Source organism: Vicugna pacos, chromosome 3 (genome assembly GCF_048564905.1).
Source record: "Vicugna pacos chromosome 3, VicPac4, whole genome shotgun sequence".
NCBI classification, from domain to species: Eukaryota; Metazoa; Chordata; class Mammalia; order Artiodactyla; family Camelidae; genus Vicugna; species Vicugna pacos.
Window position 1 is genome coordinate 117452122 of NC_132989.1, and position 288358 is coordinate 117740479.

Here is a 288358-nt window from a genome sequence, read left to right on the forward strand (position 1 = left end):
AAAAGGGGTTACAAGTTAGCCCTTACAAGTGACTGATTTACTCAGAGGGGCTGGAAATTAAATATTGGCCTCTACTGAAGTTTCTGTGCGTTGGGGTTTTATTCCTGATATTACCTAACCTCATTCGTGGGTATTTTTTTAATTGTTGTTGTTTTCTTTTAATCTGTTAGAAATTCATGGAAGCTATGGGTTCAACACTCTTATTCAAGTAGTTTAATGCAGTAGAAATTGAAATAATCTCAGAGTCATAGATTTTAGATAATTTCTAGAGTAAGAGGCTAAAAGAGATGTCATTTCTCTTTGGTTCTTAACTCTTAACACACATGCTGGCGTTTGACAAGCTCTTTGTAGTTTCTGTAGTGAAAGCAAATTGGCTGGAGATGATGTAGACTTTTGAAGCCAACATTGTCTGACAACCTGTGAATAGCCTTATGCTCAGAATGGAAAGTCATTAACTTATTGGGTCTTAGGGGTGGCCAAAACCCAACCCCCCAAATATCCAATTTAAAAATTCAGATGGAAAATTACATATTATTTTAATATAATTGAGTAGAATGTCATTATTTTTGACTGTTTACAGTTTAACATCTTTTGATTGTTTTTAAATAATATGAATCTTCAGTAACTCAAAACATTCCTTACAGTCATACGGGGCATCCTTCCTGAGGAGCTGAGGATGGGGTAGATACAACCTGCATTTAATTCTGAGGCAAACATTGACCTTTTCAAGTCCATGCATCATCTCCATCAGGCACTGCACCGTTAGAAGAAAGGTGTGTTAGTTTTTTTTTAACTGCTTAACAAATTATGAGAAATTCAGCAGCTTTGATGGATTTGATGATTAATAAGAAAGGTAGTGGGAAAGAGCTATGCTTTCTGACAATTAACTGTCAGCCAGTATTTAGAAAATGAGCCAGTATCTAGAGGGGAATATAGAATAAAAAATAGATTAGGGAGGAAAGAATTAACCTACAATTTTTCAGGCTGAGTTGGAAGTACCAAGAGGATGTTCAGGAAGATTTTCCAGCGGTCGTCCTAGCGAGAGAGAATTGGGCTGTATAATGTTGGTGCCATTATTTGAAAGTTGCAGATGCAACCATGAGTAAAGATAAACCAACTTGCCTGGAGAATGTGTAGGAAAAAGGCAGAAGATAGTCGAGGGTGAAATTTCAGAGAATACTAGTATTTTTCCTGGGACTTCGATGTTCATGAATGTTTGTTTTATCTTCCTCCTTGAAATTTCGTTCAGCTCCTGTTAGCATGATGTTGCTTCTTCCTTCTCCGATGTCTCCCAGGACATACCACAGTCGATGTAGAGCCTGGCATACAGTAGCTGCTCAATGACTGTTTGCTGATGGATTAATGATAGACTTGTAAATCAGAGTTCTCCAGATGTTTACTTACGCTTAACAACTGTGCCAAATTCTTAGGCCAGATGAGATAATGTATTCGAAAGCATTGTAAACTCAAACATGCTCTGATAATACAAGTTACTACAAATAGCAAAAGCAAATTTAACCAGTCCAGACAAAGCGGTAAAAGGAGGGGTACTCTGAGGTTCCCTAGGGTTTTGCTGGTTGAGGCAGCAGTTTCAAAACCATGTAACCCAGGAATGGCATGGCAACTTGACGGTGTGGTGGGGCTGTCACAGATGCAGGTCTGGAAGTCACCAAGAATCATTGCTTCACAGAGAGCAGAATCTTAGGGTTGATTTTTATTTTCTTTTCTCAAAAAGACCTCAGGAGTGTTTTGAAGCTTGAAGTTTGAGCAGGAATTTTCAAACAAATTTAGACTCTTCACGGGATCCTAGGATGATTCTGTCTGTAAGGAACCCTTCAGCATTGGCAATAACCTACATCCACGTCTAAGAGAAGATTCACCCTTCAGTGCCCTTCCATGTCTCCCAGGCACATGGCTTTGCCCCTGTGAACTCTCAGCTTCCCTCAGGCAGTCATGATCTGGGTATCCAGCTCCACGGAAAGAAATGCACGTGTCAGTGTCTGATGACTGCTTCTTGATTGAGCTCCAACAGTTCCTCAGGGACGTCTTCAGTGAGCCTGCCATCCACGGAGGCCATCCGCTGCATCTCCGGGGCTCTCATCTTATACTTTTGAAACAGGATCATGTTGACTTCTTCAGCTCTTTGCTGATTCTCACAAAGCAGATGATTCATCAACTAAATAATATGCAAGTTGACAAATATTTGTTCCTTTGGTTTCATTTCTAATCTCATCACTGATACTGCTCAAGCCCTTGTAAGTATTTTAAAATAAAATACACACTTTCAGCTGGAGAGCATTCCTCAGTCTGAGGCTGAGAGAAGAGGGAGGAATTGCAGGCAAAGAGCTAACCATGTTGGACAAGTTATAATTCACAGTCAATGTCTGCAGGCTCAGTAGGGAATATTTTGGATGGTCTATACATTTGTGAAATAATTTAGTGCAATGGTTACTCTTATGTATTTATGATAAGACTTTCATCCTTGGCTCTACATTCATGCATATGTTATGTTAAATATTTTAATTTAAATGGGAAACCTCAAGCATCCAATTCTCACCCAGTGGAGAATAAGAGCTGCCTGTGAAAAAATACGGCTTTCCCTTTCTAACATCTGTCTGTTCTAGCCACAAGAAAAGGGAAACACTTTTCCTTTTATTTCATGGTTGGACCTGTCACCAACTATTGATTCTCCCATTCTAATTTCTTCCACCCTTCTCTCTCTTTCTCACTTACTGCTGATGTCACTTGAGGTCAGGCACCACCTTGTGTCTGATCATCATATGAAATGACAGATCACACCCACAGGGAAGAACGTTTAATCACACTGCAGCATAATGACAAGCGATGTTATGAGACCTAGTTTGTTCTCTTTTCTCTCTCCCTCCCTTCTTTCCTCCCTCCTTTCCTTCCTTCCTCCTGCAGCCATAAACTGAACACACGTCATTGTGTTCCAGCCGCTGAGTTCGCAGAGATAGAGAGTGAAATCCTTATCCATGAAGGAGGTAACTATAAAATGCTGCCACAAATGTCACGGCAGAAGAAAGGGCAGGGGAACGCCATCTACTCGGAACGGGCACTGGGACTTCTGGAAGAGGGTTTACCACCTAAGCTGAGAGCTCAAAGATAAACAGCTGGTGGACAATGAAGGAGGGTACCTTACTCCAGGTCCTGGGAGAGGCAGAAGCACAGAAAATTTCAGGAGAATACAGAGTACTTCTCAGTTCGACATAGGGATTGGATTCGAGAGAATGAGCTAAAATAGAGAGGTCAGGGAGGGGCAAGAGTGAGCCCTTGATGGAACCTCCAGGACATCTAAGTGAAGACCCCTTCCTGAGCACAGTGACAAATGCCTGGGAGGCGACACGAGGAGAGAGGTGAGCGGGTCAGTCCTTTCTGGTTCTTCTTCCCTGTAAAATGCAAGTTTTAAGGAGCAGAGACGCTCTTCTGCTGCTAGAATCAAGGAGAATGCCTGGTGTACGGTAGGCACATGACAAATACATGCTGACTACGTGAGTGGGTGTGCGTTTTTTAAAGCCCAAGCAGAGAGAAGTCCTACAGCGAGGACCTTTTGTGGATTCTGGGAGACAATGCAGGTACTCAGCGTGCAGAGCCGTCCTAAGATACTTACACAATCACGCAGGAGCTAACCTCGTGATTAACTCAGACGCCCCTCAGGTAGTCGGCTACGTAGCATAAGCGTGGCCCTCTCTGGGCAGTGACAGCGGCTCCCTGTGACCGCTCAGAAGAGCTGTGTGAACGAACGCCCACCGCTGAGGAACCACTAGTGAGGCAGAAGGGCCTCCAGCCCCACAGAGGGCAAGGCGAGGTAGGGAAAGGGGACAGGGGTCACGCAGAGCGGCCCAGCGCGGCAGGCTCTGCAGCTCCCTCAAGCTGTGCTGCGCACGGTGGAGAAAGAAGTGCCAAGCTCTGTGGCTGCCTCACATGTCATCACGGCGGTCCACGGTAACGGTCCCCTGAGACAGCTTTCTGGTTCTCATCTCCACGCCCACATTTCTGGTCCATCCAACCTGCACTCTATCAGACTAATGCTCCCCAAGCACCCGTTTCATCGTGACGTTGCCTGGGTCAAACAGTTACAACCTAGACAGCATTCATCTGACACATGTTTGTGATTTGGCAGCCGGGCTGCTGGGCCACAGCAAAACAACCCTAAACAAGCCATTGCACTGCCCTTGAAATGCGCAGAGCCTGGGGGATGTGGGCGGCCGGGGAGCACCTGGGGCAGGGGCGCAGGCGCCTGCCCTGGGCTGGACTGGGCTGCCTGCCACACCGATGTGAACCTGGACAGGGGCTCCACCCGTGATGCCTCCGGTCTCTCGTCTGCCAAGTGGAAGTCATGACTGCCTCTCAGACGGCAGTTGTGAGACTGTGTGTGAGAAGAAATTCAAGCAACGAGCTGCCGCAAGGGTTCAGTAGGTATCAAGCATGGCCTGTCACCCAGATGATACAGGGTCATATTTAGGGCACCCTTCGGCTTGGCCCGTGGTTTTCTTGTAAACCTTTGTTCTGACCCTTCCAGCAAACCACATTCCCGCACCGGGTCGCTATTCCCACCCACTGACATACTTCCTTTCAAGTTTCAACCGAGGGAAGGGAGCCATGCCTCTCAGAGTTAGAGAGAAGGCCTCCAGACAGCCAGGGAATTGGCCTGGTTCTCTGTCCCACGACAGTGGGCCGCCCTCTCCAGCGTGCTGGTTTTAAGTGCTCCTGTGAGAGGCACTGACTGCTGAGGGTCCGCTGGGTTTAACTCCACCTCAGTTACCTGAAGGTGTGGCTCAGAGGGCAACATAAATAGATAAAACTGGATTCGTGTTTATTATCGTGGCTGAATGTTTCTACCCGTTTATTTTAAGCCCACATCACTTTACGGAGTGTGGCTTATCACACCGGAGCTTTAGATGAGACAGTTGAGACCCATGGAGGTGCAACGACTAGTCTCCGGCTGCCCAGTTAGCAACTGTGAGAGTCCCATCCTCATCCTTATTCCAAAGCCCGAATTCTCTCCTTTGTGCTGTTCTGACTCTCAGAAGCGCATACGATCATTTTTCTAACTGACTCCTCGTGTTGATGTGGAGGTTGGTTCTCTCAAAACGGGCAAACAGCTTTTCAGAATTTGAGTGGTGAGACAAACTTTCTCCCGAGTGGGTGGCTGTCAGTCCAGGGGGATGGACTCGTCCGGCAGAGCCCTGACGAGAAGGGTAGCAGGTACTGCTCACAACAGCTTTTCAAGCTGAGCCAGTCTGCTAGTTATTAACTGTCTGGAAGCAATTTCCAGTTTTAAAGTAGCCAGGACATGCGGCTAATACAGCCGGAGTCAGCATTGCGGCCTCTGCTCATAAATGCCTTATTTAGAAAGAGGCCGGGCTGTTGTGACTTGGCAGTCTTCTGTTCTTTGGAGATAAGGTGAAAGTTCCTAGTAACGAAACATGAAAACAAACATATTACAATTATTTAACATATGTTACAAGTATATAATTGGAGAATGCACATTTGCCTCCTTTTCTCCTGTCTTTTATTATTATTTCTTTGAACTAACACACTCCCCCAGCTGCCAAACACATGTTTTTTGGGTGACGGAGTCACTGGGAGGAGCAGACCCGGCACGATTCTCTGCCGTTCCCACGCCCGCCACGTGAGCGCCCCGCGGATGGGATTACGCCCTGATGCTGCGCGTGGGCAGCCCACGTCCTGCCAGGCTCTGGGAACTGATCCACTTCAAGAAATCCTGGCTTGTTATTTGCCACAGCACAAAAATTAAAGCTGCTTTTCCAGGCTCACTAATACTGCAGCCAACTAGTGACAGATCCTTTGCTTCCCAAAAGATCAGAATCCTGCCATTTGGGGGATGACTCTGCTCATGGAAGGCAGGGTTGGGTGGTGGATGCAAGTATGCACTCTAGAGAGGGTCCGTTAAAGGTGAACCCTGCTTCTGTCACTAACTTGGTCTAAGCTCCTCCACAGAATAAATCTGGTATAGCGTTTGAATGAATTAACTGAGTTAGGCAGAGAAGCCCTGAGATCAGTGCATCACAGAAGTGCTTGCTCTGATGGTGATGATGAAGATGAAGATGATGAAGATGAAGCAGAAGGGGAAGGGGAGGGGGAGGGGGAAGTGGAAGACAAGGGGAAGAGGATGGTGATGACTGGATTGTGTAGAAAACCCTCAGCAAAAATAATGATTGGAGGGACATTAATGCCAGATCTAGCAGAACTAACACAAAGAGATTGTAAAGCCACTTTAATTATATATTTATCATTTTTAATATTTCTCTGTTTATTAGTTACTTTAATAAACAAATAGATAGCATATGTCTAAAGAGTTGGGGAAACGCCTAGCAAGAAATATAAAACATCATCCTTTCACTTATTACTTCATTTGGACTAAAAATGTTTTATACATTAAACTGACCTAGGTTAAAAATTATATGCTATGATTCAGTCATGCACAGATAAAATCTTTTTTTTTAATGATCAGAAACCCAAATTTTCCATGAGTATCTTTCTGCTCAAGGACTAAATAGTCAGAAAACATTAATTTTTGCCCTAAAAGACCCTTCCTGTCTACTTCAGCCTCTTTGGCATAAGCATCCAGTCTTTGAGAGAGGTGCCTTTTTCACTTAAACCAAACAAACAAACAAACAGACAGACAACATTTTATTTTAGAAGAGTTTTAAGATTACGGAGCAACTGTTAAGGTAGTTCAGGGAGCTCCCATGAACCTGAAAACCAGTTCCCCCTCTTATTAACATCTTATCTCATTAATTTGTTCCAAATAATGAACCAGTATTGATACATCATTCTCCCTAGTGAAAGTGTGTACCCCAAATTCAAATTGCCTTGGTTTTTACCCAGTGTCTTTTTTCTTTTTTTATATTCCAGGACCCCATCCCAGACGCCACACTGTGTTTAGTACACATGACTCCTTGCTCTCCTCTTGGCGGTGACAGTTCCTCAGGCTTTCCTTGTTCTGGATGGTCCTGAGAGCTTGGAGCTCTGGTCACAATGTAAGTAAGTGGGGACTCCTCTGATGCGTGTGACTGGACGAAGATCACGGTGTTTGAGGAGGAAGGTTCCGGAGGCAAAGTACCACTCCCTCCCTTCGCAGTGCGGGCTCGGACCGTCAGCCTGACCTATCCCTGTTGGTGTTGACCTTGATTTCCTGGCTGAGGGAGGGTTTGTCAAGCTTCTCTCTGCCCAGTCACTCTTTTACCTCCTTCCATACGGTGCTCACTGGGAGGAAGTCACCCTGTAAAACACGCAGAGTGGACGTATTAACTTGACAGTGGAGTTAGCTCTTAGTCTGCCCTGGCTGCTGCAACAGTAACACCTGGACTGGGTGGTCTCTAAACAGCACACCTCCTCCTCAGAGTTCCGAGACGGACAGCCCCCGCGTCTGGGGAGGGTCTGCTTCCTGGTGCAGGGGTGGCATCTCCCCCCTGTGCAGAGGGAGCAAGGGGCCTCCCTGGGGTGTCTTTATCAGGGAGATAATCCCATTCACAGGGGCTCCCCCCTCATGACCTGGTCACCTCCCTAAGGCCCCACCTCTTAACATCAATACATTGAACATTAGGGTTCAATATATGAATTTTAGAGAGACAAACTTTCAGTTCAAAGCAAGTATCTACGTGCATTATTTGCAGATTTTCTGTGTTGGATATTTGCCCATTCCTCCCCCATTTTCTTTTGTATTCAGTCTTTTATTTGTATCACTATGAGCTCATGGATATTTATTTCATACTTTGGATTATAATCCAAGACCACCATATTCATTTTGTTGTTTTGACTGTTCCAGCCTTGGCCGTAAGCGACCCTTTCATTTGGCTCCTTCATCCCGTAGCCATACCCCCATCAATTGTGCTTTTTGTTTGCTCGCTTATTTTTTTGTTTGTTTTTGAGAGAATCTTCACTTTCTGCCACTACAAGACGTCCCAAGCTCATTTTTCACATCTCCAATCACAGTCATAAAATCAGCCAGTTCTCCAAGGAGCCCTGGTTCCTTTATCAGAGAGTGGACTCAGAAGCCACCGTCTGAAACCAGAGGTACCTGCAGCTGCTGCGTTGCTGCTGCGTCTTAGCTCTCGTCTGACACAGCAAGGAAATGTACATGTGCATTTTAACTACTGAATATGCAAATGTCTATCAATAGTTCTTAGATGTAGCCATCTGTTTCTAATGATGCTAAATGTGAATTTATATGGATATTTTAGATTCTAATCCATTACCTCATAAGTCATTCTAGTCTCCTCCCTTTGCTTATCTGTAACTTCCCACTGCAATAATTCCAGTACAGAACAGAAAACAAACTTACGGTTACCAAGGGGGGAAGGCGGTGGGGAGGGATAAATTGGCAGTTTGAGATTTGCAGATACTAACTACTAGATACAAAACAGATAAAAAATAAGTTTCTTCTGTACAGCACAGGGCAATATATTCAATATCTTGTAGTAACCTATAATGAAAAAGAATATGAAAATATATGTATATGGATGCCGGAACTATTATGCCATACACCAGAAACTGACACAATATTGTAAGCTGACTATATCTCAGTCTAAAAAGAAATCCCAGCACACACGTAGGTCAGTAGTACATTTGTTAACCTGCACCCCCATGTGACATAACTTTATCAATTACTGTGCAGTGCTATGTCTCATTTCTTTTGCCTTTATTTTTACAGATACCACTAATACCTAAAGTTACTTAGGACAAAAACATCTTCCCTCATTCCCTTGATGAGATTGCTTCCTGTATTTGTAGTTGAGCCAGATGTTTTGTCATGCCTCTGTCCAGGGGTCCCCAACATCCACTGTAAGGATGCACTACAGTTTGTTTATCCATTGGTCCACTGAAGGACATCTTGGCTGCTTCCGGTTTTGGGTGATAACGAATAAAGATACCACAAGTGTTTACATGTAAGTGTTTGTGGGCGTAAGTATTCAAATCAGTTGGGTAAATACCAAGGAATATGATTGCTGGTTTGTGTGCTGAGACTGTATTTAGTTTTTAAGAAATTGCCATTCTGTCTTCCAAAGTGGCTGTGCCGTTTTGCATTCCCACGAGGAGTGAGTGAGAATTCCTCTTAGGGTAAACCCTCACCAGCAGCTGGAATGGACAAGTTTTTAAATTTATTTTTAATTAATTTATTTTTAAAATTTAGGCCATTCTAGTAGGAACTAGTAGTATCTAGTTGCCATTTCAATTTGGAATTCCCTAATGACAAACGATGTTTAACATCTTTTTATTTGCTTATGTGCCATATGCATGTCTTTTTTGGTGAGGTGATCATTTGCCCCATTTTTAAATTACATTATTTGTTTACTTATTGTTGAGCCTTAAGCATACACTGTACATTGTGGATATGTCTTTTATTGGATATGAGTTTTGCATATATTTTCTTCCAGTCCGTGGCTTTGATTTTAACTATCTTAACAACATCTTTTACAGAACACCAGTTTTTTTTTTTAATTTTAACAAACTCCAACTTGCCAATTTTTTTTTCTCTCATGGAGTATACTTTTGGTTATTATACTTAAAAGCTCATTATTAAACCCAAAGTAACTTTGATCTCCCCTGCCATGTTTTCTTCTAGAACTGCTGCAGTTTTGCATTATACATTTAGACTGAAGATACATTTTTAGTTAATTTAGGGGTAAGGTGTAAGATCTGTGCCTAGGTTCATTTTGAAAAGTTTAGATGTTCAAATCTTCAGGTACTGTCGTTGAAAAGAGGATTATATTGCCTTCAATTCTTTTACGTAAATCAGTTAACTATGTGTGTGAACATATTCATAGGCTCTCTATTCAGTTACTTTAGTCTAAATATCTATTCTTTTACTGTTATCACACTATCTTGTTGACTGGAGCTCTACAGTAAGATTTAAAATAAGCTAGTCTGGATCATACGGCAAGTCTACTTTTAGTTTTTTAAGGAACCTCCATAGTGTCCCCCACAGTGGCTGCACCAGTTTACATTCCCACCAGCAGTGTAGGAGGGCTCTTTTTCCCCACACCCTCTCCAGCATTTGTCATTTGTAGACTTTTAAATGATGGCCATTCTGGCGGGGGTGAGATGACATCTTATTATAGTTTTGATTTGCATTTCTCTAACAATTAGTGATAATGGCCATCTCTTCATGTGCTTGTTGGCCATCTGCCTGTCTTCTTTGGAGAGATGTCTGTTTGGGTCTTCTGCCCATGTTTTGATTGGGTTGCTTGTTTTTTGATATTAAGGTGTATGAGCTGTTTGTGTATTTTGGAAATTAGTCCCTTGTCTGTCACATCATTTTCAAATATTTTCTCCCATCCTGTAGGTTGCTTTGTTTTCATTTTGTTGATGGCATCTCTAGCTGTGCAGAAGCTTTTAGTTTAATTAGATCCCATTTGTTTAGTTTGCTTTTATTTCCATTACTCCAGGAGCTGGTTCAAAAAATTTACTGCTGTGATTTATGTACAAGAGTGTTCTGTCTATGTTTTCCTCTAAGAGTTTTATACTATCTGGTCTTACATTTAAGTCTTTAATCCATTTCGAATTTATTTATGTATATGGTGTTAGAGAATGTTCTAATTTTAGTCTTTTACAGGTAGCTGTCCAGTTTTCCCAGTACCACTTATTGAAGAGATTGTCTTTTCTCCATTGTATATTCTTGCCTCCTTTGTCTTAGATTAATTGACCATAAGTGTGTGGATTTATTTATGGACTTTCTGTCCTTTTCCATTGATCTATGTGTCTGTTTCTGTGCCAGTACCACACTGTTTTGATTAGTGTGGCTTTGTAGACTTACCATACAATCTCACAATGACCCAGAGAAAAATACAATTCAAAAAGACACATTCACCCCAATGTTCATAGCAGCACTATTTACAATAACCGAGACATGGAAACAGCCTAAATGTCCATCAACAGATGACCGGATAAAGAAGATGTGGAATACACACACACACACACACACACACACACACACACACAGAGTGGAATACTATTCAGCCATAAAAAAGAATAAAATAATGCCATTTGCAGCAACATGGATGGGCCTAGAGGTTGTCATTCTAAGTAAAGTAAGCCAGAAAGAGAAAGAAAAATGCTCTATGATATCCCTTATACATGGAATTAAAAAAAAAGACATTTACTATTTATAACTTAGATGATTGATTTCTTAAATATGTGTAAGCACATGTGACTGTCTTTTATGATTGGATTACTGCATTCTGTTGATTCTTATTTTGTAGTTGGCTTTATCCCTTTGATGAGTACTTATATTTAAAAAGCTAAAGCTCTAAACTGTTCTTAGAAACAATGAACAGTACATATACATAAATTTTAAAATGGTTTTATCTCTCAATGAGTTGCTCTTCCTAGAATAAACTTTGTTTACCCCCCCAAAATTAATTAATTAATTTTTTAAAAAGTAAATTCTTCCCATATTACCTACAGATTCAATTAAATCCCAAAAAAAGAGAGAAGACTTTGTTTGGTATAAATTCACAATCTAATTCTAAAATATATATGCACCTGGAAATGGCTTAGAATAGCTGAAGTAATTACAAAAACAAGCACACAAACAAACGGATTTGGAGGATCTGCTCTATCTGATTTCAAGACTTACTATGAAGTCATAGTTCCCAAGACTGCCTTCCTGGTATCAGGATAGAAATACAAGAATTGGAACATAACAAAGTCCAAAAAGACTCTTGTGGTGATGGACATTACATAAGGGACAGACTGATCTTCAACAAAATATCAAATAATTCAAATTAAAAGAGATATTTTTAACAAAAGTTACTGAAATAATTGGATATCCAAATACAAAAACAAAACAAAACAAAAGTCATCCTAAGCACTGGGGACTGCGAGGCTGTGATGGGGGCTGGAGCCTGGGGTCACTCCGCGGTAGACAGCGCAGGAAGACGCCTCCCTCTGAGTGGCCTCCAGTTTGACGCTAGGTTTGATGCTGTGTGACCTCTTTTCACGTTCCAGGCACAGAGGCTTCACGGTGGGCTCAGAGCTGCTGAAAGGCGATTGTGACCATCCTCAGGGTTTCCCCCTCTAGGACGGGACCCATCGCATGACTCCAGCCTCCTCCCTCAGGCACCTTTCACCATCAAGGGCAGACGAATGAGCTGGATTGGAACTAACACATTCTGAACAATCCTAGCCTGGGCCCTGGGCTGCATCTCCCATTTCAGACAACGAGCCGCCTGCGTGGAGTCAGAACAGGAACGAAACGCAAATTGATTAAATGTAGGCGGTTTTAAAAATTGATTCTTAAAAGTCAAAAGAGCATGTCTTTCTATCTTTCAGGTCTGAGTAGATGCTTTAGTCAATGTTTGCATTTTCCAGGAAGGCACTGTTTGTTAAAGAACTGAGTTGGTCCTGACAAGGCTGTGGGCTCTCCTACCGGGACGGCAGGGGGTTCCTGCACTGTTTGCAGGCCCAGGGGGAACCCACAAATATCTTCCTCTGATCTTCTGTATTCTTAAGTTTGAGCTATTGGATTGGGTTTGGTTGTGTGTGGGCAGGAAAGGCCACTTGTCCTCTAGAATTACCTTCCTCACCACGTCAGTGGTCTGAGTAAAGCTGGCCAGCAAAGTCCCCCAGGGGGTTCTTTTCAGAGCCAGGATTACATGTCCCACTGCAGTTCTACTGGACCAGGAAGCCCTGAGCATCAGTCAGTTGGGAAGCACTAGCGGCCTTGGCAGCAACATCTACCTTATCTTCCTGCCCTTCAGAACCGTGAGCAATGGAGAAGCGTGCAAAACACTGATCGATGCGGAGGAAGAATAAAGCAGCAAGCTGTTCAGACTCATTGGAGAAGGGAGTCTGGGCCTGAGGTCCGAGTCTTCCACTCAGAACCCACCTTCCCCAGGGCTCCAAGCTGGCTTCTCACGGAGGGATGCTGGGTGTAGCTGGAAGTCCCACTGCCCAGCTGGCCTCCTGGACGAGGGAGCAGAGAGGAGAAGGGCTTCTCTGAGGATCAGCACATCCAGGAGAGGGCCCTGCAGGCAAAACGAGTCCAAGTCCAGCTCCATTGCAGTGACCTTCACCCTAGACTCAAGAGTCAACTCACTGTCCCCTCACTGGGAAAGAGGCTGCATGAGAGCCGGCCAGAGGGGGCTAGACGTGTTCTCCTGGAACTGGGACATGTCCGCTAGAGGAAGTGGGGACAGGTGACAACTGCCTCTCTGCTGATGCTAACACCACATTTTCCCAGTGTGTCCTGGCCATTCCTCATGCTCCAGCGGAGACCTCGTGACACACAAGTTCAACTCGGCCCCTGGTGGTAACCCTCAGCTGCCCTACCTTGTGGTCCTTCCCTCACATCTGCTGTGAAAACAACTTTGTTTCTGACCATCTGGCTTCTCCACACACGGACACTAGGGTAGTGAGTGTTGCTGGAGAAACTGCACACAGCTGTGCTCTTTGGCCGGCGTGTGTTTCTGTATCTAGTTTGTTACACCCTCAACGCCAGTCATGCCTTTCTCAACGTGTTTCCATCGTCAGCTCCCTCTCCCCTTCCCCTAGCAATCACTCCCGATGTCTCCCCCTGCTGACCCTCAGATGTGGCCTTCCATCTGACCACACGGAGAGCACAGAGCATCCAGGACGGAAGCCCCTGGAGCCCCTGTTCCCTTCCTGGGGCGGATGCTCTCTGTGCTCCTCCCACTGCCTTCCCCCGGCTCTCGCTCAGAGGCTGCCCTCCAGAATCCTTCCTGGCCCATCATCTGCTCCTCTTTCTCCTTTAATGAGTCCTTCTCCACTGCTCTCCTCCCCACAGAAACACACTCACATCCGCACTATAAATAACTAACCTACAAAAAAAACCCCAAAAACCCTCTCTTGGTCTTAGTCCTGTTTCAGACACTATCTGAAACCCCTCTTGTGTTTTGTGGTTGTGTGTCTAGAAAAACAGGCCTACGTTTGTTGTCCTGCCTCCTCGCCCTTGGTTTAACGCACCCCTAGCGGAGGAAGTCTGTCTTGTAGCCCACACTCCTGAGCTCCTCTCAACGAGGCCCCAGCGAGTAACCAGGAAGCCACCCACGGGGTCCATCTTTGCTGGTGGCCGCATGAACTGGACACTATGGCCCTCGCCATAGCGAAGCACCTTCCAGACGTCACTTCTGGTTTGTTTGCGTGTGTTCTTCTCTCTAGGTTCTTGATGCTTCTCTGTTGTTTCCTTCTCAGTCCTCCTTGGAGAGTCCCCTTATTCAGCCCAGCTCCCATATCTTGGTGGCAGTTCAGTCCCTGCCCTCAACTCTATCCTCAGGTCTCAGACTCTTCCTGGAAAAGTTGACCTGTGTTTCTTGGACTGCCGCTTCTACTCTGATCTCCTTTAACTCATTTTTATTAATTTTTCAACCTGCATTCAGATGTTCTTCCAGTCTCTGCACTTGCCGTTAGCTACTAGGCATCTCTGCCTGGCTGTCTTCAGGCCGAGCACTGTTTGGAAACCACCCCCCCCCCCTTGTGGACAGGTCGCTGCTCTTCGCCAGGTCACCCGCTTCAGAGGGAGGTTGCATACCGGGGTCTCCAGACCCTAAGCGAGACTGGAGGCACCACTTTATGGAACTGACCCTTTACAGAATCTACCCTGCATGAGGTCGTGGCTGAAGGCCCCTGGAGCTGCTCGGTAAGCCACGGTTGCCACCACTGAAGCGTCCTTACTGTAGAGCACCAGCCACGTCTAAGGATCTGTGCAGGTCTGAGAGGTTCCTGTTGAATCTAAACCCTGCTTGGATGTACGTGGAGACCTGACCTCGTGCAGCAGAGAGGCCCTCGCTGCATTTCAGGTTTAGCTCCTGAAATGAACGGCAGCGGCCCGCTCCACGACACTGACGGTGGGAAATAGAACAAACACGGCCCGCAGGCGCTCGTCCACCGCCGGCTGGTGACCGCGTGCGCTGAGCCGGACTCTGACGAGGACGCGCCCGGGAGGTGCCAATCTGTGGTGCCCTGGATCCTGCTGTTTGTTCACTGCGATTATGTTTTTGTTTTCTCCTTAAAAAAAGTATTTTTGATATAGCTTTTTCTTTGATGCAGTTTTGAAGAATCGCTCAAACATCCAGTTCATGGACTTGTCCAAGATGCTCTGAATAGCCCCCTCAGACGGACTGAACTTTAGACAGACTTCTTTCTGACTCTTGGCCCCCACCTCCCTTTTCTTTGAGCATTTTCTTTACAAAACTTGTCATTTTAAATTCGTTTATGTACCTTTCATACATGCGGACTCTTTTAAAAAGACTGTTGCAACTTTCACAGCGTAACAGCATCTTTCTCAAGAACCTGGAAGTCATGCCTTTGAAATATGATCATCAAGGAAGACAGCGCCCCTGTTCCCCAGGTCTCTGCCGGAGGATGGGAGCCTTGCTTTGATGGGTGACAATTAGCAAGTGCAAATGGTCTAATCACAGACAGAAACATTTGCAGGTGCAGGAATAACTCAATGTGCTGGACACACCCCAGTGGTCGCCCTCTCTCCTAACACCTTCCAGCGCCTCCCACTAGCTCGCTCCAGGAGACTAAACCCCGACCTCTCTTTGTTTTGTCAGAGTCGAGGTCAGACTGAGTTCCGGTCTCTCTCCCCTGTTGCAAAGGCCTTGAATGAAGTCTTCTTCACCTGTTAAACCTGGTCCAGTGCGGTTTTTGTCTTGGCAGCCTGCCCTGACGGGGTTTCTTTCTTCTCCCTTTTCAGCCGTGTCCGGTGTATGTCTTCAGATGTATTCGGAGGTACTACCGCCGAGTTGCAGGGCAAGTCTGGCTAACAGAAGATGACGGTGCTCCCGCATAATCAGCCATGAGGTCTGCAGGCTGCACGGAGATGCCGACAGCGCGTAGCAGCCTCCAAACCTGCTTCCGTCCAGAGGCCTTCTTCTCTCGCTGACGTAGGAGGACTCACGGTGCACTCACTCTTGTGTCCAACGCCCATGTTTTAAGTCACTATAGTTCATGCAGCCTTCCTTGCCTCGCACTCCCATGGAAGTATCCTTTGTCTGGAGAAGATACCTCTCTGTACCCTGGACAAGGATAGAAATAATTCTCTGATTTGTTTCCTTTGGGAACCCACATTCCCTGAGGTCACTTCTGGTGCTCAAGGCCATGAATCGCAAACCCCTGGAGAAGATGGGGACTCCACTGGCCTGTGCACGTCCCTGGGTCTCCCTCTCCACCTGCCAGTGTCCGTCTTTAATATGCTTCCCAGAGAGCCAGTTCAGAGCCTTCCTTGGGTTTCTCCTTCCAACTGGCTCCCCAAGGATCCCGCCTGTGTAATGCATTTTTCACACAGCTAGATTAGATCTGTGTTTCAGGATGTGCTGCAGAGCGAATTCTGCCCTTAAATGCCCTGTGTTTTCAGCAAATACAACCTTCACCCTTGGACGCCGGAGCTACAGCTGCACCAGCTCTTTTGACTTCATCGATCCCATCACCGGCTTATGTTAAATCACCGGCAAACCCACCACGACACGGCATGACAGGGTGGCCGGTAGGAATTTTATAAAGTGCTCTGAAACTTTTCAAGTATTTTTCTGCATCTGGATTTTCACTTTGACTCATCTGGCTGCACTTTATCCGATTAGGTAATGCCGAGGAAGAAACCATCCCCACCTCGGAAAGCATACCTCCAGGGCTTTGTTTGGGGTGAAAGAAGCATTTGTTAAATCAAATACATTTGTGATTTTTGACCAGAAACTGCATTAAAGTTTGGTAATTAGAGGAATCTGCATGAAAAAAGTTGTGCATCATGCAATCCAATCTCCCTTGTGAATCCAAACAACTGGAGGCACATCAAGCAACTTGATTAATCAGATAAAATGGATCCATCAGGGCTATCACTGTATCAGTGATTTACTCCTAAAGTAGCGGGCGATTAGACATGGCTCTTGGAATCATTTTGAAATCTGAAAGCAAATGCCTGCATCTGAGTGGGCAGGACGTTCCTCTAGGAACAGCCCACTCCCCTGACAGTCATGAACATTTTCATGTCACCGCATGAGTCAGTGCCATCTGTGCTCACTGTTTTTTTTTTTTTTTCCAGAAGATTAAAGTCAGTTCGATTTTAAGAGAAAAATACATTTCTGAGATACTTTTAATTCTGGTCACTGTTTTATTTTGTTTTTCATCTGAGAGATGTCTTTTAGGATTTGACTGACCACACTTTTATGGCCCTGTTTTTTTTTTTTTTTTTTTACATTCTCTTCTTTAGGCTTAGATCAAGGGAGGCATTTTAACAGGAAGAAGATTTTGAATCAAAACGACATCTGAATTTAGTGGTAGTTGGATATATTCTGTGAATGTCTTTCCAAAGTAGAACAGCATGGTTCTTTGCTTTTGCAGTCCTGGATCTGAGCACATGGCTATTTGCAAGTGCAGACAACGTGCAAGGGTCAAAGTGTGTCACTGAAAGGTGGGAGTGGGAGCTATTGAATCCCCCGTTAGGAGTGTTGACGTGGGGCTGACGTCATGGGCTCCATCACTCAGAACTGCTGTGCAGCACACAGCACCCTTCATACCTGTGGCGCAAACGGAATAACCCTGTTTCCTGCCCTCAACGCCGTCTGCATCTGTTGGGATAAAGTCAAGTTCAACACATAAGAGGAACCACAACTAAAGAGTGGAATGGAAGGCTTTCTTGTCCTTACGCTTGTGTCTGTCCTCAGCGCCTGCATACTGGGACGGCTGTTGGTCTGTGCAGGTTCTGAGGTCACAACATATAGGCGGGGTGTGTACCATAACCTGGGACCAGAAAAGGCACTCACAAAAGTGTGTTTTCATTGATCATGTTGCAATCAGATGGCCAAGCATGGGCATTAGGAATGCATTTGTTTTATAATTCCATTAGTGGTAATGAGCTAGACGAACAGCACAGTCTGAAAACAAAGTCCTTATTTTAATTTTAGAAAGCGTTACAAAGCCCCTTAAGTAAGTAATAAAATTAATGGTGTGTGTTCACTATCAAGCAGAGAGCAAGGACAGGGAAGAGTTTCCCAGACACCCCTAGGGACACTGCACGGAGGTATAAGCCTTTTCCCCTTGTTTTCTGAATTTTGAAATGTAAAAATGCATTTTGATTAATACTATCAGGATATAAAAAATTTACCTAGCAGTCCTTTTACTTGGGACCGGAACTGCGGTTGTCAGTCACCCCCATGTGCCAATTAGCATGATTTATTGGCTCTGTGTCTTCCGAATCATCCAGTTTCCAAGTCGACAAGTGTTTCTGCCTAATTGAGCCCGATGGATCATTGCCACAGATGATTAGGATGATTTTTCTCCATTACTCAGGCATGAAATTCAATGTACACTTTCTTTGTTAAATCAAAATGCATATCTTTGCTTATTCCCAGTATATTTACTTTTATTGCTAAACCAAAGGACCCTTGGCTTTTTTCATCCACTCCTATTTATCAGTTGAGGCAGCATTTTAAACCCTTCCCTCTCAGGGAATTTTTACATGTGGGTGAGTGCCCCACGCTTCTGTTGATACTGACACGCAATGGCAAGAAGAGGCCGCCTGCAGCCTCTGATCACAGCCAGCGTCCCAGCCCACGGCCCAGAGGAGGTCTGGGAAATGCCGAGCACCTTCCGTCCTGCAGGTGCACAAGGGGCATCACTAGTGGGTTCCAGAAATTCGGAACTTGAAAAGAAGTGGAGGGAGATCTTAACTCAGTGTTTCCCAAACCGTTTTACTAAAAGATACACGTGAAATTATTTTCCTTTTAAAAAGCCATATTTGTTCACATTGAGGAAAACTGTGTTACTCTGACAACATTTTAGAAAATGATGCAATTTTGCACTGAATTTAATGAAAAGAGCAGTGGAGTCTAAATGGTCTAACTCCTCTGTTGGCCAGAATTGTGATTAAAAATGACAAAGTGAAGGGGAAGCTTGTCGACTTAATAACGAGCTTCAAAGGAGACTTTAATGGCTCTTAAGCACAGATCCAAAGTGCAGATCTACAGTCTGATTAAAGCAGGGGTCTGTAGAAATTTGAGAAATACATACAACCATTGATTTCAGCCATTGCGTTATTTAGAAGTCCTTCGTGTTTCCTTAATGATATTTGGTTTGGGGAAGGCCACCGAGCTCTCTGGGAGAAGAGCTCTATTTCTGAAAACTGTTGCAGATTATGCCCCAGAAGTAGTAAAACAGACCCGGGATTTCTGGGATCAACTAGAATTCTGGGTCATTTCACCGTATCAGCCAAAGGTCTTTTAGATGTTCATGAATTCTTCTTGATTTATACATTTAAAAAAGTCACTAAACACTAGAAAATGTAGATCAACTTTTTAGAGTAAAATTCAAACTTGACAACTTCTCCTGCTCAGAGCGCCCATTTCTGTCTCCGCGTTTGTAAAGCACAGCGTCACCTGGAGGCTGGCGGGGACCTCACCTCTGTCAAGAACGTCGCCACTGGCGTATCCCTTTCAGGTCTGTGTCTGGAGGTGTGGGGGTGACACTTCGTAATACCTGAATGGATAGGAGCAACGTCCCTGTGGCCACACGTCGTGTGTGTTTCCGTCTTGTAGACGCAGGAGAAACGGGCAACGGGGGCAGCCCTGTCAGCGGCCGTGGTAACCTGCTCGCCGCCGGCGCAGAGCGGCGCAGACGCGGCAGCCCGCCCGGCAGACGCGCCCTTTCCGCCCGGGCTGCCGCCGGGAGCCCGCGGTCGCGGGGCGGCGCGGTCCTGGCTTCTCGCTGTGTCCTCGTGCGGCCTTTCTCGGTGCGCAGCGTGGAGAGACAGAGGACAAGACTCCTGCTGGGCCTGGCCCTCATGACCGCATCCGACCCCAGGCACGTCCCAGAGGTCCCGTCTCCAGCATGCACTTCAGCAAAAGCCATCAGGGAGCCGTGAGAAACGAGATTTATTGCTCGCGGTCCTGGAGGGTGCAGGGCACACCCAGGGCCGTACAGCGAGGTCACAGGGAGGGAGAGGCAGAGACAGACAGGCAGAGAGATATATTGCCAGCCTTGGGCTCTGCCTCTGTTGGGGTCAAGGGTGGGGTGCTTAGGGTTTTGTGACTTCACTCTTTATGAGTGAATTAAAAAAAATAAGAGCAGGAATTAGGGTGTGGGGGGAGGAGAAGAGGGGTTGCTCAGATGGCCAGTTGTGTAGGCTGAACAGGGCTTTCTGAAAGGGGGTGCCTCATGGGCGGAGAGGCTTGACCCTTATCTGGCCGTTCTGCTAGCAGCGACATAATGTGGCTGGAAATACGTTTATTCGAGATGGGGGGCTTTGAAGAGGGTGCGCCAGCACTTAAAAGTTTAATGTCAGGCCCCACACTGAAAGGGGCGCAGGCATCTGGTCTGCCGCAGCCAGTTCTGCAGCGGACGCGCCCTTTCTGTCTGAAGGACAGCAGCACATGGCCCAGCCCCTCACTTCTCCACGCTCGGTCCCCGGGCCGCGCCACGCTTGTGCATGAGCCAGGGGTCCAGACCCCGTGAGGATCTAGTCACGGCAACCACCCCGCGCCCTCCTGCTCATCCTCACAACGTGGCTGCCAGCGCTGAGCAAATTCCAAGCGTGCATCACAGAGAAGGAGGTCACTGTCATCCTGATTTTGGCAGGAAGGGCCCGGAGCTGCACTAAAAATCTTGTGATGGTTATTTTTTATTGCTAGAAATTGCCATGATTTGCTAGATTAATCAAATATTAAATTCAAGAATTTATCGAAATATGCTATGAAAGCGGTGACATCAACAAAGTATTTTAAAGGCTTCAAACCAAAACTTTCAATGGGAGGAAACAGACCTTGTTGCTCCGAGGAGAAGGGTCCCCGTCGTGTCAGGCCTGGGCCCCTGCTACCAGTGGTCTCGTCACAGACCCTGCTTCAGACTTTGACCACAAGCGCGACAGGGTGTGTCTCCCTGAGATTTGGGCAGAGGCTGATCCTGGTGCCAGCTCTCAGGGGACAGTCACGCCTGCACCCCCTGAAGATGGCTTCTCTGTACTTACAGTGCCAGAAAAAACTACCAGCAACTGAAGTCTTCACTCCTCGTTACAGAGTCATGTCCTCCCCAAATTCATATAATGAAGTCTTCACCCGTGGTGTGACTGTGTTCAGAGGCAGGGCCTTGCAAGAGGTGGTCACAGCTGACTGAGGCCATGAGGAGACTGATCCAATCTGACTGTGTCCGCGAGAGGAAGAAGCCCCAGGGATGTGTGTGCACAGAGAAAAGGCCGTGGAGGACACAGCGGGGAAGCATGTTGGCAAGCCGAGGACGGAAGCCTCAGGAGAACCCAGGCCTGCCAGCGCCTGATCTTGGACTTCCAGCCTCCAGAACCGTGAGAAGTGAATGTCTGTGCTCAAGCCGCTCCGCCTGCGGTGCTTTGTCGTGCGGCCTGAGCAGATCACGGCACCCCTTCTCCCCTGAGCATCCTGGACGACACCTGGGTGGTGGTGTCTCGACCTCTTTTTCTAGAGTTTGGAGCTGCGTCTCAGAGACGACGCCCCAGAATGTTTAACCATCAGTGTGAAGAGGGACCTAGTCTCTGCCTTGTTCAGCCACACACTATGCTGGGCTGCTGGTCAGTACACTTGCACTGGTGTATAAGACCCCCAGGGGCATCTCTCAACCATCGCCCGGGCCCGTCCCACACAAAGGAAAACACAGCACAGCGTCTGCCTCCAGGAAGCTTGCAGCCGAATCTAGCAACAGGCAAGGAAGACCTGATTGGAGATGAATTAGCATCTATGCTTGTCTCTCCAGGCGCCTGTTTCTAGAAGGAGGACAGCACAAAGCTTGGTCTCTTAGGACGGGCCACTGGAAGAGCATCCCCTCGCCCGGCCCCGCGGGTCGAGCTCTGCTCTAAGGTCAGACGCTCCCCAGCCCTGTGGCCCTCGCTGCAGATCTGCTGAGACGTGTCCGGAGTTAGCCCGCCTGCGTTCCCGTGCCGGGGAAGGAATGGCGATGGTGGTGGTCCCAGCAAGGGCTGCAAACTCATCAGAAAAGCGCAGCCTCTGGGAATGTCACCGCTTGGCTGCTGCGCCCAGGTCTCCCACCTGCTTCTCCTGGGCGGCCTGGCTCCCACCGTCCGCGTTGCAGCTGGTGCTGGAGTGACCGGTTCCTCCGTTCACCTGCCATGTGGTGGGCGCCGGCCTCGCCAACGCTGTTGCTCTGCCCCTGATGCATAGGTTTTCCTAAATTAGCTAAGTCAGGATGCTTATCCGATGACAAACGTGTTCAGCTTCTTCCGTAAAACACATCCCATGCCATCCCGAGGTGACAGGGCTCCCTCTGCACTCTTTGGACCTCAGCAGGAACCCCGTGCTGAGTTACAGGAAGGCGGACCTTCTGTTCCTGCCACGAGGCTCGTGCCCTGCAGACTCTCACAACCCCTGCTCTGTGGGCTCCTCCCTCCCCTCATTGTTCAAACACAAAACCTGGTTTCACTTAATGCCTTTTTTAATAAAATAAAACTTTTTGAAATGTGTAATCCAAGCATCTGGATTTTTAATCAAGTCTCAGTCTCTCTAACTCTAAAAAGAGGAAAATAAAAACCCTGCATTACACAGTGTGGCGATCAAATAAGAAAGTATGAGAAAGAGATTTGTGAGTCACAGAATCCATCAAATGTTTCTCAGGCCTTACTGCTTTGTGCAGCTCAGTGATTCTTCTTTGTCCAGAATGCCTGTTTTAGGAAGAGCCACGGGACCCGATCTGTCCACATCACCACTGACACTTGGTCCAGGAGTAGGCCCGCCGTGGACCCACCTAGGTCAGCCGTAACGCCCCGCCCTTCCTCTCCTCCCTTGTCCCCAGCCCATTCCATTCATGCGGGCTGATTCCTGGACAGGAGGTGCCAAGGAGGAGCTCCCGGGGAGGTAAGGACCTGGGGGAGAGGGGGGCTGCCCGCTCACTCTAGCACGAGTTGCCCAAAGGCTGGGGAACTCTGAGCAGTCGTGTTTGCCACACATAAATCTAGCAGCAGAAAGAACCACGCCAACTCTCTAATTTCAAGCCCCAGCCTGCCCTCGAAGCCCGGTCGCATCTTTGCCCTTCCCAGCACCCCTGGGGTTCTGGAGCCAGGGCCCCGTTGACATACGCCGTTTGGGTTGGACGTGCACCACCTGTGAACCAAACCCTGTCAATACGAGAGTGATATGTGCTCAGTCTCACAGCCCACGCCGCCTGACGGAGCCCAGCCGCCAGCTGCACCGACTGAACCCTTCACACGAACCAAGATATTTTTCGAAATTGAAGCACTGTCCGTTACAACATGTCCATTTCTGGCGTGCAGCACAATGTCCCAGCCATCCATATGCATACGTATATTCATTTTCATGTCCTTTTTCATTAGAGGAACCCGGAATTTTAGCGGAGTTGCAGACTTCTGTGACAGCATCACAGCTTCTCTTCTGTTCACGCAACATGAGGATGGCATTAAAATCACTTCTGGACTGAAGCGCCTGTGTGACTGAGTGCATTGCAGTTCAGAGCCAGCGGAGGTGAGGATTCCAAGTGTTTAAGATCTCGGTAACACAGTCACTACCTAATCGTCGCACCCAGCGGGGACTGTCTAGGCCTGAGGAGTCCGTGTCAGGCGCCCTGATTGCGCTCATTATGGAAACCTATTCCCCCTCTGGGAATTTCCCCTTCCACCCTCTGCTCTGGGCCACTTGCCTGGGGTTCCCTAGAGCATCCACTAAGAAGGAGTTAGAGAGGGCGCAGAAACCACATAGTTGTTGTGATAATAAGAAATTAATAGGTGATGTATTCTAAGAGGAATCAAGTAACAGAGGGCTTTGAGTGATGAAGAAAAAGGCAGCTTAGCAATTTATCACAAGTCTGTATTGAATTTATGACAAGTGACTAAAATGAATTTTTGACTTACTCCTTGCAAATTAAATTGTTTTGCAGAGCAGCACCTCTTCAAGCCAAATACATTGCTCTTTGTGACAGAGTGTTTATGTTTTCAATGGCAGAACCTGGTGTCATGGTGGTTGGGTCTAAGATGCTGGCCACTTTGGCACATTCCTGACCATCTCATGAAATTCGAGCTTGTGATGCTCAAACACGTTTGTCATTTCTTCATTAAGTAGATGAAAAATACTCGAGTATGTGTTTTGGAATCAAGCAGTGTTATTCCTCTCTGGGAACTCTTTGAGATGAGTCTGCAGTTTGGGACCTGGGAGTATGATACTAAAAGTACTGTTCTGGCTCTTGGCCTTTCAGAAGTCAGAGTATAAACAGTAAAATAGAGAGGTTCAGATTGTTCCTCAAGAAAAAAAATGACTTTTCAATCAGATTATGCAGAGCCAAAAGAAATAAATCATGTTGACGGTGAGAAATAAAGGATTCCTGGTATGAAGTATTGGTCAAGAGGTTGGGGGACTCAAGCTGTTACTGAGGGAGGGGCTCACTGAGATTTCTGCCACCGGGAGATGGGGAACCATCTAGGGTCTCATGGAAAAGGGTCTTACCTTGTGGGTGACTAGTGGCAATGGGGAGTGGGCAGCACTGTAATAAAGCTGTAGCATCTGACCCAACATGTGTTGGCACACTTGAGATTAGAAAGAGGGTTACCTGATCTCCTCTTCTACAAAAATCCATCCTTGAAGAGGAGAGACACACTGTATTTTATATATCGTGTGAGATGGAGAGCTGTGTTCTGGCAGGAAGAGTCCCCTCCTGCCTCCCCTCTCCCCGAGCCCCCTCCCTCCACAGCCTTGGTCCTGGTCCAGGTCAGGAGACTGAGACCAGCACACACACCTGGTCTCCACTTGCCACAGAAAATTCTAGTGGTAGCAGCTGCTGGGGTGTGGCCCTGGGACCCTCGCATTGCAGAGGAGGGTGGAACTCCATCTCTACTGCTTGGAATGAAGAAATGGGAGGCAGAATCAGGGATTCTGGGGAGGACTTAGGAATAAAAGATGTCAAAGAGAGAAGTGAAGGAGAAAGGGGAGCAAGGACTCCAGGCAGGGGCAGCACTCCGCAAAGACCTGGGAGCGTTCCCAGGACGACCTGGAAGAGATCTGAGTGCTGAGACCTCGCCAGCCTGGGGAGAAGCCCACAAGACTGTCTGCTCTGCACCCTGCAGGACTCCGGGGGGCCTGCCTGCAGAGGGGCGTGTGATGTGGTATCCGGGGCAGGTGAGGAATTTGCATCTCCTCCTGCGTGGGAGGGGCCCGTGCTCCCTTTGTCCAGCTGGAGGGACCTCAGCCCCCATGCCCCACCCGGCTCCCCAGGGGGCCACAGGAATGCAGCCTCAGAGGCTGGTGGTGGGAAGCTACTGGGGCAGCCAGAGCCTTATCCACCAGGCCTTTACCATCAACCAGAACCTCAGAAGAATATGATAACACAGGATAATCGAGGGGGAGAAGCAGATTCCAATAACAACGAAAAGCCAAACCCGCCAGAAGAACACACAGGCCCTGGCCGATCTCATGGTCCGCAGACGCCGTCGTGCTTACGTACTTGTTATGTGCTATGCGTTTCGCTAAACCTTTCAATGTGTTTGCTCATTTAATCCTCACAGAGCTTCATGAAGTAGGTGGAGGATCTTAACCGAAGTCACACAGGATGTGAAAAAGCGAACATCTTCCCCTTGTCAACAAAAACAGAATCACATTTACTTTATAGATTGTAAATCCTAGAAATAATTTCTGAAGGAGTAGAAACAGCTTATATTTCTATTAAATAATTTGTGTAAGACTAGTCAATTAACAACATGGCACTATTTTGGAAGAGACAAATATACCAAAGAGACAGGGACCCTTGGAGGCCACGGATAGCCCCGCCTCTGTCTGTGAAGAAGGTGCAGCCCAGCTAAATGCGAAGAGAACAGACTATTGAATAATCAGTGCTGGAAAACAGTCTCGAAGAAATAAGCTAATTTAGATGCCTGCCTCACACCATGCAGAGAAACGAATTCTACATGGTTTAAAGATCTAAATACAAGAAAACAAAATTATAAATGAGAAAATGTTGCCCGTGGTTTGTGGTCTTGGAGCACAGATGGCTTTTCTTGGGAAGAAATAAAATAAAGAAGCCATCAAGAAGACAATGGAAATAAAGGCTGGCAGTTTTGATCAGTATCCTACGGAAAATGGTTTTCCCCGATGTCCGTAAAATAAAAAGTGACCTTGCAAACCAGGCAGGGAGACATCAACGCCCAGAGGAAAGACAGGCGGGAGGCTGAAACCGCACGGCACAGAGAAACGGAAGGGACAGAGCCAGCTCACAGGCAAGGCGAGGCTCCTTCCTTGATACCCAGGGAGACCCAGGGCACGCGAAGAGCCGCCACTGCCCACGTGGTAAAATTCGGCAAGCTTGAACGTTGACAAGATCCAGAGAGAGAAGGATGAGTGAAACTGCCGTGCTTTCGCCCTGAGTAGAAACGATCAGTCTCTGGAGGATTATTCATTGCTACCAAACTTTACACGAACCCAGGCTTTTGCTCATGGTTCCGCATCAAGGACTGTTTCTCAGAGTCTCACACATACAATCGATCATTCACAGAATGAGCTGCAGCAGGATCTGTGGTCATGAATAACGGGAGGGAACCCAATGTCCACTAGCGGGAGAAGGCGGGGCATGCTGGCTTTGCCCCCCCTCTGAAGCACCGACGTGAGGGGGAACGCAGGGAACCTGATCTCTGGGGTGCGGGCTCTGACGCTGTGGCTGTTTGTAAGCCTGTCTCCGGGTCCTCTCGTGTGCATGAACCTGTGGGAGCTGGCGTGAAAAATACGAGTCCCTGGGCAGCATGGCTGGCACTGCTTTCCCACGCACATTGCCATCGGGGAAAAGGAGGCAGAGACACAAAACTCAGCCACTGCTGCTCTTGCTTCCTTCGTGTTGATCCATCTTTTATCCCGACAGCTGGGTCGTGCATGCCGTCGAGGTGGAAATAAATAACGTCTTCCTTCTTCTTTTGCATCTTCCCCCCGGGAGCGCCTGGACGACTGTTAGGCACTTTGTAACCTCAGAACCAACCCAAACTGGCCTCATCCCGCTTCTAACAAGATGCTGAGATGTTTTCCAGAGGGGACAGAGCAAACCTGCAAGTCTTCCAGCTGAAGCACGCACAGAGGAGAAAATTTTTACCTCCAACACCTGGAACTGAAGGTTCCCCCCACCTCGTGGAACCAAAGGACCAGGACGTGACCAGAAGGGAGGGCCCCCTTGTCCAGGAAGATCTGCTGCTGAGTCCACCATTCCATACCTTACCACAAACGGCCAAGTCTGAAGCCCTCCAGTTGAAAGCTGCCCCACGAGCGCTTCCTCATGGCAGCCTGCCCTTCCCACGTCAGGCAAGGTGGACCGGACCCCAGGCCGGGGAGACGGCGTTGAGCCCTCCCTCCTGTCCTCTGGTCAGCTGACCTCGCAATAACGTTCCTTCTTTCCTCGGAAGCTGGTGCCGTAGTGTTGGCTTCTACGTACGCCCGGCAGCAAGCCCGTGCTGGGTGACAACAGGACGGCACTCAGAGACGTTTTTTTTTAACTGATTCCTTTATTCATGGCGACTCTTATTTTGGGGTGCACTTTCTGTTGTCTTGGTAAGTGACCCCCCTTAGGTCTCACTTCTGAATGGACACAGGCATCTTCTCCTCCCAGGGGTCAGCTCCGTCCCGTGATCGTCCTCAGGGCTGGGAAGCCCAGCCCTCATGCTCAGAAACAGACTCCCCCAGTGCCTGCCTGCTGCCCGGGCCGGGCGGGGGACCTGCGGATGTGAGACGGGCCCCCGTCAGGGTCTCCCACCGCTGCCTCCACGCAGCCTCTGCCTTTCATTTGCTGAATTCTGAAGCTTTGACATCTCGGGGCCTTGATGGTCCTGGAGGAGCTTCTCCTCCCAGCGCTGGAGTCAGCCAGCTAACCCCCCCAGAGTCACCTCCAGGAGAAGACAGTAAACAAGGGGTCCCTGAACATGCCTTTCATGCGCAAGCCACGCAGCCCAGAGCCCACGCCCCAGCCAGTCCCTCCGGCCAGCTCCCGCACCCCAGGCCACAGTCGTCTCCCTGTCTGGGCATCTCCTGGTCCCTGATTAAAGCGGCTCCTGGATGCCATTAGAACACCCGGGCTTAGACGTTTCCAGGCCGCCATCCCGGGAACCATCCACCTCCTGCTGCTGCTTCTGAGGCTCTTTCTAGCATTTATTTGTGGAGTTTCCAATCTGTGTCTCCCTCGTGTCCTCTCCTGCTTTTGCAAGTCACGTGGGAGCCTCTGGAGTCTGCCCTTGAGGTCACGGCTGGAGCATTTAGCCATGTCCTAGACCCTGCACCTCCCCAGGGCAACCGCGAGAACACCTGTGTGAGGGGGCCCGGGCGCCGTTAACCCTGCTGGGGGTGGGCCAGAGCCAGAAGGCCCGGCCGGTGGTCGCAGCTGTCGCCACTTCCATATGCAGATGCTCCCAGGTGTCCCTTGATCCTTGGTGCTGCTGGAACAGGTGGCACCTGCGGGAGAAGCTATGTGACAGGTAAGTCTCCTTCCACAGGGTCAGCCTGAGTGCCAGCTTTCAGTTTGATGGGCACATGGTGTTTTGGGGACTATGGACGAGGTTGACCTGCAGTGTGCTGAGAGGCCCTCTAGGTGGCAGCAGAGCACCAAGTGGCCAGATGGACCAGAGCCACCCTTCCAGCCAGGAGTGCCCATCATGGTCATGGCAGGAAGGTCAACGGAGCCTCCTCGGGTCTTCAGGTGGGGCAGCCACTCAGACAGAGTCTCCAGAGGGGTGGAACTCAGAGTTCCCAGGAAAAGAGAAAGCCCCTCTTGAGAAGGATGCCTAGTCAAGGAAAGGGCCCTGGAGATGCACATTGGATCGTACACGAGGAACTGGAAGAGGTCACCCCGGAATACCAGAAGCCAGCGACAGAGAGGGGACACAGGCATTCTGTGACAAGGGGTCAGGGCATTCTGAGTAGGAGCCTGGGCTCAACCGGAGATGAGCGAGGCTGAGGTCAGAGGCCAAGCAACCGGCAGGACTGGGGGTGGGGGAGGCTGAGAGGCCTGGAGAGGTCAGGGTGTTGCCACATTGCTCCGTCCATTGCGAGGTGCCCAGACCTGCCAGGGGACGAGTCCCAGACAGGCGCTGGGGAGCCACTGCTCACACAACCCGTGTTAGAAGAGGAATGTTTTTAAGAACCTTGGGTTTGACTCAAACCATGATCTTACTTTAGAAACACAACTCCATCTTTAAAGGGGTCTCACAGTTTGATTTATTTGTTCCTGAAAAGAAACGTCCTTAGTTCTGTTAAAAATGTCAGTCCAGCATGTAAGATGCATGCCTGTCACCATTGCTTGTGCGGGACCGCAGGGCACAGACCGGCTTCTAGGGAGAAGTTGGGGGACGCATCGTGCCTTGTGTGCCAACTAAGTGAGGTGCTGGAGCCGCTGTTTCCTTAGTGCTGTCACTTGGGGACTGAGACTTGTCACCACCTGCCTGGCATTGTGGTCATCTGTGCAGGGCCTGTCCTACCCCGGTTCAGCTGCCACGGCCCAGATCTCACAGCCCTTACCCACAGAATGAAGTCTGTATGTGCTTCGTGTATTGAGTTCAAACCGTGTATAGAAATCAGTTACTTTTCAAATTCCCACTGTGACAATTAATCTGGATTCTTACCGCTGACTGTTGCTCACTGTCCCCAGCTCCGTGTTCAGCTGCGAGACAGAGGAAACTGTTGGAAGAAGAGGGAGTGAGGAGAGGGCTGAGGGAGGTGGGAGAGGATGGGGGCATCCATGGAAGGAGGGCCACGTGGTGAATTAGGGAGATCAGCAGACACAGAAAACATGGTTTTGCAGAAGCTCTTCTGCTCGGGGGCCTGGACATGCAGGGGCCAGGACACACATCTCCATGCTGCAGTTTCTGCACTTGCAAAGGGTCTATTTTGTGAAAGCTTCTGGAAAATTCTGCTCAAGTGGGACCATGTTGCTCTCTCATGATTTACGCATAACAGTGTTATTTCTTTCTCAAAGCGTATCCTTCCCCCCTGAACTGAAGGGCCACCGTCCACGAAGACAGTAGAGAAATTCTGCTGCTCAGTTCTAGGAACCCATGCACAATCACACAGTGTGCGTTCCCAGTTCTGTCCGTGGATGGACTCCGGATGACCAGTTTTGGAGGAGCCGAAACAAGAGTCAAGACTTAAATCTAGCAGCTCCCTAGCTTTTACACCTTTATTTTTGTTTTTTGGTCCCACTGTCAGCTTTTCATTGATTGAAAGACTGTTTTCTGTTATAGACTTGTTAATTCTATTGTGACAGAAAGTTTAGGCTGAGGTTTTCCATAAATATTGCACAAATATATTAGAAAATGCAGTAGAAACAATGATGTAGAACTTAGAAAAATCAAGTCGCAGTGTAGCTCTTGTAGGTACATGTTCAAGGAATCTACTAGATACATTGACCACATCATACAAAAATGTCTATAATGCACATAATCGGAGTGTAATTTAGATGCTCCGATTCCCGAACACCATGGGCTGCAGTCACAGTTCCAGTGTGACTTGTCTAGATGTTTCACCTCGTCAACACGTCTGGGGTGACATAAAAGACGTTAATAACCCTCATTCTCAGGAAACTTGTAAACAGGAATTAACGCCTGTGGCTAGGAGACTTCATGAGAATAAAACGTTTAGGTATCAAAGGATGTGATGCTCCCGCGTCTTTGCACCAGAGGAAGGCTTCACTCCGCCGGCAGTAGAAGTCCTGCCTTCCGCTCAGAGCAGGAGACTAGTTCTCTGCCTCCTAAGGCCGCTCGCTGTGCAAACACCGTGAGAAGCTAGCGTGGAGCAAACGCAGTCAGTGCCTCTGCTCACAAGACGTGGGAAGCGTGAGGCTCGCGGAGGGAGAGCCGCCTCCCCCTCCTGCTGTGTCCGTGACGCCTGGGGGAGGCGCGGGCACGCGAGGGCCATGTGTGGAGTGTTGCTGTAACGTGTGTATACATGGACTAGGGGCCAGAGACGGCAGAGGCTCACGGGGCAGTCTGACGGGTAAGCAGGCAGTGGTGCCCCCACCCCTCTGCCAGCACCGCCCCGGATCCTCACACTTCTGGCGCCGCTGGCAGTGCATTTCCGAGGTCTGACGGTGAGTGGGGCAGCTCTTTGGACATCTGGCTGGTTCTGTGCACGGGTCATTTACAAGTTTGGTGTGCGATTCCTGGAGACTGCCCTGCACGAATGCCCGAGGTATTTTTAGCCACAGCTGGTGGCATCAGCTCGGCCTCCAGCTGCCACCCGCAAGCAATGCCAGCTGCAGAGCACTTTGCCACTCAGGTCCTGAGTCATTTGCTTTCCTTATCTGCCCTTGATAGTAGGACGCTAGATTAGACCCTCAGGAAAAAGGAAGAGCTGGAGTGTGTGCTTTGGAAGGAGAGTGTTTCAAGCATGTCCCATCGTTGCCGTGTCCTTTCTTCCCCGCTTCAAGCAGTGAGGGCTGAGGCAGACGCCCCTCCCGCTGGTGACTTTCACGACAGCGGGGGTGCCCTGAACGAAGGTCTCAGGCCTGCCAGCCTTGTCCTGCTGCTGCCTTTGCCACGTGTCATCACACGGAGAAAGCCCTGGTCTTCGGGGGCCCAGGGTGGCCTCATGGGGCTGGGCCATCTAGGCAGCGTGTGCCGTGTTTTAAGTGACAAAGCGCACTTCCCCGTGCTGTTACGCTTTGGGACAGTACCAATGACCAGGAAAGCCTCTCCAGGAGGTGACGTACACATCCTTAAGTCTTTGAACTTGAAAACTATTCTTAAAGAGGGATTTTGAGAAACTTTCCTCTGTTTTATTCTGAAACCCCCTCTGGAACTTTCTGACTCGGGAAGTTAGGTACTCAGATATAAAACATTTGGCCTTTGGCCCTACAGTCACACACATAACTACACTGACCCGCCTCCAGCACCGACACGAGTGGGCACCTGCAGTCTGAGCAAAGCGAGCGCAGGAGACCGAGCTGGGTGGCTCTGCGGGGTGTCGGGACCTGTGGGTCACAGCGCACGCGGATCACGGGCTGGTGTAGAAGCAGCACACTTAATGCTTACAGAAAAGAGAAAACAACAGTGAAGTCGTCTGCCACCTCTAAGCAGCTTTAAACGCACGCACGCTTTAGCACTCGGGCCGAAATGGCTCAGAGTCGCGGCGTAGACAGTTCAGGAAGGCTGGGTGGCCCCCGAGCGGCCGCGCGGGGAGGTGACACGGCCCGCAGGGAGCAATCCTGCAGCCAGGCCGGGTCCCTTGTTCGTTCTCTCTCTCGCTCCGCCCTTCCCGCCCTCTTCCTAGATGGCGGCCTGGGGCACAGCGGGGACGCTGGCAGGCGGAGCATCGCCGGAGGGTGAGACTCGCGGGAAGAGCCCCGAGCGCTCATGGGCGGCGCGGGCCCGCGCGGCCGGCAGAACCGAGGGGGACGCGGCGCCCGCCCTGCGCGCGCAGCGGGCGCGGGGGCCGGTCCTCGGAGGAGACGCCAGTGTGTTCTGCAGCTGCGATGTGCTCCTGAAATATGACAGGTTATTCATGTAAAAGCTGCACCGACGGCACTGTGGGTCTTGGCTTCAGGACGTGAACTTTCTCTGGCTCTGGAAGTAAAGGAAGAGAAGAAAGACGTATTTCGCTCTGCGGAAGAACCCGCACGATACCAGCACTTCTTACGCGTGTTGTCTTCTTACGCATCATCTTACGCGCTAAGCAGTTCTCCTGACGGGTCTCCAGCAATAAAAACCAACAGCATCACGATGGTACTGAAGGTCAGAGCTTAGAGCGCCGACCCGGGACCCACGCCTGGTGAGCTGTCACGTCCAGGTTCAAACGCACACCTGCCGGGTGTCGAAGTTGGGGATTTCCACTCTTTTGTGCAACTCTACCTGAAGGTCTTCCAACTAAAACTCGACCTTACTTCTAAATAATGTGCATGTTAGCCTGACGGTGCTGACACAGGTCCGTTAAGGTAATTCTAACACCTCGCTGGCTTCTGTACAATTGAGTTTATTTCTCACTCACTCACTCTGTGTACAGTTTGCTGGGTTGGAAGGCAGCGTCCCTCCTGCAGGGGATCAGGGACTTGTGTTCCTGCCATCTTGAGGGTCAGGTGCCTTTAGAGGTCAAGGGCTCCCAAGGTCACCACAGAAAGGGACTGTGTGCCAAGGCCCTGGGAGACAGTCTTACACATCCGCCCTGTCAGTAGAGAGAACGTCTAACACCCACTGTCTGGACTCAGCCACGGTGACTTGGCCACACGAACCAAGGGCCGGGGCGCTCAGTCTAGATGCGTGAGGGATACCAGGCTTGGCACATATGCTTTTACACACAGGTCACAAAAATAAAGGCTTTTTTCTTTTTACCATACTACTGTAAAAAATCAAATAAACCAAACTGAGACTATTACATATATTCATAAAAATTCAAAGACCTGTTTGACTTCCATAACCAAAGAAAAACGTCTACAAGCCAGTTAATTGTTTCAAGCTTAGATTCTGTTTTGACTGCCAGTCGGTCACCTGCCTGAAATGTGAGCTAGAGAATTCAGGCAGCTATTGGGGAAAATAAGGAGTCCACATGGTGGTTATTTGGACAGAATGTTAAAGCCACATCTTTTTATATTACATTTTTACTGAGAACAGAAGTGTGAGGAATGATTTTCCAGTGTTCCTAAGAGTGTTTGCACGGAGAGCTCGTGCTGAGGCTGGCACCCTGGTGGCATGTCCATCTCCGGCAAGAACGCAGAAGTGTTCTTGCCCAGCACTGGCTTGGCCTGGCGTGGACGGCTCTGCACTGCTAGGGAGGCTCGGGGCAGGAAAAGGGGCTCGGGCTCTGGACTAGCTTGGATGTCGCATGATTCAAAGGAAGCCTCTGAATACTTAGCGCTTGGTTTGAAGTGAAAGATGTTGGGAAAACACCCCAGAGGTGAGGGAGGGGAGAGGTCCATCCGGCTGCCAGAGCAGATGGAACGCTGCTGCCCTTTCTGTGATGACCTTGCAAGCCCTTGACTTCTGAAGATGCCTGACCCTCAAGACGGCAGGAACACAAGTCCCTATTCTCTGCAGGAAGGACGCTGCCCTCCAGCCCAGCGTCCCGCGCACAAAGTGAGTGGGCGAGGAATTCCCCACCAGCGCGGGTCTGAGCCAGCATGGAGGGACAGCGCCACCACGTACACCATTCTGCTCGTCTGCTGTTGCTTGGTGCCCCTGACCCCTTCCTGCAGTGAGAAAGCACCTGCATACACACATGCACAGGCACCCCAATTCCTTCTCAAGTGTGGCTTTCTGAGTTGCGCAGCGCCCTGAGGACACAACGCTGAAACCAAGCGTCAGGTGTCATCGGTTTCTGTCCGTTGACTCTGGAGGACAGAAGCACATGCTGTTGAGCGGAAGGCCGAGCGCACAGCGAATGTACCATGACTCAACTTCCCCGTGAACCGTCCCGTTGCATTGAGCTAAACTTCGTGTTTATCTGAAAAAAGTAGTCTGTGCCTCTGCTGCGCCAGGCAGAACTCCAAGCGTTTCCCCTGATGTGTCTCGTTCTCAGAACAAACCCACTGGACCGATGTCATGGCTCCGGATGGGAAGATGGGGACAGTCTAGATGTGCACCGATTTAAGCCAAGGACCACAGTGCTTTTTCGCAAAGAGGAGAGCATGCAACCCGAGGGGCTCCTTAAAACTTCTTCGCAAAACACACATAATTTCAATCTCTTCTTCTAAATTGAAGTACTAGTTACTTTCTAAGAAAGCAGGACAACAGAATTCATATAAATCCTTCGGGGAAACCTTAAATTAATATGATGGTAGGAGCTAACATTTTTACAACAATTTACATTTTAGAAACAACTATGTGAATGCTATTTCAGTTGAGATTCTAAAAAGCCCTTTTCATTTACTTACAGGTTAGTACTCTGTACTAAATGTTGTAATCTGGGTGGCCGGAGCAATTCCAGCTAGATATAACAGTATCAACTTAATGGTTGTTCATCCTCTGTGCATCAACATGAAAATAACAGTTAAGCTGTTGTTACTAAGGGGCACTGTACTTGGATGGCAAGTGTACAGGCTGTGGTTCCACCTGTAACCACCAGCCACATCAGGAGGGAGGTCCCGCCACACACACGGCACGCCAGGAGCCTCTCTCACTCACCGGCTCTGCGGCACCTGGTCTGGGCTCTTCCTGGGCTCCCTGCACAGTGAGTCTTAGTGTGGCCTGCACGCTTTCTCCTCTGGCTTCTTTCATTCCCATTTTAGGTGTGAAATCCATCTGGGTTGTTATGGGACTCACTAGTGTGTTTATTTTCGTTACGCTAAGCATTTTATTCTATGAATATACAACAATTGATCTAGTTTATTTTGGTTGACACTTGCATTATTATAGTTGGAAATGATCAGGAATAACGCTGCTGTGCAGGGAGGGAACAGCTCAGGGACAGAGCACGTGCTTAGCAGGCATGGGTCTGGGTTCCATCCCCAGCACCTCCACTAAAAGAATAAACCTAATTACCTACCCCCATGACAAAACAAACACGCAGAAATGTAATAAAGTAACAAAATAATAATATTAATAAAGAAGAATACTGCTGCTGTGACATTTCTGCACACACTTTGGTTGTGCCGCATGTGCACTCCTGGTGAGCACCCTGGGGGGCCTTGCTGCATCAGGCAGGGTGTGTGTCCGACACTGGCCGAGGACCGCTACAGCGACGACCGGTTCACACCCTGTCTGCTGCGTCTGTGTTTGTGTATATACATGAGGAGAGTTCCCGTTGCTCCTCACCCACGGCATCAGTGGCACTGCCATTCGTGTGCCCACGTGTGCGTACATGTAACACGCACATGTGTGTGCAGGTTTAACGTGCACTGTGTCATAGTGCACACAGTAAGCCTTCTGGTATTCTATGGGCTGTTACAGCATATCCGTGTGCACCCATGTGTATCAGTTTATGTGTGCGTGTGTGTGTGTGTGTGTGTGCGCATATTTGTGTCTATTTTAGGTGTGATTATATACTGGTTATGTTTTAAAAAAAGAATCCATCTTTCAGGAATGCACTCTGAAATGCCTGCTTCACATCAATACAGGAATGGGTGGGTGACAGGAGGCGGGCCGCGCTGCCACAGGGGCTGGCGTGGTGTGATGAGTGCTGAAGTTCATTGCGCTAGTTGCCTGCTGTTGTGTATGTTTGGAAGTCTCCACGATGACACAGACACATATGCAAACTAATATGTCACATATACACACCACTATGTAATGTATGTATACTGCACACATGTGTGTATATGTAGCATACATTCTGTAATAGTTCATATACATTATACAGTGGTGTGTATACACACCGTGTACACAGCACAGATGTGTGTGTGTATAACATCACTACATAGTGGTGTGCATGCATATATAGTGGTGTGTGTGTATATATACCATGTGCACAGCACAGACACGCATGCGTGTGTCTATACACACAAGTCATCACACACATGTGTAGACAAGCGCACAGGCCTGCTTTCTGCCCTGCAGCCATCCCCGCCCGGGGAGCGGTCTCCTCCGCGCTCCGCGCGTGCCTGTGAACGCCCTTCCTGGTCACGGTCGCAGCTCTCCTGGAACAGTTCGGGCTTGGAGGTGGGCATCGCTTGTTCCCAACACGCAGGCTGAGTGAGAGCAGAGCACGTGTCCATGGTCGGAGCTGAAATCAAGCGCCTCACTCCGGGAACCACTGGGGCCCGGTCGGAGAGGTGGCACCCCGCGTGCCTGGTGGCCTTTCACTGCCGGGCTGGCCCTTGACGGCAGTCAGCGCGTCCCGGATGTGCCCGCCAGAGTGCGCCGCCCCCTCAGCAGCTGGCCCATCCCTGCTGGGAAAGAACGGCCTTCAGCGCGGAGCCGGTCTCCCCGCGGCGGCGCGCGGCGTGCGTCCTGCGGGGCCCCGGCCGCGTGTGAACGTCACTCGGGGATTTTATCCTTTATCCTCAGATCCGCACAGGAAACACGGGTCTGGAGTCCCACAGTTCCTGGGCCCCAAAGAGACACAGAGAATCCGTGAGGAAAAGGCTGGGAGCTGCCGGGCACCTGGGACTGAGGAAGGGCCGTTGCATTTGTCTCTTTCTGAAGTCTTGGCTTGGATCAAAGACTCATACTATTCAAGCCACTGTGCCACCTGCTTTTAAGCACCCCTGCCCCGCCAGCAGACGGATGCCCCGGGCAGTTTGCCAGCAGAGCAGGAGGAGCCCCGCGGCTGTGCGCAGCGCGGGCCACCGGGCTGCTGCCTCAGGGGCAACGGGCCTCGCTTGCAAAGTAAATTAGCTCCAGGTGAAGTTTTAAATATCGCACACAGACTCATTTCCTAGAAGATTCCACTCTTCAAGATCTTCTATTTTCCCACACCTGGGACGTGCCCGCCGCCTTCCCAGCTCCACGTGGGACATCGGTGTGCACTGGGGGTGTAGCACGTTGCAGCGCGGCGCCGTCTCTGTCGGACTTGACTCCAAGTCCGCGCTCCACCACCGGTTTGCCTAAGAGAGACGACTCCCCTCTGTCTCAGTTTCCTCGTGTGTGAAGTAGGAACAGTAATGGCACCAACAGGCGTGAGTTGATTTAATGATTAAAAAAATAACGTATCTGAAGCTCTGGAGAATACCTAGCGAGTCATAATGGCCGTCATCGACCTGTTTTTCTTTATTTTGTTGCTCTAGAGCAGTGGTTCTCATCTGGGGACAGTTTTGTCCCCTAGGGGACATCTGGCTATGTCTGGAGACATTTTTGACTTCCACAATTGGTGACGATGCTTCTGGCAGCTCCTGGGGGCGGGGCAGGAGTGCTGCCTGTGCCCTGGGACCCACCCCACCTCTCCCCACAATAGTCAGCTACTCAGCTCAAAGGATTAGTAGTACTGAGGTTGCAAAACCAGCCCCAGAGAGAGGAAGGAGAGGCGAGAAAAACACAAGGTGGGAAACCTGCAGCCTTGGGGGGTGTGGCTTCCAGAACATTCTTTCATACCTCCCATAAGAAGAAATGCATCATCTCTTCTTGGCCTCTGAGAGTCTGGCATTCTGAGTTTTCTACTTGTCCATTAATGAAGCTGGAAAGACTGAGCTGGTAGGGAAGCCTCTGCCTTTCCTCCGGGTCCAGTAGGGAACACGGCACGGAGGGACAGGGACGGGTACCAGAGACTCTCGGGAGACCTCTCCGCCGCATCGAGACACGCCTCCCCCGGGGCCCCTCTGAGTACCTAGCACCGCCTGGTCTTCCCCATGTGTGCCTCTGAGCAGCACAGGGTCGGTCTGGAGCCTCCACGTCTCAGGCAGTCCCCTAACGTTGTACACGAGCTCGCATACCAGCATGAGGGAAGCATGGAGCTTTCCATGAAAACAAACAGCCCGAGAAGCTCACAGATAGATCGTGTGTCATATCTGTGATTGCAGCTGATTTCAGCACTCAAGGTTAATGGTTGGAAATATTTGCAATGACAGCATTGGCCATTGGTCTTCTGGGCTACTGCCATGGGCAAAGCCATTGCTGAAGTCTTTCTATATCCCCAGTGGCCTAGCTCCAAGTGTAACTGGAGGTCTTATGCAGCAAAATTCGTAAAACTCTGCTACAAAGAGTTACTCCTGGTCGCACCACAGCAAACAGCCGGCGGCTTCAGAAATGGGAGCTCAAACAGCATCACTGCCCACAGCACCGAGCGGTTCCCGCATGAAGCAGTCCCGGGGGGCAGATGAGAAGCCCAGTCTCCTGCCCTGCTTGCTTAAGGGAGATGTTACGGCGTGTTGAATCCCTGCCGATCTGTAAAACTGACACCTCAACACCAGCTGCGTGACGTCACCGAGGGAGGGGAGCGAGGCAGGGCACCGGCAGCCTTGCCCAGGGTAAGGGTCCCTGCGAGGATGTTTCCAGCTCGCAGCTAAGCTCTGCTTGTTCCTTTGTGTTCCAAGTTTCTGTTGTCACCTGGGCATCAGCCACCAGCACACAGCGGCAGGTGCCACATCCCTGGAGTCTTCCTCTCTGGGGCTGTCCTGTGGGTCCACTCTACTCTTAGCACCCTGCCCAGGCTGGAACTCACCACTGGGGCTCCCTTAAAAGGGGTGGTAAGCAGCGGTGGCACTGCCGAGAGCTGCACCCTATCCATAAGGCTGCTGGCGGGGCAGGGGTGCTTAAAAGCAGGTGGCACAGTGGCTTGAATAGTATGAGTCTTTGATCCAAGCCAAGACTTCAGAAAGATACAAATGCAACGGCCGTTCCTCACAGCTTTGGAAATTAGTGCCCAGAAATATTTAAGAACCTGCCATCTCGTCTTTCCTATTGTACTGAATCTCAAGAAGGATGCTAATGCTAAGCATATTTAACTACAGATCGTAAAGCCGTATGGTTTTGTTTGTCTCTGTGTACTCACGGGCATATCCATAGCATTTGACTATAAATGATGCCAGACTGGCTTCCAAAGATTTCTCACTTTGTGGGGGGCAGTGTGTCTCCCTGCAGTCTGAATTAGCACAAGCTTCCTGCCTGAGGACATCATCACGTGTCTTTAACACTGAGCTTACTTCACTCCCTATATCTTTCCTCGATTGTGGGGGACAACAGACCAAGGCCAGGAAGTGCCCTGGTGGCGGCCACCATGCATGTTCCTCCGTTGCTAGTTGGCTTAAAAATACAGATGAAATCTAACAGACACAAGTTGATCTCAGTTGATTTCTTTGCTTGAGTTGTCACGGTTTGCAACGCTGTACGACGGCAACCCCACCTCAATAAACAGAATGCAGTTTCCAGCATCCCCTCAAAGGCAGCCTGGTTGTTACCCGAGTCCCTGAGTTCCGACGACAGTCTCACCATTGCCTAAGCACGGTGAACCGGTAAAGGTTAATTAGTGACAGCATGCATCCCAGGGAACACGGTTACAAGTCAGGGTGTCTTAGCCACATTCTACTCATCACGGCAGATGGAATTGCTGTGGCCCCAAAAGACACGGATCTTTTGATAATTTCCATTAGAACTTCAGACAAAATGCTCAGCACACATGTGGCCACTGCCAGGCAATCACGGTCAAGATATCCTATTCCTTGAATCCAAGCGCTCTCACTTGACCCGGAGCCCAGCTGCCACATCCCATTAGCCCACACACGGCTCCCTAAGCCCCAGAGCGCCCTTCTCCCGCTTTTTCTAGAAGGGCCTGGAAACTTTTATCTGCGGTGCCCAGAGTGATGAGGCTGACATCACATCCCTGCTCAGGCGCGAGTTAAGGAGTGGATGGTTTCAATTATCGGTTCCGTGGGGCTGATGCAGGCTTGTGACTTCTCTTTGGAGCTGCCATTTTCTCCGTTTCCACCTGGACATCTCAGCCCCCGGGGACGCAGAACGCTGAGGGCAGCACTCAGCTCTCCACCCTCCCGCACCTTCTGCCTCTCGCTCTGCGAACACCCAACCTGATACTGCGAGACATGGCCCTCGCCCTCGCTGCACTGCACTTCCACGCAGCAATCTTGAAGGCTTCTGCACTGACTGCATGGCCTGGAGATTGAGGCCATGAGCCTGGGCCTCCCTCTGCCATTCAGGGTCGGCTCCCACCAGCCTACGATGGACCCTATCTGCTGAGCGATGTTCATTCTCCCACCCAGGCAGCTTTTCTCTCCTCCGTCCCTATTTCAGAGATGCCCTGGGGCTCAGAGCCCTTTTCTCTGGCCTTGTGAACCCACCCCAGGCTCCCGTCTCCTCTGCCAAGCCCGCTGGGGCCTCCCCTCCTGCAGGCAGAACCCCATCTTCTCAGTTCCCACAACACTTTGCTCTTTCAAGGTGCTTTTTCATTTCCAGCTTTGCTTACTGTGGCTCGCGAATGACTTTCTCTCTCCTGCTGTCACCAGCACAGCCCAGCAGCAGTTCCTGGGGAGGACGACGGGACTCTGTGTGGCGAAGTCTGACCTTTTCCTTTTCCGTTGTGCTTAGTCCAGCTTCACCGGCTCAAGGACGGCATGGGCAGGGGCTTTGCATTTGGCACTTTGGACCCTAGTTCCTGGTGTGAAATGGCGGTGCTGACACCTCTGCTTGGAGGACCGTGTGCAGAGAGGTGCACACCACACTCAAGCCAGGATGGCGGCGGCGGGCCGTGTGCAGAGAGGCTGTGCCCAGCCCTGGGGTCTGGAGCAGGAGCAACGGGGCTGTGCCCACCCAGGAGAGCCCCGCCCCTCCCCGCGGCGGTCCCCATAAAGCGCCCCGCCCACCGCCTGGGGCAGAGCCCGTGCTCCGGGGCCTGAGCTCACGTCTCTTCCTTCTCTGGTGGAAGAAGAAAGCTCTCCTCCGCTTCTGAACCCAACTTGGCCTCCTACTGGCTCGAGGGACACGGGGCGGGTAGGTGCAGAGCGTGTGGGGAAACATCCATCACCCCAACATCTTTCACCAAGCAAGTCCCTCTTTCTCACTGCCTTTAAATTCCGTGTCTTATGCTCTCAGGTGGGTGTCGAGCGAAGGGTCACACCTGCCCCTGTCCACACCCTCTGTGGCCAGAGCTGCTCCGGTGTTGGATCAAACCCTCCAACCCCGCCTTTAGCAGGAGTGAACATAAATCTTTAAGTTAAAGGGTCCAGAGATAAGAAAGGAAGCTATGAGCAGAAACATCCAGATGGAACCAGCGGGACCAAGATGGCGGCAAACCTGCCCTCCACAGACCCTGAGCCTCAGCAGACACCGATTTCACCACAGTAGTGCACTGCATGGCACAGCCGCTGGTGGCCGGGCTGACGCCAAGGACCAAAAAGCGACACAAAGGGGATGACAACGATTCCCTCAAGCCCTGCGCCTCCCCGCAGACCAGTGCACACGCCTCCCCTCAGGAGCCTCGCTCCTCCCCTCTTTGTCTTCACTCTTTAAAATTAAACCCCTCTCTCCAGGTGGGCGAGAAGTTGATCTGGGAACTTAGTTCCCACTTCTCCGTCCTGTGGCCACTGAGTAAAGCTTGTGCGGTGTTGATCTCAGCTTCGGCTTCGTTGTTCCCCTGCTCAGACCTGAACCCGAAGGGAAAAGATCCCTCCCCGGCTGAGGCAGAGACCCCGGCCAGCGGGGACTGAGCGGGGCCCATGCAACTTAATTCGGTAATGCCTGGGCAGTCTTTACGGAGGTCTGGCCTCGCCAGCCCCTCTGCAGCTCAGACGGTCGTTGGCAGAATTCAGTTCCTCGCAGCTGCACGTCTGAGGCCCCCGCTGTCCTGCTGAAGTTGACCGGGAGCTTCTTGGAGCATCCAGAAGCCCCCACAGTCTGCCGGACACGGTCCTCCTAGGTCTTCAGGACCTGGTCTCCCCCTTCTCGGCCGGTGAGAGACCCTCACTTCCATCTGCTAAGAGGGCTTCTCGTGTAATGAAGTAGAATCATGGAGTGGCAGCCGGTCACCTTGGCCACATGCTATTGCTGGAGTCAAGTCATGGATTCCATACGGCCTCAAGCAGGGGAGTTAACAAGGGTGCAAATCACTGGGGTCCTCAGAATCCTGCCCACTGCATCGTCTAGGTGACTGATCTCCATACAGAACAGTCACCGTCTTCACGGGCACGCCCTGCCCCCTCCACACTCCTTCCTCACTTGACTTTAACCCCAGACAATGACACCAAGTCGCATTTTACCTGTTTATTCCTGATGTATTTATTAGACGGTAAGCCTCAACGTGAGCAGGAGTTTGCCTGTGAGATCCTGTATCGCCCTGCGTTGTTTTGCCCCCCAGCTGATGGATGCTGGGCATTAAAGAATACTGGAGGGTAACTGGACAGACAGTAAGAATGATTCCCATCTGCTGCCCCTCGCAGGGCGGCCGCCTACCAGATGCGACGTCCTTCAGTCATGGCCTTTCTCCTCCTTTCAGCAATGTTTAATCCCTTCCTGAACCCTTTTCTTCCCCAGACTTCCTTGGTAACGTATTCTCTCGGAGTTTGAAAGTCCTACGTGCCTAGCAGGAGCTTCTCAGTCACCTCCGCCAGCTCGCCGCATTGTCAGGAGCCTCCAGAGCTCATCAGGAGGACCGTCTCCTCTGCACCTGCACCCGTGCCCAGGGGTCCGCTCCAAGCACAGCTAACGAAGCCACAGTGGAAGGCGGCAGAGATGAGGGCATTTTAGTGGCTCAGCTTCGGGTGGACTGTGGGTGGAGCCGAGTGTGCAGGGCTGGGGAAGACCAGCAGGTGTGGGACCCTTCACTTGTCCGTGTTCCCCTTTCCTCTCCACATGGGCAGGATGCTCAGGCCCACAGGTGAGGGATGGCTCCCTCTGAACCCAGCCATAGGGACCCTTTCAATCCCTGTACCCCGCCTGTCACTCTGCAGCCTCAAAGGCTGCAAAAGGCTCTCTTTGCCCTTTATAGTGATGTTCAGCCCCTGCTGTGGCCCCCATGTCTAATGAGAGATGTGGCCCCACCTTCCAGAACAGTGCACAGATCTCTGCTTCTGTGTCGAGGGACTTTTTCCTGCCCGCCCCAGGCTGGAAGGCTCTGCCAGCTGCCCCTGCCTTCAGGGCTGGTCCCAGAGCATCATTTACATCTCAGCTCCCTGGGGCCCTCCTGCCTGCTCCACAGGAGAGCACTACCTATAGCCGCTCCCCCCAAGCCCGCCCTTTAAGAACCCTCTGCACAACTGCGCTGCCACTCTGCACTTGGAGTATTGCTGTGTTCCTGTGTCTGTTTCTGTGGATTCCCTCTCCCCACAGGAATGGGAGCTCTGTGCCAGCAGGGGCCTCCCCCATCAGTCCTGTTCAGAGAGTGTCCCAGTGTGGGGTCTGCAGCAGACGCTGGTGAAAAAGTCTGAAAAAAATGAATAAATGCCAGTGTTCTGGGTCTGTTGGTATAGGAGGGAGTCCCTGCTTTGCTGGGAGCTGATGGACACATAGTCATGCACTTAGAGTCACGTGTCCTGAGAGTCAACACTACAGAGTGCATGCTCAGCGTGCAGGAGGTCCTGGGTTCATTCCCCAGTACCTCCATTAAAAAAAGTAAATAAATAAATAAACCTAATTACTCTTCTCCCCCCAAAAAATAAACAAACAGAAATCATCCTCTTGTTCACTTAAAAGCACTGAGAGCCACTCTTGCTTCAATGATTCTTACTGTTTTATAGAAAAAAAATGCAAAGGAAGTCAGCCATTACTGTCAGAGCTAAGCTAAGCTTTCTGATGACTGATGCGCTCGCTTACCTAACAACTTGGAGGTTTCTTGGAGACCCTGGCATCGCTGTATCGGAACAAACCATGGATGATAGGGTCAATGCGTGTTGGTACCCTGTTTCCAACTTTCTTCATACCCTCCTGGACACCTCAGAGGGAGGCTGAGCCCTGCAGGGCATGCTCCCCAGACCCCGCTGGACAGCAGTTCAGACCCTGATCGAGCTGGTTCAGAGTGTCTATACGTGCTGCTCTGACTCTAGTGCTGCTTCTGCAGCCCGTCAGTCCTGCTTCTGAGGAACCTGGGTCACTGTTTCACTGTGACATGCATAACGACGGCAGTGGTGTGTTCTGTGCCCTGAGCAACCTCGGGAAGGGGGCTCTTGCTCTCTCAGCCTCTCTGATCTCTCAGACTGCAGTTTTTTAAAGTTAAAGGGAACATGCTTGACCCTAACTGGCAGGTTTATGTCCCCACTGGCTGACAATTTCATACCTGTCATTGCTCTTAAAAAGTTGGAGGGACCCAAGTGCCCTCTCCTTCAGAGACTGTGTGTGTTGGCTGATGGATCCAGAATCCAGTGGTCGTGTCTCAAGCTCACCGTCCTGTCATAGATTTCAAATTATGTGTTCATTTTTAAGTCCTGTTCCTGAGACTTTCCTGTTTAAAGATACGACTAGTAAGTTCCTCCTTAGCTCAGCTGGACTGGCTTGCTCTGCAATTCCTTGTCAGTTGCAGTGGGTGCCATTTCCAAAACTTGAGAATTTAAAGGGACACCGTGGCTTCCAGGATACCTTCACGGATAGTCTTGGCTTTTACACGTGCAAATGCAATGCCCTCTTCTTTGCACTTCTCCACCGGAAGGGGACACTTTCTCTTTTGAAGTTGAGCTGCTGGCGGGAAAACCTAACCTCTACGGATTTCCCACCCCTGTCTGTCACAGCCACCTCCGACCCCAGGAAACCACCAATCCGCTTTCTGTCCCTGTAGGTTAGCTTGGCTTCCCTGCGACTTTACATAAATGGAAAACATGTCGTGCGCTCTTTTTGGATAGCTTCTCTCACTCGGCGTAATGACTTTGAGATCCAGCAAGGCTGTTGCTTGGATCAGTGCTTCATTCCTTCTCACTGCTGGGGAGCATCATGTGTACGGGGGTGCAGCTGCCTGTTCGCCCGTCAATGGGTGATGGACAGTTGGGTTGTTTCCACTTTTTGGCTGTTACAAATGGAGAGCCATGGGCATCTGTGTCCAGGGGTTTGAATAAAAGTGTGTATATGTATGTTTTTTACTCTTAGGGCAATGCCTACAAGCGGAATGGCTCAACCATAAGGTAGGTGTAGCCTTAACTTTTCAAGAAAGAGACACATTCTTTTTCAAAGTCATTGTTTATTTCAATCAGCAACCGCATCTTGTCTCTGATCTTGATAGGAAAGCCTCGTCCTTTCACCTCAAGGCCGATGTTACCTCGACTGTAGCTGTCTCACAGACGCCGCTTTTCCAGTTCCTTCTGCTCCTGGTTTGCTGAAAGCTTTGTGAAGAGTGGATGCTGAGTTCCATGAAATGCCTTCCCGCTTTAACTCGGATGTCCATGTGCATCTTCACTTTGTGTTTGTTAACATGACAAGTGACATGGATGGATTTTTGAATGCTCATTCCACTTTGCATTTCTGGTCGTGGTCTGGTCTGGTTATTTGCACTTCAATTCACTTGGCCATGACGCATTTTATATATTGTTGAATTCGATTTGCTAACATTTTTGTTTTAGGGTTTTCCCTCTTTCATGTTCCTGAAGTCTATAGATTTCTTTTCGTGTAATATCTTTGACTTTTTCAAACGGGGGCCTCATAAAATGAGCTGGTAAGTACTGCCTCCTTTTCAGTTTTCTAGTTGAGTTCATGTAGAATTATAGTTATTTCTTCCTTCCATGTTGGCAGCATCCACCAGTGAAGCCATCTTTTCCTGATAGTTCTCTGAGGGGAGTTTTTGACTATAAATTCAGTTACTTGCATAGACATGAATCTGATTTAGGTTATCTCCTTCTTGGCTGCATTTTAATAGTTTCTGTCTTTCAGGGGTTTACCCATTTCATGTAAGCTGTCAACTTTTCTGACGTAAAATTGCTCATAACATTCCCTTAGTATCTTTAAAAATGCTTACGTGCGGTAAAATACACGTAACATAGAATTTACCATCTTAACCATCTTTAGGTGGACGCTCAGTAGTGTTGAATCTGCTCACACTGTTGTGCAGCCGGGCTCCAGGACTCTCTTCGTCTCGCAAAGCTGAGACTGGCCCCATCAGGGAGCCCTTCATCTCTGCTGTGCCCCCGCCCCGGCACCCCCGTTCCACGTTCTGCCTCTAGATACTTCACGTGGGTGGACTCGCACCGTGTTTGCCCTTTGTGATTGGTTTATTTCGCTTATTATGATGTTCTTAAGCTCCATCCAAGTGTGTAGCATGTATCAGAGTTTCCTTCTTTTTAGAAGAGTGAGTAACATCCAGCTGTGTGTATACACCGCCTTTTGTGCTCTGTTCCTCCACTGATGGACCCTCGGGTTCCGCCTTTGGGTTGGTGTGAGTAACGCTGCTGTGGCCGTGGAGGCACAGGCCCCTCTGAGAGCCTGCTGCTCTTTCCTTGGATGTATGCCTAGGGTTGGAATTAGTGGATCACTTTACATTCCCACCAACAGTGTTCAAGGGTTTCAGTTTGCTACACATTCTCACCAAAGCATGTTATTTCAATTTCTGTTCTTTTTGGTAGTAGCCAGTGCCCATGAGGCGATAGCTTATTGAGGTTTTATTTACATTTCCCTGGTGACTGCTGAGCACTTTATATGCTTATTGGCCGTTTCTATACTGTCTTTGGAAAAATGCCTGATGAAGTCCTGTGCGTATTATCCTGTGGAATCTGTAGACTCTGTAAGGATGCCATCTCCTGCAGTCCTGATTTCGATAATTTGTGTTTTCTCTCTCCTTTTCCTGACCAGTCGGGTAGAGGCTTACCGACTCCATGAACCTTCCAAAAAGGCAGCTTTAATTACATTATCCAAACTTCATTTTCTTGATTGTTTTTCTGTCTTCTGTTTCGTTGATTTTTGTCCTGACGTTCATACGTATTTATTCTACTTACCTTGTGTTCCACTTCCTCTTTCCCTCCAGTTGGACATTGAGGTCATTGATTTCAGCTAATTCTTCTTTCCTAACACAGACATTTAATGCTGTAAACTTCCCACCAATACTGTGACATCCTACAAGTCAATAGGTTGTGTTTGCACTCTGTTCAAAATAGTTTCTCATGTTTTAAAAATTTGCCCTTCGATAGTTTATTTACAAGTATATTATTTAGCTGTTAAGCATTTGGGGATTTTTTTCTAGAGACATTAGTGTGATCACATGCGCCCCAAGGACCCTCTGAAGATCTCTCTCAATGCTGTCCCCTCCCTGCTGCTCTCTGCCGGGAATCGAATCTGCCCGCGCCCACCTGGACTCCCAGCCTCTCAGCCCAGAGAGGCCGCAGGTCTCCAGTGGGGCCTGCCCCCTTCGCCTGGGCCTGGACACGCTCTCAGTAAGGGGAGACAGTAAGGGGAACACATCACCATCTCACGAGTAGGAATCCCAGGGCTCTGACGCCAGCTTGCTTCAGATGCCCCCCTCACCGCTCGCCAAGCCCCCTTCTCCCTGACACCATACCTGGATGCCGAAGTAAACGCTGGTGTCCCCACTTTTTTGCGGGGAAGCCTGGGGGGAGGAACATGGATGGTTTTGCAGGCCTAAGGACAACTCCCAGCAAAGAGGAGATATTTGCTGGATCGGGGACTCTCCCAGCCGCTGTGAGCCTTCCCCTGGCTGGACCTGACATCTGGGCCCAGGGCCCAGGAAGGCAGGCATAGCTGTGTGGGTGGTTCCACGGAGACAGCCACGCGGCATGAAGCCTGCGGGGCCTGAGCCCCCATGATGGGCCCCCGGAGACCGTTGATCTGTTGGCATGGAGCAGCGTGGAGGCTGGGGCCACCCACTGGTGGGGCCGGCGGCTCTTGCCCGGGAGGGCGTGCCCCAGTGAGGACGGAACAGACCAGCCCAGCGCTCCTCTCCACGGCAAATCCCAAAACGCAATCTCCTATTGAGAGGAAATGCCAAATAATAATTCTGACACTCCCCACGGAGCAGCGTCCCAGGGTCTTAAGCAGCTGTAACTGGCAACGCGGCACTGTGACCTCATGCTAAGTTGGGGACTTCATGGTGTTAAGCAACGCCCCGATATTGCAAGTGACAAGCAGACAGCGCCTGGCCCCCACCGAACAGTAACTGCTGCAGTAGGAAGACGTAAACCTTTCATCCGCTGGCCTGGGTTCCTGCTGCAACCAAGCCGGTTGCGTTCCCCGTCTGCACATGTTTCAAATCGAGCAAGGGACAGAAATGAGATACCTAGCCCCGGCTCCCTCTGGCTTTGGCAGAGGGACAGTGACAGCAGTCCCGTTCCAGCTCCCCTCGGCCGGCGGACGTCCTGGAGAAGAAGGGGGCAGCAGCAGGGCCGCATCTCCTCGGCTGCGCGGGGGGAGGAGAGTGCGAGCTTACACCACCGCCAGGTCCACACCGGCTCCCTCCTCTGGTCCATGGCTGCCGCTCCCCACAAACCCCCCTCCCCTCTCCCCTGCACGAAGCACGTGAGGCTCTCCTGACTCCATCTCCCGTCCATAGTGGCGTCTCCTTGACCGCTTCAGCCCAAGAGGATGAGAGCACGCGCTCGCAGGCTCGTTTGCTCAGCTCCCCCGAGAGACGTCCTTCCCTTCCACACCCTGAAGTGGGGGTGAGCTGTCTCCTCAGCGTCGATCCAGCTTTGCGATGCAGCTGCCAGGGCACATCCAGGGTCACGGGGCCGCGTTGCTTCTCCCCGGGGGAGTTATTTCAGAGTCAGCCCTGTCTGATCTGAACGTTTTTAATTCATTTGCTGCAATCTCGTTGGCCTGCAGCTTTGATATGTTTGTGGACGCAGGTGTCGGGAAGAGGGAACCTGAGGATCGTGTCCTTCCCCTGGAGCCTGGAAAATGCTCGCTTCGGGAATAACTCGCGGCAGAGCCCGGGAAGCAGACAAGCGGGGCAGCACCCTTCCTCCTGCCGGGGCTCCAAGCAGAGCAAAGCGCAAATTCTAGCTGGATCTGACGGAGGAGCCACGTCAGCCCCCAGGACCCATGCGGGGCGTGAACCCCAGGCGGCTCTACCTGGATGGAGGCGCGACTCCCCAGCCAGGGGAGCCCTCACGCCTGCTGGCAAGTGTGTTCAGTGTAGCGTCTCCGCCCACTCTGAATGAGCCTCTCCCAAAAATGTTTTTGTGATTTTTAGTGTTTATTGAGTGCGTGTGACCTGCGCTTCCCCCTCCTAGTTTTGGCAATTTGCTCTTATATGAGGGAACGTGTTTTTTTTTTTCTTGTTTTTCCCCTTAAGTGCTGCAGACATGCACTGCCTTGGAAATTTTCCGAGTCTAGCTGGGCACCGCGCAGTTACAGCCCACAGCCCAGCTCTGTGTCAGGGGAAAATTCTAGATCTTAAAATGAATTCATTGTGGTTCCAGGACTCAAGAAATTCTCAGGTTGTGATCAACAAGTTTGACGTTATTGTTGGAAACTGTCAAATGTCTGGAACGTTAAAGAAGCCCCTTCCTTGACCCACGGGGGCGCAGGTACTGCTGCGCTCTTGGAAATGTGAGCGCGTCATTAGACCACTTGGTTTTCTGCTCCCCTTTAACTGGCCCTCCCTGCTGACGTCCCCAGGTGGTGGTCCCCCCACCCCCCGAGTGGCCCTGGCCTTCCTGCTGGGGACCAGATGCCCCTCAAGTATCACGAGCGGTCCACCTTCCATGTCTTTGTCTCCGCCCCCAGACCAGAGGTCAGCAATGACCCGTGAATGAGTGGGGTGGCTGTGTTCCAATAAAACTTTATTTACGAACTCTGAAATTTGAATTTTGTCTCATTTTCATGTGTCATCAAATAGTATTCTTCTTTTACTGTTTTTTAAAACATTTTAAAATGTCAAACCCATTCTTAGCTTGTGGGCCAGGCAAAAACAAGCCTTTCTGTCGACTCTACAAAGGACTAACGTGAGAAGAAACTAGGAGCGTGTGTTGCGCACGGCTTCTTAAACATGCCTTTCCTGGGGCTGCGTTCTCGGGTTCCGGTGACAGTTCTGTTCAGTGCAGGGCTACTGAGCAGCAGACCCTAGGACATCCTCAAGCGGTGACTGTCATCTCAATTAATGTCGCTCAGCTATGCTCCTGTGAGCGTATTCAGCCAGAAGGATGATTTAAATGTTTCTATGGAGAAGTAACTAAGTGAAATGTGCACACAGCTTTTGAAAAACTCGTTAAACTGCAAATAGGCTTAGCAATAAACCTTCTTTGAAAAATTATTGCTGTTTTGAATGATGAATTTTCTTTAAATTAGATCAGGTTATGTTCAGACACATTGCTGAAGCTGCACCTTAAAATTTAAAACCCTGTGATGTATGTGAGAGTGTCTTTCATCCGGGATCTGTCGTCTCATTTCCCCACCTTTCATATGCCGTACATCTCGCGCCTTCCATTTGCTGTTTCTAGTCTTGTCCCTGGCAGTTCCTTGGTTGGCAATTTTCCACCGCTGTTACTGGGGAGTGCATGTGCATAAGATAATTCACTATTCTGGAAACATCCCAGGACAAGGAAGGAGAGGAAAGACTTCTTCCTTTAGTTTCGTATCAAATTTTACTTTAAGTCCCTATGGCGTTTGTAGCCACAGAATTCCCATCCCTGAAATGTTGAATTCTTCAGAAAGGTTCCGGAAATATAAAGCTTTTCAGAAAAGTTACTTGACCTGGAGAGTTAAAAATGTACACTTTATGCATTCTCTTGGTTTCACATGGTTGGAAATTTCTGTGGAATCACTTTTTGGGTTTACTGCTTTTATTTCAAGAGGAAGACAATTCTCATTTTATGGAAATGGTTGGGATAGGATACATTTAAATCAAACTTTTTTTTCTGCTTTCCTGCAGCACTCTGAGAAGCCTATAGAACCAGGATAAGCTTCAGAAAAGAATATTTAAGATACGTTATAATATTTGCAATATTCAGGGTGATGCTGTAGAGAAATCTGATGTTCCTTGCTCACGGCAGCTCAGTCCTCGTTTCCCTGAGAACTGGCTTATGTTGTGTCTGTGTAGCAACAACAAGTCTTTCTAGACACAGCTGTCGTGGAGCCAGGGGTCCCCAGTGAGTCCTCTTTCTCAGGCTACAGGCAGGACTCTGTTCCCTTAGTCAGTAAAAACACACTGAGGACCAGCCAGTGGCTGGGGCCTTGCGCTGTGCCGACCTTTCTCCTTTTCTGCTCTGTTCCTCCATCTCTGAAAACACCCAGCTCCCTCACAAACATGTGCCTTCGGTCACAGGGGGGCCTGGGTGGGAGGCTGCGGCTGGACCAGTTCTCATCCACCACCCCCCGCGGGAAATGACTCAAACCACACAACTCGGTGGCCCTGAGCCACCCAACTCATCCGTGCGGACAAAGGCGGCAGGTCAACATTGCTAACAAAGTGTGACTGCCAGAATGTCTTACGTCTCTCAAACATGTTTATTTCCTCCCATTACTCTTGCATTGCTTCCTGCATCATTGTAAGCATCATTAAGAAATGGGCAAAATCCGTTTATCATTTTCAATTGCACAATACTGAAGTTATCAGTCAGCATTATGGAATCATTCCCTGAGCACTCCCTTGCAAATAGCTGTAGCTTATTACTGGCTCCAAATAATTACTTACTAAATATGATAATTTCTGAAGCATAACTTACATAGGTCAGCAGAATTGTTCATATTAATGCAATTTTGCTTAATAAAAAAGATCTATTGATCTGAATCTAACTTCAGATGTTCAATTTTCTTTATTACCTATCTCTCCCACATGTCTTCATTCAGAGAGTTTATAATATTTTTTTCTTCCAATTACTTACACCACATCCACTTCTGTGAGCATCATCCCCCATCGTCATTTCTCAGGGTCATGTCGATTTAAAATGACAGGGAGAGAGGGGGCTTCCCCGTTACTGAAGCCAATCCGAACCTCGCTGGCACCTCAGCTGATACAGAGATGGTGAGAATGACGATTCAGGCAGAGAAACAGGAGGGTCCCTGGGTTCAAACCTGAGAGGTGGGAAGTGAGACCGAGGGACAGGTGGGCTCTCTTCACTGTGTGATGAGAAAGGAGGGTGTGGAAACCTTGTTCTGAACCCCAAGATGGGCCACTGAGAGATGGAACCCGACTTCAGTCTATGATCAGCCTGTGATGTGATTTCAGATTTTCATCAGTTGGTGCCCCACTGGTTCTCATGTAGAGAGCGCACTGTGTGTGTGTGTGCACACGCGCGTGCGTTACCACACACATGCTCTTGTATGTTTGCAAATTAGTGCCTGCATTTCTGGATGGGTGCCTGTGTATGCATGTGTGTGTTTAGGGGAGGAATAGTGAAAGCTTTGATACAAAAAAAATCTAGTTTGGAAGTAACTATGGCAACAAAGAGGAAAAATTATGAAGACAGGTTATGACAAGGATAGATTGTCATGCCATGGGAGAGACACATGAAGAAGAGAGGAGGAATTAAAATAATCAGAACTTGGCTGCTGATTAGGTGAAATGGCCCCACAACTGACCTCCAGGCCCAACACAGTTTCTGTTACATGATAAGAAATCAATACACAGATACTAAACATTGAAACAGTAAATTAATTTTAATTCAGTCTAAAGCTTTTAATTTAAGCTTCCAATTTTCTGACATCTGGGGAAGGGTCATAAATTTTAACCTGCAGGTTTTTCAAGGGGTCTGTTCATCTTGTATAGTGCAGTCCATCAAACCGGCAAAGCACAGCTTGTAAAATCTATATGAATTTAAATATCCTGGACATTCAAGGCATGGTCATTTAAGAAAATCTACGTTTTTCTTCTTTTTAGTGTGATCACACCTGTGTCCAGATTGAGCTCTGGACCCTACTCACTCGGTAGAAACCACCAAGCACTGATTTGTCCCTTGGTTGTCACCTGCTTGGGGGACCTATTTGAGTCTAGGGTCTGTCATTGCATAAAGAAAACTGAGAACCGCTAACTCTCGGTGACCACCCCATTGGAAGAGGAGTCTGATTTCAGCCAATGGGATGTTTTCCTATAATACCCAGTAAAAAATCCACCAGTATCTGCCTCACAAATGTTGACAACAGGGTCTTCAGGTCTTCCTCGTCGATATTTCCCAATCTCTTCCGTCACTGATCCGAAGAATTGACACCAGAGCTAGTGTGTTCACTGTAATAATATTAAGAAGGGTTCTCCCAACCAGGCTCTTCCTTATTGCGTCTACTGTTTGTGAAGTATTGAAAGCCACCGTTGCCATTTTCTGTGGTGAAAGACAGAAACTCAGCCAAGAGCTACTGGAAGTGTCTACCTTCCCCGCCTCCAGGGAAGAGAGTGCAGCTCACAAATACATTCTAACGCGATACTGCCCTGTGTTTCCATCAGGTCTTAACGTGGATCTGAAGCCCCGGGCTCGTGAACCTCCCACCGCCTTCCTTCTGTGCAGTACCCTGTCATGACTTAACAGTCGCCAAACAGAGGTCCCTATCTTCCCACGCCCAGCAGGCCTCAGTCCTCACGGGGACCACACTGGATCTCAGAACAATCATCTTGCTCCATGCAGGCCCAGCCACTGCATCTTTCAGCAGGAAACTGCAGTTCCTAAACTCACGCAGGTTTGCTCTGGAGGGTCGGGGAGCACAAAGCCCAGACGTGACTTAGCCGTGGGCATGTGCACGTGGAGGCGGGGCAACGTGCACGTCGGAATGTCAGGCGAGGGGCACTCTGAGGTCTGGAGGAGGGCTGAGGTCACCACGCCGATGTGAATGAGGAACCCCTGGAAGGGAGGGGCGGCTCTCCTTTGCTGCAGTGGATTGGACTCGCACGGGGCCACGTGGCACGATTCAGGTCTGCGTGGTAGAATTGTTAGGGGCTATTTTTACCAAGACAGGAATTTGTGGCGCCTGGGAGAGCGGATACCATGTAGGGCACAGGAATGACCTGGAAAGAGATAAGATCGGAGCAGAGCTGAGTATATAAAAGAATAATAACCACGGCCTGGGGGTATGATCCCAGAAGTACAGTCTAAGTCTGTGAAGCAGCAGGGAACGCTGACCCAGGTGAATCCGTCCTCTCAGCCATTGTCCAAGTTTTGGATAAACAGAGCCTCTGTGGCTGGGGACTCGGTGAGGCAGTGTGTCCCCTCTCCATGGCCTTGCTGCTGGGTCACGACTCAAGAAAAGACAGACTTAGTATCGAGTCTGCACATCACACGTCAGTTTTTGGCATGCATGCACAAAGTCACTTGTTCACCCTGTTCTAATAGCTGAGTGAGGGTTCCAACCGCCGTCTTCAGGAACTCCAACCAATGCCTTGCATGGAAACTTTGCAAGGAGGTGGCGGCAAGACCAGCCAGGCTTGGAGGGCAGAGTCCTGGTGAGGTGGACGGACGCAGGACCAGCCTGGCTTCAGACAGTGAGTGACCTGAGGTGATGAGCTTGCCAAACTTGCACATGGAAGATGCTCTCAGGGTGCAGAAGTGAACAGGTATGAGGGCACCGGTGCGTCCTGCCAGGTCAGGGACAAAGCACTGAGCAGAAGCCCAGGAGAAGGGCTGACCGTGTGAGAGGCTCAGAGACCCCGCCAGGGCACAGGAGAACGGGCAGGCGCTTTGCTCTCCTGAGCAGTGCGGAGCCTGAAGCCAGATCAAGGAGTGGAGGCACCAAAGAAGCCAGAATACGCACACGGAGGGAAGGAGTGAGGACGTGCTGTTAACCCGGGCATCCCGGGCTCGGGTGCGTGCAGCCGAGGGTCCGGGTGGACCAGCGCACCAGCAGGGAGCCGGAGGGCTCTGTCTTTCTCGCTCGGCCTGCGCGGAATCTGAAGCTTATTTTAAGATCACAACACATGACACAGATAAGAATTTTTGTTTTAAATGAGAAAACAAATCACAGCAAAGTATCATTTATATGGAAGCACTCACACAAATGAATGAATAAAGGAACTGCTACCGGTCAATTTTATTTTCCTATAATTTTGGATGGATATCTTTTTACGTGATAGTGATTTTCTAGAAAAAGCTGGAAAGATAAGTTAGTCTTTGCCTCAACTTGCCTGTGTGAAATCGATTGGTGTTGCTGAACACAGAAACACACAAACCACGCAGCCTCCCCTGCAGGACCGCCGGCCGCCTGCGCTGCTGAAGTGGACGCGTGCTCCACGAACTCCACGATGCTGATAAATTCCATCTCAGGAGGTATCTATCAAAAAGGGAAAAAAATGCAATTCTAAATATCACTGCTGCTTTACTGAGGACATTCTGATGGGGGGAAAATTCATCTTGATGAGGAAATCTGCCTACGATTTTACAAACCTGGGAACTGGAAGACATTCCCATAGACTCCCTCCTGACGCTAACGCTGTACGTTTGGAAACTCGCCTCAAGCATCACTGCAGGCTTTGATGCCAACAGTCGTGGGATGTGTTCCTATCACAGGCCCTCTGGCCTGGGTCTTTGCATGTGCCTGATGAGTTAATGGTAGAAACAGCTACCGGTAATTTAATTATACAGGGAAGTGACGGCAAACTCATTAATCAGGTTAAATTACAGGCTAAATATATCCTGAAAGCAGCTCCACAAATTAGCCCCCACAATGCCCGTGGCCGTTCAATGCCTGCAGCCACGAGAGGAAGGTGGTCTGCTCCTTCTCGGCCAGCTGTTGCCCTGAAGCGTGGGGCACCTGGGCACTCCAGTTATAATCGTGAGAACGTTATGTTGAGAAATATGGATGTGTTTATGATATGTTGCTCTTAAAAGCAGAGACATGTAAACTTATCTACAAAAGAGAGACAGACTCACAAACATAGTGAAAACCTTTACGGTTACTAGGAAAGGGGGTGGGAAGGGATAAATTGGGAGTTGGAGATTTGCAATATTAACTACTATACATAACACATAAACAACAAGTTTCTACTGTACAGCACAGGGAGCTATACTCAGCATCTTGCAGTAGCCTGTAATGAAAAAGAATCTGAGAAGGAATATATGTCTGTCCACGTATGGCTGAAACACGATGCTGTGCACCAGAAATGGACGCGACATTGGAAACTGACTGTACTTCAACTGAAAAAAAAAAGCAGACACACGGAAAGAATCTGAAGTCAAAAAGAACGTGATTTTTGACCAACAGGGAGCCTGGGGCGGGTAGTCACGCTTACACATCGTGGAGACAGAGTCAAGGGGCAGCTGTCAGCTCGAGCTGAGTGGCCCTGCATGGAGCCTGAAACACGTGCGCGCACAGCACCGCGCACTTTGTTGTCGGGTTTCTGTTTACAGTTTGCAGGAGAAGGGGGAGCCTCGCCCTGCTCCAGGCTAGCCTCGTGGGTCCAGGTCTTGTGACGAGGAGTTGCCCCACACATGGGATCCGAACTGCGTTCTGATGCTGTTCAGAGCACAGACCCTCTCGGATTCTATCCCGCTAATGCCTAGAGACAATATTCTATATATTTCACCTTTCGTGTTGTGGTGGCTGAAAAATTCCAGCCGCGAAGCTGTGCTTAGGAGCTGAAACTGCTCCCAGCTGAAACCAGGTGCCTGCACACCACCTATACTGTCTCCTCGGAGACTGAACGCTCAAGCTCCCACCACCGTCAGCAAACAACCAAGTTCGCGGCAGGAAGCGCCGACCCAGCTCACCAACAAAACGGAGCCCAGCACGTGGCAGGCCGGGCTCGACTGAAATTGTGGTCGGTGATTGTGTTTCCCAAATAAACGAATAACCTCCTTCCCGGGGCTAGATGCTGCAAAGCCGGCTGTGCAACCACAGACCCAGGACCGCTGTGCTCATCTGGGGTGGACTAATCCTTTTCTGACGAGGAAACTACAAGGAATTACTTATAACAGATTTGTAAGACTCCTGAGGATGGACCGTCTACTTCCAAATGCATGAAGTCACATATCTTCCAACCGACAAGCCACCCCCTGGACGGTGCAATATTCCAGTGAAACCCGTCTTCACAGGGGACCCACACAGAGAGAGACAACCTCTGGAAAGATGACGGCAGCCATACGAGTGCCTCAGAGCAGGCGGCCCTGCGTCAGTGGACACAGGGCTTGTCAGTATTTCCCTGGAGTGCATTTAGCAGAGATTATTTGAGAGAGACATATATTTCTGTAGGAGCTGTTAGTCTGACAGTGGTAAACGTTGCCTCTGAAAACAGGATCATAATCATAACATGATGAACACAATCATATTTTAGAAGGGGGTGGAAATCTGAGAGTACTCACATGAGAGCAGTAAAAATAATCAAAAGGTCAGAAAACGGGTCTGATGAGTAAAGGCTGATGGCTGAGCAAGGAGGGGAAACACCCTGAGTGGGCGTCTTTGAGGGCTGGGCCTAGGGAGGGCACAGGAGGGAGCAGAGAGGCAAGAATGGAAGATTATGCCGAAAAGGAAGCAGTGCATATTAAAACCAGAAAACACCTCGGAAACCATATTTGGAGGCCCACCTGATCTGACAGTTAGAATCCATGAGGCCAAGGCCCAGAAATCTGCTTTTTAAAAAAAAAATCTCCAATTTTTTTAACTTGTTGATCACCAAAATGGAAGCCTGTGAATCAGTCCACCTCCTATTACAAACAGAACAGTGAGGTAGCTAGAAGGGAAAGAAAAAAACAAAAAGGCATTTTGATTTCATGCTGAATTAGAAATTAGGAAAGTCTGCTATGTGAATTCTGCAGCCAAGTCTCCAAATATCTCAAAGTATTGCTTGCCTGTCTTTCGCGTGATGTGGACCGGGGCACCATTTTGGGTCTCTGGTGTGGACACAAATCCGAGAAGCTTTGCAACCCCATCTCGTCGTGGTCCAGGGAGGTTAGCCAGGCCTAGTGTTTTACTGCAATCAGGAAGGCTGTGTACTTTTATTTCCCTCTGGACTTGGATATGTGCTTTTATTGTTCTCTTTAGATGCTTCTCAACTCAGCAAGAAAAGCCTCCCTTCCTCGGCACAGATTTAATTTGGCAGCATCCTTCACTGTTTTCCTTATCAAAGACGGCACTTGGGAAGAACCTATTTTGCCTAATGGAGTGCTTGGCACCGAGACCCCACAGGCAATCGCCCGAATGGTCAGCCTGTTTGTTGCACCTTCAGGGACACGTGCTGAATTCTGAGACCACGTTTTGAATAGTTAACACACTCGTCTTCCTCGTCTTGCTCCTCACTGGTCTCAATTGCTAACATTTTAAAGATGCTCGAAGTTCAGCTCTGAGGGTTTAAAAGATGGAAAGCCATGGGAGACCCTTGGAAGCCATCCCATTCACTCAAGCTGATAATAACTGGATGATAAACACACAGATTACTCTGCACTCCCAGGGAAATAAGACAGCACAGAGGAAGCAGAATCAATTGGCTCCGCTTTGCAGTTTGATGGTTCTATTAAAGAGGAACATGACTATGTCCTTGTATTTGTTAGCAAATCACTTTTTACCTACTTGATGTTCTTGCCTTTTGACCTAGGTAGCATTGAGTCCCAGATCTGCAGTGGACCTGTCTCTGCCGTGTACTGCTGACAAGTCACTTAGCTTTCTGGTTCTTGGTTTTCTCACCTTGAGATGAGAACAGCAATACCTACCATGTAGTGTAGCTGCGGGGATGAAACAAACACCTGTGGAACTCAATACACGTTAATGTCAAAGCTTTTCAAAGCATTGGGTGTTTAAACTCATTAGAGGACTGAGCATATATAGCGATGGTAGAACCAACTTTCTCTCAAGTAGCAGGAAAGCCAAGGCACCATTACATACTGGTGCTCTGGGCTTGTTTTCTTGTTTGTTTTTTTTTTTAATCTCCCTCTTCCAGATCCCTCATCTGATATTTAAATTCTGGAAAATAATCAATAGGTAATGGTAACTGCAGAGGGAAGAAGATGGTTTGAAACCGTTAGAGAGCAAATTGCTTTGCTATCATAACAAAACCATCCAAGAGCCACCAGGAAGCAATGGGAGACACACCTTCCGTGAATTCCACAGTCTTCCACTGCTGCTGGAACCATTTAGACATCGAGATGAGAAACCACCCAGGGGAGACGGAGATTGCCTGAAATTCACCTGATTTGGGGGGGATCCTGTCCCACTACGTTCCTTCTTCTTCTGACCCTTTCTGCTGGTCCCTCTGGGACCCACCTTCCAACTGTACTTCCACGGGATTTTTCTCCATCAAGGGAACGCCAGTTTACCAGTTTTCTGAATCATCCTTTCTGGTCCCCAAATAAGTGGCCTGCTTGTTGTTTTTTTTTTTTTTTTCCTCCAAGTAGTTGATGCCCCTGGCAAGTGTTAGAGAAAGTCAAAATGGAAACAAAACAAAATGCACTGGGACAGTTAGGAGACCCCTCCCAATCTTCCTAAACTGAGTTGTTGGCCACGTGTCCTTCGGAATACAAGTAGGGCCAGGACTCAGTTGCCTACCTCTTACCTCAGCACAGTTGGAAAAGGGAGCTTCTCTTGTTGGAGAATCAAACCCTAGCCTATGTCCTGTGTGCACTGCTTACTTCCTGCAGCTCAGTCCTGGTCCCCTCAGCCCCTTCCTGAGGACTCCTGCCTTTAGTCTGCCACCTCTCCTCGTCCCTCTTGACAAGACAAAGGTGAACAGCAGCTCATTTATACCTCAGATAACATTCTCAGAGGCATTGCTCTCCCAAGTTCATACTTCATGTATCAAAGTCACTGCTTAATATCCAGAAAGTATCTTATAAGTCAAATAATTAAATGCACCCCTGAATGTAAAAATAGTGGAACATAAAAATTTGAGTTGATAAAAAATATATTTTGCAGAGAATATGAGTAATATTTAAGTAATTTCAGCTTATTCTTAATAGTAAAGATACAGGTCTTTTGTGTGGATTTTCTTTTAACTTGCAATCATAACCTAATCTTTTTTACAAATGCACACAGTATCTACCTGCCCAACTCAAATGCCAAATGGTAATTTCATGAGTTTTTTTGGTCTTCGTTTTTTCAGTATTAATCTTTCAAGTGTGTATTTTAATTTAATGTGTATATATACAAATAATAGAAAAAACAGGATGAAACAAAAATGTAGCGTAAGTTTTGATGCCACTTTATTAGTCTTTGCTAGAATTTTTCGAACTTTAAGGAAAACTGAGACCCTGCCATTCAAGCGGAATATCAAGTATGTGACGAAAAGGTAGAGTCGTGATGTTTAGAGACCTTTGGGTAGGAGTCGGGGTAGGCAGACTGCTGGCTCAGAGGGATCCCCGAACTTCCCAGGTTCCCAGGAGCACAGATTGAAAACCATGTGGGCTGTAAGGTGGTTAAGCTCAGCCACCCCTGTGAGCGACACCAGTGAGCGTTCACCAGGCAACACCCAGTGTCACGCTGCTGCCCGGTGGGCCACCATTTTCACCAACAGGAAATGACCCCTCCCAACTTACGGTCAGGAGTTAGCACCCCTCGATACTACAGCGTGACAGACACGGTGTCCTGCCCTGGGTATTTCTCCAAATTTCATGTGTGGTGCCCATGTCGACTGAAATAACATGCACAACCTAGAAGTTAAGAGTTACATTTCATTCGGCGGACATTTCTGAGGACTTCAGCCCTGGATGACAGCCTCTCAGATTGCTCTGGGGGGAGGGGCCAGGATATACAGGCATTTTTACAACAAAGACCAGGTAGTTAGAACATTAAAAGGTTACTGTTAATTAATGAGAACCAGATGGCTCAAGCTGGGGAATTCAGTGCTTTTCCACGTGAGGGAAGGCGCGAGGATCTGGGCTCACTGAAGGGCTCACGGTTCATTCTCATACTCATACTCACTCCTTTGATGAGCACCCAGCTGTCTAGGGCCAGTGTCCTGTGCTTTCCCATCCTGAGTCCCCTTAGGGGGCACCGCTGGGGGAGCTGCAGAGGCTGGGCTGCCTGCGTGTCTCCATCCTGAGTCCCCTCTGCTCATCGTCAGGGATGGTGGTAGTGGCTGAAGACTTAATCGCCACAGAATCCCTTGTTTGCTGATATGGCTGGCAATATTTTTCATTCACACCCAAATTGCCAAAACCCAAGGACAGTTTTCATTGCACACTCTAACGGACATCTTTGCAGAGCGTAACATCTATTGCTCTTTCTTATCACCCAGACTCCTGGGCTTCTGGGGGACACCTCTTTCCTGGATCTTCCTGGATCTCCTTGGAAATTACCGCATGTTTTGTTTCATTAAAGAGCGGGTCCCCTCTGGCTCCTCTCTTTAAACAGTGGTGATCTTGCGGGCTCCATCCTCAGGTCACCGCAGTCCTGCTGTCTCCCAAGTAAGGTCTCTGCCAGGGGAGCCCACGCCATCTCCAGATGTTGTCTGCTGTACCACCAGACACACACACGTGGGTCTCCCACGCGGTGCGCTCCCTCCCGGAAACATCAGACGCACGCTTGGAAGTACCTGCTGGTGCTGCTCGTGCAGGTTCTGAGGGGTCGCGTCCTACCCCGGGTTTCCCTGCGTCAGAGCCCTTAACAGCACCGCTCCTCAGCCCTCTCGGCCTCCTCTCTCACTCCTGGTTGGCGAGTTTGGGCAGAGATGTCAGACGATGTGGGGCTTCAGCTCTTCTGGGCCCCGCCTTGGGGCAGTCGTGTCTGCATCTTGCAGGTTCTCAGCTGCTCCGGGCCGTGCAAAGCAGGACTTAGGGGTGAGCCCACTGGACCATCCTCTTAGCGCCATCTTCCTGTAGAGCTCTTTAGTAAAGAACCTCACACTTGTGTCTCCAGGGAACTGGCCCTCTTCTTATCTCCCAAAGACCAAGCACGTCCACCTTCTCCCAGAGCTGTTCCTTCTCTCCATCACTCGCCTGTGTCAGAAACCCGGGGTCATTCTCAACAGCCTTCCGCTCCTAAGCCCTCCACCTCTAATTGGGCCTGAACCTTGGCTGCTCTTTCTCCAAACCTTCTCTTTCTGTTTCCATTACCAGTGCCCTGTCTCAGAGGTGAGTCCACTTGGCACACCGCAGTGATCTCCATGCCATGGTTTGAATCCCCAACCCCTCCCATCCCTGACCCTCCAAAGGCAGCTGAAGGCAGCTCCCAGGTGCCGGTGGGACCACACCAGCACCCATCAGATGCTCCTGTGGCTTCCCATTTGTCTTAGCTGCAGATCACAGAAGACAACTCAAAAGAGCTTAAGCCAACCAAGGAACCTACTGGCTCATTGGACTGGAATGTCCAGGGGTTGAGCTGGACTCCTGCTTGGCTGGATGTGCACACATTGTAATCTCTCTCCTTCCACAGAGAAAGCTCACAGCCTCAGTGGCTGAAGATGGCCTTTTCACAGGCTCCATCTGGTTCTCCATCTTCCCCCCACCAACTGTCATCCCATCTTTCCACTGTAGTCAATATTTATCAAACATAAATGTTCTTCTGTTACTCCATATACCTCTGTCCAGGCTGCCCCCTTGTCAAAAATGTGACTTTCATTTTTTCCCTCTGGCCAAGATTACCTGTCCTCAAAAACCCAACTCCTTTTATCCATCATCCCTCTTCTGTGGGGAACTGGACACACTACTCTGTCATCACTCACCTTCTTAAACCCAGCTCCCGGCACATCAAGAGCTGTGCGGAAACTCCTCGTGGAGGAAACCCAGCCTCCAGGAGGAATCCCTAAGCCATCTGATCAGGGACCTGTCTTCTTGGTCTTCTGGAAATAAACAGAAATGCTTAGCATTGTTCGCATGTCTTCAGTGGGAGTTCACTGCACACAACTGAGCTGCTGCAGGTCAGATTGTTCAAGTTACAGAGAGAGCAAGAAAGGTCACGACCAAGGCCATGGAAACTGTTCCTAGTGAAAGGGAAGCAGGCATTTTACAAAGTCTGTCCATGAGACGGGGAATCGCCCTCTATAGAAATCAGTAACTACTTACAGTCTGTGCTGAGAGTGTTTTGAGGGATCGACAATGCACACATGGAAAACGCTCATAGGCCAAAAAAAAAAAAAAAACAAAACCATAAACTGAGGAAACAAAAGAACACAACCCAGACATCATGGAGAAACACAGTGTGGGCACAGAGAGGATTTGGATCTGGGAGGCTGGACCCCGGAGGGCCCTCAGCATCCACACAGGTCTAGGGGGCGGCACACGTCAGAGCTCGATGCCCAAGCTCACGATGCAGAGGACAAGGGGGGCCCGTCTGGGCTGGGGCTGCACGTGATGAAGCACGCTCAGTCCTCACTGCCCGCGTGGGCTTGGTTATCGGCAAGCACTTTGGCCTTTTCATAGGTAACTGAGTTAAAAAATGAATAAAAACTGCTCTGAAATTGCTATTTAGGCAAACTGGATGGATTCTGCAGAAAGTCAATGGTTTTATCTTCAGAACATTGACACTGGTTTCGACAAATGCCTGGTTCTACCAGCATCTTTCCTTTTGAAGGCTCTGCACCTAATTCTTTCCTCTCCTCTGACTTTTTCATACCCATTTCCTTCAGGGTACAAGTCTTGGGTGGTCCTCTGGAACATACTGTTCCTAATCCCGGCCAGCTTTCTTTTCTTGTTGGGCTAGGAGAGGAAAAAAACTTACTTTTTAAGTTACCCTCTCTTTGTCGTGTGCAAGATCCACTCATATTAATTAATTAGTAGACCTAATATTAACACCTCTTCAATGTCTTCCCTTATCTGGGATTAAAAGTAACCTATTATCTCCCTTCTGTTGTATGCTTTTGTAAAAGGATAAACAATCAGAAAATTGTCCTTGTAGTGCCTAGCTCCCATGTTGCATTTGAGTGATTTTGTTTTTTAGCCTGAAATTCAGGGAACGGGTATACTGGCTTCCTGCACTTTTTCCCTGTGCTCAGCATCTCTCTTCTCTGCATGGACATGTCCCCAAGGACACCCAAAGCTACACCCATAGAGTCCTGAGGGCTACGTTTGGGCACTGCAGCTGGCGTGCCCTAGGGAGGCCCCCACGTGCCCCGCTGAGAAGGGCGCAGGCACACGGCGAACGTCAGGGCAGAGTGTCCCTGGTGACGCCGCAGGGAGGAGCAGGCCAGGGAGCTGGAGCTTCCAGGCACGAGGGAGTGGAGGACCGCAGCTGTGATGCATCTGAGCGGCCCCTGACACATGGGCTGATTAAATTAAAATTGTTGGCACAGAAACATGGCCAAGTGTCACGCGTCCGGTATGAATCAAGGCCTCCTAGCCTGGCTTGCTCATGAATCAAGTCCTGCCTTCTTGGAGGTGATGGTTATATGATCTCCCTGAACTCTGGCTCTCTTGTGAGATTAACAGGATGCTTTCGCCTGCGCCCTGAGACTCGTCCCGACCCTGCTCTCTGTGCCTCGTGGCCTGTTCTCCTTCGCTTGCTCTTCCATTTATCTCCAAAAAAAATTCGCCAGATTGTGATCACCTCGCCCCCTTCAGAGTCAAACTCTCATTTTGTAATAAAGTTTTAAAAAACCCACAGTTCATATGGTTTTTCAAAGTTACCTCTCCAGCTCTGGCAAAAAGGAGTGGATGCCGCCGAAGCCCCGGGACGTCGTTGAGAAGCCGCTGAGTGCCCGGAGGCAAACACTTCAGTGACAAGTCCCCACCCTGCGCCAAGTCTTCAACCCAGATGAGGCCAGGACGCCCTACGGCTGGCAGCAGGTGGACCGCTGTCCTCCGTCAGCCCCTGGGGGCCTCGTTAAGCACGGCCCGCCCCCTGACCGTGGCCTCTCTGCGCCGCACCCACTGGCCGGCAGTGCTAGGGCTGAGACTCAAGATCTGAGGGGTGCGGGGGGCGCCCCGTGCTGCCTCCTACTTGTCGCACCCCTGCCTACGTGGTCCACGCGACCCACATGTCCTTCCAGCCTGCCCTCCCGCTCCGTGTCTGCCAAGCGCCCACCTCTTTTTAGCCTCAGTGTCCACTTCGGTTTGCTTCTTCTCCAAGCTCTGCTCCAGGAAAAACTGCTCGTTTCTCGGCCTCCTTCAGCCTCGCACACTTGTCCCTTAGCCCTTGCTTTCCACGCAGCGCTGTAATGTTTCTCCCTGGGGCTGCCTCCCCACGACGGCGAGGTTTTGCAAGACCTGGAGAGGAAGGGTTCTCATCACCCCTCATCCCGCCGATGAGGGAGGATTCCTGCCCCCGGGTTACAGGAAAGGCCAAATACCCGACGCCCGGCAGGTGGAATCAGTGTTGACTTTTAGTCACGTGGACTCACAGCCCCGGGGCGGAGGGCACTGCATGGCACAGGACACCCGGAGCCACACGGGGTTGTGCTCAGAGCAGAGGAGTAATTGCAGCAGTGGGGGCCAGCTCTGCAGTCACGAGGGCGAGGTGGCCTCTGGCTCCCGAGGGAAGATGTGATGGGCTCCTCCAGTTTCACGGGCTGGCAGGACCTGGTGCCCGCTCCTCGGGGAGAGGTAGGCACTGCGCGTGGTCCCTCGGGAAGGGGCTGCTGCCGAGGCTCTCTGCCCAGGGAGCAGAGCGAGGAGGGGCGTGTGCTGAGGACGTCCGGTCACCCCAAGTCGCACCGGCTGTCCAGCAGAACCCATACGGGGCCTACGTTTTAGGTCTTAGGCCACAGTTGTCACCTAAATGCACTGGAGCATCTGGCTAGGAGCCCTGTGAAGACCTAAACGCTTGTATCATTTGTTTTGCCCTCCCTTGTGCTCCTCCACATTGTAGCCTGGAAGGCTGCGAAGATCTCATATTTGGCACGTCGGGGAACCTGAGATTAGTGAGAACTCCCTCCGGTGTGTGGCAGGCCAAGGGTTTTCCAGAGGGGGTGGACATCTGGATGTCAACAGCTGGCTTTGTTCTTTTCCCATATTCATTTTCTGGACATGACAGCATTTTTAAAGTAGCCACAGAATTAAATTTCAGTTACTTCTAATCATTTGTTAAAGGTGTCAGAGCATTTCCCAGCAGAGCTGAGGGCTGGAGAGTCGTCCTGGATGGGGAGTGCTCTGGGCACCTCTGCCTAGCGCTCAGAAGGGTCAGCATCTCGTGTCCACTTGGACGCTAGTCCTGGGTCTGCCGCCTTTCAGCTTTGAGACCTCAGACAAGTGACATCAGTTTTCCTGCCTGCAGAATGGGCACGATGACACTAGTACCTGCCTCACTGGGTGGTGCTGAGAATAAACTGTGAAAACACAAGCAAAGCAGTGAATGCAGGACTGCCAAGTCAGTGCGTCCGCAGGGGCTGCCATTCTGACGCGAGCAGAAAATTCACACTCCCTGGCACCTCAGAGCATGACCTTATCTGGAAATTGGGTCTTTGCAGATGTAACTAAGGTGAGCGTTGAGGAGAGATCGTCCTGGATGAGGGTGTGATTAACCCAGTGACAGTGTCCTTCCAAGAAACAGGCAGATTTGGACACTGGGAGACACAGGGAGGCAGAGAATGAGATGTGAAAGCAGAAATCAAAATCGGAGGGAGGCAGCCACAAGCCAGGGAATGCAGAGGACTGCCAGCAACCAGCAGCAGCCGGAGGGCCAAGGAGGACCCCTCCCCTGGAGCCGTGGGGAGACAGTGGTGCTGCCAATGCCTTGATTTTGGGCTTCTGGCCTCCAGGACTGTGAGGGATGCGACCCTGTTGGTTTAAGCCATGCCAATTGTGGCAACCTGTTAGGGCAGCCTTAGGAAGCTGATAAAATGTGATGCGATGCGAGGTGCTTGGGGATAAAACAGACTAAACTCTCCTGGGACCGTGTTCTTGAGAACCAGCCTGTTGGGATAACCACTCGTCCAACAAAGGTTTATTAAGGGTCTGCCACGTGCCAGGCACTACTATGGAAATGAGTGAAACGGCGGGAACCCAGCACCCGGAGCTGGTGGGGCGGACCCCAGGCTTCAGCCGGCCTGCTCTGCTCCCTGATGCGGGACACAGGCTCACCCGGAGCGGCCGGCTCCCCGGGCATGGGTGCTGGTCTAGGTGCCTGCCGCACGAGGCGGGTGTGTGCGCAGAGCTGCGCGGGCACAGCAGGGCTGGGGCAGGAGCCCAGGCCGGACGCCCACTCCTGGGCCGATGGGACTTCAGCTGCCCCCGTCACGTGGGCCGTAGGCACCTGCAGGCCTCAGGACGAGAGGAGGAATCTGTGTAAGTGCACAGGACGGTACCAAGGCCGTTGTGGCTCCAGCTGAGGCTGCTGTCTGCTCTGGTGGTCACCTCCCTCTTGACCAGACGTCTCCACCCGGATCGCGGAGTGGCTTTGTTAAACAGCCTCGGCCTCTCCCAGCCACAAACCAGCCCCAGACTTTTAAGGGCTTGTCTTGTTCACATTCCAGATGAAAGCATGTCATGTTCTTTTATATTTTCCAAAATCACAGGGTGTCATTTCTGCTAAACTGCAAGACATCTTCACCCTTCAGATACAATAAAACAAATAATTTCAATGAAGACTTTACTCTGAAAACATACCAGGAGATGTGACTTTGTAGCCCTCTCACAGACACAGATTAACCTCATCTTTCATTTTTTTTCCCAAGAATCACAATGTTTACTGATAGATACAAGTCTATAAAATCAGGGCATGAATGTGACTTCACAACTTAAGCAGACTTGATTCCAATGCTAGGATGAGAGGGACCAATGAAAACTGTCGCCATCTGTTTATACCCACAAAAACCACTTCAAGGACATTAAGGATCTCTCAGAACTGACCCATGTTGTGCAAGTAAACCATGTTTCTTTTTTCAGAGATGAATTATTTTATCTTGTTTTAGTTTTTATTGATTTATAATTGATATACAATATTATATTGTTAGAGTTTTCAAGTATAGTTTTTCACAATTTTTAAAGTTTATAGTTATTATAAAATACTGGCTACATTCCCCGTGTTGTACAATAAATCCTCGTAGCTTATTTTATAGTTTGTACCTTTTAATCCCCCGCCCCAAGGCTGCCCCTCGGCTGCCCCTCCCTCTTTCCTTCTCCCCCCGGGCAGCCGCTAGTTCTTTGTGTCTGTGAGTCTGCTGCTTCTGTGTTATATTCATTAGATTGCTGTGGTTTTTTTTTTGATTCCACACATAAGTGATCACACAGTAATTTTCTTTCTGACTTATTTCACTTGGCAAAATACCCTCTGAGTCCATTTATGTTGCTGCAAATGGCAATGTTTCATTCTTTTTATGCCTGAGTAATATTCCACTGCATAGACACACCATGTCTTCTTTATCCAGTCATCTGTCGATAGGCACTTAGGTTGTTCCCGTATCTTGGTTCTTGTAAACAGTGCTGCTGTGAACAATGGCGTGGATGTATCTTTTGAATTAGTGTTTTTTTGTTTGTTTGTTTGTTTTTGTTATATGTGCAGGAGTGGAATTCCTGGTTCATACAGTAGTTCTATTTTTAGTTTTTTGAGAAATCCCATACTGTTTTCCACAGCGGATGCACCAATTAACATTCCCACCAGCAGTGGACAAGGGCCCCCTTTCTCCACATTTTCATCAACATGCGTTGTTTGTGTTCTTTTTGATGATGGCTATTCTGACAGGTGTGGGGTGATATCTCACTGTGGTTTTATCTTTCTCTAATGATGAGTGATGTCGAGCTGTTGGCCACCTGTATTTCTTCTTTGGAAAAATGTCTGTTCAGTTCTTCTGCCCATTTTTTAAATGAGGTTGTTTGTTTTTTGATGTTCAGTTATATGAGCTGTTTATGTATGTTGGATAATGACCCTTTACCTGTCATCTCATTTGCAAATATTTTTTCTCATTCAGTTGGCCTTTTTGTTTGATGGTGGTTTCCTCTGCTGTGTAAAATCTTTCGAGTTTAATTAGGACCTAGTTATTTGCTTTTCACTTTTGTCCCCTTGCCTTAGAGAGATCCGAAAAATATTGCCCAGATTTATGTCAAGGAGTATACTGCCTATATTTTATGGTTTCTGGTATTACATTTAGGTCTTTAATCCACTTTGAATTTACTTTGTATGTGGTGTGGGAAAATGTTCTAACTTCCTTCTTTTACAGGTGGCTGTCCAGGTTTCCCAGCACCACTTACTGAAGAGATTGTCTTTTCTCCATCGTATATTCTTGCCTCCTTTGTCATAGACTAATTGACCCACGAGTGTGTGGGTTTACTTATGGACCTTCTATCCTGTTTCATTGATCTGTGTGTCTGTTTCTGTGTCAGCACCACAGTTTTGTGATTATTGTAGCTTCGTAGTATAGTCTGAAGTCAAGGAGCATGATGCCTCCAGCTCTGCTCTTCCTTCTCAAGGTTGTTTTGGTTATTTGGTATCTTTTGTGTTTTCATAGAAATTAAAAAAAGTGTTCCAGTTCAGTGAAAAACATCATAGATATTTTGATAGGGATTGCATTGAATCTGTAGCTTGCCTTGGGTCGTATGATCATTTTAACTGTATTAATTCTTCTAATCCAAGAACATGGCATATCTTTCAATGTTCGTGTCATCTTCAGTGCCTTTCACCAGTGTCTTACAGTTTTCTGAGCACAGGTTTTTCACCTCCTTGGGTAGGTTTATTTTTTGATGTTTGGTAAATGGGATTGTTTCCTTAATTTCTCTTTCTGATACTTTGTAGTTGTAAGTGTATGGAAATGAAACAAACTTCTGTGTATTAATTTTGTGTCCTACAACTTCGCTGAACTCCTCGATGAGTTCTAGCAGTTTTCTGGTGACTCCTTTAGAATTTTCTATGTATAGTGTTATGTCATCTGCAAATAGTGGCAGTTTGACTTCTTCCTTCCCAGTTCGGATTCTTTTTCTTGTTTGATTGCTGTGGTGAGGGCTTCTAATACTATGTTTAATAAAAGTGGTAAGAGTGGGAATCCTTATTTTATTCCTGATCTTAGAGGAAATGCTTCCAGCCTTTCATCCGTGAGTTTGCTGTTAGCTGTGGGTCTGTCATGTGTGGCTTTTACTATGTTGAGATGTACTCCCTCCATACCTACTTTCTAGAGAGTTTTCATCATAAATGGGTGTTGAATTTTGCCAAAAGCGTTTCCTGCATCTATTAAGATGATCATATGGCTTTTATTTATTCTTCAGTTTGTTCATGGAGTGTGTCACATTGACTTGCAGATACTGAAAAATCCTTGCACTTCTGGGATAAATTCCACTTGAACACGGTGTATGACCCTTGCAAACCACACTTCTTTTAAAAAGACTTGTCACTTGCCCAAGCTTAAAGATATTGAAGTGTAGCACACAGAGCCCATCACTAGAGTAGGCATAGATTAATAACACTATTACGGCAAAAATCACTAATTGTAGCTGGGAGTTCCTCTGTAACAGCCAAATGGACAGTCCAATACTGCAAAGCGGAGCACTGAGGAGCAAAGTGCACGTCCACAGTAGTCACTGCTGCTATTCTGCTTTCTAACTTAAAACAGCCTGTGACAACAGCAACCAAGAGCGTCCTGGCGATAGGCCACCTCTGCTTGAGGGCTTGGATGCAAGTATCACATGCTGCGTACATACTATCTAAACATTAAAGACAGTGCTAAAATATACGATGATGGATTATGACTGAACCGTTCCACTACAAGAAAGTATATGGGAATCCATGATCTCTCCCATGAAAGAGGCCTGGACCTGAGACGTGGGATGGCCTGTCCTTGGGGGTTCCAACCGTGGCTCGCCAGTCCAGGTTACAGCGATGATCCTCCGCTGCCCTCTGCTGGCCAAGCCTGGAACAACAGGGATGAGACTTGCCAGACGGTTTCTGTGGGCGTGGTTTGGATGCTCTGTCCCTCTGTAACCATGAGGGTGGATCTTAACATTTCCAAATTTGGGTGACCAACTGTCCTAGCTTGATGGGCCTTGGATGGGAGACTTTCTGGAACAGGGGGCTTCCAATTTTTAAAATCCCACAAGTCCTAGACAGACCAGTAGGCCTGACACTGAGGCCAAAAGGCAGGGTTCCCCCCACATGGTGACCACGCCCCAGTTTGGTTCCATCTGCTATTCAGTGACTCGCTTGGCTTACGGGTGACTGTGACTGACTAGCACACGGGAGTCTAATAAGACAGAGAGGCATTTGGGAATGAGCATCAGTGGTCTGCTGAGGGGTCACCACTGTGCGTGGGGCTGACCGGACGGTGGGCTTGGTCTCCCTGCGGTCTGCCAGCGTCTAAGGTGTGCTTGCTCTTGGCTGGAGCTTCTACGAGTTTTTCAGTTAATTCAGTGGCACTGCCGAGGCGGTGCCATCACTGGGTCCTGCCCACACCGTCCCAGCCCCACTGGGAGCATGCAGCCCCTGCCGAAGTGCATCTGCTCTTCGTCCAGAAGGCCCCCTGGGCCTCCTTCGCGGGCAGTGTCCAGCCCGCCCTCTGGGCCTGGCTGTCTCTCCCTCCAGAGGGCTTGCTTCCTCACCAGCGCACTTCCTCTGCCCAAGTCCCCTCTCACCATTGGGCCGGGGTGACGGGCTGCCAATGCACCTGTGTCCATCCGGGCTGCGCTTCTCAGGAGAGCAGGGCCATTGCACCGTGTCACCTAACCGTGACCACTTTCCAGCCCTGTCACGCCCCCCAGGGAGAGCAGGGCTCTTGCAGCCACTTCAGGGGCATGGACTCTCCCCTGGTGGCATAGGAACGCAGTCAGTCCTTCTTGGATCTGAGGGGAGGGACAGCTGGACATGGCAGGGGCCAACCTCCAGGCCCTCAACTCCAGAGCCAGCGCTTCACCTGATTCTGGAGGAAGCTCTGCAAAGAGGCCATCACCCCTCAGCCTGACCTGCCAAGACAGCGGGCGGATGACTCAGAGAGACATACACATACGAGGAGCCTAAGGAACGTGCCCAGCGCCCACGGGGCAGTCATTGCCCGCTGCTGCGCCGGCCTGAACGGACCCCCTTCCTTCGGATGAAGGCACTGGATCCCACACCCGCCCGGGACTGAGTCAGCGTCCACCCTGCACCTGCTGGCTGTTTGGCTGGGGTGCTGCCTGCACCCACAGTCGTCACGCTGAGATCACCAGCAGACGTGCTGCTGGGGACAGACACAGGGCCAGTCTGTCACCTGGCCTGCAGTCCTTGTAAAGAAACAGTTCACTAATGAGAATACTGACAACGAGATGGGAATTCACAGGAGTTCAGGTTCTCCATCAGTCAGGGCCGCCGCCTGATTTGCATCCCTCTTGCTACCTGTTGCTTTTGATTTGGAATCAAGTGAGGGGCTGGTTGGCAAGACTAAAATGTGAATCTCTGTTGGAGCTCAAGTTTTAGGAGGGAGGAAGCTGGCACCCTCCCCACCCCCCAGGAGACACAGGAGTTGGTGGAAACAGAGGGAAATCGCGAGATGCCGTGGAAGGCCCAGGGGACCTCGGTACTTACAGTGGGGAGAGCTCACCTTTCCATCCACTGGCCCAGCCGAGTGTGCAGAGTCTTCAAATCAGGGAGGAAATGGAGGCCTCCGGGCTTCCTGGCCCTGCACCCTTGTGAGGACGAGCTGGGAGAGAGCACGGGCAGGGGGAGGGTTGGCTGGATGTTCTCTGCAGAGAGAAAGGTAAAGGCGGGCAGCCCAGGGCTTTGTGGGTCGTGGGCCCTGACCCCCCAGGGAGGACAGGAACCTCTCTAGCCAAGCATTCTCACCTCGGTGCTATAACAACCCTGAGAAGGTTTGCTGGGCAGATTAATAGCATTAGTAGTTGCTGCAGGGCTGCAGAGAGGGGATTTTCTGGTCATTTCTTTCAAAGCAAAGCAATCATTTCAAAGCTCCTTCTCCAAAGAAACTTAAAAAAATTATTGTTAAAAAAAGAGAAAAGAGCAAGCAAATATTTACAATTGTGAAGTTAAAGATTAAAAAGAAAAATGTGCCCTTGCCAGCCAACCAGCTGCTGACCTTGGGAAAACAGGCCAAGACCGTGGGCAGTTGCCATGGAGACGGGCCTCAAGAGCTAGCCTCGCAGGCTCCTAACAGCGGGATGCTCCTGTCTCCAACCCCGCGCCCCACGGCCCCGCAGGATTCCTGAAAGCAAGCAAGCAAGCCAGCAAGAGCACAGAGTTCTGAGTCAGTTAATGCAAACAGCGAACACAGCAAACTCTGATTAAGGGCCGAGGGCAGGGGGCACTATTTACAATATCGCTGACTCCCAGCAACAGCAGTCTCTGCCTCGTCTTCTCGTCTGAGCCCTGGACCAAAGTACAGACAAGGCAGCAAGGGTTCTTTTCATGGCAGAATAAATAATTACCAAACCAAACCAAACCAAACAAAGTTGCAAATGACGAGTTTGACACCAGTGCACAAATGAGTAGGTAGTTGCACACATAAGCAGACACCCCTAAGTGTATAACACACCTGTCACCTGATAGCGGGCCCAGAGAGTCTCTGAAAAGGCCTAGGGCAGGTAACTGTGGTTTATTTTGTTTCAGGTGGGTGAAGTTTTAAAAACTTTAAGCAAAAATCAAAAGGAAAAAATTTAAAAATAAATACAGAAATAAAATAAATAGTGGATTCAAAGAAAAAATCAAATTGTAACTTTTGAAAATAAAAAAAGTAAGTATTTATATTATTATTATTCTTGTTATTGTTATTTATAAATGGCTGTTGGGCTGCACCTCAGCCTTGTAATTGTGCAGCCGTGCGGCAGGAGGATGAGCCTGGAGACAGCAGGCGACGTCAACGGTTTATCGAACAAAAGATCCTGGGCGACGCCCCACCGTGCACAGGAAACAGCAGGCAGGACCGGTGGCAGCCCTGCTAAGGAGGCTGCCAGTCAGAGGCTGGCGCAGCAGTTACCAGGGAAACCAGAGGCTGGGGCCTGGGAAGGCACGCAGGCTGGTGCTGGTTAAGCCCCATGATCCAGGGGGTCGGATCAGGGGAGGAGGTGGAGGCGAAGCAGAGACTGGCCAGCAGGGGGCGACAGAGAGCAGGATGACAGCCATCCTAGCCGCCTGACCACACAGCGTCTTTCACATCCTCCCCTCCCCAGTTTCCTTACGCATCTCACGCCAGCCTGAAGGTTGGAGGTTGCAATTACGAAACAGCAGCAGGTCCTGCGCTGTGGGGCTTGGGAGATGCCCCCGGCGTGGGCAGCTCTGTGGGTTTTGGTGCCCACTTAGTGTGATGCCCTCCCACAAGCCTCCCTGCCGTGACCTCCCGGAGCGGCACGTCCCTGCGTGGGAAGACCCTTAGCAGACGTGGGCATGATTCCTTCCCGCCCCAGGAGTGCCGCGGGAACTGGAGGGTGACTGGGTCCAGCCCCGGAATGTCAGCTATATTAACTTCAGTAAATCTGCACTCCATGCCAGCTGCATTCATGACTGTCATTGTCCCCATCACAGGCCCATGAGGTCCTGCCCATGAGCAGGCTGAGTCACAGAGGCTGTGGTGACAGGCCTCAGGTCACCTGAGGCTGGTGTCAGGTCTGGTGGCTACTTTCATCCTGGCCTTGGCCACCGCATGCTCCCTCCCACCAAACCCCGGCTGTCCGGACTGTCACCACAGAGCCTCTGTTATCTGGACAGGCTGCGTAACCTCCCTAGCGTCCTGTCCCCCGCCTCTGAGGTGAGGTTAGTACTTCTTCTGCAGAGACACTTCTGGGCAGAACCAGTTAACTGCGGGTGGTGGGCAAATTCCCCGCACTGCCTTGCTCTGCCCCCCGGGGTATGGACTTGAAGGGATCCGTTTCTCCTCCCTGAACCCCTCGCAGCTCAGCGTCTCTCTCCCTGGCACCTTCAGGAGCTGAGCTCTCGCTGCATCTGGAAGGTTCTTGACTCCACACTTCCCTGTCTGCCCGGGGGGCCAGCCTTGCACAACCCTGGGAAGCAGGAGGAGGGGACGCCTTAGCCCCAGAACTGGGGTGGGGTGGAGACGGGTGGCTGGTGGTGCGAGAACTCCAGGCAGCCCGACAGTCGTAGCTCACAGGGAATCTCAGGCTGGCGCGACGTGCCCGCCCTTCTGAAACCGCGGTCCCCAAGCCCACAGAACACACAGTTCTACCCGCGCCCCTCCCACGCTGCCACACTGCAGGAACGCTTTCACGGGGGAAGTCTTTGTTGTCGCACTTGGCAGGCCCTAGGGTTCCACGCTGAGGGTGCAGATTCAAACACCAGGTTCCATTGCCGTCAGGGAATCTGCCGTCTCCGGGGAGACAGTCCAGTAGCAGGCCATTCTGACAGAATGAGGCATGTCAGTGGCTGGCTCAGGCACTGGGACTGGGACCAGGGCTCGGAGCTCATAAACGTCCCTCCCCGGCTTGGCACTGTCATCCCAGCTCATCCATCTTCCCTGGAGCTCGAGGAGGAAGGAGCTGTGAGATCTGGGATTTTGGCCAAATATCTTCCTGTTTCAATATGACAAGAGAGTAGAAGTTGGAGGGAAACATAAAGAATCAGTGTAATTTGGTAAAAGTTTTCTCTCCTTCCTTGAGAACTATTCTGGTAGAAACTCTGAGGAACTCTGTTGTAACATGAAGTGGCATCACTGGTGGAGAGACCCTCACCCCCCGAATCTGTGGTGTATCCCGAGTTTGAAGCAAACACACGCGGGGGGTGCACCAGGCTAAACAGAGGAGACCGTTCCTCACTGTCCAAGCAGACAGGCGCACTGACAGACTGCCAAAATGACAGAGGGCCAGCCTTCCCTGGAGAACTGGGGTCTACGTCCCTCCGCTTGAACCTGGGTGGGGCTCTGTGCCCTTCCACCAAGACAGTGTGGCAGAACTTCTGAAATGAAATTTTGAAAAGGATCCAGCTCCTCTGAAGAACGTCTCCGGGCACCTAGAGCAGGCAGGTCCCGAGGAGAGGCCAGGGAGGCTGCGCCCCGCCGGCCACGAGGGGGAAGGGACCTGCAGAGGACTCCAGCCGTACCGGTCTTCCTAGCCGAGGCCCCATATGCCCTCGGTGGGGGACCAGGGATAAGCCAGCCCCCTGGGTCACGTCCAAATTCCTGGCCCACGGAATCCATGAGCATCATACCATGGTTTTTGCTTAATGCCGCCAAATGTGGGGACGTCTCTTACGCAGTCATAGAAACCAGAAGCGTGCGCAAGCCGCGTGAAACCGTGACACGGCCGGAGCCCGGGAGCTCCGGGCGTGGCCGGCACGTTGCGCCTTCCAGCCCGAGCCTGGGCTGCAGGCGCCCCAAGTCGGTAACGCTTCTGGCCTCTTGCCGACGTGTAAAAACTCTGAAGGTGAAAAGGGGATGTATGACTTAAAAAACCTCATTAATGATGTTATCTTTACAATCTCCCCTAAGCAGAGCCACACTGGCGGGACAGGAGGAGGAGTGGGTGACACAGCTGGGGACACGCCTTCGGGGGCGCGCGCGGGGCGCCCAGCGCGGGTGCCGGGAGGGAGGGCACGCATGCGCGGGGGGAGAGCACGCATGCGCGGGGGGAGAGCACGCATGCGCGGGGGGAGAGCACGCATGCGCGGGGGGCAGAGCACGCATGCGCGGGGGGCAGAGCACGCATGCGCGGGGGGCAGAGCACGCATGCGCGGGGGGCCCGCCTCCGCTCTGTCTCCGGGGCAGGCAGCGCCGACCCTCGGGGACCGCAGTGGGCCCCGCGCAGGTCCGTGCGGCTGGATGTCCTGGTGGGAATACCTGTGCGCGTCATCCCACCCTCGGGGGCACGAGACATGAGCAAAGACCAAGCCTGCATATTTAGGTATTATAACTAAGTGCGTACTTACGTAGCGTTTACTTCTGCCTTCGCATAGCCACTGCTCTGTCACGACAGCCTGTTAGCAGGAGCCTCTTTAATCCACCGACGGCCCCTGCCTGTATGATCCAGACACGTCTCCCTTTCCACACCAGGGACTCAGGCTTAGCCAACACTTTGCCAAACTGACTCCTCCAGGACGTGCAGGACCTGAAACATGGCTTTGTTTTCCAGGAGAAGGAAGCCCATCGTGGTAAGGCTTGTGTTTGCTAACTGTTCTCCTGTGACAAGGCAGGCACGGTTTTAGCTCCATCACGCGTCTGTGTGGCTTGGATGCAGAGCCGAGAAAAGTCAGATCCAACTCCAGGGCAGACTTCCCTCAAGGTGGGTGCAGGTTTGGGCCTGAAATTCTGCTAGGTGAGTGCCACCGGCTGGATTCTGAATGAGACCCCCTTTACCCCTCCACGCTGTTTGTGAATGGTCCAGGGACAGGACAGGGCCATCGCCGGCCGTCATGCACAAGGCGGGGCACAAGGCGGGACACAAGTGCTGCCCCTCACTGTCAGTCCGAATGGACCTACGCCGCCTCAGGTGCGTCCATCCACATTTAGATCCAATTTCAGTGCCCGACTCCAGGTTACATCACTGGACTCAAAATGCAGTAACTTCCACTGGCCCTTCTTCCTCTCAGGACGTGCACTGTGGGGCTGCAGACGCTTTAAAACTCCAGGGAGCCCTGAGCCAAATTTCAAACTCATATTATATATGAGTCAAAGGAGATTTTCATAGTTATATTTATAGGAAAGCATCAAAGACAATGATTTCCATATTATTTTTTATGAATCTCAGAATATAAGTCTTTTATCTACTTGTTTTGTATTTACATATTTTAGTTTTTTTAAATTAAAACTACGTTTGTTAAAGAAAATATGGAAAATACAGAAACATGAAACGAGTGCATATCCAACTGCCTTTTTCATCAAAGATGAACACATGAATATTTTTGTGTAGATCCTTCTTTTTCCCACATTTGCAAATATTTAATTAAATTTCTGAACTCTTTTTTCTTAATTCCTCCATTCCTAAGGTTTTTCTTTTTCTCTGAAGATACTCACAAATTCTGGTATTGACATGGTGGCAAATACTGGAGACTTCCCAGCAGGCTGCTACACATTTTGAACGGAATGTCTTTTAGGAAACTTCACACATTGTTTTTCATTCTTCAAATCTTTCCTTAACATCTACTTTATGGCTTCTTCCCTTTCTTTTCTAAAAACGATAACCACTATGCTGGGTGCTCTTAAGGACAAAGTCCTTGTTTTAAAGAGGTAACTCTCTCGTGGGAACACTGGAGATGTCAGTACAGAGGAGCAAGTATCTATAGAAGAGATATTCCGGAGCAGGTAGCAGACACTGAAAGCATGTTTATATGTTAAACTCTAAGAAATATATTCAATAAATGCTCTCACTGAAGGGACGGAGACAGGACTTGGTATCCTGGGCGCAGTCACGTCTTGAGGAGGAATGTTGACGGCTCTGAACCCAGTCATTCTGTTTCCCCTCTTCCTGCAGGACAGACCTTCACGTATTTGAAGACGGCTGTTCCACCCAGATGTTTGTCTCTAGATCTGAGCATCGTACGTATAGTACATACATGAGATTTGGAGGCTGTGGCCCTAGCTTTTTTTCCCAGGAGCCCTTACACAGATGTGATGAGAGGCTTGAGGACCCAGCCCCACAGTGGGTGAGGAAGAGGCCGAGCTGAGGCCCCGTCAGAGCCCATCCGTCCTCTGAGATGAGCTGGGGAGACACTGCCCCAGAGTCTCCACGTGGAGTCTGCCAGGGATGTCAAGGGGCCGGGCAGCTCGGATTCTCTTGGGTTATCTTCTTGGGAGACAAGCAAGGCAGGTGCGCGTCAGAGAGCCCTGGAGACGTGAGGCCAGTCAGGCGGGCGGGTGCAGGCGCCATTCGGAGAGACCTGACCGTGGGCAGCACTGCCCCGCCCCACGTCCAAGGACAGGTGAAGGTGTGGGGAGGAGAATGGGGGGACAAGGGGCTCACTGCCACTTCTGCCATCTGCGATGGGTGAGAGTGAGACCCCGATTTGGGGGTAAGTGGTGGACAAGAAGCCAGAGGTGGAAACCACTAGAAAGCCTGATTCTGCGTGACCTGGTCACCAGCGTGAGCGTGGCTGTGCGTGTGTCCAGGCACGGCCCGCCTGGGCTGCACCAGCACCTGGGCGAGGGCTCCGCGGTCTGGCGCGACCGAGCCTTCTCCCGGTGGGTGGGAGGTAAGGCGGGGCTTAGCGGGGCTTAGCAGGTCGTGCCCAGGGCGCATCCAGTTAGCGCTGAGGAGTGACGACACCTCGGTGCGCCTGTCTTCAGGGAACTACAGCGCGCGTGCAGGAGGGGGGCCCATCCTCTGTCCTCAGGCAGGCTCGCCCGTGCCTAGCAGGATGGGACAGCACAAAACGCCCTGTGGTAGGGTGCAGGGCCATTCACGCAGCAGAGAGACGGGGGACCAACAGGGTCAGGGGCAGAGACACCAAGTGTCTGATTGCTGGGTTCTCATGCCCCGTGCAGCATACGTGGTAGGTCAACAAATCTAGACGTGTTGCGATGCCAACATCAGGTAATTTGACAGCAGTAACAAGTGTCACGCTGTGGAGCGAGGGAAGGTAGTGAAAGCTGAGAGTCTGGGGAGCTGCCTCCTCCCAGCCCTGCGTCCTTGGCCTGCCTGCTCCAGGCCCGCTCTGCTCCCCAGGGGCGGGGGGACCTGGAGGGCCAGTGTCTGACCTGGTCAGTCTTCTCAGGCTTGCTCCCCCTGAGTTCCCTGGGCCCCCCCTCCCCTGCCCAGTCTCTGGCCGGGGTTCCCGGAAGAGCCTTCCTGGACCACGGGCAGTGGCTTCCTGGGGCCATTTACCCAGAACCCAAGAAACAACCAAATGTGGACGTGACTCTGTCTGTTCCCCACCAAAGGGGATGATAAAACTTCTCAGTAAAGAGTAGTGAATCAGGAAGTGGAGAGTCACTCGCTCAGAGACGATTTTGGAAAAGGAGAAAATCATTGCAAGTGAAAAGTGTCTAGAGATCTTGTGTCCACACTGTTAAACTGGCCTCATGAGACACTCCCTTGCCGTCCCCAAAGATCTGGGTAAGATCCTGACGGAGTCCCCACCTGCCACTCCCATTTTCCCCTGAAGCTGTCTGACAATGTATTTAAGGTCCTTGGTGTCCTTCTCAGCTCGGCAGTGCCCCCTGGTGGCGCGCAGATCAGAAGCGATATTTAACGTCCCTTAAATGTTTAAATGCAGGTGACAAGATTTTCTCAGAAATCCTACATTCCCTCCCTTGTGACTTAGGTGGACTTTTAATATATTTCGATGATAACCTTTGCCAGTAGATTTGTACCACGTTAACAGCAGTGAGCTCAAAAGAGGCGCAGTTAAAATCCAAGTTCATCCTGTCCTCTCTTAGTTCTGAGTCTGCTATCTCATAGAATAATAAAAATGGCACATCTATTGAGGGCCTAAATGTCTTAGAGACTACACTGAAATTCCTTTTCCCATTGTGATTGTACCTTTCTTTGTATCTGAAGCATGCACTCTAAGTAAATAGGGAAACAGAGCATTCCTCCATCTGGGCAAGTTTATAAACTTCCGAGCATTGTTTTCAGCAAGAAATGAAGTCCTGAGTGGAAGGCACACGGGGGTCAGACACCAGGCTCCAGAACCAGGACAGTGCATGTGTTCTATTTTAAGTCACTCAGTTTGTGGCAAATTATTATAGCAGCCACAGAAAATTAATCCAGTCACATCTATACGAATGTATTCACATGAAAAAAAGACGGTACCTCAGACTGTTACACAGTCCTCACTCCTGCATCTTTCCTTGCTGCAGAAAGCACCAGAGGAAGCGATGCCGTGTGGAGCCCTGTGCTGGGAGGGACGTGCCCTCTCCGCTGCTGGAAAGAGAAGTGACTGCGACTGCCAAGTGGCGACTGATTTTGTCAAGAAATGTATTTAAACTCTGGTCTTTCTTCCTGTCATTGGGCTGTGTATAAGTAACTGTGGCTCTGTGTGTGCGAGAGAGTGTGCTGCCTGTGTGTGCCTGTGTAAAGCACACGTGTGTCTGTGTGCGTGTGAATGTGCGTATTGTGTGTGCATGGATGCATGTGGGAGAGAGTATTCCTGGCATGCGTGCGTGTGTGTATACATGCATGCGCGTGCACTTGTGTGCATGCGTACGCGTGCGTGTGCATGCAGACGTATGCACGTTCACATACGCTGGAGCTAGGAGGCAGCGCACGTGGCAGAAGAGGCAGGGTTTGAATTCACGCTCTGTCCCTCCCGCCTGCCTGCCCTGCTCTCGAGTGCCAGGTTCCCATGTGAGTGGGGATGATGCTGTCACTGCAGAGGCTTGTGGCAGTTTCTCCCCAGGCAGCCTCTGCGGAGCTGGGGGTCCACCCCGGGCACCAGCAGGTGTGGTCACTGCACTGCCCCTCACCGAACCTTGCTGTGCCACGACTGCCGCATTTCTCACTGTGCTCTCGCTTCCTTGGACTTCATTTCAGAACACCTCAGACTGGTGGTGGAGAAAAACAGAAACGTATTTTCTCTCACAGCTCTGGAGGCTAGAAATTGGAGGTCAACATGTGGTTTGGAGCTGATTCCTTCTGAAGCTGTGGGGAAGAATGCGCTCCAGGCCCCTCGCCTGGCTCTCGTGGGGTTGCTGGCCGCCTCTGGTGCTCTGTGGTTTGTAGAAGTGCGCCTGCACCCCGCCGCCTTCTCGCGATATTCTCCCTGGGTACACGCTTGTGTGTGTGTGTGTTTGTGTGTGTGCGTGCGTTTGTGTGTGTGCATGCATTCAGCTGTCCCCCTCTTAGAGGGATGTCATTCATGTTAGATGAGGGGTCGAACCTAATCCAGCAAGGCCTCGCCTTAACTTATTATGTCTGCAGTGGCCCTGTCTCCTAATAATGTCACATTCTGAGGTCCTGGGGGTTAAGACTTCAACCTGCGAGTTTGGGGGAGGGGACAATTCAAACCCATCACATTATAGAATAGTTACTATATTCAACTAAGTACAAGACACTGAAAAAAATCTGTTTATATCAAAGACTGAAAATGCGAACTTGGACTTGCTGAATTTACCATGTGAAGATAATCTCTGGTCAATCAATTATCTCTATCAATCATCTATCTTTCATCTGTTATCTATCAGTCGATCAAATCTGTCAATCTGTCAATGTACCTACTTACCTATCATCAATCTGAGAATATATGCTATCATTCACTATAAAAAATCTACTTATAATTATATAATTGCATTTATAAGGGGCGTGGTATTTGGTTTGGCCCGATTAACTTTAAAACAGAAGTAAGTTCCATCTGTGTGTGAATAGTGAGGTGTATTACTATGCTTTTAATTTGTATAACCAGCAGAGGGCACTCCAGGCTAAACTTTGAAATGTGTTTCTGTTGACTGTTAAATGTCTTCAGTTGAGAACAAGTGCAAATTGATCGACTCCATCTGTGTATATAAGGTGCATCTACAGCTTCTTCCAACAGGAAAATAAAGGAAGTTTGCCTCCGTTAACACATATACAAATGAAAGGCTCAATGTGATTCTCTTTCTGGAAATAATTTTATATTTAACAACTCTTTCTAAACAGAAGTTGCCTGGATTTTTAGGGAGAAATACAGGGTAGCATTTCTCAGGTAGATTCTAGCTGAATTTTTGTAACAGGTTTACTTCCATTCAAAAAATGGACATTTTAGGGGATTGAGATTAATTCCAAACTACTGATTTAGTTCATTTGTGATTTCATTTCCAGTTCTCATATAAGTAAACGTCAGAAGAGGTCAGCTATTCATTTCTCCACGTGGTCTCCATGACACGGACCTTCCGTGTTCCCAATTAAGTAAATAAGAATAAAGGGTTAGGTAGGAAACAGCTCCTTTGTGTATATTTTGTTTGTATAGGACAGCGGCAGTTTCCTAAAGGACACAAGAGGAGCATATATTGTCTTAGAGGCTGCCAGTTTAGAAGTTTGTATTGTAGTCACAGTGTTCCCGGCAAGGAGATCTCCGTGGACATTACTATCTAAAAGCGTCACTCGGGACCAGATAAGGGGATTTTATTTGCTAGTTACTCCCTCATTTAGATCAACTACTGAATATGAATTGGGCAGTTGACAGCCTTCTAGAAAACAGATAAACTTATTTAATACTGTCTTGAATAGATTCATGAATTTAAATTACTTGCCTCCTAGAAGGAGCTAAAATGGTCCAGGAGAAAACACCTTTCTAAAGTTGGTCAATCATTCGTAAATTGAATTTTATTTAAACAGTCTAATACCTTAATATTAATATCTCAAATTCATTTCTTTCTTCAAACTATTGAATAAAAATCAAACTGTATTTCCTAATAGTATTTGATGAGGTGGGAGGGACGGGAGCTCTTTTTTAGGGAGCAAAGCTATGTTGGGTATAAAGTATTTTATTACCACACTCAGACATTCCTTTATCATAGTTCAGATAGGAACCTAGGCTTGGGACCAGATTTATCAAAAAGATGTTCAGTTTGATCTTTTTAATAAAAAACTGATATTGCAGAAAGAAGAGGTGAACCAGAAAGCGGTTAAATGGTGACAGAATATCACAGTGGAAAACAGTCATCTGTTTTGGACATCTAGAGTTTAACTGGAACCTCACTTGTATGATTTGTTAAGACCATGTGTCACCCCCATCTCTTCTTCCTGTCACTTCCATGAATTGTCAGCTAGATTTCACCTTTTAGCCTTTCTAATGATTATCTTATAAAACATTGTGTAGAAGCATCGGTAACTTGCTTTTCCATATCTGGATACAGAGGTTGAGTCTCCTTTGATTATGCTGTTAATAACTTTCCCTCTACTCATGGTTTTCAGCTTTTCCTTTTTCATTTGTTTTTCCAAATCTTTGCAGGTCTGCCCAGTGTGTCTCTGTGCACATGGGCAGCATTATTCAGCTGTGATTCTTCTTTTGTTGGTTCCGCTGTGACGTGTTCTGGAAGTGGTGCTGGACATGAGGTGACATGGGCAGTGGCTTCCTGTGGCCTGACACCAGGTTTGCAGGTCATGGTGGGTCAGCCGGACTCCTGTGGTCCCTGGAGACTTGGGTCCTGGGCCGTGCACTCAGGGTGTGCAGTGTGGAGCCACCGCAGCCTGGACTCACCTTTCTTCTGAGGGGCCAGCACTCTGGTTGGATGAGGCTGTGGTGGATCTGCTGGTTTCTGGAGCTGTATCTACGGACTGGAGGGTTGGCTGTCCCTGCAGGAAGGCAGGCATTTTCTTCTTTCCCCTCCACTAGCCAGAATGTCTGCCCTTTGGGATTTTTCTACATTATCTGTTTTTTAAGTCTGAGGTAGAGGGAAAAAATAGGCTTTTTCATTGAAAGAAAATCCTAGATCATGATTTAAACTAATTGTATCAAATAATCCACCTTCCAAATCTACCCATCAGGCCTCCAGTTGGTGGATATCATTAAAGGAGGAACAAATATATTTGGACTATGTCACTTAGAAAGTCATCACTAGTAAATAATAAACATGGTTTTAATTTATAATTTTATCAAACTCTTAGACCATATAGAATCTTGCATGTGTTGCTTTATTAGAGAGATTTAGTTTAAAAACATATTCCAACTAGCAAATACTTTTATATTATTGTAATTATTCTTCTATATTGATTTAAATTGCAAAAAAGAGAAAAATACCCAAATTCAATTTACCAGCCCAAAGTACCAATAATCAACTTTCACAGCGTCGGTATGAGCACGACTATTACCTGCTTTCTCCGAATGGAATTGTTTCTTGAACAGTCATGGACATAGTTTCCCTTGGTAGAGGAGACACAGGGGATTTTCATGTGAAGATGGGTGGGCGAGAGAAGATGTCTTGTCTTCTTCTTCTGTCTCATGACAATCCTGCCACCAGTTGGAGCTGAGACTTAGGGAAAGAGCATTTATCTTTACCCCCAAATTCCACAGGAAATGAAACACGTTCTGTGTAAAGTGTTTCCCTCTTCCCGGCTCATAGGTGACACCTGCAGCGTCATTTCACCTGCTCGGAGAGAAGGCCAGCTGCAGGTACATTTTTTTTCATGGGGAAGAGATCGAAGCATTTAACTATTTATGAAATCGTGCAAATTCCTCTCTCCACTCACCCACTTTAAGGGAGCTCCCCCTGCTGATCTGCCCGCCCCACAAGCCTGGTTTTGAAGTTGATGAGTCACGTGGTCACACAGCCTGTCAAGTCAGTTTATGAAGTTACCCAGTGTAATGAGATGTGACCCCCGGAAGCACATCAGTGATTGGAAAGGTTTATTGTGGCAACGCTGGTAAAGGGGAGATTCCCTTCTTAGACATCTCTAATTAGTACTGAAAGGGTCAGGCTTCACGGCCACATGGAAAGACTAGGGCTGACATAATGACAAAATGGGAAAAAATAAAATAAAAACCACGATCAGATGAAAATTGTACACAGAATGATGGCAAGAATGTATGTGTAGTTATACGCATGCACACACATGCACCTCTCTCCAGTAGTTAGGGTGTGGACTGTTACCCTGAGAAGCAGCTTGAGCTGTACCCCAGGCAAGCTGGATGGTCCCACCTGCGCAGGGATTTACACCGCCCTCCCTGACACACTGCCCCCTGCAACGTGTGTCACCTCATCTTGAGATACCCCAAACCCTTCCAGGAGATGAATTCTGAGCAGGTAAAGCACAAGGGAAGTGGAAACCCTGTGTGAGACATTGCCACAAATGTGGGGGGGTCCCTAGAACATCATGATGGTCATGAGACCCTTGATCTTTCCTGGCTTGGGTGTCTCTGAATCCAGCTGGAATATTTAAGGAGGCGGGAAGCTGATTCCCTGTGTCGGGCCTCCAAGCTGCCTTTACTCTTTATAAAAGTCAAAGCCTTTTTAGCCACTGACAGAAGCTCTCAGGATAACCTGGCTGTTTCTAGAAAATCCATGCTTCATAAATGATGACAAAATGAAAGAGGCTGTAAGAAGTTCGGGAAAGCCTGAGGCTGTCCCTCAGGATGACTCGGGGAAACCATATTCAAGGCCACTTGTAGCCCCTTCCCACTCAAAATTACCCCCCTCCCCAAGGGGGCTTTAGCTTTTCTCTGTGCCTGGAATATGCCCCAGTGGAGGGAGGCTTTGGTTATGAGAAATGCTCCCTCAGGGAGCAACAGCGAGGCAGAGGCAGGTGCGAATGGAGAGCTGGGGTTTGGGCTTCCTCTCCTGTTTGCTGTGTGATCTGGATCGAGCTATTCATCTGGGTCTCATTTTCTTCTTTTGCAACATGAAGATTATGAAAAATAAACAAAATGAAATACTTAAGCATGAATCCAACAAAACACGTTCAGTGTCTGATGCTGACAATTACAAAACACTGATGAGTGAAGTCAAAATCTAAATAACCAGAGAAACATACAGTATTCATGAATTGGAAAACTCAACTTATTATAAGACATTAATTTTTTTTTCCAAATTTATCTATAGTTTTAATGCAATAAATCAAAATCCCGCAAAGTTTTTTGTAGACAAGCTTTTTCTAAAGTTTGTTTGAAAGGTAAAGGATTTAGAACAGCTAAGATAATTTTGGAAAAAGAAAAGTGAGAGGGATCATTTCACCCAATCTTAAGTAATCAAGACTCTATGGTGTTGCTGGAGGGATTGACACAGCACAGTGGAACAGAGCAGAAAACCTAGAAATAACCCACACAAACGTGCCCAGGTGTTTTTCGCAGAGATGCAAAAGCAACTGAATAGAGGAAGGACAGTCTTGGACAGATGGCTCTAGAATAGCTGGACGTCTGTGTGTAAGCAAAATATAAGTTAATAAAGTAAAATAATAAAGTAAAAGGGAGCTTTCACCTAAACCTCACAGCTTATACAAAATTAATTCAAAACAGATCACAGATTTAGATGTAAAATGTAAAACTATAAAACTTTTAGAAGAAAATCGGGGAAAATCTTTGAGACCCAAGGCTGGGAGAACTCTTAGACGTGAAACCCAAAGCATGATCCATAAAAAAATAATTGATAAATCGGATTTTATTCAAATTAAAAAGCTTTGCTCTGCATAAGAGAATGAAATGAGAGGCTCCAGGTTTGGAGAAAATGCTTGCAAATGGCACATGTGACAAAGGACTTACATTTAGAATATATTAAGCACTTGCAAACTCAGCAATAGCAAAAACAATTAGAAAATTTGCAACAGATATGAACAGACATTTCACTAATGGGGAGATATGGATGGCAAGTATGTGTATGGAAAGACGGTCATCCTAAGGAAATGCAGATTAAAACACAATGGTGCAGCACCACTCACCAACCGGAAGAGCTAAAATCCCAAATACTGGTAAGGAAGCAGAGATGCCAGGTCACTCACACATTGCTCGTGGGATTGGAAGATGGTACAGCCACCCTGGGAAACAGTTTGGCAATTGTTTTATAAAGAGTAAGTCTATTCTTACCATGGGATCCAGCAAGTGCATTTTTGGGTGTTGGTTCTGGAGAAACAAAACGTGGGTTCACACAGAAATCTGTACATGAGTGTTCATAGTAGCTTTGTTTGTAATAGCCAAACCTGGGAACAAACCAGTTGTTTTCCAGTGGGTAAAATTTGAACCAAGTGCGCTGTGTCCATACTGTTGCATACTCCTCAGAAATAGGAAGGCGCAGGTATCGATACACATAACAACCCAGGTGAACACCCAGGGGACTATGCTGAGTGACAAAGTAGGTCTCAAAAGAATTGTATACTGCAGGAGTCTTCTTATGTAACCTCGTTAAAATGACAGAAATACAGAGTTTGACAACACATGGACTTTTTTCCAGGAATAGGGATGGAACTTTAAAGGGGTAGCACAAAGGGTTCCTGAGAAGCGATGGAATACTTCTGTACACTGGTAGTGGGGACTGATACACACGGGGTCAGATTACCTAAAACTACACACGTGCATACACACACGCACACACATGTGTACATGCAAGCACACACGTGGGTACACACTGTGCACGCACGTACACACGTGTGCACACATGCACAAGTGAGTGCACATAAAAACTGGTCTGTAGTCTAGATAACTACATTATATTAATGCCAATTTCCTGATTATGATATTATACTATATTTATATGATGGCACAATTGGGGAAAATTTGGTTAAAGATTCAAGGAAAGCTGTATACTATTTTTGAAATCTCCTGTGAGTCCATAATTTATTTTTAAATAAAAGATTAAAAGACAAATACAGCAAAGAGCCTTAAGAAGGAATTATAGAGTTTTTACTGTCAGATATTAGAATTAAAAATGTCTACTTCAGCTTCTTCTTCATGAATCCATCGAATTCATAACAAGGAAAACAAGAAGCGAAGTGAGAACTCAGTCTTCTACCAAACAAGGAGTTATCTGGAATCCTGTAACGCAGGTACACCTGGGCTACTAAGTGCAGAGGAACGGGTCCAGCACAAGAGGGCCCTGGGAGGGTGCCCTGCTGCGGCAGCCTCATCACACCTCCCACAGGGACATCTCTGAAGTCGGAGGTCTGTTCTGAGAGGCAGATCCAGTGTCTGCTGGTTTGCAGTGACTGGGACTGTGGGAGCCTCCCTGTCCCCTGCAATGGTGAAGAGGCAGAGCAGGTGACTACACTGACTTGTACTTTTGGAAACCATGAAGCAGGGATGAGCAGATCCTGAGAGTGGGCAACAGCCCTCCAGTGGCTGATCTTTGTCACATGAAAAGGAGATACAGAATCATTGACCCCAGGTAACTCTTAGAACCTCTCGGGGAGTAGAAGAGCCTTCTCTCCAGCATCTGCAAGGAGCCATTCCTATCTGAACATTCAGCTTGCCAACATTAAGAGTTCACTTTATTCTAAGATCAAAGAATAAAGGAAAAGTGAAACAGCTTTTCCAAACACTGAGCAAAGGAGGGAATGCATGGACAAAGGTAACAAAAGTGTGGAAGAAGAAAAAATTTTGCCAAAATATGTAAAAATATTATTGCTTATGATTTCCACAGGAAACAAAGGATCTTTATAAATATCTTGCTTCTATCAGATAAACACTCAAAGCAAAGACACTAGGACTCAGGAAAGAAATGATGAAGGAAAAAGCAACTCAATAATTGGTCTTTCAAAGTCCAGGGAAAAAAAGCAAGCAGTAAGTGAACCAACTTTAGAAAGAAAGCACAACCTGGAGGCCTGCCAGAGGAGAACAGACGCTGGTGGAATTAAGTTAGGACATGGAAAAGCATCTTAAGAAAAGCAAATGAAAAAGATGAGAGTAATTTTTTGGGGGGGAAGAGTGAGTAATTAAGTTTATTTATTTGTATACTTATTTTAATGGAGGTACTGGGGATTGAACTCAGGACCTCATGCATGCTAGGCATGTGCTCTACCACTGAGCTATACCCTCCCCTGAGAGTAGGTATTTTTAAAAGGCTAGAGAGGAAATGCTGTACAGGAAAGTCAAAGTAAATATGACAAATGTACAACTGATGCTCTTGATAAACAAAACCAGCAGGAAAAAAAAAGAAAAGAGACTCCCAAGATACATTTCAAGAACAGCTTCCTAAAATGAGATGTGTGCTCGTGGATCGCAAGGCTGATACGGTCTTGATTAATCAGTATGGAGAGGGTACCCAGGGAAAGGCGCAGACTGGAAAAACAAAGGCCAAATAAATATTTGGACAATAAGAAAACGAACCAAATCACCAATTCCACCAATAGGGGGCGTTAAGTCTGATTTCCTGCTTCTTGACAGTAGGTTTTGGTTGAAGAACACAGCGTGTGATACCAAGTAATTCCTCAGGAAGAAGTATGTGATTTAAAAGTCATACATGCAGCCAAGTGGATATTCAAATACGTAGAAAAAGAGCAATATTTTTTAGCATATAAGAACTCAAGGGATATAGTTTTCATGAGCCCTTTTAAATAAAAGACAACTAATTTCCACCTGCAAGTAAAAGAATGGAAAAATTGGATCAAATAGGTAAATCAATTAAACATAAGACTTAAGGGAGAACATAATGGAAATTATGGTTACAGGACAAAAAAGATTATTATTAAATATGACAATAGAGAAATATGAATATACTTAAAGGTGGTCAGGAGCTATAGTATGGGAAAGAGTTCTCATAATCATAATTAAAAGTTTCTAGGAATCTAATATTTGAATGGAATCAATTATGGATTAATTATAAATAAAATTAATATCAATCTTTCCAAAGGGTGCTTCTAAACAGCACAGAAATGTAGTCATGATTCAGTAAAATATGTATTTTCATATTTGAAAGTAAATATTTCCTGGAACTATTGCACATACAGTATTCCTTCTTCTAGGCACTAAGTTTATGAGAGAAGTTAATAGTAGTTTATGTGATTATCATCTAAGGACGGTTTAGAATCTTTAAAAAAGATTTGGATCAGATACTTCCTATTTCACATTTCACTGTCCTCATCTACTATTAATCCCCCCAAAAGTTTGCTACATTTTTTAATCTTTATGCTTTTATCTTTATGGCTCTTTCCAATCACTTGGGTGTACATACCTTGTTTTCTGGATTGGAATTTGGGCTCCACAAAGTGTGTTGATATGCATGAATCATAGAATCTGCCACTGATCTGTAGGAGACACAAATGTGGCCTTTATGTTATCTATTTGCCCACACAGGGCAAATGAAATTCTCAGACAATTTGAGTGAGGCCACCAGGGTCACTCAGCTAAAGAATGGAGAGAATGTGCTAGAGCTCAAGCCCTTGACTCCAAAAAACCAGTGTTTTGATGTTGCATAATATCCTATTTTTCTATTGAATTATTTCAGTGCTGTTGAAAGTCATATATGGTTGGCTTTGTAATCATTATCATCACCATCATCATCATCACTGCCATCATCATCACCGCCATCATCACCATCATCATTATCACCACCATGATCATCATCATCACCATCATCATTAGTCAACAATTCTTGGAACTATGTCTTCTAGTGTCTTTTCTCCCCTAAAAAAAATGCTCCTACTTCAGTATCTTCAGTGACTCTTGCCATAAATGTATCATTTTCCCCAAATTTCTCTATGAAAATATTCCCTCAATAAAATAAGAAAAGGAATGCAAAGGAAGAAAATAAACTGAGATATGTGTGAACTTTCATATAGATGCATATACCCTGTTTTCATAGTCTCGCCCACAAGAAGGATGTGTCAGCAAATTTAGGTCAACCTAGAAATGGAGACACTTTGAGAGACAAAATGTCACCTGATTATCTGCTAGAATGGCACAAAATTAGGCGGAAAAAGAATCTTTGATACTGGACACTTAAATATTATCTATTACATCTTAGTGTTTCAGATGATTTCTCATATTTAAAAATCATTTTCTACAACATTGTCTAATGATTATAAATCAAAAAAAGCTAAAAAATAAAAATAAAAAATAAAAATCTTACTTAACACACACCAAAAAAATCATTTTCTGCTTTTTGTTTCATTTTTGCACATGTATGTCCTACTGACTGTCATAAAAATCCTCCTTTCCTCACTTTATATTATCTTACTTTTCTTTGTCTTCATAGCTGACGTTATAATATGTATCTAGCTTATTATCATTACCTGTCTTTCTAGTAAAAAGAAGCATTGTAATGACAAGGAACTTATTTTACTCACATTACACCCACAACATCTCACATATTAGGTACCATTTACAATCTCAAACTTTTGTTTATTGGTTTCTGTATTTAAATGCTCATCATTAAAAGAATAACAACAACAACAAAGCATCACCTTTACCTCAGTAACTGCTTTCCACATTCAAGCTTACCTCTCGGGTCGAACCAAAGCAAAAAGAGACAGACACCCAACACAAACACCAAATGCTGAGCAGCTGACAGTCTCCAGGGACGTCTGAGGGAAGGTGCTTGTCACCTAGGTCGCTTCCTGGAGTTCACTCACTGAAGTCACTTCCAAGTAACATATTTATGGCAACGAAGACGCTTCAGATACAAACTAACACAGCTAATGTGGAATTGTAGCTGAAATAATTCATCTGAAAGCATTTTTATTCAGTAGTAAGACACGTTATCCACTGCTTCACAAGCCCGCTGGTAGCAAATAAAACCTGAATTTCTTTGTCATTAACATGACCTTTTTTGGCACTCCGTTCTTTCTTGGCTAGCGAGAAAATTACCCAGGGAGATGGACGGCTTTCAGGTTGGAATCTTCACAGAAATGTTGAACATGAAAATGTACAAAACATACTATTTGAGGAGAACAAGCAAACTACTCTTTCTATGATTAATATTTCACCACAGGTGTTTTGTAACAAAACAAGAATTTTTAAATATTAATTGAATAAACTATAGAACGACTCACTGTAGGTGACCTTAGACAACAGTATTGTTACAGGGTCTTTCTGGTGGCAGCAACCATCACAAAAAGATGGAAAACCTTACAAGAGACCTTGATGAGACTTGCTGGTGAGTGACTAGAAGACTGGTTTGTCTTTTTCCTCTTTAATGTGGTTTAAATATTTTAACTTTTACACTCAAAGCAAAGACATATTCACGTGATTACAGATACATGATGTGATCAGTTCTATAATTAACCTTCTTAAAAATTCCTTATTTTCAGGGATATCCAAAATGTACCTCAAGATGACCAAATATCATGTAATGATGTATGGGGAATTACAAGCAGATATAGCTTATAATAATATAAAAACAGCTACATGGAATTTTTGGTGTGCAGGCTACGGGATAACTCCACAGTCCCTTTCATGAATCCACAAGATTTAAAATGCTTATTTTTATCTTGAGGTTTTATGTTTTAATCTGTCTCAAGCCACAGATGAGGTCTCACAAATATCCTGGGAATAAAAATCAAATAAATTTGACACATTTTGGGGAGAAAGACATTTTTCCAGTGATATGTTTGGAATGATGAGCTGGCTTCTGGGAGGAGTGCTAGGGTTATGAGCGAGGGTACCACTTTTTGGAAGGACTGCACGCAACTGTGTTCAGTAACAGGTTTTGATCCTTTTACAATTAGGAACAAATCACAGTAAAGGAGACATCAAAGACAAGGCTTGGGTCGCAGTGGTGGTTTCACGGAGAGGGTGATAAACTCACAGGCACGTAAGGGTCCCACATTTATCAGGTGTGATGCCATTTAAATTAAAGTTATGGCTAATTCATTAGATGTCCTCCGAGTCCCCCGCTAGACTGTCACAGTCAACCCACGCTAGATTTCTGCCACAAAGTCATTAAAAAGATGCATGGGTCCCTGAGTCCTCAGCTAACTTTCCACGTCGGAGCCCAGTGACTTACAACTTCCATTCTTGCGGGCAGCAGGGGTGTTTGTCAGCTATTATGACTGGACTTCCAGAGGTACTCAATTTACAGTATCTAGAGTGGAGTGAAAATGAATGAACATCTGTACGTTTACTCAGATACTATGTCAGGCGATACGAAATTAGCTGTCATAACAAGTCCATAAAGCCTTAACACACTATTTGTCTTGCTCAGTTTATAAAGCACATAAACTATGGGAAGCTGATCTAAGCTGGCTCGTTGGAGGACAGGCTGATCTCACGGTAATGAGAGTCTCGCATGGGTTTGACCCCGCTGAGGAATTCTTCTTCACCAGTAGGTTCTCTCATTTCATTCGCATGTGGAACTGTAGGCAACACGCCCATCACTTTGCCTTTCTCTTCGTTCCTTTATCTTCTATTAAAACTTTATTTTAAAGAAAGATTTATAAATATCTTTCTTTCTGCTTACAACACCAAGCCTGCCAATAATAATTTGCAGTTCACATCCAGGGATGTTCTAGCGGGAAAATGTGAGGATAAGTGACACTTGGTCTCCAAAGCAGTTTATAAAGAGAGAGATTCTGGCAGGTGAAGAATTTAAAAGGCCACCTCTTTGATGGGACTCTTGTAATTTACAAAACACTTGAAAAATGAGCCAATCTTCTTCAAGTGAGGGAGTAGGCTGATGTCCATGCTTTATCTAATATTAGGGGACTTCAGTGTGGATTCCTGTTGACACCAGGATTTTCAGGCCAGAGCGCATGGGAGACACTTCACACAAGGTTTTACATTCTAAGACTGTAGAATTTGTAGGGAAAGATTTAGACCCGTGGCTTCAAACAGCATCTCTATTTTACAAATGTGGCAAGTGTCCCACCTGAACTTTGAGCCTATTCTCATGTTCCTGAAAATACTTTATAAATTGCATGGAGAAAAGCCTTTGTCCATGTGCATAGGTCACATTTTCTGAAATATTACTTATGCAAGAGAAAACAGGAGATTGCGCATGAGAGGGGGTGGGGTACAGGGACCAGGTTTTTAGCTCTTTTAGTTTTAATTTACTCATTTTATGTAGATTCTAATAGTGGAAAAGTACTCTTTGGGTAGTAAATCTACAAATTAAAGTTCAACAACTAGTAAAGAACAAATAAATGGTTGGGGAGCAGGTAACTTTTTTTATGCGGTTTCCTAATTGACTTTGGTATTATTTTAGCGGGACTGAATTTTAAAATAAACTCATTGTGTAAATATAGAAGTGATTTAAAGCAAAGGAAGGTCGAAGACAAGTTAAAAACAGCCTTAAATCTACTACATGATGGCTCATCAATTGAACATTTTGAAAGATCTTTTTCCTATGCAAATCTTTATATATCTTGAGATCATATTATGTGTAATTTCCTTTCATTATTTTTCCCTTAAAATTGTAGCAGTGATTTTTTTCATTTTATTAGATTCCTTTAATTGCATGTGTCCAGCATAATAGTCAGCTGTCACTTAGAGTAACTGTCAACTGTAAAGAGTGTGAACTCTGCCCGAGTGTGGATGATGCTTCCGTAAACATCATCGTGCTCAACTCGGCTTAGCTTCTCACTATTTCTGAGAGCAAGACGCAGAAGAAAGAAGGCTTATGGCTTCAAAAGACCTGAACCGTTCTGAGTGCGTTTGATACACAGTAATGAACTGCTTTCTGCACGTGTGTTGTTGCCTTCTGCAGATGGTGCTCTTGCTTTAAAACTTTCCTGTCTGGTAGGAATTCAGATGTTTCATCACTGACTTGGTTTCACTTGATTTGAGTTCAGAATTTAACAGAGTCAGGACCTGCCAATACTTAGAGAATCTGGTTTTAAAGTGGAACATTTAAGCAAAATATCAAAAACAGACACAGATCTTGTCTCTACTACCCGCACAGGCTGAACTGCAGAGTTCCTGGGAACCCCTTCATCACAGCCCATCTGATGGTCTCGGAACAACCGCTGCCAACTGCCTTCTTCCTGGTCCACAGAAAAGATCTTTCTCTGTGCCAGTTCCTGGAGAACTCAAATCCCTTTCTGTTTTGCTGAAGAACAGCTTTTAGTTTCATTGATTTTTTTCTCCATTGTTTTTCTTTTATCAATTTTGTTGATTCTTATATTCATCTTTATTTTTCTATTACTTGAATTTGTTTTCAATTTAATTTGCCCTATTTTCTACTTTCTAAGGTAGATGTGTACATTATTGATTTGAAATATTTCTTATTTTTAATATAATTTTAACACTATAAAGTTTCCTTTCAGCATGCCACATACTTTGATATGTGACCCTTTTTTTTTCTTTTTTGCATTGCTATTCAATTTAAAGTATTTATTAATTTCACTTCTGGTTGGTTCTTTGACCCAGGGGATGTAAAAAAGTGTGATTTATTTAATTTTCATTATTTTGCAATTTAATTCAAATTTAATTCCATTATGATTAGACTATCTTGTTTGATTCCATTGACTTAAATTTTGAGATACACAGCAGTCTGGAGACCATGCAGAACCACATGAATAGCCAGTGTTCGTTCAAAACTGATTGTATTCTACTGAAGGTTGGATTTTTATTCCTTCAAATTGCAGATATGTGTAAAATTTTAATTTTTAAAAAATAATGTTTCAGGCTATAAAAATACGTCAGAAGCTCAAAATTTCAGGTCTTGGTTTCAGAGTGTAGGGCATAGGACATCTAACTGTTATTTATGTTTCATATGGAAATGAGTCTTTCTCACTCTCCCAACCTCAAAAAAGGAAAAAAAATGTGTTCCCCAAACTTCAGATTTTTTTCTAATGGCCTAGTGGATACGTTAGAATTCTCAAAAATGTGATTTGCCCCATGTTTTAAAACATAATAAATATTTTACGTGTCTTAGCTGGGGGAGCTAGAGCAAGACACCATAGACTGGGAGCTTAAATAAGACATTCGTTTTCCCCAGTTCTGGAGGCTGGGAAGTCCAGGATCAAGAAGCTGATGGATTTGGTGTCTGGTGAGGGCTCTCTTCTGGCTTGCAGATGGCCACCATGTCGCTGTGCCTTCCAAAATCTCTTCTTTGAGCTTGGCCAGAGAGAGAGCTCTGTCCTCCCCTTGTGAGGACAGTAACCCCTTCCTCACCTGCATGACCTCATCCGAACCGCGTTGCCTCCCAAAGGCCCAGCCTCCTTACACCATCACATTGGGGGTTGGGGCTTCAACACACAAATTTTGAGGGGCCAAAAACATTCAATCCGTAATAATATGTAAGTGCCCCTCATCCTTGGAAACTTGTAAGAGTGGATTCAAAATGAAATAAACTATAAAAACTATTTCTTATACAAAATGACTTAGTATCTGTTCTGTCTACATGTTACAGATTCATACACAGAAAACAATAAAGATTAGGAGCACAGACAGAGTCAAACAAAAATGAATCTCCCAGAAGTACGACTAAAACCATGTGAGAGAAGAGTTGCAGTTAGCAAGATACTGTTAATATGGTAAAGCTTTTCATTATTAATGCTAAAGTCAAATTTAAACCAACAGTATTAAGTGTGCCAAAGTGAACATTATTAGCTAATTATATATTCTATTCCAATTTCAGAGGATTGGAAATCTTTGTTCTGTATAATATGCAATTGAAATCATAAAGTAAAATGTGTATACATGAAGGAGCTGATCAAAATTCCATGGTTTTGAGAGACATCAGCACAGCTCTATCAGCTCTAGATGGAAAATACATACAAAAGTTTAACAGTCTATGTAATTAGTGAGAAAGAAAAAACAATAAAGTCAAGGACAGCGTAGAGGAAGAAATAAAGATAAAGGCCTACTCTGGACAAACTGTGGGTTCAGATTTAACTCTGATGGAACCTTCAATAAGATGCTTCAAAATACTATGCCTCAGTTTTCTCATCTATAAAATGGATTGTGTTAGAATTGATTAAGATAATGGGAGAAAATACAAATATTCAGTCAGTGCTGTGTTGTGTTTTCTGCATAGACAAACTTAAAATAAATGGAATTCCGACCTCATACCCTTCGCCAATATAAAGTCCAAATATATAAAATACACTTACTTTTTAAAAATGTGAAACCATAATAATGCTGGAAGAAAACATAGGTAGATTTTTAAAATATCACCTCAAAATAAGAAATACTCCTCTAAATATGACAAAAACCTCAGAAGCCCTAGCAGATAAGAAGTGATAGATTTCACTGTATTAAATAAAATATGCATAGTTTAAAAACATCATAAAGTCAAAACCCAGATGACAGATGGAGGAAATATTCATAACTAATATCAATGGGCCAAGATAAAAGAAAATTCCATAAATCAGTAGTACAAAGACCAACACAAAGAAAAATGTGTCAAAGAACATAAAGAGTTTTAGAAAATGAAACATGAATGCTTTTAAATATGTGAAACAATAGTCAAATTATTCATTAAAATGAATGGAAAATGAAATGAAAACAAATAACTTTTCTCACGTGGTCACACTGGCAATGACTTAAAATTCGAAAACTTCTCTTGGTGAATGTGGGGTAGCAGCTGTCCGTTCATGTTTATTTGAAGCATCAGTTGCCATCATTTATGGAAGGTGATTTGTCCATGCGTTTCCTAATTTAATTCACCGGCCCTTTTACCCAGAAGTTCCCTTTCTAGGAATCTGCCTTAAAGACACGTTCGGACTTGAGACTGACGACGGTGGATCCATCTGTAGGGGAAGTGCTGGGGGTTCCGTGATGGGTTGGCAGGAGTTTGCATCTTAACTGCCTCCTCTTTAGAGCCATTTGATTTTTGAAAATATTCATATATTACTTATTCAAAAGAAATCACTAATAAGAAAAAGGAAAGGCACAAATGTCCCGCCCTGCTCTTTCAGCACCTGTTATGACTCCTACGCAGAGCACACTTCAGGCTTGCAGAAGGAAGGGCAGAAGAAGGAACCAGAGAATGAGGGGGTGCAGGTTTGGAAGAGGCAGGGCCACCAGTGGGGCTCAAGGTGAGTGATAAGAGACGCTTTGCCATGTGGATTGTTTACTGAGGAGAAGGCACCCCTTAGGGAGCTCTAACCGGTGGGAGGGAAGCGGGGAGCCCTGGGTTAGAACTCAGAGAGACTAATTAGCTAAATAATTGGCTGAATGGCCCTTGTGCACTTTCCTGGGCAAGCTCTATGAGGGATGGGGAAACAGAGACTAGAGAAGCGAAGTGATTTCTTGGATGTGCTGGGTGGTTGGAGGCTTCCATGCTCCCAGGTCCATCCCACTGCCTGTCTGTTCCCTCTGTCTGTCTCTTTCCATTTGGCAAGTCTGTGTCCTGATTCTGAGCATCAGTAAAATGAAGCAGGGGAGCTTTACTGCCCGCAGTCACATCACTCACTGCGTGACTCCTTCTCACCTTGACTGTGCTATGCTGTGGTCAGACCCTGAGGACTGGCTCTTCTGATGGAAGCTGAAGTACTAACTCTAAAGATAACAGCAACCAGGGTGAGGGGACAACTTCCTGTAGATGTGTTCCCAGTGTGCTGACCTCGCTGCGTGGGGCAAAGCAGGAAAACTGGTGGTCCTGTGTTTCCCTAGAGCAGTCCTCGAGCGCTGTCCAGCACTCCTCCCCACAGCCACGTGCAGGGCAGGCTTGATCCCCGCGAGCAAAGGTAAGCACCGCCACTCAAAACCACGCCATCTGCAGCAACACGCATGGGCCTGGAGACTGTCATGCTAAGTGAAGTTGGTCAGAAAGAGAGAGAAAAATACCATTTGATGTCTTGTATATGTGGAATCTAAAAAAATAGTACAAGTGGATTTGTTTACAAAACAGGAACAACAAACTCACAGATGTAGAAAACAAACTTATGGTTACCAGGGAAAAGACAGGGATAGAGGGATAAATCGGGAGTTTGGGATTTGCAGATATGAGCTACCAAATATAAAATGGATAAACAACAAGGTCCTACTGTTCAGCACAGGGAACAATATTCAATACCTTGTAACAGCCTAGAATGAAAAAAATATGAAAAGGAATATATATATATATATATATATGTATATATATATAAATGACTCACTATGCTGTGCACCAGAAACTGACGCAACATTGTAAACCACCTAGACTTCAATTAAAAAAACAAAAAAGCAAACAACAGCAACAAAAACTGGCCATGTGGGGAGAAGTGGAGAAAGGCAGAGACGTTTAGTTTTTGGCAGAAAATCTGCAAGTTTTCTAAGCATCTGGCAGTATGACTGAAAACATTTCTCGCATCTTGCTGGCTTATCAAAGCCTTCCATTTGGCATCCAAAGCCTGTGCAAGTCAGGACAGAGCTGCTTCTCGCTTTTGCACCAGGAGAGATTAATTTTTCTCCTACTGCTGCTCTCAGGGTCCTGCGGGAGCCCCATCGTCTGTTATCACACCTGAGGTCCCTCTGCAAGCACGAGTTCCCGGGGTTCAAGTCAAGGGGAAAGGGCCATAGCAGTCAGGGTGATTGTGGTGGCAAGTCTAAAGATCACCTCCGCTGGTGAGCACACAAAGGCAAAAGCAGTTATCACGCAGAGAGGGACCTGGGCTCAGCACCACGAAGGCACAAATAAGCTGGGTCACGGCCAGCATTCCTGCTCCCTTCCTTTCCAGGGTCTGGTGGCTTCCGCGGGGCTTACTCCCAGGAAGGATCCCATTGCTCCAGGCTCACCTCCCATCACTTAGCCAGCCCCCATCGAAAAGCGCACCTCTTTCCCAAACAAAATCCCCGGGTTGCAGAGCCATTGACCGAGTGCTGTCACGTGGCCCTTCTGACAAGTCACTGTGACCAGGACATGGAGGGACGTCCTTGGCCAATACCCAGGCTCGTTCCCTCCTCTTGAGGTGCTTGCTGGGTTTACCTTCCCCAAACCGCTGATTGAGAATGTGGCTCCCAAGAGAACATCAGGCAAAAACAAACAAATAAACAAACAAACACAACATCCTAAATCCCTTGGAGGAGAAGGCTGGCACCCCCCCCGCCCCCATCCTGTCCAGCCCTCAGCCCTCCTGAGATCCAGGCCTCTTCCTCATGGGCAGGGCCCCTCTGTTCAGGCTCCGGCCCCACGCGGTACTTTTGCTGCTTTGCGTTTCCTTGTTAAGAGAAAGATGATAAATGGGACTGGTTCCTGGGACGACGCAGGGCATGGGGTGGTTCCACGAAGCTGCAGTGCACAGTCTGAAAACTGTTGCCCCTACAAAGTGGAACTACCTTTTCTTAATCCCATTCTGAAAAGTGTGCCTTCACTGGCACAACCAGGCTGCAAGGCTAAAACACCACTGGGGGCGTTCAGAAATACCCTTTTAATGACTTAACTATTGAATGCGTGCATTCACTTTTTTGGTAGTTTTTCATTTGCTTCAACAAATAATTCACGTGAAATCTCTCAAATTGTGAGAAATCGTTGAAGGTGGGTGCATCCATTTGAGACGTACAGGTGGATGGTACCGTTTAAAGTCACCCAAGTCCCAAATGTTAACGTACATAGATCACTGAACTACCTATATGTAAACATAGAAGACAAACAGTGGTTAAGGGATGGGGAGTGGGAAGGGATAGATTAGGAGTTTGAGATTGGCAGACACACACTACTGTATATAAAACAGATAAACAACAAGGACCCACCCTATAGCACAGGAAACTATATTCAATTTCTTGTAATGAAAAAGAATCTGAAAAAAAAATATGTATGTGCATAGCTGAATCGCTTTGCTGTACACCTGAAGCTAACATTGCTAATCAACTACACTTCAATAAAAAATAAGAATTAAATAAAAAAAGATGGAATAACAACAGAGGAAAACATGCCAAATGACTGTTTTGTTTGATTAAACCATGATTATTAATAGGCCGTCACATTCATTTACAGCGGCAGGAACTGCATTTCCCGACACCAAAGTGGTCAGTGATGTTATGTGAGACAGTCTCCAGCCTGGAAAGGAGGGGGAAAAAAACCAACCGGGTAAGTCGGGGCATTAAGGTTCGGGGGTGGGGAATCTGCACAAACCACTTGAACACCCTCATTATCATGGCCATTGCTACCCCAGGCCACTGGAGGCTTGATAATTTAGCCGGCATTATGCAGTTTGAAGTGTTTCATGTTCTGCATGGAGGCAGGCTGCAATTCAAATATCAGTGGCCGTGAAAAATATGCACATACGTTTAGGAGGAAAATCTCCAAGGGGACAACAGAGGAGATGGGCATATGTCGCCACTGTGTGATGGAGAGTTTCCGTGAATTAATCATCTGGACACAGTTTATCACCATTTTTTCATTTTGCCAGAAACACTCCCCCCTCATTGGTGAGAGCAGCTGATTAGCGCGCACGTCCTGGAAAGATAATAAGGCGACGGCCTCTGATGCTCTGGATGCAACAGGGTCTGCAGGCTGTGTTCTGACACAGACGACTTTCCCGTCGACAGGCTGTCGGGCAGCCAGGGTAATTGCTTATTTCATCCAGTTAGGGGAATTGTGCCCCTTCCTACCAGCTACTTTATTACATCAATTACTGCAAACCATCGTCTTGTATAATTTATGGGCAAGAATCCAGTTTCACTGAGATCATCTCTAAAATGTAAGACACCCTTTGTTCGCATGCTTCCAAATATTACAATTTTTATCACATGTTCCAGGAACTGGGGATGCTTCGCTTTCCATGTGAATTTAAACACCTGGCTGGACACGTAGCCTGTGTGATGTGCTTGTTTAATTCGAGGGTTGAAGTGGGGGTTGTCTCACTTCCCCGATAAGGTATTTCTGAGCGAAATACCTAATCTTTAAAGTGCAGTTAACATAAATGGCAATTTTTAGAAATGAATTCCTAATGCCTTAAAAGCCGAGGGTGAACTCGCCTGTCAGAATTCTGGCCGCAGCGATGCCATTTGGCTGTTGTTTTGCTTTAGAAGTACTGAGATGTGCTGCTATGGTGCGCGGTGTAAGTGTAAACCAGAGCAATTGCTTTTGACACTTAAAAAGGATTTTATTGACAGTTGGAAACACGTCGGGGATTTGAAAAGAGTGCTTTTCCATCTGTAATACTTGGTGTGATCAAAGATCGCTCAGCAGCCCCAGATTAGTGGAAATGAGGCTGCAGTGCGTGTTCGCCTCTCCACACGGGATGAGGGCTTGGTTTTGATTCACGCTAATCCCCATCACAATCTGAGTGGAATTTACGGTAATGTGGATCTACTTCTCAGGGCTCCTGCCAACGTATTTCTAAAGTCCTAAAGTAGATGATAATATAGCAATATTTAAAATGTCCCTTTATAGTCAAATCTTACTTTCCCACTCTCCATTCATACATCGGTTTAATGTTTCCAACACATCACGTTTAACTCTCTGCAGTTCCTATGTGCATTTACAAACGTGCGCGTTACAGACGGAGGCATTTTAGGCCCTAGGGACCAGTCTGCTTCAGCTCTCCCCGAGCAACGGCTAGCAAGGTGATGTGAGAAATTATGAGGGTGCCGACACAACTGGAAAGTGATAGATACTGGTCTCAGAAGACCTGGCATCATTTATGCTTGCTTCCTTCCTTCCTTCTGACTGTCAATTATATTTACATGTAAATGTGAATTTACTTATAAAACACCAAGCACGTGCTCTGAGACCCTGGGCTATCTCACCCTCACTTTCTGCTTCTGTTAAAGGAGAATAACCATAGCTCACTCACAGCGTTTAAGGGAGAGTCACAGAGCACACGAGGAGCAGAAGTGCTAAATGCACGCGCTTGTGTTCAGAGGCAGCGTGGAAACCACAGGACAAAGGGACCAGGGACACTGGGAGCCGTGGTCACCCGGGGTCAAGGGAGCAGAGGGGTTGTCCCTTACACCGGACAGAAACGACACATGAGCCACCGAAGTGGACCAAACGCTGGCCCGAGGACAGTCTCGCGCTGGACAGGGGACTCACAGGAGAGGAGCATTTTGGGGAAGGTGGGGAGGAACCATGCAGCTTTAAAGGGGGCCAGGCCCCAACCCCGTCAGCTCACTTCTGTGTGGCATTCCTTGTCCAGATCAGCATCAAATTCCCCCAACCTGATCCCCACATGCCTCTGTGGTCTGACACCTACCTCTGCCCCCCAGTCTACACTGAAACCTTAGTGCCAACTGTAGGTACAAGCTGTGGTCGCAGTAGCAGCCTGTGTCCTCCCTCAAAGACGTCTCCATCAAGCATGGTCATCACCCCGAACCTACAGGTCGAATTGGTTTGTTCAAGAACTGCGTGCGAGCTACATACATGTATTTATACATTCACTTTTCATATAGTTATTTATTTTGTTTTATATGGATTGTATTTTGATATCTCTTTCTGTATATTTATTTGCTTATTTTGTTACATATATTTACTGTGTTACGGATAGCTAGATATCCCAGTCTCTCTCTCTACATATGTATGTTTTTGTCTATATATTTGTTTGTTTGCTTATTTATCTGTGTATTTAGTTTTGCTATAAAGAAGACTTCCTTAAAATGTTTCTGAAAGCCCATGGGGGAAAAGGAGTAGGAAAAAAAGTGAATGAAAAATAAACAAATGAAAATCCTACATCTCCTGGTCTCTGTCTTTAATGTAAATAAACGCATCATCAAACTCAATGTTTCTGTGTAACAAGCTTGTCTTCAAGCGTCTGTCTTTTCAAAGACCAGGTTTTGCTAAAGCTTCTAAACTGTTTTCTAACGTAAAACACAAACAAATCCAGCTAAAGAAAAGTATTAGCTTTAAAGAAGAATGTTTCGAAAAGGCTGAAAACTCCACACACACCCCCTTCTTCTAGAATCCCCATTGAGGAAAGTGGTCCCTGTTCTAACACCTCATCTCTTCCGACCTAGAGCCTCACCAGCAGAGGCAGGGGCCCTGGCTGGAGAGACATCTCAGAGGACCAGGCAGCACCCAGGGAAAGAGTCTCCAGATGGAGCCCTGATCATACTCGGCTTCTAGCTGCATGTCTTTCGAATGGACTTTCCCAGTGGAGCTGAGGGTCACAGGGCCAGTACGAGGCCCTGCTTTCTCTCCTGGTCATCTTTCTTGAACTCACAACCAAAGTGCTCCTCAACATCCCTTCTTTCATGTTTGGAATTATAATCACAACACATCACGGCAAGGAGTATTTTCTCCAGGTCTAAAGACACACACACACGCACACACACACTTATTTGTACCCACATGTGCACACACAGATACCTCAAGCTTCACACCAGTGGATTTCTGTCACAAGGCACTGTCATAAAGATATTTTTCTGAAGGATGGGAAAGGGACCCACCCCTGCCCAGGGAAAGCCCTTTCTTCAGGGAAATGGATTTCAGAAGTTCCTGTTCCAGCAACGGAGTGAAGTGATTTTCCTTGAGGGGATAAAGGAAGTACAATAGATATTATCTTCCAACTATGATAGAATTGTGTAAATAAGCTTCTGTTGCTTTTTAATTATTTAACAATTTTAGTTAGCTACCTTTGGTCTACTTTTAATCTTGTTACGATCCTGTCAGAGAAAATGAGATTACTGTAGAAATAAGAGAAGGAAAAGGGAAGGAAGGAGGCAAGGGGGGAAAGAAGAAACGGTGGGAGGGAGGGAGAGGAGGACATTCTTCCTGGAGGGAGGGGTGTCAGTCTGTGCACAATGGGCTTAAACAAGTAGGGATCTGATTTGCAGTGGACTTGGTTCGAGTGTTGGTGTTATTGCCATGGTGAGCGGGTGACCCCAGAAGACCTTCCTACAATCAGCTAGCCAGGATCTCACACAGAGCAGCAGACAGCAGCACTGCCTGGGGTCAAACATGAGAGGGGGACTCGGAAGACTGACTTCAGTCTCCAGCCCTGATATGATTACTGTTCTGTGCTAACTTCCCTGATGCTACCTTGTAAAACAAAGAAACAAGGAAATGGAGATGAAATGGTACACGCTGCCAATGTCCGCCTTCCCATTTATTTCTCAGGATGAATTGTACGACTGTGGGGCACCTCATCCCAATCCCCGAGCAGCTGTTTGTAAGGTGGGATTTCCATCATCACCCAGAACACACAGCCCCCTCCCCTCTCTTGTGGACTTTCCTTTAGGACCTGAACTGCTGCAGCCTTCAGCAAACACAATGCCTGTGTGTTTGTAGTTATAGCAAATCACGGTAAATGTGCAAGGACCCTCAAGAGTCGCTGTGCCCAACAACTGCACTAAGATGACACTCTTTAGCAAAATGGTTTTCAGATAAACCACATAGAAGATGGCCATTGTTTAAATTGAAGTGTAGTCAGTTTACAATGTTGCATCAGTTTCTGGTGCACAGCATAATGCTGAGGGTACACATATTCCTTTTCCATACAGTTTTTCATTAGAGCTTACGACAAGATATTGAATATAGGTCCCTGTGCTCTAGAGAAGAAACTTGTTGTGTATTTATTTTATATGTAGTTATTAATATTTGCAAATATCAAACTCCCAATTTATCCCTTCCCACCCATTTTCCCCTCAGTAACCTTAAGTTTGTTTGCTATGTCTGTGAGTCTGTTTTTCTTGTTTTTTTTTGTTTTTGTAGATAAGTTCATTGATGTCTTTTTTTTTTTTAGATTCCCCATATAAGTGATTTCATATGGTATTTTTCTTTCTCTCTTTGGCTCACTTCACTTAGAATGACAATTTCCAGGTCCATCCATGTTATTGCAAATGGCATTATTTTATTCTTTTTAATGGCTGAGTAGTATTCCATTGTATAAATATACCACAGCTCTTCTTTATCCAGTCATCTGTCGATGGACATGAAGGTAGTCTCCATGTTTTGGCTATTGTATACAGTGCTGCAATGAACACCGGGATACATGTAGAAGATGGCCACTTTTAAATGCTGTGACTTGCTTCAGAACTCACAAAATAAAGAACATTTCTATTCCCACAACCTTGACAAGATACAAACCTGGAGGCAATGTCTTCCCTTCAAAAGGTCAAGCATATAAAGAGGCAACAACTGCAAACTTTAGGAAGTCATGCAGGGGATGTATGTTCCATGTGTGTAATGATGGTTTCAGATGGTAGTTTAATTTTTGCACATGTAACTGTCAAAGCTATTTGGCAAATGAAATGTAACAAAGAAGAGAAGATGGGTGGACATGAGAATACTGAGCACCCAGTTAGCAAGCTCACCTGTGTCACTGAGACACAAGCTTTAACTCTGTGCTGACCATCACTTGGCACTAGCTGAGCAACTTTTATTTTAATAACATTAAATATGCTTGGAGTTTGTAATTACCACAGAAAGATAATCAGGCAACTTGTGGGAGTGCAAAAAAAAGTAAAATATTATCTTTTTTCAGAGGTAAATGATGTCACTATGAAAGATTTGGTAACTACTGTTAATGCCTTTATTGTCTGTTGCACAAGGTATTAATAAAGATGACCCATCCATGTGAGTTTGCTGAATAACCACTTATTTAAAAATTATAGCATGCTTTGGTACAAGTAAGGATGCATTCATTCAGTACATTTATCCTCAAAAAAGGAGACTGAATTTGTTCCCAGGGAATATTTATCTGACAGAAGAAATGTTAACTGTTTGAAGAGGAATACTATATTCAAATTAGAACCATTAGAAATGAAATAAAAGACATAACAAGCCTGTGTCATTGCTGAGAAACATTAAAATGCCCAGAAAGATGACGCCGTGCTGGGGACATTTCAGAAGCACTAACTCTAGCATCCATTCTCTCTCATGCCCTCAGTCTAACACTGGGACCCCTTGTTCAACAAATCAGCTCTCCAAGAGACTACCAGCCACAGAGGGGTCTTTGGAAAACATAACATAGCCCATGATTCACTAGATCTTTGAGGACATTAAGGAGAAGAAAACACAGTTCTCAGATGCTGCTCTCAGAACCACAGGACACACTTAGCCTGTTTGGAAGCCTGTCTCTTTCTGGAGATGAGGAGCTGTGAGGGACACACAGAGTGGATGTGATGGTCAGCTCACGTAGGATCAGATCCTTTAGCTGACCCTAGGGCCCTAGCGACAGGCCTCAGCAGTGTTGCACGTTGCCTGCCGCTGTCTGACAAACCAAATGTGACATAAAGAAGAGAAGGAGAAAGAGGAGAACTCATCAGAGCATAAGCGTGGAGACCCAGCTGCAATTAGGGACATGTGAGCCTACACCGTTCTGGGCATATTCCAAGATCATGGCTTGGGACCCTTGCAGGGGGTACTACTTATCGGTGAAGACAGACCAGGCTAACAGAGATAAAACTGTACGAAAAGCTGGGTAGACACTTGGTGGACTCTAACTCCTTGCCAGTGAGCCTTGCCCCTGGATGCTCTAAAAGCACACGGACAGTTCTGGACTAGAGAAAAATGTCCAGCAGGTTAGAGGACCCAGGGATTTTCTTCACAGAAGAAATAATTTTTTAAAGAAATGTCATGGCTTTTGAGGTTGACTTAGAAGAGAAAGCCCAGTTAAATGGCAAGGGGAAATGAGGAATTTTTTTAAAAATTTTATTTTATTGAGCTATAGTCAGTTTACAATCACAGTATCAAAAATATTACGGCATTTCTAAGGGCCAATACCATATGTAACTGTGGCTTTCGGGCATGAAGATAAATTCCAAGTACATTTTGCTGTAGTTCTCCTTCACAAAGTGAACAACTGGGGTTTTCATAATAGTTTTAGCACACTGATTCTGGATTACACAAAGCTGTTCTCAAGTGAGCTTTTCAAATTTAATTTCTCTTTCCAAAAAAAAAAAAAAAACACAACTTGAAATTGCCATCCTGGAACTGCAGTGAGAGAAAGCTAATGGACTTTCTCACCATTGAAACATCCATTTAATTGGTGACAATTATGAAAAAATATTAAAGTATCTGGAAATTGTTATAAAGGTATACAGCAAATGGAGAAACACTTATTTAAGAAAATCTACATCTCAATAAAAACAGTGAGTCTGTGGCAGTTGAGCCATGACCCTCTCCTGTCTTCCTTTCCATCTTGGTGTAATGGAAGCTATACTCCAGGTGTTTATGGCCAAGAAAACGGGGCTAACTTTCCCAGTCTGGAATCCAGTCTAGAGCTGTGGTTTCTTTTGAAAGAGGGGAACCATTCTCATATCTCATTCTGTGCTGCTTCATGACGTAGAAGCTGTGTATTAAGAAGGTACAGGGTTGGAGGAGGGTATAGCTCAGTGGTAGAGACAGTGCTTACCGTGCATGAGGTCCTGGGTTCAATCTCCAGTCCCTCCATTAAATAAATAAATGAGTAAATAAATGAACCTAACCACTTCCCTTTCCTCCCCCGACAAGAAATGGGTACAGCCTATTGGACTGGAGGTTCTTTCCTCTAACCAGCCTCAACCTTGATACAGAATGTCAGGAATTCTGGCCTCTGACCCCTTAACCCAGGTTCAGTGCTAGGATAAGCAAACCAAGAGGCCAAGGCTACTGTTCCTGCCCAGCCCTCATCCTGTTTAGCAGGAAGTCCACTCTGGAGAGGGTGGACCACTGTCTCTGTCCACAGCCCCAGTGCAATGATGTAGAGATTCTGTGGAGAAGGTAAGAAGGCCGTAAGAAAAGAAAGCTTTATAAGCTCTCTGTAAATGGAATGACTTCATTTGCACTTGGAACAGACTCTGCGGAAGTTCATGCCTAAAGGTTTTATTGAAAACAATAGAGATTTTGGCAGTGAACTGTTGAGGCATCAGTAGCAACAGGAAAAAAAAGTCAACCAATAGAAGTTTAACAGAGAGAGCAAGGGATGAGGTGGCCAAGAAAAACCCCGAGGAGCTGAGAAAGCATCAAGAATGGGCAACACCCTGCCTTTTAATGGACCTCAGATTTGGGCCGTGGAGCAACTTACGTCACAGGGCATTATTTAAAACAGCTAGCAGACACGTAGCAATCAGTAGAGGCTAACAGCTTAGTGCGAAGCCAACAGAGGCAGGTGAGGCAGAAGCTTAGTTAAGAGATCGGGGAAAGAGCCACTCAGCAGGGCTCAGTTGAAAGCATAGTTATCCTCGGTGGGAAGAAAGACTTGGCATTCATCCAAAGTTGCAAACTCAGGAGCACCACCAGAAAGAGCAGGCTGTGAAAGAAAGGTACTACTGAATTAGTCCAGCCATCCCCCAGACAAATAAACCAGAAGAAAACAAACAACAGCAACAAAAACAAGCCCTAGGAAGGAATCCTTATCCAGAGTTGTGACAATAGATCATATAATATATCTAGTTTTTAATAACAACAAAATATTACAATCCACACAAAGAAACACTAAAATGTGATCTATACATATCAGAAAAAAAAAAAGAGAGAGAGAGAGACAAAGGAGACTGCCTTTGAGAGGGCTCAGATGTTGGACTTAGGAGACAGACTTCAATAAAGCTTTGGTGTATATGTTCAAAGAATTAAAGGAAAACAATATTTAAATAATTTAAATAAGTTATGTTGATACGTCTCAATAAATGGTCATGAAAAGCAAAATCACAGTGAAATACTCACTCTGATGAATATGATGAAAAAGACAATAACATGTGTCGGTGAGATGAAGAAATAATAACTCCTGGAATTAAATTGTGAGAATACAGAAGAGTGGAGTCACTTATTAAAACAATTTGGTAGTTCCTTAAAATCTTACTCATAGAGTTAACGTATGATCCAGGAATTTGACTTCCAGGATTTACTCCGGAGAGATAACAACATATGTACACAGGAAACTTGTACTTAAACAGAGTTAGCAGTATTAAATTATCTGACAATGGAAACAACCCAAGTGTCTATCACCCGGTGAGTGGATAAACAGAAGTGGTATATGCATACAGTGCAATTTCATTTGACAGCAAAAATATTGACATACGGATACAGCTACACTATGGGTGAAGCTTGACAGTATAATGTTCAGTAAAGGAGACCTATTCTGGTGATGGTCACTGATTTTGTGAATACACTAAAAACCATTGAATTATGTACTTTAAATGGGTGACTTGTACAGTATGTGAATTTTATCTCAATACAGCTATTTAAAAATACCTGGGATTTTGTAAGATGTTGAGAGATTTGCTCTATGAATTAGGCCAGTGCACAGCTTTGGTGTCCAAAACCCAGCCTGTGACCTGGTATTGAGCACTTAATGGATGTGGGCTCATAAATTTACGCTATATGGTGTCAGTCTCTTCTATCTTTTCTGAGAAATTTTTTCCTCTTATATCTTCCAGTTGTTCTGGTCAACCCTCAGTCGAACCTTCCTGACATGAAGTGTGCCAGAATTGATCTGGTCCACTTACATTTCTCTAGTCACAGTGTTCAAATGTGGTCTGTTATCAAACTTGCCAAAAGTGAGATTCGCCATTTCCTAAAGGATCCTTTGGGCTCTGAATCATCTCAGCATGAATACAATGTTCCTTGACCACTTGGTGGTCTGTCCAGTTTATGTATGGATTAAAAATCCAATATGATCTGCTGTCCAAGAGAAGTTTTTTTCATTGACTGGAGGTTTTAGTCACTGACTCCGTGGTTTTATAACAGAGTTGTTTGTCAATTGTTTTATACCTACCTCTTCTGCAGGCCACAGCAGAGCTTTGTTCTTCAAACTGGCCAGAAGAAGTACCCCAATTAACATTCACGCCTCACCTCTTGTAGTTTCTAATTAAACCCCTTGAGTCTACAACCTGTGAATCATTGTATGTGTCCTGATTCAAAGATACGTTTCAAGGAGAGCTATCAGGGGCAGAAGGTGGTAGATCTCCAACACCCTGCAGCCAACAACTCCAGAACCAATACCATTGGTGGAACAGGTACATCGTTGGGGACAAAATGTGTGCTGAGTCTTTGCTGAGCACTGTGATGTAAATAAGAGCCTTCACATCTATTATTCTTGATCAACTTGCAACTATTGAATAGTGAAGACTTAGCCCAATTGTTAAGTTTCTGAGATCAGTCCAGTAATTTTTCTGGAATTATGTTGTTATATGTGGTTATTTTTCCACCTTTTAACTTAAATCCTGAACTTATTCAGACAATTTTTTTTTCTGATTTTCTCAGAAATTCTACCACTCATTTTTTCATCAAACTGATTCCGCTTTCAGTGGCTGCTGACCACCTGGACTTCATCTCTCTCAATAATATTGTTTCATATAATTTGTATAATAAATTGCACTACTATCATACAAGTAATTTGTAAAAATACATAATTAGCTATTTATTTTATTTTACCAATACTTCCTTTGACATTAGCACATACCTAAAATCTTTCATCAGACCAGTTTCTGCCACACTAAGTCTTCAGAACTTCTTGGAATTCACTGTGGTGACACATTCTTAAGCAGATTTCCCTGCTGCAGACACAGTAGTAATAACCACTGATGAAATCCTGAAGAATGTTGATGTATTGAAATGTGTTTTGAGAACCACATTTTTTATTTCAAATTTTATTGAAGACATTTTCAAACTCTGTGTTAACCATAAGATTGGTGACAGCTTGATGGATGTTGTGCCCTTATAAAAGTTTCTTTATGGGGTTATTAGACATCCCCTCCTTTCGGCCTTTCTCGCGCTTTGTGGTTCTCAGTCTTATGCAAAGGCTGATTTGATGGTGCAAGCAACTTCACGATCAGTCCTGGACTAAACAAAGGTTGAATATGAATCAAAACCTATTAAAATAAAATGTGCTCCTTGTTACACTGAGAAAGAGCTCAGGGACTCTAGATCTGCCTGCCCCTGTGAATTTACATCTGGCAGGTTTTAGGGGAGCCATACTACTTTGGGAGAGGGCCATAAACATCTTCCATGTTTAATACTGAGTTGCTAGTTTCTGCTCACCTTTTCACCTTCAAGATTCAAAAGAGAAGTGGAGCACTGTCCCAGCTGCCACATGTCCCCATAGAAGCAGAAATCTTCTTTAGGGAGCTCTGTAAGTCTCTTAAGTCTAGAAGCTTAGCAAAGATGTAGAGAAACAAAACAAAACAAAACAGTAAAGAGGTGTGTTATGACCACCTGAGCTCTGGTTGTGTGCAGTGTGGTGCAGTGATGAATCTGGTCCTTCTCCAGCGAGGATGTGTGGGCACTTTCCTGAGCGGCCCCCTACTCGGTGGGGGTGTGCTGCATCCAGTCCCTTTTGAACACAGTCAGGGAGATTGTCTGCTCATCAGGCTGCATGTGACACCCTAACAGTTTTTTCACACTGTGTTGCTGAGAGAATGAAGGCATTGGAGTAGCAGGCTAGCCACCTAGTGACAGCTCTCCTTCACCAACAACAAACACACCTGGGATCTTCCCTGAATTAATGAATGTTCAGACCTATGTTTGCCTAAGTGACCCTAGGGAAGGTATTGGCATTAGACACCTTTGAGGTCAGAGGTCTCTATCAGGGCCTTGGTCCAGAGCAAAGAAAGGTCTGTATCTAGGGGATGCAAGTTCAATTCCCAGCCAAACAAAAAGCTTCCCAAGTGGATAGTCAAGCTGCTTATGTTGGATACAGTCTTCCAAGCATTCATTTATTCACTCGTCCTTTCATTCAACAAATATTTATGTTGAGTCTATTATTTTGGGAGTGGGAGACCCAATGCTGGACAGCACACACTAGCCTTGATTTCAAAGAGCCTGAGTCCACTTGGAAGTTATTCCACAATCACACAACTTATTTTCAACAACTGTTACAGCAAGTACTACAGAAGAATGTACACTGTGTTGTGAAATTGTTGGCAATGTCCCTAAGAAAGACTGGAGGCTCAGGATAACCTATTTGAGGAAATGTCACTTAGAAGGAGATTTGAAAGCCATGCTAAGCCTGCCTTGCTTCTCGATTGTAACCAAGTCTTGACCTGATACTTTATTATTTGTTCTTCTCTTTCACCTGACATTTATGCTCTGACCCTGCCTGAGATGCCATATGTGGGTACTATCTCCCTGTCCTGACATCAGCCAAGGCTGCTCTGAAGTCTGTGAGATGGCAACACAATTTTCTAGAAATAACTAAATCATGTTTTTTGTAATAGTAAATGAAAATTATTTATCAATGAAATGAAGCAAAAATTACAAAGAATTGGAATTACTAGCATAAAGTTGAAACACTGGCAGGCCATGTAATGAAAATTTAAAATTTTCCAGGAGTTCTAGGGATGGAAGGAGAAAAAAATTAAAAATGGAGGAAAAATAACAATATAAAATGCCTGAGTTGAAAAAAGAAACTTTCGTTCTACGACTAAGAAGTCATTCTAATTACAACAAAATACTAATAAAGAAATACATTTATACATTTCCTAAAGGGTTTCCTACACTCCAATGGAAAAAATAAAACACCAAAGTTTGCCTTATTATTATTTTTAAATAGATATTTTATTTAAAAGATAAACAGGATCCAAATGTTATCAGACATTTTGTGTGCTATAGTGGAATCCAGACATGTTTGGACTGTATGCACTTTTTGTTAGAAAATAAGTGTTTTTCAGTAATACTATATCAAATGATGCCATCATTCAGAAGCAAGAACATTTTTGATATTTTAAGATATGTGAAGATTCAGAAAGTAGTGTGTTCATGTTTTCTAGTTGAACAAATTCTTTCAAAAAGTAGTCTAACCAAAAGCATTTAATCAGAGAAAAGAGTAAGATGGAGCAAGATTGAATGAGAAGGAAATAGTAATAAGAAAGCAGTTACATGGTATAAAATATAACTCGACTAATAATAAGAATGCAACTTGGGATTGTAATTTTAGTAATATGTAAAGACTGTTAACATTAAAGGACACATTCCAGGAATTCTAAACTGTAGACCATCAGAAAACCAAAGGCGATATGTCTGTGACACTGAAAGAAGAGGAAAGCACAAACACGACAGGTTTTAGCTAAGAAAAAAGAGTAAGCAGACAAGAAAAACACCTCAGCATGAAAGCGTAGTTGCTATTTTTATACTTTATGAAAAAGAAATATCAGTAGAATAGTTATTCTTAGAGGCGTGGGTAATTCAGAGAAGAAGATCATAATTGAATTTCCCAGTTAATGTATGGGGGAGGGAAAAGAAGGATGGAAGAGAATCCAAAAACTGCTGGGAAAAAAATGGGAAAGAAAAATGGGAAAAGATTAGAAAAGAAAGAAAAAAACCAAATAGATGTCAGAAATTAAACTAAATAAGCACAATAAAATGCAAATGTTATATTCTCATAAAATTATGTAGATTGCCATTTTGGACCTTAAAAATCCAGCTAAATTAGCACAAATAAGCATACCCTACCTCCAAAGAGAGGAAGAGGAAGAAGAAGGAAGAAGAGGTGGGTGGGGTGGAGGAGGAAGTGAAGGAGGATGAGGGAGAGGAGGAAGAAGGAAAAAAAAATTTGGAACAAGCTGGGTAAAAAAATGTCAAACAGAAGAAAGTAATAGTGTCAGCATGAATAACAATCAAATTACCTTAGATGAAATAATTTTAAAGTCCAAATCTCTGAATGAGAAAAATGTGGTTAAACAACTATAGGTAAAAATTAACAAACTTTTTTTAGTACAAAATACATAACTAAATTAGTAACTCATTGGTGGATGGAGAATACACAGGACTCGGTAAAAGACAGATTAGCATACTTGTAGATAATTCAATAGAAAATATTCAAATTAAATTGCAGATACAAAAATTAACTAAAAGTAGGAAACATAAAAGAAATGCGGGCTATGAATAAGCCTAGCCAATGTGTATTTAGGTTCTCAGAGAGAAGGACGAGAATGCAAAGCAAGCACCATTTGAAAACAAGGACACCTAAAACATTTAACAATTTCTAAATCATCTGAAAGATATCAACCCACAGAGGCAAGAAGTTCAGTGAACCTAAGCTGAATGAATAGAAAGTAAATCTAAGGATATAAAAGTTAAAAATAAAGTTCAGAGATGAACAGATAAGTAGGCTATATATATATATATACACACACACACAATTTTTTTACATTTATTTTACATACATTTATATATATGTATAAGAAACATATATCCTTCAACTAGAGAATTAGAATGACAGCTTATTTCTGAACAGAAACAAAAGAATCCAGAAGACAAGGGAATAACATCTTTAAAACAGTGAAGGAAAAGAAGCAGAAATCTACCAACCTATTATTCTATACCCAGCAGATTTCCTTCAGAATTGAAGAGCAAGGTAAATGTCTCAGATACACACCTCCTCCAGCATTCTTGCACTATCGGAAGTTCTAAAGGAAGACCCTCAGGCTGAGTGAAAATGGTCCAGATGGAAGCGTGGAGGGGGCCTGGGTATCACCAGAAGGAAAGCTAGTCGTCGGACTGACTGACTCGGCTGTGACACGGAAACACTTACAACAGGAATGGGATGCTGAGGGTGGAAAAGTCAGCATTGCCTCCTCTTGTTTACATGCAGCTTCTACCTGCAGAGCAACTTTAGCTCTCCTTAAAACCAATGATATTTTTAACATGAAGTGTTCTTTAAGAATTTCCAGCTAATAAATAAGCAAAATAACATAATTAAAACGTTATCTTATAATACTATTTACAGTATTGATTGCAGACAATGATTATGGATGGTTGATAACATTTTTGAGTGAATGAAGAATGGATAACTTGCTGCTATGGACTGAATGGTGTCCCTGCTCCTGCCGCCCCACCAACAAACTTGAAGGCTGAAGTCTTCATCTCCAGTGTGCCTGTATTTGGAGATAGATTCTCTGAGGAAGTAGTTAAGGTCAAATGAGGAGATAAGTAAGGGGTCCTGATAGGATTACTGTCCTTATAAGAAGAGACACCAGAAGCTCTCTGTCTCTGTTTCTGTCTTTTCTACCCACTGAGAAAGGACATGTGAGGACACAGGGAGAAGGGAGTTACCTGTAAGCTGGGAAGAGAGTTCTCACCAGAAACCAAATCATCCGGAGCCCGGATCTTGGACTTCTAGGCGTTGAAACTGTGAGAAAAAACACATTTCTATTGTTTAGGTCCTGTTGCCCTTAGAGTTGAATCTAAACTCCTCACCACGGCTCCTGCCTGCCCCTTTCATGTTCTGTTGTATAACTCTTGCTCACCAGGCTCTGGTCATACCAGTGACTCTTTTGTTCTTATCACCGGCCTTTGTGTTTGCTATTCCTCCAGCTGGAAAGCCCCACTATAGGTCCTGACAAGGCTGCTTCCTTTTCAGACCACACAAGACACAGCTCAAGTGTCACCATCACAGAGATCTTGCTTAACAGTCAGAACATAATTAGCTGCCCCGGGACTTACTCTCACATATCTCTTTTCCTTCCTTCCTTCCTTCCTTCCTCCCTCCCTCCCTCCCTTCCTTCCCTTCTTCTTTATGGAGTACAAACATAATCCATTTAGCTTTATCAGAACTAAGAGTGGTAGGAATGGGAGACGAAAGCGAAATTTTGATACATGTTTCCAATTGATCTCCCAAACGACTACATACTAAGTGTTGTGTGAGCAAGGCCACCTTATGCATCTTCACCAGAATGGAAAATCAGGTTTTGACCTTCTTTTATTCATTTTGTTGGAAAAAACAAGTCTTCTTATTAAATTGTCATTTACTTATTTACTATTTTTTAACTTTTTTTTTATTGAGTTATAGTCATTTACAATGTGTCAAATTCCAGTGTCCACATGAACATATATGTATTCATTGTCACTTTGGTTTTCCAAGGAAGAAATACAAATGATTGATAAGCACACGAAAAATGCTCAATATCACTAGTTATCAGAGAAATGCAAATCAAAACTGTGATGAGGTGTCACCTCACACCAGTCAGAATGGCCAACATTCAAAAGTCCACAAATGACAAATGCTGGAGAGGCTGTGGAGAAAAGGGAACCCTCTGACACTGCTGGTGGGAATGCAGGTTGGTGCAGACACTGTGGAAAACAGGATGGAGATTCCTCAAAAGACTAGGAATAGGCTTACCATATGACCCAGGAATCCCACTCCTGGACATATATCCAGAAGGAACCCTACTTCAAAAAGACACCTGCACCCCAATGTTCATAGCAGCACTATTCACAGTAGCCAAGACATGGAATCAGCCTAAATGTCTATCAACAGATGACTACATAAAGAAGAGGTGGTATATTAATACGAGGGAATACTATTCAGCCATAAAAATGGCAACATAATGCCATTTGCAGCAACATGAAGTCCCTGGAGAATGCCATTCTAAGTGAAGTAAGCCAGAAAGAGAAAGAAAAATATCATGTGAGATCGCTCATATGTGAAATCTTAGGAAAAAAACCATAAATACAAAACAGAAACAGACTCATAGACATAGAATACAAACTTGTTGTTGCCAAGGGGGTGGGGGGTGGGAAGGGACAGACTGGGATTTCAAAATTTATAGATACTGATAGGCATATATAGAATAGATAAACAAGATTATACTGTACAGCACAGGGAAATATATACAAGATCTTGTGGTAGCTCACAGAGAAAAAAAAGTGACAATACTTACTATTATTTTAAAAAACATTAAATTAAATACAAAGTTCATATTTAAAGCTAAAATGTCTAAATGCTGCTTCGTATTTTTTGTGAATAAAGAAAATGTATGATGACCACATTCACGGAGCCTCCATGACTCCGAAGGCGATAGGAAGACATCTCAGAAGCACTGTTCCCCACCCACCTTGAGTCAGGGCTCTGTGTCTGGTCCACACTTAGCTCCACGTCTCAGAAGCGACACGCTGTTTCTGCGTCTGTGACTGTTGTTGGTGTACGTGTGGGAATAACCTCCCAGTGGATGTCCCGCTGCCTGATTGTCTCCCAAGGACGGGAGAAAACGGAGTGCAAGGTGGCTGCAGCGGGTCCGGATCCAGCCTCTGAGCGGGTGCTTGCCAGCAGACCGCAGCAAGGAGAAAAGGGGTTAGTAACGCCGCTGTCCAGCAGCACTGACCGTTCAGGCACAGGACTAGCCGTGTGTGCACACACACTTCTGAGGCCTCTGAGGACGATCGCTCTTGCATAGAAATCAAGTTGACAGGTACGTTTTCTGACTTTGACCTCAGGTAGGTGACTTAACCTCTTGGTGATGGGAGTATTTTTGCAAAAGCAAAGTACCTTTCTCTCTTACGATACTGGCCTCATCACCCCTTCCCACTGCGAGATTCCCATTGACAGGATTCCATCTTGCTGTCTTACTCATATTTGTAAACTCCTCGGCATCCAGCTTGCGACTAGATAGAGAGATCGACGGACAGATGATTGATAGATAACTGATAGAGTGGCAGCTTAAAAACACAGTGAGCGCTTAGAACTAACAGAAAAGAGGAGAGAAAAAAAGGGAAAAAAAGGAAGGGAGAACAGACAGGAGGTTGAAAGAGAAGGAGAGAGGCAGGGAGAAGAGACAAAAGGGACGACCGGTGAATAATCACAAAGAGGGTTTTCTGGAATAGTCTTAGGGCCGACCATGCCCAAAGCCCAAGGACAGCTCTTTGTTGCATGGGCGACTTTATCACATTTAACCACAAGAGTGCCTAGAGACAGCAAAGCACTTCAAAATGTACGAAGAAATTCCAATTTAGCGAACTCAGCTACCATTAAATGCAAATAGAAGATGGGTGATTCATAAGCACTGGATGTTTCTCTTCCAGCTAACATGATAGACTGTAAGGACATTTTTGTGAAATACTAGTGTTAATGATGAGGGGCATAGCAACCTGTGAATACTTTTCTTTTATTATTATTAGGGTTAGGTGTTTATTTTTGGCAGTTCTTACATCAGTTTGGCACAGTTCCTGTCATTCTTGACTGGAGCAAAAGACAGTACAGCCTGAAGTATGATTTGCTCCCAGACCCACAGAAATCCATGCTGTGGGAGGATTTTCTTAGATCCGACAGGCATGGCATTTGATGATGGGAAAGTGCTTAGTAAATCTAGGGACAGTGTGTTGTCCCTGGGTTTGGCAGTCAAGGAAGCTTCCTGCAGAATCATGAGTTTCAGGGTTCGAGAGGCCAACACCACCTTGAGATGGGTTAGTAATACACAAACTGATAAGCTGAGTAGAAGCAATTCCCATGTGAAATATAATGGGGTCTCTTTTCTCTCCCACTGGTGCGTATTTAAAAATCTTTCAAAATATTCTTGGGAGAAAAATAGGTGTTACATTCTTTACCGTTTGCTCTAAGAAAGGATCTTCCACTCGCTCGTCTCCAGAAGGTCGTCTCTGCGACGTGCACACCGGGCCTTCATTAGGCCTGCTCCTGCATCCGTATTTAGCTTTCTTTCACTCGGTGCCCTTTATGAGCTGAGCTCCTAGGGCTCGTGGCACGTTTTAAACAGCAACACTGGGAGGATGTAAATGCAGAATAATGTAGCAGGACTCAAATTTGCATGGTCAAATGTCAAAAAAATTAGGCCTTCCCCAGAACCATGTCAAGAGAAATAACATAAGTGGGCAAACTCAACAGCAGGCATGCCATTATCATTTAGTGCAAGCTGTCATCACTGCCAGCGAGCGGGAGCAGTGGTCATTAGTTGGAGCTCTGCCGGGGGACGCTGCGATTCTTCCTTTTCCTTTTTTTTTTTTTTTAAAGATTTTTATTTTTTCCCCATCATCTGACAGTATTTCACAGAACACCGCAATGCGATGCTGCCTCCCTGACAGGAGAGTCAAGAGATGGGGGATGGCGCCTTTGGGAGGGGGAGTGGAAGGGCTGAGGAGCAATATCCATAATCGTCCACTGTCAGCCAGAGGGTGCAGGAATTGCATTACCTATCGGATAAATACTCATTAAGAGTAATCACTTTATTTCAGCACTGTAATGACATTAACAAGCTTGGAATACAGGGAATTACATGAGTCAGAACAAATAATTGAATATTCTACTGCGGAGGGAACACAGCCCGCGTCGGCCTTCATGTCATGCCGTTTCTGAAGCTAGCACAAGCATGCCGTTAGATAATAAGCTTAAACAGCATTAAATTGGCACTGCTCGTACCACCCCTGAGAAAAAAGAAGCATTAATTGTTCAACTCTCCCCTGCTTGTAATTTCATGCAATGCGAATACCAGCAAGTCTGCCCTATTTTGAGCTAAATGGACTCATACACAGGATTGAAACAAACCAATAAAAATGGGAGGTAAAGAGAATCTGAGAGAAAGAAAAATGTGAACAGACGCTGATTACAAACCATGCCAAGTGGGGAAGGTTCCTCTTTGAGAGAATGGGAGATGGATGAGAATTCAGCTACCTTTTAAAATGTAAGTTTACCAAAATAATGGGAACAGTATCCTCTCTCTTTATTTTTTTTCCCTCTATTTCCAGCAGGCAATTTTCCTTCTAAGTTATAAAATCTCCTCTACATGTGCACTGAGGAGGGATTCACTCAATTCAGTACAATTAGTGCAGCTGGGTAGATGGCGTGGGTGATGGCGTGGAGAGATGCAGATGCAGATATCACTGTGGACACAGAGGTAAACGCAGATACAGACGTGATGAATGTCCGTGAATCGTTAATCACGGGAAATGCTTGGTATGTAAGACATTCAAACCGGATGATTCTGTGCTGTGACAAACAAGAAAGATGGTCGGAAGCAGGAAAGTGAGGTGAGACACTGTCCTAACTCATTTGACTTATTAGCACGCTAAGACCTCCAGAGAAGAGAAAGCTGCCTTTTTGACACCCTATCCCAGTGCCACACGAGTGTCATTTGGTGTTCTGGACTCGTAAGCGTGAGTTAACTTAATGTGATGCATCAAATTACACAAGCTGTTAGGGAATGCCACGGAGAACCTGGATTTATGCTGCCTGCACACAGAGCAAAGACTGTGTCCCCTTCCAGAGTGTGCTGCTCAGATCAGAGCAGGCTGAGACGAGCCGGAGAGCCTCGGTGCTCTGGGGAGAGCAATTTGGGAAGTCTGCGTTTACAGTCTGTTCCAACCACAATTCCAAATCTGTGTACTTATTCAGACGAGCCAATCAGCCCCGGATATTTGATAGGCAAGCTCAATAATCATTTATAATCTTGACAGGTTAAGGGTCTCCAAGGAAAACCTTAATATACACAGTAGGTTTAAAAATACGAGAAAACAAATAAAGGAATCTCTCTCTTCCTGAGCGAATGTCTTTGCTTTCTCTAGTCCTACAATCTTCCAGTCAGGGGTTTTCTTTATCATTCCCATCCTCACAGGACACACAAAACCATTTTAAATCTATTTTTCCAAGTAGACCACATCCAGCCTTCATCTCAGTACTTGTCTATAACTCATGCGGCTGTCTGAAAGTTATTCTTCAATAAAGGCAAGGGGAAAGGGAAACTAGGTCCTACCTGAGGACAATTTAGAATGTGTCAATAAATTTGAGGTTGAGAACTAAACTAGAATTTTGAGTATTTATCATACCTGTCCTATAAAATAAGCTGAAATTGTTAGAAGAAAGATTATCCCCTAGCCCAGTCTCCTTGAGGAAATGGCATCTAGCATACTGCATTGTGTCGTAAATACCCAATTCATCTTAAAAACAATATGGGAAAAGGACAGTTTGCAAACAAAAAGCTGGTATTAAAATTAGCATTAACAGAAATTCTCTCTCACTCTCCTTCTTTTTTAAATCTCTCTCTTTCCTTTTCTCTCTTTCTCATGCTGTTTCTCTCTTATAAAATTACTCTCCCTTCAGTCTAGTCATAATGAAAGGCAGTTTACTAGATCTTAGCTTTTATAAAATATGTACTAGTTATTCAAAGAACTATCTGTATTATTTGCTAAAAAATAATGTGTTTACTGATTATCCTCTGTCTGCCTCTTTACGTGCTGGGCGCAGCAGGGGATATCTTCAACTGTGCACATTTCTAACGGATCCACAAACATGCATGAGACAATTATAAAAGAATACAAAGAAAATTAAGGGTTATACTTGCATAACAGAGGTAATTAATTCACAGAAAAATTAATTCACAGAAAAGATCTATTTATGAAGTCAGTCAATAAATATTGATTGATCATTTAATATATGCTGGTCACTACGCTCTAAGACATAAGATATGCCCAATTTCCTTAAGGAACTTTGTTTCCTTAGAGTAAACATGCATGAACAATAAGATGAACAACATAGTATCACAACAATTTTTTTTTTTGCAAAGAAATTTCTTTTGAAGAAATATTCTTGTCAAGATGAGATTAAGAGAGATACTGCTTTTGGCAGCCAAGTCCTATGGGAGACGTGGCAAACAAAAGACATGAACGTGACTCCAGCCAGGAAGGTGGAAAAAGTCAAGTGTCCTGCAAGGACCCTTCCCATGACCTTCTCATTTAACATTCAGACTCCAGATCTTTAGCAGAGTTGTTAAACGTACTGCATGCTAGGGAAGAGGAAGCTGGAGGAACCCTGTTATCATTTTCCCCCTTTGAAATAGACAGAACAACAGCATCCTGTGTAGGTGCAGAAACTCGGGAGAGAAAGGATGACTTGTGTGCTGGGGACTTTCAGGAAGAGGGAGAGGGTTTTGCCTGATCTTGCAAAGGAGTTGTAGCTCTGTCAAGCTTGGTTTTATCCTTGTTGAAAACATTTCAGCTGACCTGAGCCTTAGAAAGAGGTCAACTGGGACAGATTGCTTCATGCAGGTAGATAGATTGTGCAAACCATGGAGGTGTAAGAGAATGTGTCTTCCCGCTCAGGACCGCTACAAAATAATGGGAGTAACATGGATGAGGCTCACCTTTCATGTCGTGAAGATGGGATTATAAATTTTCCTGAAGGTGATGAAGAACTATGAAGAATTTACACAAGAAAAGACCGTTTCAATGCCTACAGCAAACAAAAATGAGCATACATCACATGCAACATTCGTATAATGCAGTATATAAAAGACCCAGCCACCCACCTCCAGATCCATCCATGTTGCTGTAAATGGCACTGTTTTATTCTTTTCTATGGCTGAGTATTATTCCATTGCATAAATATACCAAATTGTTATTCTAAGTGAAGTAAGCCAGAAAGAGAAAGAACAATGCCATATGATATCACTCATATGTGGAATCTTAAAAAAAAAAGAAAGAAAGAAAGTTCATTAACTTATTTACAAAACAGAAACAGACTCACAGATATAGTAAACTAACTTATGGTTACTGGAGGGAAAGAGGGTAGGAAGGGATAATTTGGGGGTTTGAGATTTGCAAATACTAACTACTGTATATAAAATAGATAAAAACAAATTTATTCTGCATAGCACAGTAAACTATATTCAATACCTTGTAGTAACCTATAATGAAAAAGAATTTGAAAAGGAATATATGTATGTATATGTATGACTGAAACATTATGTTGTACACCAGAAATAGACACACTATAACTGACTGCACTTCAATTAAAAAAAAAAAAAGACCCAGTGGACACACGGGCAATGGCTGGGAATAGGAATTTACAAGAAAAGAAAACTGAAAAGTCCAAGGAATCCACCTTTACAGTGTCATATGGAAGACTTTCACTGCTCTAAAAACCCTGTTTCACCTCTTCTTCCCTCCCCGTAACCCAGAACGGTTACAAGCACTGATCTTTGTACTGTCTCTACAGTTTTGCTTTTTCTTACTGTTGAGTAATATATTGTTTGAAGGATATCTTGGTTGCTTCCCGCTTTTGGAGATTATGAATAAATTTACTACAAAAATTCTTTTGCAGGATATATATGTAGATACACATTCATTTACAACAACATTAGATAAATACCTAGGAGCACAATTGCTCAATCATGTGGTAAGATGACGTTTAGCCTAGTAAGAATCAGAAGATGATCTTGCCATTTTGCCTTTCTGTTAGTAGTAAATTAGAGTTCTTATCACTCTGCATCCTCCCTCGTAGTTGGTATTGAAGGTTTTGGTGGGGGGGGGGAGCACTTGCTTTGTTTTTGCTTTAACCATTTTAGTAGGTGGGTAGTGGCATCTCATCATTGTTTTAATTTTCACTTTCTTAAAAACATATGATGTTGAATGTCTTTTCATATGCTTATTTATCATATGTGTGTCTTCTTTAGTGAGGTGTCTGTTCAGATATTTCACACACTTTTAATTGGATTGTTTGTCTTCTTATTGTTGAGTTTGAGTTCTTTGTATATTTTGGATAGAATCTTTAATTAGATAACAATTTTGCAAATATTTTCTCCCAGCCACTGTCTTGTTTTTTCAGTCTCTCAACAGTAACTTTCACAGAGCATAACTTTTTAATTTTCATAAAGTCCAAGTTTTTCATTTATCTTTTCACAGATCATGGTCTTGATGTTTTATCTAAACACTCGTCACTAAACACATGTCACTTAGATTTTTTTTCCTATGCTTCCATCCAGACGTTTTACAGTTTTTAATTTCACATTTAGGTCTATGAGGCATTGTGAGTTAGATTTTGTAGAAGGTATAAATTTTGTGCCTAAACTTTTTTATTTTTGTACATGGATGCCCAAATTTTCTAGCACCATTTGTGGAAAAACCATATTTTTGATTGAATTATCTGTGTTTCTTTTCAAAGATAGACATTGGTGTGAATCCATTTCTGGGCTCTCTGTTTCTAGGACCCGTTGATCTGTAACGTCTTAGCTTTCTCCAGTGCCAGACTGCCATGACTACTGAAGAATTTTGGTAAGTCTAGAAGTTGGGTGGTGTCAATTCTTTAACTTGCTTCTTCTCCTTCATTATTGTGTTGGCTATTCTGAGTCTTCTGACTGTTTATGTGAACCTTAGAATTAGTTTAGCATGAAGCACCAGGATTTAGCTTGGGATTATGTTGAAACTATATTTCAAACTGAGAAGAATGGACTACAAAGCAGTATTGAGTCCTCCTATCCATGAAGACAGACTATTTCTCCATTTATTTAGATCTCCTTTGAATTTCTTTGATTTTTTCGTCAGATTTTGTAGTATTCTGGATATAGACTCTGTACATATTTCATCAGATTTGCATGTGAATATTACATTTTGTGGTGATAATGTAAATGGTGTTGCGATTTTGACTTCAACTTCCAGTTGTTCATTATTGTATGTAGAAAAGCAGTTAAATATCGTTTACTCACCTTGTGTGCTCTAGTCCTTGTGATAATCATTTATTAGTTTCAAGAGTTTTGTTTTTATTGTTGTTGCTGTTTTTCTGGGATTTACATTTTTTATTATTTTTTATTGATTTAGAATCATTTTACAATGCTGTGGATTTTTCACCTAGACACATATACAACAAAAACAGTTGTGTTTCTTTACTCCCAATCTGCTATGCTTTACTGTCTTTTCTCTTATTGCATTACATCGGACTTCCAGTACAATGCTGAGTAGGCGTGGTGAGAGAAAACGTTCTTGCTTCGTCCCGGGTCTTAAGAGGAAATCTTGTTCTCATCGTTAGGTATGATGTTAGCTCTAGAACTTTGGTCTGTTTTTAAATGTTCTTTACCCAGTTGAGAAAATTCCCTTGTTTCCTAAAGAGTTTTTAATTGTGGATGGATGTTGGATTTTGGCAAGTGATTTTTTGCCCCCGTCAATTGATATGATCATGTAATTTTTTCCTTCTTAGCCCACTGATGAATTACGCTAACTGGCTTTCAGATGTTGAACCCGACTTTCATACCTGAAATAAATCCCTGTTTTCCATAGTATACTCTTAGCTTTATAAATTGTTGAGTTTAATTCACTAGTGCTTCATGGAAGATGTTTGTATCTATATTTATTAGTGATATTAGTCTGCAGTTTTCCTTCTTGTAATTCCTTATTATGGTGTTGGTTTTAGGTTAATAGTGACCTAATATAATGAGCTATAAAATACCCCCTTTGTTTCTATTTTGAAAGGAATTTTGGAGAATTAGTATGATTTCTGCTGTAAATTTTAGCAGAATTCACAAGTGAAACATTCAGAACCTGGTGCTTTCTTTTTTAAAAAAAATTACTAATAATTGACAACTTTTAAAAACAGTTAATGGTCTACTCATATTATCTATTTCTCCTGTGTATGTTTTGATAGTTTATGACCTTCCAAGCTGTTGGTCCATATAAAAATCAAATTTGTGGGCACAGAACTTTTTCTAATATTCATTTATCATTTCATTCATCAGATGAAGCAGTGATGATCTCTTTTTTAATTTTTATAACAAATTAAATTTTTATTTATATAATAATAAATAGTAATAAACTTATATTATAAATAATGAATACATTTTATTGTAATAAAATAATACATTTTTATTATAAATTTAATTTATAATAAGTTTTATAATGAATTTCATCTTTTTTTCTTGGTTAGCCTGGCTGGAGTTTCATCAATTTTGCTTATACTTTCAAAGAACCAGTGTGGTTTTGTTTATTTGTTCTATTCTTTTCTTGGTTACAATTTCATCTATTTCTTCTTTAATTTTTTTTTTAATTTTTATTTTTCTCCTTTAATTTTTATTATTTTTTTCTGGATTTATGTTTAATTGCTTTTCTTTCTTTGGCTTAGTAAGGTAGAAGATTACCTTATTAATTTTATACATTTTCCCAACTATATGTATATAATGTTATCAATTTTCATCTAAATTCTGCTTTTACTACATGACAAAAATTTTGACAAACTAGATGTTTTCATTTTCATCTAGTTCAAATATTAAGTGTATCAAACATTGCCAATATTTTTAAAGTCTCAAGACTTTTTCTTTAATCCTTGTGTTATTTAGATATGCTATATTTATTTTACAGAATTTTTAGTGGTTGCTCTAGAATTTGCAACAGACATTTACCATTGATCTAAGTCTACTTTCAGAGAACATTTTACTGTTTCATAGGCAGTACAGCTAATGCATAACTGACTATTAAAATTTCCTCGCTCCCAATGTTAAAAGTAAATAACATTGTTGTCATTCATTGCACTCATCTGTATGCTATAATCACCCATACATTTCTGCTATTATTACTTTAAATAGTTATCTACTATGTTGATTACGAGTAAAATATAAAATATTTTATTTTGCCTAATTTTTTCCTTTTCTGATGCACTTCCTTTCTTAATGTAGACCTAAATTACTGGCATAAATAATTTTCTTGGTCTCTAAAGAATTTGTTAAAACAGTTCTTTTAAGACAGTTCCTATCCATGCAAAATCCCTTAGGTTTGTTCTTGCCTGTGAAAAAGTGTTTCTTTCTGCTTCAGTTTTGGATAGTAATTATACTGCACGCAGAATGACAGATGGCTGCATTTTTTCATTTAATGCTCAAACATGTCACTTTACTCTCTTCTTGCTTACATAATTTCTGATGAGAAGTCCCATGTAACTCTTGTCCTTATTCCACTGTAGGTAAAGTGTTTCTTTCCTGTTTTCTTTTAAGATTTTCCCTTTTCCTTTGTTTTTCTTCAGTGTGCCTAGTAGACTTTTTTTTTTCTTTCTTTCTTGTATTTACACTGCTTGGTGCTCTTTGAGTTTCCTGGATCTGTGACTTTGTGTCTATCAATCATTAATGTTGTTACCTTTCGGCCATTATTACTTCAAACGTTCCTTCTGTTTCTTCTCTCTTTTCTTTCTGTCTGGTAGTGTCATTCAGCGTGTGTTACTCTATTTGCAATTGGCCCAAACTTCTTGAATATTATGTTCCACTTTTTTCATCCTCTTTTCTCTTTGCATTTCAATTTGGTAAATTTCTATTGACTTGCCTGCAAGTTTACTGGCCTTTGTTGTTCCTCCCGTCCCTCCTGGGTCGCCCCTCACTCTTTCTTTGTGCCCATTCCCAGACTTCTGTGTGCTTTACTTCTAAGAACTTGTACCCGGGATTCTCTTGGAAGGAATGACCTGGGTTTCTATGCAAATTTACCTTCAGGTGAAGGACCCAGGAGGTCTGGCAGTTCATGTGGACTTCACCCTGGTGTGGGAGTGTAAAAGCATAGGTGTCTTGGCTCAAGAATAGACAGATTCAGAGGCGTAAGTTATACTTAGAGCTCCCTGAAGTTTTAAGCTAAAACTGAAAGGACACTATTTTTTGGCTTCTTCCTCTTTCCTCTCTGACTTCCATAGTTTCTTTCTGTGTTTTCAGGGAGCAATTCCTTAATTAATCACTTGTATATGAACCCTTATTTCAGGGTCTGTTTCTGGGGAACACAACCCAAGCCACTGGTCTAGTAATATCTTACTATTCTATTAAATATTTGATCCTTTTAAGAAACTTTTTTTCTCCTTTACTATGTTGTAGCTTTGGAATTGTCTTTAGCAAGGTGCGGCAAAATTGCTTGGTTCACTGTTAGCAAAACAGCAGTCTGCGTGTAGCTATTCTCAACTTGATGCCACCATCTGGCTATCAGTGCTTGAGTCTGGGGAGCATTGCTCAGTTTGCACTGAATGATCTTGTCCTGGTTTCACTACTGAAGGTCCTGTGCCTGGAGAAACCCCTCAATTCTGGGCAAACAGGAGCGGAAGGCTGTCTTAGTCAATTTGAAAAAAAATTCCTCTTGGTAGAGCAGTTGGGAGCAATCCTGTTCTGTGCAGCCTCAGCCTTTTTCTTTCCTTTACGCATTTTAACTCCAACTGAGTTTTTTATTTTGCTTCACTCTTGGTTGTTAGAATGTGGCCACTGCCTCTTTACTCGGCTGTCTCTCCCAATGTCTCTTCTAAATTACCCCAATTCCTACTAATGAAACCTAAAACATCTCTCCTATAACAAAATGGACTTCACTTCTGACCAGTTCTATTAAACAAACTCTTCTAGACGTGGAACAGAAGCAGGGCCAATCTGGAGCTCTCTGCTGTGGAAGTCTGGGGCCCCGTCATTGGAGCATTAGTTATCGTTGTGGTTCTGTTTTAAATACTTTTCAGTCTTATTTCTCTCCCTTTTTAATTTTATGTTTGTGGGAGAGAGTAACTGGTCAGCACCTGTCACTTGTTTACTCTAGATGGATCTACTCGGGGGCCGTGGAGCTACGTGACACAGACATGAGTGGACACTGGGGCTTAATTGCATTGTCTACGGGTGATTCTTAGGTAAAGGGGATCAGTGTGAGTCAGGAGGCTATCCCTGCAAAATCTCTTAGGTCAGTGGTTCTCAAAGCACAGTCCCCAGACCACAGTGCCGTCAGCACCAGCCAGGAGTGTGTGACGAATGCACACTGTCGAGCCCTACCTCAGAACCACCAGTTCAGAAGCTCAGGGCCGGGCCAGGTCAGCCATCCCGGTGGTCTTGACGCATGATCAATTGAAAGCGCATCTTCCAGGGGACGCGTTTGACTTTATAGCTCTGCATTTATCACACTGTAATTTATTTTCCATAAACTAAGAAGAGAAGATGGTTGAACAGGTTTTCTCAATAATGAAGAATGAAGAGGCGTACCTTCCCCCCTTGGGATGACAGTGACCATCCCTGGGGCACAAGCCTGAGGCTAATGCTGACGGGCTGAGTTATTGTGTCTGCTTGGTGTTCAGTGTTTCTTCCATGATGACTGCCTCGCAACGGGCATTAGCATGTGACACAAATGCAGTCTCACATTGTATTCACTCCTATATATACGTCTGTTTCTCTTAATCAGAGTTCTTGCCTGTAATATTCCAGTCGTTTTTTTCTAGGTCCCCAACCAACTGGCCAGGCCATTGACAATTGTCTAGAAATGTGCGCACAATCTCACAATGGTCCACGTCTCTTCCCACACAAAGTCGATGACCAAGTGCATCACCATGACTGGTTATGCCCATGGAGAAGATTCTCTTTCTCTGCTGGCTGTTATGGACGCGCCAAAATGTCAAGACTGATGCTGCCGTTCATTTCCAGTTGTGTCCATGTCCTGAGCTGGACTGCCTGAGACCACGCACGGAGCTGCCGGAAGGCGCGGGCGACGGGCGCTGCTGCGGTCGTGGTGGGCGACGGCTGGTGCTGGGCTACGTCGCCGGCAGCTCACTCACGCTCTCAGGTTGCTTGACCTGACCCGGATGTTCAATTCCCATTTTACAGCGGAATGTTCCCACAGCCAGGTGGTTTTGTGACTTGGCAGGGGTGACAGAACGTGGCTTATAAGGTACAGGCTGGACGCATGCTCGCTCTCCACCCCGTGGCCACTGCCCCACCTACCAGAACCCAGTAACGTGCTGGGAGCCCTTTCTCAGAGGAATACCGCGCTCTGCTGCAGACGCAGTGCCTTTGCTCTGGAGTCCAGGGCGATACGTTGTGGTTCTCGCAGTGCAGCTTCCCATAGACCTCACCTTCATCTTTCCCCACTGCTGACGCTTCTAGCCCATAGCATCTGCTATAGCACAGGGTCCCAGTGGAAGGACTGCATGCTCTGAAGCCTGACCTTCTAAATAGACCATTTCTGATCTGGGCAATGCTCAAAGCTGTCAACCTTCTACGTCACCCAACATAAGGGGATCACCAAGAATAGATCTTCTTTGCAGTTGGGAATGAAAGACACATATTTTCTTTTCCTTTGGAACTTTCTATCCTGGCATGCCTCTGTCTCCTGGACCCTAAAATTGTACTGAAGTGGCAGTTCCCTAGATCTCCACTGAGTCTATTTCTCACCCTCTGGAGTGCATGTACATTACCAAGGTCTCCAACATAACAGGCATGCTTTGTTCACTGCCCACTGTATGATGTCACCCATGCAGTGGACCTATGTGAGGTCCTTCAGGTATGCCACTGTCCTGAGACTTGCAAAGCTGAGAACCACATCTGCAGTGGTGGCCATTCCCCTCCTGCCATTCCTTTGTCACATCTGCTGTCTGCTCAGAGGCCCTCCATGGGGGCACCTGATGGGATGACAGAGCTTGGAGTTGGGAGGAAATGTCAGTCCCAGCCCTGGAAGCCCATCCACGCTAAGCCCTGTGGGTCTTCTTTGCTGGTTCTGGTGGAAGTGCAGAGATCCTGCTGTAACCCGGTCTCAGGGCTCCAGGAGCCTCTGTCCCACGTAAACAGACCTGTCTCTTTGGATTGTGCTCTGTCTTGGTTCACTGACTGACTTTTCTGACCCCCCAGCGCACCCCTGAATCCTTCCCCCATAGTCTCTGAATGTATTTTAGCCCCCATCATTTTTTTCCACTTTCAATAATGTTTCCTTATACTCAGAAAAATGAAAGAAACACACAACTGTGTCTCTCAGTCTCTCTGAGTCTCATTTTTATCTTTGGAATAGAAATAATAACTGTATTGTTAAAATAATTAAATGAGTTTGGACACATTGTAATCTGTAAGCTCTAGACTGGTGGCTATCACTATCAGCAGAAGAGGACAATAAAGCTCTTCTGTTATGAAACATAAGGAATGCTGGTTTTGCTGTCACCCAACCTGACTGTTTGTTTTCCCTGTACTATTCCAGTCTTACTGTGTATGTGGAGGAGGAACGAGGGACCCAACAAGTATTTGGGTCTGTTTGTAAAACAGTGTCCCCACAGGACAGACTGTAAAGCCCTCAGGCAAAGAGGGACCTGGTGGGCGATGGACCACATTGGGTCTTCGAGGTCCCTGCTGATGAGAAGGTGCTGAGAGCAGAGCCAGCTCCTCAGACCAGGAAGCCACCAGGTACCTGGACAGCAAGGAGTGACCTCTGCCTTTAGTGTCACTGCCTTCCTCAGACCACCCGTCAAAGCACATGGCATTGACATCACTCAGGGCTGACCCCTCCTTCCCTCTCAGGAACCCGGGGTCAGAGCCTCACCCTGTGACCACTTCCCACCCTTCCTGGCTCTCATCCACATGGACATCTTTCCCTCCCTGCCCTGGCTCTAGTGGGCCAGATGCTCTATTCAGTTGCTCCTGCTCTCCCAAAGCTCATCTTTTCCGATCCTCAAGAGCCAGTCTGAAAGAAAAGAAACATAAAGCACTATTACCTTGTAAAATCTCTTTGCATCTCTGCCCTGGCATTCTAATTCTTCTCCAGGCCATAAGAATGCTTCTGAATGAATTGAGAAAGGGTCAGGAATTACGGAAAAGACAGTAGCTGGAAGATTACTATTATCAAAGCTGAAGGTGTCACAAAATGACACCTGATGATGATGCCCATGAGTGTAACCTGTGTGCCAAAATCAGGCTTATCCTGGTGACTCAGTCGTGGGTCCTTGTTTGCTGAAGCGCTCCGTCCCTGAGTCTCCGGTGCCCAGCACATACACTGTGATCCAGGATGAGCTACATAGGGGTTTCTGTTTTCTATTTTCCATTGGCATTTCCTCCTTTCTACCTTATCTTATGCCTTAATGAAGACAGCAGCTTAGGAACCTAGGGCTGTACAAGCAAATGGCTCTACGAGAGAGCAGAGATGGGGAGAGGCTCTTGTCAGGACCGCCAGCTCTGAATAGATCCCTCCTCTGCTAGTAGATTTAAAGGGGCCAAGAAAGCCATTTAACATGGTCATCAGCAGTCTTTGGAGAGCCACATTTTCTTTGATCAAGGCTTGGCGCTGACTGGTCACCTGAAGATTGACTTTGTTAATACAAGTTTGGCTATTTGTCACATATTATCCTCGTGACCCCTCCAGCAATGCCCCCTCTATTTTATAGCTACTTTAAGTAATAATAAAGAAAAACCACCACCTGCTACTCCTTCCATATTTGCAAGATGTGTGAATGCTGCTCCCCCGACAGAGAAGTCGCATCAGGTTCTGGGTGAAGGCTGGCATTTCCATGTAAATGGCAAGTTTTATATCAATGTCAGATTAGCTGCAAGGTTGTTTAAACACTGAAACCTTCTGACCAGTTGACAAGACAGGATCCCCAGGAAGAAGGCGACGTTTCCAAGGCATCATATCTCCGAGGTTTTGATGTATTAGTTGATCTTTCCCCCTATGGCTTGCGATGCAGACATTCTTGTCAGTATTTTAAAAATAATAAAAGGTCCATTTTTTTCCTGGCTCTATACTTTTCACTTCAAAATTGTCCTGTTACCAAATTACCCATTCCAATATTCACAGTGAAGTGTTGGGCTAACAGAAGCAGAAGCCACGGCATAGAACGGGGACAACACGTTGTGCCCTTGAAGACCACAGTGCAGCCAGAACAGCCTCTGAGCAAACAGAGCACCTCTGCATTGTCACTACCTGCTCACCAGGAAAGGGACCCAGGACATTTATTCTTGCGAAGATGCTGGGCTCTGGAAAGGGGCAATGATGAGGGGGAAAGAGTAACACTCTTATGCTTTTAGAAAGGGTCATGGTGTCTTGATTATTTCATTTCTGAAAGAGACAGAAACATGCTTGATCCTTAGTTAGTGTGAATATCAGATGCTCTATACAGGGCACGGTGCTCCCACAGTGGTGCTGCTTGCAGGGCGCGGTGCTCCTCAGGGCTTGCAAAGAAGAAGGACACACTCCAGACACTGAAGGCAGAGATTTCACAGTTCCTGGACTCACTCACTGGGCAGTTCCTTGTATCTTTGTTCCTACTTGTCTCTACCCAATATGTTAGATATAAGATGTCTACTAAAGTGGGTGAAAGTATACAAAGATCCCGTGCACTTGGAAGACTAGGCAGAGCTCGGGTCAGTGGGGAGTGACCAGCTCTCATGATTGATTGCCACCACCTGGTGGATACGTTTCTCTGGTTGATTCCTTTTCACGTACTGTCATCTTCCCCAGCCTGCTGGAAACCCTGACTCCATTCATCCCAACAACAACAATAATGACAACATTGATAATAGGGCTGTTTCCAAGTTGTCCACATTCCCTTTGCCCTTCATCTCATAGCCCAGGAGACTTTTGAGCAACCACATTTCTAAAACATGCCCATAATTATATTTTTCTTGCTCAAAAATATGCACCAGCAGCTTATTGCCTACCAGATACTGCTAACACTCTTATCCTGATGAACAAGGCTCTCCATGGTTTTTCTTCCACCTAAGTTTCCGTAGATGACAACCAGCGCTCTGCTTCATTTATGTCATACTGTGTATGTGTCCCCAAACTCTCATCCTACCCCCCAGCTCCTTCTGTCTAAATCCTACACAGGCTGCAAAACCCTAGTCAAACACCCCCTTATTCATGAAGCACTCCTGCTCTTGTCAGAGAGGGGCTATACTTTTCTTTGCAAATGTTAGACTTCGCTTGTAAACTGACTGAGCACAGACATGGTGCTGTTCTTCGCCTTCGTTCTCCTATGATTCACCACAGAGTGCTCTGTGCTCAGGAGAATGAGTCAATGGGAATGATCAGTATTTTTAAGAGACTGAAGGTTAAGAGAGGAAAACATCTCCACGGTCTGTCCAAAGGCTGCACTTTTCTCAAATCTCACTTAATTTAACAGAAGAATCAGATGGCATCATTATACTCGTGGATTTCTGTTTTGGCTTAAGAGGGTTAAGTGCACATGAGTGTCTGGATTGAGTGCATCTAAACAGCTCCAATCTGGAAAGTGGCTGAAAGGCTGCGAGGTTGACTGTGCATTCCAGGTGGGTGAGAATTATGTTTTGCAACCTAAAAGGTTAAGTTTTAAATAAGATATACAATCCATAAGAACCTAGATACACAGCAAAAACATACCAGGTACAATTTTAATTGAAATTTGTATGAAATACCAGAATTGCATCAGTGATCAGTAGAGAAAAAAACTGAGCTCCTCCATATTTAAGCTTGAGTGATTATTCAGGCAAATATTCTCAGCCTGCATTTGAAAGCCATTCTGAATAAATTGTATCCTGATAAGTATTTGCCTTGAATACCAAGTTTCCTCCCTTAAATCAACACAAAGTGAGGACTGCAAACTCAACAAGAGGAGAAAACTGATTAACATGGACCTCCATCCCTAAGCTGTCTTGTTATTTATATTTTTTTTCTACCTCCATGTCAGCGTAGTGTGAAAAGGAAAAGTCTGCCTAACTGAGCGGTGAATATGTAAAAAAAGAGTCAAATGCAGCTTATAAAACACTCATGGATTGCACAGTCTAATATAGCCGAAGGGGCAGAATTTAATCTGAGGAAATTTAAAACAGACTTCGGAGTTAGTTTTGCAGTCTCCAAAAAGTTGCAAGAGTTTTACTTGCCAATGTAACACATATTTCAGAATATGTGGTAAGACAAAGAAATGCATGGTCATGATTTTATGCTTCATGTGCTCATTAGTGGGCCGTCCTTCCGTCAGGGTCAATAGAAGAAGGCGGGGTTATCCAGCAGAAGGCCCATGGTGCCTTGAGTTAAGTGCATTTGCACATGCAGAGAGGTTACTTCGTGTAAGACACTGCATTTCTTAATCATAAGCTGGTGCCATTTTGGGGACACCAGAGACAAGAGGAAACCAATGTGAGACCATTGGGTTAGGTTCTCAAGTGATTCGTGACCATGGACTGATTCCTTAATTTCCTTCTTCCCGTTGGAATGCCAGACCACCTTTCAAAACAGGTGAGCATCGACAGCAGTGTTTCACATTTACTATGGATTTTCGAATCAGAAGTGATATTTGGTTCTCTCACTCAAATAAGAAAGAGGAGACTCTCCCAGTGCTGATTTGTTTAATCGAAGAGAGAATCATAACATAAATAAACACAACACTGACTAACTATGATTGTGGTAATTTGATTCAACCTTGGAAAGTCTGCAGTGCATCCTGGGTTCCATGGGCCCCGTCATCTGTGTCATAGATGGCCAAGTGCGAAGTTGAATCAAAAGTTTCAATTATTAAGCTTAAGGAGGTGCTTGTGCAAAACCCTCGCTAATCAATTGTAATTCACTTTTACTTACTCACTGACTGCAGTCTAATACTCTAATCTAAAGCTCTCTAGTTTTGAGCATCGGTTACTCTAATGGTCTCACCCATATGCTAGGAGCTGTGTTGACCCAAAGGCATGTTATACGTTAGGCAGCTGACATGCCAAGCCTCTTCCCACAGAGAACAATGAAGTGGAAAAATATGTAATGATAAAGTCACCGCAAAGAGAGATGTGTTGTTTTCCTAGTGAGGAAACAGCTGGAAAGAGCCATTGAAGTAAAGTCTTAAAACTCCAAAGCTATTTTTAAAATGTGCTATTTTTAAATGATGTTGCCTCCAAAGTGCCCCTGGGGATGCTCTTGGACCACCTGTTGAAGGTTCCCATGGGTGAGGCAGCAGAAGCCGCCATATGCATTGTCAGTATCACGCGCCCTTTAATACACAGCTCTGTGTTCTTGTAGACTTTGCTCTTTACCATCGTGGCTTGTGTTCAGTTCTGAAATGTCACTGTTTTCCACTTTGTTGGCCCATGTGGCAGACCCTAGCTGGATGTTCGCTAACCTCCTGGATCCGCAGGGATGCTTTCTTTCCCAGATACCCTTTCAGTCAGTTTGGGGCCATGGGTGGTTTGTGCCACTTTGGGAGCCTCAGCTCACTCTCTGTCCTCTGCTCACAGATTAGAAGAGCCACAGTCTGAGAAGACAGAGCCCCACAATGAGAGGAATCATGAATGTGGGCCATTACTTAGAAGAGATTACCCAGGGAACCCACTCGTTCTACCCAGATTCTGAATGAGAAGCAAGCTTTTGTTTCATTAAGCTCATTCATTACGTTTTTGCTTTCATCGGGCTCACACAGAAGTCGGCATGTCTTACAACAGGGCACTAAATCCTGTGGCTACTGGGTTGTGGGGGGTGAGGCAGCGCCTGGAGGCTGAGACTGGGCAATTCCAAGGGTGACGTGATACTTGGAGTGCTGTCAGGTGTGTGCTGGGCTGCCTGTGTTTGCTGGCTTGTTTGCTCACAGTTCAGGATGTGTAATCCCTCTATTACTAACCCAGAACTCCGAAGAATGGCTTTGCCCACATTTCACTCACTTGGTTAGAAAATCTACATTAGAGATGATTAAAAAACAGCAATGGGAACATGATTTCTCTTCCAGCTTCAGCTCCTTGGCTGACCTGTTACAGGCGGTGAGCACCAAGTAAAGGCGTCCCCTGCCCTCTTGCATCATGTGGTTCATACTGGACGATACAATACAAATATAGCCTGAGGGTTTAAAATTTGTCCAAGTTAGAGAAGGAGATTGATTTACGGGAAAATAATCTATGGGCCCTCTGATACGTAGACCATCTTCCATCAGAGTTCGGGGGTAAAGGCTACTGATGGTATAATGACATTGAAATAGATGGAAATGTTGGCTTTTTTGTGCAACATTTAAGTTAATTATTTGGCGTGACTCACTTGTTTTAGATCTCCTTGCCCTACGTTACATTAGGTCCTATTCCCACATGCTTTTCAAATCGTGTTGATAAGTCTCCATGGGTAGATGCAGAGACACTTTGCTCTGATTAAATAATTTCTGCTAGAGAATACTTAGCTAATGATGCTGGCTGCATTTTCATTCTTAGGTTAACTGGCATTGCAAAATCTCTTTTTACAAAAACAGTGATTTGAATACTTTTGGTGCTGATGATATTTTTAGTGTAAAGTCTATATTCAAATAAATTGTTGTGTGGAAGTCTGAAAAATAAACCAGATAGAAACCAAGCTGCCTGATGAAGCTGTGTGGTGGGCCTGGGGAGACGGCAGTGTGGATACTTCTGACCAAGGGTCACCCGCCACCTAGTAAACAGCTCAAGAGGTCCTGGGTGCAGGGCTCCAGCACAGGGCTGGCAGGTGTGGCCCTTCAATCAGAACTTCATTTGGACGCTCCTTGATTTCAAATTAATGCGGCTGTTTCCATCAGTGCTAGACCTCCACACAGAAGGTGTCACTTCCAGTTTCACACCGATCATTGTAATCACCAGCGATGTTCTGACCTGTTGGGATCCCATCGTCACGCCAAACAAGGTTCCACCTGCAGAAATGCACTGGCCATTGCTATAGTGTCAGAATCTCTCTCTTAAACTCATGTATAATTCTCCAAATGCGTCTTGCTACCAAAAGTTAAAGGTGTCATTCAATCAGTCTACGTGATAAAACTGAGCCAAAAGCACACACCTGTATCCGTCACAGGGGGATACCTGGCCTCCACACGTTTCTTCACCAAACAGTGCAGGCCGCACAAGCTAGATGGTGCTGTGCGTGGTCCACACTTGCACACACACAGGGCCCAGTGACACTCATAATCGTATCAGCAAAGCCACGCAGCGTCCTTCGGCCGTCCGGACTTCAGAGCATCGGCATTCACACAGCGGCTCCCGTCAGTCTCTCGGTCCGCTTTCCCTCAATGCTGTGTATCTGTATTCCATATGCAAATTCTCCAGTGAGTGATTTTCCTGTTTTGTAAGCTAGACTGCACCTGTAACATGTGGGATTGAGTTAAAAATGACAAGCAGACAAGCACAGGCACATTATCTTGACAAACTCAGCCTCCGAAAATTACCCTGGGCCTGAATTATTAAAATAACAAGGAATATTTCACTCAGCTATGCAGAAATGATCCTAATTGTCCACTTTAGCTAAATCCTTTCAGTCTCTGAGATCGGTCAATTTACATTGGTGGCTTGCAAATTCCTCAACTCCCATTAGAGAAAAGCAGAGCAGCTTCCCAAAGCACCCTCATTTATTTTAATAACCTGCCAAGCAGACATGAAAATGTTAAAGTTGGAAGGCTATAACATGACAGGATCCCAACTTGTCAGAGCCACATTGTAATCTAGTTAAAATACTTTCTTTCTCCCTTTCATGTCTTCTCAGGTAAGTGGGGAACTAATTGTCAAATTACTAATTTTGTTGGCATTAATATCAATACTAAGACAAGAGGAGCATGAACTGTTGAGTGAGAGGTTTTTCTTCTACACCCTCTGCTGCTGATGGGGAAATTACCCTGGAATCAAGGAAAGAATTAAATTTGAATGATCCACTTGCTATTTGCTACTAACCCATTCCTGCAAGCCATGTTTGCTGATACCTTCAGCTGAACAGGATGCTTCCACAGCATCTGGTATGTCTGTGGGTCCTCATGTGCAGGGCACTGCACTCATGACGCAGTGGCACGCGTTCACTCTGTGCTGCACCGCGCGCAAGTACACAAGGCAGGGTGAGCATGCCGAAGCTCAAGGACTTGCTGTTTAAAGTCCTTAAATGTAAAGGACTTTAGTCTGGTCATAGACTTCCTTATCAAAATTCAGACTGTGCATGTTGTCGGGAAAAAATTTTAACGTCAGCACCACTCACTCTCAAAACTGTCCTGTACTGATGATAAATTATACGATTATCCCTATAAATAACACACTTTAAGATGTGGGTCAGTCATATGGCATCGCCTGAAACGGGCTTTTGAAGTACTTGGTGAAGAGTGTTCACATATGGGAAGACGGTGCGGGGGGCGGGGGTCTGTGCTGAAAGCAAGGCTGTGTGGCAGGAAGGTGAAATGGAACCAGAAGGAGGGAGGGACTAGAAGGTCAGGCTACACCAACATTGCTTTTCAAGCAAAGTAAAGGAAGATGCTTTCCAAAGCTTGGGGTTCTGGGTGCTGGCCACACCTCGGGTTTTTCTCTTGGAAAATGTTGGGTCTTCAGCTGTAGAAGCCCACTGTATTTCGTACTCAGGTTTTACGATGCTCAGAAAAAGGAAAGAGAAGAAACAACAATATAAATAAAATGAGTTTTTGTTTTAAGAAGGACAAAACTCACAGAACATTGCTCTGTTTGAATTTTCTGGTGAAAGCAAATTGTGAACTTTCATTGTTTTGTGACCATTGATGTTCCAATATAGTAATTTCTTCAGTTAATAAAGCAAAGCCTTTGTTTTCCACTGTTGGCATCAACTTTTGGAAGTCAAGGTGTGGGATGCCACAGAGTCTGGATATGGATAAGGTAAAGAAATGAATTTGCTAATTCATCATATTTGCGTATTTTCCCTATAGTATATTTTTCTATTTTTTCCTCAGCAATTTTAAGCTAAAATCCACTCAGAACCATTATAGTTCACAATGTCTTTCCTACTTTTCCCTGGGAAGGATCTGATTTATTTGTTATGGTGCTTTAATTTAAAGACTCAAATAAAATTAATTTTTCCCTTATCAAGTATGAGTTTTTTCTACACACATTTTTTAAAATTGAACTTTTTCTTGGGAGTTCAGAAAATTTTGAGTTTGTGTTTAGCCTTAATTTGCACATTCACTGGTGCAATTAGCAGCTCAGGTAATTCCAGGTAAGCCTAGACACCTAGGTCAGATATAAAACAATTTTGACACAAGTGAACTTATTTACAAAATGGAAACAAACTTACAGACATAGGAGAAAAGCTTATGGTCACCAGAGGGAAAGGGAAGGGCGGGATAAAACTGGAGTTTGGAATTAGCAGATATACACTACTGTATATAAAATAGATAAACAACAAGGTCCTACGGTATAGCACAGGGAATTATATTCAGTAGCCTGTGATATCCTATAATGAAAACAATATAAAAATTATATATATATATGTATAAATGAATCACTATACTGTACAACAGAAACTAAAACAAAATTGTAAGTGGAATAATTATTTTGATTTCTTAAATATGTGTAAGCACATCTGACTGTCCTTTATGATTGGATTACTGCATTCTGTTGATTCTTATTTTGTAGCTGGCTTTATTCTTTTGATAACTATGTATGTTTAAAAAGCTAAAGATCTAATCTGTTCTTAGAAACAATAATTAGTACATATATGTAAACTAAAAAAATGTGCAGTATGCTGTATATATGTATTTACGTGCAATATACTGTGGATGTGCAGTTGAACTGCAATAATATAAAAACTGAAGAAGAAAAAAAACAACTATTGCTTCTTTGCTCCACTGTGAAAATGTCCAGTAGTCCCACTGCAGACAACAAAACTGTGATTTCTTTTCCTGAAATGGAAACATCATTAGGCACAGAATTTTGCTTAATAAAGAGCTTTATCTGTCAATGTGCCCAGCGGAAACCCGTGACACTGGGACTCTGTGCGTCATGAATGCCAGGGGACGGAGATCCAGAAGGACAGCTGTACCTCCAGGCAGGTGGTGTAAAGCGATGAGGTTCTGGTGATGAAATCAAAGAAAATCAGTGCTTTGGTTCTGAAAGCGTAGCACAAACACTGCTTTCTATAGCACCTAAAATTCAAACCCCAAGGAGGGGCAGCCAAGGTGACCACACAGAGCACCTACTGGGTTACAGCAGGTGGGGCTGTGGCACCCTGCCTTCTCGTTAGGGTCAGCGAAGTTCAATATTTCCTATCTTGGTGTGTTTCTCAAGCCCATCTGTGTGGTTTGAGACAATGTGTTGATCATGGACTTTAAACTAGCTCAAGTATGTTGTCCACCTCCCATGATTAGCACCATTTTGTGGAGGAGGCATACCATTCAGTGCTCCATTCACTGGCTGAAGGAGTTTTCTTCCTGGCTTTCTAGGAAATTGTATAATTGTTGAGGTCCCAACTTCAGACCTCATCCTTATCCTCTTCTTGCTTTTTTCGTGGGTACCACTTGGGTCCACAGCCTGAGCTTCCCCCACCAGCCCCTCCTCCTTTGACTGGTGTTCAGAGCTCTGTTTCCCACTGGGCATCCCTGCCTTGGTCGTCCATCAGCATGTCCCACCTTTCTAAACCCAACCTGCTTCTCTACATGAGTCCTTATTAATTAATGGCATTTCCACCCCGAGCTAAACCTGAAGGCTTTAAATATTTGAGTCAGTGTGGTCTTGGAACAATCTCACAACCCCTCTCCTTTCTTTTCCCACTATTACTTATGAGTCTCACTTGAATTCTCATTTTTTAACCTGGAAAACATTATAATCTTGTCAATACCTTATTTAAATTCCTCTGTTAGCTGCAGCAGTAACCTTTCAAAGAGGGTCTGAAAGTTGGATCCTTTCATTCACTGCCTTGGGCCTTTCTGTGGGAGAGGAGACTCCAGCTCTTCCACAGCCACACGGAAAGTATCTGAATCAAATCTGCTACGTGGTTTCAAGCAGAGTCTTGCATAGTTTACTTAAACAAAGGCTCAATTGATGGAGCAAAGAATAGCCTTTTCAACAAGTGATTCTGGAAAACCTGTACATCCACCTGCAAAAACATGAATCTAGACAGACTCTACACGCTTCACAAAAATTAGCTCAAAATTGGTCACAGATTGAGATATAAAGTATAAAATTATAACACTCCTAGAAGATAACATAGATCATGTTGGATATGGTGATGGCTTTCTAGATACAACTCAGTCAAGATTCACAAAGGAAATAATTGATAAGCTGGACTTTCTTAAAATTAATTAACATCATAAACTTTTGCTTTGTGAAAGACGATGTCAAGAGACTGAAAAGACAAGCCACAGAGTAGGGGGAAATACTTACAAGGACACATCTGATAAAGGACTAGTACATAAAACGCACAAAGAAATCTGAAAACATGACAGCAAGAATACAAACAATGTGAATAGAAAAATGGGTCAAAGACCTTAACAGATACCTCATCAAAGAAGATACACAGGTAGAAATAAGCATACAGAACTATTCTCCATATTGTATGTCATCACTGAAATGCAAATGTTAAAAATTAAACAGCAAGATACTACTATATACCATTAGAATGGCCAAAATCTAGAACGCTGACAACACCAAATGCTGGCAGGGATGTGGAGCAATAGGAACTTTCATTCATGGCTGGAGAGAATGCAAAATGTACACACACTTTGGAAGACAGTCTAGCAGTTTCTTATAAAACTAAACCTATCCTTACCATGCAGCCCAGAAGTCATACTCTTTGGTATACACTCAAAGGAGTTGAAGACTTATGCCCACACAAAAACCGTCACATGGATATTAATGGTAGCTTTATCAATAATTTTCAAAACTTAGAAGCAACCATGATGTCTTCAGTAGACGAATGAGTAAATAAACTATGGTACATTCAAACAATGGAGTATTATTCAGTGCTAAAGAAGAAATGAGTTATCAAGTCATGAAAAGTCATGGAGGAAACTTACATGCATGTTACTAAGTGAAAGAAGCCAATCTGTAAAGGATACACTCTCTATAGTTCCGACTATATGACATTCTTTTAAAAAGCAAAATTATGGAGGTAGTAAAAAGATCAGTGATTTCCAGGGCTAGGGTGTTGTGGGGGACGTATGTGGGCAAAGCCAAGGATTTTTAGGCAGAGAAAATACCCACTATGATGCTACAGTGATAGATACATCTCATTATACATTTGTCCAAACTCAAGTAAAGTGCAGCACCAAGAATGAACAGTAACGTAAACTAAGGACTTTGGGTGACAGTCGTGTGTCCATGTAGGCTCTTCAGCTGTAACAACTGTACCACCTGGTGGAGGATGCTGACAAGGCGGGAGGCCGTGCCTGTACCGGGGGAGGGAGAAACGTGGGAAATAGATGTAACTTCCTCTGAACTTTGCTGCACACCTAAAACTGCTCTTAAATGTAAAAATCTAGTCTTAAAAAAGGCCCTATTGCTTGATAAAAAATAAGATTGTTTGCAAACTCAAGATACCAGTAAATAAAATCCAATCTGACTGTCATTGAATCCTCGAGCTCCCCAGACTCATATTTCTTCGGGGCTCCAAACAGAATCTAGGGCGTGATGACATGACTTTCAGGGAGTCATCTTTCAGAGCCTGTGGTCCTGCACCTGCTGCTCCCTCTTCAGGGAAGACCCTCACTTTCTTCTCCATACAGAGTACCTTTTGAGACCCTGACCAGATCTCTTCTTTGTGAAAGTTTTTCTGACCCTGCCCTCCTCTCTACTGCATGGCAATTAGACTAACCGATTATATCTCCAGTACAGTATGATTTGTGTCCACCTGTCTATGTACACACATGAAATTAATGTCATCCAGGCAGGAAGCGTGTTCCCAGCATGCCTGCATCTCAGCAGGAGTAAAATGGGAGCATCATCATATTGTTAAAAAATTACAAGGAAAATAGTGATATGAACAGAAACACAAATTCAAAAAGGGTAGTTCCTCTTCCCTCAGGTTTATCAAACCACTTCCAAGGCTGCATTATCACCAGAGGTCCTAAACCTCCCTTAGTGGAATTATTTATTTAGGTATCAGAGTGCACTTTGTTTGCAGTGGAATTTCCCTAAGAACGGCTCCTCCCTCCTCATAACCCAGACACACGGGGACTGCACTGCCCTGGCCCTCTCTTTCCACTTACACCATCCAAAGGGGGACCACGCCTCGTGCCCCCAACCAGAAGCCAATCTCAGGCTGGGGAGGGACACTGCTTACTCCGGCATTGTCCTCCCTCAGAAGCTGAGATGTTTACTTGTTAATTTGTTTGCTTATTAACATTAGATTTTGTAGGGAAAAAAAATTCTCTTCAAAGTTAATGTGTGAGCAGGGAAGTTAGTTCTCAGTCAAGAAAATGAATCAATATTTAATGGCATTTATAGAAGGAGTATTTGTGTATGATAATGTTGGAGAGTCTGTAACTTGGAAATTTAAACACCACAGCTGTGAGTTTTTGAATAGCATTTAATCTTCAAAGCTGAGATGGAAGGTGGAGATGGAATGTGAAGCTGAGAAAACTGCAGAGAATTTTTACTAAAGAGAGAGGGGCCAGCAGGAAAAGAAGAGCTGTTTATATCAGGACTTGTTGAAGGCAAGCCCATGCTCCAGGTGTGGGAGGTGGAGCAGGAAGGCATGGTAGGATAGTAATGATTTGGTGGCTTCAGGGCCGCAGTGCCCACAGCGACAGGGTTCACTACAGAACAAGGCATTGGGTGTTCCTGTCCATGCCATCACAATTCATGCTTTGAAATCATTCATTCTATTGGAGATGGGATTGAAAAGTACCTACTCCATGCAGCTTGTCACCCTCCATGTCCTAAGTCTACACAGTGAACGGTGCCAAAAAACATCCTGTTGGAGACAAGTCTAAAGAGAGTGCCTCCCTTTGCACCAACATTTCCTGCTGAAACTCACAGCCAAGAAAACACTGCACAGGATCATTCCCAGGGATGAGCAAATTCACTGTTTCTGGTGCTTCTCTCATTAACTTGGCAGAGGACTGCATCTTCTAACAGAATGCAAATTATTTGAGACTTTTCTCTTTTAAATAGTGGACACACAATGTACACGGGTTGTCAAAAAAAGAGGAAGAGTCGGCTTGAGCTGCCACAGCTGAATGTCATACACTGGGCAGCCTACAGGACAGAAACACATTTCTTCTGGTTCTGGAAGCTTGAAGTTCAAGATCAGGGTGCCATCATGGTCAGAGTCTGGTGTGAGCTTTCTTTCTGGCTTGTAGACGGCCACCTTCTCACTGTGTCCTCACATGGCCTAAAGACATGATAAATCTCCTCGAAGAAAACATAGGCAAAACATTCTCTGACATAGATCTTAGCAATATCATAATGTTTTAATTGAGTATAGTTCCCTGTGCCATACAGTAGGTCCTTGTTGTGTATCTATTTTATATATAGTGGTATGTATCTGCTATTCCCAAACTCCCAATTTATCCCTCCCCTCCTTTCCCCTTTGGTAACCAGAGTTTGTTTTCTATGTCTGCGAGTCTATTTCTGGTTTGTAAGTAAGTTCATTCATATCATTCTTTTTAGATTCCACAAATAAGTGATATCATTATGGTATTTGTCCTTATCTGACTTAACTTCACTAACTTTAATAACATTGTAATTAAGGTTGAAAAATAAGATGCTTATATTTCAGATGGAGAACAAGGCAAGAATGCTCTTTCTCATCACTTCTACTCAAAAGTTTTCTGGACGTCCTAATTACTATAGTAATATAGAAAAAGAAGTATGTATATATATATGTGTGTGTGTGTGTATATATATATGCATGTATGTGTATACACACACACACACACACACACACACACAGAGAAATAAGTCTCTGTTTACAGATGGCATGGTCATCTATGCAGGGAACCCAAACAACCACCACCACCACCAACACAACAACAGCCTCCTGATACCAATAATAAAGCAGAACAAGGTCACGGGCTATGACGTAACTGTTTAAAATGTGACTGCTTTTCTATATGCCAGATACTAACAATCTGAATTTGAACATTGAAAAGAAACATCACTTACAGTGTCAATAAAAATAAGCACAAATCCAACAAAATAGGTACAGGGCCCATGTGTGGAAAACTACAAAATACTCATGTAAAATTCAAAGGAAATCTAAATAAATTGAGAGGAGTCCACATTCATGGATTTCAAAACTCGTTAGGATGGCAATTCTTCTCAAACTGATTTACAGATTGAATGTGATCAGAATCAAAATTCTAGCTAGGTATTTCATAGATATTGACAAACTGATTCTAAAATTCATAGTGAAAGTTAAAATATCTTGAAGAGCTGACATAACACTGAAGGAGACTGTATTTGGAAAATTTATAATATCCAATTTCAAGACAAAATGAAAGCTACAGTAAGAAGACAACGATGTATTGGTGAAAGAATAAGCTTAGATCAATAAAACAGAATAGAGAGCCCCGAAATAGACTCAAACCCAGGCAATGGATCTTAGAAAGGAGCAAAGGCAATGTGATAGGGGAAGGAAATCTGCTCCACAAATGTTCTGGAACAGTTAGATGTCTGATTGCAAAAATTTAAAAAAATGCACAGACAAAGACATTATATTTTAAAAATTAACCTGTAATGGATCATAGACCTACATGTAAAACGCAAAACTATAAAATTTTAGAACAAAAAAAGTCTTTGGAGAAAAATCTGTGTGATTTTGATGTGGTAATGAGATTTTAGATACAGCACAAAAGACATGATCCATGAAATAAAATGTTAATAAATTGTAATTCATTAAAATTATAACTCCTTTTTGCAAAATATACTGATAAATAATTAAATAAGCCACAGATGAATAAAATGTTTATAAACACATTTCTGATAAATAATTTGTATCCAAAATATTCAAAGAACTCTAGAAAGTGAAAAAAAAACAAAAAATGGGGAAAATAAATGAACAGATTGTCACCAAAGAAGTCATAGAAGTGGAAAATACACATATAAAAAGATGCTCAGCATCATTTGTTATAAAAAATCAGCAAATCAAAAGAGCAGAGGCATCACCAAATACCTATTAAAATGGCTAAAAAATAGCAAAGATCAAACCACACCAAAATAAAAGCCCCACAGAAACCTGACTATGTCGATTGTTGGCAAAAATGCAGAACAATAAGCACTCACATTCATGCTGGTGCGAGTGCAAATGGCCCAGACACTTTGGAAGATGCTTTGTCAGTTTCTTACAAAGCCAGACATAGTCTTCCCACATGATTCAAGAATTACACTCCTAGGTATTTATTCAACTGATTTGGAATCTACGTTAACACAGTAACTTCCATGTAAATATTTATAGCATCTTTATTCATAATCACAAAAACTAGGAGCAACCAAGATGGCTTTCCATATGTGCATGGATAAACAAACTTGGTGCATCCTTATAATGAAATATTATTCAGCAATAAAAATAAATGAGTTATCAAGCCATGATAATACCTGGAGGCCTATGTGAGCTAAGTGAAAGAAACCAGTCTGGATGCTATACTGTGATTCCAATTATATGATGTTCTGGGAAAGAGGGACATTTAGGGAGAGCAAAAAGATCTATTGTCCTGGGGAGAAGGATGGAGAGAAGGTCAAACAGATAAATTATAGGGTGCATTACAGGGCATTGATGTTGTAATAGCCCATACATGATAACATGCATTTGTTAAAACTCACAGATCTTTATAGCACAAAGAATGAGCCCTTATGTATGCACATTTGTGAAAAATCATTTAGGAGGTTGGGGGATCCCAGAATAGGATACAAAATGTGACAAAACAATCTGTCTATATGACAAATGTATGAAAAAACTTTGCTGATTGACATCGGGGAAAAAGGTGCTGACCCAGGTAACTGGGAAGTGAGTGGGGTCTGGAAGACTAAAGACAAAATAAACTGTACATAAGCACTGAAGTCTAGCTGATAAAATTGTTTTCCACGGTTGAGAGTTAACAATGTGTGGGTGTGTGCTTGTGTATAACTGAAGATGCATGGTGAGTGAATGCCTGAATTTTCACTGTTGGAGTGGAGGTTTACTCATGAGCAAGGGAGAGAACTAGAATAGATTAGCGATGCAAACATCAGTATAAACTCATATGTAGCTTAAGAATATACAGCCGGTCATATACACACATGTTGTAGACATTTGTGAACACACAAGTTACTATATACACATGCATCTTCTTGCTCCATTGGCTGAAAGAGTGTAGAAACAGTGCCTCCTCTTGTAAGCACACTACTGACTACGTTTAGGACCCTTCCAGGTAACAGAGAAAACCTCCCCATCACATGATTCTTCACTTAGTCACATCTACACACTTCCTTTTGTTGTAAAAGAATGTGTAACTTTTATAAGTTCTAGGGATTAGGCTGTGGATATCTTTGAAGGGATGTTAATTAATTCTCCCACAATGACCTTGTGGAACAAGGAGCATCTTGCAGTGAGAGAAAGCAAAGAAGAACTCAAAAAAAGAATGACAAAGGTATGTCATAGGGACACAGAAACAGGAGCCAAATGACAAAGCTGCCAATGGCCAAATCTTGAACAATTAAGAAAATAAAGTCTTGGATTATAATACAAAATACAAAATAAATATCCATGGGTCCCTACTGGTATAGATAAATAATTAAATAAATAAGCAAATAAATGAGAGAGAACTCCAACAATTTATGCATTTACTCTCCCCCTACTCTTAAGTGTGGGCTGTTGTAATAACTACAGTAGAGAGACCTGACAAACACTAACTCCACTGAATGATCATTATTAATGTCAACAGTTGCAAGTCATACTAATAGTGAATACCTTTAGTAAGATGTGGTAAAAAATACACATCTCTATTGTTTTCTTCCACAAAACACATGACCCTACTCTCATTATGGAAGAAACATTTGTATTTCTCAAATAGATATATTCTATTTGAGGATATTATACAAAATACTTGACCTGTATTCCCCAAGACTGTCAAGAACTTAAAAAAAAAGAAAAACAAGGACAATCTGATAAGCTATCACCATTAAGAGGAATCTATGAAGACAGGACATGATGACTAAATGTAATGTGGGATCCTGACTGGGATCTCAGAATAGAAAAGAGTAGGTGAAACCAAAGAAATCTGAATGCAGTATGGACTCTAGTTAATTATGAAACATCATTATGTGTTCATCGACTCAAGAAATCACCCTATACTAATATAATAAGAGAGGAAACTTGTTTGGGGATATGGGATGTCACTATACTATCTTCACAATGTTATTTTTTTAAAGTTATTATAATTGTATTCAATGGAAGATATACAAAGGACTTAAATCAAGCTTCTAATGATCTAAACTACATTGTGTGAGAGAAAAATACCCTGAGTAGAGTGAAAAACAGATATAACATTGCAGAATAAAAGACAAATAAACTTTAAAGGAGAGCAATTGAAACTACCACAACTTAAGCACAGAGAGAAAAGAGAATCAAGAGAAATGAGAAGAGAACCAGTGTTCTGTGGGACAACACCAGCTAGCTGGGCAGAAGTATAGCTCACACTCTCAGAAGGGGGGAGAGAAATGGAAGACAGAACAAAAAACTGAAACAATAATGGCTGATTTTTTTTCAAATTTGATGCAAACTATAAACTACCAGATACAAGAATCTCAGTGAACATCAAGTGCAAGAAACATGAGGAAAATACACCAAGGTACCATGATCAAATTTCTCCAAACTAGTGATGAAGAGGAAATATCATAAGCAGCCACGGGAGGAAAACTAAAGCTTATGCAGAGACACATGGAAGCGTGAGGACAGACTTCCCCTCAGAATCAGTGCCTGCAAGAAGAGAGTGGTGCAACAACTTGAAGTGTTGAATGAAAAATAAAAAAGTTAAAGACAAATTATATAAAAAGGGGAAATGAAGACATGGCCAGACACACAAAGGATGAAAGAGCTCATCGCTGGTAAATGCGAACTATCGGAAATGTTAAAAGGAGTCCTTCAGGCAGGAGAAAAGTGATATCTGGTGAAATGCAAATTCACACAAAGGAATGGAGACCCCTGGAAATCATAACCACATCTATAAGTACATAAGAGTTTTTCTCTTTATCCAACTTAATTGTTTATATAAAAATAACAACAATATTGAATGGGATTTATAACACATACAAAATTAAGCGTGTGACAAAATTAACATAAAAGCCAGTCAGAAAAAACCTGCAGCATAGTACTGTAAGTGTTTTTATATTCTATATGAAGTCATATACTACTATTTGAAGATAGATAGTGGTAAATTTAAGATACACACTCTGAACCCTGTGGTAACCACTAAAACAAAAGTATAGTAAGAGTTATTGCTCTTAAGTGTACACAAAGATAAATGATACTGCAAACCATACTAAATAATCCAAAAATGGCAGAAAAATAGAAAAAAATGACAAAGAAAATGTAGGGGGAAGTATAAAGAAAACAGTAGACTGAAACTTAACCATATTAGTAATCACATTAAATATAAATGGTCTAAACCTCCTATTAAAAGGCAGAGATTGTTATATTTGATAAAAAAGCATGACAAATATTTTCAGCCTGCAAGACAAGGGCTTTAAATATAAAGGTACACATACATTAAAAGTAAGAAGTTGAAAAACAAAATATAGGTCAATAATAATTTTAAAAAGCTGATTTGACTATACTAACCTGAAACAATGTAGTTTTCAAAGCAAATATATATATGCAACCAGGGAAAAACAAGGACATTTCCTAATGGCAAAGGAGTCTATTCATCAAAAAGAGATTACAAAATATAAATGTTTATTCACCTAATAACAGAGCATCCTAAAACATGAAATGTGAGGGTAGGGTCCAAGCACAACCTGATGTCTCCCCTGTGTTCCCAAGAAAAGCATTATTCCAGGTACAGGATGTGCTGGCCAGCTCACAAATCACATTGCATGCAAAGAGCTCAGAGTGCAGTCAGTATATCCCTGCTCCCTCTGCACTGGGTGCATGCAAACGTTTCTCAAAACTGCTTAGCTATGCATGTATCCATGGCCCTCAGGCATGCCCTCAGCTTTTTGTGTCTTAGATCACACTGGGCAAGTGGTGGGGTTCCTTCTACTGTAGCATGAATTGGGGTGTGCACAAACACATCACCAGCATCAGCTACAGACTGCATCCCTTTGCTGTGGGGGCAGACACATTGCAAGGGGCTGGATCTTGAATACTTCCCCCCTCTTCTTGCTGTAAGTCAGCATGCAGCACTTGATTTTCAGTGCCCTTGAATCAGGCATAGTTCCTTCTCTGGGTTGTCATTTTCTGCCTTTTGTCCTTGATCACATTCACATTCTTGTCTATCCTGCATGCAGTATAGCATGGCCACCTAGTGAAATATCTTAAGTCTTCCAAATCCATGAGCAACACACATCTTTCATCTACTTAGGTCTCCTTTAATTTCTCTCATCAAGTTTTACAGAGTTCAGTATACAGAGCTTGCAGGTCTTCTATAATTTTATCCCTAAGTAGTTCATATACTTATAATGTTATAAATCCTGCTTTTAAATGTTTAAATTTCAGATGGTTTGTGGTTAGAATGTAGAATTGCTTTTCACACATTTCATTCTTATATGCAATTGCCTTGATAAATCCAATTATTATTTCTCTTATTTTTTGTAGATCCCATCAGATTTCTATGTTGACAATCATGATGTCTGAGAATAAAGATGATTTTTTTTTGCTTCCAATCTGGACAGCTTTTATTTATTTATTCTTTTGTTCTTATTGCACTAGCTGAAAGTTTCAGCACAAATTTGAACAGAAGTAGCGAGAGCAGGCAACCTCTTCTTGTTTCTGATCTGAGAAAGGAAGCACACATTTTTCCAGCATTAAGTGTGCTGTTCACTGTATGTTTTCTGTAGATGTCATTTCAAGTTCAGGATGTCACCTTCTCTCTCTAGTGTGCCAGGAGTATTTATCAGTAATGAATATTAAATATGGTCAAATAATTTTTCTGTTTTTATGGAGGTGACATATGGTTTCTGTCTATTTGTTTTACCAATCGTTGAAGAAGGGTATTGACTCTGAATATAATTATGTATTTGTCTATTTTTCCACATTCAAATGTTGAAGTCCTAATTCCCAGGCCCTCAGAATGTGGCTGCATGGAGACAGGCCTTTAAATAGGTAATTAAGGTAAAGCCAAGTCATATGGTTAGCCTAATCTTATGACCACTGTCATTGTAAGAAGCAGAGACTGGGGCACAGACAACACAGACTGAGCGGGTCCATGTGAGGACACGGGGAGATGCCATCTGCAAGCCAAGGAGAGAGGCCTCAGGAGAAGTTAAACCTGCAGACACCTCGATCGTGGACTTTCCAGCCTCCAGAACCGTGAGAAAAACCCTTCTGCTGTTTAAGCCACTCAGGCTGTGGTATTTTCTATGATCACCAGCAAACCAACACAGATATTAATAGGCAAAAATCAGAACAAAAACCAAACAAAAACTCCCCAATCTGTACCTCATATCATATACAAAATTAGTTCAAAACAAATCACAGATTTAAATATAAAATGTAAAACTATAAAGTGTACAGCAGAAAACACAGGGGAACAATTTTTTTAATCTTGGGTTAACAAAGATTTATTTTTTTTCCTTAAGCTGTGATACCAAATACACTATAGCTCAAAACCTCCACATTGGATGACATTCTTATTCTATATTGAAACGTTGAATTAAGAGGTCACAGTCCGGATAGAAAATCAACTTTGTTTTAAAAATGATGATGAGTTGAAAGAGAAATTCCAAATGTATAAGCATGTTGCTTGCATCCTAGTGTCAAGCCATCGAGTGACATTTCAGCTAGATAGGAGACACTGTTAGTTGAAAGTAATTTTGCATTTTACAATGTTTCACATAATTGACTTTTAAAAAGCTTTCTTCAAAAGGAGCAAATTATGGGGGCACTGAGAGTGGCAAAATATGCTACAAAATTCTAAGTTCTATTAAAGAGATTCTAGGAGAATCCAAGATCTTTCTGAAGATTCATTATCTCTGGGGAATTTTAACTTCAAATCTCAATGCTAAATGTATAAACAAACAAATTTTATACTTTTATGATAGAAAATGTATAGACATTAAAGACATGATATTCCTAAATGGGGAATCATTTCAATAAATTATCTAACATGAAATAGCATTATGCTGCGCTATACATATATCGTGTATATATATTTAGCAAAATACAGTGTATGTGTGTATGTACGATGGTACACTGCATATACACACGCAGCAATAAGTGAGCAATAACATGGTGTTAAAGAATGTGGCTTTTAAATATTTATACTCTAAATAAACAGGGATGATTTTCATTCATTCCAACATGTAGGAAAAGAATCTTGCTACCACGACTTACAGTTCATTTACAATCTGTTGATAGGTTGTTCTGAATGAAAATAAACATCTCTCCAAACAGCTTGGCTGTTTGCTACAGAAAATTGTAAAGGCAAGCATCATAGGGCTTAGTAGATTTATAAAACTGGATGTGGCAAAGTAAATGGGTTTTAATCCCTCTATGACTTGAGTCATAAGTGCTGCTTTAATTCAGGGGCCTTTTGCCTTTGGGTCCCTGTCTTCTGTGAACATCCCCTGTCAGCAGTAATGCCATGTAGATGAGCAAGGCTGAGCCTCTCCCTCGCATCTCTGCTAATCCTCTCCCATTCTTCTAATCATACTACACAGAAGCCAATATCTATTTTCATCAGGCAGATAGGATCTCTTAAGGAATTAAAGAGGTTTCCACTTAGTTCTAAGGTGGGCAAGGACATGGCTGTGATCTGGGGCTTTAGGGGTTTCTCATTATGCACTGCAGCTTGCTGGATCGAAGGGCTGAGTTCTGGCTACTGGATTTTTAATCCTCTTGTGGTTAGGGTTAGAACTTCCAGTTATTAAGATCTTTGATTACTCAGCACTTGGCTTTTGATGGAGTGAACTTCTAAAGACAGCACAGGACTGTGATTTAAGTTAGCAGTTTTAAGGTAACTACTGGAAAAAATAGATAGGAAAAACCCTGTGATTAAGCTACACTGTCCCTTTTTAATTGACTTTCTGACGTTATCTGATGCTTGACTCTTCATGTGCCAAAAGAAAAAGAAAATAAACTGAGTGAGTGAATTTAACGTTTTCCCCTAAGGGGACAAAATTCAATGAAATTTGCAAGATTCTTGGCAATAGTGAGACTGAGAGAGACTTGGCTTTGACCAAAGTAGTGATTGACACAAAGAGGATGTCATATGAAAAAGATAAGGCGGGTTTCCACCAGTGTGTACAGATGCCCTCTGTTGATTATTTAAGTCTTAGGGGAAAAAAAAATAGAAACAAGGCTACCACAGTAAACTCGTCTAGACAGAGTGTGCAATTTTTTAGTAAAAATATGCTATGAATAGAAATATTTTTGTACTGGTTAACGTAATTCAGGCAAAATAACCTGGAATGTCTCTCTATGTAACATGAAGAAGTAATGAGCCCTGGTCTCTCTGGCCAGGTCCTGGAAGGAAGTTACACGTATAGTCTGATTTCATTCAGACTTTGATATGATAGGAAACCCAGAGGACGCAGAATCCATGAAAATAGCAGCTCTTCACTCCTGAGCACGGATTGCTGCGGATGTGTGCCAGGAGTGCTAACTGGTCTCAGGGAGAGCCCTCAGTGTTTTTTGTCACATCCTGTGCACCCCCACCGCCCACATAGACACACACATCCCCTTCCTCTCTTGGCTCTTTCCTGGTTGGGAATTACAGACAGGGTGCACCCAAACTGGGGTGCAGGAGCATTAACCCACAGCTCCTCTGCTGCGAGTTACCTGCACCGAGAAGCTGCGTGCCCAGCTATGTGAAAACTGCTCTCTAGTGGACCAGGGAGGTGGAAACAAGATGACTCTCAATTTTTGATGTCAGTCTACAGTAACTATCAATATAAAAGAAGACAAGGAGGCAAGTGAAACCCTAGTTATGGTCAAGAATGAGTCGAGCTGAGGAGGAAGGTGGGTGGGAATGAAATGTGAAAATCTAAGACTAGCACTGTCTAAGTGGTACATTTTGTTTCCACTGGATGTCAGTTCTCGGCATCTGACATTGATGGAGTCTTTGCACCGTAAAGCACATTTTGTGGCCTACGACATAGTGCCTGACGCCTCACTTCTGGTGGCGCCCACAACAGACGGAAGGGAAGCCCAGCTTTCAGAAACGGTGGATTGTCTCACGTGTGACAATTCTTCCACACGTGATGATGAACTCTAGGGTAAAACATGTAGAACCATTGTCTGAAGTCACGGGGAGAGATCAAAATCAGAAAGAAACAGGAACGGAGTTGACACTTGAATGGAGTAAATGGTTGTGAGTGAGGGGCCATTTTTTTGTTTTCAGTTTGTTTGTTTGTTTTACAGGTTTTTACCCAAGAAGCATCTCCAGTGAGTGCCACCTTATGGAAAAGATAAAAATTGGACAGAAATTGACAATAATACTGGCTTGAGAAATCAGATAACAGAGTTCAGGGGTACCACAGCCAGAGGAAAATGAGGAGGGAAGTCCCAGAATAGAAAGAACCAGAGAGTGTGGTCCAGATACATGGGCCAGAGATGCAAAACGGGTGTTTCAAATCTTACTCCTGACCTACATGTGTGTGTGGTGCAATCCAAGTGGCTCAGCTAAGGATAAGCGAACTGGACAAGGAGAACATTCATTGTCTGTGCAGGAGGACAGAGCTTTAAATTTGCTTACTGCAGTTAGTTGTCTGCTAATGCCAAAATTTAATGCTATCCAGAGCAATATAACAGAATCCACAGTCTCTACAACATAAGTTTACAATGTCTATAATGAAATAAAAAATGGATAGGCATGCAGATGTGAGGTAAAATGTGGCCTATACCCACACACAGACAGAAATTAATCAATGCAAAATAGCTGCAAGGTGGCTCAGATGTCAGAATTGGCAATTTCAAAGTCATTTTTTAAAACTATTCTCTAGCATGTAGAAGAAAATATAGTCAAAATGAAGTCACAAAATGTCATTAGAAAAGTAGAAGCTATAAAACAGAATCAAATGAAAATGCATGAACCGAATAATAGAGTATTTAAAATTTAAGCAAAATTACTAGACAAGTCTTACATCAAAATAAAGATACTAGAAGAAAATAGCAAAACTGCTTAAGAGCACAGACTAAACAAATTGTAGAAAACTAAATTAAGCCTCAGTGCTCTTGGGGGCAATAGCAAGAAATCTAATATGTGCAATAGGAATCTGAGGAAAAGGGGATGGAGCAGAACATATATTTGAAGACATAATGGCCAAATATTTTCAATTATGACAAAGTCTTCAAGTTTAGGGGTGTTGCTTTGGAATCAGAAGTGAAAGGCATGCATTAGCACTTTCTCAGGGATGGGAATCTACTTTCTGCCTTGACTCTTGTTTCTGTGACCCAGAGACTGAGCTGGGCTTTCTAGGAACCCATGGCAAATGCTAGTCTCTCCTGGTTCCAGTGACTTGAGCCAGCTCATCAGTAAATATATTATGTGTGTGTGTGTGTGTGTTTGAAGTTCTGGAGCTGAGGATGCCTACAAAAGCAGGTCAGGATGTCAGGATATAAGTTTGGAAAGGCATTTTTGTAATTTGGGCCCTGACCGTGGGGAAATGTGTCCTGCCAATAGGTTTGAAAGTTATCCTCATTGAAATGTGGACTATCAACACACTTAATGAAGATAATGTCATCAAACATGAAGTTTTAGACAAAGCACTTCTGGCAGCGTTTTGGAATATGAATTAAAGTGTGGTTGATCTCTAGGAAGGTTATCAGCACAGGAGCATCAGAATTACTTTGATAAGACATTTTGGCCAAGGAAACTGAAAAGGAGGAGACAGACTTCAAGTAGGTTTTGAGTTAATGCAAACTGCAAGCCCAGTGTCCGTGGGGAGTACCAGAAGCAGACACATCTAGAAGTCACAGATGTGCAGATACCAGGTTCGGGCCTAGTAGCAGAAGAAGTTTTTGGGGCATGAGAGGTGGGAGAAGCTGAGGTCGGTGGAGGACACTGGGATTCTGAGGAATCTGGGAGACTTTATGTGGGGCCATGCGGTAGGCAGTCAGGCAACTGTTCCTGGAGCTCTGCATCCATTAGGGGTAAAGACAATGACTTCACTGGGTAGAAGTCACACGGGAATAGATGTTAAGTCTCATACAGCGTCTACTGCCAGGGAAAATCACTGAAGATGGGTGTGGGTTTAAAGGCACTTAAGGGAAATTTAAGGGCACCTTGAGGAAAGTCAGAATAATAGAAACTCCAAAATATCCTGAGAAAGAGACAGGAGGGCATTCAGGGAAGAGAGAATGCTCAGTCCTTGTAGGTAGTGTGGGGAGGAGAAAAGGCAGGAGGACAGTGGTCTATGGGTTCAGAGCTCGGACAGACATTGGAAAGGCAGAAGATCGTGGCCTTGCATCAAAGTCACAAAAATTCTTTGAGAGAACATTATCTCCCCAAAGAAACAGTGGTGGAAGGAACACACTTTAGTCGGTTTAAGAAGAAGACGTGTGGTAGCTCCTGTGGACTTCTGAGTCACCTGTTTGAAGCGTTCTATTGAACATTTCAGCACGTCTACTGCTGGATAGGGGGTCATTCATGTTAAGATTCTAGGGTCACAGTGGGTCACTTTTAGTGCATGTCTTTGGAGAAATATCACTTGGGGCAGTAGCCAACCTGCCAGATGACCCCGATGATTCTCACCTCCTGGTGTTTCTAGCCCATATCAGTTATCCACAATGATTGGAATGATATCTGTATTCAGCAGTAAATTAAAGATATAATAGAATCGAGCTTCAGAAGGTAGGTTGCATAAGAGATGGTGGCTTTGGCCTTATGCTCCCTTGAGTCAATTGCTTTGGGGGCAGCCAGCAGCCATGTCACGAAGACACGCACAATGTCTGTATGAAGAGGACGAAGGACCCCTGCTCACAGCCAGTAGCAGCTTGTCAGGTGGGGGGAAGCCATGTTGGAAGTCCGTCCACAGCCCCATCAAGACTTCTGGTGACTTCATCCCACCCAGCATCCTGACTACAGTCTCCTGATAGAGCTGAACCGGAATTGCCCAAAGCCTTGATGCACAGAAACTGGGTGAGATGATAAGTGATGACTCTTGTTAAAAAAAAAAAAAAAAGTGATGACTCTTGTTTTAGGTTCTTACATGTTGGTGTAACTTCTTATGCATCAAAAAAACAAAAACAAAAACAAAAAACAAAAACAAAAAAACTGACATCTATGCCTCTATATTATCTTCCCACTATTTCCTGTTATTATTTTTTATAGAATCTTCTGATTAAGGATCATACTCAACAATTCATTTTGTCTTTCACAAAATCACCCTTACCGTATGGATAGGATCTCAGGGCACAAATTGTAGAGTTAAAGGAAAGTCAGATTTGTGGTTTCTGTGCTCACCATGGAGTCTCTCTTTTATCTTTCAGCTTCCATCTTAATGTTAATCCTTACACTCAGTGATTCAGATGTCCGCTAGTCAGGACACCTCCCAGGCGTGCGCCATGTGGTTCTTTCAGACTCTGGTTTTCATCATTTGAAACGCTGAGCAGGCTGAGCGGAACATAAACTTGCATACAAGTGGCCAATAAAATTACAATTCTTCTGTGTTTTGAAATCATATTTAACAAAAAAGTTACCCTAAAGTATTATTGTAAGTATGTCTTTAAATCCACTGTACTGTGACATGAAGTAAAGGTCTCGTAATACAAATACAGAGATTTTTGCCTCCACCGATGTGGAGAGCACATCCTTTGAGAGTCGGGTTGCCCTGCCTGTGAAATCTGACCCTCTGGGCTTTCTCTGCCCTGTCAGTGGGTTCCCTTCCCTTTGTCAGCTCTATCGGCACCCTTCCCTTTTCATTCTTCCACAGTGACCCAGCTGCTCTCAAACCCCTAAATGGCTTCCTTTTTGTCATTTGCTTTAACTCTTGTCTGGACATCAACTTCATATCCCATATTTAATCTCCTTTCACCTGCAGACAACCATCGCGGTGTGTAGCCATTTAGTATTTCCACAGCTGCTTGTAGCCCTGGAGATGCTTGGGATACAGAAACATCAAATAAAAAATTTAAAAGAATGATGCGCAGAAAACAGGGAAGTGAGTATTTATCATACATCTTCCATAGCGAATGGTCATTTTTCTTGTGGGATGTGTGAATAGGAAGTAATACCAAACCCATGGCCGAAGTTGCGACTTCAATTTCAACTATTCTATAACTTTAATCTCTGCGTGTTGCAATAAAGATGTAGCGTTTAATAAATATTTTTTCTTTTCTTTGCATTATATTTACAACCAATGAAAAAATTTTACTCAGAATTTTTTTTTCAGCCTGTAACAAAAATATAAATGAAGTCAGCTGCAATGGAGGGTGATCATACTTTTCCATCTGGATATTGCAGTGAAGGATCAGTGATCCTAGACGGTGCACTCTTTCATAGCTTTGTAAAAGCATCCTCCAGCACCATGTGATTGTTTTTGAATTTTTCTTGGAATTCTCCACTTGAAATATTGAACACTTGCCTTCCTCACACTAGACTTCAAGGGATCAACCATCCTCATGACACAGGAAAGACCACAAATCAATAATTCCTTCTTTCCTAGACCTGGTACCTCGAAACCTTTCATGTAAATCATGCGAATAGCTGCACTAAAGCAAGGAAGTGCCCATTTATCTGCCTTAATTTATATTGGGTGGCAAGCCGGGAAAAGTCATGTTTTATCTGAGTGTGCCAGTCACAGCACAGTGACCGTGTGCTATTTCAAAACCTTGACTCATTCATTCCACGTACCGTGTTACTAGAAGAACCTTGTTTCAAAGTTTGTTCTGCTTCAACTCATAGATGATTTGATTCAATCAATGAGCAAATGTCTTTTTGTGTCTTTTGAGATTTACTAGCATGTTTCCTCTAATCATTTAATCCACCAACGTCTAGGGCCAATTTAGAAATGAAATTGAACGTCTTCAACCCAGAGCTGAGTCTCCTCTGCACAGGCTGACTCTGGAGGATGAATTGGAGTGTGATGGATTTCTAAGTAGGTTTTCAATAGAGGAGGTGGTTGGAATCATCTCAGGGAAATATTACGATCAATGGGAATGAGAAGACAGAGGCTTCATCACTTCAGCTCTCTGAGTCTCTGCATTGTTATTAAAGGATACACAGCCAATGGTGCTGGACTCAGAAATCTCCTCTCTCTTCATAACCAGAAGCCCCATAAATGGGGATTTATTTGGAGGAGGGTAGATCACAGGGCCAGACTGAACTAGTCTGTCTTATTTTCGTACCTCCAGAATATTAATGATGTTTTCACGGATTTAGTGATGTTCACCTATGCTCGGATCAGTGGACCTGGTTACAGAGACAGCATTTCAGAATCCTCAGTATTAGACCTTCTGTAAGTATCTCCTTCAGTAGACACCTGGTTCCCAGCCCCTCACGGTTCCCTGATTAAAAAATAACTTTCTAGATGCGTCTGCAATTTTCTTTACTTAAAATGGAAATTGAACTTTTAATTTTTATTTCAGTGCTCTTTCTCTCTCTTTTTTTTTTTTTTTTTTGCACAGTAAATGAAAACTCAATACCTCTATCCTAGGGAAAGAAGAGTCACTAATTGGATCACCTTTGATTTACTTGCTTGTATTCTCCACTCTTTGTGTACTGAAAACAGCTTTGCAAGAGCTGCTCTATTCTTAGGGACAAATTGATTCACAAATAGAATTTGGTGGAGAATACAGTGGGAGAGAAGGAGCCAGAGGGAAATTAGAGTGTGAGAGAAGAGCATCAGCAAATTAAGAGAAAGTCAAAAATAACTGTGGTGTAGACACTCCTTAATTAAGGAGTCGAGGTCTCCTAGGCGGGCACACTACAGTTCTTCACAATTTTCATTATAAAACCAAAGACGTATTAGGAAAAAATGGGATTTTATAATATGTCTAAAAGGGCTTAGTTAGGAATTTTTCATAAGAATATTAACATCTTTTATTGATCAGTGTATTTTCTGCTCCATCCTATGACCCTCTTGTTAGTTATCATTTGCCAGGACTATTGGATCATATTTACCACTTTTCTCACTCTCTTCATCACCATTATCCGCCCCAACCTCCAGCCCATTTCTTTCTCCTCTTTGTTATCAGGGCAATTTCCTTAATTCAGTGGGTCATTCATTGGTCTTTCCCAAGCATCTGCCATATATGGTGCACCATTCTAGGTAACAGAAATTCAGGTAAAAATGATAATTCATCCTCTGACCTCAAGGAAACCCCCAACTAATGGTGCAAACTTCAGGACAACTATGGGGAAGCGTGGTAAGTACAGGGGAGATAATTCACCTAGCCTGTCGTGGAGAAACGTCGCAGGTGATGCCTGAGCCCTTATCCTAGGGTTAAGGAAGGATGCTCTGGCCTCAGTGCAGAGAAGACAGAAGGTAGCATGGGCAAGGCAGGGGTGGACCTGAGGGCCAGGACACCTTGGGGATCCCAGGAACGTTTGGGTTGTGAGTTGGGAACAGTGAGGGACGGAGTTGCAGAGATAGACAGGGTTAGACAATGAAGGGCAGTTGAAGGTCATATTTAAGATCCATTTTGGGGGTGCATAATGTTCTCCTGGAGGATTCAACAGAATTTAACAATTGTCTCAGGTGAGGCTGTAAATGGTTGGATAAGTAAGATCATCAGGGGTTCCTGGCAGCCCCTGGAAGCTTACTTTTCAGAAAGTCTGGACTTCAGTTTCTCTAATTCACTGAGAGTGTTACTTTGACTAAGTCAACGTGTTGTCCCCATTTTGAGGATGAATGTTTTTAAGCGGTGTTTCCTCCGCCTCCTCCTGCACCAGCCCACAAACCAAAGACAAGCACCCCCTCCGCTCCTCTACATGCCAAATCTGCCCCCTCCACCCTTCCCATTCGGTCACTTCCCCATCCCATCAGCCCCCTCCAGTCTGCTTCCTTCCCACTCTGACCCCACCATGTCCATAACAAATGCAGGAAGAGGAAGAGAGTGGAAAATTATTAAAAGCATATAGGGCATATGTGAGAAGTGTGAGACATATTTAGGTCTAAAAAGTTACGTGCACCAGCTTATGAAAAGACTAAACGGTTCTGGCTTTTTAAAGTCAGTGACAAAATTTTAAAATCAATTTAAATTCTGCAGGAATGCAATGCCAAGATTGGACAAAACTAATGATTTACTACTGTCACTTAGAGAGGTTATGAGTTCTTGATGGCTTTCATAGTTGTTGAGAATACAAAGGCTTTATCGGATAACATACAGGGTGATGAATGGGAGTGATTCACCTTTCAGGTAATTTGAGATTTGAGTCTAGATTGACACCTTCGTCCTGGGGGGCAACAGAGGATTTCTCCTGGTGTTATTTTCATGCCAAATGCCCACTCTGCCCCCGAATACTGGCGATGAACCTCAAGCAGTGCAATTTAACAAGCACATGAGCAGCAGCTCTGCAGCCCTCCTACTTTGTGGTGTGCCCTTTGCAAAAATCCTGCTGTATTCCTAGGCTTCATTTTCCTCATAAGCATTTTATGCAACAAGCAAACAAAAATGCTCACTGCAAGCAGAAGGAATTCATAAACACATGAGATTTTTTGCTTTGAGTTTAATACGATTAGTGTTTGAAACCTTCCAGAACTTAATTCTCATATTTGCTGGATTATAAGTGTGTTTAATAGGGTAAAAGGAGATATATCTATCTACCCAATCTTATCCAGTACATGACCCAAAAATGCCAGATTTAAGGAAGCGATCCATTCTACTTTTGATGAGACATTAATGAGGCAATGTCTGGTTTTATTAAATACTATACATTATTCATAAACCATCCATTCTGGAGACTAAAATATAGACATTTTCATATTATAAGCATCAATACTACATGAGATTAGCCTGGGGGTCACCTAGAGGGACCTCTGGGACCAGCACACGTCCCAGAACAATTTGTGAACAGTTGCTCCAAATGACACCCATTGGTGGATTTGGAATAGTTTGTCTTTGGAAGAAATATATATCCATTTAAAAAGTTTATTTTTTACAATATTCCTTTGTTCTTCGGATCTACAAAATAGACCTTTTGCCATCATGAATGTGTTAAATAAAAATGGTGATATGAAGTTATCCAAAATAAACATGATTTGACTCAGAACTCTACAGCGAAGAGCTGTGAAAAATTACTTTGACATAAGAATAAACCTTATTCCTTCAACTTCCAAGTAAAGGGAAATACATTTTCAGTATGACTTTATTTCTTGTGTACGTAGATAATGTCACACCAAAAATATATTCACTATCTCATAAGTGAAAAGACCATACAAAACAGCCGTAGGCACACTCTGAGGGACAAAGATGAATTTAAGGGCAGTTAGTCTTTGATGAATCCCCCCCCCAAATTTACTGAGATAATTTTTATAATCGCCTGTAAGAGAAATAACTTGTAAAATAATATAACTATCTGAGATTTGGATTTCTCTAAGATTTAATGTATAAATGACTTTTACTTGTTTTAAATTTAAGAAGGACTATTTTATTGATCTAATTCATAGTTGCTATATGATCTCTCACTGTTATGGGTTGAATTGTGTCCCCCAAAATTCATATGTTGAAGTCCTAACCCCCAGCACATTGGAAGGTGACCTTATTTGGAGATAGGGGTCTTTACAAAGGCAATTCAGACGAGGTCATGAGGGTGAGCCCTGATCCAATCTGGCTGGTGCCCTTGTAAACAAGGGATGTTTACAGGAGCCAGAGAAGCCACAAGGAGGATGCCACGTGAACATGAAGGCGGGCCTTGGGGTGATGCTCCTGACAAGCCAAGGATGGTCAGCAGCCACCGGAGCTGGGGAGGGGCCCGGAGCAGAGCCTCCCTCAGCCTCCGCAGGAACCAGCCCCGCCCACACCTTGATCTTCAACTTAAGGCCTCCAAATACACTCACTGCCGCCCTGGTGCAACAGATGTCCATATTGCTTGTCTTTTGTGCTCTCTTTTTGTTTTTCAGGCTAAAACAAGTAGGTGGTAAATTACATGCCTGTTAGCACTTTCCCGCGAGTCTTCAGGACAGCCAAGACTTGCAGCACCTGGGGAGCTTGTTTTGTTTTGTTTTGTTTAATTGACACATAGTCAGCTCGCAATGTTGTGTCAGCTTCTGGTGTGCAGCATTGTAGTTCAGTCATCCATACACATACACATTTTCATTTTCATATGCTTTTCCACTATAGGTTACTACAGATACTGAACATGTTTCCCTGTGTTCTACAGTAGAAGGTTGTTGCTTATCTGTTTTATATATAGTAATGTGTGTCTGTGAATCCCCAACCCCTAATTTATCCCTCCCCACCCTTTCCCCTTTGGTAACCATAGTTTGTTTTCTATGTTTGTGAGTCTGTTTCTGTTTTGTAATAAGGTCATTTGTCTTTTCTTTTTCTTTTTTTTTAGATTCCACAGGTAAGTGATCTCATATGGTGTTTTTCTTTCTCTGTCTGACTTACTTCACTTACAGTGATGATCTCCAGGCCATCCATGTGGCTGCAAGTGGCAAAGAAAGGGTCTTGGTAAAATGCATATTGACTTGTTAATGGTTAATAACTAGACACTGCTTGTTTCCTCCAGGCAGATCCCTCCCCAAAGAGCCCTCAAAGGCAGGCGCCGCACTGGACAGCAAGTGCCCTGACCAAGTGGGGCACTGGTCTTTGCGGGGACCTCTGTCCTCTGACGGGCCTTCCCTCACCCCTTGATGACCGCCTCTGTCCACACACAGACAGGCTTCCCTGGGCTTCAGAGAGCCCTATTCCACGTTCAGCCCTCCTGGGCCAGCAAGAAGGATAAAACATGGAGCCAGTGCCTGGGTTCCAACTTCAGCTGCACATTTAAGGAGTGATGGGCCCTGGGTGAGGGACGGCCCTCCTTGTGCCCCGGCTTTTACCATTAACGAGATAGCTTTGCCGTGCTGTGCTGGGAACCACTGGTAAAGCATCCAGACTAATCCCCAGCAAATGGAAGGTGCTTAATTATATAATGTTTTTATTTCCTCTGACAGCACCATATACATCCTTCTATTTAAAATACTCACCATGCCACCTTTCAATCTTCTGCTTACTTGCCTACCTCACCCACAATTTGCATCTTCATCTATATAAACATGCAAACAGTTATAGCCAGTTATTAAATGCTTCTTACAAACATTTTACAGCATTTAATCCTTAAGTTTTAATCCTGGCTACTTAAACCCAACACTCTACTTCCCTTGATATAGATGAGACTTAGAAAGATTAGGAATTACCTGGGTGGCATGATGCTTGCAGTGCTTCCCCCAAATCTGTGCACTTTCTCTCTCAGACACACCAGGGAAAGAATGTGGCCAAGCAAAGGCTCTGGTCGGGCATCCTGAATTCAAATCAAGTAGCCTTGATGAGCCTTGATGATGATGATAATGGTGAGGTTCACAGGCCCACAGGTGGGTAGATCCTTCCTACGGGTGGTCTCATTCTCCATTAAGAGGACCAGGGCTCCTTGGAGAAACGGCTAGATCTGGAACAGGAGCCGTGAGTACAGAAGGTGAGTCTGGGGCACCCCATAGAGCCAGAAATTAAGAAGGCGTTCAGGAAACAGCAACAAAACGCAGCAGTGATGGAAGTGTGTCAAAGGTGCTCAAGAGCCAACGGGCACAACTCCCTGTGGCCACGCCTGGAATGATTTACCAGCATGATAGATAAGAAGGCACTGGATTATGAAGTATAAACTCAGTATCCATGAGCCCATACCGATATAAGTAAGTGACTGAAGAAGTAAGTAAATGGAGAGAAGAGACAGATCTCCTGTGCAGAATTCTAAATACATGATTCTTCTGCCCGCAGGAGGTGGTGCAGAGTTCCCCACTCCTTAGGTGCCGGCTGTGGCTGTGCTCAGGAAGTTCAGTTACTGTATAACATGGTGACGGTGCAACAGCCTGGCCATCACCACCTCGCCGGGAGATCAAGGTTAACATTGGTGGTGACAAGTCCTGTGAGCAGTATGGATGTGCATCAGTCCCGGGGCTGCCGTGACAAATCACCGCAGACTGGGAGCCTAAGACAACAGAAGTAATTTCTCCCAGCACTGAGAAGGTTAGAAGTCAGAAACCAAAATGAATGAACTGATTTTGGATGATGATTATGAGCTAAATTCTATGCCACATTCCCTCTGAAGGATTCAGGGCAGGAAGCTTCCTCCAGGCACATGGCTCCAATGTCTGCCTCTATCGTCACACGGCTTTCTCCTTGTGCCCATGTCTCAAATCCTCTCTCTGATAAAGGCACAAGTCACTGGGTTTAGGGTCACCCTAAGTTCAGGGCGATCTCATCTCAAGATCCTTAATGCAATTACACCTGCAGAGGGCCTAAATCTACATAAAGTCACATCGAAAATTCCCAGGGATTAGAGCGCAGAGATCCCTATTCAACCCACAATACCCCTGCTTGATGTGATGAAAATGGCCCTTCACTTCCATGCTCTTCTTCCTGCAAATACCTAACCCGAGTCGGACCCTGAGAGAAACTCCAGAGTCATACCAGCTAAAGAGGACCCCACAAAACACCAGCTCAGCGCTCCTCAGAACTGCAATGTCATCAAAAACAAGAGGAGTCTCAGAAGCGGCCACACACACAGGAGCTCAAGGAGGCAAGACAATTAGCGTGATGGGCACTTTGTATGGAATTCTGGAGCAGAGGAAGAATATTCACAACAACCAAGGGAATCCAAATAAAGCATAGAAGTTAGCTAATATAGTCATCCAGTGTCAGTTCACTCATTTCAACACATGCACCACGATTATGTAAGATGTTAATCTGGAGAAACTGGGTGTGCAGTGTATGGGAACTCTTTAAACTATCTTCACAATTTTTCTGTAAATCTGAAAGTGTTCTAAAATAGAAGATTTATTTTAAGAAGAAAAACAAGTCTCATCTCCTTTCATGCTCAGCTCTTAATCACAAGGCCATGGTCCCCTCACCACATCCCGTGCGCCATCTTGAAATGCCTTCTCTCAGGTTCACACGCATCCATCCTCATTCTGTGCTTCACGAAGGAGCTCCAGCTCGGAGATTCATTCTGAATATATGATGAACTGTTTTCTTTTGTTATTGTTTTAGTAAAAACCAGGAAGTTTTATGTAGCATAAATTATAGAGCTCTCGTGTATATTCCAAAGAGGAGGGAGCTTTCATTTTTATTACAAATTCTTCTGTAGTATTTGAATTTCCTCTTCTATTTGCCTTTCCCTCTCACCTCCAGGAGCTAGTATGTTCTGACTGGTTGCTTTCTTGGTGTGTTAGATAGTCTCAAAGTAGTGATTGCATGCAAAGTTTTAAAAATACATTTTTATTGTTGCTTTCATACACACACACACACAAACACACATATATATACATATTTTTCACCATATGCAGAAATATAGTTTGTTGTTGTAAAAGAGCCAAGTGGTTTGGAGATTTGAAATATGAGCATTTTAACTGTTTTCTTCCGAGTTATTAAAAGGTTACTGATGTGGATGGCATGCTTCAGGGTCAGTTGCTATTTCAGTTTTGAAAAATAATGATGTTAGTAATCCTTAGAAGACAACACAGTCAGTCATTCCCAGAAGTACCCATGTGTAAAGTCTTCCGTTGTCTGCATAGCATTCATGTGGACAATGAGACGGACAAGCTCATCTCTTTGGAATGCCTGAACATGATGGAGAGCGGTTCATTTGTCCAAGTGTCACCAGCCAGCAGGGAGAGATGGGGCAGCCTTTGGAACTGTCACCTCCAGACACTCATATTCCAACACACCAGCTAAATAATGTGGTGCTCTGTTCAACCGGCTCCAGCCCCAGTCCAGAAAACGTTGCTGAAATCATGATAGAAGCAGCGGTTTCTTAAATAGGGTTTAGGTATAATCCAGCAAAGCCTCAGCTGATAAAGAACTTTGAGGAAACTTATTGACTGCTTTTCTGAGCTTTCACGTATTAAATTTACTCACACCGATCTACTGCACACACACTCCTATGTGTGTCACATTGGTCATCCATATGGAATTGTAAATAAGCATGAATGAAATGGATGCGTTCATTTGAATTCAGCATTATTTTAAAACCCAGTGTTTCTAGTGGGGGCACAGGAGAGGTGGCTGCATTGAGCTACTCCTGTGAGCTAATAACAGGATGGCGACACACCTGGGTCCTGGGGTCGCGTCTGCTGAGGACACAGGAGCAATGGAGGAGGTGGAGCGGGGAGGGGGCTGCAAACACGCAAGGGCCCCGGCGATTCACAGCCCCCGTGCTGCACCCCGGGACCTGCTCCTTGGCAACCCCCCGCCAAAGCCCAGCTAAGGACGGACTGTTCCCAGAAGAGCCTCACTCCTCACCGTCACATGGCTTCACTGCCTGAGCATTTCTTTCAAGGAAGAGTTCGTAGCACTGACGAGATGCCTCACAGAACAGGTCTGCTTCTACTCACTCATGTCATCGTGTCCTTGTGAGGCAGGCTCTTCTGTCGCCCCTGGTTGGCCGAGGAGGAAACCACCACTTAGAGAAGCTGGATTTCCTTCCAAGAGGGGACCAGGAGGCCCCCAGTAGCTGGATGTGGTGCTACCCCAAAGCAGGAGCTGAGAGCGGGGCAGTGGAACAGCTGTGGACAAAGTCCTGCTCTGATCTTTTCAGAAATCACCTCAATCTTAGCTCCCCAACCAAGGGTTTGATTCCAAAGAGAAAACACTCCCCACTGTGACTTCTGACCCTAGTTGAGTTTTCTCACCAAAAGTGGAGTGGAGCTGAGCTCAGGCTGAGGAGAAAACACTGGAGTTAATGGCCATTTCCTTCCACACCCTGATGGGGGAGCCACACAACTGGAATGTGTAATTAATTACACCTTGGCCAATGCAGCAGGATTTCTAGAATTTGGCTTCTATTCAACATTTGTTAGCAAGGCCATGAGAATGACCTGTGAATCATGTGTAAAGCACCCTTTACTTTTTCCTACTATTCCTCATCTCACCTTTTCCCTTTCCTTTCACTCCACCCTCCCTCCCTCTGCTTCTTCGACCAAACACAAGTCTCCCTGGATGTCCTTGTGGAACAGTTCTACTGTCATCTTCCCTTTCTCCCCAGGGCTGTTCTCTCTGACCCATTCATCAGGTCTCTTAATAAAGCAATGGGTTCTCTTGCATGTTCTGACTTCCCGAACTTAATCCTCAGAAGAAAACTCTCCCTTTAAAGGACTTTCAGTCTAGTGGAGGTTTCAAAATTTGAACTATTGAATGGATGAAGTGAGGCAGGATATGTCTTAAGACATTTTATACTAAAATCTGCCACAAGTGCCTGGGAAAACCTACAGTGGACGGCAAGTGCGACAGACAGGGACACGGAACTTCAAAAGGTGGGAGGGACTTCGAGGGGAGCTCTTCAGAGGAGGCTGGAGGACTGTCTGCTCTCTGTGGTGCAGGTGGGAAGTGTTAGGGGTGCAGAAGGATGGCTGAGGTGGGATCCTATTAGGAGGAAGTCTGTAATATGCTCTTTTTATGCACAGACATCGTTAAACATACTCACTGATATTGTATGTTTAACCCTGGGTTTATCAGCTCTGAGATGAGTGGTTTGCAATTGTAGCTTGACTTGCTTTTGGAGGAGAAAGTGCAGTATGTAAGTCCACCATTCTGGAGCTTACCCTCTGACCCAGAGGGCGCAGTGGGGGTCAGGCCAACGACAAGGGAGGGAGGGAAACTTTGAACATCTTTTCTCACGTATCTGAAAAAGGGAACAGATCTGTTCACTGACAGCCAAAGGTGCTGATCTAATTGGCAAAAATCAGCCTTTTATCAAATCAGTAGGAATAAAAAGAAAGAAAGTAAATAATTTAATTGCTTATTTATCATTGTTCAGGCTAAGATGACTCAATATTCCCCAAATATGTTTACAGTTTAAACGGTCATAATTGTTTTTAGGTGTTAAACCCAACAGTCTTTCTCTGATTTGTGATTAACATTTGGAAGGTGTTAAACAAGTTAAACAAGGGGTCTTTGCCTTGTTGTTGGCCAACATGGGGTTGGTCTGGCAACGGGCTGGGAGTGGGAGCTGGTGAGAGGAGAAAGCATATTTACCTTCTAAGTGAGGCTCAGGGTTAAGAGTCCAAGATGGAAATGCTTAAGAACAGTTAATAATCTGGCGATCATCAACACGACCTGCTTCCTGTAGCTCGGAGGTATTAACCTGCTCCCCCAAGCCATCGCCATGTTTCCTTCATGACAGTGGGAGGTCATGGAAAATGCAGCTATCACATCTCAGTGTCTCCCGTCCTGGTCCTTCAGCTTACTTGACCACCTCATGCCAACCGATGTGGTTGGGCTAGCTCTGCAAAGTTGGAGAGAACAGCTGGTTGAGTTCAGCAGGTCCACATCATGAAAAGTGTCACTGAAATTAGCAAACAGAATGAAGACAACCATTTCTGTCTTTCATCTTTGTTCCAACCCGATTTCTCACTGTGGCATGGCTTGGACCATCCAACCAGCTATAGAGAAAAAGGTATAACTTCTGATCATACAGTAACACATTTTTGGTTTGATATTTAAGTCATAACACATATTTAAGGCCATAATTCTCAGTGTCCTTTTCTTTAATTCTCCAAAGGGAAAAATGCAGCATGAAAATTCAGAAGGCTGTAACTCTGAAATTCATTGGTATGAACAAATATTTGACATTCCCAAGAAAGGGAGTGGATTTTAGTGATTATGCCATTAAGCTACAGCTGGATTGCTATTTGTCTGCAATTTTAAACCCTGGCTGTTAAAATTAATTACATTCAAGGAGAGTTTATCAGAATAAAACTCAGATGTGATATTTTTAGTCTCTGGAATTAAAGTGGCACCCGTGAGCCAATAGATCACACTGAAAACAGCCAGCCTTGCCGTTTCGGATTCTTTAAACAGACTTATTCTGATTGTAACAAAAACACCCATAAATCTATGCACATATATATTGATCTTGGCTTCCTCTTAAAAATGACTCTGTCCTAGTAAGTTGGCATATTTCATAAACAAACCAACAAATTATTGATCTATCATATACTCTAAAAGTCCTATGAAGAATCTAGGTTGCTTTTAAGTTCATACTGCACCTAAGGGAATGAGAAACTCTGAAATGAAAAATAGATACTTAAAAAGAAGCCCAGAAGATATATAGCTGTCTCCTTCCACTTCTTTCCAGGCTGCTGTTGTGATTCGATCTGTGTGTATCGCACCCGACGCCGTATCACTGATGGGGCAGCGGGGGACATTAACGCCACTCCTTTCCAAGAGGCTTCAGTAATTAAGTTACCGCATCTAATGATTGCTTGGTGAGAAAGCCTGTCTAGATACCGCTTTGCTAAAACAAAGGATGTGTAAATTAATGTACTGGTAGGGTATGCTCTATTAAAGTCTCACTGTAGAATTAGATTTAAAAAATTGTTTCTATTCATTTAGTCTAAAAAGGATATTACTGAAATACTTTGTTAATAAAATTAAAATGGTGACTGATACATTAATCACTGTACTGAATCAGAGAAGGACCCGTATAATGTTGTTTCATCAGATGTTTCTCACATGAGCAAGGCAGGTTCGGTCAGAGGATCAGGTCACTAGGACGACGACCTCAGTTACACGAATCAGAAAGATTGCAGTGAATGTGTGGGGAGTCACGTGGTCTCACCTAAAAGCTGGTGTAGGCCCGAGGTCAGCATTGGGAATGTATTACACAGATACCTATTTCTTTAAGACAAAATAATGTCTTCATCTTTCAGAATAAGGAGCCAGAAAGTAAACAAAAGGCCAGATGACCAAATAGATAAGTGATAGGAAGAAAAATAATAGAGCTGGCCACCGTATAATTTAGTGTGGTTGGGTTGGGAGTGTTTGAGAGGGAGACATTTGATCAAAGTCTTTAAGAAGCTGGAGGAATCAGCCATGCAGATGGGGCAGGGTAGGGAGATCCAGGAAAAGGAGGGCATGGCAGTTCCCTGGGGTGGGCGTGTGTGAGCGGAGGTCGAGGTCAGTGAGGGAAGTAGGGGTGCCCACTGTGGAGGAGAGATCAGGAGGAGAGAAGTCAGAGGGCAGGCTGCTCTTGGGACGTCTCGGTAGCACACTGAGGGTCATTTTAAGGACCCCAACTTGTGCTGAGTGACATGGAGTGCTTGGTAGCTGAGGGTCAAGCAGAAACACAGGTGGACCAGCTGGAGAGCTGGGCAGACACCCAGATGCAGGTGGCAGGGCTCAGCCCTGGGAGGGAACTCAGGGTGGTGGGAGGGAGCCAGATTCTGCAGAGTGGGTGGTGGAGCCCACATGGCATCCCTTGGGATACAAGGAAAAGAGGAGTAGAGGGTGTGCCTAAGTTCTGTTCTGCCCAGCCTCAGAGTCACCATTGTCATCTACTGAAGAAGAGGCCATACAATAGGTCTGGGCAGGGGAACTGGGGTGGCCAGACATCACACAGAAAAGGAGTGAGGAACAGGCAGGGATGGGCTGTCTGAGTGCAGGGGAGGGATTTCAGCAGACAGCAGGGGGTTCCTTGGTGAAGAGGTACATTCAAAGCCAAAAGAGAGGCCAGATCACCATAGCGCAGGCACAAGAGAAGTGCGTGGCTGTTACAGAATAGCTCTGAAATGTAAGTTTAGCCTCTTTTACAAAGGATCGGTTATATCTGTGTGTAATAAAGAAACTTACCAAGCAATATGGCTTATTTGGGATGCTGGTTGCTATTTTTCACAAGTCTAAACATAAATTAACAGGATGTCCTGTCTTTATCACCCATGTGATCTAAACAGGAATACAGTACAATAAGTCAAAGATGAGAGCAGTTCGGTAATCTTAGGCCTGCATATATCTGCGGTGATGAGCCCAGCAAATCTCTGAATATTCCGTGCAGACACACTCAGTGTACGAGAATTAACTTCATTAGGTAAAATGAAGTATTTATTGACTATGCAAATTATTTGATGTGCAGACGTTTAATAGCATTAAGAAGAACAGTTTCTCAAGTCAGAAGATTTGACTTTAATGTCCAGTTTTGGCATTTACTTAGCATGACGTGCTTGGGCAAAACACGGACGCATGTCTCTAATTTTCAACCTCCTTGGCTCTGAAATGGAAACAGTATTTCCATCAACAAAGATCTAGTTGAAATCACATTTTTCTAACTTTCAGCATTTCATCATCAGTTCACACACTATAATTTAGAAAGCTGTTTTCCTTAGGAAAGGATGTGAGAGTTATATTTTTGTAACAGGGAAAAACAAACACGACTTCATATTCGATCCATTTCTTTTGCTTTAACTTTTGTATTTTATTGTTTTCACTACAAATTAATCACTAAAGGGATGTCGCCTATAGCTTAAACCTTGACCTGATCTACCTGTGAATGGCTGCAGGAAAGAAGACATTAACACATCCCTCCCAGAGTCTGGCTGGAACCAGGAAATATTTGCAACAACTTATCACCTTTTTTGCTTTACCTTTTCACCTCCCCCCGTTTACTCTATAAAAGAAATTAGCATCCAAACCTGGGCAAGATGGTTCTTTGGGACACTAGTCCACCATCTTCTTGGTCTACTGGATTTCCAAACAAAGTCACTATTCCTTGTCCCAACACCTCATCTCTCTACTTATTGGTCTCTCATGTGGCAAGCAGCATGAGCTTGGACTCAGTAACTTTTTCAGTATTGATCTGTAGCTATTTCAAAGGGTCAAGGTCAGAAAATATGGTAGGCACTACATAGATATTTTTATAATTGTTTAAGATATATTTTGCAGGCTATGGTGTGTTTAATTTTCATAAATTCTTTGTGTGTGCTTCAAAAATGTTTGTTCTCTAAATATTGAGTATAGGACACACTGTATTCCATCATGACATGGATGTTAAGTGTGTTATTCAGAATTTCTACATCTACTTTTTTCAGTCTACTTAATCTGTCAATTTCTAAGAAAGTTATGTTAAGATCTACATTATGATGGTGAATTTGTCCATTTCTTCTTGTAATTCTCTTGATGTTCTGCCTTTTATAATTTGTGTTAGGTGCATACAGATTCCAGAATGCTCTATCTTTTGAGTAAAACGAATCTTTTATCATGATGCAATGGTGGCATTCATCTGCTGCGACCTCTGTGTTTCTTAAAGTCTATTCTATAATCTCAGTATAGATACACTGGCTTCCTTATGGTTTGTACTTGCCTGATAAAAGACCAGAGTTTGGTGGGGGGGATTTTAATTTTGTCTAATTCATCTATTTTTAATCCTTTGGTCCTAATTGGAAGTCCCTATATTTTAATAGGAAATGTAGTCCATTCAATTTGTTGCTTTTACTAATTGTCTTACACTAGGTCCTCAGGAGCAGATTCTTGCAGAGAAAAAGGCCAAGAAAAGATGGGGTTGAGTGGGAAGGAGGGCAGGTTTAACTCAGGCAGTGCTGGGACGTCTAGGAAGAGAGAGACAGCACAGAGCTGCCTGGTCAGGAGCATGGAGTTGTTTCATCTCGTGTTTTGGTGTATGTTTGCATCAGGTAAGGTCTGGCCTTTGTGAGAGGTGGAACAGTGGTGTAAATGGAGAGACAGGGGTGCAGGCTGTCAGGGTGAAATGATAAAGGGGTCTCTGAGGATGACAGCAGAACACTGACACTTTCAGTTACGCTGATACATTTTTCTAGCATCTCATCTATGTTCTGTTTACTACTTTTTGCTTCTTTTTTCCTATCTGTTGGATCCTTGCATCTTCCTACCTACCTATCTATCTATTCATTCCTTATTTTTCACAGACATAAGTTTGAAACCATAAATTTTGTATATTTGAGGTAACTGTAACTATTTCACATACTCATGTGCCTGTGTCTAAAATTAATCAATAAATATGGCAAATCTCTCCTTAACTAGTAGTTCATAAGGGTATGTAGAAAGGTGCACCTCCAAACACCTTCATCTCCCATGCTATTGTATTTTATTTTCATCTTTCAAAAAAATGTTGAAGAATAACAATGCTGTCATTGTGCTTTCTCTTAATATAATACTTTGGATTCACAAAAAAAAGTCTTAGTTTCTTTGTTTATTTTTTAAAATCGTATTCTTACTCTGCTACCTTTGCTCAGTATTCTCAATATTCATCCTTTAATAATTCCTCCAGAAAAATTGTATGACTTGGGCACACCCGCGGCTTAAACATGTCCTTATTTTGTCCTAGTTCACCGGGTAAACGAGTCATTACTGAGGGGCATTTTGCAGCAACTCTTTCAAGCCGCCATCGGTTGGTCTCTGACCTGTACAATTAGTGCGACTGTCCAGTGTGCTCTCGGTGCAGTGTGGTTTAAATTTCTTATTTACATTTCATAAAGTTAATATATTTGGCTTTGTTTCAAGTTTCTCAATTTAAGTAATCCAAAATCTGTTGGAATATTTTACTAGCTCTTTGAAAACTGTAAGAGGTAAACTTACCACGCAGGGTGCACTGTGCTTGCCGTGGGGAGTCACACAGAGGGGAGTCATGTAGGCTCCCCATTCCCGGAGACTGCCTGAGCATCCAGACGGCCACAGGGGAGTGTTTTGTGTTCTGCCAATAGAGAGCAGTCCCTCTTTCTCTCTACCCCTGAGGGAGTGGTGCCCGAGTTCACCATGGTAGTAAATTATGGTAAGCTCAGGGAATGGACTCTGTGATGCAGACAAGAGAAGTTCTGAAAAACGTTTCAACTGATTATTGAAAATCAGTAAAACAATCTATGGGAGAAGATGAACAGTCTTCAAGTTGCTGGTTTGAAATGAACTGTGAGATAATTAAACAGAAAACTAAAACAACATAAATAAATACATGAAGAGAAAAAAAAGCACAGAAAAAAAAAACAAAACTCGCATAATAATCCCGGACATGTTGATGAGTCAGCTTGTAAAAAGAAGTAAGCTTTTCCCCCAATTGAAACATAATTAAAATACATATTTCAAAGCCTTTGAAGAATAATTGTGTGTGGCCATTCCTAGATTTGGCTACTTGCATAAATGCCGGTAGTTAAGGGAGCAGAGTCTCCACCATGTTAACCTTGTGACAGAGGGTGCGAAAGCTTAGGCATTAGGAGCCCACGTTCATTTTTTTTTAAACACATTTTTAAAATAAACTGAGCTCAACTACCTGAACTTGTGGAACTCCCAGGGTTTTCTGCTAGGACTCTAGCCATATCTACTCTTACAAGATCTTTGTTTAAAAGCTTAGCATTGAATGAAGTTCCCGGAACCCCTCAGCTCTCAGAACTATCCCAGTCGGCTCCAAATACGATTTGTTAGTGTTGTCAGCGTATTTGCTCCTAGAACCGCTAATAATACAATCCCAATGGTGTGGCCTTGGTGTTCACTCAATTTCATAGGGAAAAAATTAGACAGGAAAAAACGGATGTGTCCTGCTTTCAAGCCTGCTACTCGACTGAATCAGAACATATTTAAGCTTTTCAGGTTTGTTTTTTTCCTCCATGGCAACAACAAGATACTCTTATATCATTATTTTACATGAGAAGCATGTGGATTTCAGGCACAGATATTCCATCATTCAGCACATTCACCCTTTCTGTCACATTTGGAGAACTCTGTTAGCAATCTGACAACCATCTGAGCTTTCATTACTTTTTGGAATTTTGAATTAATGTTCTTAGTCTTGAATGGTACAGACCTTACCTTAGACGCTAAAGCTTCAACTCAGATATCCTCGCATCACTTTGTGAGAGCATCGCTCAGTATTCAACCTGTCCTGGAGGGACTTGATCATAATTTCCAGCTCCCTTTACTTAGAAACCTCTCTATAAGCTAATAACGAGAAAGGGAGATAACACTGATTGTCTGATATGTGTCAGCTACGGTGACCTTGGAGAGCCAGAAGGCATAAGGAAAGTGGGTCATTTCCATCCATCGAGAACTCTAATATTGACTGCTAGAGGAAATCCTGTGAAGTAAATATAGACAATGTCCAGTTAAGGGATTGGTACACTTGCAGAATGAAAAATTGCCATTTTGAGTAGAAGCGTAGAACAGCAGAATTCAGTTATTTTTCTTTCACTGGGTTGAATGAAACGGTCGCTGGCCTCTGCAGACTTCTATCTCCTGCTGTGACAAAACCCTAGGAGTCAAGAATATTTCACATTGTGTGGCAGCCACATACTTGATACACTGAAGTTCATAATTTTTTGGAAACTGGAATGTAGACAATGGCCACAAAACATAGCAAAATTTTCCATTGCACTTCCCCTTTTGAAATGTCAGTACCAAGACTCACATGTATTGGAAACACTTCCCCATAGTGGTCAAATTACAGGAAAAATTAAGTTGGCTGGGACCCTGGAGAGTTCTGGTCATGACCCCTAAGGCCAGCTGGGTTTGGAATTGTCAGTATCCTTACCAGTCTCAAGCTTGTTATTCTTTTCCTAGACCGTGCTAGCGCTGAATTCACCGGCATCACTCCTTTTGGAATGTTTTCTTGTATGTGAAAAATTTCACCTAGCCCCGAGGACTGGCTGTGAATGCGCGTTTCAGTCACTGTGAATTATGTTTCTTGATCTCACTCTGCCTATTTTTCTCTGTAAGACACCCCAGGTCTCGCTAGATTAACTTAGGTTTCTGGGCCCCAAAAAGAAGGTTTAATCTTACAATTTGTGTGCTGCCCTCTCCAAGGAGAAAGCGCTTCACAGCGAGAAAGAGTAAGACTCTTTAAGATCTTTCTCTACTTCTGGACAAGAGCAGATTAATTGAGGATAATGTTGAGTTAGAGGTAGAAACACTAAGCCTGAAACAGTCTCAGAGGCCCGTCAAGACTGACCCAAATGTGTAGCTTGTTTTCCCTGCTGATGCAGCCTTAAAAGCAACTTTATTCTTTTTTTTGGAAGGTGAATATTATCAAGTTTCTGCTTCTTGACTGCTGACTCTTAAGCACTTTCAGTCAGGCACCAAAGTACCAGCAAATAAACCAACAAAAACGTGTACTTTCATTCTTCTTTTTTTAACACATTTTTGTCACTAGCATTTTTACGTGTCTTCAACCTAGATGCATTAGGAACTGCTCCTGGAAGTGGTGCTAATGTCCGATGGTGCAAGGGAAAAGTCGCCTGTGCCCTGAGTCTGTAGCACGGATTTTAAACTGAGAAGAATGAAGAAATGCGAACTTGCCTAAGTGAGAAGAGCACAGTCTTACGTCTGTTACTTGTCTGCCCATTTTCAGCACAAGACTGGCCGGCAACAGTCTGTTCCATTGTCTGCTGCAGATGCCAAGGGGAAGCCCAATTCACGGTGGGAATTTCAGACACAGGTTCCTGAATCCTGAGTCTGAAGCAATGCTTAGAACAAGAGTCACTTAGCGCACCCAGTTCATTGAACATGGGCCCCAGGCTTCTCTGTGCCTGGGGTGGTCCATGGGAGTTAGATCAGCACCGACTCTCTCTTCCCTGCAGCCAGCATGTGCCACGCTGCACACGAGGATTATCACTAAATTGGGCACGGACTTCGTCTGGGTCTGATAATTTTCCCTACCAGTATCGAAAGAGGAACTCCTATGCTTAGACCACTTTAGAAATAATAAAATGAACTCCTGGACACGAGTAAGCTCAGATTTTATAATAGACTACAATGAACTGACTATATACACACATGCAAAGAAACCACTGGAAAATGCAGGATGCTTCTATTCTCACCTCATTGGAGTAGTGTTACTGTGACTCCTTAAGTGAGAAAAATATATCTCTATAAATTAGGTCTCTCATTTATCATGAGAGCACGTGATAAAATTTTCCTGAAGAAAACAAGGGAACTAAATACAAACTGCACAAAGAAAACAGTAAATACAATTTACTTCTGCATAAGGTTAAATCCAAATAAATAAAAATCACACTGGTGTTTAGATTAAATTAAAAACTGAAATTGTGGAGAGCTTCGAAAAGAACTATGAGCATTCTCTTTGCTATCCAACCATTTTCAAGCTTTCTTACTCTTGGCAACAAATGAGTAAATTCTTAAAATAATCCTTTGGCAAATTATAGACATTATAAGTTTCCTGGCCAGGAAAGAGGAGGCTAATTCAATAAATATTTAAAGGTTTCAAGACTCAGGGATTAAGTCATGTCATATATCTTTTGTCCTCAACTCAGTGAGTTCACCTTGGGTGGTGTTTGTGCCTTTAGGGCAGATTCAAATCTCGATGGAAAGATTCTTCTACAAGGAAACAAATTTAAAGAATAGTTCTAAAGTTTCAAAGAAGCTAAAATTTTACTATCAGAAAAAATGACCAGAACTTCCCTTTTTCAAGTAGAGCATTTGGCATGATTTCTCTCGGCCTGAAGACTTCACATAGCTCTCTGCCTCCAAACTGCCATTTAAACCAAAGGTTCGTAGCTCATAAGACTGCAGGGCCTTTGAGCTGAAGTGTTTGCCTTATTCACACAGCCAGAGACACGTCAGGGGCATCAGTTCATGAGTGGCCTCTTGTCTGTTCAATAGTTCATACAATCAGTTTTCTTCTGTTCTTCTTATTGCTCAGAATTTCAATCAGACACTTGAAGTTATCCTCTGGGATAACTTCTCAGTAAAATGCCTTCAAAAATGTGGTGGTTTAGTCCCAGCTTTGATGACGTTAACTATTTATACAGCATTAAAAGCACTGCTTTGGGGATTTGGGGCAGAGTCCTTGTCAGCAGCACCTGCGGATGCAGGAAGTGGAGAGTCGCTACGAGATACATGGCGTCTTTTCTCACCAAAGCAGCAAAACTAAGTGTCTGGGTGGCACATCACTGGTTTTCCACCTGAGGTTTTCGCAGCGTGCCTTTTCATTAACTTTATATTTTTCCTGGCCAAAGAACTATTCTTCGTTTATAAGATATTCATGTATACGAACTCTGCAAAATGTAAGAATTTGTCTTTGATGCCCTTGGAGTTTCTTTAACAAATGAAAAGCAGGATTTGGTTCCCAAAATCCATGAGCCTTTTCCCTAGGTCATAACCTGGAGGGGAAGGGTGCTGCCGCCACCTGCCCTGTGACCTGCTACGAGGAATTAGCACAGGTGCCAGTGGTCCCAGAACTCACTGCACCGTTTGACAGAGGGACCGTTTTCTCTGTTCTCTCATTAATTTCAGAAATATTTGGCGAGTGTCTAATAGGCTCTAGATACTGAGGCTATAAAAGGAGACAAAGGAGAGTCCTGTTTGGAGTAGCCTCATGGTGCGTATATTCTGATGAGCGAGAACAAGGCAGAAAATGAAAACATAGTAAGAGGCCAGGTGGTGAACAGCGCAGTGAAGAATTTGGTTTGAAAGTGAAGGGGCAGAGCAGGGCTTGGCGGCTTTGCTCTCTCCATTTCCGTGTTTGGCCCTCAGCCACAGATCATGTTGAACTCTTCCAGAACATACGGCCACACACGCAATTCTCTAATTGTATGTGGTTTGTCTTGTTTAGCTATGGGAGAGCCAGCTTTTTAGAACGCTTCATACAGTGATTTGAGATTGGAGGAAATTTAGGTTTTGGCAGCATATCAGGCATTTCAACCTGATTCTCTTCCTCACAAAACTATGCAGGCTGCACAGATAAGAGGTATTTTTATATCTGACTTGGTTTCATGTTTCTAGTGGCAAGAACATTGCCCCGACAGAGGTGCCCGTCCCCCCATCACAAAGAAGAATGAAAATAATGTGGAAAGATACGTAAACATTCTTATGTTTCCCTTGATGGCTTGGACATGGTCTAACCTCAGATAAAGGCCTGATCATGAACATGCCAGCGCGTGGACGGTGTGCTGACGACTTACTCAGTGGTCGCCGAGGCTGAAGTAAGTCATGGTTCTTATCCTGGTCCTGCTTTTCTGCTCTTGGCCAGAGCAGGGATTGGCGGTCACCCTCCCTCACCAGGACCATGAAATGTACCAGAGGGGGATATCCAGGCGGCCAGAACTTGCGCCTTGATTTGGTCAGTCCCCGTGATGCAGAGTTCATTTGGGGGGTTAAATAATAACAAAGTTGTGGTTCTTCCAAATAAGTTGGGTCTAATAATGCCTGCAGTAACAGTGCACTCCGCCTCTGTGCCTTCACACATTCAGGATGAAATCATACACTGAAGATGAAGTACGTCCCAGCACTATACTAGGCAATGAAAATATAATGAAAAGTAAAATAATTATGTGCAGAGTACTACCGTGTTTTTATGAAATGAACAATTGCACAAACACTTTTCTCGTATCTATATAAGCATACGTGAGTATTTGCGTCTGTTATATGAGCATGGAAAAAGGTAAAAAAAAAAATCCAAAAAAGATGAGCTGTAAGAGCATCAGGTCATGCCTGCAAGGGTTCCCAGTCACAGGACAGTTATGTGGAGAGACTATGAAAACGGTGCTCCCTGCGGTCTTTGAAGTTGGACTTGCATCTACGCTGCTGTCTCTCGATAGTTCACTTAGGAAAAGCAGTTAACCTGCAGCGTGATGCAAGCAGTGCAACTTTAGTTAAAAGGAAACAGAAGCCCAAACTAAACTAACAAGTCTCCCTCTCGCTCTCACTCTCAACTGACCCCGAAAATAGGGGCATAAAACAGCCATTTACTATACTCAAGGGTCCCCAGCTTGAGGAGTTTGGACATGACAGATCTGGATGGCTCGTCTCTGTTCTATGATAATCAGAGTCCAGCTGGAGCCTTGAGGCCCAGGGTCTAGAATAATCTAAAGTATCGTTTGTTCACAAGTCGGGAGGTTCACGCTGGCTTCTAGCTACGGGCCGGCCGGCCCTCTCCTTTCACTTTTTCCCTCTATGTGTCTGCGTTCCAAAGTCAGACAGAGAGACAGAGACGGAGACAGAGACACAAACTGTCTGGAAGCTGTGTTGCCCCATGATCTAACCTCAGAAGTCAAGTTGCATTAATTCTACCACACTCTATTGACTGAAGCAATCACAAACACCTGCCAAATTCAAGAAGAGCATGAAATAGAAGTCATCTTTTATGGAAGAGATACAGGACCAGATACACTGCTGTGGTCACTTGAAGAAAAAGTAGAATCTGCTACAAACAAACACGCCAGGTTATTGACCCAATTTACCTTAAATGGAGATGACGGACAGAATTAAAACTTCCTTTACACTTATTTGTATTATCTCATAAAACATGCATTACTTCCTGCATTTAAAACTTTCAAAAGCAGGACTTTAGAGAGAAAGAGCTCCAACTGAGAACACCAAGGACTACAAAATAAATAGAAACACTGACCCAATGAATAGCAAATAGAAGACCAAGAGTGAGAACAAGCTATCCGACAGACTGAGGGCCACAGAGGAACAGGAGGAGATGGAAGCGTCTGGAAGGGGATTAAAGTTTCATGATGAAATTTAAAAAAGGGTAGCGAAAAGTAGACTCTGTATTGCAGACAGTATAGAAAAAGTGTGTGGTGCACACTCTAAAAAGGTGTTAACAGCAATGACAGAGGAGAGTGTGGAGTTAGAAGATAAAGAATGTGGATCTGTGGATGAGAAATTGGTTTCTCTATAGAAGCTAATATAATAAAGTTAAAAAAGCAAAGTGAAGAAAAGGGAACCTCCTTCACCGCTGGTGGGAATGCAGGCTGGTGCAGCCGCTGTGGAAAACAGTATGGAGATTCCTCAAAAGACTAGGAATAGACTTACCATATGACCCAGGAATCCCACTCCTGGGCATATATCCAGAAGGAACCTACTTCAAAATGACACCTTCACCCCAGTGTTCATAGCAGCACTATTTACAATAGCCAAGGCATGGAAACAGCCTAAATGTCCATCAACAGATGACTGGATAAAGAAGAGGTGGTATATTTATACAATGGGATACTATTCAGCCATAAAAATGACACCATAACGCCATTTGCAGCAACATGGATGTTCCTGGAGAATGTCATTCTAAGTGAAGTAAGCCAGAAAGAGAGAAAAATACCATATGAGATCGCTCACATGTGGAATCTAAAATAATAATAATAATAATAATAATAATAATAATAATATAAATACAAAACAGAAACAGACTCATAGACAAAGTATACAAATCTGTGGTTGCTAAGGGGGCGGGGATGGGAAGGGGCAGACTGGGATTTCAAAATGCAGAATAGATAAACAAGATTATACACTGTATAGCACAGGGAAATATGTACAAGATCTTGTGGTAGCTCACAGCGAAAACAAAAAATGTGACGATGAATATATGTATGTTCATGTGTAACTGAAAAATTGTGCTCAACACTGGAAATTGACACAACATTGTAAACTGACTATAACTCAATAAAAATGTTTAAAAAATACAAAGTGATACACAATAGTTTCTTCATTCAAAAATAAATCTAAACTGCAAATGAAAAGCCCTTATCAAACACCTCCCAAAAGGGAGACTTTTTAACGTCAAACGTACATGGATGTGTTGCTGCAGTGTTAGTAGTGGTACTTTACGTTACTAGATGTAATTTCAAGGATAAGAAAATACTCTCAGATGAGTATTTTGAAATGAGATTATAGACCAGACAGAATACTTGTTTTAGAATGGGCAGGAAAAACATGAAGTAAGCTGTTAAATTTATGAGAAACTGGGAAGCATATCTGATGTTGTGGAGTCAGATGGAAAAAAAAATGAGTGCAAAATGAGTTGCATTATTTCAACCTTAAAAACAAGGGGATTCAAAGGTTCTAAAGACAAAGTAATATAAACGGAAGGGAAAGGTAACGCAGTACTCTCTTTGGATGAAGCACTCTTCATTAAATTCTTAGCCTTCATTACGTGAACAGTGGGACAATCTTGTCGGTCACTTGGGAACACGTGGCACCATTCTCTTTCTTCTGGTCTTGTTAAACATACCAGCTTACTCTACCTGGAAAAAATAGACAGGTAAAAGTAGGTTAAATGAAAACACGAGAGAGAAAGAAAATAATGCCGATGGGAGCTGAGCTCAATTAAATAGAAAACAGAGAAGCAATAGAAACAGCAATGAAACAAAACCTGTTGTTTTGTGTTGTTTTGTTTTGTTTTGTTTTTTATTGTTTTTGACAACCCTCTAGCTAGACTGATGTGGGGAAAAGGAGAAAACCCACAAATGATCAATATCAGAAATAAAGGAGGGACAGTCATTACAAACTCTATAGACATTAAAATGGTAATGAAGAAATATTACAAATAACTACATGCCAGCTTAGATTGGCCAGCTTAGATAAAATAGGCAAGTTGTTTGAAAGGAATAAACTATCCAGCTCATTCAAGGAGAAATGAATATACTATAGTCATAGTTCTTTTAAAGAAATTGAATTTGCCATTTAAAAACTTCCAACAAGAGAATTCCGGGGTCAGATGGCACCATTGGAACATTCGACAATTTAGTAAATAAATAAATAATGTCAATGCTATGCAAACTCCCCCAGAAATTTACAAAAGAAGGAACATTTCTTCGGTGATTTATGAGATGAATACCATCCTAATAAAGCAAACTAAAGACATTGCAAAAAAGGGCACTATGACCTCTTCAATGAAAAATTGACAGATTAAGTCCAGCACTACATAAAAAGGAATGTACTTCATGAACATGTTGGTTTACTCTGAGTATGGAAAACTTGATCAGCCCTTGAAAATAGATTACTGTAGTTCACCATACCATCAACTTAAGGAATTCAAACCATGTGATCATCTCAATAAGTGCTCCCCCAAAACTGACAAAATTAAACATTCATTTAAAGTAAAATCACTTAGAAGATCGGGAATATGAAGGAATTCCCACAAGCCGGTAAAAATGAATTTATGTAAAACTTCCAATTAAAATTTTACTATTAAGTAAGAGACCAAATGTGTTTTCCCCAAGGCTGACACAAAGCAAGAGTGCCCCTTCTCACCCTCATGCTCAATGTCCTAGTGAAGGTCCAGGCCAGGACAATGAGGTTTGAGAGAAAAGGCAAACATATTATAAAGGAAGTAATTAACCTGTGTCTATTCCTGGCTGACATGATCAACTATGTATACAATCCCAAAGAATATAAAAATGCTAATGAAATTAGTGACTGGGTTTAGTATAATCAAAGAAAACAAGATAAAAAGTCAATTTGAAATTCAAATAAAAAGTGACATTCGCATTGTTTACAAAAATTCTCAAATATTTTGATATAAATCTAAGAAATTATGTGCAAAAAATCTTTATTTTAAAAATGAAAATATATCTATGAGATAAATCAGAGAAGACATAAATAAATGGAGAGGCATACTGTATTCATAAGTTGAAGAGCTTAATGTTGTTAGGATTTCAATTCTTGTCAAATTGATATATAGGTTCAATAAAATCCCAATTAAAATCTCAGGAGGCTTCTTTTTATTGAAATTAACAAGCTGATTGTAAAATTTACGTAGAAATATGAAGGATTAGAGAAACCAAGTGATTTTGTAAAAGCAAAGTTGGATGATTTATGCCACTTGATTTCAAAATCTACTGTGAAACTACAGTAACCAAGACAGTGTGATATTGATAAAAAAGATAATAATAAAAATCAACTTAAACGAGTGTAAAGTCAAGTACAGATGCACATGTATATGGTCAATTAATTTTCAAAAAAGGTGCAAAAGTGAAAAAAAAGAATAGGTTTTGAAGAGATGGGGCTAAAACTATTGGGCATCTATATGCGAAGAAAATAAATTTTGATCCAAACATAGAGAAATTTACTCAAAATAAAGTATAGATCTAAATGTAAAACTTTAAAACTATATAAACTACAGAAGAAAGCACAGAAAAAAATCTTTGAGAACTGAGGTTAAACAGAGAGCTGTTAGAAATGTACAATCTCCTAAGGCTGAACCAGGAAGAAATAGAAACTATGAACAGACCAATTACTAGGACTGGAATTGAGTCAGGAATTAAAAAACCCAGCAAACAAAAGCCCAGGGCCAGACGGCTTCACAGGTGAATCCTAACAGACATTGAGAGAAGAGTTAACACCTGTCCTTCTGAAACTATTCTAAGAAACTGCAGAGGAAGGAACACTTCCAAACTCACAATCATCCTGATACCAAAACTAGACAGAGAGATCACAAAAAACAAAATTACAGGCCAATATCACTGATGAACATAGATGCAAAAACCCTTCACAAAATACTAACAGAAAGAACCCAACAATACATTAAAAGGGCCACACACCATGACCAAGTGGGGTTTATCCCAGAGATGTGAGGACTGTTCAATATTCACAAATAACTTTATTTCTTATGCCCTTAACTGGAAACAGCCCAAACATCTGTCATCAGCTGACGGGTAAACCTGCTGGGGTGTTCACAGTGGAAGACTGTCTGCAATAAAAAACATGAACCGTTGGTACACAAAGCAGCGTGGATGAACCTCCAAATAATTACGCTGAGGAAAAAAGTCAGCCTCCCCCACCTTCAAAAAATAAGAGTGTATGTCACATAAACTCACGAATACAACAATTTTAGAAAATGAAAACTACTCTGTAGTGACAAAAAAGCAGATGAGTGGTTCCTGGCTGAGGGTGAAGGAAGGGTGTGAATGGGGACAAAGAGGCACAAGAAAGCTTCTGGACGGCTCATATTCCAGTGTGATGACGGTTTTGTGGTTGTGTTCATATGCCACAGCTCATCAAATTATGCATTTTAAGTCCTTGCAGTTTATCATGTGTCAAATAGATGAAAAATATCCTGTAATATGAGGGAAGTTTAGGAAAAAATGCATCCCTTAAATGTGCACGATTAGACTAGTCATAATTTTGAATTTTAACTGTCTTATCCTATTTTTCTTCTGCAAGCAGAGCTGAAAAGTGCTCGTGTGCCGGAGGACTGAGAAGTGAGAAACTGCGAGGCAAGGGAGGTTAAATCAAGGGTGCGCTCATGAGCTGCTGGCCACTGCGAGGAAGAAGAATTCAGTTCCCGCCTGGGCACAGAGAGCCGTGTGAGATGCAGAAGCAAGCTGTCTGTCCATCCCTCCCCCCAGGCTGGGTCCAGGTGCTCCACAAGGTTCTGACCCCTGCGTCCTTCCAGGTCTGCGTGGGCCAGAAGGCACAGAAGTCGAGCAGAGGGACAGTCATGATGCACCTGTGGGACGTGGAAGATTAGTGTCGACTGTTGCAGGAACAGTACAAAGTTTGGTGGAGAGTATGTGAGGGGAGGCTTGCCAGGTGTCCAAGGCAGTGACACAATATCACCCTGGGCCCATGATTCATGACCCTCTTTGAATTTAATTAAGTAATCAATTGATTTATTAATATAATGCGCCCACTGCTCAGATCGACTACTAGCCCATCGCCAGCAACATACATCTGCCGAGGCACTCCTAATTCACCCTCGACCCATCCGGTTAGCCTCCATCCTGATTAGTACATCCATCATCCCCTTGCTGAAAAAAATAGTTTCTATCGCTAGGCTTCATTTTTGGGCTTAATAGAAATATATATTAGATATTATGCTCTGGGATTTGCTTTTCAAATTACATTAAAATTCATACATATTTTGGCACGTTTTTGTGGTTCATTCACCTACACCGTTATTTAATTTCTCATTGTGGGAAAACACTATTATTCACTCTCCTTAACTGGGGAGTCTAATTGTTTCTCATTGTTGCTATGACGTATGTGCTATGAACATTTGTGTGCATAGTTCCTGGCCTCATGTGAGAAGTCCTCATGAGAAATGGCAGTGCAGACTGGTCAAGAATGGACACATACAGGACAGCGCTAAACGTCTTCTCAGTGACTAACTCCAGCCAGAATCACAGAAGCAGAACACGGCCTAGCACGCTCGGCCAGCCCCCAGCACACTCACACTGCGTGCAAGTCACCACGTGAGTTACGCAGCAGTGGAGACCACAGCGCAAATGCTGTACTTTCTGGGACTCTTTTGTAGAACAAACGTTGGAATCCCTTGAATCATCCATTTTCTAAAAATTTGTATAACATCTGTTTAAAACAGGAAAATCAGGTTTCTCCTGAAAAATCCATGCAAGATGTGGTAAATAGAGTATTCAGACGCAAATTTAAAAGTTTCTACTGATTTCGTAATAAAACAAACAAACAAAAAAAAATAATTAAATAAACTGTGCTAAGAATTTCTTCTAAAGAATGTATCAAGTTATGAGATACATCTAAAGAAAATCAAAGGATGAATTTAATAATTCCAGCTAGGGAAGAAGTGAAGTAAAATATAAATAATAGCAGATTTGCAGATATGGATCTAAAATACCCAACTAAAACACCTGTAGGTAAAGCTGACGGATTAAAGCAGATATATATATATATACATATATATACATATGTATATATATGTATATAAAGAAGGATGCCCTGGCACTGCAGATGTAGGACCAGTCACATAAGACAGTGACTATTTGGAACCCCCTCTAATGTGACCCACATACTGTATATGATTATTTCAATATAGCTCAAAAAGGCATTTGGTCACATGCAATATACCTGCATGATTAACAAAACAAACAGTCAAGCAAATGAAAATCACTTAGGAAACTGACAGTGGAGGGTTCCTTGACATTAAAAATTATTTCTATTTATGCAAAGAACCAACAGCTTACTTAAGAATTCAGTTAGAGTTTAGAATTCAGTTATTTCTATTAAAATTAAAAAAGAAAGAATGTAGACTCTCCTGTGTATCTTTTATAATTTGTCTAGCTTTTTAGATAATCATATAAAATGAGAAAAACAAATGGAATATAACTCTAGCAAAGATGAAAATTACATGTGAATTCTTGCAGGTACTCGGAGATTTTCACTGAAAAACTAGCAAAAAGTGACTATACATGATTTAAAATAATGTAAAATTCAACCAGATGTTCTATTATATACAATACAGACAATTAAGAGTATTCTGTAATACTGGATGCTATCATTTATACAAATATAACAGTGGTCAAAATCAAATTTATAATAGATACTAAAGTACAAAATATCTGTAAATACATTTAACCAAAAGCCAATAGGATCCACATGAAGAAAATTTAAAATCTTTTTCTGAAGGTTAGGTATAGATTAAATAAAAAGACAAGACATAGTATAAAATGTTAAAAACTGTGCCTCAGAATGTTTTACAGATAAAAACAATTCATTAATTTTTTAAACTTAAACACTCTTTTTATTGGTGTCCATTCAAATGTGATTATACAAGCCATCTGGTAAACAATAAAAAACATTTTAAAAATTATAATCAAAGCTGGTATTACAGTAGTTATCAGACACTATGCAACTGATGTAAGAAATGACAGAGCATGAAGCAGAAGAAATTCATGAAACAAAACAAAAATGCATATTTCTTATCTATTTAACACCTTTACATTGATTTTTATATTTATTTATTGGTTTTCTAACAAATTGTATGGCAAAACAGGCTAACTTCTTAGAAAAAATAAATTTAGATGATTTAGCTTTTATAATACTTCAAACAATTTCAGCTATAATATAGGTTTAATAAAACTGCTAATGAGCCACAAAGTCCACAGGAATGAATATACATGGATACCAGTGTCAGGAGGAAATTGCTAATCCTGAAAGAAAAATCGCAAAAAAAAAAAAGTGAAAATATTTTGATAGATTTGTCTATGCACTTTTAAGCTTCTGAGCCTCAAAAAGAAACCATAATCAAAAAAAGAAAGTCAATGTCAATATTTGCAGAAAAAAAAGATCGAGGATTAACAGGTTCAGTTTTTATATAAAATAAGATGTAAACTAAAAGTAAGAGAGAAGGTCTGTTGTGGAAGACTCCAGTAAATAAATACTGACTGACTGCAGGGACCTGAGCCCATCCCTACACACACACTCACACACACACACTCACACGCACTCACACGCACACTGTTCCCAGCGAAAGCTCTGTCTCGCTCCTGGGATTACTGATTCCAAGTGAAGAGACCCTGGGAATCGTGGGCCCTTGGAATCCACAGGCTGTGCCCGGCCAAGGATCGTGTGGACTGTCCCAGCTCACAGCCCCTGTTGTTTGGAAATTGTGTCTGTTTGCTTTTGAGGGTTCCTTATTAAGACAGGAAAGACTCTGAGATAAGTGAGTTCTCAGATGTGGTCACCATGAGCTTATCTCCTTTACTATTAGAAAAGTAATCTGAACACTAGAGAGAGAGAGAAGGTGACTCAGGGAAGGATTCCAAAATCGTAATTACGGCTTGCTTGGTTGCAGAATTACAGATTGCTTCTATTATGTATTTTATGCTTTAAAATATTTTTGCCTACTGAAAAAATATATAATAAACAGATATTGGCGTTATCATGAAGACAAGAATCGGTTCCCGATTCATCCCGCTGTACCTGACTCTGCCTTTCTTATGGTTTCTTGTCATTCCTTTTGTGGACACAGTGCTAAACCCGTAAATGCCAGGACTTCGAGGTCTACCAGACAGAGACAAGAAGTCTGCAAGATTTATCAAAGATTTTAGAAAAATATCATTTGTATGCTGATGAAAAGAGAAGAACCAGTATAAATCTAGAATTAAATTTCATACCCAAATTATTTTATTTGCTTTTCACTGTAACAGAGGGTCGATTTTCTCCAAAAATTATTATAAAGTATGTGCTTTGCTTTTAGGATAAATGATAGTACGCTCATGCACTTTATTCCATAAATATTCATATTCAGTGAAGGGGGAAGACCACTTGATTAAGTTCAAGAGATGCTATCTTTTCCTCCAGTCCTATCACTAACCCGCCCGCTGTGTAATCTGACTGGAGACCACATGTAACTTCTCTGAGCTGCAGTTTTCTTAAATACAAAATATAGAAACAAGGTTTAGGGTTTTCCAAACTTCTAGTTTAAGACGAGGCACAGGAAGGCTATGTTTAAGCTAGACCCTTTCACCAAAGCAGCCATACGAGGCAGCTGAATCAAGGAAAACATTTTTTCTCCTTCAATTTAAACTAAGCATTATACTGGGATTGTTTTCCTTCCATATTGCAAGGGAATGGAAATGAAACTCTACAGTTAAAATGTAACTTGAAAGAATTTATGTGGTTCACTGGGTAATAATTGCAACATTTTCCATGGCCTATTAGAGAGCAATTTCTTTGGTTTTATTAGGTGTTTCAGAATATTTTGAAAGGTTTTTTTCTAGTGTATCTCTCTTTTTTTCTTAATTCTCCTTTGAGTGGCATGATATTCCTATATTTCAATGGAGAAAGTGGAACTAACTTAATAAAATGAAAATTTCCAATGCGGGTTCCTCGCTGCTTATTTTACCCACAGCGACTGCAGAAACACTAACGCAAATACTCCTGTGATTTACTGTTTCCTTGAAACACAGTGATTTGTCTTTACTTTTCTTGATGCATAGAATTAAAACACCTGGTTAGCGACCTACTGTAGAGCACAGGGAAATATATTCAATTTCTTGTAATAACATAAAATGGAAGAGAATCTGAAAAAAAATGTGTATGTATATGTACAACGGAATCTCTTTGCTGTACACCTGCAACTAACATTGTAAATCGACTACACTTCAATAAAAATAATAAAAAAAAACTGATTAGCTCATCACTGCTCGGGGGTTTAATTTAAAACCTTCTGAAATGCAGCTGAGAATAGCACATGCATCAACACAGAGAACACTTCAGTTCCTTCTTTTGCCTGTTTTACCGCTATAAATCTAACGTGGCTCCTGGCCAAAGACTTTAAGAACCATTAAGTCTTTAGGAGACGTCTTCTCCTCTGTGAGATGCATGCATTTCACACTCACCATTGTGGGAGTGAATGTGGTGGAGATGGCTGGTCTTCAGGTAGCTCCCAGAATCGGCCAGTGGGGGGCAGTATAAGACAAGGTTTGCACCATCAGCCAGCAGGTTCTGTGAATGTGTGTGAATCAGATCTTCCTTAAACGGCAGCTGATAAAAATCAGCTTTTCCTCTTAATTACTGCTAAGTGAACGCCTTCTGATCTGACAGATGGTAAGGCTGATTCTTGAGCAGGCCACTGACACTTCTGGAGAGCCAGAGAGTCCCTGGGTGCCGGGCAGAACATTTCCCCGGACACGTGAGATCTCACCTGGGCCTGCAGCGATGCTGTGGCACAAACAGCCACGTTTCAAACGTGAGAACACTGAACTCGCAAAGTCGAAGCGGCTCCGTCCTGAACAGCCTGCCACGACCCTCATATCCACATCTGGAGCGTTGGGCAGAGGGGTGGAAACGCTCACGGGTGGGAGTACTTCCCTTCCCCTTGGATCTCAGTGCCTGTCCTGTCCAACCAGAGCAGGGCTGCTCGGACGTCCCCGCGATGCGGAGAAACAGCGAGGCGCCCGGAGCCCAGAGGGAGCTTGCGTTTAGAGGCAGGACCGTTCCCGAAGCCGCAGTGTTACCGCTGCGGGCTGGGAAGAGGGCGGGGATCTGGGGTCCGGTGTCAGATGTTCCCTCCCGACCTGACTAAGGAGAGAGGTGCCACGCTCGTTTCCAAGTTAGAAACATTCATAAAAATATGCAGGGGGCTGGTTTTTAAAAGACTCTTAAATGACTAGACAAACACCCTCCGCAGCAGTACTTCCGGTCTTTTCGGCAGATCGTATTTCTGAAATAGACACGCTTCGTAACCACACAGCGACTCTGAGCAACGCTGCCCGCCCTGGATTTCCTTTGGAGGCTGAAGTTACTGCACAATTGCCAGCATCCTCCCTTTGTTAACCGAATAAACACACACACACACATGCAGTTGTGTGTAATCAGCACGTGACTCCGAGACTCGCCCACATGCAACGTGCAGGCGCCCGAGACTCGAATTTCGTCTTCACATCGGTGTCTGCTGTGCCCGTGGAGACTCCTCCGTGGCGGGTGTCCTTAGACCAGCAGAAAAGAAAGAGCACAGTCGAGTAGAAAACATGGCTTCAGCAGCGTCCTGCAGACTCGCATGCTGGAGGGAACTGTGTGTGTACATATTTATTTATATTTAAATATGGAAGCTGAAACGGACAGTGAGCTCATTGATGAGACAGTCTTAAAGGACTTTAATAAAAACAGCTTAATTGAGGTATATTTGACATCAAATTGGCTGCACACATCTAAAGTGTTCAATTTTATAAGTTTGACATACAAATTCTTACCCATGAAACCATCACCACAGTCAAGATAATAAACTTACCATCCATCCCCAAAAGTTTCACCAAAACCCCTCCCCTCCTGTGGTCCCTCTGCCTCAATCAACTGCTCATCTGTTTCCTGTCACTAGAAATGATTTGCATATTCTACAAATTCATAGACTATGAATCATACAATACTTATTTCATCCTCTGGCTGTTTTTGCTCAGACTCATTATTTTGATAACCATCCGTGTTGTGGCCTGTATAAACAGATCATCGTTTTTCATTCCTCCATAGTGTTCCATGGTATGGATATACCATCGTCTATCCAGTCACCTCTTGATGAACATTTGAGTTGTTTTACTTACTGTGTAGTACTGAGCACGTTGTTAAAAGCATCAGTGTGTGTATGTTTTGGGGGACACATTTGTCCATATCTGCAAGGTAAATACCCAGGAATGGGATGGCTAGATTGTACGGGAGGAGTGTGTTTAACTTTCAAAGAAACCCAAACTCTTTTCCAAAGTTACTGTAACATTTTACATTCCTACCAGCAGCATAGGTATGTATGGGTTAATATATACAGTGATAAGAACAAAACCAGACACGAACTTATTTACAAAACAGACTCACAGACATAGAAAACAAACTTACGGTTACAGGGGGTGGGAAGAGATAAATTGGGAGTTCGAGATTTCCAGATACTGACTACTATGTCTAAAATAGATAGACAACAAGTTCATACTGTACAGCACAGGGAACTGTATTCAATATCTTGTAGTAACTTATGGTGGGAAAGAATATGAAAATGAATATACGTATGTATATGTATGACTGAAGCACTGTGCTGTACACCAGAAGTTGACACAACATTGTAAACAGACTATACTTCAATAAAAACATATTAAAAATAAAAATAAAAGCACTAAATGTTTGTTATATTATTATTATCTTCTGTAACAAAGAATTTTTAATGTTGTTGTAGTCTCAAGACACACAATTGATTTGTGGGAATAGTGTTGGTCTTTCAAGACCTGCTTAGAAGTGCCTCCCTATACTGGTGTTAGACGTGTTCCGTGTTGTCTCCTGCAAGCTTTGTACTATTGCATTTTAATTACGTTTTTAATCTTTCTGGGACTTATGTATAATTTGGATCAATTTTATCTTCACATATGGACAAAGAGTGTTTTTTTTATTCCACCCTTCTCACTCATTTTTATTTCATCTTTTCATATTCAAAACGTTCATTTATAATGGACTTCCGAGCATCTCTACTTTGTAACAAACTGATTTCTATGTCCATACACAAACATACTATTTTGAATACTGTAATTTTACTCTTGAATTCTGATTGCATGGAAATATTGCTTCAATTCTCTCAGCTTACCCTGTTTCTTTAATTTTCCATTGGATATATTGATCAATTTGTCTATTTCCATGTAATTTTATCAAATTGTGTGACATTTATGGATTAGAAATGTATTGCATTTGTAGATTAATTAGGGAAGAATGAACACCTTTACTTTCTGTAAATAAGCATGGTAGAGTTTTTATTTTATTTGGCTCTTCTTTTCGTCCTTCACAAACATACTTTGTTGGGCATTTTCCTAGGGAGCCCACTAGTTTTTATTTCTACTGTCAATGACATCTTGCTTTCTTCTGTTACATGTCACAGTCACGACCTTTGCACAACAATACTATTCACATATATTTTATTGCTGTTTGTATATGTGTATACTATATATGTATATAGTCATATACGGACAGCTGGTTCTCTTCCTTTATAATTCTTATAAACTATTTCTTGACTTTCTGCTTGGCTAGGACACCATCACAATGTAGAACAGAACCAGTTATAACTGGCTTCCTGACATCAAAAGGAATGCTTTTGATATGGGCTTACACTGTTGGATTTATATTGTAGTTTCATGAGAGAAATATTTCACAATGTTAAGAAAAATCTGTTCGAGTCCAAATTGAAATTATCAGATGATTCTGTATGAGGATTGTAAGTTGGTTGGTCTGTAGCAAACAGTATTTTGAAATGACTTGGATAATATGCTTTTTCTTACTTAATCTTCATTCAGTAACTTCTGTTAATTCTTGGCTAATTAGTAGTGATGCATGATTTCTGTGCATCGAGGAACATGCTGCTATTCCATTCAGTGCTCTTGCATCTGTGGTGACAAGTGAGATTGTTCTAGAAGTTTCCCTTTGATATTTTCCCAGAATACTCTGTGCTATATCAACTTTATGAATGAGTTAGGAAGATCTCCTTATTTTATCCTCTGAAAGAGTATTTCACACAGATAATGCATTCCTTGATATTTTGGTAAAACTCGCTTATAAAACTTGTCTCTATCTTTTTTATTTTGAGGAAGGGGAGAGAAGTTTACTAATGGTTTGATATATTTAATAGTTTCCAGTTTATTCAGGTTTTATTGCATTTTTTGACTTAATTTTCATAAATCATATTTTTACAGAAGTTGCATATTTAAGCTTTCAAATTGGCCATCATAGAAGAGTTTGAAGTGTCTCATAATTTTAACATGTGCTTGTGTCATTTGATATGTCCCAACTTTTAGATTTATTATTGTTTTATTTTTATCTTTCCTATTTTCTTGATACATTTTGGCAAAGGCTGTTTATTTAACTTTTTTTAAAAAAAATCAGGATTGAGTTTTATTAATTCTTTAATTTTTTTACTTAAAATGTTTCCTCTGTATTTTCTTTTTTATGTATTTATATATGTTGGGTTTATTCGTTTTATTTTTCTGGATGATTTAGTTGCTTTAAGATTATAATTCTAAGTCTAGTTCCTTTATAGAATGACTCTCTTTTTAATTTAGATGATTTTAGGCTCCCTTGTCTATGGACTTCAGCTGTCTCACTGAGTCATGTCTGGGAGTGGATTTAATCTGATCCCCTCTCCCTGTGACAGATTTTGCTTACTGTCTACGCTCAGTTCTGCAGACGTTTCACCAGTGCTCTGTGGGTGTTGCCTTCCTGTACCCTCTGTTTTCTCCATTTCCCATCTGAGCTGTGCCTTTTCGTATTATTCTCCCTTATTCTACTAGTTTCTCATTCAACTTTCCATCTTTCAGTCTCTTTACTCTATCCTGGTAATTTCCTTCATTCTATCTTCCACTTTATTAATTCTCTCTTCTTTAAAGAAAATATCAGTTGTTAGCTCATCTATCAGATTATGTCTCTTACTTATTGTATTTTTACTTCTAAACATCATAATATTTTGTTATTTAATATATTTTTATTTTCATTTTTGTTCCTTTATTTAATTTCTTAAAATTTTAATTACTTAAAGACTCTACCAAATTATTTAATTCTTGCAGATTCTTGTGATCTAAATTGGGAGATATGTGTATGTGTGCATATGTGTGTGTATATGTTCAGGTCCATGCGAAGGCCAGAGAGCAATTATTTGGATTTTATAGTAATATACAATATATTAATATGCAAATTTTATAACTTTAGCTTCATTTCAGTAGTTAAATCCAATTTATAAATCTTTCTGTTTGATTTATTAATCTAGCAAATTTTTGTTGTTTTTTAATGAATACTGAATAAATCAAATGCATTTTAAAACTCCCCTTAAAACAATCAGAGCCATTGAATTGCTTATTTAAGCAAATGACCTTAAATATTCAAACTTTATTTTGAGTTATTATGTTAGATTAATCACTGAGCATTTCAAATTCCAGACAGGACAGACATAAAACCCCAAGAATAAAATAATCTGAAGCAGTAAGATCACATAAATATTAAAAATTAAACTCATAAATTCATCTATCAAGTTCTTGTAAGTATGTTAACATTGTCTGAGTGTATACTAAAGATGTCTTAATACTTTTAGTAAAAATGTTATCTAGAAGCTCTTAAGCAGGAACCTCTAGAGAGAAAACATAAAGTGGCGTGGGGCTGTGGTCCTATAGGTCCATCCCATGCCTGTGGAGGCAGAAGAGCCGTGTCTGCAGGAGTCCGTTACTCCGTTATTCCGGGCCAGAGTACTGGGGAATCCTTGGTTTGCAGGACCCTGTGGGATGGCGTGGAAAACCCTCACCATGTGTTTCTGCTGCAAACTGAAGCGTGGCAGCTGTTTCCAGGAAAAGCCCTTCTGTGACTGAGCTGGATGCTGATCTAGCTGTGTTGTTCCCTGAGCACCATATTTAATTGAAACAACAACTGACAGACAGACCGTAATTATTCAGACTTTGGTAGACATTTTGTAGACAATTTCTCAAAAACAAACCAAGTCAGCCTGACACCTCAAGGAAAGCAACTGACAGAATTTGTTGCCAAGGATAAAATTGGAGTTTTCAAACATGAGCTTGACAGCTTCTCGATATTTAGAGACTTTTTTGATGAGATGGATGGTGTTATTAATAACAGTGAATTTGGGGATATTTTTTAGTGAAACGTGTCAAGACTTAGAAGATCTGTAAAACTCAGTGAACCAATGTTTTCCAAATGATCAATGAGGGATGTTACAGAATCACAAATGGGCTAAAAGATCCATTCATTCAAAATTCACAAAAGACCAGTGGGTTTTAATGTAACGGAGCATGAAAAATTGATTTTTTTTAAAAGCACCACATTGCAGGAAACTAATGTGGAATCTGATACTACTTGTTCTGTGTCAGTAGTATCACAGAGGAATATCCACAATTTCACAAAGAAGTTATTAAAATATTTCTGTTTTCCAGGCACATATGTCAATGAGGTCAGATTTTCTTTATATACTTGAACCAAAATAATTCATCCCATGAGGTGAAATGAAGAAGCAGATATGAGGACCCTTGCTGTCTTCTAAGAAGCTTGGCATTAAATAGACCTGTGACAAGTTAAAAACAATGAATGACACAATTGTCACTGTCTTTTTAAAATAAAATTATTTTTCATAAAACTGCATTATATATATATATATGTGTCTACATTTATTGGGCTAATTATTGTTGTTTTCAAATGAATCAAGGAAGAAATAGTATACAGTTTAGCAGTTTTTATTTCCAGTGTCACAAATTTCAATGCATATACAACCTATGTAAATAGATGTCTTTTATTTTCAATGATTTTGAGAGTGTAGAATCCTGAAAATCACCTGTTTGAGACTTGCAGTGTTAACTAAGGCAAAGTCTATGATCCATTGTTGCCTCTAAGATGTCTGACTCATTCTAACTTGTTATTTTGTATGTGACCCACATTTTCTGGATCTTTTGGAACTGTCTCTGTATCCCTGAGGTTCTAGAATGCTACTATGTTCTACTTTGGTTTGAGTCTCTTTTCATTCACTGTTCACAGCTTTTGATACATTCTCCATTCTGATAACTCCTGCTAAATTTCTTCTTTTTTTTTAATATATTTTTTCTCTCCAGATCACCTTTGCAGTTTCTTTCCTCTTTTCTATTTCTATTCTCTTTTATATTCTACTTTTTGACAGATTTCCTTGACTTTTCCTTCAAACCACTGTATTTTAAATTTGGTCTATTATATCTTTAACTTTTGTGAATTATTTCCTTTTCTTGAAATAGTATTTTCCCTTTTATGAATATAATATATTTTAATCATTTTCATTATTTTTTTAACCACTTTCATCAACTTCGTTCTTAGATTTCCTCAGTTTGTTTGTTTGTTTGTTTTACATTGCCCAGTTTCCTTCCATTTCAGTTTTTGTCTCATGTTGGTCTATCTCATGGTGAAGGTTCCCCTCAAATATCTGATAGTTTTGAGTTGTTTATGGACTGACTGGGTAATTACTTCCTCTTCTTCATAAAATTTAAATAAAATCACAGGAAAGGACTAACAACAGAAAAACACCTTAAGAACACGGGGAATCAGAAATCACTGGAGAGGAACTTTCAATATGTCTGTCAACCACAAGCTCAGATGGTGCAGTAGGGCTTGGCACGGGGCGCAGAACGAAGACAGAGCACTTGGAGAACTTTCGAGTATTTGATGCCCCCGCCCCCGGTCAACCCATCAACTGACCTCATGCTGCTCTTCCAGATTCTGAGGGTTTACTCTAGGGAGAAACTGGACAGCTGAGATCCAGGCTTGTGGATCATAAACACTGGGTATAGTGAGGGTGAAGTGTAGGAGAGAAAAAGCAAAAATCCGCATCTCCTCCAAGATCCTAAAATGCAGGGTCCTTCCCAGGGAGGGGCGAGGGAGGTAGCACTCAGGAAAATACAAGTCAATCAGCAAATGAAAAAGTCAATAGATACATAGATAATTCCAGAGGGAGATCCCTCCACATCCCATTCCACTCCCTTTAGCTTGTGCTAGCTAAATACTCACTGTATATTTCAGAGGAAGATCATGACAAAAAAAAAAAAAAAAAGCAAGAATGGGCGTCTTTTGCAGGTGGATAAATTGGCACTAGGGATGTGTGTCTCCCTTTTGGAAAATGAGAGAGCACGTCTTCAACCGTACACGTAAGAGTTCAGGGCTGTGACTGTTTACATTTGGAAGTGAATTACGGGTGAAGTGGATGTATGGATGCTGGTGACAAAATGGTAGATTGTCTTCGGTCCTCTGTTTTTGATTGCACATAATGACCGCCCCTTCTTAGGGCTCCTCTGCAGTGCAGGGACCACATTTCTCAGCATTCGCTTCCAGTGAGAAACCCTTCCACGAGGTCTGGAAGGTGGGAGAGAAGAGCATGCCACTGTCCTCTGTGGGCAGCGGCTGCCCGATGTGCGGGCAGGTTCACAGTGGTTCTCCTGTATCCTTGAGCGTCAGCTTCAGAGAGACCCTGGGAGCTTCCTAGAGACCCTTCAAAACCACAGCACACTCTTGTGGACCATGCTCTTTGATACTTCAAGCTGAGATCCTAAACGTTGTCTTGTCTAAGTGCTGAGGTGGATATTCTGAACTTCATTCCCCCTCTCTCCCAATGGTGGTGCCAATCCTGAATTCCTATATAAAACAACATGCAAACAAAGGGATTTTTCTTTCCCTGACAATGCCATAACCGACACGATCCAACTTATTGTCCTCAGGTGCCGGGTCTGTGTTTCTCCTGACCTGACAGGGAAGGCTTATCTCTACTGCCCTTTCTTAGTCCGGGTCTTCTGGTTTCTATCAAATTCCACAGATTTTCTTGATTTCTGATCCATGGTGCACCTCTGCGGGTCCTTTCACTGCAGATCGAGCCCTGGTGAGGCCAGCCCTGAGGGAGCGTGTCTGAGAGACAGACAGTGCATTCAGTTAAACACAGTCTGCACATGCTGACTGTGGGCTTCCTTTCATTATGTCCTTCTAGTCTCATGTGCAGTAGCCAGGGAGGGGAGGCTCAGAGGCACAAGGAACTCAGCCGAGTGTCAGCCCGGGTAGCATTTACTGAGTGTACTTTGTACTCTTCAAGTTCTCAGACTCGGTCACAATGTGTGCCTCTATCCTTTAATCACTCCTAACTTTTGTTGGACTTGCTGTGATTTTAATGTTTTAGAGAGACTGAGTCTTGGAAAGAGTAATTCTCTCTCTTTAGCCATTATTCTTGTCAATCAGTCTCCTCCTGGTGTCCATGGTTGTTAATATTTGTCTTTGTTTTATCTCTCTCCAGAAACATACATACACACACAGCTATACATACAGGCACATGCATGTGTTTACTGACCAGTAGGAGCAAGTTCAAGTAAGTTCAAAACATAACGACACTTCACTCCTAAGAGCTTTAGCCTGCATCACCCAAGAACAAGCACGGTATATGGCACACTCATCATGGCACCAGCCCATCTGAAATAGTTAGCCATGATTCATTAACAGCATCAATATCAACCTGATACCTTGATCACATTATGATTTCCACACCTGCCCATTTGTTTCAATAGGAGAGAGTTTCTGTTTTAAGCCAGACTTTCACAGTCGCCATATCTCTTTAGTTCATTTAATCTATTTAGACCTAAACCTTTGTTTTTTTCTTACTGACTTAGTATCTTGATGAATACAACACATGTGGGGCTTGTATGATTATTTTTTGTGAATTTTATGTTTTTCTTCTTTTCTATCTTTCTGTATCATGAAAACTAGAAATTGGGTCTAGAGTTTGATCTAGTTCAGATTCAGTTTGTATTGGCAAGCGTGATTCATCGGCACTGATGTGTGATAGAAGGATAACTTTTCTATTATCAATAAAATAGTGGTAAGATTCAGCATTCTGGCCCACAACATTTAGTTAAAGGTATATGCAAGTAAGTGAAGGAAGACAAATTTGTTCTAGTTCTCAATTCTAAGGGAAATGTTCTCACTGCCTAGCTGACACTGAATAACACAGGGAAAAAGTAATTCGTAGCAATTATGTAAAAATCGTGGCTATATTATATATATGGCAGCTTTATATATTGACCAATGACTTATGTGAAATACATACTTTTCAGCTCTAATTTTGTAAATGCATTTTTGTGAGAGAATAAACCAATTTATTTAGCTTAAGAATTCTCTCATTATTTTAACGTGATAAAATGGAAATTAATTGTAGACTTTGTCTTTCTGTCCTCACATAAAGATGTTAATATAATTTTTACACATGAATTAAAAGGGGGAATCCCTTTTATTCAAGAGCTTAATATCACTTCATTAATGAACATATGGCAAATTGATCTCTGGTGCAGATCCGGGGGCCCCGTCATGCTAATTGCTGTCAGAGCCAGAATGATGCTGCCTATATCCGCTGGGAGGTCGTAAGTGCCTTTGGGTTTAATTCAAGGTATAATTGAGCATTAAGAGCCAATATGCACAGGATTAGCGATGATACCATGTTAGCTGGTCCTGGGTTTGTGCTGAGACTTGTTCTCTTCCCGATTATGGAGCTGCTTTGCTCTGGGACTTAGAGAAGGTCACAGGCCATGTTCTGTACCTCTGGGAAAACACTAGGGACTCTCGGATGCAACACTCGTGAACTGTAGTTGAAGAAACTCGGGCCCAGGGAGGCTGAGGCCTGGGGCGGGAGCAGTACAGCCAGGGCAGCGTCAGGATGTAGCCCTGGGGGTGACAGCGGGCAGGAGCCAGCCCCATCTCCCACCTGCCTCTCCTCCACCCTCCCTGCCTTGGCCACGCTGAACTCCAGGGCCCCGCGTTTCTGGTGCTCCTTTTCCTGCACGCATCTGTGTGTGCTGTTCTATTGATGGGGACGCCTCATCCCCACTCCTCACCCACCAACTGGCTTCCCTGGGGACCCAGGCAAATATCCGACCTAGCAAGGGAGCTGGTGACCCCCACCCGCTAGCCCTTTCCTGTAGCGCCCGCTGCTTCTCACAGGGCCTCGCACACCACGCCGTGGAGGGGCAGCCTCTTGGATGGGTGCTGGCAGAAGTCTCGGCTTCAGAGGGAGGCGGGGCCCCAGACGACAGTCAGCATGGTTCCCGCACAACGCGTCCCCGGAAGCACCGCCACTGGGATGAGTTCTTATTAACCTTGACCTTTAGAAGCCCACCGAGTGGACTGTGGGTCTCTTGTGGCTAGGGACCTAATCTCCTCTTCAGGGTAGAGGAAAAAAATCCCCCTTTTTACAGATAATGAGCACTAACTGTGCGCTAGTTGAATAATGTGTAAATGGGCAACTCAACCAATCTGAGCTCTGATTCTTTAACTCCAGATTTTCATGAGGCACGTTCATTTTTACCTACCCCAGCCTACTTCCCTTCCAAGAACACACAGCCGAGCACTTTCGCAGACCTGAGTATTTGAGTCAAGCGTTCTTATCTTTTACTATATCATTAAATATTATCCTATTTACCCAATTTCCCTTTAATCCCTACTCTGCATAGATATTAACACGTGAGGAGCAGAGGTTTATGAGGAGGAAGACCAGTAACTGGCAATTTCATCTTCCAAACCTGAGCGACTGCAACTTCAAGCTATCTACTTCTTTCTGATTTACGGCAGTTATTTTTTAGTATATCTCTCGTGATCTTCTTTTGCTTTCAAAATTTATTCTAGAGTTACTAAAACCAACTAAACTTTTTTCTCTTATTAGTCAACACTTTCTAGTTGACATCACCATAAACTGACATAACCAGGAAAAATGAAAACAGTGAAAAGAAACAAACTCCTTCCACACACCCTCTGTCTACCCAGTGGCTGGGCTGAGCCACGTCAATGTGAGAACCGACTGTCTGTGGCGTTGCTGCATTTCAGGCCAGTGAGCTTCCTCTGATGCTCATGTCCTGCCCTTGTCCCGGTGGTCTGTTTGTGACCCAGACCCCATCAGCGGTCAGGATCCTGCCTGCGATATGCTGCCACCAGCAGGGAGGCACTTTGTTTCAAATTCTGGTTAAATTGATTTAAAGAGCACCATCTTAATTCAGGGAAGGAGAGGAAAGGGGGACGTGGTAAGGGTGCAGCTGATACTTTGATGTGTGTGTGAAGCTTCTGCCCACTTCTCTTGCTTAAACCTTGCGGCCAGATGGAGGGAGTCACGTGCTTTGCGCATCCCCGAGTACCACGGGCCAGACTGATGGGCGGGACCGTGATGGTCAGAGTGAAAATTTAGGAAAGTCAGGAAACTGGAGGCACCAAGAATGCAGCCTGGAAGCCCTTTACAGGAACCATAAGTAGCTCTTGCCCTTGGCTTCTGACCGAAAGAAGGTCGCTGTTGGTGGCAGAGAGGGGAGTGCTTACTTAGTAACTGTGCATTAGCATGCAGGCAGCTGAAGCGCTGGCACTTGTGTGCACTGTGGTTGACGAGCACCACAACCACCTTTCTTCATTCTCTCGATGTCAGACACTGCTCTCCTACCCCAGAGAGAATGACACCATTCATAGTTTCCCATGGAAGTCTTTCAGTCACTTTTAAACAACCTATGGCTTTTTTTTTTCATCAGCATTTAAGCAGATAAAGCATCGCTCTTGGGCTTGTAGTTTATGGTAAGTTGTAGCGGTGATCAACATGAGGAGAAGTCACAGCGGTGATCAACACGAGGAGTGAATCAGGAAAATTCCATTTTCTCAGCTCTTGTACCTTACAAGGCCGTTGTCACCATCACTCGCTGTCTCCAGACAGTCAGGGAAGTCAGTATGATGGTGACACCATGTGTCCTTTTCTCTCCTCTCCGTGCACCACCTTGTTACACAAGCTTCAACTTGAGTTCAAGGCCACCCACCTCATCCACCTCTTCCTTTCCCTGCAGATGTGACACCTGCCAGTGGTGTCCAAGGAAGGGGCTTGGTCTTATGTCTTAACCATAGCTGCCTTGTGCACCTGGTGCTGAGCAGGAACTTTGCACAGCGCTTCGAGCTTCATCAGATTATTATCTTCTGAGTTTTCCAAGGTAGCTCCCAGCCGCCTTTCTAATAGTCCCTCTACTTCTGCTTTATGTGGGGCGGGGTTTCTCAGGCTCAGTGCCACGCACATTTTGGACCAGGCATTCCTTCATTGTGGGGATGCCATCCCCTCCTTGTGGGATGTTGAGAGGCACCCCTGATTTCTCCTAACTAGAGGCCAATGGCCTGCCCCTTCCCCAACTGTGACAGTGAAAAACGTCTCCAGATTCTGCCAAATGTCCCCTGGGCAAAATCGCCCCGGTTGAGACATTCTGATGCAAAATATCTAAGCATTTCATACAGAGGCGACCTCAGGGCATGTCATTCCTACTTCCTTATAAGGACATATACTTGGCACAGAGCTAGGTACACGGACGGAAAGCCGCTTCCCCAGCAGCTGCCTCAGTCGCAGGGCAGAAGCCTGTCTGCTCAGAGGCAGGCCCACCGAGAGCAGCGCCCCTTCCAGAGTTCTAGGCTCCAGGGAGAACTGGGCACGCTCTAGAACTTTGGTCTCTATTTAGAATTCAAGATACTTTATAGTATCACATTTTTTTTCTTTTTGGGGAAAAAAGTGGGTTTTTGTCTTCTGGAAAAGTTATTTCCATTCATGAATTAAAAGGCTCATTAGTCTTTGAAATTGTAAGGAACTATGACAATTACAAAATGCCTGGTTTTTTTCCCCTACATTCTCTGTGAGCATCAGCACAAAGCCTGAAAAGAGGGCGTTGTTTAAAAGAAACCTCCTGTTGGTAAGGGATGCACAGTCTGGACGGTTTACACCTGGTAGGTTTGATCCCAGAAGTTCTTTAAAGTTTTTAGTCGCCAGCGAGGTTTTAAACTGAGGACAGACGCACTTTGATGGCAGTAGGATTGTGGTGGAGCACATAGCGCCTTACACCCTTTTCTTTATTTTTTTTTCTAAATTTGACTGTATTTAAGTCGTGTAAAAGAAGAGAGAGACAAAGAGGATGAAAATATGGGTGTCTAGGTAAAGATCTGGTGTCAGAGTTTACAAATATCTGGCATAAACCTGTTTATATATAAATTTAAGAGTAACATGAATTTTTTAAAAATTTTATTTTGAGAGCTTGCCTGCAGCCACCAAGCACAAGGCTCCTAGAACCAGGGGGTAAAATACAAGGAGAAGGAAGGTGTCTACGCTCAGCACGCTGCGAGCTACTACTCCATCCGGGAATCATTTGTCATCGTCACGCTCTCTCTGTAAGGGACGGGCGAGGTGCTTACTTTGTCTTTCCTTTTTTTGGGAGGGTGGGTGATTAGGTTTATTTATTTAGTTATTTATTTATTGTTTTTATTTCAATGGAGGTGCTGGGGGTTGAACCCAGGACCTCGTGCGTGCTCAGCACACGCTCTACCACTGAGCCACACACCCTCCCCTCGTCTTTCCTTTTACCTGTTTGGTTACGCTGCTCCAAACCTGCTTGTGTCCCCACAGAGCTTCTGTCTCTGACTTTGGCGGGGTTTAACCCACCACCTCCATGACCTTTAGACACAGCGACTTTGTTCCGTGCCAAAGGGTAGAAGCAGTGCAGGAGGGTTTCCCTGGGGCCTGAGAGGGTCAGTCAGGAGAGGAGCTGTTTAAGGAAACTGTCTGTGCTGCCCCAGTGCTGAGATGGGACCCCAGGCACAGAGCCACTCGCATACTCTGAATATATACTTTTTTCTGTTTCTGATATGGGAGGGCTCTCAAACACGGAGCCCAGGGCCCACAGAAGGCGACTCCTTTGCCCACGTAAATAGAGAGACAGCTTGCTTTTTCTCTCTTCCCACCTCCAAGGTCATCTCTAGTGTATTTATTCTGGAAGAGGGGGAGAAGGGAGGACTCTGAGAATCAGAGCACACCAGACCTGCATTCCACCTCTGGTCCACACAAAGTGAGGCAAAAGAAGCTTTGAGTTGGAAGATATGTGAGAGGAATTTTGCATTGAACGTGTGACTTTGAACATCAGAATGAGATGATTGTATTAACTCACTATGCTGGTGAACTACAGGATCTGGCCAAGGGCACTACTGTCTTGCAGGAAAAGAAAGGATGTTGTGTCCACAAAAACCCAGAGATGGGGAAACCATAGTTACCTTCTGTTAAAATCTTGAACAAGTTGGGCCAACTTAATAGAGAGGGAGGCAGCCCTGCCTGGGGGTGAGACGCCCACTGCTTCCTCGTCCTGAGGGCTCAGCCCAGGGGAGTAAGCTCTCTTGACCTCTGTGGGACAGTAACAGTAGCTGCCTCGAAGGTAAGTGATGAGAAATAATTATGCCAATACACAGGAGGAATTTAGACCAGGGCCTGGCATGGAGCAAGCCCTACGTAGGCACCCAAACGAAAGTCTTACCCAGGGGTTTCCTTGTACTTGCTGAAATCACACATGGTCTCACAAACAGGGTCCTCTCTCACTATCAGTGCCTTTAATCGTGCACAGTGGCCACAGGAACTAGTTTGCCAGAAGCCCAGGAACATCAAATCCTGCCCTGTTCTCGCTCAGCATCCAACTGGACATCAAATTCTGTTGCATTTATCTTCCATGTCTGTCTTCAATCCACCAACTCTGCTCCACCGTCACCATCGCCACCTCCTAGCCCCTCGCCGTGCCTGCCCTGGGGTCACCATGGAGGTGGGCTACACGGGGTCTCTGGCTCCTCTCCATCCCCCTCCATTCAGCCTCCACAGCCCTGCCGGAGCCCTCACTGCAAAATACAAACCTGGACATATACACCCCCCTTTCCAGCCTGAGCCACCTGCTGGCCCTTCCGTAGCTTCCCACCGCTCTGAGCAGAGACCGCTGGCCCGCGGACACCTGCGTGACCTGGCTCTCTCCAGTGCCTCCTCTGCTGTCTGGTCCTCTGTCACTGTGTCTGTCCCCATCATGTGCACTTCCTCGTGCTCCGTGTGATGACTGTTTCCCGGGGACGCTGGCCCCGGCCACTCTCTCTTCCTGGAATGGGCTTCCTTGCGAGGCCTGCCTCAGGGACCCAAGGAGATGGCTCAGTCCTGCAGAGCCGCTGGCTCGGGAAAGCCTTCCTCAAATGCTCGCTCCCCCCACTGAAGGTCTCAAACGCTGGCCCTCAGTACACCTGCAATTTCCACTTACTGGCATGGTTTTTAACGTATTTGTTTCTCTCCTGTGACCACAGGTGCTGAGGCTGAGTTCCCCAGGCTCCCCCGGTGCACGGCACAGCCCAAACGTGGGTGTCCAAGGAGGACGTGTGGAGTGAGGGCTGAAAGCAAGAAACTCTGGGACACCCAGAGTTAAGGGGTAACAGCCGCTTCCGCCCTGCGCTTCCCCAGCGTCCATGTTGACCTGTTATAACTCATTCTAACGCAAGAAAAGATGAACAGACGAGAAAGCAAACAATGGCACATTCAGTAGTTTTCCTTTTAAGGAGCCCGTTAAACTGTGTTAATCGCTTATCAAATCAGATCAGGTGGTGCAGGTGCACATCTGAAAAATAAATGTTACCCCGAAAGAGATAAATATCCATCACTGAGAAATGATGATTTGCTCTATTTCCTCAGCCAAGCAGTATTTATCAGGAGCATTGATTTAACTAGAGGCTATTGGCAGATACAAATGGATGATGACAGGAAACAAAAAACCACCTTCAGTTGCCATTGGGGGCTTTTTATTTTAATGTAATGCCTTTTGGAATTAGTGCTACTCCAGCAGCACCTCAGAGATGAATGAGGGACTCCTGCCAGGTTCCATACATCACAGTCCCGCGTCCACTTAGCCTGGGTGCTGCGGTCATGGCTTCTCAGTTTAAAAACACGTTGAGCGTTTACTGGAAGTTGCAGGGAAAAAAAAAATCTAAATCTAAAAAGGGAATCAAACACCATTCAATGTAGTTGAAGTTTCCAAAGAATTCTTCATTTTAAAGATGGCAAATATAAAGAATTATTATTTCCCATGAGAGACAGCAAAAGCACAGCAGGGTCGAGGAGGCACCGCTGGGAAGCTGCTCTGTGTGTCGAGGGACCGAGACCAGCAGAGAATTTTCTGTTCCATTCCGCCTGATTAACAGATATCTTAAGAGCTATCATGAGAAAATTGCTAGAATGGGGCAAGAGATTAGATCACAGGATAAGGCTGACACTTAAGGCTTTTTTTTCCCCTTCCTCTAAAATGGAAGTAATAGAATTTGCCCTGCATAAAGTCATGAATCCAGCACTCTGTCTGCTCGGGGCTGGAGGTAGGGTAAAGAGACACCCGGGGGCAGGTTACTGGAATCCTGAATCGAACTGTGTCATGTGAGATTCGGGGGCGACTCACCCCCGCTTTCACTCTCAGCAGAGGTATCTCAGCTCCTGCCTCTATTCCACACATTCGGAATTCTTCAATAGAAACACAAAACAAAAATGAAATTAATAAGCAGACGAGGCTGATCAGGCAACTCAGCTCACCCTCAGATTATCCCAGGAAATGCGTGGCCCAATTCAGCCACAGAGACTTACCTGATATTCTTAGAGGGTCCTAGGAGTCCAGGGGGCAGGTGGGACGGTGTCCTCACCAGGCCCAGGTGTGTCAGGGACAGAGAGCCTGGACTCAGCTGCAAAGTCTGGCTTCCTTGTCCATCCTGGGCTGCTTCATTAAAACTCCGCTGCTGGTCATCCCACTGACCTGGCTGGGATTAATAACGTACCCCAACAGACAGGCGCTCTCTCAAGACTTGCCTTGCTCTGGCCCTCAGCATCCACTGGACCACTGTGCCCGGTGCCACGGTGCCCGTGTTCATAAGGGATGGAAGAAGCTCAGTGGTGAGTGGGTAACATCGCAGGCTTGGGCGGATCAGTGAGCTGGGTTCAAGATACGGCTTCACCATTTACTAGTCGTGTTCTTATGAGGAAGTACCTTCTCTTCTCTGAGTTTCTGCTTTCTCTGTAAATAGAATCAGTCGTATCTCCCCTGGGGGATATTTTAAACCATTGAGTGTGATGCAAAAATACTTAACCCAAGCAGGCACAGGAAGAGCTCAGTAAGCATCACCTGGTGCCTGCCATCATTACTGCCACCTTTGTTACACTAAAACAATAATGAAATCACCTTTGGAACCTCGGGGAGGAGGAGAGAGATGGCTTTCTCTAAAATGAGACAAGGTCAAGATTGGGAAATGATAATTTACACTTGCTCTTTGTCTTGAAATAACAACAGGTCTCACGCCGCGTTTCACCTTCCCGAAGGCCAAGGCAGCAATACTCTTAGCTTAATGCCTGCGGGTAAGCGCTCCCCGAGGGTTCATTCTTCTTCCCGAGTAAAGTGTGGGGCCTTTTGAGTGAAATTAATATTGCCCACTTTTCAGGGGCTGCAATGATACTTCTTCATTCTATCTCATGGGTTTCTCCAGGGTATTGATCAGAATGCCATGTTACTTGATAGCTGAAGACTCCAACGTATGCTACGTTTAAATAAGTAATTAAACAAAGAAACAAGCCCTATGCTGGGGAGGAAAATACTGAAGAAAATGCAGCTTGAGAAATAACTAACTCCTCAGTGTCAACGACAAAACAATGTTTAACCTCCGTAGATGTAAAAATGCTACATTTCAAATTGAAATAACCTTTTACCACTTTGCCTTAATTCCCCACCCCCACACTTCTATTTTTTTTAACGTTAATTCATATTTTCATTGTTTATATTAGTCAAGTGGATTAATTTGCTTTGCGCCCCGCAGGATGGCTCCCACTTAATCCCTAGGTTGTGTAAAGTGTCTCTTGGAGGTGACAGCACACGCGTCCTTATGCACTGTAGCTAACTGCCCATTGCTGTGCCCCAAAAAGCTCTTTCCTCGCGTATCTTATTAATCACCTCCTGAAAGATGACTCCAAGTCACCTGGAAGTTTGCACTTAAATCTAGACTTCTGTTAATCAATCTCTATTTCCATTTATCCATTGCTAAGATGTAAACATTAATTATTTTCTTCCTATTCCGTCAAAAGGACTTGTGTGTGCTCTTTCTGAAGATGGACTATTTGGAGAGATGTGTTTGAGCTAATCTTCAATCTATAAATAAATGACAAGAGCCTTTATTCACCCAGTGCCTAAGATTCCGTCTCTAGGCAGCCAGCAAGAGACCCCTAGAAGTCTGGCCCTCTGAGGCGGCTCATAAAAGCAACAGCTACAGCATTTTGAGGGACCAGACCCCTCCCCAAAAGAGAACTGCAGTTTGGGGCCAAAAACATCACTTCGTGGGTTTAAGGGAAGCAAACTTTTGAGGGATGTGGTGCCTCTCATTTGAACATGCTTTTCAATTTGCCTTTTTTTTTTCAAATTGTATTTGTATACATTTTTTATAAGCCTGTACAAGAGGAGAGAATTTTGGATCTCTGTTACTTGTATGTGCCTGCCTGCATGTGCGCGCGCACGCTCACACACACACACACACACACGCACACCAGGGTCCCCTGAGCTTTGCTCCGCACACTGGGTAACAAAGAGCCCAGTGGTCCTAAACGTCCCTTTCTCATTTTCCCCGTTCCGTTCTGTTTTCTTTTTCTTTTTTTAATTGTTTAACCTCAGTGGCGCACCTTTCTTCGTAAAGGGTCTGGCATGATGGGGAGGATGGGCTCTGGACCAAACACACACTAACTGAAGGCAATCGGAGCCTGGCAAGTCGGCGGGCCATCGTGAAAGCGGCCTCGTACTCATCCGGGGGGACAGCGCGCGGGCGCGGCGCTCACGGAGCCGCGCACCGCGCTACCGCCTGTTTCGCTCGCCAGGACACAGGCCCCGCCGAGCACGGCCCGGCGCGCGCCGCCTCGGATGCGTTCAGAAGCGCCGTCATGATCCTCACTCGGTTTTGTTAACCCTCCCAGGGTGTAATTAGCACACGTTTCCAAAGACCAAGCTATTGCAATTTCCCCAGCTGCTCCGTGATGCTTAAAGCCCCTCTGCAGAGCACAAAGCCCGTCCTTCAACAGGCAGAGATGCTGTTTAAAGTGCAAATAACCTTAGAGGAGGCAACACAGTGACCGAGAAGCCTGACCGAGGCGTAATTTACTGCCACCCCACTTCTCTGCGGCCCAGGTGTTGTGTCGGAAGATGAGCGAAGACGACCCCGAGGAGTCCACGTGAGGCTGAAACGAGTTAATAGGTGAGAAGGGCTTAGGGCAGTGCCTGGTGCCCAGCGTCCGCTGAGAGAGGAGCTGGCCAGTTCCGCCGCTTCGCAAATGGAGAAACGGCCGACTCGGGCCCAGCTCCTCCTGCTGCGAAAGCGGCGCCGCCCGCGCCGCCGGGAGAAGCGGGCCCCGAGTAGCGCCGAACTCGCCCACGGGGGAGCCCAGCGGCCGCGTCGGCCTCCTGGGCAGCGAAGCTCCGGCAGGCGGACCGGCCACGTGAGCCCGCTCGGCGCGGGGCAGCTGGTGCGGGGGGAAGGCCCGTCCGCGCTGAGGGGCTGGAGCGGCCCTACCAGCTGCTGCCCTGGGACTGGGCAGGCTTTGGGGAGCAACCTCGCTTCTTAAATGTCGTGAAAACGCCCCTGCATTTTGCTCCGTCCTTCCTCTGGGAAGCCCAACGTGAGTGAGTGTGATGATGAGTCATCCGATCACAGAAAACTGGTCAAGAAGAGGTAAGTCGCAGTCGCCAGCTGCATCCGCCCGCGGGGCTCCGGGCTTCCTTCTGCAGGGTCTCAGTTCTCGGAGGGAACGGAACTGGGCCCTCCGCCCTGAATCATCCACCGTCCTGTGCCTTAGTTTTTCAAGTCCCATTCGTTTGTAGAAACGGCCTCCCCAAATTCACTCAGCACATTATCCACCCAAGCAAAGCAGATTGATGTGTTTGAAAAAAAAAAGCTACTTAGAAATTAAATCTCCCTTGAAATATACCACCACATAATTGAGTTTCTGTATATGTTGTTTGGAGACAGTAACAAAGAAATGTAAGACAGGACCCCCGAAGCTGGAACAGCTTGTAAAATCCGGTTAAGCCGTGTTGAAAAATACTTGAATGCCCCCATTAGAAAACACAGGCTATTTATTACTTCCCTTTCTTTAGCCCTACGAGGCATACGCTCCCTTTTTTATATTCCTTTCTCCCCCTTTCAAAGTGCACTCATTGAACTCTTGGCAATTAGCGTAATTGAAATTTATTGACAATGTGGCCGACGTGGAGGCCCATTGTCCCCGAGCGTGTGTGGCTGTGAGCGGCTCTTGGGCAGCAACCGGCAGCCTGGGCCGCGCTCAATCACATCAATGGGCCACCGGCTGCCAAGGGTTCCTTTGGGGGTATGAATGTTACTTAGTGATAAGAGCCTTTCGAAACAGAATCCCTGGACCCCATCTCTTGTGGGAGATGGAAATGAAATATGTATTTGGCGGCTGTGGAAAATTAATGTAATTGGCTCCCACATAAAGCCTTGACAAGTTGACCTGTTTGAAATCCAAGGAGGGCTTCTAGCCCCGTATCATATTATCTTCAACTAACCCGACCACGCGGAGTGGCCCCCACCCCAAGCCCACTGGAGGTGGAATGAAATGGAACTTGGGTACTGGTGTTGAACAACACTTCTGGTGCACACAGTTATTATTTTGGCACGTGTAGCTTCAAGATGAAGGGGTTAGGATGATTGGATTTTCACACGCATGCATCTGTGTCGACAGCACCCAGCTAGGGTTCTCTTTTCACGGGCGAGGGAAGGGTTGAGCTGTTTGAAGATGTACGTGCACGCATCTGTCTTTAGATCTGTTTTCTCTCTCAAATGTTCAATCTGATTCTAAACTGTAATGTGGAACTTTATTAAATTTAATTGGACTCATTTAGAGGGCAGTGCAGATTTCCAGTCTTCCCTTCTGAGAGGATGAATGCATTTTTACTTTAATGCATAGGGATTTAGGCATGTAAAGCTAATAGGAGAGATGTATTTAAATCTCTGCCCGTGGAAATGGGCATATAATGTTTTCCCTCAGGGGGGTTTCTTAGGAGGAGATTACTACGGTGAATTAATTTTAGCTGCTGTCCTGTCTGGTTCCTAATTTCAGATAATATGCTCTTTTGATTTATTTAATAGGACCCTAAAACGCAACACCCCAGAGTTTAAGAGAATACAATGATAAATTGGAGAGCCTGTGAGAAAGCATATGTATATGTTTCTTCCTTTGAGAAAATCTCCATGCTGTTGTTAAATCCTGAATTATTTGCATGCATTAATGTACACAGACCCTTCCCTTGGCACCATTTTAAAGGTAACCTAGAAACAATGTTAGTAGGTTGTATTGATTCCACATTTAAAAATGGATTGGGTAAGCACCTTATGATTTTTTTTCTCTTTTCACTGGTAGAATGTGTTTCTCTGAGGAAGGTTTATTGCATCTATGGGAGATCTGAAGTTAGTCTTTCTCAATGACTTAGAAAACCTCAAAGCACTCCCTGTGTGAGGGTTCTGACCACAAGAGGCTGAGGACATTATCCTGAAATTGTTGGTCAGCACGAGAGATGGGTGGAGTGGAAGCCACGTGGGTGGAGGGACCGGAGTCTGCCTGGGTGTCTGCTGATGGGACAGGTGACTGCTGAAGGGGGTGTGGGGCTGAAGCTCAAGAGGACACTTGGCTGGGACCCAGGGCCTTCCCATCAGTACTTGTGAGACACAGGAAGTGGAGACCCAGGAAGTGCTGAGATACAGGAAGTGGAGATACAGGAAACTGAGATACACAGAAAGTGGAAAGACCCAGGAAGTGGAGATGCGGAAAACTGAGAGATACGGAAAGTGCTAAGACCCAGGAAGTGTTGAGACACAGGAAGTGATGAGACACAGGAAGTGCTGAGATACAGGAAGTGTTGACAAACAAGAAGGGAATGAGCATAATGGTCAGATAGCAATACGCAGACAGATGTCAAAGCTAGCAGGTGAAGACACAACTCAGATAATCACTTTTTTCGTTGTTTCATGCAGATTTTATTTTTAATGTTGACTCATGAATGAACACAGGCTAAGCATGAAAGTGAGCAGATCCGGTAACGCCCACCTTCCATCCGCACCACCCGTGTCAGTCAGATCCCTCCCCAGTAGGAGCCTAAGCGCAGGGCAGGGAGAGTCTCTGCCCCAGAACCAGTGTCTACATCCCCTAACCGTTCAGCAGCTGGACGCACTGAATGGGAGTGGGTCACTGAATTTTCTCCCCCAACACATATAACACGAATTTAGTTAATGTTTAACTTTAAACAGGGTATTTCGTCTCCTGGAAAACAGAACTGATACCATATATACACATGGAATTGGGTCACAGCATTCTGGGGTCTGAGGAGTCAAGACACAGGACCACCGGTGATATAGTTCCAGCCCAAGTGCAAGTCTGAAGGCAGGAGGAGACCAGTAACGCAGCTCGAAGACAGCCAGGCAGAGAGAGAATTCTTTCTTACTCAGTCTTTAATCCTTTTGAGGCCCTCAATGGCTAAGATGACACCTGCCCACTCTGGGGAAGTCAACCCCTCTCTCAGTCCACCAATTTAAATATGAATCCCTCCAGGAACACCCTCACAGACTTACTGAGAGCCACGCTTAACCGAAGAGCTGGGTGCCCGTGGCCCAATCAAGATGAAGTTAGTTCTGGGTTCTCATGCTGCTTTGGCTTTAGGAGAGTCAGTGACCATCTGAGCATTCTGTCAGTGTTTTCAGGGGGCTTCTCCTGGGGTGACAGTGTGTGCATCGGCCCCCACCCCAGAGGAACCAAAGATGCTCTTTCTTGCTGATCTCTACTCTCTTCTAAGTTCCATGCCTTCCAGTGACCCTCCTGTAGTTCCTGAGGTTGCCCGCCATCAGATCGCACATTGGTGTGGCTTCATGGTTGACCCCACCCTTGTGATGAGAAAACAGCTATTTTGAGTTGCCACCTGGGCATCTGACAGTGTGGCAACCCTGCTCACACCAAGGCTGAACATTTAGATAAGGACTTGAACTTAGGATTCCTACCACAAATTCCCACTTTGCTTTTCCCAGAGCACTTTTTAAAATAACCACGTAGAATTGTTGGTGACCTCTACCCCAATGTACAGATCACCCCATCTGTAAGCAGTAAGTCTTGTGCTTTTAATTTCTCTGTGCGAATGTATTGAAACTGTATCTTCCACCAAAGTGACCCTGCGGTTTTCACTTCCTCTAGGTGGAGCTTGGATACAGAGGGAGCTGCGGGCCAGCACCACGTGGGCGGCTTGTCCCTCCTCAGCCAGCAGGTCTCCATCTGCATGTTCTCAGCGGCATATCCCAGCTACGGGCCCCTCAACACAGCCCTGCGTGCGTCAGAGAGCTCAGCCCCTGTCTGACCCATTCCTGGCCTTTCCCTGTTACTATTCGGCTGTATAAATACAGACACTCGAAGTCAAGATAAGCAAATGTGCGCCCAGGGAGGTACATCCTATGTCATCAAATGGGAAATGTGACGCCAAATGGGAAATATTCACTAAACCCAGGAGAGACCATGAAACCCGTAGGTTGGACAGAACCCCTTGAACTCATCATGAACTATTACCTTAGGAAATTGGTCGTTCCGTCAAGAAGCAAACTACACTTTACTTCAAACAAGCGCAAAACTGCAGAAACTAATTGTGGTCACTGGAGACCGTGGAAGGGCTCGGAGCTGGAGACGCATGCACACCTGCGTGTGTGTGCATCCTCTCAGATGTGCCCGACTGCGTGAAGCACGTTGGAGAAGCCGAACCCTTAGCGCCCAGGCCTGCTGAAATCCACAGAAAGTAGTGCCGTCCGGTCTGCTGGGCAGCATTCTCACAGAACATCAAATAGACTTGTCCTGATAAATCAATCATACGGTCAGTCGTGTCATTAGTGTGAACATGACAAAGCAGGTCCCAGCTGAGATTTTAAGACAGAGGTCAAAGCTGGAGAAAAGTTTGGCTGATTAGAATGAGCTAAAAGTTAAAAAAAAAAAGGTGGGGGACGGGTGTTCTGTAAGCCACTGCTTAAAACAGTTTGGCAATCCTGAAACATACATTTTAATCAAATAATTTTCACTACAATATCTGAAAAAAAGTCACTAAGTTATCTGAAAATTGCATTGCTAATACTTAAAATATTACGTGAGAGGTTGAGGTTTGGTTTATTATCAAATCATCCGTGAGTTTCTTGTGCCACGGGGTTGGGGTAACAGACCCGTTAGATTTCTACTCTGTGTCTAGAGAGATGGGGCTTCTAGCAGCCAGTTAAGAAACTCAGGGATGTCGTATGAGAGTAGCTGGAGGAGTGAGACAGGCAGATTTGGACGTGGCCACTAGGCGTGACTCTCAGAGAAGCTTCTTCCTGCAGAATTGTGTACTCTCTGCCAGGCAGAAAGGAGCCAGGGTCATCTAAACTGCATTTAAAACACCACTGTCATCCTGCGGGGCTGCCTCAGGTAGTGGCTGCCTCATGCAGGTTTTCCTTCCTCTTGGAGATGGGGAGAGATGCACCGAACCTCTTTACATGGATCCTAAAAGCAGCTCACCAAACCACGCCTCCCTCACGGCGTGGGAGAACGGACAGCAGGCCCTGCACAAACACCGGGGAGCCCTTCCTCCCTCGAGGTTCCTGCGGCACCCCCAGAGCTGAGTTGGGGGGCATCCCTGAGGGGCCGATTAGCAAGCGGCTCTGTCTCAGGGGCCCAGGAAACGGCGAGTCAGCTGGGGAGGGAAGGGACCGCAGACGGAGGGCGTCTATGCGATTAGCTGCAAGTTTATTGAACAGAGGTTCGCTATTTAGTTCATTGCTCTTTGTCCAACACAGAATAATCTCTGTATCCCCCTGTGTCGTCAGGCCCGATTTGACAAGGGGCAATAACAGAGCTTGGCGTCCTTGGCACACCGCGCCTGTGGGGGTCCACACTGGCTACTAGACTCTCAGTGAGAAGGCATCCCCCGGAAGTGGCAATGTGGCTGCAAAGGAGACGTTATTTATTCTTCCTCAGAGTCGGGGAAGGAAGAGTTGATTATTGCTTCTGTTGTGAGACGGATGATTGCCATTTAGAAAAGGACAAAATTTAATCAGACTTGACTTTATTCCACAGACCTGAAAACTGAGGCTCCACTCTGGAGCAGCCACCAAGCAGGCAAAAGCAACACCCCACAAGCGGCAGCGACAGCGGACACTGGCGGGGCAGGGGCATGTGACCTCAGGAATTGCTGTATTATAGTATGAAAAGTATCCGCTTTTCAACAGGAAAACTATGAGGCATGCAAAGACACAGAAAGTATAACCCAGTCACAAGAGAAGCAAATTAACAGAAACTCCCCGAGGAAGCCCTGCCAGACATGGCATCACCGGTCCTAGTGAGCTGGAGGACACCAGGGGCGGGGGGCTCAGTGGTCGGGGAGAGGACTTCCCCACCCGCAGGGACCCCCCTCGGAGGCCTGCAGCCCCGCCCCACCCCCGGGGGCCGAGGCTCAGCTTCTCTCCTTGACTTGCTAGAAGAGCCTGAGTTCCAGTCATGACGCGAGTATGTGCGTCCACGCTGTTACAGCGCAGACTCCTCGAGGCCTGGGGCCTCAGGACGTCGTGCTCATCCCTGGGTCATATTTATTGAGCAAGACCAGTTGTTCCTGAAAAATAAAACCACTGGAGTCGAGTTCAAACTTAGCCCATCTAAGATACTGCCTCTGTTCCTCAAAGTAAGGCTAGGAAGAGGAAAGGATGAAACCTTCTAAGACGAGGGAGTCATCCTTCCAGCCAGGGATTCAGGGGAATTCCATTGCCTTGAAACATTCCCAAAGGTAATTAAAAGGGATGAAGTTTCTAATATTCAAGAGGCATTGAAGAATCCAGTCTTTGGACAGCTACTGAGTGCCGACTTGCGTCAGCCATGGCACCCAGGATGGAGCAGATGGGGGAAAGGACGCAGCTTCTGCCTGGGAAGTCTTCTCAATCTTTCCACGGATGAACAAAGCTGAAGTGTGCCACTTGGCTTTCACAGATTTATTGCTAAAATGATTTCAAAGCTGTGCTTTCATTTTTATAACCCCATCTCTCAAGTATAGAATTTTCACTTTGGTGTAGAGACTCAGGGATGGCCACATTAATTAAACAGTGATGAAATGAACAATTATAGAATTTAAGAAATAGAAATCATAATCATCATTATAAACTGAGCATCTACCCTGTGACGGTTGGCTTTGTGCTTTGCCAAAGTTACCTTTTTTTGGGGGTAGTCATGAGGTGAGTGTGAGATGTGTTTATAGGTAATGAATCTGAGACTCAAGATGCCTGTCACTCAAGGCCGGGCAGCCAGTCAGTAGTGAAGGGTACCTCTCAGTACCAGCTCCAGGGAGGCGGTACCATCTCAAGGACCCTGTCTTTATTCCTCCTCCTCATGGCCATGAAAGGGTTTGCCAGCAAGGACGCAATCTGTGCAAGGTCCAGCGAGGCCACTTTGTAGTCTTTGCTGGAAGAAGTCCATGCACCGCTATCATGAGCGTTTGTCCCACACCCTACACCAAGGGGAGAAAGAGAATCCCACTAGACTGGTGTTTCCAAAGGGACCTCAAAATGTTATCCTTCCTATTATTGGGAAGTATAAATGTTTCCCTAAGAAACAGGCTGGTCTGTACCCAGGATCCTGTCCCGTGTCAGGACTGCTGTGAAGAGGAGCTGCTGGAGACACAGGTTGTGAAGGAAGTATCAGTTCCACGTGTGAAGCCCTGTGGCCATCTTTAGGTCGTCTGCACAGGCAACGGGTGAACAAACCAGGCAGCTTGTGTATGATGTATCTTAAATTTTAAGGTATTTCCTTTAATGTGTAGGAGGAAACACATGGAAGACGTATTGTATTCGCACACGTGTGTGTGTGTCTGTATCTCCAGCAGAAGCGTCGTGCCTGCTGCGTGGAGCCGCTACACTAGTGTTTACTGGAAGAAGAGCAGGTCTGCCTCGTACTGTCCTTTCTCTTGCCAGTCTTTAACAGGCTTTAATACAGCAGAGTATCCGACGGGGAGACGCACAGAAGTGCAGACGGCTACAGAGCTCCCAATTTCAGGAGACCCTCCAGGCCTATCTCCACCTACAAAATTAAGAAAAGTTCCATGATCTTTCAACACCAAATGGAGCATAAATACACTGGTGAACACCCGGCACCCACATCTCATCACCTGGGGCTTCCTGCGCTGATTCTTTTACACACGTATTCACAGAGGCCCCTGTGTTCCGTGTTGACAAAGTGACATGACAGACTTTTCTCAGGAAATGTTTGTGTCACGGACTCAACTGTCATCCTCCATTAACCTGTAAACCCTCTGAAGGCAGGGGCTGCCTCTCACCTCTTCTTTAGTGTCTCCCCCACTTGGCATTTCTTGGCAAATCAGTGTGTGCTGGAGTCAGGTACTTTATTACCTGTCATCCCAGAGCAAAATGCATGCGAAACGTATCGGTCTGAAACAACGCATTGTCTGGTCCCTGGGACTCCATGGCTCAGGGGTGTGGGTGCGGCGTGTCGTGGGGCTCTCAGTTTATCTAGGGGCTTGGGGGCTCCAGTGAAGTTGCCGGAAAAGTTTCCAGAAGGGCTGTGATCTCATCTGAAATCTCAAATGGGGAGGATCTGCCTCCCATTTTATCCCTCTGGCAGAATTTCGTTCCTGGAAGGCTGCTGGACTGAGGCCTCAGTTCCTTGCTGGCTTTTGACCAGAGACCACCCTCAGTTCCTTGTCTTGGAACCTGTCTGGAGCGCCTCAGGACATGGCAGCTGGCTTCATCGGAGTGAACAAGGGAGGGAGATGGCACCCAGGGAAGATGCCACTGTCTCCATGACCTAACTCCTAATTAACACCAGCACCTCTGCTGTGTCCTGTCAGCCGGAGAGGGGTTCCTCGGCCCAGCCCACAGTGCAGGGTGGGGCTCACCCCGGGACGCAGAGATCACTGCCGTCTGTCGTAAGGGCTGTCCGCCGCTCTGTTTGTGCTTGATGCTCCGCTGCCTCTGGGACTCATTTTAGGCTGCATTCACCTTCTCATTACGCAGACTCGCATCCACCTTTATCCTAGGGGAACACAGATCAAAGACAGACCTGCTGGTGGCTTGGACAGTGAGTCTTCATTCAGGAACCCCTTCGGCCTCAATCTCCGTGGCGTTTTCCTTGATGTGTGAAGTTTCACTTCAGCTATTCCTCATTTCAGATTTGATATTTCCCCCACCTGTTTGCAAGTACATAGGAGAATATGCTTTAAAACACATCTTCCCATCTCGCCTCATAATCTCCTAAATCTTCACTGTGTCAGCCATTAACTTTTATGGGTCAATAGTTTCTCTAGTTTCAGTGAGTTGTGGTATTTAATAGGACCACAGATTGTTAGACTGTTAGAAATACAGAATTCTATAAGATCTTTATGCAAAACTGCCCCTTTCGGCTGAAAATTTTGTAAGAAGTCATTATTTATGACACTTCCTAAAGAATTTTATTTTAGAGGCAGCATTGCCTCATGGATATGAGCTCAGATTCTGGAGAACTACACAACCTCGGGTGGATGACTTGGTTGTTCCGTGCCTCAGTTTCCCTGTTTATAAAATAGGAATAATAACGGTCCCTTCCTCATTAGAGGCATTGTAGGCATTAAATGACTTCATATTTGGAGAATGCTTAGAACAATGCCTGTCTTTTAATAAGTGCTTTATAAGTGTTTGTTAAATGAAATAAATGGCTTTGGAGAGAGGATTTAACATTTTCTTGGCAGATATGCTTGGCATCCTTAATATTGTTGCAGACATTCTTATGAATCTTAACTAATTCTGGAATCCCCAGGAGTAACCATTTAGAATAAATAATTTGTCCTTCCTTTGTATCTGCACTAACACTGGTCTGTGATCCCCCCAGGGAAAGGGGATGGCATCTTACCTCACCCTTTGTGTTCCGGGTTTCATCTTGTGCCTGGCACGTGGAAGGCATTCCATAAACAGTTGTTTAATTAATTTCGTATTGTTTAGGGGGTGACAATTTGTGAGGAAAAAAGGAAGGAGAGATTGTCCTTTAAATAGAGTTTGTTTTGGCCACATATGCCTGCAGTTTAAAAAGCTAGGTATCTTCCTGTTCCATTACATCACCCAGCCAATTAATCAACACTTGAATGAATCCCAGGACAGACCCTTCATTTTGTCTACGTATTAACTTTCATTATGTGCCATAGCTAAAGTGTAATTGTGAACAGGATGGATTATGCCGTAAACTTTTTTTCTATTACACCGCTCCTTCACAAATCCCCTTATTAAAGTGTACCCAGGGTGATATATTATGTTAAGAAGGTTTAAAACATAAGGTGACAATGACCTTCCCTTTAATTAACTATGATGGAAACAAAGGTGAGAACAATGATGATGACGCTTGGCTGAAAACCATAAATCACCCTCCACTCGGGAAGACAGGACACAGCTACAAAAATAACCTTGCGATTCGCAGGTTAAGTGAGCGCTCCCGTGCGCTGCTGCCACCATTATTTATTTACACGTAGCTCCATTGTGTCACAGGCACAAGAGGATGCTCGAGAAACCTGAAAATGAAAGCCGCTCTTGCCTGCTGGGATCACGTTTCAGCACGACTTAGCCATTTTGTTTAAAGGTATCCAATGGCCATTGAGTCTAGTAATAAGGTAAATAAAGAAAGCATTGTTTTATTATTGTCATCCTTATTGAGGCATAATTTACATACAGTAAAATGCACAGACCTTAGGTGTTCGTTCAGGTCAATGAGTTTGGACAATTGCACACTCTAGTAACCGCCACCAAGTACGATGTTTGACAGTTTCACCACCCAGAAAGTTCGCTGGTGCCCTTTCCAATCAACCCTCCTCTTCAGGGGTCCCCATTCTGACTTTCACTGGCCTAGGTGAGTTTGGCCCATTCTTGGGTATCACATGGATTGAGTCATACAGTGTGTATTTTTGTTACCATAAACAAGCTTTTCTTTATGTAGATTCCATCCGCTTTCACTTGTCTCTTTCTTCTCCTCTTCTTCCTCCTTCTCCTTCCCTTTTCTTTCTCCTGGAGAGTGAGTACAGCCTGGGATCCGGAGCTTGGGCTCATCTGCTGTCTCCACTTCTCCGCTCCTTCTCCCCGTGGTGCTGAGAATTGCCCGCTTGCAGGAACCGTGATCCCAGTCCTGGTCGCCTGCCCCACTGCTGCGCGTTTGGACCCCACCCAGCTTCCCAGAGGACACTGTCTGCAGAGCAACGTCACTGGAGGTCTCGTTTTGCTGCCCCTTCCCCCATCCTCCCTCCCCAGGTCAGCCCCCTGTTCCTCTGCACACATAGTGACCCAAGTTGTGTCTTCACCAAGGATGCGTCTCTGGTCTGAGACTAACAGTTTCATTAACCTGTCGGGAATGAGTCTTTTGATGAAAGGTTACAATTTTCCCAAAGACTGTTCGAGCCTGCAAGAAAAGCCAAGCTGGGGGCTTATCCCAAACAAGGTCCCTGTGAGCCTTGCTCATAATGGTAAGTCCGCCAGGAGAGAAACAAGTCCTGGGCCCTGGGTGTGGACACATGGCCCTGAGCACCATTTCCAGGTTCCACAGGCCAGGAAGCCAGAGGAGCCCCCTTCAGGGTGTCACTGACTGGCCCTGGTCGCCCCTGGTCTGCAAGGAGGCCAGGGAAGAACTGGGGGAAGAACACCGCATTGGGAGAATGAAGGTTTTCACACAAAGTGCCTTATGTATTATTGGTGCCCTTTTACCTTCATGCCAAGTAATTGATTAGTCCTGAGCCAGCCAGGACGTTTTGCTTTAGAATCTATGCAGATTTGAGGAAGAGTCCCCTTGTTAGCAGCTCATCTGGGTTGGAGCTGCAGTGTCTGGGTCATGTGCCACGTGTCTAGGCCCTGCCAGCCCCATGGAGAGGCCCTGGGGATAGAAGCTCCTGGACCAGACTTGCCACGTAGACCAGCCACGTGGCCCTCCTCGTGTGGGCAAAATCCCCCTTTCTGTGCCGAGACCCACCTTCACCTACTGTTCCTGTCTTCAAATGTGTTCAGGTTCAAGGCATTTTAGTGTAATAATGGGGTGGTGGGATCATGTCATCTCCACTAAACTGGAGGTTGGCACACCCCTGCCACTCTCCATGTCTCCAGGGAAACCTGAGTCCCCGCCTCCCACAGAGGTCTGCTCTGTCTCTCCCTTCCGCCAGGCAGAGAGCTGCAGGCTAACTTGGCCTCACAGTCCATCCACCTTCTGCCCCAGAGGCCTGTGTGGTCAGGGGCTCAGCTGGAAGCAGGGCGGTGCCACACAGGTCAGGTTGACCCCCTTCACTGCTCGTCCATTCAGGGCGCTGACATGGGGATGCCTCCATGACACCAGCACAGCCAAGAATAAAGGAATTTCTCGAAGTCTGTAGAAGAATTAGGATTTGAAGTTAAGCTTCCAAGACAGCCAAGACATAGAAGCAACCTGAATGTCCAATGATGGATGACAGATGACTGGATAAAAAGATGTAGTGTGCACATATATACACAATGGGGGAGAAGGTATAGCTCAGTGGTACAGTGCGTGCTTAGCCTGCACAAGGTCCTGGGTTCAATCCCCAGTACCGCCTTTAACAATAAACAAACAAACAAACCTAATTACCTCCTCCAAAAAACCTAAATACACACACACACACACACACACACACACAATGGAACACTATTCATCCATAAAAAATGATGAAATTCTGTCATTTGCAGCAACATGGTTGGACCCTGAGATTATCATATTAAGTGAAGTGAGTCAGACAAAGACAATTATCATATGACATCACTTATTTGTGGAATCAACAAAAATGATACTAATAAACTTAGTTACCACCAGAAGCAGACTCACAGACACAGAAAACAAATTTATGGTTACCAAAGGGGGAAGGGATGGGGAGGGTAAATTACGAGTTTGGGATTAATGGACACATACTACTATGTATACAATAGATAAACAAAGTCCTGCTGTACAACACAGGGAACTAAATTCAATATCCTGTCAGTAAATCATAATGGAAAATAATACATATATATCTATACATAAATGAATCACTGTAATGTACACCAGAAACTAACACAGCATAGTAAATCAACTCTACTGCAGTTTAAAAAAAGAGAGAGAGAGGGAGAATGATGAAGTTCCTGGTCATCTGATGGAGCACGAAGTTATGAGGTTAGGAGACAGGGTCTGGCCAAGAGATGCTGTGGTTCTTCCAAGATGTCACAAGATGACAGCAAGGGTCACTGGGCGAGCCCTGGGCAGGGCCCTGCCTCCCTGAGGTCATGGGGCTGGAGGGTGTCATGGGGACTTCTAAGCTTGGTCTCCTTTTGTTTGGTTAAGTGTGGTTTGGTTTATTTTATTTTATTTCCCTTTGTAAGAATCTTTCAAAACGAAGCCACTGGCTTTTGAGACAGCCTATGATTCTAGAAGAGATGAACTTCAGGGGTAGTAGAGTAAAAAATATTACAGTGCTTATTATGGGTTGAGTGTGTTCTCCCCAGATTCACACCCAGAGACCTCAGCCCCCAGTTTGCTGGCGTTCGGATGTGGGGCCTTTGGGAGGGGACTAGCTTCAGCTGAGGCCACGATAGCGGGGCCCCTTGACGGGGCAGTGCCCTTGTATCCTGGAGCGCCCGCCAAGGAAAGGCCGTGTGAGGGCAGAGGGAGGAGGCGGCTGCCGGCAAGCCGGGAAGCGGGCCCTCACCTCCCACCAACCCTGCCGGCACCTCGATCAGGGTCTCCCCGGCTCTAGACGTGGAGAAATGCACGTCTGCTGCCGAGGCCACCTCGTCCTCAGCACTTGTTACAGCAGCCAGAGGGCACTGGGCACAAGCGTCCAGAGGCTGGGAGGCCGAGGGACTGGGCACGAGGCCACCTGGCCTTCGGCCTCGCAGTTAGTGGGATTTTTCTGGTGTGAAACACTAGACCGCAGATGACTAGTGACTGGTCAAAACCCTTCGCCGGCAGCTCTTGGCTCCCGGTGTTTCTGGTGCACAGTGGGCCGGCCGTGGGCACCGTGAGAATCACTGGGCCATGAGGGGATGAAGCCATTCAACGTTCTGCCTCCGTCTGCCAGGGTTTGGGCACAGAGATCCCTTGTAGATTAAAAAAAAAGATTTCAGCCTGGAAGTTTATTGTCTTCACAGGCATATAAACAATGCGTTGCACCTGTCTTGCAGAGCCAGGAACAATGTGTGCTGAGTGAGCAGTCAAAAAATGCTGATTTAATTACATTTTCTATCAAGGTACATTCAGGGGAGGCGGTGTTAATAAATTCATATCGTTTACAAGGCTGTTTCTTTGTTAGTACTGCATGGATCCTAAAAAACTTGCTTCTGTTTTAGTGTGGTAAATGACTATTGCATTGAGTGTGCGTGTGTGCAGATGTGTGTGCGCCCAGGGAAGAGAAAAGGAGAGGAATATATCAGTGGAGAGAACATGTTTTAACTTAGAGCAATACTTCTGTCTTGTATGTAGAAGCTGATGCTCCTTAAACGTGCACATAAAGACATTAGGCCACTAGAATGTATCCCTTTGGGGGGGCAGTTTGGTTTATTTATTTATGTATTTATTTATTTTAATTTTTTAAGGGAAGTATTGAACCCAGGACCTTGTGCATGCTAAGCATGCACTCTACCACTGAGCTATGCCCCCCCCCTAAAATACATGTTTTTATTCAAGGCCATGACGGGCTTGCCCAGGGGAACAAAGTGGCAGTTCTGGGACTGTGTCCCTATTATAATATGCAATATTCGTATAATGTGTAATACACGTTGTGCCTCTGTTACGTGTATTGCGCTAACTTTGGCCAGCTGTCTCCTCCCCTGGGTAAGCGCTGGGCAAGGGGGCCCTTCTCAGACCCACGGCTCCCAGGCAGACCACAGTGAGTCCTCAATACTGTTAAAGAAGTTATGGGTGAATGAATGGATACCCCATTGTACCAGGAAAATGACTCAAAGTAAAAGGTAAGCACATAGAGGTGGGCTGGTGGCGTGACACATCAAGGGCGAAGGATTTCAAATGCGAAGTTTGGTTTTAACTAGTAATGGTCACCACTTTGCATCACTTTTCCTGAGGAAATATGACATGAATATCAAAATTACATCACGTGGAATGAATTAGCATAAGATTTCTTTTTATTTTGGGTAAATATGGCACATGAAATTGTAAAAAGGATAATTAAATAAGTTTATTTATTTGGGGTCTATGTATGTATGTATATGTGTGTTCTGTTTGTTTAAATAAGCAATATGCAAGGTCCTTTGTGAACACAGGCACCTCCCCACAGATAAAGCCCCTACGCTTTAATCACACAGGTTGTGTGTCTCAATCCACATCCTTGGGGTTGAAAACCACACCGTGTCTCCATGCCAGCACCTCAGGCTAGACGTGGAATTACAAGACACTTCGGATCACATGAGTCTCGTTGTTTCCTTAGGAGTAATATCGGGAATTCATGAAGGCACCCAGCACATTAAGATTTGCAGTAACACTGCCATTGAGCCAGCCTGCTTCTTCCTGGCCCGGGCTGGCCAGTCCTCCCCCAGGCCCCTCTCTTTCCAACTGGAAGGCAGTGGTGTGAAGAGGAACGTGGGAAAGTCAAATCACTTGGCAGAAATTTGGGGGGAGGCTGAGTTCGCTGTGATTTTAATATTTTCCCATGCTTTTGCTAATAAGGCATGACAAATGGAGTCACCTTTCAGACTCCGTGCACTAATAACACCATAAAATACCCGCCTTTAATTGTCACCTCCGGCCAGCCATCAAGCCGGCTAATGACGAGAAACTTGTGACAGTCTTCACCTGGGCAGTTTTTATGGGAGGTCTGCGCTGGTTTCTGCCCGGTCTGTACTAACGGGGCTGCTTTAGAACACGGAAACAAAACCCAGTTCCCGCAGGCACAGAGGCAGGTTGCTGCGACGAATACTTCCCCCTCGGAGGGGCAGAGGGAGCTGTTGGACCACTCCAGAGGGCTGTTTCAGAAAAGGGGTCTTGGCTAAATTTTGTACCTGGGGTCAGTATTCCCATTACCATTTCTACTAAAAGTTTTTTTTCCCTCTTACTAGTTTCCTGGGCATCTTTTATACATTTCTGTTAGAAATTTGGTGCAAGTATACAGAAACAGTTCCCCAGTTAATAATTCAGGATGGTGCAAAGAAACAGTGACTGTCTTCGCAGAATTAAAAGAGAAAAGAAGAGAAAACACAGTATCAAATGGGGAGAAACAGTTTGGTCCAACCACTAATAATGCCATTGTCTAGATGTATGAAGCCCCCACTGAGCATATGCTTGAACTTCCGAACGGAATTCAACACTGTCAGATGCAGAGATAATTCCAATAACAGGTTAGGAGCTCCCGAATGTAAAATATCGGATCTTCCTTCAGAATCAGAATCCCATGAAAAATTGTACACAGTTTGCATATCCCTCTTTGCTCTCAGATTCTTGAGACAATAAACTCTTTGCCTATCTAAGTTCAGTAGAAATTTAACACTAATGATTACCCTTTTTCTTTATTAACATTTAATAAACGAGGAAGTGAATGCACTCAGGAGACTTCAGAGGGGAACACAAAACCCTCAAACACACATGAAGACCTGCGCATCTTTGACCATTTAGGCAGTGGCTCTTAGAAGTCATGTCGCCATCCAACCAGACACGGTCTCTCTCACCACAGCATCATCAGGGCTGCGTCTTCTCAGCTTGTGGGGTGTGGACCCAAGGAGCGTCAGTCACGATGAGCAGTGGGTTAGTGATTTGTGTGAAGAAAATATGTGTAGAGCAAACAGAAGTAGCCACGGTCAGCTCTCACCTGCTGATGCTCCCCCATGCTAATCTTCACACGCACAAAAATGTAAACATCGGAAGCTAAATTTAAACCCACGGATGGAAGATTCCAAACTGGCCCGTTGCCGGTGCAGAGGCCGTCCTGCGCTGCGGGGCTGAGTCTGTGAGATTTCCCTCGCGCGCTCTGATGAACAGTTGTGGCCTTTTCTGAGGTGCACGAATTATTTTAGGTCACTAGGACTCCCACTGGGTACACTGTGGTGGTTATTAAAATTCCCTCTTGGGAAGTGACTTAAATCTGGTCTTTAAAAATAGGATGGATGGTGATAATTACAGTGTTAAGATACGTGAAAGTGGAAAACAGTTACTTTCTGGGACAAAGGACATTTTAAAACCACACAGCTTATCTACAGATTCCTAGATTTTCAGTTTTTCAATTAATATGTGAAAATTGTATTAATTATTTTCAAAAATTAAAACAAGATTTTTTAAAATTTATTTTTATTAATACTGTTTACATTTTTATTGAGTTATAGTCATTTTACAATGTTGTCTAATTCCAGTGTAGAGCAGAATTTTTTGGTTATACATGAACTTGCATATACTCATTGCTTTGATTCAGAAACAAAAACAATTCTCCTATGAGCACCTGTTTCTTCTGGGGCGACTACGAAAACATCATAGTATCTGAAGGAAGGGGGTGGGTAATTTTAAGCTACTTTCACATTTTGAAACAAGAGAAAAGCACAGTATGTTCCTTTTCCAGAGTTATTTAGTTAATGCACTTTGTGTTATTTTATGCTACTTTATAGCCAAGTCTGAAGCTGACCACAGAGAGTATGGAGGTGTGAGTTTATGAGGGATGTATTAGGTGCTGTTTACTTTTCTAAACTCAAGAAAGTTAAAGGCAAAAAATAGACTATATTTGGACACAAGTTATTTCAGTTTTCAGTAGAAATGTGCTTTTTCTGCCCTCCATTCACAGGAAGCGCCCTTGTGAAGGTGATTTCTTCCATCTCCTGGGAAGTGGGAGATTGCCCTTACGCTGCGTGTGCACCGTTGCCTCCTTAGGGTTAAATCAGTTCAGTCTGAACGCGTTTCTGGCCCTGAAACCATCCTTCATTTATCAAAGGCTGAGGCTTAAACGCTGAATGCTTGATGACAAATGCAATTTCATCATATTAGTTCAGTCAATTTTAGTCACATTTAAGATCAGAAGTAAACACAGGACTGCTTTTAACTCTGCAGAGACGTGTTAACCGAAGGTGTCAGCGGCTGAAATGAAAATAACCCGACGCGATGACTTTGTAATAAACGTGCTGAATCATAGCCTCACGTGGTGACAGTTCCACTTGCAGATGAAACTGAAACAACAGGAAGCCGGCGTCTTTCGTGCCCCGTCCGCGACCTGAACTACCGGGCACGCCCCTGGCAGGTAGCTCGTGGCGGCGGCGGAGGCGACGGTGCCGGTGCCGGTGACGGCAGGGCTGCCCAGCGGACGGACCTCCTCGCTAGGATTTGTCTCCAAAGCTGCCTTAAAGGGTCCGCCGCGGATGCCGTTCTGCTGCGCGGGAGCAGGGCACTTCTTCCTCTAAATGCAGAGAACGTGTACGGAGCGGGGACACTGTGGGTGACGCCTCTGCTTAAGAGCAGATTTCACTTTTAATTGCTTATTAGATTTTCCAGAGAGAATGCAAAGAGCACTGTTTGCCACGCTTACATAAAACTGGTCGCTCCTTCTGCCCGAGGATAAATTGTGCCATAGAGAAATGAAGGAGTTCACAGGTCATTATCTTTGTTAACTTCAGAGAGTGAAGTTTGTAAGACTGTATTGGGTGGTGGCCTAAACTACACAGCAGATTCCGCCATTTCCTTCAGAGGACACGGGAGACAGTCCTGAAGATGTAAAGGGCGTGGTAGAAACGGTCCCGATACCAGACACGACACTTGCCTCTTTCCTTTCTACGTGGCGGTGAGGGGTTTGCGAGCGAAGCTGGTCATTGTTCCCCAGCTGGACTGCGGGATGAGGGGGTCCGCGCTCTGCGTGCGTCTCCGCGTCTGCGCGCCTGCGTCTGCGCGCGCTGCACACCGGAGTGCGTCCGTGTCCCGTTCTTCGTGTGGAAACTTCGGGACTTCTGTGCAGTGTGCAATTCACTCGCCCGGCTAGCAGTAATGGGGGGTGACTCTGTAGTGGAGTTTCTTCTTATTCAGATTTGTTCATTTGAAACTGAAAGTGTGGTAAAAGGCCAATTAGAATTGTATTGCTTTGTACACAATGGCCATGAATTCCTATTATAAGGACAGATAGTTGAAAGGTCATAAACCATCTTAGTCTTCTGGTACCTTCTACAAATGCAAAGTGCTTTGAAATTTCTACCAGATTTTGTGTGCCTGTGCTGTGTGTGTGTGTGACTAAATTTTTCTCAGTTTTAAAGTAGTTCTTTGACTTATTTTTTCCCTCCTGCAGCAGGTAGAAATTGTGTTGCAAAGTGCACAGACTGAAATAAATCCGACATGCGGGAAGACACTCTAATGAGACACTAATGAGGGCCCAGGGTCCAAAGAAAGAATGTCACCTGGAAACTGTGATGGGGCAGAGAGCTAATGAGAAATCAGGGCGGTACACAGTCCCCATGGTCAGTCCCTCTACACCAGCCCCACCCTCTGTCCCTCCCCTCGTTCATTCCCACAGGGCTGCTTTGGGGAAGGAAGAAAAGAGGTGCCCCGTGGACCTGCTGTGTACTTTGGGGGTGCCCACTCCAGGCTGGAGCCGGCTCTCCCTGGGCTAAAGCAGCCTCCCCCGCCCTGAAAAGAGCAGCGCAGGAGACAGACAGGAAGGCTAACGGACAGCCTTCCTTCCCACTGGACACGGTGCAGGCATTTTGCAAGTTAGCATATCAAACTTTTGTGGATCTCAACGGGAACACTAAGGTCCTTATTCTCTTTTCCTTAAAACTAGTGCAGACAGTTTAGCTTTCAAAAACCGCACTATAGACTTGCCTGTTGGGTAAAATGGAATTCCGCAGTGGATCTGAAGGACCTACCAGCACTGAACATCTGCCTTTGTTTTTATTTATTTTAGTAGATCATTTAAATCCATATTTAATTTCGCCTCTTGAAAATAAAGCGCTGTTTTAAGCAGCCATGAAGACAACAGCATCTCATTCTGCGACCTGTCTGTCCTCATTCCAAGCTCGACTGTTCATTTGAAAGTAATGACCCCTTTATTTAAAGGATTACATCGCATCAGTTGGTAACTTGAAAGATTATACCGTTGGGGGAAGGAAACGTGAAATCCGAAGCACGTACGGAAAATGCATTCCTTCTCTTGTTTCTTTTTTTTTACTGTTTCCTTCGAGTGTCGCCAGCATGACGCTGTGTCAAGGAACATATGCTTCTGGTAGTTAAAACAAGATTGTGCTTGGTGACACCGGTCAGCCTGGCTACTGCTAGCATTCGAGTCCTCCTGAGCGGCTGCCCCCTTCCAGCGAGCACAGACAGGGGAGGGCCTGTCAGCCCGGCTTCCGCGGGCCCCTCCTTCCGTCATGCCCGGTGGAGGAGGCTCCGGTCCTGCCCATTGTTCCCCTGACAAATGGTGAATGTCCTCCATTTGCAGTGTGTGACCTTGACTAATTGTGTACAATCGGTGCAGCTGTCCCCTGCTTTACCAAGTGCTGTAACCCCGGAGCAGACGAGCAACTTCTCGCCGCCGCCGTGGGACCTGGATGTGAGGACTTCATCACCAGGGACAATGCCTGCTCTTTGTGCGGACTTTCAGTTCTGCTGGCCACGCCCTCTGTCACCAGATGTTGACAAATAATTTATATTCATACTGTGCTTTGCCCCTCCATTTTTAAACCAACGATTTAAAAACAGGTTGGAAAAGTTTCCTGAATGTAAACTCTCCAAATAACCTCACTAACGAGTGAAAGAAAGCAAAAATCACGAACAGAGAAAATACTCAGAAACGCACTGGACAGTCTTTGTGTTGGTCCTTCTGGCCACATGTTATGACTCACTGTGGGTACGGGCGTAAGTGACTTTTAAACAGGTATTTTTAACCGATGAGCACAGATGTAGGTAGTGGTTGCGATTAATGCCGTCTACGGGTTCTATGAAAACAGAGCCAAATGCCACATGCTTATTTATTTCATTACATAAAAGGGAAGGCAAAGTATATTTTTTCGAGTTAAAATAGAATAAATCCTCTAATTCTGAAAGTGTACTTCTAACCGAAAGGTCACTTGGGGGATATTTCATTGCATCATATGTTTTCTTTTACATTGTTATCTCCTGAGTTTTTCTCTACATTGAGCATATTAGTTTTGAAACAAGGTATTTTTAGAGATAAAAGAAGCTTTAATTTTTTTTCTTGTAAAAAGAAACTAATAGGGAAAGTTGGTGTCTAAAAAATGTGAAATTTGAACAATTAAAAATTGCAGTATCAAAGATGATAGAGTATAAAACTAGACAACGATCTAATTCAGTATTTTAAACCTTAATGGCACAGCTTATTGTAACATAAAGCCGCGTGTTGGGAGGTGACTCTCTGTACAGCCCCCTCGTGCAGGGCTGAGAAGGACCCTATATCATGATCCTAATCAAGACACCACTTCCAGACCACTTTGTATTTTGAAGGACTTGCACCTCTGCAGAAAGCACAGATGGTTACATTTGTATTTGCATATTTATATATTCCGGTGGAGCTGTAGGTATTTGGGATGGAAACTGTTATGTTCTCTGCAGCCCTGGAAGGCACCTGAGCCAAAAGTGAGCTTCCCTGCAGATACAGGAGATGCAGTTTTAATCCTTCTGCTTGTCTCTGGAAGAACATAGAAGGGACATTTTCTTCTAGAATAAAGACATTTAAGAAAGAAAGACATTTTAAAATGAATTTTGTAAAAAGAAATTGCATCCTTAATTTCCAATAAGACTGAAACACCATAAGAAGTCTGGATTTCTGGAAAAAAAAGTGGGAACCAAACTTTTCATTTCTTATGTTTTTCTGTATTATTGATGCTAATTGGTTGGTTTCATATTCCATAGACCCATAGAGCAAATGCCTTCACAGTACATACATATAATACATATATATTATATGGTATATGTAATACATATGATTTGTATATTATATTTAAAAGATTGTCACTGCCAAAAAATAAGAAGGCTGTGTGGGGAGAGAACCACACAGCTTTGTTGAAAGAATAAGGTGTTTTGAAGACTTCTATCCCCCAATCACACCAACTTTGAACAATAATTGCAAATTAAATATACTAAAAACTCTGCCAAACCTTTGAAAACTAGCATATTCATGGAAATACTAATCTACACCTCTGCCCTCACAAGGGAGACTGTGTCATACTATGTACCTTGATGGATTAGAAGCCTTTGCTTAGGCTCTGGCATTTTCTTCTGTGTTTTTAAAATATGAAAAACATTTTTTTTCTTGGTATTCAGGATGGAAGCGCCCCATTTCATATTATATTGGCACAATATTCCAATCGTTTTACATATCTTTCAGCAAGATTTTGTTTAATTTTGTTGAATCTTGAGCTCTTTACAGCACAGGGACATCGTGGGCACTGGTTTTATACCTGGCAATGTTCATAGAGTCGCACGTCACCTTCTCCCTCCTCGGAACCACATTTGATTACAAACCATGCCTGTGCTGACGTCATCAAAGAGGAGTGATGGAAGTTTCCACTTAGCTGTCTGTATGTGCACTGGTACTTCTCCATAGTTTGAGGGGAATTGGTTATTTTGTACATCTCGGCAGCGGCCCTGATGTCTTCTGAGAATAGCGCTGTGATGTGCTGTGATGTCTTCCTTTAACGTGAAGTGAAGGCAGAGATCGTCCTGAGGGCTGGTCACAACAGAACGTGCTAATATCTCAGATCACGTGCATATAATCTGGGTCGGGGGGTGGGTTCTATGAAGGTTTTCTTTAGGATCAGCCAGAGTTCTGCATAGTTCGTACCTAAAAGTAGTTGTACCTTTAAACATTCAGTATTTTTTTCTTAAGTCATAATCTGACATGACTTACATTCGCCTAAGGAACTGAATTCCCATTTCAGGTAAACGTAGCATTGGAAATGCTATATCTCTTCCGAGGCTTTGTGAAACTGTAGTTAAACATTTATAAGGATTCTCAGCTTACTCAGCTCTTTCCCTACAAATAACCTGAAACAACGGGAAGGCAAAAACGGAGAAAACGCTTGACTTGTGGGTCAAAACTCCTTTTTTTGATATTTGTCCACAACTTGAAGCCACTGCTGAATTTGAGCTATGAACCATATCCAGCTGTATATTTAAAATGGAGCCAACATTCCCAAGAAATTTATAATCCAAAATGTTCAACTTGTAGCTGGTAGATTATTTTACATGTGATGATTACACTGTGCGATTCTTGCTTGACATTTTCCACAATGGACAAAATGGAAGAATCCAGAAAGAGAAATTACAGCTGATGGGCTGGTGGAGCTGGGAGGGTCCCACAAGCATGCAGGGGCTAAGGGGGGAGGGGTGGTGAGAACCATTCAGCAGGAGAATTTGAAAGACCCATTGAAAAGACTGTTCTAGTGTATGGCAGATTCAATAGGTACAAAGACATATGAAATCCATTTCCAGTTTAAATGGAAGAAAAAAAATTGCTGGCTTGTTCAGTTGAATGGCATTGTGAGCATTCATTTTTAAAATCTAGAACTTCCTCAGCCTGGAAGAAGATGTTCTAAGAGGCTGTGTTTCGGTTAGAGCCCCACAGCAGGTTGCTAGCAGTTTGCAGAACACCTTCTTCTGCAGGAACTGATGAGGCAGGTAGACGCTGTCTGCTGAGAGAGGGGCCTCCCTGTGGAGAGGGGCTGGGTCAGCCGGTCATCCTAGGTGTGCCTGAGACACCCTTGGACTTCAGCCGGAACAGACTTTTCCCCATTTCATGTTACTCCGCACCCCACACGGATTTTCTGCAGGTACGTCTAAAACTCCATTGCCTGTTTTTCCTTCCTTGTCTCCACGAATCCAAGACCTTTGATGGAAGGTTGCATATACCTCTTTCTCTAGTTTGTGGCCCAGCGTTTGGCACCAGTGACAACAAACATAAGTATCATTAGGTGTCCAGCAAATACATGTCGGCCAAAAGGATAAACTAAATACGGAAGAGTGTGTTTGTATTTCTGAGTGAGTGTTCTTCAGGCCCTGCTCAGTGCTAGTCACAGATATTGCTAAACTGTTCCCTGCTTGAACCGCAGATCAGCACATTAGATGGTTACCTTCAATTTTTGATTTCACGCAGGTACACTTGAAGTTCTAGAGTTAAGTTCCTGACATGTTTTTCATAGAAAAAAAAATACAACTGCTATCAGTGTCATCCAGTTTTCAGAACTGTGCCTGAGAAACAAAATATAAAATAAGCCGTAAGCACCAGCAGAGCGTGGTGTGTTCATTTGTGAAATGGAAGTGATAGTGACTGCCTGCTAGGGTTGTTCGGGGCATTAAATATTTGATGACTGCTTAGTGTAATACACAAGGGAATTGTTTAGAGAAAAAGAAAAAGAAAACCTCCAAACTGTTCAAGGGTAAATCTCGCTCTCAGCCTTTGTGGGTCTGTTGGCTGTGGAGCAAAGGGGGCTGTCGCCAAGCCGCCCCCTTCTCCCGGGCCTCTGTGACTCACCTCTGAGGGCGTCAAAGCCTGGATGCCCTGGAAAGGTGACAGCATGGCCAGAAGTGGTTCCTACAGAACTCCCCTCCTCAAGGCCTCCACCTCGCTGCTCCAACTCCTGTAGCTCCCGCTCCCCCTCCCCCTCCCCGAATTCAAGCCTCCCTGCCTGGCGCTGTTATTTGGGAACCAAAATTGCCCTTAAGCCAGAAAAGCAAGTGTCACATGCACCCTGCCCACCACTCAAGTCACAGACAGCCTCTCTGCTGCCTCCGGAGGACACGTGTCCTGAGCCCCGGGGAAAGCAGGCCGTCTCGCTGCTGCCCGCACGCTGCCCTCGGCCCGGCTCCCGGCGATGCCGAGGCCCCGCAAGGCCAAGAGCCCTTCGGCCCCAGACGCCGCTCCCTCTGGAGCAGTGGGGCTGCCGCTTTTGTGCCCGCAAGCAGGACGGTGAAAGACGTGTCCCCCGAGTTTACTGGGAAACTCAGTTTCATTGTTTTCTGTAATTGAAGGTGATAAAAAATAAGACCCTAAATGCAGCAGCACAGGTCAGAGGTAACTGGGGGTGCTGGCTTGAGGCCCTGTGTCTTTCTTCTCAGTCACCGTGTGGAACCCAGGATGGTTAAATGAATGAATCAGTCAATCCGTTCTGTATATTTATTTGCAAAAGCATCTCTATTGAAGTGTCACTGGAAAGAGCCTTTTCTCAGGCACTGAGGACCCCAAGATAGAGAAATACACAAGCCCTTTGAGGCAATTCATCTCCTGTGACCACTCCAAGTGACCCTCCTCCAGACATGTAACTAAGACGCTGTACTGAAACCAAATTCCCAGGCTCCGAAATTCTCCCAATGAGAAGTCACTTCAGGTCAAAATCATTTATGCAAATGCTTCCCTGGGACGTGCATGTTAATTTTGGAGCTGAAGCTCTTTTGACGGGGAGGGGGACTTGGCCCAGGGCCTTAAGGTCACCTAGGGGCCTGGGGAGTGGAGGTTCAAGGGCTGGAGAAATTTTCTCCAAAAGCAGGAAGTGGTACCTCAGGGTTAACGTCATCGAGTTCAGCATCCCTCCTCAGGAAGGACGAGCTGGCACTGGCCTTCCTTCCCCGGGGCTCCTGGGGCTTCGCATCCTTCTCCTGTGAGGTGCCAGCTGTCTGACAGCCGCGGGACCAGAACCGGAGCAGACCAGGTCATGGTGTGGGGAGGGCACCATGTGCTCGTGAGCCATGTGCTGGCAGGTGCTGAGGGGTGGGAGGAAGGCATTGGTAGGTAGCATCTGCCAGTCCTGTGGTGGAAACAGTCCCACCACGGTCGATGTCAGCCTGCCAGGGTGACGTCACTGAACTCAGCCCTGAAAGAAGAGGCGCACCGGCCTCAGTTACACAGTGTTCCCTCCGCACAGGTGCAGCCCGCCCAGGCGGCCGCAGGACCACACGTGACGGGAAAGTGCATCAGAGGCGTTAGAGAGGGATCTGCATTGCTTATTGCTTTTGCCTGTGTCAGAATCCATTTACTTGCACGTCCATGTATTTTACTTTTTAAATAATGCTGTGCTTGACAAGCTCCTCAGCTTGGCTGCAGGACACCGTTGGAAACAGGCTTCTCTTTTAATAACAAATATTCTCAATTTGGGCAAATCCAACAACGAGCTTTTAGCCTATTGCTGCCGCTTCCTGGCTGGCCTCTAAACGCAGAACTTCCTAGAATGCTTGCCCCTCTGTGTTTATTTTGCCATTGCCGTGTAACTTCATAGATTCACTTGTTTAATGTCTTTGCCACCCAGTGTTTCCCTTCACTAGAATCAAAGTGCCAACAGAGCAAGATATTTTCACTCCTGTTCACCAAAGAATCACTGGTGCCCATAACCTAGCGCACAGTGGTCCCTCAATAAATCCTTGTTGGACAAAAGGGAGTTTGGCCAGTTACCAGCACTTTCTGCACTGGCAGCATGAAGACTGGATGTAACACACTAACAGTGATGTCCCAAACAGCAGGTGAAACAAGAGGTCATTTATCGACCCAGGGGGAAAGGGTGATGGCATTGCCTGTTCAGGGTATATATATTTAATCCTTATGATCTTCAGATGGGATACCCATGAAATCATCGTACTCCAAGCCTGACAAGGGCGCTTGTCCCCAGATCCGTCCTCCCCCCAGGTGAGCTAGCTATAGTCTCGTGGCTCCCTTCAAAGAAGCCTAATTTCCTTGTTGGAGCAAATCTCTGCTCTTTGCCTTCCGATAGAGGGGTGAGGGGGAGGATGATGTCAGAGCCCCTGGGCGGCACCGGGCGAGCCCCACGTAGACTCGGACACCACAGCCCCAGCCTGAGTTGGTGCGATTTGTCAGCATCCCTGCTCGCCGAGGGGACTGGAGAGGAGGACGAGGCCCATTATCTGGGAGATGCCAGTCTGGATTTCACCAGTTAAGCTCTGCTGGAATTTGGGAGCTGGTGTTTGAGGAGGAAAATGTTGGTGATTTTCGATAAACAGCATTCTCCCACTTTAAATTAGCCGGTCTCAATTACAGGTAGCCCCATGTTTCTCACGCATCGGTTCCAGTCCAAACACACGGAGTACAGGGTTCTCAATCAGACTTTATTTCCTGGTTCTTTTTGCCTAGATGTTGCTTTGGGTGCCCCTTCCACACAGATAAGTATGAACCTCTGGTGAAGAAACAGCAAAGGGTGGGAGCTGTGTTTCAAGATCTTTGATTTGCATGAACCTGCCATCCTTCCCTGTGCCTGTCTGTTTTTCTGAGAGAATACACCTCTCAAAATTTTAATGCATGTGAGGAAGCCTTGCCTAACTCTGGAAAGCGGAATCCCGTTTAGCGCCGGGTGACCACTTTCTGGACAGCGGCCCGAACGAGCGGGCTGTTCCAGCCCATACTCGGGGGCAGGTTCACAGATTAAACCCAGGCCCAGGGAGCTGTGACTACGCTCCGTCTGGAAAGTGACTCCTGGTTCCTAGAAAGCGCACAGGCAGGAGACACCCAAGGGTTAATGTAATTTCCATCCCAGCGAGTTTTGCTTGCCATTCTTTTCTTTTTCTTTTCTCCCTTTTAACTGATTCGTAGCATAAAATCTTCCTGGACACCTAATTATCAAGCCAGCTCACAGTCACAGCTGTCTGCTTGGAGAACCCATTAGACGCAGCGGTTGAAGCCTCTGTAATTCCCCAAACTTCCCGGTTGTGAATATTAAGAAAAGGTTTTTACATGTCATATGCAATTCGAAGGTGGTGTGAATGGCCTCGGAGATGACGAGCCCTGAATGCTTGTCCATCACACCATTCACTGGTTACAGGTGGTCTCATTTTCCACTCTCAGATATCGGCTGGCTATGACAGCAGGCACTTAATTTGCATGTTCGACAGACAACAAACGGCCCCGTGCATGTCAAAATAGGTGGTGATGCGTGACAGTTTCTACACAATACTGTCTCCTCTTTGTGTGACCTTTGACCCCTCGGCATGTCTTTTTTCCACCCTCAGGAAAAAAAAAATATGCACTTCTCTGCTTTGGAATAAATTTGATACCAAATTGATTATTTTTCTTTCTTCTTCCTCTTCTTCCTCCTCCTCCTCTCCCCCACCCCCTCCTTTTAAAGGGTGCCATGCATCCGAATTTTCATCTTAACTGGTACAAAACTCTGCCAGGAGAACCTCATAAAATTTAAAAATAGGGAGGCTGTGCAGACAGGAAGCTGTCTTGTCGAAACCCATTGTAGTTAAATTGCTTGGAACTTTTTAATAAACGTAACCTTTAAGAGCAGGCTGTAATCAGGTTAATTTTTATTTAAGAAGATCATAAAATTAGAATCTTTAAGGCTTTTCTTTAACTGGTGTTAATTAGATTCCTGTCCTTGGAACACTTTTAATATTAATATTTCACCATGGTTTAAAATTACTTTCTTTAATTGCAGGTCTGGCCGCCCTGTATTAGCTCTAACACCCAGTTATTCTAATTTTCTGTAATAAGAGCAGTAAGTCCCAGCCCCTCCCTCCTGAGTCCACGGAAACCTGCTAATGAGAATACAGCTCACAATCAGGCTTGAAAGGTTAAAAGAGTGTGAACCTGAGAATGCCCTCCAGGGCGGTTGGCACCAGAAAGGCCCAGGGCTTGTGCTTTTATTTTGGTGGGGGCGTCCTCTGCAATTTATGCAGTGCTAAGATTTCACAGGGGTGACTCTCCGCCCCGTGGAGGGGACCTAGGGACTGACCCGAACTCCCAGGGAGCGCACACCCCGTCGTCTCACCAGAGAGGGGCATAATCCGCTCCCCAGTCTCATTTTAGTGAGGGTCTTGTTTTAATTAAGAATTAAGCGTGATAGCAGATAATCGCCCCTCCCAGGTGTCGTAAGATTTGAGCTGCAGCTGTGAATCCAGCAGCCAGTGGGGTGATTACCCCATGATCACCACACCCCAGGGTTGCCCTACTGAAGGTCCCAGAACAGCGAGCAGGGCTCCATGGCTGGCAGGGCCGTGGGCTGCCTGGAGCAGACAGGGCTGGGCCTGGAGACTGGGTGGAAGGCTGGTGGCTCCTCCATGGGGTGAGTTCGCACAGACACACAGACCTCATCCTAGACCCTCAGAATTAAGGAAAAGGAGAACTGGGGGTGGTTTTCCACGTGATCTCAGCCAGAACCGTGAAGAGCGCCCAGGCTGGGGCTCTCCAGAGTGCCCTAGTGCACGGAGGCCAAGCCCAGCCTGCAGGACGGCTCTCCCTGACTCGATTCCAGACTTCCATGTCTTCTCAGGCCTGGGGATGCTAGTTAGGGAGGATGTGGGTCAAGTTCAAATCAAATTTAGAAACACATCATCTCCAAGGAGATGATGGCTTGTCTGTTTTGCACATTTCCCCTGAAAACTAGGTGGATATTTCTGCTTGTTGGTTTATATACAGCAGGTGACTCCTGAGCAAGTCAAGGACAGGTCCCTATCACAGACCCCCTGGCTTTCAGGACCACTGACTGCACTGCAGCGCCTCTCCTGGGGCTCACATGTAACTGCCCAGAGCACTTAAAAGCCAATGTTCAGATGTGTCTTTCTGATGTGTTTGGGCCCCCAGAGGGGATGGAAGAAGTGGAACCTTTGCTGGCATGTGCATCAAAGTCAGCTTATGTGTTCTGTCCACTGTGAGGCAGCCGGGGTAAGATCTGAGGGCACATACTCTTCTTGTGAGCCTGGAAAAGCGCACAGAGCCCTGGGCGTGGTACTGGACAGCCCCTGTTCAAATCCCAGCTCTTTCTGGCTGTGACTCTAGGCCAGTACCTAAACCCTCTGTACCTTGGTTTCCTCATCTGTAAAGGGGAGCAGGAATACGTGTTGACTTCGTGGGCTTCCTATGAAAATATGTATGTGTGAATATTTGGAAAGCATAGTGAGGTTAACAATGTCCCTCAAAATGTGTGCCCGCTAAGAACCTCAGAGTGAGACCTTATTTGCAAAGTAGGTTTCTGTAGATGGAATTAGTTAAGGAACACAGGATGAAAATCGCGTGGCTGGAGGTGGGCCCTGTAGCCAATGACTGGTGTCTTTCTACGGCACGTAGAAGAGAAGGTGATGTAAAGACGGAGACAGAGGTTGGGCATCGTACTACCAGCCTAGGGACGCTAAGCCCTGCAGACACCGCCGGAAGCTAACTCCCCCTCAGGAGAAACCAGCGCTGATAACACCGGGATTCTGGATTCCGTTAGAAAATACATTTCTTTTATTTCATGCCAAACTGCATGGGATAACCTTGTATAGCAGATCTAGGAAATTCATCCAGAATTTCATCGTTCAGCTAATATTGACTGGACCATAGTAAGTGCTAATTGTTCATTACATAAAATTTTACAGAAAATATCTTTTCAAAAGATGCCTTTCACGACTTTGATCAACTCTTCAGTCTGGAGATGGATACGTATACAGTGTTCAGACAGTGACTAGCATATATAAGGTACCTAAAAATATGAATACTGTTTCCAATATTGACTCCCGTAGCAGTCCTGTGGGTGAGATGAGTTGGTACACTGACAATTATAGAACAACCTGAAAATGCAATGTGATGTCAGAGGCTGTTTAAAAGCTGAAATCAGGGGCGCGCTTCCAAAAGGGAACGGACCCTAGGAGAATCTTAACAAGTGATGGAGAGTTATTAGGGCAAAATGGGTGGGACCATTAGGGACAGGCTCTCAACATGCAAGAACATATGTCCACCGGACCAAAAGTGTTCATTTAGAAATGAAATAGCACCCATAGTGTTGAAGTCCCCATGACAGCCTTTCAAACCACATCACCCTCCACACCGTGCCCCCCATGTCCAGAGTTGACCATGATCTCAAATTTAGCTTCCACTATTCCCAAGCTTCTCTGAATATTTATCATATGTAAACTTTATCTTGAAACAATAAATATTTAATTTTTAATTTATCTAAATAGTGTCATAAATATCTGTAGAAATATCCTTTTTATGAGAGCCTTCTGTGTTGGTTTTGTTGTCCTGGTTCGTTGATACCCCTTCTGCATTAGAATGTGAATCTCTTCCTGGATTAATTGATGGCTTCTCCAGTAGAAGACATTTAGATTGATCAAATTTTTTTTGTGCAAACCTTTCCGCCATGAACATTCACACGCAGGTCTCCCTGTGAACACTGGCCGTGGGGCGAACGTAGCCATGCGAGGGATGGCAGTGCTATAAAAGATGTGCAGTTTCAGCTCTATTAGGTGTTTAGTCATTGCCTACTTCCACTGCCACCAGGACTCATCCGTGTTCATGATGGTTTCATCTTGACCAATGTGGGTAATTTCAAAAATCTGTAAATTTTACCTGTCTGAGGAACAGAAAGAAAACATCTCCTGATTACTAAGTTGACTGAGCATCTGTTTACCTGTTTATGAACCATGCTACTTCTGAAAACTGTCAGATTCTTTCTTTTTTTTTTAACTTAAGTACTGTCAGTTTACCATGTGTCAGTTTCTAGTGTGTAGCACAATGTTTCAGCCACACATATGCACGCATATATTTGTTTTCAGATTCTTTTTCATTATTTCTTTTATTCATATTTCAGTTTTGTGTTTTTCCTGTTCTCATGGATTGGCAGTCTGTTCTACATTCTGAATATTGCTCCCGTGTCAGTTTTATATCTCGAAAACATCTTCTCCCAGTTTTTTTAAAATTGTTTTCTCACTATTTTAATTGTGACTTTTGCTAAACAAAATTGTAAATTTACATAATGAAGTAGAAATTACCAATATTTTTCTTTATAGTTTATCCTCTCCATTCTATTTAAGGAAATCTCTTATTCACTGGGTAAGATATTTTCTGGTATTTTTAAAATGCTTTTAAAATATACCTTTCACATCTGCATGCCTAACCTTTGAGAGTTAATTGTTTCGTATTAATGCAGTAGCATTCCTTTTTCCTTTATTTTTTTTTAATTTAAAAACTAGTCATGCGGATTTATTTATTGAAATTTCCTTTCCACGTGGAGCTATGTGCTGTTTCTGTCATCCATCAATCTTCCCTAACATGTGAACGTCTAGGTTTTCTGTTCTATTTTATTTTATCTTTGTGGCAATGACATCAGCTTTGTAATGTCTTTTTTAAAAAATTGAAGTATAAATGACTTTCACTGTTATATTAGTTTCAGGTGTACCATATACTGATTCGATATTTTTATACATTACAAATTGATCACCATAATAAGCCTAGTTACCACGCAAAGATACTACAGTACTATTGACAATATTCCCCATGCTCTACATTGCATCCTCTTGACATTTATTTTGTAAGAGTTCATCCCACTTAACTCCCTCTGCCTCTTTCACCCATCATCCCACCCCCTCCCTTCTGGCAACAATCGCTTTGTTCTCTGTATCTATGGTTCTGTTTTTGTTTTGTTTGCTCGTTTGTTTTTTGACTCCCTCTAGTTTCATCCATGTTGTTATAAAGGATAGAATTTCATTAAATTTATGACTGATTCATATTTCATTATTTACAAAATAAAATATTGTGTGTAATAAAATATTATTAAAATAATGTGTATTATTTTATGGCTGAGTGTATATAATCTATACCAGATCTTCTTTCTCCATTGATCCAGTCATCGTGGCACTTAGGTTACTACCATATGTTGGCTTTTGTAAATTATGCTGCAAACGAACATGGATGTGCTTATGCTTTTTTAAATTGTTATTTTTATTTTCTTTGGATAAATACCCAGATGTGAAGTTGCTGGATCTTTCTATTTTAAAATTTTTGAGAAACATCCATAACGTTTTCCACAGTGGCTGCACTGATTTACATTCCCTTGTTTCCACATCCTCACCAACACTTGTTATTTGTTGTCTTTTTAATAATAATTATTCTGACAGGTGGCAGGGGTGGAATGAGTGATAACTCATTGTGGTCTTGATTTGTGTTTCCCTGATAAATAGGGAATAACTCTTTAAGCATCTTTTCATGTGTCTGTTGGTCATCTGTACATCTTTGGAAAAATATCTGCTCAGGTCCTCTGTCCAATATTTAATTGATTTTTTTGTTTTTTGCTATTGACTTGTATGAGTTCTTTGTATGTTTTGACTATTAATCTCGTATTAGACATACAATTTGTAAACATCTTCTCCCATTCGATAGGTGGTCTTTTTGTTTTATTGATGGTTTCCTTTACTGTATGTAAAGTCTTGGTAACATGTAAAGCAAATCTCCTCAATTTGTTCTTTAAAATGTCTTTGCTGTTTGCTATGCTTTTTCTTTAAAAATCAGCTGATTAATTTTAGTGATGAAAATGTTTTGGAATTTCATTTGGAATTATGTAAAATATGTAATTTTGTGGTAATTAACATTTATAAATTACATTTTTCAATCCATTAATTTATCAATATCTTTCAATCAAGAATTATCATTTTCTTAAATTCTTGCAGGATGATTTGCTAGATTTATTTTCAGTTAGATTAAATTTTGTTGTTATTGCAAATTTTGCTTATAATTGGACTAACTGTGCAAAGGTGACTAATAGAAATGTTCATTTTTGTATATTTATCTTATATTCAGCAGTTTGACTTAAATCTCATATTAGCTATAATAAATTGTCTATAGATTTTGCATATAGACAGAACACTGTCTCTATCAGGAATTTTTGTTTTCTTTTACAATATTCATGCTTTTATTATCAATTTGTTGCTCATCTTGCCTCATAGACAAGGAACATGTGTAGTGTTGAATTTAGGCAGGAAATTATTGATTCAGTATTGATTTTAAAGAGAATATTTCTAATATCCTAACATTAAGACTATCTGCTATAGGTTTTGGGTAGATGTTTCATATTAGATTGACACATTTCTATTTTTAGTTTGCAATCAAGGTGTTAAAATTTATCTAATTTTTAATCTGTATGTGCTGAGAAGAACATACTGAGATGAACAAATGTTTTGTCATCTAACATGTGAATGAAAACTTTGATCCACATGGAATTTATTATAATATAATCTGTCAGATAGGAAATCCAATTTTATTCTATTTTTAAAATACGACTGCTAATTTGCCCTAGTGTGAAATGCTAAGCAGCAGTTCATTAGTCTCCTTTTCACCATTTTGAATGTCACTTTTGTAAAATAATAAACCTCTGTATATGTTGTTCTATATCTATACTTTTAGCCAAATTTTTTGGCAAAAATCATCTGTTTTTTCATGCATCAGTACCATTGTATTTTAACTGTTTGTAGCTTTATAATACCTTTTAATACCTGACAGATCTGTTCTTCCTCACTCTTTCCACAAAATTTATGATTATGTTTATTCATTTATATAAACATTAATAGACTTAAAAAACTAAAAAATCCTCTAGAATTCTAATTGACATTTCTATTGGAATCACAATAAAAATGCTTCAGCTATTGTTTAATAAACATACTGTGCACATTAAAATTTTTATACAATTGATGTTGTGAATATATGCTTATTTCTCTACCAAGCAATTTTCAAAAGTGTTTCTACCATTTTCTATTCTTACCAACAATGTGTAAGAGTTCCAATTACTCATTAACCTTTGTTGTTATCTTTTTTAACTTTTAGTCATTCTAGTGGTGGTGGTTGTGTCTCCAAATTCTGCAGACAAGGCTTTGTCACATCATAAGGGCCAAAAATGTGTAACAAATCTGACGTCCATAAGCAGAATAAGGCTTGAGATTTGCTCATACAGTAGAATACCACTCAGCATTAGAAAGGAACTGCTTACACACACAACAGGAAAAATTATGTATTAGACATTATACTGAGCAAAAGAAAACAGTCACAAAATAAAATGTACAGTGTATGGTTTCAGTTACATATATTCTAAAAGCAGGTACAACTGATGTATAAAAACAGGTGTCCCAATAGCAGATGCATGTAACTAGAGACAGAGAGTTAAAAGTGTCAAGAGGGAAATTTCAGTGGTGGTAAAAATAGTCCAGGAACCCTCAGTTTTCTGTCTTCTTTCACAAACATAACTGGGGAAATGGAGTCTTTATTCCAGTGGGTGGGCCCAACTGAGATGCTGGGACCCTAGTCCTAAAACAGTTCTGCAAAGAAAGACACTCATGCTGCAGACAACCCACAGGTTTTGCCACCAAGCACCAGTGGTATCCTTGGTTTGGTGGAAGTTGTTTTTTTTGTTGTTGTTGCTGTTTGTTTGTTTGTTTTTCTGTGGAATGTTTTGTATAGCCTTTCTGGCTGGATATGGAATTCTAGGGTCTTGAGTTTTAATTCTACAAATTTGCTCCTCTGTCTTTTCATACTGGTTACAACTGCAAGAGAGCACAAGGCTTTCCCACTGTAATGGTGACTTGATCTTTCAGCTTGACTATCAAAACAGATCCTTTCTTTATTTTGAAGTTTAAAAAATGTGTTATAATAGCATAATGCTGCTTATTTTATGGGACCTAGTATGCCTTTTCAAGTTGCAGGTTGAAGTTTTATTTTATTTTTGCAACTTAGCATGTGGAGGACCACTGCCTGTGTTTAAATTCTGGGTTTGCCACTTAGAAAGTTGTGTCACATTGAGTAAGTTAGTTAACTCACTCTCATGATGCACACAGACACACATGCATACACACACACACACACACACACACATATATATGTGAAGAGAGAGCACTTAAACCAATACCAGCCATAGGACAACCACCAATGATGTGCTGGTAAATAATTACAACAGCCAGTTTTCCAAAGGAAAAGTAAAAAAAAGAAAAAAAAGAAAGAAAAAAAAGTAAACAAATAAAATATCTTTATCTGCAACATATGCCAGTTTCTATGCTGTAAACCTTCACCAAGACCAGTTCCCAGCTGCCACTCATGGCAACATCACCGAACCTAAAGGTGGGGAGAAACATGGGCATCTACTCTCGAGCAGTAAAGCCAGCTCCAGCCTCGCTGGTTAAGGACTATACGTGCGCCAGCTGTCAGTATTTTTGGTCTAATTTCTTTTGCCCAGTGGCAGCCTCCTGCTGGTTGGAGTTCTTTGCCTGTGTTTATTTTCTGCCCCACTCCTCCTTTTCTCTTACAATATGTGTGTAGCACCTAGTACGATGATTGGTCTTCTTTGATTATGACTCATATTTGAATTAGGCTAGTTTTCCTGCACTAGAGTGTGCTGGAGAATCATTGCTGGGAGAGGTCAGGACATGACCTTGAGTGAGTCTCCTAATGGTGCAGAGGTATGTGTGGGAGTGAGTTCTGTTAGCCTTTCTCCTCCCCAAATTCTGCACAACAGAGTGACAGCTTTTCACCACGCAGGGATGCTCAGTTCATCCTTTCACCCATGGCAGATGGCTGCCTGCAAAGACAACCAAGGTCTGGACTTCCTGCTTCCATGTTTATCCCCATCTTCCTGTTTCCTGAAACCACACCAAGCTATAGTCACTGATTCTCACAGGTGATTCTACCACCTGTGTGCTCAAGAGGGGTTGTGTATTTTCCCCACAGAGCGACCACTCACTTGGAATGGCAGTGTGCCAGCAGCCTCAGCTTTGCTGTCTTGAGTCCCGCCCTCAGCATCTTCTGTATCCTTTGCCTGCTCAACACTTGGCATCCCCTCCTCACATTCTGTGGTTCAGGTTTGCAGATGTCTCCTACGTTCATCAAATACGGAGTTTGCATATGGCTTCCTGTGGTCCTGTTGCTCTTGGGTGTTTTCCCAGAAGAGAGGAGAGATTGCCCTCTTTATTCCAAAGTAAGAATCTGAAACTGGAAGGGAAACTGTCCTCCTGTCTCATCCTCGCATCTCATGCTTCCAGCTCAGCCTCTCTCTAGACAAAGCGCCTTGGGTAACTCCTCTCTTTCTAGCTTCTTCTTTCTTCCTCTTTCTTTCCTTTGGTTCTTTCCATTGTGATGAATAAATAGATACATATCTTTGCTACCAAAATGGAAGAAAAAAGACAAAGATCAGGAATCAGAGGAAAAACAAAAGCAAAGAAAGAAAACCTCACTGAAACTCATGCCCCAGCAGCCATTCTCTCCCTGAGTTTGAGTTTGTTGGGACAGCTGTTGTCATGGACGTTTTACTGGGGAGAATAAAGAATACTGTAGCGAAAAACATGTACTTTCCATCAAACCTTAACAAAACTTAACGTTTTTATATATTTACTTCAGGTATTTTCTTAAGAAGAACAAACCACACAGGGAAGGAATTGAAAGGCCCTGTGCACCCTCTTCTCACTCCCAGCGCTGTTTTTCCTCCCAGATGGAACTGCTCTCTTAATTTTTGTGTTTATGCTGCCTTATTTCCATATTAATACATTATACATTTGTATTTTTGAAATTATATAAATGGCATTATATCATGTATATATGCCTCCAACCTCTGTATGTTGCTCAACATCAAGGTTTTTTTTGTTGTTGTTTGTTTGTTTGTTTTTGCACATACCCATGTTGATACATCCTGTGCTAGCTCAGGAGTTTGAACTGTGTATTGTTCTCACATGTGAACATGCTACCATGCAGCTATTCATTCTCCTACTAAGAGACGTACATTGTTTCCATATTTTGCTTTTGCTAATGCAATATAACACAAGTACTACAATGGATATGGCTTTCCATCTCTCCCCACACACTTCTCCCTTTAAATGATGCTCATCTTCAGCTTTGCTAGTGTGGTGGCAGGCGTATGTTGGGAAGCTGGAGTACAGTGTTTGTGTCCCTCCAAAATTCATATGTGGAAACCTAACCCCTAATGGGATGTTATCAGGAAGTGGGATCTCTGGAAGGTGATTGGGTCAGGAGAGTGGAGCCCCCATGGGTGGGATCGATACTCATAAAAGAAACCCTTTCTGCCATGTGAGGATGCAATGATAAGACGTCTGTCTATGAACCAGGAGGCCCTCACCAGATACCTGATCTGGAGCCTGGATCTTGGACACCGTAGCCTCAGAAACTATGAGAAATTCATTCCTGTTGTTTATAAGCCACCAGTCTCTGGTACTCTGTTTCAGCAGCCTGAACAGACGAAGACACAGAGTGCTCTATTTTCCTATTTCCAGCCCCTGCTTTCTGTCCCTGTAATCCTAGTCTCTTTGTTGCTCCAATTCCACCAAGCAAACATTCTGAGAATGCACTGGCCACCGTGAGAAACAAAGACTGAAATCCACAAAGCTTCTTTTCCTTTCTGATGGAAAAGGAGAGGGAAACCTAAGAGGTGATGTGAAGTGGAGAAGATATTCACTCTGAAGAGATGAGCAATCCTGAGGGAGGGAAGGAGAGGAAGTTTTTCCCTTTCAAGGACAAAGGAGTGATGAGGAAGGAATAAATGGTTGAGACATCACCTGAGGACAACACTTTGTTGTTCCAGGAACATGGCAGGGGAGGATGCAAAAAGATATTCAGGGGATCGGGGCATGAAAGGAGACCCACCAGGGCCAAGACAGGCTCAACTGCGGGGAGCCACTCGTGACGGAGAGGCTGCCGCGCACAAGAACTTGGGCGTAAAACCCCAAAGTGCAGGGCGCCAGGCTCTGAGATTGAGGCTGCCGAGCACAAAGGTTGGGCCTAAACTCCCACAGTGCGGGGCGCCGCGCTCAAAGGTCAATTGAGTTGAAACAATCTCTGTCCCGCCCCCCTTTTACTGAAAGAATACACCAGGTGCGTTAATATTTGAGGACATTAAGAGACCTTCAGAAGGAGAGATACTATCGGCACACAAGTTAGCGATCTTTGCCTAAAGAACAATCACCTGAGTTAATAGTCACCTGAAGTTATTAGCATACAGTCACGATGTTAGTTTAGAAAAATCTTACCTCAGTTTTATGATCTTGTACTTTAATTTTATGATCCTGGTTTTGGGAACAGTTGATCCGGTTTTTAGGAACAGTAAAAAATAATGATGTTTCTTAGTTAATGACCTTACTATGCATTGTAATTTGCTCTAAACAATACTGCTGCCTACGTGCAGGAATGTATGAGCTAATGGGTTAAAGTCATTATAAAAGAACCACCTGAAATAAACTCGTGGTCCACTCTTGACCTAGCATCTTGCGGGCTAGAGTGAGACCCTCTCAACCCCAACTTTTCTTGTCTTGCTGTCTTTTTGTTACGTCTTTCCTTTTCTCAGTCCTGCAGCACAGGTTTCTGGACCTGATCGATTGTCGGCAGGCTCCGACACTCAACTAGAACCAGAAGGAGGGGACTTAATGGTAATCACAGCTGAGCTCCTAAATTGCTCTCAACATCTTTCATTAGTGTAGACTCCCTGACATCTATGTAATTCACTGTTTTTCCATCATTCTTGGTGATGTTGTCAATATTAGGTATTTATAATTTTCCTAATCTAAAGACTATGCCAGTACCTCGCTGTGGTTTTTAATTGCAGTTCCTTGATTTCTAGTAAAATCAGGCTTCTTTCTCTTGTCTTTTGGTTGTGTTTATTGTCTATAGTTTTCTTGTCTATATGTTTTGTTTTTTTCTTTTAGATAGTGAGATAAATATTTATCAGGTTATGAAGTTATATTTTATTTTTAATTTGCTACTTGTATCATAAATGGACAAGGAATTTTATTAAGTGTTTTGTGCATCTTTAAGATGATCAAAGGTAATTTTCCCTTAAACTTCTAATTTAGTGTATAATATGAATAGACTTTCTGATGCTTAACTGTCTCTGCATTTCTTAGATATAGCTGACTTTGTTGCATTTTAATTAATTTTGCATCTGTATTCATAGAAAGATTAGTTTTTGAAGATTCTTACATATTTTTATGTAAAGTTTTAGATCATTTATAACAGCCTTAAAATTTGAATTAGGTAGTGCTCATTTTTTCCCTAGATTTTGAATATTTGATAAAAAAAGAAATACGGATTATCTGTTTCCTTGAATGGATTAAACATTTTTGGCTGTAAAATTTTATGGGGTGGATATATTTTTATGGTGAGATTTAGTGGAGTGAGGGGAAGCGGAAAATTTTATTACTGATTCAGTTTCTTTTATGGTTATGGTAGACCGAATGATCTGAAGATAACTCATCTCAGTCCCCAGAATCTCTGGATATTACCTTGTACTGCAAAATGAGAAGAGTGCCTTGGGGTATACAGGTGCACCCTATATATATATATATTACCACAGGTATCCTTGCAAGAGGGAGACAGAGGGAGATTTGACCTCAGAAGAGAAGGTAATGCAATGATGGAAGCAAGAGGTTGAAGAGATGCAGGGATTGGTCATAATCCCGGGACTGCAGGCAGCACCCAGGGCCAGGAAAAGTAAAGAAACAATTCTCTGGAGGCTCCAGAAGGACCTCATCTGCGGACACTTTGACTGTAACCCAGAAAAATTGAGTGCAGACTTCTGGTCTCCAGAAATATAAGACATTAAAATGGTTTTGAGCCACCAAGTTTGTTTTGATTTGTTAGATAGAAATAGAAGGCAGATACAGTCGTTACTGGGTTATGGGTTTGTTATTTATAACATATTCACCAACAAGTCCCGAGTCGCATTCTGAAGACGGATACGTCACTTGGTTTATTCCCGAATATTCATGCTTTTCTTTCTGAACAAACTTTCATCATTGTCCTACTGTGCATCAAAAGCATCAAAACTCCCTTTAGTGGACATTTCTCCTTCTCTGAGAGCATTTACCAAACCACTCCCACCACCCTGAGTGCATCAAAGTAAAGCATCCACGTGTATGTGCAATGATGGGTATGAATGTAGGTGTTCACTTGTACCATCTTTGACTAGCAGCATTAATCCCAAGGAATTCATCTAGTTTTGCTTCGTCTGCCATGTCCTCCTTCAGCCCTGCCTTATATCTCCCGTAAATTCTTAAGGGCATCTAAACCATTTTGCTTCAGTATAGATGCTGGTATTTCACAATGATCCACTTTTATAAAATGCAGAAAATAAAACTCCTGTTCATATACTGTTTAACATATTTAATTGCTCAACGACTATCTGATCCAACATGTCTTGGCCCAGCAGAGGCTCCTTCCCCTCATCTTAATGCCACGTTGCACGTTAGGTTCACTTTTATTTAAAAAAAAAAAAAAGCAAAAACAAGACTTGTTCTAGAATTAAGCCTTATAACAGCTTCTTGGGTTATATTTATAATATCATGCTATACTATAATATAATGCCACAAATGATTATATTATAAAATTATAAAGCAATCATCTATAATACTACAGTAAGGAAATAAATGCTAGTGTGACTCACACACATTTACATACACATGCTCCAAACCGTTATGCTTCTTAAATGGAGAACACATTTTCAGTTTTGTTTAATTCTTGATCATTCAGTTGGTCTTATATCTTTTTTATAATCAAAAGTAAAATTAATACCATGACAAAACCAAAGTACTCTTCCCAGTGTGCTCCTACAGTGTGAATTTCAACTTGAAAGCTTCACATAACCTTTGTTTGAATTTTAGCTTAGCTGCTACCTTGGAACCCAAGGAGCCTGCTCAGATCAGCTACCCACAGTCTGTGTCATGAACTGAGTGTACCATGGCTGTGCTCTGGGTGCTAAACTTTTCAGCTCATTTTAAATTTTCAGAATGAACAGTTTCAAGCAGTTTTCAGACAAACAAATTTTGTTCTTGTGCATTTTTATTGCCCAAATTTTTAAATTACTCAATGTCTTATAAACAGTAGCACAAGGCTATCAGTGAATGAATAATTCATTAACAAATGTATGATTTTTCATAAGTGCTATACATTTAAATTCATCAAGAATCCATAGATGCCAATGGCCAGTTACTTTTTCACTGTTCTTTATTCTATGCTCCATAAATACTTTTATATATTAATTACCCATTTCTGCAACACTGCATTTGGCGACACTTTGGAGAGTCATTAAAATAAAATATTGACTTTTAAATATCCTTTTCTGAATGCAAATATAATATGTGCACAATTGAAAGTCATAAGAAAGAAAGAACTGGGAAATCACAGAAAAGCATCAAGGAAAAATGGGACAGCACCTATGATCTCTCAACCCTTCAAATTATCAGGGCACACCACACGTATTTAGTCTCCTCTCTCGCACATGGATAGATATAAAGATATATATATGTAGTTATAAATTAAGTGTGCATTTAAATCTGTCTATTGATGTATGGCATATATTCAGAGAATTTCCACATAAAATTTTGAAAAACACCCCTCTTCAAAAAAGCTTTATTTTGGAATTCCCTAAGCTATTCCTGAATTACTTAACTGATATAACACTTTTAAAATAATTCACTCAGAGTAGTTATTTTTCTTCTGTTTTGTTTAAATATTTTCTGTTCTTTATCGGTTACCCCTTTCCTTTTATTTTAAAATCTCATCATTCATTCTATTTTCAGAATTCAAAATAATATATACTTCCACAGAGGTAAAGAAAAAAGTATTCTTGTGCACTTTTAATAATCACCAAATTCCAAATTACCCAATGCCTTTTAAACAGAAGCACAGGATTTTAGGTGAATGAATTATTCCTTATTAATTCCATTATGTCATATGAGTCCTATACATTGAAATCCATCATATTGCTATACACAGCAAGTTTACCCTGGTGCTTATAAGAATATTCCAGAGCAGTTTGCCCTGTGATTGTTAGAAACATTATATGAAATACTAATGATGAGCCAAGATGAAGTTCTAAATTGTTTATAATTCCTCTTCTGAATAATAGACTGTAGTGTTTATCAATTTCCCCTAGAGAGCAACAGTCCAGGCTTCTCCCAGGACTAGACTTTCTTACTCAATTTCTGACACATTGAAATGAGGAAATGGAAGTTGGTGATGATGGAATCACCTGTGCAGCACCCAGGAAGAGAGCATGTGGTGCTTTCAGGGGCTTGCAGGGAGCTTGGCAAGGCTGGAGCCACATGTGTAGGGGTGGACCAGAAGACATGAACTTGTCTTTACCAGGGGAGCTCTTACACTTGGTGTTTGTTATCCATTCAACACCTCCGTACCACCCTCAGCAATCACAGTACATCATGTCTCCAAGTTTGAGGATTATTTGTTCCTAAATATGGATCTGCTTGTGATGAGCAACACTCATTCCAGTCATCTAGCTTGACATGGTGACATGTCTGCCTTCCTTAAATGTCCTGTGCATTTTCAACAAATAACTCCACAGGCAAGGAAAGAGCATTGGGACTGCGATTAAAGAATGGAAACTAGAAGGAATCCTCAGTTCTGAAAAGAAGAGGTTGGCATACAGGGATAAGGGCATTGGGGATCTTTCTGAGAAAGAGAAGAGTTTTACGAATATTTCCCCAGAAAAAATGCAACACGCACAAGATTCTTGTTCTCCCCAAAGGCCAGGGTCAAGAGTCCTACACCAGTTAAACATCTCTTCAAGCTCTACAATTATGTTGTTGATTTTCAATACCCAATCTGAACAGCAGAGAGAAAAAGACTTAATGAAAAAGAAAATAGTGCCTAAGGGAACAAAGGACTTGGCATTTGACTCTTCAAAGACCTGGAATCAGTTAAGCAAGAAGGACTTGAAAAACTCTTAAAGAAATAATTGCATGTTAATCAGTGAAGCTAGAACACTCCCTCACATCATACACAAAAATAAACTCAAAATGAATGGATTAAAGACTTAAACACAAGGCAAGACACAATAAACCGCCTAGGAGAAAACATAGGCAAAACATTATCTGACATACATCTCAGCAATGTTCTCCTAGGGCAGTCTCCCCAGGCAATAGAAATAAAAGCAAAAATAAAAAATGGGACCTAATTAAACATATAAGCTTTTCACAGCAAAGGAAACCATAAGCAAAACAAAATGACAACCTACAGAATGGGAGAAAATACTTGCAAAAGGTAAAATTGACAAGGGCTTGGTTTCCAGAATATATAGATAGCCCATATGATTTAATAAGAAAAAACCAAAAATGGGCAGAAGAGCTAAACAAGTATAATTCTCCAGTGAAGACATATGAATGACCTATAGGCACATGAAAAAATGCTCAATATCACTAGTTATCAGAGAAACGCAAATCAAAACAACAATGAGGTATCACCTCACACCGGTCAGAATGGCCATCATTTAAAAGTCCACAAATGGTAAATGCTGGAGAGGATGTGGAGAAAAGGGAACCCTCCTACACTGTTGGTGGAAATGCATTTTAGTGTAGCCATTGTGGAAAACAGTATGGAGATTCCTCAAAAGACTAAAAATAGTGTTACCATATGACCCAGCAATCCCACTCCTGGGCATATATCCAGAAGGAACCTTAATTCATAAAGACATCTGCATCCCAATATTCCAAGCAGCACTATTTACAATAACCAAAACATGGAAACAACCTAAATGTGCATCAACAGATGACTGGATAAAGAGGTGGTATATTTATATAATGGAATACTATTCAGACATAAAAATGACAACATAATGCCATTTGCAGCAACATGGATGTCACTGGAGAATGTCATTCTCAGTGAAATAAGCCAGAAAGAGAAAGAAAAATACCATATGATATCACTCAAATGTGGAATCTAAAAAGAAAAGAAAAGAAAAGAAAAGAAACAAATGACCTTATGTATAAAACAGAAACAGACTCACAGACAGAATACAGACTTGTGGTTGCCAGGGGGGAGGAGGGTGGGAAGGGAGAAACTGGGGGTTAGAGATTTGCAGATACTGGGATGTATATATAAAATAGATAAACAAATTCATACTGTACAGCACAGGGAAATATATCCAATATCTTGTAGCAGCTCATGGTAAAAAACAATACGAAAATGAATATATGTATATTCATGTATGACTGAAGAATTGTGCTGTACACCAGAAATTGACACAACATTTGTAAACTGACTATAACTCAATAAAAAAAAAAGAAATAATTGCAGAAAACCTCCCATGTTTGAAAAGAGACACAAACCTACAGATTGAAGGAGCCAAATGAAGTGCAGAGGATAAGCCAAAAAATGTTCATGCTGAGGCACATCACGATTAACCACTAGAAAACTAAAGACAACAAAATCATCCTGAGATAGGAGGGACACAGCACCTTACTCACAGGGGCACACTCAACAACCCGGCTGGATTTCCAGAGAATTATGCTGAGTATAAAGTGATAATTCCAAACAGTTACATTCTGTATAATTTCGTTTATATAGCATGCTTGAACTGAGAAAATTGTCAACAAGGAGAGCAAATTAGTTGTTGCCAATTATTAGAGAGGGTGTGGGTGTCAGGAGGAAAGTGGTTGTGGTTACAGACGGGTCATCACAGTGATTGAAATGTTCTGTTTTTGAACCACCAATGTCAATATCCTGGCTGTGATGTTTACCATAGTTTTACAAGATGCAGCCGCTGTGGGGGTAGCTGGGTAAGGAATACATAGCATTTCTTTGCATTATTTCTTACAACAGCATGTGAATATACATTTATCTCAGAATAAAATGATTAATTTAAAGAATAAATGTCTGTTTGACACTTTCAAATGGACCAGATTAAATAGATTTTACTCTTTAAAGAGATTTCTTTGTTAGAATCAATTTTGCTCTTTTGCTTTCTTCTCCCATTATGTATTGTGTTAAGAACAAAGTTTACAGAGGTTGAAATAAAGCAGAATTTAGCCGTTGAGTTAAATTTATATCAAAACTTCCCTCTATAATAGCCTTAGACACACGAGATCTTTTGTGGCCACTTATATTTTGAATTCATTTTTCTTGTATTGATTTTCTGTGCCTTTCACAAAGATCTAATAAATCAATCAGCACTTAAAATAAATCCATATCATTGAAGATTAGAAGTAAAAGGGCAGTAGGTAGAATACATCTGTAGAATATATTTGCATTTATTCAGGAAGAGCCCTACTCGAATTAATGTGGATTCACTAAGAAAGAATCTGGGAAAATCACAGTTTAAAATTCTAGCTAAAAATAGAATATTCAATGGCAGTTTCTTATTCACTTATGCATTCTTTGGATTTACACCATGACTTTGCATTAAGCTCAGACCCTGAAAGATGGTCTAATTTGGTCAAAGTATTAGAGCTTTATATCCAAGAGTTGTAAAAAGGGTCTCAATTGTCACAAAATGGATTATCTGTGTTTGGAAATTAAAACAAACAAACAAACAAAAAACCTGTTTTACTTAGGCTGAAATTTATTCAAAGCCTTTTGTGGCTAAATAAGTAAATAAAAATACTTAAAGATTAATTTAATTATTTTCACTTACTGTACTGTAGGACTGTAAGTGTAGGACACTGAACTTAAAATCCAATTACTGTCTGTCTTCATTATGGCTCTTCAAACCTTTTTTTATTACATCTTTCGAGAGTGGTCACGAGGATATTTTGATGGCTACAGGTTTCATATTTGAGTCCACGATACATTATTTGTTTTACAAAATTAAAATATCAGTTTTGTCATTAAATATTATTTCTTTATTTAAAAAAGTGAACCATGCCGAATTAGCACTTGGAATATTGTTTTTTCTAACCTACATTTTCTACCATTATGGATTATGCCTTTAAAAGTATACATTGCTGCTCTGAATACTACTATAAATGATAGAATTTCAGGAAAAGCTAGGAGTTTCGTTAATTTCTTTAAAGAGTCATCTGTCTTCCCCTGAGAGCTTTATTGTGAAGAAATATTATTGCCACTTTGGAAGTTCAATTTGCTGTTGGGCTGGGTTTGTGCTGTTTGCAATCAAGTCTTTGGTGCTGTATTTGTATTGCTATTTTCACTCAGGTGAACGTTTCGTTTGTTTATTTTCTCTCATGGCATTATTTCTCAAAAGGTGAGAATGCTGGTGTCTTTGGCAGTACCTCTTCCCATCAGAATGAAATACAGTGTTATCTCCTTTTAGGATATCCTCATTGTATTTCTCCATTTAGTTTTACGGTAACTATTTTGACAAAACAAAGGCCAGGTATTCAGAGTTTACCTATTTTTACTGAGTTTTATTTATGCAGTTTTTCTCAGTCTTCGAGGTTTTCTAGAACACAGACATGTCCCCCGTTCGCTCCCGCTTCCCAATGAGCATTCCCAGGACAAGTTCTGGCGTTGCACAGACTAACTTTCAAGTCTTTGGTTGCCGTTGGCAACATCTAGTCCAAACTGTGGAGGTGTTCAGCAGTGAGGACTTCCAACTGGGGTTTAATAACCATGGGACATCATTAGTTATCTCAAGAAATATGACAAGACTCTGGAAAACTCATGGAAAGTCAATTACGATTCACTTTAACACCATGAATAGTGTATGCTAGCGTCTGACTCCACTTTGACGCTGACAGCCCGCCACCTCCACCTGTCCCTCTCCCCTGTTCCCTCACTCTGGGCAAGTCAGGACAAAGGCCCGGATGCTCCCTCTCTTTTTATAAGTGGGTAGCTCAAGCCATGGAAGCAAGCCAACCCACAAGCAGGAACCCTGCGTCCTCCCCACTCACTAACCACAGTAAAGTCAACCAGTTCCCCCAACTCACTCTCTTGAGACATTTCTGGACCAGCTCGGGAGCCTGCAGTGCCCCTCCTCCCCCAGAAAACCTTATCCTGAGAGTAATCACACTACACCCTCGTGGCGCATACGACTCACCCGTCAGGTCATCCAGACCACATATTGTGTGGAGGGTGTTTATCCAGCCTTTACGAGGTGACTACAACAGAGATGAATAGAAACATAGGTAGCTTATTTAATATTCTTATGAAAATGTCATGGAGATGTCACAAACCATGTAATTTACTATATAAACTTTCAAAAGACAATTCTAAATAATCCGTTTTTGTTGTCTCACCATTAACAAAGAGTTAGACCTTTACTGTGTCATCCACACGTTCGTCCCTCCTGGACTAGCTTCCTTGTTCTAAAGGTGGTGATCCCTGTTATTTGTTGTCATTCTCAGAGCTTCACTGACATAACTGGTGCCACACCCATCTCTGAGCGTAGTCCGGTTTCTCCTGTCGTGATCTTTGGTACCTGCTTCACCGCCTTCTTTGCTGCTCTCTGTTCTTGAATGCCTGCAGACTGCATCACCTGTGGAATCCCTGCTCTTTGCTTTCTACCGCCTGTAAACAATTGCCCCTGTAGACAGCCCTTGGCACCACTGATTACACACGAGTTCAACTTCCGTGGAAAAGAAGCAAGCTCTAATTGTCATTAGAGACACAAATTCTAGGTTTACCTGCAAACTTGTCCCTAATCTATATTTCCATAGAACATCCAAAGCCCGTTCTTTTTGTAACTGTGAACATTTGGCCTTTATTAATTGAATATAAGTTTCCTATAGAAATAGTTGGATGAATGACTATTGCACAGTTTCCAAATTCCTCCCCATCATCTTCCCCTCCAAAGCCAGATGGGGAAATGTGAGGATGAGACGGTTTGATTCATCAATGGGGATCAAGATTTCCTGACCATCAGCCTGGGTGCCTAGACATAATTGTTGGTTAGAAAATTGTGTGCTTCATCATTAAAAAGCAAGGAAAATTCTAAGGAAAATGTTCATAATAAGATGTGCATAATAAGAAAATGTTCATAATATTTCAAGAATAACTTCATAGTCACATACTATCTCAGGTCACAAAACCCGAACCGAACCTTAAAAGCCTTCCCAGATGAGTGAATCAGATGTGAGTCCCAGAAATTTCAGCAGAAAAAAAAAGCTTCAGGGTGTTCTTTTAAATATATTGCTTCACTTCAAAACATAAAATAAGGATATTAAGGAAACAATGTATAATTCTAAGATGTCAAGCTTACTCTGGACATAATATATGATGTTTGTGTTGGTAACTGCAATTTTGAAAAGTGTTCTGAATGTCTTAAGAGAAAATGTCACAGCACAGTAGATAAATTTCAGAACTGTTTCTCTTTCTAATTTAACTGGAAGGGAAAGGCCCGGAATTGACCTCTGCTTCCTATGAACGTTTTTCTTAATGACCTACTTAAAGATATTGCTAGAAATCAAGCCAACGTACTTCATTACAGAGGCAGGAAGGCAAATCGTACGGAAGACATCATAAACTGTGTGGCACATTCAAGGAGGCAGACATGAAATGACCACCAGCTAAGTCCTTTGAACTCTGCCTGAGGAGTAACAGCAAATATCTGTCACTAAATAAGAAGTCCCCCTTTTGGAATCAGACTTATTTATCCCAGGATCTCAGTTAATGTTTACAAATCTATTCATTTCACTCAAATACAGCATAACTTGAAAAATGTGATTGTTGTATAAATGTTTACCTAATAAGCATGGCCTTGAATTGAGGGAAATACTTTCATCTGAAGATTCAGGAGCATCCTTGGTGTGATCTCAGAAGCCTTCTCTCCAACCCATTGCAGAAGAAGCTCAAATGTGTTTAGCAGCAGTTTGTCGTGAACTGAGATCTTGCTGCCCATGGGCGTCTGTAGTTGTTTTCTAGAGCAGGGGGCTTAAGCAACAGAAATGTATTCTCTCACAGGTCTGGAGGCCAGGTCTGAAGTCAAGGTGTCAGCAAGGTAGGCTCTACCTGAGCCAGGTAGTCTTTCCTGGACTTACAGATGGTCATCTTCTCTCTGTGTCTTCTTGTCAGCTTTCCTCTGTGCATGTCTGTGCTTGTGTCCAAATTCCCCCTTTTCATAAGGACGCCAATCATATTAGATTAGGGCCACCCTAATGACCTCATCTTAACTTGATCATCCCTGTAAAGATTCTTTCTCCAAATATGGCCACATTCATAAGTCCTGGGGGTTAAGACTTCAACATATGGGTTCCAGGGAGACACAATTCGACCTCTACCATAGTCCACACAGTAAAAATAATTCTCCCTTTTCTGAGGAGAGTGGGGCATGACTACCTGTACAAAACAGAATGATGGTTTTCACCTTTGGCTATTTCTACGGTAGGAAGAGGAGGGGGCTCTATTTGGTGGACTTCCTAGCTCACAGCAATTCCTGCTTGTTTGTGAACTGCTCCCCATTTGAAAGACTTCATTCCCAGTGCCATGTCCCTGAGCAGCCCTATGCTGCACTTCCACTTCATGATTAAGGCATGAGCAATCTGGTCAGAATCTCTCTTTAGGAATTTTTGTTTTTCAACTGAGAGCAAAGAGACTGGAAGTTGCTGGAACCCAAGACATTAAAAGCAATGTCCTAGCATCCTTAGAATTGCTTGTTTGTCACCTGTCCTGTATGCTGAGGATTCAACCTTCCTTGGATTCCATTATATATAATATAATAGATTTTTTTTTTCAAGCTGATCAGAGCTGGTTTCTGTTTCCATCAAACTAACATCTGCCTGCATGGCATCCCATTTTCCAGTCACCTGGTAGTTTTGAAGATGCCCTGAGATAACATGGACTATATTAAATTTTCCCAGAAATACTGGATCCTCCTGGAGTCCCAGAAAACATGGCTACTGCCAGGGATACTTACATGATGAAAGGAGACATTTGCTGAATTCATATTGTAGCTTGGAGTGTTGTTAACACACTGACAGTTAATTGATTGCAGGTCAGTTTTAGACGTGAGATTAAGATTTTAAACACAGATAGAGATTAACAATGAAAATACCCCAAATTTTATTGTCTCTGTCTTTGCCAAATCTTTGACACTTCTGCTGTTTCTGACAACAACTTGGAATATTAAGTGTATTTTTTGAAACAAATACCCTGCTCTGTTAAAGCAAGTGTTGAAGGAACATAGGGCTGTCATTGTATTCAGAATATTAAGAATATTTTTAGCTTTTCTTTTTGTTTAAAATTTAAAAAATATAGGCCAAAGCTTCCCTCCACAATTTTTATATTAGATTTGATATATAATGACAGCTAGATCATGTTGAATTCAATCAATGGTTAGTCAGCTTGCAAATCCAAAACTGAATCTCATGAAACAAGAATAATATTCTTCCAGAGAAATCTCATCTTTCATAAATGCATGCAAAATATATTAGTTGTGCCTATAATAAAATACTAGGTAAAAATGCATATGTTTAATCCATATGGCTTGGTTAAGAAATATTCAGAACATAAATTTTATTTTGTAATATCTATAAAGTTACTTCTCTATTTTAGCTCATAGAAGAATTTAAATATCAATCCATTGGAAAGAAATATAGTTTTTCTATTTCTATGCATTACTGCCTTCTAAAAGATCCTTTATCATAAAATGTTTTCCTATGTGAAGTAGTCTGGATAATTCTCTTTTGAGTGTTCACTCCTCTTTCTGAGGTTATGATTTTGAAATCACAGTTACACAAGTGAGCAAGTTGAACACTCCTAGTTATCTCCCTCTCTTTTCTGAGGATGGACCAATCTTTCTTCTCTCTCAACATTCTCTCCTTTCCAGTGACCACGGCTCAGCCTCTGGGTCTAAGTTTTGATGACTCCTCCTCCGAGAAGCCTTCTTTCAAATCCACAAAAGGCATCCTCTGAAGAAAAGGGCCTCCTGACACCACTCAGGCCTTATCCCAACCCGGCCTGGCAATCTAATTTCCTGACTGCCGTCCCTGTCTCCCACTGGCCCAGGCGTGTGGCAAGGGGGGCGCTGCATCTGTCCTGTTTATTGTTGTGCCCCCAGCAGCAAGGCAACTCGGCACAAAGCAGGCCCCCAATCAATGTTTGCTTAATAAATAAGTCCTTCTCATTATTTCACTCTTTCATTATGCCAGCCTGTAATTTTTGCTTAATATATGTTATTGAGTTTAATTGCATAAAAAAGTGATGGCTATAGTCTGTCACTCCTGGGAAGATGGAGTAGGTGTAATTTTCTCCATCCTCTCCATAAAGTACAATAAAAATTCTGAATTTTATATATATATATATGTACAAATATAAATATAAACATATATACATAAATATTTATTAAATGTAAGAAGATTCTGAAAAGTGGAGGAAAAGTAAACAGACATTTCACAGAAGAGAATATCCAGGTGGCAAACAGGCACATGAAAAGATGCTCAACATCATTAGCCATTAGGAAAATCCAAATCCAAATGCAGTAAGACAGCCCTGCATAACTCTCAGAATAAGAAACATTTTTAAAAAATGGTAACAGAAAATACAGAAGAGGATATGGAGAAATTTAATCACTCAGACATTGCTGGTGGGGATGCAAAATGCCACAGCCACTTTGGGAAACAAAGAATTTCTTTAAAAAAAGAAAAAAAAACTACACGTGAAATTACCATATGACTCACGATTGTACTCTTGGGCATTCATCCCAGATAAACAAAAACATATGGTCACACGAAAACCTATACAAAAATGTTAATGGCAGATTGATTCATAATAGCCCCAAGCGCCTTCACCAGGTGGATTGTTAAACAAGCCATGGTGTCTCCAGACTGTGGTATACAGAATGCAGCAAAAAAGAATGGACTGTGGGTACACTCGGTAACTCATTTGGTTAAATCCCTGGGTTGTTCAGTGGGGTAATAAAAAAAGCCCTAATCTCAAAAGTTTATACACTATATGATTCCATTTTTGTAACTTTCTTGAAGTGATGGGGTTGCAGATATAGAGATCAGGTTAGTACTTGCTCAGGGTTAAGGAGGAGGCTTATGGGGATGAAGTGAGCAACACAAGGAGTCCTTTTGTTGATGGAGATACTCTGTGTCTTGAGCACATCAGAGTCAGTACCTTGCTTGTGATATTGTCCTGCAGTTTTGCCAGATACTGCGTTTGGGTAACTTAGCAAAAGGAATATGGGATCTCTCTGCATTCCTCCTTACAAATGCATGCAACTCTACAATGATCACAAGATAAAATCATTTAACTTAAAAAAAGGATGGCTAGTTTTTGCTCTATGGAGGTCAACAGTTATTGTATCTCCCTGTTAATTTTTCATTGAATTGCTTTCAGTAATCGAAGGATATTTTAAAATTCCATTTACCTCCCTGAGATTTTATGAGTCCCTTATTAGGACTTGTGTTGTTGGCAAAATTAAGTTCATAAAACTACAGGAATATATTCAACCCTGGCAATTTTCTGTCATTTGCTATTATGTGCTGAAAAACCCCAGGCAATTATCCATAATCAGAAGGAAAAAATTGTGTATTTTGAAGTTAGTATTTGTGGACGTGTGTAAGTGTATTAAATTAATGGATGTTTAATATCCTTGTTTGGATGACCCACATAAGTTGTAGCATACACTGGGACTACCTATATGGCCACTTATTAGGTTACGACTGCATTTTGGCTGATCAGTGACCCTTTGTGCCCTTCTCACTGTGAATTACCTAACTCTGCCCTTCAATTTGAATTGTCCAAAATACTGCAGCTTTCCCAGATCAAAGTGGAGGGGGTGGGAGTAATTTCTGTACACATTTCAAGTGACTAGAAGCCCATTTGCTCAGCCCATCACCACCTTTGTGCTGCTGCAAGAGCTGGTCCTGCCAGAGCCAATGGATACAGCTCTGTGGGGCCATGCTGCCTGCAGTGAAAGCCTCTGAACTTGTATGATACTCTGTGTGCTCAGGGCTCCTCCTCAACACCCACTGGTAACCAGAGGGCTGCGTCCTGAGTCATCTCAGCCACACTTCCACCCAGCCACTTGCCCCTTGGGGTGATCTTGGATGAATAAGTCTTGATATCCTATTTCCACAAGACATGTTTATTTCAGAGATGTCATCTCCCCTTCCACTTACTCTAATGCACAGCCTTCCTGATTTATCACACAAAACTCTGAATAAAAATCTTCAGTAACAAGTGTTGGTGCCTAGATTCCTGATGCAAACTAGAGAACTTCCTGGAGGAAGTGCTTAACTTTGCTGGGTAAGTGGCTCAGGAAAGAGAAGTGTTGATATTTCATTGAATGTCAAATTGAAAAACAGGGAACTTATTAGAGTTGGACATATTCAAGTAATTTAATAAACTTAATTTCGCCAAGCACTTCAGTCCTACCCTAGGACTCATAAAATCTCAGACAAGTAAATAGATCATAAATATATCTCTTGATTCAATCTACTATATTCCTGCTCCTAAAGGAAAGCAATCATGTTATTTTGCATAAATTGGAAGACAGGTGTCTGAGACCTTAAGCATCCCCAGTCAAAGGGCCCATCCACTAATTATTGCTTTAAAAAGAAATAGTGGGACTGATTCCCTAAACGTTGAAATTAGCAGCACAGTGAACTTTCTCCACAACAAGCAGCCATCTACCCAGGGGAAATTATAAAAACAAATCATTTAAAATCTTTAGAAAGTGTCCTAAATGCATAAAGCAAATGAAAAACCATCCATTCAAAAAAATCTTCTCAGCCTCAATGAGAACAGCCAGAATCTGTGGTGGGTGAGCAACGCCGCCTCCCTGACCCCTCCTTCCTGCCCATAAGTTCTATTTCAGGAAAACTACTATAAGAAGGAAGAACACAGTTATGTCAGATCTGTTTCTTTGACTTTCACCCCATGATCTGTTTCCTGTGCTGAGTCAGGCTGGTGCTGCACCTTTTGTAAAAGAATGTTGCCTAGAGCCTGAAATCTACAGGACAGCCCATTCTTAAGGCTCTGATCTTTAAGGGTAGAACACTGTTCCATTCATATAGAGGTAAAAAGTTGCAAAACAGAGAATAACATTTGTCCTGTTGGAGGTTTACAGGAACATCATGACCCGACCTACATCTACAGCTGCAAGAACAAAGGATTCCAGACTTCAAGAAGTTTGCAACAACCAACCACACCCCCTCCTCTTTTTAATATAAAAAGAGTTTGAATTCTGACTTAGGGAAGATGGTTCTCTAGGACACTAATCCCCCATCTCCTCCGTCTGCTGGTTTTCTGAATAAAGTCATTATTCCTTGTCTCAACACCTTGTCTCCTGATTTATTGGCCTGTCATGTGGCGATCAGAGCGAATTTGGACTTGGTAGCACCGCTATGGAAGCCTTTCTTCAGGAGAGTGTGTTCAAGAAGGTGGGCCTTCCTCTCCCTCTAAATACCAGTCGAGTGCTAGAATCCCACCCCAGAAGGGCGGGCCATTGTAGTGTCTCATCTCTCCCAGAGCTGTGCCACAGAAGCTTTACTCCAGAAAGTCATGGATGCGGGTTTTGGGGCTTCTTCCTCCAACTAACTCCCACTCATGGAGCAGAAAGCCCGCCTCAGGTGTGGAGTTTGAGGCCACTGGGCTCCAGTCGCCCTGGCCCCAGCATGTCCGTAGAGTGGAAGTCCCACATCAGGAGGAACAACGGAAAAGACCAGGGGCTTCCATCCCCACCCAGGACCCTCCTCCCAGAGCAGGTGTCACTTCAGTAAAAGTGAACCTGTTCCTGGAGATCATGTTCTTGTCTCATTGCAGGAAGAATTCAGAGAGGTGATTTGGAGGTCAAGAAAGCGAAATGAGGATTTACCAAGCGATGATATGTTCTCAAGGGGAGAGCGGGCAGGCTCAGGTGAGCACCTGTGCTGAGTTTGTTTGGCAAGCGGGTTACAGAGTGCAGAATGAATGGGCAGAACAGTCATCAGGAGGGAAGTGTTTGGGGTTGTATTTCCGGGTTTCCATCCGAGCTCCACCTTCCCTAGGGGAGGAGGGATTTTTGTCATTTAGTCTGGATTGGAAGTGTCATGGCATCAGTGCATGATGGGAACTTCTTATCTGCAAGGCTGATTTTATTGTAATGAGGGCATGATAAGCAAAAGTTTACATTTGGACACCAGAGATTTCTGTCTTTTCCCACCTTTCTTTGCCTCCAGGATACTATGTGTAATTTCATATCAATCCAGAGGTTCCTGCTTTTGTCTGCCCAAGGACCCCCATTTTTCACAAGATGTGTGGTTTCCTGCATTTGACCCATGTGCCCCTTTCTCTGCTCCCATCTAGCTGTCTGCCTGCTCTAGCACATGGCCCCAGTTGGTGGGTGTTGCAGAGGTCCTGCTGGTGGAAGAGTCAGGCCATGAAGGCTATGAGCGCTACAGTTCTGCTTGAAGGGATTGACTCATTTGCAAAGGAAGAGGGTAAAATCCATGCCTAAGGGCATGATTGACAACAGTGTTATATCTTGGAGGAAAATAACTCATAGAAGGCTGGTAGCCCTGTAAAAGTTCATCCTTTCAAAGAACCAAGTTCAAGTGTCATTGATTTTTTTCTCTACTGCTTTTCTAATCTCTATTTCATGTATTTCCACTCTCGCCTTAATAATTTCCTCCCCTCTGCTTCTTTGAGTTTACTTTGCTCTTCTTTTTCCATTTTTAAGGTGGAAGTTAAAGTTATTAACTTAGAAAATTTCCTCTTTTCTAATGTGCGCCTTCTGTACTGTAAGTTCCCCTTATCTCCTCACTGATGCATCCACATCTGTGACTTTCTTGGAACGTCTTCTCTCAGTGCCAACAGGATCTCCACAGTCTTTCCACTGCACAAACTTCACTTTGTCGCAGACCTGGCTTAGCCGTCTTGGAGATAAAATCTGGAATTTGCATCATTCTTTATTGTGTTTTCAATATAACATAGAAAGAATCATGTATCACATGAAGGCAATTAGAGCATTTTAAAGATAGATGTGTGATAGAACCATCAGTCATATTCCTAGAGTTTGTAATCAGAAAGAAAGGCATATAGCTGCTGTTCCAACAAACTAAACATAAGATATACAGATTAACCTTTATTCCATGAAAGCATGCTCTTCAGTTCTAGCCCAAGGAATTGCCTTTGATTTTCCAGAAGTTTTCTCAATGTGAAGGAGGGTTTTTCAATGATAATTCAAATACCTAATCACATACACATTCCATATAAACATAAAAGTATGCACTGTGAGACCGAGACTCCTTAAGATGCTGGGAAAGCGAAGTCTGCCTAATGCACCACGTGGAAGAAATGGACATAAACAGAAAGCATCTTTCATCCATTTCTGATGTGTAGTTCCTTTAAACCAGGGGCTAGCTATTTGGAAATTGAGTTTACAGTGGTAATAAAATCCAGGTAAACTGTGAACATCTTTCCACCTCAACATCCGAGAAAAAGTTCTTTTGCAACCGTGGTATGATTTTGAAATGGAATGTTCCGAGTGTTTAAGGAGCAAGCTCTTTCTTACTGTCTGTATTACAAAGCAGATGGTATCATTTTTGTAAATAGAGAATCTGTTTTAAAAAAAAAGTGCATTACTGAATTTCCAACTTGCAGTAACAATATGTCTGACAAATTTAGCTAGGTCCAAAGGCACTCAGAGGAGAGGCCACCTGAGCCTGGTGTGCATGGCATGGTGCCACCTCAGACTGGAGCCTCCGCGCACACAAGTCCACTCCAAACCCCTCCATGTCCTTGATGTAATGACTAAATTGTTACTGATGCAGATGGAGAGCCACCAAGATCTCAAAATCCCTCGGAGGTGACCATATGGCTCCCTTCACCTTTTAAGATTTAATGATGGTCCTTGGGCACTTTCCAGTTACTTAAAAAAAAAAAAGGAAAGTCTTTTCCCATCAATTAAAAAAAATTGTACCAAAAATAAAAATCCACCCTACAATATTTAAACTCCTTTAAAATCAAAGACCTTTTCTACCTCTTAATTATATGAATCAATGACAGGCCTCTAATATAAAGCCATGGCCACCAATATTAGGGAAAGGACTGATAATTGTGCTACCTTCCCCTCAAAAAAGAAATGTTAATCTCTAGACTCTGTGTTAATGCATTGTATTGGATGCATTCAATTACAAGATTGCTGCTAAATATATGTACCCTGGAGTTCTTGGTCCTGCTGCTTCCACCAATTTTATTGTGAGAATAAACTTTTAACACCACGAAGAATTTGTTTAAAAGCTTCTGAAGGCTGAGTCTTGAGTTTGTGGGCACATCACTAAGAGCCAGTGTTCTCCATCCCCGGGAGGTTGTAGTCGGCTTGCATAAAATAGATCGATGCGTCCTGGGGACCTAAGTGGCAGGTCTTATTATGGAAGCTTTTAGCTTATCTTTGGATGCATGGAATTCATTCCGCGTGGTTAGCATTTCATGGTTATTTAGTCAAGCTGTTGCATCAGCAGGTTATTTTTAAAAATTCTTATCTTTTCTCTTCCATCCAGTTATGTGTGTTTTCAACAATCAGTCGTTTGTTCTATCATTCAACAGACAAGTGTGAAAACGTATTATTCTTGGGACTGGTGTAAGCACTGGAGACTCAGAAATGAAGAATGGAATTCCTGACCCAAAGTGGTACATGATTTAGCAAGGTCACAGCTAAGTGATGTTCCATCTATGAGACGGTATAGTAAGTGTTATGGTGGTAGAATCCCATACTGAGGACTCTATAAGGGCAAGGAGGGGGGTCAGCATAGGGGAGGAGGTGGGGAAATGAAATTGGTGATTGAAGTTGAAGAATGACCTCCTAAAAGCTTGGAATTAGTCTCAGAACAATGAGGAGAATTTGCTGACCAGGTTGGGAGTGGTCTGGAGAGCATTCCAGGGTGACAAAGAGATTGATGATCTTAACAGAAGGCAGGAGGAGTTTGGGAAAAGCTAAGCTTTTTGATATGGCAAAAATGTATGATTCCAAGATAATGGAAGCTGAAGACTTAGACTTAAAAATCCAGTATCTGAGGACCTAGTCATATGATGCACACTGTTTTGATTTCTTCCTCTTTTTCTTCTTTGTTTTTGCATGTGAATATTTGTAAAAAGATAGAATGATAAAACAGAAGATTATGCTATTAACTGAGGGCATAAGACCCTGGGAAGTGATAAGAGAACAGGAGATTCAGAACCAGCTGGAGATACTATTTCAGGAGGAAAATGTGAAGAATGTTGATTCAGAGACAGGAAGGAAAAAAGCTGAAGGTGGATAATCGGCTGCAGACAGATGACGTGGAAGGGGTGCTCTAGGACGACTTCTGCTTTCTCCAGCTTGTGGATGGAGTCGGGGTGGGAACTCAGGTACCCTAGTCACACATTGGACTAGAAACTCTTACTGGAGGTAAAGAGTAAATATTCACTGTTCTAGTCGTGACTATGGGGTGATTTCCTCTTCAGTGCGCTTCTGCCCATGAGGAGCTGCAGAGCTGCATTCTCAGCAGGTACAATATTGTGTCCCAAGAGGACAAAAATAAGCTTTTTAGGGGGAAGGGCAGGTGAAAAAGGTTGTTCATTTTTTTCCCCCTATGAAACACAGATCTGCATGCAATTCATAAACAAATATAGAGTATATTTTTGTTATTCAACTATATGGGATGGGGTGATTAGAAAAACTGTCTTAAACATCTCCTGAAGGGAATTTAAAAATGATTAAAAAGAAAAACATGACTGTAGAGAAAGTTGCTGGAACCAGAAGGTTGGTTACAAGGTTGTGGTGAAAAGCAAGAGAGCTGGGAAACATTTATTGTTGGTAATGATGCCATTGAAATGGTAAGCCACAGCTGGGCAGAGATGGGAGTTAAACCAAAGGAGAGGCAGAAGAGTTAAGTTGAAGACAAATCTGAAAGGATGAAAGTGGAGACTGTTGGCCACGGTGGACACAAAGCAAGAACACTCTGTGTTAGTCTTACAGGTGAGAACGGAGACCACTTGTATTCACGTCACTGCGTGGGCAGGATGAGAATTGAGGCCATTGTGCCAATAAAGCCTATCTTTGTTTCAGGACACTATTCAAGGAAGACAAGCCTTCGTCCTAAAAAGTAACTTCATTGTTCGTTTCGGGAAATTCCTACAAAACCAGTTTTTCTGGGTAAATAATTTGCTCCTCAAACCACATAGCTCTTGTTTCATGATAATAGATTGCTTGACTCACTTGGGAAAAAAAGCTCACTTATCAAACAGCAGTTTCTCGAGGCTCACCTTAAGGCTCTCACCTTGTCCACCAACCCTAACTCATTTTGTCATGAAGATGGCCCAATACCAGTCACTCACCTGCAGAGAAAAACCCATCTTAAATCACGGAAGCCCAAATATGAAAATGCTACAAATTTTCTCCACTGATCTCCACTTTTTGGAAAATTATTAAGAGTCCCTTAAGGGCTATTCTCCCTTATTGCAGTAACTTTCATGAACTTAATTAACAGGAGTTTTTTTAGGTGGTCTTTTAAGGAGTCAAGAATCGACACATGTAACGTCATCCACACAAAGGCTTTGGGATCTGAAGCGGAGATGATCAATTAAAAAAGTTAAACAACATCAATTAATAGTTGAATACATGCATATTTCAAGAAAATATCATGATATATAACAAGACAGACAAAGTGTTATTCATAAGAACTTTTATTAAGAGTGAAAATCCATTTTTGAGGGGATATAAATTAGTGGGTAAATGGGATAAGGAGACTTACACTAAAGGATCTGATTATGGAAAGAAATGTTCTGCATAAGATGAATGGAATAATGTCTGTTGATAGGACAGGGAAGAAAATGAGAAAGTCATGTGGAGCAAGGCCAGTTACTCTGCCAGATGATCCCTTCTTTAATTTCCCAAGACAGGAAATGTATGACATAGTGAAATGTGCGGAAAATTTTTTTAAATAAATAACTAACAAAGTTTTAGTCTCACTGGGGACTCTAAACAGTATGTACAGATAGATATGAGGTGAGTGGAAGAATGAAAACAGAAAACAAAATCAGTGAGTAAGCCCCAGGAACTCAAAGATGCTCTGGGAAGACCTGTAAGATCTCAGCTGGCTCAGGAGCTGGTGTTCAGGTGCCCAACAGAATAGGCAAAGACCTTCATCAAGGATCATCAACCCGATATTTGAAAACACTGGTGTGAATCCAGAGATTCCCAATGTTTCCAGAGAGTAAGAAACAGAATGAGGACCAGGGAGACGTGTGGTTTCTCAATAGTATGAATGAATACTAAGAGACAAAAGATCATTGCCTTCATATTTCTGAGGAAAACTAATTTCCAATTTAAAAGACTCTCAAACTATCGACCAAAAGTGGAGATAGGAGAACCTTTCAGACAGGTGAGGGCTTTATAGATTTTTCTTTCTTAAGGCCTGCTACAGAGACATGCTACAAAGAACATGGTGTTGCACCAAGAAAAAGGTATAATCCTAGCAAACTGGGGCTTAAGCAGAGGAGAGTGGCAGAAGCAAGTCCCAGGTTCTGTGAGACTGGGACGCAGGGACAACTGGTTTGGGGAAAACAAGGGAGCCAAGGGCTCCTGAAGGAAGGGATTTGGGAAAATGGAGTCAATATAGGAAACAGTGGATGTGGACAGGTTATGAGCCCTTGTTGAGCCAGTTCAAGGCATGGCAGTATAATTTAAAAAATGTATTCTTGTCCCCCATACGCAGAGCAAGAAACTTTCATGAGGAATGGACTAACACCAAGAAAAGAGAGTTTTTCATGGAAGCAAGGGTGGCAGAGAGAGGAGAGCATGGAGAGATGTAGCCTATGAAAAAATGTCTGTGCGAGAATTCCAACGATGGAAGTTCTGCAAGACGACAGATTGATGTTTGAGGGTTTAATACATCACATCCTTTCCTTCCGTCCAAGTGTGGTACCAACAGAACAACAAAAGAGTTAGCCAATCGAGATCAAGATGTCACGTTTACCCTTGGTAGATCTTTGGGGGACTACAGCTTGAGGGTTTGTCAGTGGTGACAAACTTACATTCCTTTCGCAGCCTAGAGAACCAGGCTCCCCTCCCTTCCACCTCCCCCTTTACCTAAGGGGCAGATCCTCTCTTAAAACTCGAGGTAGAGAGGAGAAAAGGAGTGTTTCCTGGCCCTTTCAAAACTCAGGCATGAAGAAAACCCACATGTGTACTATGCTCAGGGAGCAGCTTTCTCAAGAAGGAGAGAAAAAGGTGCCGAGGGGATGAGCTCAGTATCTCCTCACAAATTTTCAGGTCAAGTAAATCACTCCTTCCCCTGAGCAGATGGGAGAGGCCGGGTGTTACCTTAATTGTCGTCCCTCCATGTGGCAACTCAGAGCAAGGCAAGGAAGGCTCCATACCAGCATCCTTAATGGGCTGAGCCACTAAGGTTGTGGTGACACAGAGGTGTGGCTACCTGTTCTTTCCCAGCCTCCTCAAACAAAACAGTGTCCTTTTAAGAATCCTTTTAAAGTCACGGTGTAGATTTTGCCAGAAGGTACTGATACTGTACTCCTATTTCGCCATCCAAGTCTAGATTGGATTTTGCCAATGGAGCTCCACAGAAATCCTGCAGAGATTAAATGGCAAGATCCTCTAGTAACGTAATGCCAACATGATGTAAATCTAAACCCTTCCTATTATAAAAGTGGGGTTAAAGTAAAAAAAAAATAAGAAAAAAAACCTCCATTAACTCCTGCAGGTTCATAACGCATGGTAATTACAGTGGCCAGTTAGAGACATGCACCCTCCCCAGGTCCCGGTCCTGCCGAATCCCAGCTGAGCACGTTCCCAGCGATGTGCAGGCCCAGGGTTCCTTCAGCAGTTGCCATCCAGGTGGTCACACGCCTCAGTGGTGGTAGTTTTATCAGAACAGGTCCTCCTTTCTTTCTAGTTCAATGTCAAGTTGATTGGCTTCAGTTTTCAAAGCTTTGAAGAAGAAACAGGGGACATGCTTACCAGAGAACAGACTCTGCAACACCTTAAAAACAGACCTCGTCTCCAGTACCCAAATCATGATAGTAGACAGAGTTAAGAGCAAGACTTTGCCCTCAGTGCTGTCTGAACAAATGAAGGGTGGGCAGAGAAGACCACATCTTCTGCTCTGCACTGCAGGTCTGCGCCTCAGAGTGTAACCTGTCAGCTTAAACTGAACTTTCATCAGGAGGCTAACATGGCCCCTGCACACTGTCCACCCTTGGCTGAAGAGTTTATGTCAGCCGTCGGCCCCCTCTGAGCTTGGCGTTAGAAACACTGCCGACTCTATCTGCAATTTACAAATTTGCAGTGGCACCAAGCTTCACTCCCTCCCCGTCGAGGTAAATTTGTCCCAAAAGAATGTTTTACAAAATTTCTTGATTTCCATTTTCTCCTGGGTCTTTATTTCCCCAGCAACCCAGGGCTTTCCTGCAGGTGGGCTGTGGAGGGTGAGTGTTTCCAGACTCTCCTGCAGGCCGAGGCTGTCAGGACCATTCCATAAAGACCTCTATCCCTCTGTTCTTGCAGGGAAGTTGTTCACAAGTGTAAAACCTGCCTCCTGGGGAAGTTTTCCCATCATCCCTGTGCTGTTTTTGGATGGAGAATCAGTCCCAGCAGGTTCCTGAATGTCAGCAGCTGGTGATGATGTTGAAGGTGGGCCCTGTGATGCCCAGTTTTATGGGTCAGCTTGGCCGGTCTGTACATAACCCCAGTTCATGAAATACTGGTCCAGGCATTGAGGGGAAGTATTTCGTAGACGTGGTGAACATCTACATGGTTTACTTTAAGTAAAGGAGATCATTCTAGAAAATACAGATGTGTCCCATTCAGTTCATTAAAAGGCTGTAAGAGCAGAATTGAAGTTTCCCTGAGAAGAAATTTGGTCTGCGGACGGCAGCTCCAGCCCGTGTCTGAGAGCCCCAGCACGCTTTAGTGAATTACATCTACTTATAAACTTACAACTACGTACCATACCCACACCCAAGGGTGAAGTGTTAAAAATAAGGAGACTTGTCGACATGAGCATATATAGATGTCATATATTTTTCATGAAGACAGCTTAGACCTTTCAAGTTGAAATCTATATAAATTTGTCTTGATACTGCTTAAAAGATTTCCTCAATCTGAACAAATATTTGATAATGGTTCTTTGATATGGGAGAGCCATTGGTTCAACCAGGGAAACAACAAATGCAACTGGTTCCTGAGGTCAGAGTGCAGAGGTCACTGTAACTTGTCTCTCTGTCTCTAGCTTCTAGCATAGAGTCAGGAGACCAAATACGTATTTGAAATTCAATGCAATAAAATCTATTTCCAGAAGGAAGACTTGGAAGTGTCTGTGTGAAAACCAGCACCTGCTCAGAAACGTCCACCCTCAAAATCACGACATCGTGACTTTGTCTTGTGAGCCTCTTCCTGGTGTGAACAGGAGCTCAGGGTCTGTGCTGTTTTGGTTCGATGTTTTATTCCGTGACACGTAGAAATGAACAGTGGGCCTTTCCGATGATGACTGAAGAACTCCAGGAACACATCCTGAAACTCCTACAGCACACTGGAATTAAAGATCTTTGAGGAGAAAAATAACAAAATGACATTCCCTGGTCCAACTGAGTCCCTTCCTCATTTAGAACACTCTCCTTTAAAACTGCGACAATTCTCCTCTTTAACCATCCAACGTTACTGAATAAATAAAGCAAAGGCAGTGTTTGTCTGTCATACAATGAATCCCCTTTTCTAAACGTGCGCGCATCTCCTGACCTGATGGTGGGGAGAAAGCACTGCCGGAAGCTATTTCATGTTGTTTCATTGTAGAAACGCTCATTTTAATACAGAGCGTCAACAAGGATGTGCTGCGCATTCCACCTGCCGACTTTCAGGCTGGCAGGCCTGAGTTAGAACACTGGTGTGTCCAACATACAGAGCCGCTGAGCCCTCATCCCTCATCCCTGTTTTAGCTACAAAACAGCGCAAAAACCGCGATCCTTAGATGCCGCGTGTCGGGGACAATGTGTTTCTGACACAGTCAGGAAGGGCTCCCACCCTCAGCAGAGGGCGCGCAGCCGTCGTGGTTTCCGTGGGTCGGCCTCCCTCCGTGAGCGCCGCGACCCGCCCTCGGGCCTCTGCGCGGCCGGGTGGGAGCGGGGCCGACCGGCTCCGGGTCCCCAGGCCCAAGGCGCGCACCCCCTGGATCCCACGCTGACACGCGGAACCGTGAAATCTCCCATGCCCCTCGTTGCCTGAATATTGTTTCTGGGCCACATCATTTCTAACTGATCGGGAGCTTCATTGCAAAAAGGCCGTGTGCGTCTTCCAAGCCGAGCGGCCCCGCCCCGGACCCGCACGCAGCCCGCGGGCGCAGGGGGGCGCCTCGGCCCGGCCTCCTCCGTGCGCGCGGAGGCTGCAGCCCCGGCCTCCCGCGGCCGGGGGGCGCCGGCTGCCCTCGGGGCGGCTCGCTGGCCGCCGCCCGCCTCCTGCGGGAGCGCTGATGTCGGAGCGGAGCGTCCCCTTCGCCGCCGCCGCCGCCGCCGCCGCCCCATCGCGGGCCCCGCCTGCGGTTCCGCCTGTCCCTCCAGCAGAGGGGGTCCTGGGGCTTTGGCGCTGTGCGTCTGCCCTCATCCCCGGAATAACTCAGAGCCAGGTCACCCGCACACACGGCTCTTTCCCCTTTAATCAAGCCACGCGCTCAGTTGCGGTGGTATCTGGGCAGCTCGGAAGCTAGCTACCCACCGGAAGGAAGCTTGGGAACTAATGGGAAGTAAGAAGTTATGTCACTTTGGGGAAATGTGATGATTTATGAATGCAGAGCTATTCATAGGACATGAGCTGGAAGTTCCTGTTTTTTTTTTTAAATAAGGTCCTTAAAACATTGTCGACCATCCAGACACAGTGATCTCTTTTTAATCACTAGCAAGTTTTTTGCTGTTGAACTTGATTCAGCTTGGATGTGCATTCACTGAAGGTCGAGTCAGGGCCCCGCAAGGGAAGGGCTGGTGAGGAAGGTGCGGATGGTGATCTGGAGTCTGTGCGCAGCCCGCGGAGTTTGTTCCCTGGGAGACATCAAAGGAGCGCTGCTCAGAGATGAGTCCCTTGCAATGATGCTCTACAATTAACGCTGGCAGCCACTCCGTCTCTGTGACAAATGGCCTCGGGCCTGCCTCCGAGTTCCCGTGCCTGTTTGTTTCGCTACCTTTGTTGAGGTTAAGGCAACAGACAGCGGGTGAGAGCTGACACCTGTCAGGGTCGGGGCCTGGGCTGTGCCCTCAGAGTTCAGGCAGAGTCTCTGTGAGCGGGTGTGGATGTGAGAGCAAGCAGGTGTGCTCTGCGTGTGTGTGCGTAGGTTTCCCGGGAGTCCCAGCCTCACCTGGGCACTGGCTGTGCTCCCCTAGGGCATCTGGGCGCTGAGGTCAGGATGGATTCACGCCGCCAACCTCTCCTCCAGATAATCCCGTCGAATGCTGCGACTTGGCTCCTGCTCAACATTTACCTCTCAAGTCCCCGTTCACACCACCTGGAGCCCCTTCCCCCCATTCGTCTTCCATCTCTCTTCAATCTCAGGGCCTCCGCTCCCAACAAACGTGTAGTTATGTCAAGGCAGAGAAAACGATGCTGTCCCTCCGTGCGCACCGAATCCAGAGCTCGTGGTTCAGCAGACAGTGTTGAAACCCTGTGGGATTAGTGACCTAGTGTTCTTGATGTTTCTCTCACTTCCTAATTGGACTTTCCCCTTCCTTCTGAGCTCAGCAGTGTCTGGCCTGTTAGTAACTGTCCCCACCGTCCCCCAGGCCACCCTTTCCACTTGGATGCGTCCCTCCTGGAGATAGAAGCCAGGGCGGGACTCCAAGGTTCCCACAGGCTCTGGGAGTCTCAAAGTGTCGTATTAGCGCTGAGAACATGAAAAGAGAGTGAGGACGTTAGACATTTCTCTCCAAACCACAGGCCTGGGGTTGACATCAGCTTTCCTCCTGAGTTATTGTGGGCCGCTCAACTTACCAACTGGCATTTCCTGGGCCAATTTATTATTTCTTTCCAAGTTTCATAAAGTGCCCAAAATGCACAAGTAGAAAAAGAATGGAAATAAGGCAAAGTGAGGTATGTGTGGAGTCATCTCATCGCTCAGAAGGGTCACAGCGTCAACGTTTTAGAGAAAGGATGCCGTCCTGATGTGGTCTGCGGGCTGGCCGGCTGGACTGGAGTGCTGGGACTCCATTCTAATTCAAAGGCTGTCTTCAGGTTGCTGCAACTCATTTAAATCCACAAGGGATCCAATCTCTCTCTTCTGGATGGAAATGGCCAAAGGCTGACATGAATGGAGACAGGAAGAACCCTTTGCCAGCAGTCTCAGTGCAGAGAAGATGGGATGGTGGGAGGTCAGTGCTCACAGCAAGGCCCTGTCCCTCTGGAAGGGTCTGAGACCATCTCTCCACAAGCTTGCCTTTGGCCCAGTGTTGTGTCTTGTAGGGGTGGGCACAGGTGGGTGCCCAGAAGGCTGGGAGGGAGGAGAGCTGCATATGGGTTTCCTCTACCTTTCCTTTCCTGCATCAGAGGCCCTGGTCCTGGGGTCTGGGCTGCCCAGGTGCGGAGTTCAGTTTTGAGTCTCCGTTGTGAACACCTGTAATGCAAGTGTATGAAACAATCACAGAATGGCACTACGTGTCTGTGGCCTCCTCTTTGTTTATTGACCTGATTAACAGAAAAACATGAAAACCATTGTAAGAACCAGGGTGCTCCTCCCAGACCCTGGTGTCTTAGACTCTGATGAGCACAGCCGCATATTTGGGCATTGCTAGCCTCAGATAAGGTGAAGGTGGACCATCTGCCCAGGACAGCATTTCTAGGGAAAGGCCTGGCGTTGGGCTCTTCTCGGCAGCCCCAACCCCGATGTGGTAAATGTCGGTCCCCCAAAGCTGTGGTTTGTGGATCCCAAAGGTCGGTGATGCTTCATCTTGAGACAGCCCTCTTGGTGATCCTGGTGTAATGCTGGTGATAAATTATTGCCATCTTGTGGTTCCAACAAACCCCATACCCTCAGTTTTATGAAACGTCATTTCTTGGGAAACACATACGACAAATGTGCTCTGCTCTGCTCTGACAAATCTGCTCTGGTCACTGCAGCTTCAAGTTCACATGATCCCACGGCTCACTCTATTTCCAATCAACAGGGGAACTCTAGAAGATCGTTGAGTGGCCAGACATGAAACACGGCCGTTCCTGGGGGCGGATGAATGCATATAAAGGCAACCACCCTCCTCCTGGAGAGCTGGCAAGAACCGGGGCCACTTGTAGGGGAGTCTGTGGTTGTGAGGCCAGGCTTTTCGTAGCTTTTTCAACAATTGTGTCTGGAACTCTGTTAGAGTGTTTTGGTTCTTTTTTTAATTGAAGAATAGTCAGTTTACAATGTTGCATCCATTTCTGGTGCACAACGTAATATTTCAGTTGTACATGTATGTACATATATTCATTTTCATATCTTTTTCTTTATAGGTTACTGCAAGATATTGAATATAGTTCCCTGTGCTGTATAGTAGAAACTTGTTGCTTATCTATTTTAATATAGTAGTTAATATTTGCAACCCCCAATTTATCCCTTCCCCACCTTCTTTCCCTCCTGGTAACCATACGATTGTTTACTATGTGAGTCTATCTCTGTTCTATAAATAAGTTCATTAGTGTCTTCTTTGTTCTTTCCTTTTCTTTCTTTTTTTTCTTTTCTTTCTTTTTTTTTTTTTTTTTTGGATTCCACATACAAGTGGTATCATATGGCATTTTCCTTTCTCTAGCTGGCTGACTTCACCTGGGGACTCTGTTAGGGTCTCTCCTTGACTTTATTCCTAGGCTGGCTAAGTGAACCGCCCAGACAGCTGTGATTGTAGTAAGTCAGGCAGTGCTTTGCCTTGCGACCCTAGACACGGGGAACCTTTCTTTCTAAATTCTTTTGTGAGCTTCCCGTAAGTATATGGACATCCTAAAGGGAAACAGTCGAGGCGATGAGCTCCAAAAGTGGGCTACTATGCTACTAGTTTCAGTCAAAGTCCATGCTTTTCTTTCCAAGTGTCCTATTTCTAGGTAACAGTACCACACCTCCCTGATGCATTCCGTGGATAAATAAGTGGTCTTAGCTGGTGCTGCATGAGGCCCAGAGTGTAGACAGTGAGAGCTGGAAAGCGTCTCTCCTACACCTTCTGTCTATACATCTCAGCTGAACCCGTGATGAGGTCACTCCATGCCCCCCCCACCGCAGTGGTCACTTTTAGAAGAGGCGGGATACTTTTAAAGGAAAATTACTAGATGTAGACTCTATTTTAGGAAGAGCACAGTTGTGCTTTAACCTAGGAAAATAAAAGAATGAAGAGTATCCTGCACCCTTTTAAAAATAACCACGTGCTTTTAGAGAAGACCCCAGCGTTCACCCACTTACACATGAGGCTATCACAGTGATGACTAATTAAAAAACAAGGAACAAATAAAACAAAACAGCACCAGCCCCACGGGCTGGTTACGCCCCCGAACGCGTCCGCTGTGTCTGGCTCACACGGCAGCTCGGTTCCTATTCTAATGAGGGAGTCACCTGGAGTCTCTTCTCCTTCAAGTCCCACTCTGTTTCTTTAGAGGCTTTAGTCACGGGTGCTGTTTGGTGCTAACGGGTAGGGTTTGACTGACATCCGGAGTGAGCTGTAACGCGAGAGTTTATTTTAACAAAGTTGGGATTGAGAAGGGGCTGGTCCCTTGCTTCGCTTCCTGGTGTCAAAGAAAATTTGCTCTGTGTTGATACTCGCCTTTGTTTCCTTCATTGGGGAATTAAACTCTATGATAAACAGACATTACAACTTGTTCCAGGAACTGAGTGGCTGTGGCTTTGATGGATGCCCCTGGCTTGCTCTAGGCTGCCATTCAGTAATTGCCACCACCAGGCACAGTAGAAACCCACCTGCCTTCAGTTCTCTTTCTGGACAATGTACCCTCTTCAGAATGCTCCTGCTAACCCTTGAGCCGATTTTAATATCTCTCTGGCCATGTCCCCAGGCCAGATATCTTGGCCCTAAATCCTCCATCTTGTAAAGCCCAGTTGCTTAGGTAGCACTTTGCTCCCTCCAAAGTAATCGTCTGTGATCCGGGCAAGCACCCTTCCTCCAGGTGGCTTGAAGAGAGAATCACGTAATTTACGTTGAGCCCGTACTCAGGAGAGCCTCCTTCCTCCGGGGAAAGGGAAAATGGAACATACTTTTAAACCTGTTTAAATGAAACAAACAACCAGAGGCAGCTAGATCTACATTCTCAAATAGTAAGTCACACATGCGTCCAAATTTCCTTTTATTTGAAATCAGCGTATTCAGCCCTCTCGTCACCATTTGGAATGGTGCAGGCATAAAGGAATCCTTTCTTTGTTCCGGTCTCGGAGGAAAATATATTCCCCAACTGCTGAGTGAATGTACAGAAGTCGTCCCTTCAGCTGGTTTACAAAAGTCTGCACTCTGCCCTGGAGGTCATACAAACTGCACCTCTGAAAGAGACGTTTATGAACAAGCTGCTATTTCCTGTGATGACAGACAGGCGTGTGCTGGGGTGCGGAGGAAGTAACTCAAAATCCGTAGTAAATTTCAGCCTCATTTGTTGTAACAGGATACGTAGGAGATTTGCAATTTTTAATCTTTTTAAATTCTGTAACAGGAATTGAGGAAGTCTTACTCTGTCTCACTGGAGCTAGGAACTAGTAGTTTGGGGATAAGCAGAAAACACAAAGTGATTCCTCGCTGACCCGCTGATTCCATCACATGATCATGCGTGGTACTCATTTGTCCTAGCACCAGGAGGTCGTATTTGAACTGCTTCAACCCAATAGAAATACATAAAGCATAATTTGGCCATAAACATGCAACAGTTGTGTCTGCGTTTAAGTAAGTGTTCTAGCTCAGTTCGTCAGTTTAAAGATTTATCAAAATTCCAAATAAGTTGGTAAGACTGGTATTTATACGTGCCTGTGCCTTGAGACATGCACTCCAGGTGCTCTATTCAATAATTTCATGATTTTATAACTGAGAGAACTGACGTCAAGCTTATTTTAAAGCAGAGGGACTTCTAAATCCATGTTGGACTAAATCCATGGCTTTTGGAGACATTCAGATGGCTTTCTTGTTCAGTGAGTATCCTGGGAACTTCTTGCAGTTACTTCCAGTTTAAGGATAGCTCGGACAGTTTTAGTTAAAACACAGGAAGACCTCACGAGAGGAAAGAGCTCTCATGAGGCCCAAAATGTAGGTCCTCTGTCTTCCTTTTTATTTCTCCTTAAAACGCAAACTTCTGGGAGGAAGGACACTGCGATCTCGGCTCCCGTGCATGTCTGCGGAAGAAGGGGGTGCACCTTTACTTACTGAGACCTTCAGGAAAACTTCTCCTCTAGGTTCCATCTTTCACTCCGTTTGTCTTTACGTGTCTTCTTTGAAACCTGTTGATCTACGTTCTTATTCAAGTCAAAACTTCCTTTCTGTGCATTTCACAGGCCCCCTGTCCGTTCGCATGTGTGCACGCATGTGCTCTGTGTCACTGTGTTAATAAATGCTCTTGAGACAGCACAAGACAGGAAGGCATCTCTGTCTCTGACGGACAGCTCCACACGTGTTCCTCGCTGCCTTGTCAGATGTGTGTTGTGGAAAGAGCTATGACCGCGCTGAGTCAGGCTTAAATGTCGCTTCCCTATAGCTTTGGGACTTTGCTGTTGCTCTTCTTCAAACACTTATCAAAGCGAACATTTTTATCATATTGTGCATTTTGGCAAAAAAAAAGGGACTACTTCTTGAATTTAAGAGGTTTGTTCAAATCCAAGGACGGTTTTCTGAGCCTGAATCACCTGATCTCTACAATATTTTACACTCTTGGTCATTCCCTTCCTCCCCAAGCTTTCTCTTGACTGTAGTTACTTCTAGGTCTGCACGCAGTCTCTCTTGACCCTGAGAACCGACCCTCCTTTTCCTAAGCAAGTAAGTATTCTGCCTTCAGGGCCCACATCCATGCTGAAGCCATGGGCATGGATTTGACATTCTCAAAGGAGTAACCAAGAAGACAGTCATTTGTCTGATGGAGACCGGCATGTCGGAATCAGCTGGCTTTCTCCTGGGTGAAGATGAACATTCCCAAATGTCTCCCTGATACACCACAGGACCCTTTAGTTTGACACAGATTAACCTGAAAGCATGCCTACCTTGATTTCAACTCTAACATGTGAAGAACTTGGAAGTTGTATCTCCAGTCCTTAAAAGAAAAAGCCAAAAAAAACCCTGAAAATCAATCACCTGGATCAAAGAATTGAGGTCGCAGGGCACATTGCTACCCCAAAGTCCATAGACATGACTAGAGAGAGTCATAGCAAAGGTCAGTTCAGTTGGAGAAGAAGCCACTAGAACTATAGCTAGGAAGACATTTCATGATTCATTTTGAGGAATGAGAGTTAAAAACTAGAGAACTCCTGGGGACCCAGTCTTAGGATGGTCCCCACATTATGGTGACTTTTACTTCCAGGAACCTAACTTGGTTCCCACAATAGGTCAGAGAAAAATCATCATGTGCTTTTGCAGCAGGAAGAAACATAACATAATGCTTTTGAAATAAGTCTTGAGTGTTCTCTATAACCCAGCTTATTCATCCACAGAACAATCTCCTAGATACTTGCCTCACAGAGTCAGCAGGTAATTACCCAACTTCAATCCTCAGGACCCTTTTGTCTCACCTGAGGGAAAGGGAAAAGGCTAAGGAACGCTTGCAAAGGCCACACACAGGAAAGCAAGACCATTAAAAGACAGATTTGGTCTTAAGGTTGTAGAATGCTTCCCAGCTTCAATACCTTGACATGGTGTCAACAGAGTTCTTGTATACTAATAGTGAATTACACCTGGAAGAGCTGCAAGACAGAATCTATTTAAGAGGATGTTCTTAGGGAAAACCAAAGACAGCAGGGGAGGAAAAAAAACAGAAAAAACAAAACAAAACAAAGCAAGGACACCAGAGGGAATGAAAGGTCTGAACTCAGCTCAGTTCCTGGCCAGATTGACGTAAAACGTCACGCTAAAACCTGTCTACTTTGGCTCCTATTCTCAGATACATCATGTCTGACTTTCAATAAAAATTACAGGGCATGTTAAGAGGCAAGAAAAAACAGTCTAAGGAGCCAAAACACACACCAGAATTAGACTCAGACAGGACAGAGATTTTGGAATTAAAAAAATTGTAATCAACATGTTGGGGAGAAATGTTAACGGGAAAAAGTATACAGCATGAAAGATCAGATGGGGAACGTAGGGAGAGTGACAGAAATACCAAGACGGAATCAAAAGGAAACCAAGGACACGGTGACAGAAATGAAGACACCTTTGAAGCGGGACTTCTTCCACGATTTTCCACTTCAAAACCAAACATATCTGGTCCATCTCTTGTCCTCTCACCCTCCACACTTTATGAGTTACTTTCTTTAAACACAGCCGTGGAGAGGCACAGCACATGTGCTAGACTCGGTGCGTGCCTGAGCTCGAAGCCCAGCCATGGCACTTGCCAGATGTGTGGTTTCAGGCAAGTTACTTAATGCTTCTGTGCTTTAACGTCTCCACCTGTAAGATGAGGTCAATCATAATGACTGTAGACCAGGTAGGACTTGGAGAGTGAAAAGGTTAATGAATATAAAGCACATAGATTACTCTTTGACAACAAGAACAGCTGCATAAGATGCGGGGTTCATTGCAGCATGAAAACATGGGACTGTTTGCTTTCAAAAATTAAGACTTTCAAGATGTCAAAAGCAAAGTGTTAAATAAAGTGTAGGTCCCTTCTGAGTGCAGCGCCTTGTGCAACTGCGCAGGATGCCCAGCAAAGAAGCCAGCTCCACCTGACACGGAAGCAAGCACTTCGGTGGTACTGGCGCTAGTAGTGGCGGCAGCTGCAGGATTTTCCTTCCTACAGCTGGTAGTTACGTTAGCACTGCTGCGGTGCTGGTAGCAGGCTTAGTAGTAAAACCCAATCACACTCCAAAGACAAAAATCTGAAAATATTCCTAGCATCGTGTCTCTCCCTCTGCCCTTTCATTCAATGGGTGAATAACTGTTGATTGTTGACTGTTTTTAACTGGCTAAGCATCTCCCAACATTTCGCTCTCTCCTAAAGCCAGTCTTCCTTGGCTCCTATTCCCAGACACATCTAAGCCGTGCTGTGGCGGCTCTAACCTGGATAGGGTAACCAGCTTCCCATTGGCTGAGGTTCCTCCAGACCAGCCCTTTCCATTCACCCTTGCTGCTCTTTTACTGTGAATCATTACAGACCGCTATCTCAAGATCTCATGCCCCAGATGAGAGCAGTTCCGGATGCTCCCCATGGCTAGAAACACCTTTCAGGATCTCACTCCTCTCTCCACCTTTTAATCCATCCTCATCTTTCCCTAGTCTCTCTGCTCAAAAATTCTCTTCCTAAATGATACTAAGTTGCTTATAGTTCTCGACAATTTTCTACTAAGAACTTTTGCCTCTTTTTCACGTGCTCATTTCTCCCTCCCCGCTGAATTGTTCACCCATTTTCCCATGCCCTGTATGAACTCCGTCTCATGTCATTTTTTGGGGGGAACTCTTACCCACATTTCTCCTGGCAGAGGAAAGCATTTCCTCCTCTTTGCTTGGATATCTCCTGTTCTTACCTCTACGTCTCTAACTGCATGGCAGTGGTGAGGTGTTTTCAGATGGCCTCACTCACGTGTGCCCCAGACGTTACCCCCAGTCATGTACACCTCAATGATCAGAGCACGTTCTTATCTTTTTGTATGCAAAAAGCATAGCAGGTACTTAAAAAATGCTTGAAGACTGCAGCCTGAATACATGAAGGGATGAATGGCCAGTGGAATTAAGAGAATGCATAACTCATTTTCAAACTGAGAAATCAAAAAATGTAGGAGGACTTAAAAGTCATTAAGGAGACAAAATCTTTGCATAGAAAAGACTTAAAAAGAAGACATAATCTGTGAGTTTCATTTCTCCTCGGTTTTGTTTTATTTTCTTCTCTCAAGTAAAGTTAGGTGATTTTTAAGATAGAAGTAACATTTTTTTTTATTGAGTTATAGTCATTTTACAATGTTGGGTCAAATTCCAGTGCAGAGCACAATTTTTCAGTTATACATGAACACACACATAGTCATTGTCACATTTTTATTTTTGCTGTGAGCTACCACAAGATCTTGTGCATATTTCCCTGTGCCATAAAGCTAGGTGATTTTTAAGATAGAAGTAACTTTTATTTTTAGCTTTTTTTTGAAATAATCTTGGATTTTCAGAAGAATTACAAAGATAGCATAGACAGTTCCCTGTGTCTTTCAGCTTCCTTCAATATTAATATCTTACATGATACTGGTATAAATAGAAAACACAAATTAATTGAACTTTATTTAATACTAATAACTAAACTGTGGATTTTCTATATACTCTCCCAGTTTTTCCAGCCAATACTGGGTTTTGGTTCCAGCATTAGCCCAGAACAGCATGTTGCATTTTGTCCTGTGTGTCTTAGTCTCTTCTAATCGATACATTTTACAATACGGGCAGTTGTTAAGAGCACCGGCTGGTTATTCTGTAGAATGTTTCTCCGTTTGTGTCTATCTCGTTATCGTGAGCTGAACTGTGTCCCCTCAGATTCATATGCTGAAGTTCTCTCACTACTCAGAATGTGACTATATTTGGAGATAGAACCTTAGAAGAGGTGATTAAGATAAAATGGGGTCATTAGAGTGGTCCCTATGGCAGGCGTCCTTATAAGAAGAGGAGCTTAGGACACAGACAGAGAAGGATGACGACCCGAGGACACAGTGGGAAGCTGGGCTATCTACACGGCGAGGAGAGAGATCTCAAGAGAAACCAACCCTGCCAACACCTTGATCTTGGACTTCCAGCCTTCAGAACTGTGAGAAAATAAATGTCTGTTGTTGAAGTGATTTAATCTATGTTCTTCATCATAGCAGCCCTACCAAGTTAAGGCACTGCTGTCTCATGATCAGCACGATAGTGTGGGTCTGGGGGGAGGCTATCCCAGAGGCCATGTGCCTTTCTCCTTGCATCCTGCTAACCCAGATCGCTTGGTTATGGTGGAGCCTTCCAGATGTTTTCACTAAAAAGATACTATTTTTTTCCTTTACATCCTCACAGGGTATGGAAGCCAGTCACTAAGTTCAACCTACAACCAAGAGGAGAAGAATCGAACTCCTCCTAAGAAGGAGAGTGTCAGATAATTTGTGGGCATTTGTTAAAACCACAGTAATTACTAAATATATTGGAGGAGATAATTTGAGAACATGCAGGTGTCCCTTCCTCCTTAAAACTTATCCCACTGATTTCAGCCTTCATCGGTGAGTCTGGTCTGCAGCAGTCATTGCCGCGATGTACCCACCGATGGTGAATTTTCACTTCCCTCACTCCTTCTCTATTCATCAGGATTTTTCTGTAAAGGACACTTTTCTCTTCTCCTGCATTTATCTATTATTTTAGTCATTTGTGGTGTGGATTCCTGGATGCTACTTCCGTCCTTGAAGCTGTAATGCAATACAATGGTTCCACCCGATCCAGCTTTGGGTGTTGGGACAACTTTTAGCTTAACTCTTGAGTCCCTCAGACATGGCAACTTTTCCTTTTGTTTTTTTTTTTTGAGCACTTATTTACTCCAGGCTCAGCTTGTATTTTTCTTGCCTCAGCCCTAGATTCAGCCATTTTTTTCCAAGGAGTCTTGATTTTTTTTTTTAATTGGAAAGTGATACTTAGAAAACAGCCTGGGTGCTTGAGAGCCTGTCGCTTCCGGGCTGTCAGTGACTCCACACTTCCTCGCTGCACACTGCATGTCTGTAATCATTTCAGCATCTGTCCCTCTGTACGCATACATGCACACACCTACACAGAGATCCATACTGATGTCTTTAAGCCAGCACCTACAAGTACCTTTTAAAGTGGAAGTATTTCAGTTTCCCCTTGGCCTCTCTCCTCTCACACAGCTTTTGGAGTGAAACAAGGCATGCACTGACCTAGCTAATGAGTCTAGAACAGCAAATTAAATAACATTTTCATTTACCCAAGAATGTGTCTGAATACTGGCCAATGAGATCTGAATACTAAGTGCATCAAGTTTAGATCAGTTTGAAGTTCTTTGAATCCCTCACGTAATTTGATCAATGCTAGCTTTCCTCTGGTTTGGAGTAATCACTGCTCTGGTAGCACCTGTAATAACACATTTACTGTGGATGTTTTCCCACATTTAATCGGGGGATTCCTCTTTTTGTCTTTCCTTCCCATAACTGTGTTTTGCAAATGCTAAAAATACATACAAATGTATCCAAATAAATACTGTTTTAGGGGAAATCAGTTCAGTAGGTTGGTCTTCAGTGTCTGATTCCTTTGAAATCTATTAATAGGTTGGTAATTGTTTTGTATTATAAGATCCAAGGATTTTAATGCATGATTTGCTTTTTGTGTAATTATTCTGAGAAGAGAGAAAGTCTTTTTGTGGTTACAATGCTTGTGGGATGAAAGCAGAAGTGAAAGCAGAGGCAGGAGGGAGGCTGCGCTCTGTGCATCTTCAGAAGGGCTGGAGTCTGGAGCAGGACAAAGATGCAGGGGAAGGAGGTGGTGAAGGGGAGGTAACCTAGACTCCGCTGTTCACATTAACTGTCTGTGTGCTGGTGCCACACCTCCCAGAGCTCTGACTGCTCACCTCTAAAATGGAGGGTTAGGCTGCACAAGTCCCTCTGGCACCTGAACGCTGCCTTCCAGGGGTCCTGTGGATTCGGAAGACAGGGAGATGAGTTCCGCCCGTATCAGGCTCCTGGCCAAGCTCACCCAACTCTGCCCTCACAGGGACAATTTGACTTTTCACCCCTTTCATTACAAAGCTGGTGCAGAGGATGAATTTTACCCGTTTCCCTCCAGTGTTGGGGAACAAACAAACAAACACAGGATGCAATGAGTGTCCACTGAGTTCTTGATTCTGCTTTATTCTGTCTCCTTTTGACATTGTCATAACCCACTTGTGGGTCTTTCCCTCCCAATGCCTCC

The 288358-nt window shown here is 44.1% G+C and overlaps 2 long non-coding RNA genes across 4 annotated transcripts; one reads left to right on the forward strand and one right to left on the reverse strand.

The window, feature by feature from the left end:
* Nucleotides 1-66815: 66815 nt before the first annotated feature.
* Nucleotides 66816-74243, reverse strand: LOC140690063 (uncharacterized). The gene is made up of 3 exons (XR_012065255.1): nucleotides 73975-74243; nucleotides 72384-72525; nucleotides 66816-67439 (listed from the first exon to the last, which is right to left on the reverse strand). It is a non-coding gene; the product is annotated as an uncharacterized lncRNA (long non-coding RNA).
* Nucleotides 74244-74403: 160 nt separating this feature from the next.
* On the forward strand, nucleotides 74404-80685 carry LOC140690066 (uncharacterized). Of its 3 annotated transcripts, none has more exons than XR_012065258.1 (4): nucleotides 74404-74545; nucleotides 76873-77022; nucleotides 78211-78275; nucleotides 80538-80685. It is a non-coding gene; the product is annotated as an uncharacterized lncRNA (long non-coding RNA). The 3 variants fall into 3 exon arrangements; XR_012065262.1 differs by having other exon boundaries at nucleotides 74405-74540; XR_012065256.1 differs by lacking the exon at nucleotides 74404-74545 and adding an exon at nucleotides 76488-76644.
* Nucleotides 80686-288358: the final 207673 nt, after the last annotated feature.